We start from the raw sequence: 251,492 nt of genomic DNA on the forward strand, positions 1-251,492 counted from the left end.
AAGATTCGGACACGACTATACGACTAAACGATGACGATGATAGGCTAGGGGATACGCACAGGGTTTAACAAAACGGTTTGGTAAGCAATATAGATGTATTACGTCATCATGTGTCGACTCTGGTGGGCAGGGGTTAATCATCAGTGAAAGATTAGCTTCAGGAAAGAAAGACAATACAAGGAAAGATTCCTAACCATCTGTCTCTTTTTCTGTTGCCCCACTGAAATACACAGGGTGTATCTGTACTACACAGTTGCAGCATTTTTATTCCACTGAAGCTGCTATGGTTCTGTCCCATGATGTTTGTACTATGGTGTGGTGTGTAGATGTCTCTACCAAGGAATGCTTATGCTTGCCCCTGAACAACATCAGAGGATTCTAAGCAAACTACAAACCCCAGCATTCAATAGAATGGCATTTCAAATGGAAAGAAAACACTGCACCAGTGTAGTGTACACACACTTTTTTGCAAACCAGACTGCACGTTTCTTCACTTCCAACAGGTTTAGGGTCACCCAGCATGCAATGAAAGTGTAATGGGAATTTCATGATCAAAATACAGCTCCATAGCAGTGATAAAAGTACAGCCAGTCTCCAACCTGTAATATTCCAATACAGTAAAGGCCTGTTGAAAATCCCATTGCTTTGCAAATCTGCCGAAGGAGAAGATTTTAGAATCTGTATTCTTTAACAGAGAGGAAAAACAGGCCAGCCAGGGAAACTGAATGCTCACAAGGTTCTTCCATTCTGTGTTCCACAGACATACAATCTCAGGGCAGTGGCATTATTATCTTCTCCTGACAGACTGGATTCAGTCAGGGCTTCAGCTTGAGGTGACTTGTGGGTAAAGCGGGGATCCACAAACTGCCTCATGCCAAAATTTAGGAAGTGTTCCTGCCTTAGTCACAAACCACAAACCACCTCAGACAGTTTGCCACCTGAGACAGAAAAAATAAACAGTAAAGCAGCCTTTGTGCCGACTTATCTACAGTACCCAAGAACATGTGAGCTTTTATTTTATTTTTTACACCTGAAGCATAAAATATTGTAAGCAAAAATCTCGGTATCTCTAGCAGTTAGAATACATGAATAATGCATTAAACAGCTAATTATAGCATACCCTCTTTTGACACTCGAAATCATTGTGAGGAAAAAGAGCCCCACCTAAAAACTGAGGTGTGATGCCTCCTGTACTGGTCCACGAGGCACCCCCTGAAGCCAAAGCTTGTTAATGATTTTTTTAAAAAGGTAGTCATGTATTTCCAGAAATGCAAATCCTAGTACTCTAGTTGAACAAGAACTATCCATGTATGGTGATTCTTCTGAATATAATTTGCTCCAGGGTGGAGATGATATTTTGTTTCAGAGAGATAGTGAGAAGTATAGAGGTGGAAACGTTTAGGTCAGAAATGGGGTTCTTTTGCCCCCTGAATGTTGTTGCACTATGACTGCCAGTAGTCATAGCTGATACAACTAATGGATCATGGCAGATACAGTCACAAAACATTGAGATGGCCATCAGGTGTTCATCCCTGACTTAGTAGTTGGCAGCTAAGGCACGGAAAGGGTTTCTTTAATGTCTTGACCTTCATGGGAAAACTTTGACCCCCCACTCTACAAACCTCTGGAAGAAACTAAGCACTGGGGAGTGTAGCCCAGCAGTGGTGGGCTCCCCTTCCAGGACCTTTCCCTTCCCAAGCAAGATTACTTTTACAAGAGGACTGATCGAGTGGTCTCAGCCATGAGAGTTCTTTGTCATGGAGGGAAAGGAAATGTCAAAAGACACTGTGTTGCATCCAAAGACACAATGAGTGGAAGCTGACCACACAGTCTTTCTCCTTCTTACTGTGTGCAGCCTCCTGCACTTCCAAAAAGCTCCTCCAGAGGGCCAGAGGTCTTCCAAACAACATGGCTTGTGTTGTTGGGGAAACTGAAATAGAGTGGAAGGGATTGTTCTAAATCAGAAACTATGTAAAACCTAGTCTAGGTAAAGGTAAAGGTTCCCCTTGACATTTAATCCAGTTGTGTCTGACTCTAGGGCGCGGTGCTCATCCCCATCTCCAAGCCTTAGAGCCAGCGTTTGTCTGTAGACAGTTTCTGTGGTCACGTGGCCAGCGTGACTAGACACGGAATGCCGTCACCTTCCCATCGTGATGGTACCTATTTACTCGCATTTACATACTTTCGAACTTCTAGGCTGGCAGGAGAAAACCTAGTCTACCTGATCACAATTATAAAAATGGAAATCACATGAAGTACCTTCTGTGTGATGATACAGAAACATGGCATGTGAATTTCATCTGCACATTGTGCCTCAGCATGGGGGAGTGCTCCGAATCAGTAGCAGCTGCAGCATGGAAAAAGTGGCACTCATGTAGAGCACCTTCACACAACACATTTAAACACAATGCGGCGAACTCTCCGCATTACAATAGCAATGAGGTAAGGCAATGTGCAGGAGTGATTTCAAGTGGTCACCAGCTGGTGAGCATCACAGCAGGCTAGATCCAGGTGTCATTGATTTTATAGGTATGTACTGTCTCATAATTTGAACCATAGCTGCAGGGCATTTTTATAGTGGATCCATCAATTGTAAGCATGCTGATCATTAACTTCCTTGCACTTCTTGTTAATTTTTGATTTAATATCCAAAATGGATTTAACCCATTTTGCACTTAAGGAGAAGTACGGCTTCTCCATATATCTTAGCCTTGCACAGTTTTCTGTTACAGGAGAATCAAAGTCTCTATTTTGCACCCTGTGAAGATGAAAAAAGAAAACGCCCACTGTCACCACACCTCCTTCTTTTTTCATTTCAGGATAAGAGTTGATGCAGCTATTAAAAATATCATATTTTCTTTTCTAGAAGTTTACTGTCTGGCTCTGTAGACAAACAAACCATTAGTATTCAGTGCCAAGACATTTGGGTTCTATTGGAAAGCAATTTTCTCTCCACAAGGGTGATCTGCGCTATCCAAATAGAATTTCTCAAATAAGCACACGCATTCCCACAAATCCCCAATGTATTTCTTGTTATCAGCATTCAGAGTGTTCAATTTATGGAGAACAGATGCATGCTATAAATGATTTCTGGTGGTTAAGGTTTCAACAGGGATGTCTTTTATTCACCTTTTTATGGCACAAACGTGTATTGTAAAATGTTATGGCTAATCCCAGCATTTATTCTCGGTTAATCGTCCAGTTCAACACATGTCGGCTCAGAGGTGGGCCCCACTGAGTTCAATATTCTGTACTGGCAGTGTTTCAGTGCAATCTTAGGCAAACCTACTCAAAAGTCAGTTTCATCAAACTCAGTGGGATTGAGTTCTAAATGGAACACCACAAGATTACAATGTAAATGGAAGCTTCGTTTTATTTTATTTCATTTTATTCTGAAAGTATCGCTCATTTTGCATGTAAAGTTACAACGCTTTAGCGTCCTGTTTGGGTGCCATGAACTTCTAACATGGGTCCAGCCCTATCCCCTGCTCCCAGCCTTCCAAGATTAATGGGGAAGACCTGAAAAAAAAACAACTCCAATTGCATTTGGCTGAGTGTGATTATACTCTTCTGAGCTATAAATAAACTTGCCAGTCAGGTTCCATGTTGTGTACAGATCACAGGAGCCCTAAGAAATGTCAGCCTCTGTTCAGCCTTGCCCTGTTACTGTGCAGGGAGTCACAGTAGAGAAGAGGTGGCCAGCACATGTATTAACCTACCTTTGGAAATTCCTAACATCTCAATAGATCTATAGATCGGGGAGGGCAACGTACAGCCCGAGGGTCACATGTGGCCTTCAATCTGGTCTCACATGGCCTTTGGGCTCATTCCAAATGCCTTTTGGAAGTGGGCAGTTCAGATCTCTGCAAGAGTGATCTCTTCCAGCACCAGCAGCCCATGAGGCGAGGAAGAAAGGCGAAAGAAGGAGGCAGCAGACAGAGAGCACAAGGGGGAGAATGTGTTTAGAATGTGATGGAGGTGACCAAGAGTTGAGAAAAAGAAGTGTCTTTTGAAATATAGAAAGGGAAGTGTGACCGTCTTGAATTAGTGAGAAGAGTTTTGAGAAAGTATACTTTGTGGCATTGGTAGGAATATTTAGGGTTCGGATGCAGAAGAACGCATCCAAAGTAAAAGACACTGGCTGTTTGGCACAGATACAGATTATGAGGCAACCCCAGACAGTTTAAATAGGTTTGGGGATGATTGCTCATGTAGTTAACACCTAACCTAGCAGTGATAAGAAGAGGTGTATCTGTTTTAAGGTGAAAGTGCCAGAAAGATGCCTGTGTAATCCCTATAAAATATTTGTTTCATTCTAAAGGGGTGGGACCAAGAAAGAGCAGGACTGTGAGTAAGAGATTCAAATCAAAAAAGAGCAGGAGAGCTAAAGAGGCCAGAGCTGGTGTTCCCATTTGAACTGCTGTGGCCCTTCCTGACTCAGTTTAGGGTTTTGAAGATTCCACATGTGGAGCTGGTTCCTCTGTGTATTGGATATACAATTTGATAGAGGAAGATGTCTTGGATTTTTATCTGAATTTGAATTCAAAGAGGCACTTGAACTTTGCAATTCTACAAGCAATGTCTGTATTGATGCTCTCTGTTGTCTAAGGCTTGGATACAAGAAAGGACTCATTTTAAGAAATATCTCTATAAGCAAATAGTCCCATAGAACTTTAAAGTGTTACATCTGCAAGTACCTGTGGAGTATGTAACAGGGTAACATCAGTGAGACGGGACACGGCCCCAAGGATACCACAATGAAACCTGAGGAAAAGTGCCCCTGACTGAGAGAAGGTTGTCCATGCCTGTTGGTGATTATCAAGATCCTTAAGAAATGTGGTGATGAATTGTTACCCATCGGATTCTAGATACTGCATGAATGATGTATGGGGGGAATCATATCTCTAAAGTTGCGTAAATGGTCCTCCTTTCAATCTGTAAATTGTGGGAGTTAAAGGACTTGTTTCAGGTCTTTTCAAAGAAATAAATCATTATGGTTTAGGCACTTATGAGGCAAGGGATCCTTTTGAATTGTGGCCGAAGCCATGATAGTGTAGTGATATTAAATGTTCCCAAGCCTTTCCTCCAGCCTTTTGCCAGCATCTGTGATATTCCACCCTCCCTGTTTATTTCAGAGACTCTAAGCAGCGTAAGCACAGCTACTTGCATGAGGGACTGTTTTGAGCCCATTCTTCTCAACTGTCCATGGAAATGAGGCCTTCCCCCCACCACCACCTATTCCAAGCTGCTTGGAACATAGTTGAAAATCAACCTTGGCAAGCTTGTTGGCTGCTTACAGATGGCTAATCTTGGAATCATCTGCCCATGGGATTCTACAGGACCTGTACAGACCACCCAGAATCCCCAAAACTGAAAAGAACCAAATGCTTCGGACTACTTGCCCCATTATCCCCCATGGCTGGCCATACTGGCAGACGGTAAGGTGACTTTGTGATCCAAAACGTCTGAGACTCTTGATGATGATTGAAGGATCCTGATGAACAGATATCATAACTGCTAACAAGCACCCTGAAGCTTTAGAGTAATTGGGCTTGCTTCCCTAAGCTACATTTTTCACTTGCAAAAATGTACAATGGCTTTTAAGCTCTGAGCAGAAGGCATCCGTTTCTAAAGACTTTCCTTGGTGGAAGGAACCTGCCCTCTACAAAACTTAAGAGCATGATTTGTAGATCGGTTTTTCACCAAGAAATGCATTTGGGTGTTTTCAGCTCCTTTTGTGGTACCAGAGCAAAGATTTCTAGGTAACACTATCTGAAATTCAAAGAATACATTCTAGATTGTCATCAGGTTATTACCATTTTAAAATATGTATTTTTTTCAGCTTCTTCAATATATTGCCAAAAAAAAAAAAAAAGAATGATTCAAAAGGAAGGAAGAGTTTGCTGAATTGAGCAGAAGCAGGCTTACCATCCCTGTGGATTAGAACACAAAACTGACTCACAGAATAAACCATACTATAAAATTAGAGTCTCTCTCCTCATCACTTTTAGCTTGTTTCTTCTCAGATTTTAATAGGTTTTAAGGCCAAAGGAGACTACTACAAGCTTCCCGTTTGACCTCCAGAATAACATGGGTCATAGAATTTCCACTGTATCCTGTCTGAAGGGAATCATTTTTCTTTGCTCCTCAAATGAACCAGTTCCAAGTCAACAATCTGAGACTAAGCTACAACACCTTTTGATGCTACCTGTTTTTAATGAACCATAGCACCACACTGTTGAAGCAATATGTTGCCTGTGCACATTTTGAGAACATTAAAAGGTAATTGATCCACTCTTACAAGCACATTCTGCCTATAAAGACAAGTTTCTCACCTACTGTGCTAGTTGCCACCCAAAAACTACTTCTAACTATACCGCTATCAGGTTTGTTACAGTTTCATCAGTATCGTACCTTCTTCTCTGCATTATGTATGCAAAGCAGATCTGTATTCTTAAGCCTTTGGGAATATGTGTCAGGAAGCCCCAAGCTGTTCGTGACTCCCCAGAGCATGCCTATGGCGTGGTTCAGGACTTGCACCTGCCCTTCACATTCATGGCTGTTTACTGACAGCACATATCGCACCCAGCCATGGCAAGTGTGATTGCTGCACAGCATGTGATACACTATTCAAAAGTCTGTTCACAAAAGAAGAATCAGCCATCAATGTAGGGATGCAGATGTCATATCTTACATATCCCCCTATGGCACTCTGTCTGGATGCTTGTTATTTAAAAAGGAATAGAAGAGATTTCCATGAAGCCCGGACACTCGTGCTGCAATATCATGCCCAATTACCCAGGAATAATTCCCACTGAGGTCAATAGAGATGACTTCTGAATAGACGTGAATAGAATCGCACTATAACAGTAATTTTTATTTTAAAAAATAATGGACCCCAGAGATTTAAAGCACGCTACCAAAGTAGTAAGAAAAAAAGCAGCTAAAGAAGTATTTAATATGGAATTTCAATGTCTCAGAACAGAAGAGTCTATAAATGTATGTGGAGATTCTTTATTGTACTGATACCATCTTACATATGTTTATGCATTAGAAGGGGTCCCTGCGTGAGCCTGACCCTCAGAAGCATTAGGAAAAAAAGCCCAGACAGAGGCCTCTCCAGCATCAGGCAGAGTGAGGCAATTGCTTCAGAAACTAGGAGTGAGATGACACAAGGATCTTTCTAGAGGGAAAAGTCTGCCAGTTACCCAGTCCAATCCTGACTTTGAGATAAAAGTCAAACCCCTGTGGAAATTTATAGTGCAAGGGTAGTTATGCAAGTGGGTGTTTCCAGACATGGGCTACTTGCATTCATATTCCTGGGGATACAAATATGAGTAGCCGCACCACAGGTGCCATGGAGGCCCATTCTCTCCCCACAGAACTGGCTGGTCCACTTACCGGTCGCTGTGCAGAGGGAGACAAATACGTTAAAATTGCCCTTTACAGCAAGAGTGGCCAACGTATGGGCTGCACGCTACATACAGCCACCCAGGATTTCAAAGGCTGTTCCCTGGTTCCCCCAATTAACTTTTTTTTTAATGGCTGAAAAGTCCTCACATGTGTGAGAACACAAGGGAAGAATGGTTGTTGTGGGTTTTTCGGGGAGGAAATTGTTCAATTTGAGGAAAAACATCCAGCCACTGCCTAAAATTGTTTTTGTATTTTTTTTTTAGTTAAGAGGTCCCTTTTAAAGGTTTTTTTTAAAAAGCATTTTTTTAAACAGAGGTCCTCTGTCATTGTCATTGCGCCAAGTGTGGAAGGAGACCAACTGGCTTTTCCCTACTTCCCCGTGCAGCCATTCACTCATCAGCTGAACGGGGAGACTCCCTGTCCCATCTCCTCACCAGAGTGGTCAGCTGTGCAGGGACGCAGGGAAGAGCCAATCTCCTTCTGTGACTAGCACAACGACAATGATGAAGGATCCTAACTCTGTCCAGCAACCAGTAAGTGGGCCAGCCAGTTCTGGGTAGCACCTGTGGTGTCACTATTTGTATTTGTATCCCCAGGGATATGAATATGAATAGCCCGTATCTAGTTATCTCATATTCAACAAGTCATCGATGTGATCAGTTATGCGATCTGGGCAGTGCACTGCCCACAAAATGCTACTTGTGAGTTTGCACATCCATGGTCCAAGATCCCACCAGGATCTACAGAGGGAGACAAAGATGTTAAAATTGCCCTGTACAGCAAGAGTGGCCAATGTCTGGGTCACACACTACATACAGCCAACCAGGAGCCTAAAGGCTGTTCCCTGGTTCCCCCAATTAGTAACTTTTTTTAATGGCTGAAAAGTCATCATGTGTGTGAGAACACAAGGGAGGAAATTGTTCCATTTGAGGAAAAATGTCCAGCCACAGCCTAAAATTGTTTTTGTAATTTTTAAAACTTAGTTATGAGGTCCTTTTTAAAGCTTTTTTAAAAAGCATTTTTAAACAGAAAATATTTTGGGGACATGTAGTGTGTTTGAGCAGGTGAAGATCTCCAGGAACCAGGAGTGGCTGAGTGAGATCCTTAACCCTTTGGGGTTTGCCCACTTCCGCTATAAAGCAACCACAAAAGTAGTGTTTTGCTCAAAATGCTCAAAAAATGCTCAAAACTACAGAATTTATAGTTACTCCTATTTCTGCGCATGATGCAAGCCCTACTGTATTTTAAAAATAGCACTAAATCCTCACTTCTTTAACCAAAGTATGACTTGTGTCTAGTTTTTACAAATCCGAGAATGCTCCTCCAGATGGAAGACTTTAGGGGACCCATCAGCTGAGGGAGAAACAGAGAGAGATGCAAACACATGGCCTCAGGTTGCTGAAACACTCTGGAGCCACCTCTGCCTTTGGACATCTCCAGCCCAAATCCTCACATCCCCGGTCCTTACATTCTTTCATCTCTCCATGTCCATCACCAATACTATTGTGCTTTGGACCGCCACCTTCTGAGGCTTCATCCGCATGTCAGCAGCTTAGCACAGTCAAATTAGTGAGCGTTAAAACAAGGTGTGTGTTGCAAGTCGGTCCATGCCTGTTTGCAGCTACCCTGCAGAAAATGCCTTTGCTGCAGATTGTTGCAAATATCTAATTCCAACCTAGATTTCATGACTGGGATATGATGAATTTTAGTTCCAACATGTCTTCCAAACAAAGGTCCCATTTTCTAAAGTCTGGTAATAAATCCCTGCTGTAGTCGCTGACCCCTTTGAGTGAGGTTGTTTTAAACAATTAACAGAGCTCTTATGACTCAGAGTTTATGAAACTCATTACTGCTTCAGAGCACCTCTAGGTTTGAGAGCTTGGTCCATTTAGTCAGACAAGACATTTCTCAGCTTCTCTGAGCCTCATAAATCTTCAAATGTTATGGTATTTGATTTGGCATGTATTCTTCTTGGCGCTAAATGTAATGGTCCTGATTTTGTTTGTTTCAGGTTCTCCCTCTCCTTGTTTGTACTAATATTGTTTCCTGCATTAAGAAGAATTTGAAAAGCAGATTATAAATCCTCAGCTACACAAATCAATATAGATAACCATCTTCAGAAAATCCCATTCCATATTTCATAATTGTTGTCAATGAAAGAACAAATCATAGGAAAGTTAAGAAAAGCAATTCACCAAGACTGAAAAAATAAAGATTACTGATATAACTTAGCAAAAAAATTCAGTAAGATGAAAACAACACCACTGTGCTAGCTTTACAAAGATTAATGAAATGTGTATGTTTGCCTCATTCCCTCTTCCTTGAGAGGCAAGAAATTAAAGTTAACTTTCTTTGAAAGACACTTCTGATATCTTTGTAATTAAAACAAGAAAACCTTTGTTCACTGGCAAAGATACAGAAATAATAAGCAATGCAGCAGAAATCCCAGTTCTAATACAGCAAAACTACTCAATTTACAGTACAGCAGTCCAATAAGAAAATTGTTTTAAAAGTATTGGTCAGAATCCTATAGTATTCACATAAGATATGAGTAAATTGCCATACTTAATTCCAGATAAGTGATGAGGTACCAGGGTGTGCCATGATTGTATGCCTGGTCTCATGCCTGACTACACAGCCAAGCAGATTGTGGTAACTAGAAGCCAACATGGATGAACAAATCCTACTGGACTAATCTTATCTCATTTTTTGATCAGGTAACTTGGCTGGTAGACAGTGGGAATGCTATAGATGTAGTATGTCTTGACTTTGACAAAGCTTTTGACAACGTGCCCCATGATATTCTGATTAGTTAGTTAACTAGGTGTGGGCTGAATAGAACAACTAACAGGTGGATATACAGTTGGTTACAGAATTATATTCAGACAGTGATTATTAATGGTTCCTTTTCAAACTGGGAGAAAGTAAGAAGTGAAGTACCACAAGGCTCAGTGCTGGGCCTGGCATTCTTCAACGTTTTTAAAAATGACTTTGATGAACAGATACAGGATATGTTTATCACATTTGCAGGGGACACAAAATTTGTTGGAATAGCTAATACTCTCCAGGACAGAAACAAAATTCAAAATGATCTTGATGGTCTGGATCTTTGGCATAGCTGTAAATCACAAGCATTAGAGCCAGCACAGAGAAGAAGATGGAAAGGAGCTATGATAGCACTTTTCAAATACTTGAAATATTGTTATATAGAGGAGGGGCAGGATCTGTCCTTGATCATTATAGAGTGCAAGACATGTAATAATAAGCTCTTGTTACAGGAAGCTAGATTTCAGTTGAATATCAGGAAAAACTTCCTAACTGTTAGAACAGTACAACAGTAGAACCAATTACCTCAGGAGTTGCAGGCATTCTAGAAAAGAATTGTTGGAGTGTTTAAGTCTTGCATGCTGACTAGAGAAGGTATAGCTGCAAGAGTGACTGTCTGGGCTGGAGTGGATGTCAACCAATTGTTCCCTGTTGCCTCTGAATTCAAAGAGAGCCTCACCTCTCTGCTCAATGCTTTTTGCCCTCCCTAGAATCTGACATCTGTTACTCAAGGCAATCGTGTTTGTCATTTTACTATTTAATCTCTTCAGTTGTAAGTTATGAAATATTTTAATTCTTTCTCCTATTAATGCCTCAGAGTCTATTGAGACTCTAAATGTCAGTTAATAAGAAAAGGAGTGGACTAATATGGGGAATTTTAAGCTATTCTGCTCTATGAGTGCCTGCACTTCTGCTACGCAGCTAGAGGAATTTCATAAACATTCAAAACTGCAACAAAATTAGGCAACCATTTGTCAGAAATATTTTAATTTGGATTCCTGCATTGAGCATGGGGTTGTACTTGATGGATTTATAGGCCCCTTCCAGCTCCATTATTGTATGAGTCTATGCTACCTCATCAATTAGTCACAAATGAGACAAACCTTATGTAAATACCAGCAGGATTGCAATCATTATTTTTATTAGTGTTTTAAACTATTTTGGGCTAAATGGTTCATCCCAACTAAAGGAGACTGGTTAGATCAATGGGACCTACATTTGATTTGACAAAGTCAAATTAATTCTATGTGTCTACTCTACTTCAGACCAACAATTGGATTTAAGACACTTTGGATAAATATGCTAACATGTTCATACTAACTAGCAAACATAACTTTCCCGGCATAAATGCATCAGGTATTACAAGAAGACCAGCAGTAAAAAGAGAAGCAATAACAGCAGCTGATAGCATTGGAATCCAGGATCTGCTGTCCTCCTGAAGCAGAGTGTCCACCTTTACAGCTATTACTGGGACATTAGAAAACATTCTATAGAGTTTATGCCAATAAAGGTTGCTTTGCTCTCATACATTCTATAGAGGAGACATCTGAGAACATCTAACATCATGTGAGTGAACCTTAACTTGCACCACAGGACATTCTGCCCCTCTCCATCCCCCTTAAGGTGCACTAAAATCTGGTCCAGGGAATTTCCTGACTCTGCAAGACTAAGAAGAAATCATTCTTTCTCCTATGTTATTTACATCAGTAGAGTTCCCATTGTGTCAGGAGTTAATTGGATGATGCCTTCATTGGAGGATATTGTTTATCTTGAGAAATTATGATGATCTGATGTAAAATGTAAGCATTGTCAAAGTGATCAAGGGAGGCTAACCTGTAATTAATTAATACATTTATTGATTAATCACACTGTTTAATTAGCTGAAGTTTGATCCGAACACATGCCTCAAGATTCAACATGCTCGGAAGTATAGCAGTCCGCACCTTGGCTTAGACATTGACAACTATGAAAGAGAATGACAATAGATGAAGTTATTGTTTTACTCCTTCTCCAACCCTACTCCAGCACATTGTCATTACACATTTTACTTTTCTTCACAAAACACTTTGGAGGCAGCTTCAGACATACAGTATTGCTTTGTGACTGCATGTTATCTTAAGCATGCTCCTAGCCAGAAGTGTATCTGCGTTTTTAGTACAGTACAACAAATACAACTGTCTTAGATTTTCCTTTATTATCAAGTAACCAAAATAAAAACAGGGGTGATTTAAACCCATAAGAAATTATAGCAAACATGGATATACAGTACTTCATAATTAGAAACAAGCTATTGAATCATTATATAGCTTGAGGGCACTTTTGCCCTTCAATAAATGGACTCTATTACTCATGTCATCAGTTCCGTGCACCCTGAATGCTACAACAGATTGTATGCTCCGCCAGGTATGGAGCTGCTACGGCGGGGACGCTTTGCCCGCCCACCTGGAGAATGGAACCGCTCTCAGGGAGGGGAGGATGGACAGAGCCTTTTAAAAAAATACATAAAATAAAATTAGTTGCCACCCAGCATATGATCTCAAAAAGAAAACAAAACAAAACAAAAATCTAAGAAGAGGTGGGTGTGAGTTAGCTACAATACTAATACTGCTTCATATTAAAATTGGGTAAACAAATAAACAAATAAACAAATAAACAAATAAACAAATAAACAAACAAACAAATAAATAAATAAATAAATAAATAAATAAATAAATAAATAAATAAATAAATAAATAAATAAATAAATAAATAAATAAATAAATAAATAAATAAATAAATAAGAAAGAAGGCAACATGGGGCCAAAAAAGGGACAAGGTTCCGGAAAAGGAAAGCAGCCTGCGAAACGTAAAACCTCATCTGGACCACTTATAGTGATCTCTTCATCTGAGGATGAGGAGTGGCCAAATTGTAGTGCCATTACGGCAAAGTTGAGTGAATTGGAAAGAAAAGGGGCAAGGGCTAGGAATGCGGCTCGTACCGCTACCCCAAGAAGGTCGCGTAGAGAATCTGAGGTGCTCAGGATGGCAGAATTGTGACAGCTGGGTGATGTAACGTCGTGTATTGCTCTTTTAGAGAAAGAGAGTACTGGTTCTGCAGGAGGGCTTTGGCAGAAGCAGCGAGTGGTGGCCATCAGACTATTCATCCTGACACGGAAGGGAGTGTGACGCCATGGCAAGTAGTCAGATGGAGGAGCCGGGTGAAGAGGAGCAGACACACCAAGGCACATGGTTACCGGCAGGCAGACAGGCTGGCAGAGGTTGGCTGTACCACACCGGGCACCAGCCAACAAGTGTCAGGGGGACCTTCCACCAATGCTTCAGTACCAGCAATGCCAGTTGCAAGTGAGTCAGCAACCACATCACACATGACACATATAGAAGGCATGCAGCCTTGGGGGGACGTTAGCCTCATATGATTGCCGGTTTACTACTTGCCTCTGGGGAAGCCGCACAGTCCCAAGACATAAGCTGCCTTGGGTATTTTTAACTGTGCTCCAGCCGGCCAGGTGGTTCAGACCCGCCTGGTTTGCTGGCAATTTAATGATAAGGGGGCCTGCAGCCCAAAATTGTACAGGTTCCATCATCAATGCTAGATATGCAGAGTGCCTCGTGGTTCAGCCACATGTCTCAGGGGCCACCCTGGACCAGGTGTCAACAGGGACGGTGGTGGTCCCAAGCAGCAGCCATCTGGCCCATTTGCCACTTCAAAAGGGCTCCAGTCCAATTAACCTGCCAACACCAGCTGACTGGTTGCTTTCATATCCACATACAGAAGCAGCCTGATATCTATTAAGTTTGGTTTTAGGATCCCTGTGCACGGAGTCAGGGTGGCTACTACCGCAAATAATTTGAAATCAGTGAAGGGTATGGAAGACGTTGTTAGAGAAAAGATTAGGAAAAAGTTGCTGAGGTGCTGGTAGCTGGACCTTTCACTAAGCCACCTGTACCAAATTTGTGAGTCTCCCCACTGGGGGTGGCCCCTAAAAAATGTCCTGGGTGAGTTTCACCTCATTCATCATTTATCTTATCCAGCTGGGGAATCAGTCAAGATTCCCTAAGAGCTATGCACGGTCCATTATACTTCATCTGAAGCGGCCATTGGATGGTTAGATCCTGTGGCAACGGGGCAGAACTCGCGAAATCCAACATTAGGTCAGCATTTCGATTATTGCTCATTCACCCAGCAGATTTTCAGTTGTTAGGTTTTCAATTCAAAGGGCTATATTATATGGATACCGCAATGCCAATGGGATGTTCCATCTCTTGCGCTGCAGGTCTAATCTGATGCTGTTGGGTCAACAGAATTCAGGATTTTAAGGGTCAATGGAGTGCCAGCTTATGTCTGATGGAATGGTGTGACTCTAAAGTTACCCATGATCTTACATTCTTAGATTTTTTTCCAATATTGGGAGCCCTATGGCTATGGGCTGAGATTATAGCCAATTCTACTGTCATGTTTTGGTGTGACAACATGGCGGTGGTCCATGTGGGAAATACTCTTACATCATGTAGTCATGGCAATATCAAGCATCTAAAAAAGCTTTATGTTAAATTACACTGTTTCACTATATTACATCTACAATGTGATCCTGTGCATATCAAATCAGACATCAGTGCTACTAATCTCAGTAAGATATAGTTCTAGGTAAATCTGTACAGGATCGCAGCTTTAGACTTGTGGAATTTCTGTTTAATATGCTAGAACTCCATTTCACTTCATTTGTGATGGTATAAAATGTTGACAACAGCCTTTTTCAAGGCTGATGACCTTTCAGTGTGTTTAAGTAAAACTCCCATCATTGGTCAGGCTGGCTGGGATGATAGCAATCATAATCCAAGCCAGGATGGAAAAGACTGTTTTACTGCAAAATCTCACTGCTTGCAGTGGATTACTGTTCACAGAAAGAGAACTGGAGACCACAAGACATAAATGTTACCTACATATTCTAGATTCCCTTTGGAAGAATTAATATTGTTAAAAATTAGGTGCTGATGTTATTTTTTTCTATATGCACCATCTCTGGCTTGTAAATATACGCTCTTAAACTTATTTTATTTATTTATTTATTTATTTATTTATTTATTTATTTATTTATTTATTTATTTATTTATTTATTTATTTATTTATTTAATTTATATGCCACCCACACTACCCAAAGGTCTCTGGGCGGCTTACAGCATTTACGGATTGTTGCCTTGTCGTGGCAAAGGGGCTTGAGTAATTCAGGGAAGCTATGGGCTATGCCATGCAGGGACACCCAAGATGGACAGGTCATAGTGGAGAGTTCTGACTAAACGCGATCCACCTGGATCGGGTAGGTGGGGCTCGTCAGCCTTGGAAGGCAGCCCATCTAGGAGAAGGAAAACTCTGATTTCAAACCTCCACTGCCTTGTGGCTATATCCACTGATGGAAAAGGCTTCAGGAGTAAACCTCGAGGCAAAATCCAGAGCTGGAGTCCCAGAGGCAGTTCGTGTCTTTCTGCCAACTCCTGCGACGTTGCTGGAACCAGTTGTATTGGCTCTTGCCTTTCCAATGGACTATTTCAGCAATGTGGAGAGGGGGGATTTTCTGCTTGGGTAACAGCCTATCCTCCATACTACTTTACCCAGGCTTCATGCTCTGGAAAGGACACTCATTACAGAGCACGTTACCATAGTCTCTCAAGACTGAAGGATGCCTAAGAAAGAAACTTGTTTGGTACTGGTCAGCTCCCTTTGTTCTTTGCTCCAACTAAGGATTCTGCACACTTCGAAATTATTTGCTCAATTATTTGCTTGCTTAATTTCTACCTATTAGAATCTCTGCCAACTTTTAGATTAATTGAATTCAGTATTCTAAGGCTCGACCAACAACTGAATATCACAGTGTTGTCTAAATGCTAATTCACTGTTTGCTCAGACACTTCTTTCAAATTTCATCTCCCCCAGATTGAATGTTCTATTAAGTCCTTAAAAACAAAATAAAACGTAAGGTCTCTGTGTTGATGTGTTTGCCACCTTTTGCCATTTACTGTGAAGAAAAACTAACTCCTTTCCTGCCACCATTCTGGGGGTTTTGTCCTTTGATTTTATATGAGTATAGTAAACAGCATTTTTTTTCCCTTTGGAATAAATTTTAAAAAGAAATAAGGTCAAAACAAAACAAAATCCCATGAAAATCTTGGAGCAGACTCACTAGCCTCTGTCTGAAATATTCTTACAGCAGATATTTCTCTCAGCAAGCAAATGAACAAGAGCTTAAAGAAGCAAATAAAAAATGTGCCCTTGTCTGCATGAATTGTTTTACACTTGAACAATTGCTGTACATTGCCTGGGATCGAAAGGGCCAAAGAATCATGGGGTTTCTTCTCCATACAGACTCTATACTCAGAGAAGCATGCAGATTTTCCAGGATTCCTCCTCACTTGTCATTCCTCCATATAGGTAGGACTCTCTTCCTTTCAGACACGTTATTGTTTGTGTGCAGAAACCAGTGGTGGAGAGGGCAGGCCTAATTGCTCCCCTCCAAGTACAATGTTGACAGCACCGGATTAGGTAATAACAAAATACAACTTGGATGTCTTCAGTGTTTAAAGTTGTACTTGGAAACAGAAAGAATTAGAAACAGCTGTTCTGGGTGTACAACTCTAAAAATAAATGTGAATTAAACTAGTCCAATTGCTGGCTGGATAGCTCAGACGTTTAGGTACCTGGCTATGGAACCAGCGGTTGGGAGTTGAATTCCCTGCTGTGCCTCCTGAGAATACAACCAGCTTGTGTGGTCTTGGACAAGTTCCACAGCTCAGAATGCCAGAAGAAGGGAATGGTAAACTACTTCAGCGTATTCTTTACCAGGAAAATCCTGAGGTCAGAAATGACTTAGCGGCACATGATTATTGCTAAACTACTCCTGGGTAAATTGTCACAATGGCTGAAATCTTGTTGCTTAACATAGCATTGTAGAATAGGCCCATTGAGTCTGTGATGGTGAGTCAACTCCTATTCAGGTTTCATTGATTCAAGTGGGCCTGTGTGTTTAGTCGTTTAGTCGTGTCCGACTCTTCGTGACCCCATGGACCAGAGCACGCCAGGCCCTCCTGTCTTCTACTGCCTCCCGGAGTTGTGTCAGGTTCATGTTGGTTGCTTCGCAGACACTGTCCAGCCATCTCATCCTCGGTCGTCCCCTTCTCCTCTTGCCGTCACACCTTCCTAACATCAGGGTTTTTTCCAAGGACTCTTTTCTTCTCATGAGATGGCCAAAGTACTGGAGCCTCAGCTTCAGGATCTGTCCTTCCAGTGAGCACTCAGGGTTGATTTCCTTTAGAACTGATAGGTTTGTTCTCCTTGCAGTCCAGGGGATTCTCAAGAGCCTCCTCCAGCACCACAATTCAAAGGCATCAATTCTTCGGCAGTCTGCTTTCTTTATGGTCCAGCTCTCACTTCCATACATCACGACAGGAAAAACCATAGCTTTGACTATTCGGACTTTTGTTGGCAAGGTGATGTCTCTGCTTTTCAAGATGCTGTCAAGATTTGTCATCGCTTTCCTCCCAAGAAGAAGGCGTCTTTTAATTTCGGGGCTGCTGTCTCCATCTGCAGTGATCATGGAGCCCAGGAAAATAAAATTTGACACTGCCTCCATATCTTCCCCTTCTATTTCCCAGGAGGTGATGGGACCAGTGGCCATGATCTTAGTTTTTTTGATGTTGAGTTTCAGACCGTTTTTTGCACTCTCCTCTTTCACTCTTATTACAAGGTTCTTCAATTCCTCCTCACTTTCTGCCATCAGAGTGGTATCATCTGCATATCGGAGGTTGTTGATATTTCTTCCGGCAATCTTAATTCCGGCTTGGGCTTCTTCCAGTCCAGCCTTCCGCATGATGTATTCTGCATACAAGTTAAATAAGCTGGGGGACAGTATACAGCCTTGCCGTACTCCTTTCCCAGTTTTGAACCACTCAGTTGTTCCATGACCAGTTCTGACTGTTGCTTCCTGTCCCACATATAGGTTTCTCAGGAGACAGATAAAGTGGTCAGGCACTCCCATTTCTTTAAGAACTTGCCATAGTTTGCTGTGGTCCACACAATCAAAGGCTTTCGCATAGTCAATGAAGCAGAAGTAGATATTTTTCTGGAACTCTCTGGCTTTCTCCATAATCCAGCGCAAGTTAGCAATTTGGTCTCGAGTTCCTCTGCCTCTTCGGAATCCAGCTTGTACTTCTGGGAGTTCTCGGTCCACATACTGCTGAAGCCTACCTTGGAGGATTTTGAGCATAACCTTGCTAGCGTGTGAAATGAGTGCAATTGTGCGGTAGTTGGAGCATTCTTTGGCACTGCCTTTCTTTGGGATTGGGATGTAGACTGATCTTTTCCAATCCTCTGGCCACTGTTGAGTTTTCCAAATTTGCTGGCATATTGAATGTAGCACCTTAACAGCATCATCTTTCAAGATTTTAAATAGTTCAATTGGAATGCCATCACCTCCACTGGCCTTGTTGTTAGCCAGGCTTTCTAAGGCCCACTTGACTTCGCTCTCCAGGATGTCTGGCTCAAGGTCAGCAACTACATTGTCTGGGTTGTCCGGGATATCCAAATCTTTCTGATATAATTCCTCTGTGTATTCTTGCCACCTCTTCTTGACGTCTTCTGCTTCTGTTAGGTCCCTCCCATTTTTGTCTTTTATCATGTTCATCTTTGCGCAAAATGTTCCTCTAATATCTCCAATTTTCCTGAACAGATCTCTGGTCTTTCCTTTTCTGTTATCTTCCTCTATTTCTTTGCATTGTTCATTTAAGAAGGCCCTCTTGTCTCTCCTTGCTATTCTTTGGAAGTCTGCATTCAAGTTTCTGTAACTTTCCCTATCTCCCTTGCATTTTGCTTCCCTTCTCCTCTCTGCTATTTCTAAGGCCTTGTTGGACAGCCACTTTGCTTTCTTGCATTTCCTTTTCTTTGGGATGGTTTTCGTTGCTGCCTACTCTAGTTGTAATTTAAGGTTGCTAAAATAAGTTGCCACTGAAGTAGGCACATTTGAATCAATAGAACTTAAGGAGAGGTTGATTCACTGACTCTAGTGTGAATTACTATACCAAATGACAGGACTTCAGTCATTGATTTCAGCCAGTCTGTTCTAAGGGTAACTAAGGGTGTGATCAGACAGGGAAGCTAGATCATGTTGGATCATCCTGGAAAGGGTCATTTCACTCTGTGTGAAATTATTTAAAGAACTCTTTCCATGCATCCATAAACCCATCCCCATTGCTCTAGCTCAAAAAAAAGAGAGAGTAATTCTGACTGGGCACAGAGCAGGGTTGGGCTCATTCACAATTTCTTGTATGGCAGGTACTAGCTGGAAAATATCTCAAACTGGCCTGTGCTGTGACCAGTCCAAAACACAAGCTGTAACACTGTCTGATGATGCTCTGCATTTGGCTCCAATTCATAATTTGTTGTAAGCTGCCCAGAGACCTTTGGGTAGTGTGGGTAGCATATAGACAGACAGACAGACAGACAGACAGACAGACAGACAGACAGACAGACAGACAGACAGACAGACAGACAGACAGACAGATAGATAGATAGATAGATAGATAGATAGATAGATAGATAGATAGATAGATAGATAGATAGATAGATAGATAGATAGATAGATAGATAGATAGATAGATAGATAGATAGATAGATAGATAGATAGATAGATAGATAGATAGATTATGTAGCTCTCGCTTTTGCTGATACAACTCAAGTTTACTTTATTCTCTGCAAATAGTCACAAGATTTTATTAAGTAAAAAAAATTCTGAAAAAAATACTCTCATTCTGAACTAACATAACTATAATCACATTTTTGTGGCAGCCAAAGGACTGTGATGCTACAAGTACCTGACACGAAGGGTTAACATTTATAAAGGTGTATGGAATTAATAACTGAGATAAGTGGGATACATAAAAGACTGCATTTTCTGAAATAGCAATCAATTTAAAAAAAGAAAAAGAAAAAAAGAAACCCAGGACTGCCAATGCATTAAATGGGTTAGTATTCTTAGCCAGCATTTTGTAGTGTAAAAGAGAAGAGAGAAAATAAAATTTTATATGATCAGTGTGCTTAAACAAACTATTAGATGTCATTGTATAAGCTTTATGTACTGGACAAAATCCAATAACTTTACACGTAAAAGCTCAAATTCAGGAATTAATCCGGAGTTGTGGAATCAGGTGATATCACTATTAATATTTAATTTAAATGTGTGAAAGTTTCCTATTCCTCCATTTCAGATTCTGAGGTTCTCTACTGCTCCCTTTTGCCCTCGAGAAGCTTTCAGGTGCCTCAGGACATCAGGAGGGGAACCTTTAATAGTTAAAAATAGACCCAGATCACTGTGGCTGGTCCTTAGCCCTTCAGCATTGGATTACATAATGGGTTTTTTACTAGTTATAGGTTTACAATCCAGTAGTGCAGACCACCCTGCACTAATCTACAATTCAAAGTAGAGTACTTTACATCATACTGACCAAGAAAATCATTATTCTTGTAGTCAAGGGTAGACAGAAGCGTCTTTTTTAGAAGATAACTCCCAGAATAACCCAGCTAGCTCAGCCAATACAAAATAATGAGAAGTCATTCATGAACAGAAGAGGAAAGGAGATGCTCAGATAATATGCTGAGTGAACTCCAAAAATGGAGAGTTGGTTTTTTCCCCCATTTGGCCCAGCTCTAGTGGTTCTGACTAGAGATGGGCATGAATTAAAAAACGGATCACCAAATTTGATCAAAAATTGCTGTTCATCTATTTGTATTCATACGAATCAATGGCCCCAACAAATCATGAATCAATGATTTTTTAACAAATTTTGATTCTTTGATTTGTTTGGTTATAAGATGTAGGTACCCGTTCTTAGATGTTATGGTCCTACGCAAAACTGACCTCCGACTGGGACACAAGGTCTACAGAAAACCCACCCACACAGACCGGTACCTATACAAAAACTCCAACCACCACCCACAACAAAAAAAGAGGCATAATCAAAACACTGGTAGACCGTGCAAATCGGAACTGTGAAGCTCAGTTTCTCAGCACTGAACTCAACCATCTGAATTGGGCCCTACAGGCAAATGGCTACTCCAAAAATGAAATCACAAGAGCCATCAAACCAAGAAAACAACACCAAACTGAAGAAGAAAAACAGCCACCCACAAATAAATATTTCTGCTATACATCAAAGGGGTCATGGACCGCATGGGGAAACTTTTGAAAAAACACAACCTACAAACAGTATTCAAGCCCACCACAAAAATACAACAAATGTTATGGTCAGCAAAGGACAGAAGGGACCCCCTCACCACTGCAGGAGTATACCGGATACCTTGCAGTTGTGGCCAGGTATATATTGGAACCACAAAACGAAGCATCCACACCAGAATCAAAGAACGAGAGACACTGCAGACAAAAACAACTAGAAAAAAATCTGCAGTAGCTGAACATGCCCTAAAACAAACTGGACATGAAATTCTGTTCCAAAATACTGAAATACTGGACAACTTCAGCAATCATTACGTCAGACTGCACAGGGAAGCCATTGAAATCCACAAGCACCAGCAGAACTTCAACAAAAGAGAGGAAAGTGTGAAGCTCAACAAAACTTGACTCCCAGCTCTCAAAAATACAGCATGCAAAAGGTCAACGAACTCCACCCAGCCACAAGGACAGGGGATCACTACACAAAGACCAGCTAATGACACCCATCAACCACAATGACAGATAATCTCTTCTCCTTAGCACAACAGTACACCCACAACAAGACACACTAATCACCCATCTACAGAAAAAGACAAAAGCCTATTTCACAGCCATAAATACTGCACTCCCAAGCCAAACTACACCAGAGCACAGAGTGTTGTCCTCTGAAGATGCCGACCACAGAGACTGGTGAAATATTAGGAAGAACAACCTTCAGAACACGGCCAAAGAGCCCGAAAAACCCACAACAACCATTAGATCCCGGCCGTGAAAGCCTTCACAAATACATGGGTAGCTCTTTCTTTCCACATTCTAGTCCTGACATTCCCTGCTGTTCCTTCAAACGTCTCGGATATTCTAGAGGGATAAAAATCCCTTTATTTTAATCTGGGGATAGTGGGATGGTAGCTAAAGAATGGATATGAATTTGATACACTAAGGTCCAAGGAATGTGCAAGTTAAATAAACGATGCAGCTGAATTATTGTATCATATAACTGATGGCCTGCTACTAGTGTGCTAGAAAACAATGAACATATTATGGGAAAATCAACCAATCCAGGAGGATATCAAAATAAATGAAAACTGTAAGCCCAAGAGTGCACCTCCAAGGCTATGCTCTGGTAATCATTTGTGGATTTAGATTGCAGAGTGCATACACAAAAGCAATATCTTTAGAAGTCAATATACAATAGATAAACAAGAGGTAGAGAACTGGGAGCAAAGGCATAGCTGAGTTTCTAACTGAAAACAAATTTTTGTCCAGTCCAAACAGTTACTCAACCACTGAGCATTTCTTTCATCTCCTAAGTCCCTCTGCAGAAGTTTGTTCTTTCATAAATCCTTCCTTATATTGTTCTCTTCTGGATTTCAATCCCTAACACCATGATTTAGCTGGCGTATATGTAACTGCATAACCATAATGATTTTCTCTTCTCTGACCTCAGAATCTGTTTGGAATAAATACTTACCCAGCCAAGTGAAAACAGATGTTTTAATATTTTTTTTCAGACTATGAAGATAATTCATCTTTTTGTTTTCCTGCACTGAGATGGTTAGAAGTTCCATTTTTATCGGAGTGTAGCAGCAGCCTTCCCTTTAGACTGTTGGGGTGGATTGACTTAACAGTATTTTTAACTGGCAAATGTACCCCACCTTGGCTGGGTTAGAAACTATAGCTATGAGGCAAATCCCTTTTAAAAAATTTCCAGCCTGCTTGCAAGCAGACAGACTGAGATAACTGCTTCATACAACTTTTCCAGGTGAAAGAGACATTACAAAACAGTTTCTTAGAGGTGGCGCTCTTCATTAGCAATAGCTGCAACACAGTTTTGTTCTTTTCCTTAAGGTAGTTAGTCATTCATTCATTCATTTTGCATGAGAACTGACATTGTTCAAGGTTCTGCATCTTCTCCAGGGCTTCCCAAATCTTACATTTACTAAAGACCTTTGTAGCTAGATTTTAACTGTAGTGCTGGTGCATACCTCCTTCTCACTAAGCCTTGTAGTAAATGGGACAGAAGACAAAATTCTTTCTGACCAGCTCAAGGAAATGGCAGAAGATAGTGCTATGGTATAATTTGTCCTCCAGTTTTCCCGAAGTTTTATTTCCCATTGAACTAAAGCTCTTTAGAACTTATTTTGGTGATACTGTAACACTTCAAGACATCTAGAGTTTTTGGATGCACACCTTAAGGTGGTGAGAGAGTTTGAGTGTCCCAGAGATGCAATGTTGTCAGGACACTGTTGTTGTTTAGTCGTTAAGTCGTGTCCAACTCTTTGTAACCCCATGGACCAGAGCACACCAGGCCCTCCTGTCTTCCACTGCCTCCCGAAGTTTGGTCAAATTCATGTTGGTAGCTTCAGTGACACTGTCCAACCATCACACCCTCTGTCATCCCCTTCTCCTCTTCCCCTCACACTTTCTCAACATCAGAGTCTTTTCCAGGGAGTCTTCTCTTCTCATCAGATGGGCAAAGTATTGGAGCCTCAGCTTCAGGATGTGTCCTTCCAGCAAGCACTCAGGGTTGATTTCCCTCAAAATGGATAGGTTTCTTCTCCTTGCAGTCCAGGGAACTCTCAAGAGTCTCCTCCAGCACCACAATTCTAAAGCATCACTTCTTCGATGGTCAACCTTCTTTATGGTCCAGCTCTCATACATCACTACTGGAAAAACCATAGCTTTGACTATGTGGACCTTTGTCAGCAAGGTGAGGTCTCTGCTTTTTAAGATGCTGTTTAGGTTTCTCATCGCATTCCTCCCAAGAAGCAGGCGTCTTTTAATTTCGGGGCTGCTGTCACCATCTGCAGTGATCATGGAGTCCAAGAAGGTAAAATCTGTCACTGCCTCCATATATTCCCCTTCTATTTGCCATGAGATGATAAGATCAGTGGCCATGATCTTAGTTTTTTTTGATGTTGACCTTCAGACCATTTTTTGCGCTCTCCTCTTTCATCCTCATAAAGAGGTTCTTTAATTCCTCCTCACTTTCTGCCATCAGAGTGGTATCATCTGCATATCTGAGGTTGTTGATATTTCTTCCAGCAATCTTAATTCAGGCTTGGGATTCATCCAGCCCAGCCTTTCACATGATGTGTTCTGAATATAAGTTAAATAAGCAGGGAGACAATATACATCCTTGTTGTACAACTTTCCCAATTTTGAACCAATCAGTTGTTCCATATCCAGTTCTAACTGTTGCTTCCTGTCCCACATATAGGTTTTTCAGGAGATAGATAATGTGGTCAGGCACTCCCATTTCTTTAAGGACTTGCCATAGTTTGCTGTGGTCCGTACAGTCAAAGGCCTTTGCATAGTCAATGAAGCAGAAGTAGATGTTTTTCTGGAACTGTCTGCCTTTCTCCATAATGCAGCGCATGTTAGCAATTTGGTCTCAAGTTCATCTGCCCCTTCGATATCCAGCTTGTACTTCTGGGAGTTCTCAGTCCACATACTGCTGAAGCCTACCTTGGAGGATTTTGAGCATAACCTTGCTAGCGTGTAAAATGAGTGCAACTGTATGGTAATTGGAGCATTCTTTGGCACTGCCCTTCTTTGGGATTGGGATGTAGACTGATCTTTTCCAATCCCCTGGCCACTGTTGAGTTTTCCATATTTGCTGGCATATTGAGTGTAGCACCTTAACAGCATCATCTTTTAAAATTTTAAATAGTTCATCTGGAATGCCATCACCTCCACTGGCCTTTTTGTTAGCCATGCTTTCTAAGGCCCACTTGACTTTGCTTCGTCAGGACGCTAGGCTCCATGAAAAATCTGGACTCCCAAGCAGGGTCACCCAGGGCAGAATGGTCAGAGCTGAGACACCAGACTAAGATGTACCTACCATCTTCATGGAGTAATGGGCACATCAGCAGAAAACTGATAGATCCTATAGGGGCAGAGAAATTCCTGAAGCACGGAGCAACAGTGGAAGAAAATTCTGACAGAGAATTTTTCATAGACCAGTAGCATTAACATTTAAGGCCACTATTCTTAGTACTGTGCAAAAGAAAAAGGAAAGACAACAGAAAACCACCTCTGAATATATACATTTATTTACCAACTTTCCATAATATGTACTTGTTCTTTTTTTAGTGGGGAGCTGATTTTAACCCATTTAATAACATGTTGTTTAGCATAACTCCACAGATCATGTGTGCTAGCAGTGCAAACATCAGATGGTTGCTAAGTTTAAATAGAAAAAGAAATGTAGTTGTGTCATCCAATAGTAGAAACAAAGTTCTGGGTTGTGTAACGCCTTCACTGAAATTCTAAATAAGGTTAGCTTTTTAGTTCTCTGGAACTCTTATTTGGCTTCTGGTGAGGATGATGTACTTTTCACCACACTAGCACAATCTCTTGAAAATAAGTTTGCTGTGGGGTGACATAAAGCAGTATTCCCCAACCTTGGGCCTCCAGATGTTCTTGGACTACAACTCCCAGAAGCCTTCACCACCACCTCTGCTGACCAGGATTTCTGGGAGTTGAAGTCCAAGAACATCTGGAGGCTCAAGGCTGGGGAACACTGACATAAAGTACATAATCTGTATGGCCCAGCTGTCCATAAATTGTTTACTATATTAGTAACCATCAGGTACCAAAATTTAACACAGTCTCAAGAAATCTATAATGAGCAAACTATCCTCATACCTAACCATCTGTCGAAGAAGATCTTTTCCATACCTTGGCAAACAGAAATACTGTTTATTATTATTATTATTAAATAGACCACATAACAGGAAGCACAAGATGGAGAAGTTCTATACTTTTTGCATTAAAGAAAAGCTAAAGCAAAAGAAGAGTACCAGATCAATCATAATTCCAAAATATAACTAGGTGGCTAGAATGCTACTGGTGTTCATATAAGCTTTGCATGAATTTTCCATGGTTAATTATGTCTGAATGGTCACGTACCATAGCACATCTCTGTCAAATGCCTGTGATGCACCCAATTGTACAACTGAGATACTCTCCAGCACTTCATCCGTTAGCTACAATTAGCTGCAGCCTTCTTAGGCATCCTCCAGTCTCGAGAGACTATGGTAACATGCTCTGTATCAAGGACTTGGAACAGCGTCTAGTGTGTCTGAAAAGGCCAATTCGAGAGTGACAATCCCTTCCACACTGAAGAAAAATACAATCTGTCCCCGGTCCAGCTCCCTGATTTTGCTGCTTCCGGGACTGCCTCTTTGCCTCGGCCTGCTGGATAAGGGTCTCTTCAAATTGGGAGAGGCCATGATGCACCGCCTGCCTCCAGGCTGAATGCTCAGATGTCAAGGTTTCCTATCTGTTGAGGTCTATTCCTAAGGCCTTCAGATCCTGCTTGCAAATGTCCTTGTATCGCAGCTGTGGTCTCCCTCTGGGGTGATTTCCCTGCACTAATTCTCCATAAAAGAGATCTTTTGGAATCCGACCATCAGCCATTCTCACAACATGCCCAAGCCAACGTAGACAGCGCTGTTTCAATAATGTGTACATGCTGAAAATTCCAGCTCGTTCTACGACTACTCAGTTTGGAACTTTGTCCTGCCAGGTGATACCAAAAATGCGTCGGAGACAACGCATATGGAAGGTGTTCAGCTTCCTCTCCTGCCGTGCAGAAAGGGTCCAGGACTCGCTGCAGTACAGGAGTGTTCTCAGGACACAGGCTCTATAGACCTGGATTTTGGTATGTGCCGTCAACTTCTTATTCAGCCATACTCTCTTTGTGAGTCTAGAGAACATGGTAGCTGCTTTCCCAATGCGTTTATTCAGCTCGTCATCTAGGGAGAGAGTGTCAGAGATTGTTGAGCCAAGGTACACAAAGTCATGAACAACCTCCAATTCTTGCATGGAGATGGTAATAGAGGGAGGTGAGTCCATGCCCTGGTCCATGACTTGTGTTTTCTTCAGGCTGATTGTTAGTCCAAAGTCTTGGCAGGCCTTGCTAAAACAATTCATGAGCTGTTGGAGGTCTTCAGCAGAGTGGGCAACAATGGTTGCATCATCAGCAAAGAGGAAGTCCTGCATGCATTTCAGTTGGACTCTGATCTTTGCTTTCAGTCTAGAGAGATTAAAGAGCTTTCCATCTGATGTAGTCCAGAGATAGACACCTTCTGTTGCAGTTCTAAAGGCGTGCTTTAGCATGACAGCAAAAAAGGTCCCAAACAAGGGCGGCATGAGGACACAGCCCTGTTTCACTCCGCTTCGGATGTCAAAGGGATCTGATGTGGAGCCATCAAAACTACAGTGCCCTTCATTCCCTCATGAAAGGACCTGATGATGTTGAGGAGTCAAGGTGGACATCCAATCTTGGGAAGTATTTTAAAAAGGCCATCCCTGCTAACCAGATCAACGGCCTTTGTGAGATCTATAAAGGCTACAAAGAGTGGCTGTTGTTGTTCCCTACATCTATTAGCTCGGAATCCACACTGTGATTCTGGATAGACTCTGTCTGCAAGCAAATTAGACCAAATTTCTGTTGTTGCTGCTGCTGCTGTTTCATTAGATCACCAATGTGTGTAGGAAGTGATTTGAACGAGTGATGAAGAGCACAATAAACAGATAGGTAGCCAAAGGGGTTTATTGTATTGTCCATTTCTCAACATGTAGATTGGAATTTTTAGGCTTACTTATTTATATCTTCCTATTTCATGCTTCTAGTTAGAGAGTGAGTGGCATATTCGTAGGGCTTCTTCATGATGGCTGCACAGCAAACCTGCACATATGGAAGGTAATTCTAGGCGCTTCTGTGAAAAAAAAATATAGAAACCCCTTTTCCTTCTGTACTATGAATAAATAGATTCCAAATGATGAATAGTAAGCTTTGTTTTTGCCACACTACCAGACTCAAAAGCACTTATTCCTATTCAACAGCTACAAGCTGTGCACTAGGTTGCTGCACAGTGCTACACAAATGCAAAATAATCCTAGTATTTTTCCATATCTAAGCATATTCATGGTACATTATTTTTGTGATTCTTCTGCAAACTCTAAAAAAAGATTAAATAATTTATACAGGCACTGAGGAGTTGCCACATGAAATAAAGATGAGTTCTTCTTTCTGTCACAAAAAGAAAAAACAGTTAGCATTCAGATCCTTTCACAGTTGTCTATTGACTTTTTGAAGATTGCGGTGGCTTTACCTCTTCTATGTACAAAATACTCCAAACCTGACAATGACAAGCTGGCCTGATCAGCAGTAATCTTCAACCGGAATGTTTGAAGAGGTAGAAGAAACACACTGTAATTGCATCCTAAGTAATAGGAGTCCCCGAAAGGAACTCCATGTGGATCTGAGGCTTATATACACATACAACAAAAAGACTATCCATGAACACAAGGCCCTAATTGTAAAAGGTGCACTGTTTTCTTGTTTAAGCAATATATGCTTATCAAGTCACTACTGCACAGACTGAATGCAGTGCATTTTAGCACTTTTGCTTTTAGAGTGCATTGTTTATTCACAATAGTGGCAGAGTTAGAGTCAGTGGCCCCTGAGAAAGCCATATTTGAGTCCTATCTGAGTTCTGAAGCTCAATGGCTGGCCTTGAGTCATTAACACACCCTCAGTCTGACCTTTCCTCACAGGTTGGTGTGAAGACCAAGTAGGAGGTAGGACAGCCATGAACACCATCTTGAGTTCATTGGAACAAAGATGGATGGAGTTGCAAATTTTCAAGATAGCAGCTGAAGTCTCAGAGCCTCTACTTCACAGGGTCTTCAGATCAGAGACAAATCTCAAAGACAAGCAGCACTAAAAGAAGGGAAAGAAATTTAATTTTTGTCTGTTGAGAATCTTTAAATCCTTGGTATCTTTCTTCACCTATTCTCCCCTGGCATTGAGGGACACTGTCTCAACCCAAAGGTGTCTGCATGTGTGTTGTGGTTACTACCCATCAGACCTTTGACTGCTCCAATTTTTTGACATTACAAGGACCCACCCCATGAACACAAGAGCTCCCTCGCCTGGTCACACATTTTGATCCTGAAATTGTATGGAATGATATTATCCTCATTTGGTAATCCCAAAGCGGGTGTATAACTATAAGTAATAAAGAAAATAAAATGGTGGCATTAAAGGAAATTGACTTCTGAGATATTCCTGGCTTTGTCTCTGTTATCTTCTTTATTCTTTTTATGACAATTAGTTTTCGCATTTTATTTGGCAAAACAGGAAAGCAGGAATGATAGATAGATGGGCAAGCTCAGACATTTGTTTATATTCAAGGACCTGTGACCAAATCACTTGAAGGTCACAACAACCCTATGAAGTACATCAGGGAGATTGGGGAGCAGTGTCCCCATTAACTCCTGGATATCTCTAGTGGTTTAAGTCTCTAGCTGCGGAGCCAGGGATTGGAAGTTTGATTCCCCACTATGCCTCCTTGACAAGGGGCTAGACTCAATCACCCATAAGGTTCCTTTCCGGTTCTTAAGGTTCTTTCTAAGATTATGATTATATTCTAAGACTTTCATGGTTCAATGGGAATCCTCCAAGTCTCTGAACACTACACCACACCACACCGGTTCCCAACATCTGTGTTCACCAACATCATACCTAGGGACAATAAGGATATCTGGAAAAAGACATGGCCCAGGTTTTAAAGAAATGGATATAATATTTGTGTATGTGTTTCATGGAAGGAGGGAGTTATACTATTGTATGCTATAATGTGATGAATATTAGGACAGCGTTGTTCATAAAACGTTATGCAGATTGTACCTTAAGCTTTGAATTGATTGGCTGTGGGCTGTTATATCATTATCCAAGTCCCTTCATGGAAAAGAACATCAACTTACAGTTTATCTCGCATTATAACTTTTCTTCATGCACTGATACACAATTTTATGGTTATTTCCTAGGCAGTTGTAAGCTTGCCAAGAAGAAAGTCTTTTCATTGTAACAGTTAAAAGCAGAACTTGGAAAGGTACTTCTAAAAAGAGTGACTATAATGACATCCAAAATCCACCTAAAATTGCCATGCAGTAAATGATGGTTGGAGTCCAGAACATAGCCCTACCTCTTATTATGGGCTTCAACAAATGATGATAGACATTCTTCTTAGAAGTACATTTTTAACCTTTGGAAAGGGTTGAATATAGAAATTAATTACTCTCTTGCATCATCAGGATGTAGATACACTTGCTGAATAGAATCCAATCATACCTGGAAAATTAAGAACATGCCAACATCTCTCTGTTACAATTACTGTGACTTAAAATTGCTTAACTATGGTGAATCATGGGCCTTCTTTGCAATATCTTCATTTAGAGGTCAGTTAATGGATTGTTCAGATGTGCTAATGAGTTCTCTGACATATACAAAAATAAACAAAATGTTCTTCTAATCCATTTCATCTTTTAATGTTATAGTAATTATTTTGCACAGCAGTGTTGAAGACGTTCCATGATTTTAATTGATTTTTAAAAAATACACCCACCCATGCATCAATAGTGTTTTCCTGTCCAAAAGACCATTTCTGCAGAGGGCTTTTTTTCCCTCGTTGAAAAGGAAAAAAGAAAAGAAAAGATAGATAATGTTGTCAAAAATGATTCAAAGAAAAGTCAATAATGTATTGTTCTGAAAATGTTAACTGTCCCAGTTCTGCTCTTTCCTTGTTTGTTGCAACCTTTCCCTTGACACAATCATAAGTAAACACACTAAGAAATGAGGAATCAATTCATGCCTCATTGTCAAAACTACCTATAAAAAGTCCCACCCACAGAATCAAGCGTTCAGACAACAGAATGCAAGAAAGCAGAGCAGTTTCAGATCTCGCATATCCAGGTTATGCTGTGTGAAAGATCATCTTTCTTTATTTATATTAGAGCATTGCACAACTGAAAATTATGGACATATATGAAATATGTACAGGTACAATTATAGACAAATTAAAGTGTTAAAAGATAATTAAATTTTAGATGAAAAGATGCCACGTGTATCAATAGTAATTACTGTCACTGTGGTTCTTGAAAAGGACCGTTGGGTCATTTTGCTCCTCAGCAAATTTACAGTGCAACTCTTCGAAAAGTGAAGGCCTGGCCCAATGCATGCCTTTGCTCAGGGGGTGCCCAAGTGTCCTTGCAATGCTTTTCCACTCTTCGGGGAGTCTCCTTCTATGTGCCCCTGTGAAAGATGAGAAAGAAGAGTTAACATAGCAGGACCAAAGTCTTCTGCCAAACTGTTTTTACATCTCATACACAAACATACAACAGTGTTGTAATGAAAGTGTTTTAAGCGGTGAGGCTGCAGACACACATGCCTGCTTGTGTGATTTTTTTTTTTTTTGACATTTCATGAAATGTAATGTTCACTATCAGAGATTGGGCACAAAATGAACCATGAACGAAATAACCACACACACCCCGACAAACTGGTTCCGGTTCATGGTTCATTTTGTGGGGAACCACGCTTTCACAAAGCAAAATGAAGCACCAAAACTTCTCATTGTCGGCATTTCATTTTACTTCATTTCTCTCTCCCCCCCCCAAAAAAGGCCCCCTTCATAGGCCCCGGCACCTACCTTATTCACTCAGGCCTCCTTCCTTTCCTCTGCTGTTGCTGCTGCCACTGGTCAGTAGCCTTGCTTAGATATAATAACACTTTTCAAATATTTGAAATGTGGTCATACAGAGGAGGGGCAGGATCTGTTCTCGATCATCCCAGTGTGCAGGGCATGCAACAAAGGGCTTAAGTTAAAGGAAGCCAAATTTCAATTGAATAGCATGAAAAACTTCCTAATTGTTAGAGCGCTGTGACAGTGGAAACAGTTACCTCGAGAGTTGGTGAGTGCTCCAGTGCATGAGGCATTCAATAAAAACGTAATCACCTGACAAATATGCTTTGATTGTGTTCCTGCATTGAGCAGAGGGTTGGACTTGATGGCCTTGTAGGCCCCTTCCAACTTCATGATTCTAGGATTCTATGAAATGTAGTTTTGCTACCCATCGGGGTGTATATAGGGAATCCTTGAAAAAGTACACTTTCCACCATACCCCTAAACCTTCTAGGAAGCCCTGGGGCAGGATGTAGGCCCCAGACAGCCTACAGTCCTACTCAGGACAGCCTACAGTCCTGTCAGGACACCCAGACAGCCTACAGTCCTACTCAGGAGAAGGTCTGGAACGAGTAAGGCAGGTGCTGGGCAACATACTCTTTAATTTTGAGCTCCACTGGATGGGGCTCTGCCTGTCTTGTGAGCTGCTTCGTCTCTGCATGCGCATATGACTCTGCTCCCCCCCCCCGGCATGGGGTTCATGACCAGAAACAAAGAGGCTGAAAACTATCGCTGCACAGAGGAGGAGGAAAGCTGTGCAGAGGGAGGCGGGGTCGCGCACACCAAGTTTTCCTCTATGCCTCAGAGGAAAACTTGGTGCTGGGGCCCATGAAGAGAGCTACAGCAAAAGCCCTTCTTCCTTTAGAGATGGGGCTGAACCAAACAAACCATGAACCAGTTCATTTTTTAAAAAAAAAAATCAGCATATTTCATGGACATTGACAAACCGCGAACCATAACAAACTGCCATTGTGCCGATTTGTGCCCATCTCTATTCACTATCAGTGAACCCAGGATATGATGCTGCATAGGATGAATATATCAGCTGGAGAAAAGACTGGTCCTCTGTTACTGCTGACAGCATGCACACATTTGAAAATGTGCAGAAAATATTACAAAATGATTTTTGGAAACGTTTGTACACACTTTAGTTAATGAGTCTGTTAATGCAACTGTTTTATCCATTCAAAAATATACATAGTTTTATTCTGTTGAAAATAATAATCACCCACATAGAATCAGCACAGAACAGACATGGTGAAATGAACTTGACAGATCTGCTCTTTCCTACATGTCACAAGTGTAAAAGTTCTCTACTACTACAAGATGTGATGCCCCATTATATTTAATTGTACTTTTTATATGGTTATATGGTTTGGTAATCATGTGGTGGGAGGGGGTGAGCAAGCAGCATGGCTGAATGTTCTAAATGGCTGGGAATGAAACTGGTTAACGAAGGGGAGAATGTGTATCAGAGCATGCAGTCTGAGCAGAATAAAGTCTTGGGACTGATTTAAAGCAGTCTGGTACACAGAGATCAGGGAAACGGTCGTTTTAAAGTTGGGTTTGCGAGAAAGATTGAAGCAGAGGGAGGAGTGATAAAGGATTAGGTAAAGGTCAAGGTTCTCCTTGACATTTAGTCCAGTCGTGTCCGACTCTAGGGTGCGGTGTTCATCCCCGTTTCCAAGCCATAGAACCAGCGTTTTGGCCGTAGACCATTTCTGTGGTCACGTGGCCAGTGCAATTAGATATGGAACACCATTACCTTCTCACCATGGTGGTACCTATAGTGGTGCCCCGCATAGCGAGGTTAATCCGTTCCAGATTAACCCTCGTTTTGGGAAACATCGCTCAACGAAACGAAAAAACCCATTGAAACGCATTAAACTTGGTTTAATCTGTTCCAATGGGCCCCGAAACTCACCATTGAGAGATGCTTCCCTATGGCTGGCAGCCATTTTCGCGCCCTCCCCTCGCTTAGCGAGGGCGCCAAAACGCTGCACGCGGCCATTTCGGGGCTTCCGGCGGCCATTTTTGAGCCGCCGAACAGCTGAAATGCTTACCGACCTTCGCTATGCGATTTTCGGCCATAGAGGCCATAGAGGCCATCGCTTTGCGATCGCATTAGCGATCGCAAAAATGTCCTCGCTATGCGGATTCATCGTTCTACAGTGCGCTCGCTAAGCGAGGCACCACTGTATTTATCTACTTGCATTTGCATGCTTTCAAACTGCTGGGCTGGCAGGAGCTGGGACAAGCGACGGGAGCTCACTCCGTCACGTGGATTCGATCTTGCGACTGCTGGTCTTCTGACTTGCAGCACAGAGACTTCTGCGGTTTAACCCACAGCACCACCACATCCCTTAAAGGATTACACTCGATAAATGTAAAGCCTAGGAATAGACAACATTCTTTTTAACACTGTCATTTTAATAAATCTTTATTTGTTCTATTCAAAGTGAGTGATGCTGAGCTCAGTACCTGAAGGCTGGTTATGTGGAGGATGTTCTAAAGGCCTAATTGAGGAGTTAAATATTACACAGACACAAAGGATCAGTGAAAATGGAAAGGGGGGAATAGGTGAAGACTATTAAAGAACACACATTTATTTCTGTGATGTTTTAAAGAGACCATTACCTCACTATTCAAGCGACAGGACAAAAGGAATTAGCAATCTGCTACAAGACTTCTTTAGTAGAGAGAGAGAGAGAGAGAGAAGTTCATTATTAGATATGATAAATAAAGTCAAATACACCATCATGCTCAAAGTAGATCTGTGGAAACCAATTGATTCAGCTCAATGAATTCATTTCAGGCCATCAAGTTGATCCTGATTTCTAGTGATCTTGTCTAGGGATTTCTAAGTATGGAACACTGAGAAGCAATGTGCCATTCCTTTCCTCCATGATGCTTGCTGGGACAGCGCAGCTTGCCCAAGGTCACACAGGCTGGTTTTGTGGGGTATCAAGCTCCCCTCCCCTAATTTCACAACCAAGCACCCAACTCCCAGAGCCATCCTGTCAGCTTTAGTCATTATTAATTTGCCCTTTAGTTTCAGCAACAGTTGTTAGTATGCTTTCTCTAATTTTGTACATTGTGGCACTACAAGCTCTCCTGCTGGAAGAGGTGGGTATGCACCACCAACGGTACTGCTGCCAACCCCATGTCACCTTCCTCTCTTGGCTACTATCACCAGCAACCCTCTGCCTTACTCTGAAAACACGACCAAGGGTAGGCTCTTTGAACATTCCTGCCGGTGAGCAGCTAGGCACAAACACCGGGCTCTGAAAGGTCCTTCCTCAGCTCAGAATGAGGCATTGGGGGCAGGTTACTCTGAGATACTGCCTGTGCTGGCTACTCAAGTTATGTCCCAGGGCAACCATAGTGCCTAGTTCTCAGGAAGGATCTACTGTCAGAGTTGGGAATTTGGTGTCTGGCTGGTAACAGAGAGTGAGCAGCTTAGGAGCAACAGTGGGGATCTTCAAGGAGGAGCAAAGCACTTCCCCTGTCTGCATACTCCACAGCCTAAGGCAACTGCTTCACTCTGCCTAACAGATAAGTCCAACTTTGCAGGTGTTATTGTCAATGTGTTTGGAAGCAAAGCCACATATACATCAGTCTACCATATTTTAGTTTTTTGGCATCTGTTACAACTTGAATAAAAAATGTTCTAGCATATGTGCTACGACATAATCAGCAGAGTGCTCATACTTGTATTTTATAATGCTTTAAAACTATTACGTTTTATAGAGTGGGTCGATGCATTTTACAATAACGTTTTGAAAAGCAACAAAGTATTAATCTATCAAAAACAGAGAGTACATGAAAATGTATAACCAACCATGGTGTATTATTTATCTAGAAAAACGATTCTATCAAAATGTGTGAACCTATTTATGAGCATGGATTTACAAGTTTCCATAAGAATGAAAATTTATGGATGAAAAAGGACAAGAAAGGAAAGAAACATACTATTGGAATTAGCAATCTGCTACAATATGGCAGTAACAAAATCTGTTGGTTTAAGGAAAGCAACGGTTGCAAATTCTCATCCTACATTTGTTTTCCCACCATCCATTTAATGTTCCTCAAACCCCAGCTTGCTCAAACCACTTACTTTTTATTTTCTGTTATATTCATTGGAATGACTTGAGTCTACTCAAAAGAGTTATAAAAATCAGTAATGAAACATATATATCTTCATCCACTGCACCAATGTCCAAGAAATGAGATTGTGTACCCTAGCATCACAAGCAACTTTAAAACAAACTAAAGAGAATGGTGTTCAAAATCACAGGCAAGAGTCATATGTATTTAATAGAATAGTATCTATTGAACTGAATTTTTTTAAAAAAACATTCTGTGATAAAGAAAATAAAGTCTTTGTCCTGCAAATAATCAAGAAACATGCTTTACTTTAATCACATACAATATTCCCTTCTGAAAATTTTCCAGTTTATGAATCTGGAATATTGTGCTAATGTATATACAATTCAAAATGCCAGGAAATGGTCTAATACTGCTGCACAATATTGTGCCTGCATTGTCAGCAGGATGGCAAACTTTACATGGCAAAGGGCAGCCTGAATGTTGACAACACCAATGGCAGAAGTCAAGATAGTCAACAGGATGCCCTTGTGTGCTCACTACCATTCACAAAATTTCAAACACTGCACCAGCCAAGCAAGAGAAAATCCCAGAAGCTGATACCTTTTTCCCCTCAGTTAACCACTTCTCGCCCAAAAACAAAGCAATTGCCAAGGCTCTTTTTCAAAAAGTATGAATGGTTGTGAGCACATTGTAAGTGCAACACGTACAGTGGAGAAATATACAAATCCTTTAACTTCTGAGGTAAAGTTATGTTACCATGCCTGCTTTGCAGAATGCAGACTAGAAACCTATGTTCCACTTTTCAAACCCTCTCCTTGTGGCAGGCTACCTAAGGAAGAAAAGCTATATTGGACCAAAAGTTCTTGGAACATGTTGTGTGCATGTTTTCCAAAAGATGTCTCCTCATCTTTTGAAATTAAAAGAGGGGGCTTGGCATTAGGAAAAACTGTTACTGGAAACCACATTGTCCATATTATGTGAAAGAAAGAGGATGAAGAACCATGACTAATAGTCATGTACTGTCAAGTCAGTTCTAGCGTATGGCAATCTTTTTCAGGATTTTCCAAGTAGAGAATACTCAGAAGTGACTTACATTTTCCTTCTTCTGGAGGCACCCTAGGATTGTGCAGCATGTCCAAGACTACACAGAGTGGCTTTACGTGTGAGAGGCACAGTGGGGAATCAAACTCCCAACCTTTGGCTCCACAGCCAGATCCCTAAACCACTGAGCTATGATTACGATGATCCACTTCCATGCTATGTAGCATATCAGGCAGCAAGGATTCTCCAGCTCATTCAATCTTGTGCAAGTGTTTTGTCATCTCCCCATGTAATATGTAGTGCCTCCAGGTCTTGAACCAGGATTCTTTGGTTGCTGTTGTTTGGCGCCGGTGGGGGTGTCCAACTCATTGCTACCTTGGGGATCCAATTGTTCTCCAAACCACTATGGAAGATCCATCAGCAAGCAAATCTTTACCTTAAGAAACATTATAAAACAGTGGATTGAGTATCGGCACCTGTTAGCCATCAACTTCGTCAATTTTTTAAAAGCTTTTGATAATGTCTACCGAGAATCCCTTTGGCAGATTCTGCATCTGTGCGGCATGCCGGTAGTCTTTGTTACCATCTTTAAGAACTTGTATCAACGACCAAGCCACTGCATTAAGATCAAGGATGGCCATATGGACCTCTTCGAGATTACCACCGGGGTCAGACAAGGCTGTATCTTGTCCCCATTCCTTTTCCTTGTGGCCCTTGACTATGTCATGTGGCAAACTGTACTACTCACTGGGACAGGCCTCCACTGGACTGACCAAAGTTATCTTGGCAATCTGGATTTCACCAACGATATCACCTTGCCTGAGGAAGATGAGCTGAAACTGCAGCGTGCCACAACTGTCCTAGATGAAGAGGCAAATAAAGTTTGCCTCAGGATAAGTGCCAAGAAATCAAAAATTATGTACATGAGCTCCACAGTCCCAACACAGGGAATTATACTTAGAGAGCAGCAGCTAGAGGAAGTAGAGAGATTCACTTATCTGGATAGTATGATTGCCCAGAATAGAGGTGCAGAAGTGAACATTATTGGGAAACGGATAGCCATCTTCCAGAAGATGAAAAAGTTGTGGTTCTTATCATCCATTTCATTGAATATTAAGCTCTGTCTCTTTGCTTCTGTTATGATCCCGATAACTATTTATGCCAGTGAGACTCGGAAGTATCAACAAGAAGCTCAGTGTCTTCCAGCAGAGGTGTCTCTGCAAAATCTTAAAGATCCAATATTTCAATCACATTACCAACGAGGAAGTGCTCATTGTTTACACAAGGAGCAGCTTGTGTAAACTTCTTACATTGTCACACATAGAGGACACCAACTGGCTGGCCATATTTTTCATGTGGAGAATTGAGCTATGACAAGGACAACAATCAATTCCTTTGAAATGTGGTGTTCGAGGAGACCCTTACAGATACCACAGACAGGTAGAAAGGCAGAAAAGGGGATGCTCAATCAAGTCAAGCCTGATTAGAGCGAAAATTAGTAAACTAAAAATATTGAACTGACCAGAAAAGACAATATTGCTGGGAAAAGTAGGGAGGGAGGCAGTAGGAAGACAGGAAGACCTAACATGAGACAGATTGTGTCAGTAAAGGAATCCAGAGATGTTAGTTTGTCAGACCTGAGCAGAACTTACTGGGAAATACCATTTTGCTAGAAAGTGGGATGGAGGCTGAAGGAAGAGAGAACAACCTAACACAAAATGCTGTTGGTTTTTAAGATCTGGGCACAACTGTTAATGATATGACATTTTGGAGGTCATCAACTTATGTAATAACCACACATCAGATGTGATTTGATAATACATAACATCTTTGAAATTCTTTTTATTAATTACCAGATAATTGTATAGTGACAAGATGGATGAAGTAGTTAAGAAACTATAACTGGAGATAGACACCAAACCTTTTAATATGGACACACACACACACACACAAACACACACACACACACACACACACACACACACACACACACACACATCTTGTTACACATTCTTGACGACTGGATGGAAGATTGAAATGGGATAAGAAAAATATTTTTCTAAAGGATAGGAACTGATTTTCAGGTACAAAAGTAGGGATACGTATGTATTAGGTTATTAAAAAACATGGTGTGTAGACTTATGCACATACGTGCACACACATTCTGAAGACATAAGCAACACAGTCCCTTTTGTATTCAAGAGTGTGTGCACTTCTGTTGTTCATTGGCATGTGGGGAGAAATCTTGTTGCAATGGATCTTTCGGAGGGTTTGAAGGGGAATAACTACTCTTGGGGTTTCAAACACTGCACCAGCCAGTCCTAGATTGGTTCTTCCACTTTCCAGTCATTCTTGCTGGCCAATGGCTTTAGTTAGGAGATGTGTTAAGAGGTGATTACAATTTTGCAGTCCTATCCTAAGGCTTCAGTACAGTATAACTTGTTTTTGGTATCCCATCCCCACCAGGGTAAAAAAAAAAGAGTCAAAAGTATTAATGAAAGTTGCCATTCACCACCCTCTGAAACCTTTTGGGGACAAAACAAATGTAATCATAGAACAATGGTATTGGAAGGGGCCTGTCAAGTCCAACTCCCTCCCGAATGCAGGAATCCAAATCAAAGTATATCTGACAGATGGCTGTCTAACTTCCTCTTGAATGCCTTCAGCATTCACCACCTCCTGAAGTAACTGGCTCTATACTCATACTTCTCTGACAGGACGTTTTCCCTGATAGTCAACCTAAATCTAGCTTCCTCTAACTTCAGCACATTATTATGTGTCCTCCACACTGGGATGGCAGGAAAAGTCTGCCCCTTCTCTGTGTGACAATCTTTCAAGTACATGAAATCTTCTCCAGATTTGGCATAGAGCAAGCTCTTACTGTCTACAGTCGCCTTGCCAAATATAGTCCTGATTCAAGAATGCATTCAGAAGTTGCAACTTTTTGTTTAATCTGTCCCTAATGCATAAATAAATGCACACAACAAAACAATTGTGAGAAATGCTGGTACATTTTCATGTGGGAAGGGGACATTCTCACAATCTGATACACAAGGTAAAAGGTAAAGGTAAAGGTTCCCCTTGACAATTTTTGTCCAGTTGTGTTCGACTCTAGGGGGCGGTGCTCATCCCCGTTTCCAAGCCATAGAGCCAGCGTTTGTCCGAAGACAATCTTCCGTGGTCACATGGCCAGTGCGACTTAGACACGGAACGCTGTTACCTTCCCACCGAAGTGGTCCCTATTTATCTACTTGCATTCGAACCTCTAGGTTGGCGGGAGCTGGGACAAGCGACGGGCACTCACTCCGTCGCGTGGATTCGATCTTTCGACTGCTTGGTCTTCTGACCCTGCAGCACAGGCTTCTGCGGTTTAGCCCGCAGCGCCACCACGTCCCTTCTGATACACAAGAGTGGCAAGAAAATACAGTTTTAGAAGAGGAAGCTGTGTCAGTCTGTACAAAAACATTGTGACACTTTAAAGTCTGACTGCTATATTTTAATGTGAGCTTTTGTGGACAAGTTGAAGTTTCATGGTCTGAGGAAGTGGACTTGTCCACAAAAGCTGACATTTGAGATTCACATGATGCATGTGATGGGAAACTTGGTATAGAAGTTTTGACATTTGCCAAGCTCCTATCACACTATGGTATTCCTGAATATTATTTACAGATACAAAAACTGGACAGTAAATAAAGCGGGGGGGGGGAGGAATTCATTAGTTTAAAATATGGTGTTGAAATAAAGCTTTATCAATACCATGAAAAGTTAAATGGGTTCTACATCTAATGAGGCCTGAACTCTGATTAGAAGGTAAAATTACTAAACTGAAACTGTTATACTTCAGATATACCCTAAAAAGACCAAAACTTGCTTAAAAAGACAATAATGCTGGCAAATGTGGAAGGCAGCAGGAAAGGCTAAAAAGCTGAAAGGAGAGGAGTTGACTCAACAAAGGAGGTAATGGCCTTCCGTACACTAAACCTGAACAGGACTGTTATGGCAAGGCCTTTGGGAGTCATTTATTCATATGGTTGTCATAGGTTAGAAACAGTTTGATGATGGGTGCATAACAACAAAAATGGGGAGGGGAGGAATCCCCAGTAAAGTAGGATAAATAAATAATGGGCGGAGCATATTTCCAAGAACCATACATTATTGTAGAGGGAGATCTTTGGGTGGAAGATGAGTTCTACATAAGCAATCTCCTCTGTTGCTTGGTGGATTGCTCTGTAACAAATGTTTCTCTGCTGCTAAAGTCCAAAATAAGGAAACAAAAGTGGGGAGTTGTGGGGTAAATTAGCCTCACATCTTCTTAGGGTTGCCAGATACATGGGTACTAAAAGGAGGACATAGAGAGACAAAAAGGAGGACAAAGGAGGACATATTGAATGTTTCATTTGAATCGTTCCAGATTAAACCCACAATCAATACAATTTTACTACAATAGCTGCCAATAAATGTATCTTAGTGAACCGACCAAAAAACGGTCATGTTAAAAAATAAAAATAAATTCAATGGAGGCTTTTTTTTTCAAAATATGAGGAGTGGGTGGGCAGATGGGGGTGGGGAAAGCCAGGGGGAAGGGGGTCCTTCCACCTCTCCCCCTCCCATCCAAAATTATAACATAAAATATACAAAAGCCTGATATTTTTAAGATTTTTATCTTTGCCTGCCTGACAGAGGACATTAGGCTAAAAAGGAGGACATGTCCTCCTTTTGCCTGACATCTGGCAACCCTACATCTTTTGGATCCCAAGCCCCCTTGCTCTCATGGCAGGAATATTGCTGACTCTCGTGGTGGCGTAGCTATTTTTCTTTCCCTCAGGCAAAAGGAAAAATAAAAGTTGTCTATAATCATGTAGAATACATTTTTTTAAAAAATATTCAGTACTGGTGAGTAAGTGGAAACCTATCATTTATTATATTAGAAATAGTTCAGATATTGATTATACAAAGGTTTTATTCTGCTGTTTTTAGTCTGTGTCGTTTAAATCATTGTGATCAGTCAACAGGGACTGGTAGAAATATACAGTGGTGCCTCACTTAACGAGTGCACCGTATAGCGATGTTTCCGTATAGCGATCCCTTTTTCGGGATCGCTATACGAAAACATACCCGATCGTCGCAATGGGGAAAACCCGCATTGCGAAGATCGGGTATTGTGGCGGCCATTTTGGAGCCACCGAACAGCTGTTCGGTGGCTCCAAAATGGCCGCCGGAAGCCCAGAAATGGCTGCCAGCAGCCGTTTTCACGCCGTGCCCTCGCTTAGTGAAGGCGCGAAAATGGCTGCCGGCAATTGGAATCCTCACTGAACGGGTAAGTAAGAAAGGTATTGGAACGCATTAAACTAAGTTTAATGCGTTTCAATACATTTTCCCTACCCGTTTAGCGACGATTTCGCATAGCGAGGGTTAATCCGGAACGGATTACCCTCGCTATGCGGGGCACCACTGTATTGTGTAATGGGTGAATTGGACACTTCGGATGTTTGAAAGTCTGTATTTTGTGTGCTTTGTCATTTTCTTAATAGATTTCAGTAACAACCACAATGAAATGATTTTTTTAAAAAAGATGCACAAAGCGAAAACTCCAGGTCAAGATAGCCTGTTGACTGTGATAAGTGCTAAGTCTCTTCACAGCTGTCGCATGGCCTCAACAGCCAGATTTATACTTACAAAACGTATGATAAACAAGGTGACAGAAAAGTGCTTTCTGAAGAGCTTTGAACCCTCTTAACATATCACAGGTGTCAAATTGTGCCTGAACTTTCTTAGGTTCAAGCTGAGCACACTTCCTGTTTGGCTCAACAGTCAGGAAATCAGATGGTGACAAGTATTTCTCACCATATGTGTGGAATGCTTAAAAAAGATCTTGGAGGTTTATAAGCAAAACTAATGAATACAGAAACATTACAGATTTTTTTTCTGCACTGATTGTCAGATGTTGGGGTTTGGAAAGAAGCCTGCTTGACACAGAAGCAAATGTGAATATCAAAACTTTATTTTATGTTTTCGGCCTTCAGGTAAGCCTTCAGCTTTCACACTTTCTAGAAAATGCACAAAATGTAAGAGTAAAGCACAGATTTTTCTAAAAAGTTATATCAAGAGAGAGAGAGAGAGAGAGAGAGAGAGAGATACACTCAAAAACCTGTCCTCTGCTTGTTGATTTGTATCAGGGATGAGGTTCAGATTATTTTCATTTTATTTTACTGACCTCCGAAGGGTGGAAGGCTGACCTCCGAAGGATGGAAGGCCGAATCAACCTTGAGCCAGCTACCTGAGCCCATCAGAACCAAACCAAGGTTGTGAACAGAGTCTTGGCTACAGTATTGCACTTTAACCACTGCACCACAAGGTTTCTTACGGTTGGTGGCATTGAGTTTCATTCCTCCCATCCCTAATCAGAGCCATTTATTTTCCCTATTTTATTTATTTATTTATTTATTTATTTGTTTGTTTGTTTGTTTGTTTGTTTGTTTTTATTTTAATTTATTTTATTTTATTTTATTTATATCCCGCCTATCTGGTCAACTAAGGACCACTCTAGGTCCCCCCACACATGCTATTTTATTAAATACAAACACATGCAAATACTTTAATGCATTTGGACACAAATTGAATTGAATGGAATGGGTGCAGAATGGCTCAAAAATGAATCAATCGTGATTAGTAGGATAAATATCTTGGGCCAAATTGAAGCGGATGGTATTCTCACACCTTCCGTTTATATGCAGCCAGATGGCATCATCCCACTCAAAATCAGTATACCTTATATAAAATGACCTACAGCAAGGATGAATTAAGAGAGAGCCATTAGAAACATATGGTGTTTTTTTTTTTTTGCACTCTCCCAGTGTCTCTTAGTGCTCCCTCCTTTAAAAAAATGATTTAGAAGTTCATTATTTGTCACTGAAATTTGCTAAAACTATACAAGAATCTTAATAAGGCAGTGTAAATTTAAGCTAGAAACCTTCAATTAGTACCCTCTTCCCAGCCAGTTATCCATGTTTCAGTCACTTCCAAGCTTGTTTACCGTTATGTAAAGAACCTGAAATTTTCAGAACCTGAAAATTCTCAGAAACATTACCTGGCATAGAATATGACAACTTGCCTATTGACAAGGATTCAGGATTATATGAATATCTTACAGCAATTCTGAAAATTCACTGGTTACTTTAAGAGTAAAAAGTAATTTTTGGACTACAATTCCCAGAATCCCTGAACTAGCATGGCCAATGAGAGAAAGTGCATGAGTTTGTGACAGAGATGAGGTTCAGATCATATATGGGCCCAAGAGCAGTATCCTCAGTGTACTCCTGTCTTTGAGTAATATTTGCTTTCATGTCAGTAGGACCATGACCATCTAATGCAGAGGTGTCCAACCTTTCACCTTCCCTGGGCCACATTAGAAGATGAAAATTTGGTTTGGGCTGCACATAAATTTGGTTTGGGCCGCATGGGGGGGGCAGCCCTAGCCGTCCTCCGCAGCCCCGCTCCAAGCGCGCTTACCGGCAGCTGCGATCTCAGACACCAGAGGCTGTCAGCTTCAACTCCGGTGGCTTTATGGGGCCGGGAGGGGTCCACCTATTGACGGGAATGGCGCAATGCAGTCACGTAGCCCCCCTCTCCCCTCTCCTCCTGCTCCTTCCTTCCCTCTCTCCCCCCCCTACCGTTGTGATGTGTCCCGGCTGCATTCTGGCCCTAAGCGCTGGCAGTGTAATTTGAAACTTTGGAATTTCTTTTAAAATAAAAAATTGCACTGGGCCGCATTATGAGCTGACCTGGGCCGCATACGGCCCGTGGGCTGGACAAGCCTGGTCTAATGAAAGAGACTGACGACATGGATTGTTTAGCCTGCTGTTTGGACTGCTGCAGGGATGGGCTGGTGTGCTCTTAAAGGCAGCAATTAGACAACATATTTGCTAGAGCACACCAGCCTGCCCTCCCCCCAGGCTGTTCCTACCCACACCTTTCTGGCCCCTGTAAAAGGACTTCTGCTTTTCTGGTGTGTGCAAGCTCACTCTGACTTGGATCAGTTGCATCATATGTGATCACTGGAGCTGATCCAGAGCAAGACTTTGTCTTCCAATCTATCAGTATTGTGGAGTGGAGTAATAAGCAGTTTCAGGATACTGCCAAATTAATCACTTCCCCTGCTAGGCAGACGGCAGGGAAAGTGGGGGTGGGGGTGGAATTTGGACTGTGTCAGTTTTTTTAAAAAATTAAGAGATCTTTTCTTTGACTTGTCTTAAAGAGCTGGTCAAGAAACCACCCCCAGGCAAATCCATGGCAGTGGCTTCTTAAGCCACAATATTGGCAGGAGTCACTTCCATCTTCTAAACAATGAAGCTAGATCAGACCATTCTAATCCAACTCGACAATTCCCAAGTAGCCCGCACTAGCTCACTCCCTGCTGTTAGTGTCTCTTAATATTGAGTCTTGGACCTGTACCAGAAATCATTTAAAAACATGCACGCCGCATATATTAAATGTATTTTCTACAAAATTCTTATTTGCGTCCACGTTTCTGAGCCATCAAAACGTTCTGTAGCCTGCCAAGAAAAAAATATATATGAAATTAACTTGAGCCTCCCATTATAAAATGTGTTAGGAATAATGCTAATTAAAATTATTTATTTATTTATTTATTTATTTATTTATTTATTTATTTATTTATTTATTTATTTATTTATTTATTTATTTAATATCCCGCCTATCTGGTCAGTTAAGACCACTCTTGGTCATTCAAATCCTGAATGCTTGCAAGATCTTGGGAGATATACCTCACTGACCTATATACATAACATACCCAGACTGTGTTGTAAAACACTGATTAAACTCTTAACATATTTTTGAGACATGTTCTCAGACAGAAATATATTCCTCCTTCACTATATTTAACCAAATAGTTAAAAGCCATTTAAAGCCAATGCCATAATTTGATTGGATTTTTGTTTGTCTCCAAGTTTCTTCTTAGAATTGCCAAGCACTGGGGAAGAGAAAGGAAAAAAGAGCAATAAACTAATCAGTAAGAGGCAGTAAAAGCTAAAGGACATTAATCTTAGTTTGTCTGTCTATAAAACCACTAAAGAATTATCTGGGGAGAAACAGTTTCCTTCAATTGCATCTATTTGTCTCAGACTTTAATTCTAAGTCACAGATTAACCTAGGACTTACTTTTTTTACTGTTTCATCATAGCAGTATTTTGCTGTTATTGTCATTGCAGCTGATCAATAACTAGTTTTTAATATTAATCACCTGAACAAATTTTATGTGCTCATTCACCAGAGTTAAGACAATTGGTAGGTTTTCTTTGCCTTGCCTTAAAGGGTTGGTCAAGAAACCGCCCAGAGTTAAATCCATGACGTTGGTTTTAGGCCTTCTTCTTTTTATGTCACATCAAAATCAAACATCAACTCTTGTATGGTCAAACTACATGTTCTATTTTTCACTTTCAGAGTATCTTTTAGATGAATCGTTGAATCAGGGCCATGACTAATTGAATTTCTTGACTAGAGATGGGGGTATTGGTATACGAATGTGAATACCCCTGCAGAGGTGGCGATAATGAGGACCGGGCCCATGGGCCAGACGGTCCAGTCACTGATGCACTAAGGCCGTGGGTTCCGCACTCCCGTCCTATCGCTCTGGAGATCACGATTGCCGAGCCACTCTTCAACCTGGCAGCAAGGCTTCTTGTCCCACCTCCTGCCAGGAGTCGTTTGCCAACTGCAATCTCTGGAGCAATAGGACGGCAGTGAAGACTCTGCAGCATTAGCGCATCGGTGAGGACCATCCGGCCCCATGGGGCTGGACCCTCATCATCTCCACCTGTGCAGGGGTATTCTTACACGAATACTCCCATCTCTATTTTTGACTAAACAATCTCCTGTGGAGACGATGTTAAAGTTCCCCTTCCCTGCCTCCAGTTTGTATGGCTGAGGAATTTCAGATCCATGTTGAGGCTATTTTGCCAGTAGTTGTTTAGGCCTTTCTCTGTCACAATTATATTTTTGTCCCAAGTAGTATCTGGACCATTCATGCTGCATGGTGTGCTTTGGACCTGGTTTTCTGCACTGGGTTACAATGTGGTGATCTGGACAGATTATTATCTGGCAAGGCTGAGATTCACTAGAACTCAGAGTCTCTGCAGGGATGGGAAGCCAAATTAAGGTGGTCCTTTTCAGAAGGTGGATGGTTCGAAACTAGAAATGGGCACAAAGCAAACCACAAATCTAAAAATTCCACAAACCTGGCTGGTTTGTGGTTCATTTCATGGGCAGTTTGGGGAACTGTGTTTTCATGATGTGAAACACCAGATTTTTTTCTTTGTTGGTGTTCCCACACACACACAAAAGCCCCCCTTCACAGGCCCCAATTTACTCAGTGCAGGTTTCTTCCTGCCTCCCCCTACACAGATACACAGAGAAGAGAAATCCATTGCTATGCTACCAATCTATGTTGGGGCAGAACTCAAAACCCTATGTGTCCTGATTCCAGACAACCTGAAGGACTGCATCTCACCATATTAGTGTCCTTGGGCTTGAAGAATTTTTGGTGAAGGTCTTCTCTTTGTTCTGTCACCTTCACAGGTATATTTGGTGAGAACACAAGACAGGAGGGCTCTCAGACTGGGGAATTGCTTCCCATGAGAAGCTAGGTGGTTGTTCTGCCAACAAGCAAACATTTCACTGTTCACTGTTCACCTTTAGAAACTGATTGGCTGGTGAGAGATTAAGTTTTAATGTGGGATACTGCGCTTTTTGCTTTTACCTTTTTAACGTGTTCATAAATTCCTTTTCAACTAGTTTAATTCAATAATTATTTTACTATGACAGTAAATTTGAGTTTTAGTACTACATCATTTTGTTGATTTTAGCTTTATCTGCTTTTTAGCCTTTTTAAAAGCCATCCTGGTGGGATGTTACATACATACATTCTTCTTGTTATTATGTACAGTCAAGTCAGTTTTGAGTAATGGTGACCCTGTGAATTACTGTCTTCCAAATGGTCCAGCTATTAACAGCTTCATTCAGAACTTGCAGATTCAAGGCAATGGCTTTCCTGGAATAATTATGTTTTCCAGGTATGTAATTGTACAACTGGCCCTGTTTTGAAACCCGAGTTCCCTGAAGCTCTCTGCATCTTGATGGCTAATTATTTGCCTGCTTTTGATTGTCTCTGAGCACCCTGTATATGGTGCTTGAAGAACCCATCTGATCAGATTGCTCAGTCGGAAAGGGGGACTTAACTACAAGACAACTACAACACTGACGTCCATATACCATAAAAATGGAAGGGTTATTAAGCAACAAAAGATAGTGTCTTTTATCAATTAAAAAAAAAACAGACTTACAAACTATGTAAAAATAGAGCAATCCATATGCTCTTACTTTCTTCTAAAAGAACCAGATTTATTGTGAATATTATTGTTTTAGAACGCAATCATACCCAACTGTAGAAGCTTGGAAAAAAAGCCATGGGAGATGTCAGCCCATATGAAAATGTAATACCTTTCCACCTGCAGCAGCTGTGCAACTGAAGAGCTTCAGCCTCCTGTAAATATAACAGTCCAGTCAGTGTTCATTTGCAAAATGACTTCTGTCATATCCTGTAATACTGTAAGGCTCCATAGTGGAACCACATGAAGAGCTTATGTGGAAAAACTGCCATTTCCAAATAATCTCAAAGATGCATCTTCGAATGTCACAGATAATTAGAAATGCAAAAGCAATGTCAGAGACTTTCTCGTCTCCTATCTGTTATTCCACCTCCACCCAGAAGTCTATTGCAATCAAGTATTAACATAACACATCCTATTCTGCTGGCTAAACACAATTGAAAAAGGTACGGTTCATTTAGTTATTTCCCTGACTCAAAACAACCAAACCATTGAGATTCCTTGTTGTACTTTGATTATCTTTTAAAAACTCCTGTTTCAATTCTGTTATGATGTATTATGTGCTAATACCCTGACATGGTATGTGCATAAAAAAATGAAAAATGAAAAAAATGAAAAATGAAATAAGAGAGGAAATAATTTAGCCAAGGAAGTATTTCAAAGATACAAGTGGGATACTTTAGGGGGATGTCACAGATAGTCAAATATCTCAGAAATAACTGGGCATTATAGACAGAGCTGAAATTACACCAGCATTCCAAATGTGTGATTCTGGCAAAACTTTGTGTCTGAACAATCATACCTGCAAACAAAAGTCATAACCAATAACCAATCACAGTGCAAACCAAGCTAATTTGCAGACAATGGGGAGGGGTGAAGACGTGCTGGGGAAGACATCTTTCAGTCCTAAAGTAATTCCTTCCTATAAATAACATGCTATCTGCAATATATAACATGAATCTTTGATCCATGGAAATAGAGTCAGCCACAGTGCTGCTCACTGCAGCTGGATAGGCCCCACATGCCCCACATTCTATGAAACACCCTCCAGGCACAGGCATTGTAAGGGAAACACAGTGCTGGATGGCCTGTGCCACTTGATCCTTCAAAGCCAGGAATTATGGCATGGCTGAGACTGTAGGGAGCAGTGCTAGTTTCTTGGGGAACTGGCACTGTTCTTCACAAAGGTAGACAGAGCCTCAGTCACTATGAAAGCTCAATGTGTAGCTGTCAGAGACAAACTAAACATGACATCAGCATTCTACGAATGAAACTCCCAGTGTCTTTTTCTGTTACAAAAGCTTCCCGGCATCTCCATAGTTGCAATTTCCAAAGGAGTGACCATTGTTGCTATGGCCAAGTTGAGCTACACATAGGAAGATGAGAAACAACTGTCCAACTCTAAATTTTACAGCTCGTAATCACATACCCAGCTGCCAAATAACAAAGGGAACTAGAAAGCCTTATGCAATAGTTCCTTATGTCTTGATACTTGGATTCCATCCTCAAACCATATCCCACCAGAGCATCTAGCAACATAAGGAACACTACAGACTTTCTAAGAACACTGAAACATCCTGGAAACACAGTACAGAAGAGGGAAGTTAACACTTCTTGCACATTGAAAATTGTCTCTCTCTCATGCACTATCCTTGAAGGAGCGGGTTCATTGTTCGGGTCCTTTGGAACCTATTGGAGTCTTAATAGTGCTTTTTCCCAGTTTAAGATGGGACCCCCAATTATATCTCTATCTGGCCATGGATAACCTAACTTCAGAAGTCTATGCTCTGAAGTCCCATTCCAAATTAAGACCATCTAAAGCTGCTTTTTGCAGAAGAAAAAGTGGTTGGGATTCAGGGATCTCTAACATCACATGTAGTTTGATGCTGCCTACAGTCAAGGTGCATCCCATAATATTGTTCACACCACAATCTCAGCCCCATGGAGATATTCACCAGAGTGTACAAATGGAGCTACAATTATGTAAGGGACATGGATACACACACAAATCCCACCCTCTGCACACTGGAAAATTAGTCAGACTTTCATCCATTGAGCACAAAGGCCTGAAGAAAAAACTGCCGACACATGGCTGAACATGTTTACAGAGTTCCCTTGACAGAGAATGCATTGCCCTGCCCTTCCCATCTGGACACCTCTTTTCAGGTGTTGAGGGAGGCCACCCAGGGTCTCTCGTCTCTTACAGCCAAACCATCTGCTACAGATTGCTCATGTTTACATGAAGAAAATTCCATAAGCACTGAGAACATCACATACTAACTGCAGGAGCTTTTTGCTCCTGTAGCAGCTTGCAAATTTGCTTGCGTTGTTCTGTGATTGCTCATTGGGATTTTACCATAGGCTTTGTTTGCAAGTATGATTGGTCAGTCACACACATCTGCGTGAAACATGTGTCTAGATTTTTAATCACCGGCTGCCTGTAATGTTTGGTTTGGCTCTGTGTCCCAAGATTCCTTGTGCATAAGTGAAGTTAGCACTCGAGGGATTCCATTCCCCTCCTGCAGGTCCTGAAGCTGATTACATTTTAAAACTATGCCTTCGTGGAAGCTCAATGAGAGTAGCAAAACACAACTATCATCCTATCAATCTATAATGAGTATAGCCATCTGCACAATGGTCTAAGAGTATAATGTGTCTCCTTTGTTTGTGTTGTTTTCAGGGGTGGATGCAATGGATGGATTTAAATTTAAAATTTGCACACTAGAAGTAAAAGCACAACTTTTTCCTGATTAGTGTGGTTGCTGCTTCTGCACAGAACATCCTCACTTCCACATCTATTGTGGCTTGCTTTAGTTTCTCCAGAACCACATGTGTACCTTCTCTATGGAACAGCTCACTCCTACTTGCTCTTTCTAGTGACATTTCAAGATGGCATAATTTTGACCTGTATTGGAAGAAAACATAGGGAGCATTGTTCCAAGGCAGGGAATTAGATTTTAAAGCTACCTGGACATTTTTGTTCTGTGTTTGTAAAGCTCAAATGTTAATTTGAATGAGTAATATTGATTGGGAAATCGATTGTCTAGTATTATTGCTGCATGAGAGTGCAACATTGATCTTCTGCTGGCAGAGCAAATCTACATTAATTTAAAAAAAACTCAATGATGTTATGTGCCATCAGATCACTTCTGCTCTATGGTGATTTTATGAAAGAATGGCCTCCCAAATGTCCTATCACTAACAGGTCTGCTCAGATCTTGCAAACCAACAACATCTCATGTGTTGGTTTGCAGTAACCTAACCTTCAGGTTTGCACTAAGATTCTCAGTCATCCAGGTGAGGTTATCTGGAAGTTGAGTCATTGCAACTGGACTACTTTCTTATTAGGCTGAAGCATTTCACTACTCATCCAAGCAGCTTCTTCATGTTAGGTTGTTCTGTCTTCCTACTACCTCCCTCCAGCAATGTTGTTTTTTCCAGTAAGTTCTGCTCAGGTCTTGCAAAATATCAGCTGTGAAAAACAGCCCCATAAATTGCTTTGTGTTTGACTGAGAAATGATTAACTGGTTAAAAAAGGAGTGCGCTTCTGGGATTTTCCTGTGGTGGTTGTCATTTGTGAATAGTAGTGAGAAGAAGAGGATATCCTACACACCACCTTGACTGTTGACATGGGTGTTGCCAACATTCAGACTGCCCTTGCTATCCTTTTTCCTGATGGCCATTACCTGGTGTTTTGAATTGTAGATAGTGAAGCACAATATTCCACATTCCTAGCCTGGAGGTTGTTTGAAAAATTAAATCTTATTCTAAATCGATAGATGAAAGAATGTGAGGTCTGTGTGATTCTCATTCAAAGCAGTCATTCACAACTCTTGAGATATGATGGCATTCCTGCTAAGAGAAGGATTGGTCAAGAGTACAGATCAAGTTTAGGGAGTTTTACAGCAAAAATGCCTTGGATTTTGAAATAAACTATATTGAAAAAAATATAGAAAGGTAACATCTACAAGATCATTCACCTGAATAAATGCCATGGGAAATCGGCTTTCATTATTATGTATCCTTCATCAGGCAGGGCCAGCAAAGTTCAAGGCTTATCTCATTTTCATTGCTTCCAGAGGCAGAAATTCCCTGTGGCATTTAATAACAGTGTAAGATGTGTATCACACTTCACTACTAGTAATTTTCTTCCGTTATTACCCTCCCAATTCATCTGTCAAGCCTGAGGAATAGGACTCTAACCAGAGAAGAAAGGAAAATGTGCAGCTAGACTGAGACAGTTAGCTAAATCATAGAGACACACATGTATATATTGCTTAAATGTGTTTACCTTTTACCTTTACCTTTTACCTTTATATCCCACTTTTCCTCTAATGAGGTGTTCTGCTGCCCATGTTATCCCTGCAGAAGGTGAGGTGATGCTGAGAGATTGGGACTGCCTTTAATGTCACCAAGTCAGTTTCATGGCGAAAGTGGGATTTGAACCCAGGTCTCCTGAGTCCTAGGACAGCATTCTAATCAAGGATTCTAAGAATGGACTCCTAGGACCTTCATTTTGCTTATGTTCTCTTTTCAGCTGAGAACATAAAGCCTCTCACTAAATAGTTGAGTGCCTGCATGAGGCTTTCAGAAAAATCTGCAAGGCTATGAATGGCTAGTAGCCTTTTTATGTGCCCAGCTGTTGTTTTTCCAACATGGTCAGATATGCACCAGTCTTCTTCTCAATTTGGTTCTGGTTTAGTCCATCTGTCCTTCCAACTGCCATCAGCTGGCTTGTGGAAATGGCCTAGAGAAGACCTCTGGTCTTCTCTAATACAAAGCATATTTAGAAATCCTCCTGACACTAGACGTTATTTGCCAGGTAGCATAACAGGGTCAGGGTGGGGTGGGGGAGCTCTTCCTGGAAGAAAAAAAAATCCCAGGTGTACCCTCCCATGAAGAACACCATCAGGCAGCAGAATGGGAAGAGTCACAAACTACACCCTGTCCAGACTGGCAGCATTGTGGGTGCTCTGATGAACTCCAGTCACACTGACTGTTTCTTAAAGATCCAACTTCACATACATCCAACTCTTTCCTCTGGCAGAAGGTGTGTGTTGTATAGCTGCTGATGCTGCTGTTGCCATCTCCTCTTCTTTTCCTCTGTTCTTGTCTCTTCTCCTCTTGGGGCTAGCACTCGGCCATCTCAGGCAACCCCCTAATGGCAGAACTAACCTGACTGTTTGGCAAGGCCTCCAGACGCATGGTAAAGTGGGTCAAATGGTAAAATAAGAAGTCATCACATTTTAGCCCAGACATAATCCTTGTCTGCCAAGAATTGCTAGCAGCAAAACGCTCATGGAAGGAAAATGGAGAGTGCATTAATTTGTTCAGGTGTTTAGCAAATCTTTGTAAGAAATTACAACAATTAAGCTATAAACAAAGCCATTGTAATCTCCTGGTTATTGGATGCAGATTTTAAAAGATAATTGCATAATGTACATTATGTCAAATACTGAATTATTAATGTGACATTGTTTCTGCTAATTGCTATAGCGATATGATCAAATCACTGGTTCTGATTCTAGCAGATAATGGAATTAGCATCCGGATTAGTGAAACTACCAAAACAGACATAATTGTTATAATTGCTTAATGCATAACAGTCACGTTACAGGCGCGTTATCACCTAATATTATCTTTAAAGGATATCTCCAGAGGGCATCTCTAAGCAAGTCATTATAATACTGTGAATAAGATCCTCGGAAGAGAGATCTCTCATTTCTATGCCTCCCTGGTTCTCCCACTCCCACCTCATAAATGGTGAAAATAATTGCTTCCCAGAACTGAAGACGTCTATTTAAGACATGCACATTTCTTAGTTATTATGTTCGACCAGGAGAGGAAAATTTGGGGGAAATTATGAAATCAACAGAAAGCAAGTGCAGTAGAACAAACTTCAGCTGAGTAAAGATTAAGCACATGGCAACTCAGGAACCAGTGTGGTAAAGGCAACAGAATCCTGATTTCAATTCAGAAGGCAGGAATTCAAATGCCTGAAATCTCTCGGATGGTATAGGGCAGGATGAGGAAGCACTGACTCTTCAAATGTTTAGAACTACATATACCATAACCCCCTTCCACTTGTCATGCTCTTCAGCCTTCTGGGGGATGAAGTCCAAATGTCCTCCATCCCAGGCCTAGGCCAAGTCATTGTGTTCAACCAACTCTACCCTAACTTCTGAGAGTCTAATAATGGCACAACACCATCCAAAGCTTTTAGCTGAGAGGCATGCTTAAAAACAAGACAGACTGAATTCATATCGCAAAACTATTTTTCCATCATTTTGAGCTAGCGTGGGAAGACAGGAAATGTATCATTCAAAAAGAGGACAACAATTTGCATGAAAATGGCATGCACTAATTTATGTGTACAAATGAACAATGAGAAATAATTAACTCTAATTTAAATTTTAAAAATACAATGCATCTCACTGTATTGAGGAATATTTGATCTATTCCTAGCCACCTGGGATCCTTTTAAGGAGAAAAGCGGGGCAAAATTATTTTAAATAAATAAATCATAAATGCTCAGTCTGTTAACCACATTTTATAGACTGACAGCTTTAGTGTTGTTTATCTTTCAATAAGAGGTGGTTTGGACAACCCTTCAAAACCCTGCCACTGTGACATCCAGCCTGAAACCACCATCATCCCCCAATACTGTGTGAGACAAAAATGTTTCTAAATTTGTAGATATTTTCAGAAGAAAAGAATTTTGTAAGGCAACCATTCCTAATGGTGACCATATGGTCGTCTGCTCCTCCCCCCAGCACATTTGAAGGGGACCACAGACTGGAAACAATTCTTCACGCACCACCTTATAAGGTTCATTATGTGATTTCTACAATCCTGATTCAGCCTATATATCTTTCATATTGTTTTTATGGGCCTGGCCAAAAAAGGGTTGACAATGGCTGCTATAAGGCATGTTTGATCTTCTCCTCCCCAGCTCTCCAACAATGAGGAGTCTTTAAAAAACTAATCATCCCATTGGCAAATAAATGGCAAACGTACACACAATATAAAAATACAAAAAGGAAGAAGAAAAGGATCCCCATTGTCTCCAGTACTATTTATTGAAACTTTTTCATGACAAGTTAGACAGAACACAAATATAAAAGGACTCAAAGTAAGAGGAGAAGAATATAAAATACAGGTGTTTGCGGATGACATGGTCTTTATTCTAGAGGATCAGATAATTCAATGAGGACATTAACAGAAACAATAAAAATTTTGGAGAAGTATCTGGACTAAAAGAAAATAAAACACAAATTTTGACCAAAATATGAAGCAATAAAAGATCTTTGTAACAGAAACATTAAGAATGATATTCCAAAAGAGTTTTGAGCCACCTCATATAGTGGTTCTCATGCTGTATTTGATATCAAGAATCTTAATGAAGCTCAAAGAGTCTAGCAATTCATAACGAGGACAATGGGCTTCTTTGGCTCTTGCTGGTGAAGCTTGGAAAAGGAGGCTTATTTTACTTTGCTTTACTCACTGCAACTTTCTGATTTAGGATGGCCAGGTCTCAAGTTATGGTTGTCAGACTCAGGTTTTGGGATCCATTGTCTAAGTCTCCAGTCTTGAACTTGAATTGGATCTGGCCAGTGTGACACATGATGTAGTTACATCCTGGCTGGATTACTGTAACGTGCTCTACATGGGGCTGCCTTTAGAAAGTGTTTGGAAAGGTCAGTGGGTCCAAATGCTGTGACTAGATTGTTGACTGGGGCTGTTTACAGGGGTCATGTAACACCCCTGTTGCAACAGCTCCACTAAATGTTGGTCTGTTTCCAGGCACAATTCAAAGTGCTGGTTTTAACTTACGAAGTCCTAAAGCCTTGGGTTCAAGCTATCCCAGAGACTGTATGAGCCTGCCCAGGTGTTGAGATCATAAGGGGAGGGACTTTCTCTCGGTCTGTGTTTGGTGGGATCATGGGAAAGGGCCTTTTCTGTTGCTGCTCCCAAACTCTGGAACTCCCTCCGATGGGAGACCAGGCTGGCCCCATTTTTGCTGTCCTTCCATAAACAGACACAGACTTTTCTCTTCAGCCAAGCATTCACTTAGTGACCGGCTGTCTAAGAAGGGTTTTAAAATGGAATGGTTTGTATTTTTGTTGCTTTTTAATTTGTTTTAGTAATGATTTTATTTAATATTTTTAATATGATGTTTATTTTATTTTTTTAAAATACTGAGATAACTCATTGCTTTTAAACTTTCGATATCATATTCTTTTAAATTATGTAAGCCACATAGGAGAAAGGCAGAGCAAAAGTATTTTAAATAAATAAATACATTTCAAAATAGGATACTGTCAACCTGGCAATCTTGCATTGTAGGATTCATTGCCATAGCTTCAGGACATGGCATTTAGAAATGCTCAGAAAGATGGCTGTGTTTCTCATTATCCTGGATAGTTTAGGGCTGCTGCTGCTGAGATTCTTATCCTGGCCTTTAAATGTATGTTTGTGTGTCTGTGGAACACACAGGCGAGCCCTATTTTGCAGTTGTTTGTGAAGGGTTCCTTCTCTGTGACAATGGCCTACCATTGGTCTCAAACTTTGGCCTCTGAAATTTCAAGGAATAAGAAGCTGCTGACCTAGCAACCCTACTCAGAATTTTTCAGCAATAAAGATTGTGGGAACTGTTATCCAGACAAGCAACATGCCTTTTTTTATTTCCATAGCTAACATAGAGATGAGTCCTACACCTCCAAAGGCATGACTTAGCCTCCTCAATTGTGGGCCAAAAGTAAGGCCATGCCAGCAAAGCTTGGCCCAAATCCATGCCAAGCCTTGCCTCGCTTATCCAGAGCCGAACCAGGAAATCTGAAGGGGTCTTCTGTTCACATTAATTGCAGCATACCTGTACATTTAAAGTTAGAGCTACAGGGGTGTGTGGGTGTGTATTGACCCTTGTAGCCAGACTGTTGTTTTCAGAGATAATAAAGGACACTGTCCTTTCCTTGGTGCTAATGTAAAGGTCAAACAAGACAATACAAATAGCATGTTGTGAGGAGCTGAAAGCACAATAGTGCTCCAGTGGCATGATTTTCTCTGACCTTTATACCTGTATCAGGCTTGCAAATGAAGCTCATGTTTACCTCCTTGTGACCAATCACAAAATCAAGCAGGCTAATTTACAAGCTGTGGAAGGTGAGGGAAAAAATGTTATAATAATCCAGTATCTTTCAACTCTTAAGGAATTCTTACTTTTTCTATATCACCTAGTTTAGAGGTGGCTGAAGTCTGCCCCTCTTAACGTTGCCAGACAGCAACTGCCAGCATTCCTCAAGCATAGCTGTTCTGACTAGGGTTGATGGAAGTAGCTGTTCAGAAACATCTGGAGCCCATCACTCTGCCGATCTCCAGTCCAGTTTGCCCCACGGATTCGACTCCCAGTCCAGTTGGTTTCATGTACAGCCGAGGTAGGTAAGAAGGAAAGGAACCATCTTGTTCTCTACCCCCAGCAGCAGACCTATGTGGAACAACCATGTGAGGGTCCTGGAGAGCAGCTGCCAGTCATAAGAGGCAATTTGATATTAGATGGACAAATGGTTTTACCTTGCATCAGTCAGCTTCCTATAGATCAGTGAGAAGATGGTGGTTCCAACTCATACAAAACATCTGGGAGTCAAGGGAACTTTGAAGGGTAGCAAAATGTTCAGGGTACTTGTGGGAATATCCTAAGTACATTTGGAGAACCCATTTCCTAGAAACAGAGACCTGCTGAGAACCTGAACCATGCTAAAAAAATGTACGTCTCAAAGAAGAACGGGAACCAGTCACCTTTGCTGGTAGCTTTAGGGTACTTTATCTTCACCCATTTTGGGTGAAATGGATGGAAATTCAGGTTAATCAGCCCTTTTTGGTGAGTGTCATTCTCCTTCACCCCTGCCCTACTACAAATTCCAGAATGGACCTGCCTTTCCAAAGTATGCACAAAGTTAATTCACTCTTTAATTAATTCCTCTGATTTCACATAACAATGCCTGTTCAACTAATTGGAATTTCAGCCTGGCGGCTTATTTGCATTTTTAAAAAAATCTTTGATCAAAAAGGAACCAAATAATAAATTGTCTTAAGGTGCAGCACCTCTCTGATTCAATTAAAAAGCAAAGATACGATATTTCTGATGAACATAATGACTATTATTTATGGCACAGAATATATTAATTACTGATAACATTCATGTTCCATCATCGCCTTCTCAGAAGAATGCAACTAAAACTAATTACCCTGTAGAATAATCTCTAATAATCTTCACACGTTTTTCTGTGTAATCCACCATTGTTGCTGTCACAGACAATGAGGGTGGCCTGTGCCATCAGACACATGAGTGAAAGCTGCTCCTTTTACAGATTCACAATACTGTGGAAAAAGTTTCAATTCATGTCTTGTGCTTGTTGTTAGCAATGACTGCACCTTCACTGCATTTCCCTATGGCTTCCACAGCCAGTGCTGGCTCAGCGTCATTGGGAAGAGGATGTGAAAAAGAAGTCCTTGGTGGACAAGCTTCTCTGAATTGTTAAACCTCCCCCACATTGCTGCCAAAGCCAAAGCTTGGGAATTTACCAGTTAGTGAGCTTGTAGCATTGAATCCACAGCTCTTTTATTTATTTATTTATTTATTTATTTATTTATTCATTCATTCATTCATTCATTCACTTATTTATTTATTTATTTATTTAGCCGCTCAGAGTGGTATAGATTTATCAGATGGGCGGGATATAAATCAAATAAAATAAATAAATAAATAAATAAATAAATAAATAAATAAATAAATAAATAAATAAATTTATTTATTTATTTATTTATTTATTTAAAATATTTATTTAAAATATTTCTATCACACCTTTCTCCTAGAGCAGTCCTATTGAAATAAACTGGATTTGTTAGCTGCAACTGATTTAAGCCTTGTTATTTCAACAGGTCTATTTTTGCAGAATTAACTGTGGATTCCTATCTTGATAAGATGGCTCTTGGGGTCAGTCACGTTCCCGCCCTTGGTTGTTTCACCAATCAAAGGGCACAAGCTACGTGTCGTGTTGCTGCCATAAGTTGATTACATCAATGTTGTTTATTATTAATCACAGAGGTCCAGGCAATGTGTCCCTTTAAAAAGAACCAAATAGAAATGGTTTATTATTACAGGTGATGAAGGCATAATCAGTGTCGTTGACTCTTAACAAAACATCCTTCTTCATACACTCTCAGCCGCTAACCCTCTTTCTGTGCTCCAAACTTCCCAATTCACCCAATCCTCCAGTCTCCAAAACACAAATCCACTGTTCTCCAATCTCACTCTTTCCTCCCCTCAAACTCTATAGTTCTATGATACTCCAGGCAGGACTGACATTGGATTTAGCCCAAAAGTGGGCAACCTGTGCCCCTCCAGAATTTGTTGGATTGCAGCTCCCATCAGCCTTAGCCAGCATAGCCAATGCTGAGTGATGAATGGTGAGAATGCAGCTCAACAGCATCTGGAGGTCAATAGGTTGCCCATTGCTAATTTAGCTCATGGTTCCATTGAAAAAAAAGGTTGATATTATAGCTACAGTGGGGTCTTGACTTAAGAACGGCTCGAGTTAAGAACATTTTGACTTAAGAACCACTCTCATAGGAAAATATTGACTTGACTTACATACTTAGATTTGAGTTAAGAACTGAAAAAAACCACGTGGGAGGCAGGGAAAGTGCAAAATGTGAACTTTCAGTTAATTGTTGGCCAGTGAAAAGGGTGCCTGTCCGCTTCCTCGCTCCTCCCAGCGTTTAGAGAGTGGATTGGGAGACAGTCTTCGGACTGCCTGGTACTGTACTGCCTGGACTGTATTTTCCCTGCCTTCCCTGAACCTTTCTTGACCTAAGAAAAAAAGAAACAAAATATCCCCCTCTAGTGGTCGAAGGCGTAATAGCAGCTTCCCATTAGTTTCTATGGACGGAAAAGAGCAGATACGGATCAAATGGTTTTCAATGCATTCCTATGGGAAATGCAGATTTGACCTGAGAACTTTTTGACTTGAGAACCGCCTTCCAATATGGATTAAGTTCTCAAGTCAAGACCCCACTGTACACTGTTTTTTAAAATGTAACTTGTTATTGCTTCTTAAAAGTAACTAGCACAGTTATTTTTTCAGTTACTTGTAAAAAATTCTGAAAGTTACAAGTCACTGGCTTATGGTACAATATTTGCTGTCTTCCTATCTGCCTTCTTTCTACCTTTCTACCCACACCAAATCACAAGGTTCACCTCTTGAACCATGTGATGCTCCCTATGTAGAAACTGGAATGTTTTGATCTTAAAGAAAAGAACGTCATGGCTAGGGCAAGGCAAGGATGGAGCTCAACTCCCAGACAGGCAGATATTAAACTGTGAGGTATTACTCTGCTTTTTCAAAATTTAATTATCTCAGGAATAGTAACTGACATGCACTGCAATCAAATTCCCTGTGCTAAACTGAAATTGGTTCTGTGTGTACCACTACAGGCAAGTCCTCTTTAAAAGCATTCAGAAAATGCTAACAAGATTGGGGAACCAAGTGTAAAATTAAAACACTGGTGTCTTTTCTAAGGCTGAATGAACCTGACAGAAAGAAAAACTTTTAAAATCCCAACAAGCAGCAAGCAAGACAGCAAGACACACAACAGTCATATGTGGAAGCAAAACCTATGGATGTTTGTTCTCCTGTGTGGTATCAAGGCTTATTCAATTTGAGGTGGGGTTACAGATGAGGGCAGATTGTCCCCAGACTTCCGTTCATTGGAGGGATAGAATATAGATGCCAGGCTTATTAGTTGCATTGCAATCACACAGCACGTACTTCTTTACGTCAGTGTAATGGGTGCTCGCTTGTTCACTTCACTGAAGGAAGGAAAGAAGGACAGATATTCAAGGCTACTTCTGCACAAATGACTGTCTCAATATAGGCCAGCTTTCCCAAACAATTTCCTGACATTCATATTCTGTAAACAGTTGGAAAGATGGCAATCAGTATAGGAGAAGAAAACTGAAACAGCTGTGTTGACATTTTGCTTCTCTACATGTTTACATGATGTACAATACGAAACCTGTGTAGGCCGCTTGACATCAAGTCATTCTGGAGCAATTCATAGGTATGAGGAATCGCCTCCTGATCAATTGTGAACAGAAATAGTAGGGGGTGAAAAGGAATGGCTGGGATGAGAACAATAAGACAGACATGTGAACCTGATAGGAAAACAGAAGTTAGATAGGATACAAACAGTTTGCCATGGTATCCAGATCACATATGACTCCTTGTTCTGAGACATCAAACAGCTTTCAGTTCTAATAATAATTTTGTGCTGTGACATTAATTCTGATTTATAGTGAACTTTCCCAGCATTTTCTAGGTATAGAGTATTCAGTGGTGATTAACCATTCCTTTCTTCTGGGGGTAAAATAAGATTCTGCAGCTTACTCAAGGCTCCATAGGCTGGCTCAGGCACAGTGGGGAATTGAACCCCCAATCTTTGGCTCCAGAGCCAGGTGTCCAACTCACAAAGATTCTACTTGTCTGTAAATCAGTTTTCATTTACATTGAAATCTTACGAGAGTCTATTCAAAAATAAATTCCTTAATAGGTCTTATTCCCCTCAATTTTTGAAAAAAAAATTACATATTTAATGTTATGTTTATTTCCTGCTTTTTCTCCTTAAGAGCCTTGTGATGCAGCGGTTAAACTGCAGTACTGCAATGAAGTCACTGCTCATGGCTTGAATTCAATCTCGGGCTCAGATAGCCAGCCCAAGGTTGACTCAACCTTCCATCCTTCCAAGGTTGGTAAACTGAGTACCCAACTCATCTGGGGGTGGGGGTGGGGAGGCAATGTATCATCATTAGACCACAATTAAATTGTAAACCACCCATAAAGTGCTTTAAGCACTATGGGGCAATATAAAAGCAGACCCCCAGATCTGCTGACATGAATGTAAGAAAACCCATAATGGATCAAAAGGCTAGATAGTCCATCATTTTGCTCATGCTGTGACCAGCCAGCTGCTTATAGAAAACATAACTGTGGCACATAAGTGCACGTGCAACACAATTAATACAAAAATATCAAAATGACAGGAAGAGAACCTCCACGTGTGTATCAATGTAAGCTATTTGTTAAAACAAAAGTACAGCTGCAGAAAAACAGTGGCATTCGAGTTTCATTTATAACCCGATAAAGCCAAGGAAAAACTTAAAATTAGAGATGGGGATGAATATAAAAACAGATCAGTTTTTCTGACGAATATAGCCAATTCGTCATATATTCATAAATCCATATTTGTTAATTTTTAAATAAGGACGAATATGACTTGATGAATATTTCCTCGGTTTTATTCATCGATCTGTTCCTATTTGTCTATATTAGTTACCCCTTTGGAGGGCCTCTCTGAGCTTGCTGGCACCAATTTGAAGCTCTGGCGAATCAGGACAGAGATCCTGGATTGGCATGTCCGGCAGCCAATAGCGCTGCTGAAAGGTGTATCTACTCTTACAGACGCTTCATATAAGCTTTTCCCATCTGGCTGTTCCTCACTTCTGTTCATGCTCTACGGAGTGAGAACAGTTGCTGCTTGCCGGCTTGCTGGTGCTCTTGCAGTTTTGCTTTTGTGGCAGCAAAGCAAAGACTTATATTTTTCTTTTTCATCATCATCATCATCATTCATCAATCATCATCAACTTTACTGGAAATTTGGGGAAGGATTTCAGGTAGCTTAGGCTACTTTTTCGGAAGGGCTTGATTTTATTTCAAAATCAAATCAATCAAACCTTTTTTTCCTCTGGAGGCTTGTGGGGGGCGGTGGGGGGGACTGTCACCTTCTGACTGTGGAATCTCTTTTCCTCTATATGCATTTTTCAAAAGTTTGTTATAGAAAGGCTTCCGTCTCTCAGAGAGTTTGGTGGGTGGCTGGATCCATCATTCCTTTTCCTTCCAAAAGTACTTATTTGGGTGGTTGGATGTGTCTCTGACTGAGACTTAACTGGCAGGGCTTTTCTTTTTGGACTTTTTTGACTTCTCTGCCACAGTGGGTGGGGGGAGAAATTTTCCTAATTACATTATACTGAGGGGAGGCTTTGTTTAGGCAGGCAGGTCACATTTTAGTAAAAGAATTACACCACCATGATTCTAAAAAATAAAATGTATACACACTATCTATTAGTTTCCTTCCTCAATCTCCATTGTTTTGTTTGTTTTGTTAGGCAGGCACTAGAAAATGAAGGGATTTCTTCAGGGGCAATTGAAGGGGAAGAAGGTTGTGAAGCTACACAGGCTATGTAACAGCACTGCCATCACAACCACCACATGTGCAAACCCCATCTACGATAACCACCACTCTTCCTCTTCCAGTGGCCTTGCAGGCAGGCAGGGAAGCAAAGCTTCCAGAGGTGTCAAAAGAACTGCCCCTCCTCTTCCTAGAGGAATCTGAGGAGTTACTGGTTTCCGAAGATCCCCAGTCCAATTTGGAACCACTAACGGCAGGGCAGGCTTCACATACCCCACCCCCACCTCTGTCTCCAGAGTCATCTGTTCCTTCCTCCCAGACTAGCAGCAACCCTGGGACAGAGAGTTCTTCCCAGGCCAGCATCAGGGGCAGGCAGTGGGTCATTGTCTGGGCAAATATGGCAGAGGGGGCATGTGGGATCATTTCACGGTGCTCAGCGATGACCCATGGCTGGCATGCTGCAATACGTGCCTTGGGGTGGTCCGGAGGGGCTCAGACCCCAGGCATCTGTTCTCCACCGCCCTCCACCAACATCTGGAGAGGCACCACCCAAGGCTCCCGTCCAGGGAAGGCACTTCATCCGCGCCATCTGGGAGAGGGAAAAGAGCAGCTCCAGGGGAGGCAGAAGGGAGGCAGGAGGAGGTGCCTCCTTTCAAAAGGGCAGCCTCAGCGGTTTCTAGGGCCGGGAGCATGAGGCAGTCCACACTCCATGAAGTGGCACCCTTTGGGTTCGCCATGACCCTCAGCCGGCGGTCGAAGGGCAAGGCCCAGCAGGCGGCCATTTTTCTTGAGGAGTGGACAATGGAGTTCTCCACTGATGTCCTCAGGGTGTTGGGGGCACAATGCTTGTGTGGGGGCCAGGAACATCAGGCCACAATGGGCAGATTGGTTTGCCCAAAAAACAGGGGAGGACTTCACCCAGTGAAGGCTCCATTCACCACCAACATTACTGGAGCTCTGTGGTGACCTTGGCACGCCTCAGAGGAAAGACAGCCAGCTGAGGAGGATTCGGCAGAGATAATAGTGTGGGAATATCTGACTGAGGCCCCTCAGCCCCACCAGTCAGATCCCCTCCATTGCTGGAGTAGGAAACTAGTCATATGGCCAGAGTTGTCCAATGTGGCCATGGACCTCCTTTCCATTTCCCCCACCAGCGTTCAGAGCGAGTGTGTGTTTTCCCATCTCGAAGACATACTCCGACCACGCCGCTCATGTTTGGATCCCTTTACTGTGGAGAGACTGTTGTTCATCAAGGTGAACCTTCCCTTGTTGGGCTTCCCCTCACTGAACCCAAAGAGGTAGGGTTCCAATGACAGTCTCTCCCTTAACACACCACCTGCCTGCCTGCCTGCTTGTGCCCGCCTGCCTGCCCACCTGCCCACCCTCCAGTTTTCCTGGGGGGAAAAAAGACCTGCCTACTTGCCTGCAGGCCTGTAAACCTGCCCCAACTCCAGTGCTGATTCCAGTCGCCTCCTCGGGCCAAGTTCCAACCAAGTCGTGCCTGCCTGCCTGCTGGGTTACATTGTCCCCATGGGCTGTTTGTTCCACCTTCTGCCTCCCTGACTGTCTGCTGGGTTACATAGTCCTGGTAAGCTGTTTGTTCCACCTTCTGCCTGCCTGATGGGTTATGTAGTCCCAGCAGGCTAAGTTTGTTCCACCTTCTGCCTCTCTGACTGCCTGTTGGGTTATGTATTCCTGGCGGACTCTTCGTTCCACCTTCTGCTTCCCAGCCAACTCTCTTGGCAAATCCAGAGTCTGTCCCGGCACCCCCAGATGTGCCAAGGGGGCCAGCCTGTCTCAGCCCCCAAAAACCTCAGAGGGCTATCTTTATCATATCTGGGTGGTCTCAGCAGCCAAGTTACAATCTCCCCCAGCTTTCTAGTTCTAAACGAGCATCTTTGTTTGTTTGAAGGTTGTCAGCAAGTCTAGTTATATATTGGTCTGTCTCAGACCCACCCAAAACCTGTCAGAGTGTCACCCCATCACCCCATTGCCTGGCTTAAGCCTGTGAGGACATCCCCTGTACCAAGATGGACAAGAAGAAGAAGAAGAAGAAGAAGAAGAAGAAGAAGAAGAAGAAGAAGAAGAAGAAGAAGAAGAAGAAGAAGAAGAAGAAGAAGAAGAAGAAGAAGAGCACCTATAACAAGCCCAGTGGCTCAGTAGCACTGCAGTTTAACCCACAGCGCCACTGTCTATCTTGCTGCCAACTTCCTCAGTGCCCGATGGGTCCACTCCAAAAGTCCACATTGCTGGCTACATGACAACTTTCCGAGTCCTGCAGCTCCTTCCACTTCCAAAAGGTCTGCGTGCTCATTCCAACTTCCTCAGGCTTGATTCTCAAATGCTGCCTGCTGACTTCAGCGTCCTACCCTCCTCGGCTGTCCCTGTGCCAAGAGGGCCAGGTTCAGCCTCACCAAACCTGACCAATGTGCTCCCTCCTTCTGAGATGTGCTGTGTGTGACATGTCCCTCCCTATCTCCAGGATCAGTATCCGCTGATTTATTCATTCTGAAAAATCTCAGAAATACATATTTAAATTCTACCATGATTCCAGCCTCCTTGGCCTTCATTCCAATTATTCATGCATGTTCATTCCGGCCTCCTAACTTTCTCTACTGCCCCAGGCTGCCAGAAGCTGGGTGAAAAGCAAAGGGACATTGCTCACCCTGTTGCACAGATTTAAACTGCAGAGCTGATCTTCTGATGGACAAGCCCAGTGGCTCAAGCTGTTTAACCTGCAGTGCCACAGTCTATGTTGCTGCTACGTGCAACCTGTGCAGGAGTTCTCCTCCCCACCTCAATTCCAGCCTCCTTGGGCCATGATGGCCCCAAATCCTGCATCTCTCTCCAGCTGCCTTGGGCTTGCCTGCTGCTGATTCTGTGCCAAGAATCGGGCCAAGGACCTTCCAAATCTTGACTGCTGGGTGAAGTTGGCTTGTTGGGCCACGTTCTTTCCAGCCGGCCAGCCTGCTTATTCAAAGGGGCTACATTGGTGTTCCAAAGTCCACTCAGGCTTAATTCCTAATTCCTGGCTGTTCATTACTGCTTCCTACTGCCTCAGGTAGGCAGAACCTGGAACGACCCCGTGGATTAACAGCCATTAGGTGAGAAGCACCTAGGACCCTAGTCATCTGCTGATGTTGCTGTAGTTGTGCAATTTCAGTTGCCTCCTGGGGCAAACTAAACTACAGTGATGCCTCGCAAGATGATTTTAATTCATTCCATGGAAATCGCCATCTTGCGAAAACATCCCTCTTGCAAAATCCAGTTCCCCATTGGAATGCACTGAAATTTATTTAATGCGTTCCAATTGGGGGGGAAAATCACTGTCTTTCAAAAATTGTCCATAGAAGACATAGTCTTGCAAAACACAGTTCCCCATACCATATTGGGGGAAAACAATCCCCTCACCTGCACTGCCTTTGGAAATTCAATGGGTCTCAGATGACCTTCCCCCTCTTTCTCTCTCCAGCAACAAAGAGGATGAAAGGAGTCAAAGCAGCCCCCTGGCTCCTGATAATGGTGACTCCTTTTGCCCTGATCCTTTACCACAGGGGAGAAAAAGAGGAAGAAAGCAATACAGGACATCACCAAGACTTGCTACCTTTGCAATAGGTCCTGATGAGAAAAAAGAGATGAAAAGGAATCTAGAAAAACCAAGGAAATCACAAGTGCAATGTCCCATTAACACAAATTATGCAGTTGAGTTCTCCACACTTGGGGAAATCACAAGGATCACCAACACACCCAAAGTGCAATGGATGAGCCTCCCCCTGGGAAAACCACTTTTATGACATGGTATTTCCCCTGCAATATGCTAATACCTGTGCACTAGAGGATTGTGGGAGGAACACCTAGCTAATGCTAGGTGCTCCTCCCTAATACTAGGTGTTCCTCCCACAATTAGCATAAGGTATTATCATATGCTAATACCTGTGCACTAGAGGATCGTGGGAGAAACACCTAGCCCCTGATGGGGGTCCCGCAGGGCACCCCAAAACACTGAGGAGTTCTCTTGGCCTCTGGCAGGACTGGGGCTGTGCAGCCCTGTACTGAGTGGGAGGTGCAGCCAGGGGGTCACCATGACTTCGAGGGTCAGGGGACAGAAGAGGATATGAGGTGCAAGGGCCATTCTAATTCATGCCTTGCAGGGGAAATACCATGTCATAAAAGTGGTTTTCCCAGGGGAAGGCTCATTGCACTTTGGGTGTGTTGCTGATCCTTGTGATTTTCCCAAATGTGGGGGACTCAACTGCATAATTTGTGTTAATAGGGGATTACATTTGTGATTTCCCTGGTTTTTTTACAATCTCTTTACCTTTTGGTTTCTAGTTGTTTTCACCATTCTCTACCATTTAAATTTGCCACCATAGCCCCATTGGTGATGCTTTGCAAGATGGTTTTTTCCATTAAAATATATTAATTACAAAAGACCTACTTTTTTATCCCTAAAAAGTGAGGGAGAAAGTGTATGCTACTGTTTTTCCAAGAGGCAGACCCTGGAAAGCCAGTAGCATACATTTTCTCCCCCACTATTTTGGGATAAAAAAAGTAGGTCTTATGTAATTAATGTGTTTCAATGGGGGGGGGGAACCATCTTGTGAAGCAGGGTTAAAAAAAAAGGCAAGGACCCAAACATTGTCCAGCAAAAATTGCCCATAAGAACAATTGTTTTGCAAGGCGAAGCACCACTGTACCTTTGCCCTGAAGAAGACAAAAGTCTTCTTTCCTTTTGATTCCTTCCTTTTGCCTCTTCCTTTTCCTCTGCCCCCCCAAGCCTGTGTGGGCATCCCCGTGCCAAGAAGGCCAGGCTCTGCCCCACCCAATGCCTGTCTGGCCATCCCATGCCAACACGGTGCTCCAAAGTAGGTTTCCAAAGTAGGTTAGCAGACCTTCTGGATCGGATCAACAAGCCTAATGGCTCAGCAGCAGCAGTTTAACTCAGTAGGTAGGCAGAATCAGAAACAAGGGACAAGAGCTCAGGTCACCCCATTGCATGGATTCGAACTGCTGATCTTCCGCTGCCACCCTGATTAACCGCCGTTAGTAGCACCTTGCAGTTGGACCCTATTCTCTTGCTGTTGCTGCTGCTTTGACAACCTCTGCTGCCTCCTGGGGACAAACTTTGCAGGCAAATGTGATGTTGCAGAAGAAGAAGACCAGAGTCTCCTGCGGTTGCCTTTTCTCTCAGTGCCTGATGGGGCCAAAAGAGCCTGCTTTCCGGCTGCCTTGTGCCTGAGTGCCCGATGGGGCAACACACTCAACTTTGCTGCTGCCAACTTACCTCAGTGCCCTGATGAGCCCCAAAAACCCTGCCCAGGCATCGCCCCATCGCACGGCTTGAGACTGCAGAGTTTATCTTGTGTCAACAACAACCACCATCCCTTTTCTTCACCAATAACAAAACAAACAACACCATCACATGGCTTCAAACTGCAGAACTGATCATCTGGTTTTCCAAAGCTGTCCTCCTGGCTTCCCCGTGCCGAGAGGGCTGGGCCAACCCAAGCCCTTCCTGGTAGTCAAAAACAGCATACTTGACTAAATAATTAATTCTTTCTGGAGGCTTGTGTTTCATATGCCACCTTGATGGCAAACACCACCCTCTTGCTCAGCGATGCTCACAATTTCTGCCACCACACACCCAATGGGCAAAGCCTACTTTGCTGCCAATTGCCTCAGTGCCCGATGCCTATTAAGACATGCTTTGCGGCCTACTTTGGAGCCAACTACCTCAGTGCCTGATGCGGCAACACACTCTACGTTGCTGTTGCCAGTTTCCTCAGTGCCTGATGGGGCAAGACACTCTGCTTTCAGTCCCATGCCAACTCAGTAAGTAGGCAGAAGTTGGAACAAACTACCCAAACAAATTGGCTCACCAGCGGCCCCGCAGATTAACCACTATAGTAGCAGTGTGGCCAGGCTATGCCCCACCCTCCCAAAGCCTGTCTGCACATCACCCAAACACGCCAAGAGGGCCATCTAACCCTTTTAGCTGGGCACACCCAGAGCCGGTCCCGGCACCTCTGAACATGACAAGAGGGCCGTCCAGCTCTCTTGGCAGACGCAGACTGAGCAGTAAGAAGAATGAATAAATAGTTGCTCTTGTACAACTAAAATGTACAAGAGCAAAGTGTTGGATGACGCCCATAATGTGCCAAGACAGAGGGTTGTTCAGCCATCTTGGCATACCCAAAGCCGGGCTCTGCCCCATCCAAGCCTGTCCAGGCATCACCCCATCGCCCCATTGCCTGGCTTCAGATGGCAGAGCTTGTCAGGTTTTCAAACTGTGCCAAGGGGGCCAGCCTGTCTAAGCCCCCCCCCAACCTCTGAGGGCTATCTTTATCATATCCAGGTGGTATGAGCAGCCAAGTTGCAAGCAATCCCTAGCTTTCCAGTTGTAAATGAGCATCTTCGTCTCCCCATCACCCCATCACCTGGCTTCAGATTGCAGAGCTGATCTGTTTCTGACAGTCCGACGGCCCCGCGGATTGATCAATGTTAAGTAGCAGCGACCCTGTTCATATGATGATGGTGCTGCTGGTGCTGTTGGAAGTTGCAAGCAACCTCAGTTACCTCCTGGGGGCTAAAACCTTTCCTTTGTAGGCAAATCTGATATTGCTGAGGAAGATCAGAGTCTGCTCTGCTGCCTTTTGCCTCAGCACCCCAATGGGCCCAAAAAAGCCTGTTTTCCTGTTGCCAACGTCTTCAGTGCCCAACGGAGCCAAAAAGCCTGCTGTGCTGCCAAATGCCTCCTTGCCTCCAGTTCTCCTGGGGGCAAACTCTACTTCACATTACGAATGTAATGTTGCTGAAGACAAACTGAATGCCTCATGTGCCAAAGAAGACCTCTCATTCTGCTGGGGCCAAAAATATCGCTCCCTCAATGCCATGGGCTTCTGTGAGATGTGGTAAATGCTCCTGGGGGGACCCGATTTGTGGGTAAATAACTTGGAGTTCCGATATTCAATCTTCACCAAAGTTGGTAGGCATATTGTGGAAAGACATAGGAAGCTCTGTTGTGATTCTGGAGTCTCTAAGTACCTGGGGGGAGCTTTCCTGGGGAGGTCCTCTTTCTGACTATATAACTCGGGGGTCCATGCTCCAACATTCACCAAGCTTCCAGGAGTTGTCGGAACACTTCTGAAGACGCTTCCCTGCAAATTTGGTGTCTCGGGGTCAGTGTTATAGCCACTTAAAGTGTAGATGAATTGAAAAATTGATTTGTTGATTCATTGAAGAATATTCATATATTCATATTTGTTGATACGTTAACTTTGACGAATAACAGATCAAATGAATTGCCATTTTTTTATTCATCCCCATCTCCGTTTAAAATCCATCTCCACTAGGATCCTGCATTTCTACTCTCTTCCATGTGAGAAAAAAAATCTCATAATTATGTTACCCTAGGCTTGAAACACAATTTCAAGGGTGTTATTTTCTGCAGCTTTTGAGTGGTGCTTTCATTTGTTAAAGCACTAGAACTCCTCTACTCTGTACGCCACACATTTGTCTATAACCACTCTTTCTTAAGCCTTGGTAGTACTTGTGACATTTTTTTGTGTGTTGTTCTGCACTAAAGGGAGAAAGTAATGAGGATAGTCCTGAACCACTGTGCTACTGGCTAAGGTTAACCCAGCCTGAAATTGCCGTGACCCATTTTATTTTGTTTTCAACAAGGGAAATCTGCGTGATCAGGTATACCACAGAAAGTAGCATGTCTTCTTGCCTCTTCTCTTTCCACCAGAAGCAATACTTCCCACGATTTATGAAGTTGCCTATGTAGGTCAAGCAGACAACCTACAGAGGTCTGAAAGCTATCCACACCCAACCCTATAACTTGAAGAACTGAACCTCGTAAGTTCTCGTAATATTTTTCTTTAAAATCCCTTTTGAAAAATATCCCTTTCATGACCTCCTGTGACCTTTTAAAAAATCACAAATAGGTGTGTGTGTGCTTCTGTGTTCTTGTTCTTCTTATGTACTGGCAATTCATTTCCAACTTAGGGCAACCTTATGAAGTCATGATCTCCAAAAGATCCTATTATTAACAGCCTTCCTCAGGTCTTGCAGACTGAAAAATGACAATTTCCTTTATTGTCAGTCCATCTCATAAGAACATAAGAAGAGCCCTGATGGATCATGCCAAGGGCCCATCTAGTCCAGCTTCCTGTGTCTCACAATGGCCCCACCAGATGCCTCTGAGAGCACAGGAGACAACTAGATACCTGTCTCCTGATCCCCCTCCCCTGCATCTGGCATTTTGGAGTTACCTTCCTTTTAAGCCTGGAGATTATACATCCCCCTTATGGCTTATAACTCCTCCAAGAATGTGTTCAATCCTGTGGCAAGGAGTTCCACATATCATGTTAGGTCTTTCTCTTTTCTTGATGCCTTGTTCTCTCCCTAACTTTCTTTTCTTTTCTACTGAGTCTAGTCTTCACATGACTTGTGCAAAGTACTATAGCATAGTCATTGTAACTCCCCAAGAGAATTCAGGCTTGATTTCCAGCTAGAATCTGTTTGTCTTTCTGGCACTCTGTGGTGTTTGTAAATCTCTCCTACAACAACATGTTTCTTAATAAGCCAATTTTTTCTGCCATTTTTTTCACTGACCAACTTTCACATCCCATGCAAATTATTTTCAATAACGTAATATGGGTGACCTTGGCCGTGGTTTCTAACAATATATCTTGACACTCAAGGTTCTTTTCTAGTTCCTTTGTACCTCTCTGTGCGTTGCCACCTTGCATGTTACAAACTGCTTTTGAAACTCTCCCCCATTTCACTGTAAGGCATGGACTGATCAGTTCAAGATTATTATTATTATTATTTTTCATTTCAGAGTACTTCTATCCTAAAGCTTTTCACAAAAGTGTACAGTAATAAAAACATAATGCAATGAAAGCCAAATAACATAAAATGGGAAATCAGCAAAGCCATTTAAAAAAACTGCAGGGAAAGAACAAAACAAATCCCATTTTCAATTCTTGCACACACAAGCTTGTTATGAACTAATACTGAAACTACTGTAACATCAGCCTCCAACTAATTTCGTCAGTATTCCAAAGGTTGGTATCCCATCACATAAAAACTCACCTTCTTCCATACAAAACATGAGCACTACGTTTGGGAGAAGAAACTCATGTGAGCCAGTTGCTCAGTTCTTGGGATTCTGGCTTCAGTGGTTTGTGTTGTAAACATTAGCCTCCCAATACCTGTATCAAAGAGGGACGTGGTGGTGCGGCGGGCTAAACCGCAGAAGCCTGTGCTGCAGGGTCGGAAGACCAAGCAGTCGTAAGATCGAATCCAAGCGACGGAGTGAGCGCCCGTCGCTTGTCCCAGCTCCCGCCAACCTAGCGGTTCGAAAGCATGCAAATGCGAGTAGATAAATAGGGACCAACTCGGTGGGAAGGTAACAGCGTTCCGTGTCTAAGTCGCACTGGCCATGTGACCACGGAAGATTGTCTTCGGACAAACGCTGGCTCTATGGCTTGGAAACGGGGATGAGCACCGCCCCCTAGAGTCGAATACGACTGGACAAAAATTGTCAAGGGGAACCTTTATCTTTAACTTTACCTGTATATATAAAAAAAATCCCTTGATGTATAATTAGGGTCTATGAAAATTAAAATAACATGACTTTTTGCCAAAGCCCCATATGTGCTGGAAAAACCTGCAAGGAAGGTTCAGGAGAAAGTTTGCACCATCTTCTTGCAAGAAGTCCATTTTATTTATGTAGTTTGTTTAAAATATTCATACGCCCTCCGTCTTCCAGAAAGGATCCAAGGTGGTTTACAGTATTAAGAGCTAAACACAATAAATTATTACAGTGTTATGATGAAATGGAAGGAGTACATGTAAAAAATGTAACAAATAAGCAAGTATATATCATTGTTACCCTACATTTGTCACAGATCCCCTCTGTGACAAGGCTTAGCATGGGCCTGTGTTGGAAATAGCACCAACCTAGAGTCGTTTTGCATAGCCCATGGAGACATTTTGATTGAAACCACCAAATACCCCTGGAATTCCTTTTATTATCACATTCTAATATGATCAGATAGGCGGGATAGAAATAAAATAAATAAATAAATAAATAAATAAATAAATAAATAAATAAATAAATAAATAATAAATATTCATTTTAAAAGTGATTCTTTTATAAGGATGCCCCTTATTAACAAAGCACAGATATCAGCAATTCCAGAGGACAATACAGTGAAATTCTCTGGAATAACTTCATTCAGAGCAATCCCAGCGGCTTGAAGGCATAACAAGGAAGCAGCAGAGACAGAGCCAAGCTGAAGCAAGGATGGGCTTTGCCCGTTTCACTTCTCTTCATTATTTAAAGGCCATTAGATTCTGAGCAGTAATACACCAATGCATTTGCATAAAATGGAAATGAATTGCAAAGGCCTCCACAAAGTGGCAATGCAGACAACATGAAAAATGTACAAAGCCCTTGCTGAAGATAAAAGGTGGAACTTAAATGAAACTAGTGTTCCATTGTCCCAGTTTATTCGAGCAAGAGCTTTCCACAGCCCTAAAATCAAGCCACGGCTGTCTTCCTTTAAGAGGCGGAACGTGCAACTTTGCAAATCCCCATGTGTCAAATTCATTGTTGTTTTTGCACACACTGCATCTTTCTGCTTTTATAAAGCTCTGCTGGCTTGAAACCTTGCCCCCCTCCCTAAAGAAACATCAGTGAGACAAGGGGCCTCACACTTGCTTAAGGAAGCATATCTTCCTTAATGGCCCTTGTGTGCGGTTCATCTGCCAGTGTCTGCCACCTGCCTCACATGACAATTAAGAGGCTGGGAAATGGCTGGCCGTGTTGCTAGTCATCGGGAAATGGAGGTGTTGCCGACCTAGAAGGGCAATGGAGTTGAGTTGCAGGGCAGCGTCACCCAACCTGGCAAAGAGGAGTCGGCAGACGCAATGCTGCTGAAGGACACTGGTTATAACAAGCCTTCTGGAAGTATAAAACTTGAGGGTCTAAACTAGAACATAGGCTGTATCTCATAAAAAACAACAACAGCCAGATCAAATGTAAAAAATTGGGTGTTTTTTTTTTACTAGTCCTATTTTGAATTTGTGTACCCCTCTCTGCCAGCCGCCTATTATTTTTGAAATGTTATTGTCCTTTTTAATGTTATTGTATTGTTAGGGGTCTTGCCTATTACAATGTCTTTTTTAAAATTTTTATTGTTGTGTCTATTCTTCTTATTATATGGTGTTATTTTGACCTTGCTTTGTTAGCCACCCAGAGTAGTGGCTTTGCCACTACTGTAGTTGGGTGGGATAAAAATGTAAAGGAATGAATTAATGAATGATCAAAACAGGAAATTAAGTCAGTACCAGCCACTAAACAATGGCGTTGGAAAGAAAACAAAACACAAGTGTTGGGTTCTGTCAACAAGAAGTCAGAAGACCGACACAAATCCTACATGGAATGTTTAAGAAACACAATGTATAAGAAACACAATGTAGCATCGTAAGCAAATCAGGACACTTAGTCTCCTGTAGCATGCAGTTGGCATTTTCATCCAGATGTTTGGATCTCTCATGATGCAAAACCAATATACTATGCTTTTGCAGCTGGAGGAGTGACATCTGGAAGTGTTCAGAAAATGTATTACAAAGGCAAACTGGTTATATTTCAACTGCTGTGCTGTAAAAGAGATGGGGCCAGCCTAAAAGATGTTGCTGCCTGAGGCACAGTTGCCAATTGCATGCCTCTTCCACATAATTCCACACCTGACCTGTTTTTCTGCGGCGGGAATGCAAACTTTTTCTGCAAGGTAGATTTACAGGCTCCTTGCAAAAAATAAAAATAAATAAAAACACAACAAAAATAAGATGTGTGATTCATACAGTTCCCGTTCTGATGAAGTACAAAGTGTCCTTTAAAAGTACGATGGTTTAACAGACAAAAGGGCAGAACCTTGGCTTAAGTGGCTGTAAACTAGGAGTGAGCAGTTTCCAGTAATTGCAAGGGCACTGACTCCCTGGAGCTTCCCACAGATGTCACAAAATTTTGGCTATGCGATAGCAATAACCCTCCCTCTCCTGTACTTTGTTATAAACATCCAGTTTTCATTCTGCTACACTGCCAAATGTTTGTGGTATAGAACAATGTCAAGGAAATCATACTTTTTTCCAGTGGTACAGTGACAAACCGGAAACAGGGTGGGGGAATCAGGTTGTAAAAAGACGGGTGCACATGAAGTTTAGTTTAAACTCCACAGTGGTAATAATCACCTTTCAGGGGCTTCATTTGGAAATCCTATTTCATGAAATCTCATGCAAAGGTCTTGAATATTGGCACCAAGTATGGGATACTACCTCGAAAATGACTAAAATAAATTCCTCAGCATTCTGAAGTTGAAGCAACTACAGTGGTGCCTCGCTTAATGGCGATAATCCGTTCCAGGAAAATCGCTGTTAAGTGAAAACATCGTAAAGCAAAAATAAAAACCCCATTGAAACGCATTGAAACCTGTTCAGTGCATTCCAGTGGGCTAAAAACTCACAGCTCAGTGAAGATCCTCCATACGGTGGCCATTTTCACTGCCTGTATAGCGAGGAATCCGTCCCTAAACAGCAGGGAGCCATTGTAATTACCCGGCGGCCATTTTGAAACCGTCAATCAACTGTTAGAAAAACGTCATTTTGCAAAGAATCGGTTCCTGAAGCAGGGAACTGATCATTGCAAAGCGAAATTCCCCCATTTAGACCATTGTTTTGCAATCGCAATCGCAAAAAGATCGTCATAAAGCGGATTCATCATAACGTGGGGCAATCGTAAAGCGAGGCACCACTGTAATATTTCTGAACACTCTTCAAAGACAGATTCACATGGAGTGTGTTGAAGTCTCTCAGGCAGGATGTAACTAAGGCATAATACCATGCATCCATATCAGACATGTCGAAGGCCAAATCAGACCTCTCAAGAAATGGGCACAGCTGGCACGCTAATTTTAACTGTGCAATACCACTCCTGGCCACCACTGAAACCTGGGCATCCAGGCTGAAAGATTAATCCAGGAGCACTCCCAAGCTGCACACCTGTGTTTTCAGAGTGTAACCTATTTCAGCACAAATTGCAACCCTATTCCTTGATCTGGTTTTCGACTGACCAGGAGCACCTCTGTCTTGTCTGAATTAAGTTTCAGTTTATTCAACCTCATCCAGTCCATTACGGACACCAGACACTGATTTAGAACCAAGAGAGTTACCTTGGATTTAGATGGAAAGGAGAGATCGTGTTGGATATCACCAGCGTACTGGTGACACCGAACCCCAACACGCCGGACGACCTCTCCCAGTGGTTTCATGTAGATATTAAATAGCGTAGGTGATAAACCAGATCCCTGAAGACCAGCACAGAGCAAAGGCCAAAGTGTCGAACAGGAGTCTCCAGCACCACCCGCTGAGTTCTCCCCTCCAGGAAGGATTGGAACCACTGTAAAACAGTGCCTCCAAGTCCCACCCCAAAGAGACAGCCCAGAAAGATACCATGGTTGATGATATTGAACACCGTTGGAAGGTCCAGCAGAACCAACAAGGACACACTCCCCCTGTCCAGTTCCCAGCATAGGTCATCCACCAAGGTGACCAAAGCAGTCTCTGTCCCATAACCAGGCCTGAAGCCAGATTGATATGCATCTAGATAATCCTTCTCATCCAGGAATCCCTGGAGTTGAGAAGCCACAACCTGCTCCAGCACCTTGTCCAAGAATGGGATGGTGGGGTCCAAGGAGGATTTTTTTCAATAATTGTCTTACTATTGCCTCCATCAAGCAAGCTGGGATCCTACCCTGCTGCAAGGAGGCATTCACTATCCCTTGGACTCACTCGGCCAGTCCCTCTCTGGAAACTTTTATAAGCCAGGATGGGCAAGGGTCTAGACAAATGGCAGCCTTCACTGGTCCAAGGATCTTGTCCGCATTGATGGTCAATGGTACTGAAAGCCACCAAGAGGTCTAGCAGAACCAAAAAAGCCACACTCTCCCTGTTCAGTTCCCAGCATATGTCATCCATGAAGGGACCAAAGTCCTATACATCTCATAGCCAGGCCTGAAGACAGATTAAAACAGACCCAGATAAATCTATTTATATTCTCGGCCCTCTCTTCAACCCAATTATATATCTTTGATGCAACTGTCATAATATGTACCACCTCCAATTTCTCTGAAGCATTGGCAAGTTGCTTCATCAATTTGCTCTCCATCCCCAGTATTCTGGACAGAATTAAATACTCGTAGCTGTCAATGCTATTGGAGGGATTCCCATTCATTTGCTTTTTGCATTATTCTATTAAATTGCATATTCATTTCCTCTAAACTCTGGCTAGCTGTCTTGCAGCCTTTTCTGATCTGGATGCCACAATTACTGCTACAATATGCTACGCTTTTTAAAGACCTTAACATGTGTCTGTTCAAATGCTTGCACATGATCAGACATTTGCTGATCAGGACAGGACAGAATAGACTTCAATTAGATTGGAACTCAATATTGCTTTGGTTTTGAGACATTAAAGACCAACTTTGTCTTTCAATACCAGCTTGATACCCACGCTTCTGCCACATAATGGAAAGCAGGACAGAGTGTTTAATGCTACAAAGCAGGGGAGGAAGAACTGAACAGTATGCAGGGCAAGGAAGTGGAAGGGGAGAATGATTTGCCAAGAGATCCAACAGATTTAACACTGAGCTGGAGTAATAATTGCCAGAAACCAAGCTCAGAAGCTATTCCTTAACTCTGTTGCTTATCCTGGCGTGTCCAGGCTGTTCTACAGAAAAAGGAACTACTGTATGTTTCTCATTGGTGGCTCCCAATTTCCTTTTTATCAGTATCTGAGAACTCAGATTCAGCAGTTAGGAAAAGAGGCTTAGGTGGTCAATTATGACACACGAAGAGACAAGGATGAAGAGGCACAAGATCTCTTCATTTCTCCAATAAGCGTCATTATTTCTGACTGGTGATGGGAACCTTTAGTCCTTCAGATATTTTCACCTAGAACTAGCCTCAGCCAGCTTGGCAAATGATAAGGGATCAGAGGAACTGAAATTCACAACATTGTGGAGACCCAAGGTTCCTTGCCTACAGGCAAAACAATTTTGCATCTATTACTTTTGTATGGCATTTAAGCAGCGGCCACAAAATGGGTTGCTGTACCCTGGAATTCTGCGACCTCACGCAGACTGCAGCTATTCCAAAATGCTATTCCAAAGATTTCATATTCAGCCATCACTTGAAACATAGTGTAAGCCACTGAAACAAGAGAATGTTATCAAAGTATGTTTTATTTAATTACACTTCAATTTCATATAGAAAGACATGAACTGTATAGTTTTAATTGGAAGTCTGAAAAATTAAATGTATGAAGTTTTGAAGCAGAGAAAAGGAGACAGAGAGAGAAAAAGAGGACAAGATCATATTAACCCATTGCACCTATACCAGCTATGTGAATTGGCAAGAATCAACGGAACTTGCATATGAGCAACAAAGTCTATCAGAAGTTATCTAACAAAGGATTTGCATAAGGTTTCAGGTTATTCTGAAAAAGAAATGGCTTCTTTCTTCTTCCTAGGACAGCTCTATCCAGCAGAGAATTCACAGCTTTGCATACTGTTGGAGCAATATCCCCAGCTTCTGGCTCAGCATGATATTTCCTTTAATTTTTAGCTTACCAGACATGAATGCCTACAGGAAGCAGAGAGGAGAAAAACAATTAAATAGTCTGAGAGTCCTCCCAGAGTTGCACTTTTAAAAACATTTACAAGAGAATAATATAGCTTAACCAGAAACTAACTAGGAAAGCAGCAGTAACAACATTTCTTGACAACAAAGCAATTGGGGTCAAAGTTCCTTTGGTAACATGGATTACTTCCACTAAGTCACATTTGAGAAACAGGCTGCAGAGCAACTGGGCAAAGACATGAAGGAAGTGGGAAGAGAAGGAGTGAAGAAGTGGATTTCCCCACCTTTTACCTTGCTCCCAGCATAGATCCCCAGCTGCTTTGCAGCAAGAGTGACATTAATAAATCTTTAATAAACATTTAAATTGATGTGCAGTTTGGGAACTATTTAATCCAAGGATGTGCAACCTCCTCTGCTCTGTGCGATACATTTGATGCTGGCTCAGGGGCCACACGTGTAATATATATGCCACCATAAATACATAGTAAGGTAAAGGTTCCCCTTGACATTTTAGTCAGTCGTGTCCGACTTTAGGGGGCGGTGCTCATCCCTGTTTCCAAGCCGTGGAGCCAGCGTTTGTCCGAAGACAGTTTCCGTTGTCACGTGGCCAGCACGGCTATACACGGAACGCTGTTTACCTTCCCACCGAGGTGGTACCTATTTATCTACTTGCATTTACATGCTTTCGAACTGCTAGGTTGGCAAGGAGCTGGGACAAAGCGATGGGAGCTCACTCCGTCGCATGGATTCGATCTTACGACTGCTGGTCTTCTGACCCTGCAGCACACAAAGGCTTCTGCGGTTTAGCCTGCAGCGCCACCATCTCCCACACCGCCACCTACACGTATACATCTCACTAATTCCCTTTCTCCCTACCTGGAAGGAGTAGAGCAATTTATTTCTACTCCCTCCCAATGTGATCCTGATCACATTGCTTCTTTCTTGTAATGTGAAACACAGGGAAACAGTGGTCTGTGTGAAACTGACAGGAAATCACCAGAAGGGGTGGAAAAGGCAGCAAAATCAAAGGGCCAGGGAGCCTCTAGGAGGCTATACATCTGGTGTTGCAGGGAGCACACGGCCCCATGGCTCAGGCTGAGTGTCCCCTATGTATTGTGCACTGATAAAAATAAAATCAATCCTGGAAAAGATGTGATATACAACACCCAAAGGAAGCTCCTGCATGCTTGGGGTTTCCCTGGTAATGTTATACATGTATAGCTGTTTATATGGTCCTCTCCATCAAAGGTATCGCTTTGCATTCGAATCTATGTGGTGGAACTTTTGTATGCTGTTATTTACTTATTTATTTGACTTATATGCCGCCCACTCTACCCAAAGGCCTCTGGGTGGCTTACAACAATTAAAATACAGTAAAAAGATAAAACTATTAAAATGCAATTAAAATATATACTCTAAAAATTGCCATCAGGACCCACAGTTGATATTATTTCAATTAAAAGCCTTCTGGAACAGGAAGCTTTAGACCTGGTGCCAAAACGTCATCAGCGTCGGCGCCAGACAAATCTCAATTGGGATGGCGTTCCATAGTCTGGGGGCAGCTGCCGAGAAGGCCCTTTGTCTACAAGCCATCCCTCGTACCTCCTTGAAGGACGGCTCTTTCAAAAGAGGCTAGATCTTAACTGCCGGGTAGGTTCATATGGAAGGAGGCGGTCCTTCGGGTATCCAGAGCCCAAGCCGTTATGAGCTGCCTTTGTTCCCTCTGACCCCTGGAGTCCTCTTTCTATTTAAATAAAATTGCATTTGCCCCAAATTATGCATAGTTGGGAAAATTATGATCTTTCAACAAATATTTAACAGGATTGGAATTATACAGTCCAAGATGACGAACAGTTCTCTACGTGCCCGATATGGGGAGATGTTGGTTCTCAATATCTCTGAATTAAAACTTGCTACTTAACACTCAGCATCCTACTTCATAGCTGAGATCTTGCTGTGGAGACATGAACTTCACATTTGTACCTTTTGTGGATTGATCTTGCCTAGCACCAAACCCAAAAAGTCTTCATCCGAAATGGTGAAAATGGTGTCCGCTTTTCCACGGGCAGGACCTCGATACAACTCTCCAGAGCCATTCTTCAAGTCTATGGCTGAAGAGAGGCAAGATATTTTGAAAAAATTAAACAAAGGATAAGCTACCTGTTCCCATATTTTTTTTAAAATGCCAATCCACAAGTTGCTTGGGGAAAGGTAAACAACTTAGTGAAGAACATATGCAAAATTGAAAATTGCACCTTTTTTGAAAGTGTTTTTATATTCAAGAATTCTGTCCCAAGACATGTGCTATATGAGAATCGATTAAGCCACTAAAAGGACATTAAAAATGAAAGATGGAGAGAAAATGATGGCTATATGATAACAATAGGTTTAATTTCTTTACTCATTTAGCTGAACACTTAAAAGGAAACAAACAATAATAGAGATCAGCAAGCTTCAAGGGGAGAAAACATTGGGGGAGAATGCTTCTTTTCCCACTTGGGCCAGATTCTTAACCACAGACCTTCTTAAATTTAATTCCTCAACCCATAAGTAATATAAGGTTACTTAATTACTTGCATCCTATCTAATCATTCTAGTCACCTGCTGTGGCGAAACTCTATCAGAGAGTGGCTGGATTTATGACAAGAACACCTTCTTGTCTAAGCTGTCAACACTTGTTTTCCCCAGGCACCTGGATCCTTTGATCTGATTCACAGTATGACAGGCTGTTTAGATTTCCATAGTATTCTGCAAGCTAGTCTCAATTAAACATCTGAGTGAAGAGGCTGTACATACGTGTTAGCCCCTAATTACTTGAGAAAACTGTTTCTGCTGAAAAGCACCAGCTTCATTCTGAGATGCGTGCAGCAATCTCTCTGCATGCAATTCTTAAGCATTTATTTCCTGAACAGCTTGAGATGTGGTGCTGAGAGGGACTCAGGATTATCCTCTTTAGGGAAGAAAGTAAATCGTCCCTGTACATGAATTTATTTACTTAATTCTTTCATCCTTCCGGGATTGAAGGCAGCCCAAGTCAGAAACCGTAAATCACTTTTTAAAAAGATTTTTAAGTAACAAGAACATAACTATATCCTACAGACTCTCTGGATGAATTCTTTTATTTCCAAAATCCATACTCTAACACCACTGAAAATGCAATCTAATGGCTACTTTTCGTAAAGTATGCATTTAACCGAGTTATATACATTGTGCATGGTATGAAGGACACGAATAGAATGTTACTCTATATTCTGCATAATGGTATCAATAAGAGAAATGAACAAGGACATGGATCAAAGTCAAAGAAAAGAACATTATTTCGTCTCACAAGAGCTCTCAGGAAAAATCGGACTTTATGTTTACCCTACTCTAGGACTGGGAAATGTTTGGCCTTCTGTGCACTGCTGATCTGCAAACCCCCAATCCATCATCATGGGCTATGCTGACTAGGCAAGAGACACTGTCCAACAATGTCTGGTGGTGGACACATTTCACACCTTGCTCCACCCACCAATGCCACTATTATTTACCACCTCACGACCTCCAGTTACTGATAGGAGGCCTCAATGCCCGTAGGTTCCTTCATGTGATCAAGAATCCTGAACAACTCAGGGCCCTTGACTTTGTGGAAGCCTCTATACGTAACTGTGTTCCTCTAAATCAAGTTAACAACTTTTACTGGGTTTGTGGGCCAGTTCCGCCATTATAGCCCTAAAGCAAAAGCATTGTTTTGCTTGTTTTAAAAGTGTCATCGTGCTCTGTTCCTGAAATTCAAGAGCAACAATCTGGTTCCTTTAAATGGTATTTTCACTGTTGGTCACCAAATACCAAAAAAAGAAGGTATTTTAAAGAGGTCAACTGTTCATTTTAAATGGTAGTTCCCACCCCCAATCCACATGTAGTCCCCCTTTCAGATCTTCTGCCCAAAGATGAAGAGCTGGCGAGGCAGTCGGCAGGAACAATGCTAATGAAGCTAATGAAGGCCACCTGCCCTCCCATGCTGAAAGTATGTGAAGCCTAATTTCTAGAGGCAAATAACACAGAATGAACCTTGTGGATGCCACAACAGGCCACAAGCCTTGACAGCTTTAAGAGTGAACTAGAGAAATTCACGGAAGAGAGGTTTATCGTAACCTATAACTAAAACCCATTACAGAATAAATGCAAGACTCCAGTTCCAAAGACAACACATACCAACTGCAGTGCTGCTCCTATATTCTTCTGTCATTCAAGGAAAACTAAATGCCTACATGAGAACAAGTTTTACTCGTCCTTAATGTGTCTCTCCCATTTTCAAGGCTACACTGTTAAAAACTAACAGGAAAGGTATCCTTTGTGATTGGTTGTCTCAAGACAGAAAAGGAAGAAGAGATACGCGCAACACCACATTTGCTAGGATAGAAGACATAAATTGCTTAATACTGAACTCTTGTGTTTGAAAAAAGGAAGCACTGCACTAAATAAAAGACTAAGTGCTTCCATATCAAGGCCCACAGAAATGTCCTAGATTCTTTCTCATATATCCAGTTAAATGCTACCAACAGAAACATGTATCACCTATAAATATACAAAAAGTGGCATGTCCCATAGGATTAAAAAAACAATAGTTGTTGCAGAAACTGAGAGCCGCCTTCATTTAATCTTTTCATGATTCACTTCAGGGCCAACTATTACTGAAATAGATGTCCTAATTTCATTCAGCACACAAGCAAGAATATGGATGCAGAATTTTTTTTTTGGTTTCACAGTGTAGCTTGTTTTTTATGTTCTACTTCAAGAGCATCTTAATCCTCAGCCAAGTATGTTCTTTCCTTAGGAACATCAACAATTCCTCAAAATCTCCCAAAGTCCCCTTGGCCTGCACAAAACGCACTGCCAAAATGATCAACTTTAAGGCAGATAAGCTGTCGTGTACTGTGTGGCCTGTGGTGGAGAATGGTACGACAAGGCTTTGCTCTGCCAGTTCATTTTCACATTGTGCAAATTTTCAGAGCCATTCATCCTCTTCTGCCTCTGCCAGAAAGTGTAAAAACAAAGCCATTGCCAAGTTAATGTTCCAGCAAGGACCTGACATCTTTAATTACAGCACTGGAGCATTTTTACCATCCAGGAGACAACAACTTGGAGGCTGCTTTTGTTCTTTGTAGGCTGTTCTACAGATAAAGGCTTTACAAAGAACCGTTCTGTTCAGTCCGTCTCTCTTGTCTCTTCCAGAACAAACCTGTTGTCTCTGCAGGGTCTGTGAATGAGCACCACACTCTCCGCTGAATCCAGATTTTGGTGTCTGTCTCTGGGCTGGAAGAAAGAGGGGAGTTCCCTGTCTTGTCCTACCCAATGCAGCATCTCGAGCCAGAAAAAATGTCACACTGAAAGTTACAAAGTTTTGTTAGATGTGGTAGGTCATGATAGGGGGCGCTCCTGGAAAACAGGCGGAGGCACTGGTCCCGAGGAATCCAAGCCCGTATCTCTAAAAGCACAGCAGTAAAGAAGAGCTTAGCGTTTTCCTCAATGAACCTGACAGCTTCCAATTAATTTGGCTCATAAATAAATCCTTTTTTATTTTAGCGTAACAACGGCACAAAACAACTTTTGAAATAACTTATTCATGCAGCTAGTTTGAAGACTGAAACTTGGCCACACCACAAAGTCACAACAATCTTTTTTTTTTTCTTTCAAAAAAAAGCAGCTATTCCTTGATATAATGATTTTGCAAAAAGACTTCCCTTGCTGCAAATAGTAGGTATCTTAGCCATGCAAGGGTGGTGAACCTTTGGCATTTCAGGTCTTTTGGACCCCAACCCCCAGAATTCTCAGCCTGTACAGCCAGCGATAAAGGATTGTGGGAGCTGTAGTCCAAAACATTTGGAGTGCTGAAGGTTTACCACCCTGGTGCCTTAGTGAGATAGCGGGCTATGGCAAGTACCCGTTTTATGGTGCACACGTGGTTTGATGTAGGACGCAAGAGGACTCCACCTACAAACAAGCTGAGTTGGGTGCCTAGATTTACCTTGCTCTCTACTTGCGACTGGCCAAGCACACAGGGCTGCCAGGTGGCAGAGGCTAGAATCCTAGACACACTTTCTCAGGAACAATCTTGTATAAAACCTCTGAGCAGACATGCAGAGGATTGCAGTATTAATGTTTATGCATGCAAAGAACTTTGAACATCTGAAATGTGTGAAATATAAAGCCCAAACCAGACATGTTTTTATTAATGCATATGAGCTCTTTTCACATTATTTCCTGAGTGAAATATTTGTGTGGTGTAAAGCCCATATGTGGGGAGCAAGAAGGAAGTGTCCTAATATGATCTGCAGTGCAATCCATGACAGTCTTTAAAGGAAATCTTGGTGCTGTAACAATAATCTCCCAAACATATGCCGAAGGATTCTCACTTCAACTGCAAACATTAATTCTAGTTCACATATCCAAGTCACTGAGGGATAGTAAAGAACCAGAGAGGTTGGCACCATATGGAACAATACAAGAGAGGAGGTTATAGTCAATTGCACAAAGCAATAAAAGCTTTTTTGGCACTTGTGAATCAGGGAAGAATAAAATTATTGGCTGTGTCAACCAGAACTGCAAATCATTTCCTTAAGGGCTGCTTCTCATCATTCCCCCACCCCTCTCCCACTCCTTCTGACATTCAGCCCAAGGACATTAGATGAAAATGCTAGCTGCTTCAGCTATCATCCCACAATGGTGAAGTACATGGGGCCCCAGTATGCTGAGCGTAAAGAGGCACAGGCAAAAAGGACAAACTATACTGTCAAGCAGACGCCTGAGAGGTGGAAACTTGGCTACACACTTTAGCAAGAGAGGACCACAGGGGGAAATGGACCACAGGGGAGGGTGAGAGTCAGAACAACGGTCAATGCCAACCAAAGGTCTGAAATTAAAAAAAAAGTTTATTAATCTCCCAGGTGAAATGTGTCCAGGCCCCACAAAATCTACTCAGATCAGAAAATCATTTAGAGGAGTAAAATTAAAATAAAGTTGGTCCAGCTGTGCTTCTATCCCTCAAATCCCTGCTAACCTTTTGAAGAAGGTATTTAAAGTTATGGGAGGGAAAGGCATGGGGGGGCAGATCAGAGTGTAAGGTCTGTGGAAGAATCCTGCTGTGAGATTTTATGAGGGAAGAAGGCTCAGCTTTGACATATGACATGCTATAGGCAGCACACTTTATATCAAGTCTCAATGTGGCTAGCAGTCTTTGAAGCATCAAGTAACCACAGTCTGTGCAGTGATGTTCTACCTCCGCTTTCCCATGAGGGCTGCTGACCTAGATGGCTTCAGCCTGTGAGCCTTTGGGTTTTAAAATGGAAGGAAAGAGATCAGACATCATGTGTCTTTCTGGGGACACTTCTGCTTAGATCTTAATATTAATGGAAGAAAAGTCCCAACACGCTTTAGGTTTGATGGTTTGCTGACACAAAAGAACAATTCCAAAAGTATTTTTATTATCCTTATTCTTAAAGATTACTTTTGACATTTTTGAAAACTCTTAGTGGAATTTATACTGCCTGGTTTCAAGTGCTTTTTTTGTTTTTGTTTTTTTTAAAAGACTTTCCAGTGAAGCTTCTCGCCATGGAAAAATGAGATTCTGCTAGCTGGGCATGATTCCATCTGCTTTTGGGTCAACCAAGAAAACTAAAATAAGTTCTTATGATTCTGCATTTCAAATATTCACTTACTGTTGATAATTAGAATTTTTGAGTTGATTTTGTTTTTTTGTTTTTTTCATATTGTTTGATTGGCTGATTCTTTCTGTGAAGGAAATATGTGTCTCACCCAAACCTTAAGGAGTCAAGATTTACATTCAAACCCTTTACAGTATGATATGATCTAGAATTTTATTTTTGGAGTCTGGAATCTATATCACAGGTTCTTAACTTGTGAGGCCACGATGTCCTCACAGGGGGTCCGTGAAGGCTTGAAGAAATGTTATGATCTTTTGCAGTTGAAATAGAAAGAAAGAAAGAAAGAAAGAAAGAAAGAGAAAAGGAAATGTAGAACAAAATCTTATTTTCTCTTGCTTCTTTGTGTAAAAGTTGGCTTTTCTAACCTACTACCTCCATTAAAAACACAAAAGTAAAAAATGGTTATGAAAATAACTGTTTGATAGCAAATAATAGTTTGATATTTCTGCACACAGTGAGAACCTACAAGTGAATGATGCAGATTGGCTGAGAGAAAGCACGTGACATTTCTTGCTACTGTGCACAGTCGGAAGTCGTAGGAACAAAGAGTCAGAGTCAGTCAGTGTCAGTGTGAGTGAGCGGCCAGACTTCATTATTGTGTTTCTTCTTTGGTTTCTACTAATAAAACCGTTCAGTTATTGTCGAGTAAAGTGACTTTTCAATATTATTGCAGTGAAGTTTGTAATAATACATTTTGACTGAGCCTCAGAATGGATCTCTGGCTGAATTAGAAATGTAAAAGAACTGATGCTGCTGATGAGGGCACAACCTGTTCAAAGCAAAATTAAGCTTCTTCCAGTCATCTTTAAAAGTCTTGCCATTATAGCAAGGAATATCTATCGATGAGACCCTTCATGAGAAACTTTAAACAGATATTTGATGCACTTTAGGGGTTTAATTTTTGAGTTAGGTCTTGCTGGTCAGCAGCAACAAAAGATATTTGAAGAGCATCTGCACTAAAGAAAAAGCTAAGAACCGCTGATCTATGTTATTCAAATTGCAAAAGCAAAGATATACATAAGATCAAAAATGGTCCAATACATTTTGCTTCTGAGGTGGCCCCTGCCAAACTGTATATAGAAGGCAGCACGGGGCTCCTGGTGGGGCAGTTAAGGCAGCCCATGTGGCAAACAGAGCTTTGGCCTCTGACATTATGCAATGGATTCCCTGCGCCCAGTCCACTTTTCTGGTCCCACTAAGGTGCTCTCATTAAATGGCTGTACAGAAAACATACTCTGGAGAAAGCGGCAGTATGGTCAGTGTTCTGTCGTGACAAACATGCATGAATACAGTTAATGTGTGGTTTCATTCAAACGCAGTCATCCTTTTGAACGTTCAAAGCGTTTCATGCGAATATTACCATTGCCACTGTAACCTTTCCATTACGACTCTTTATATTATCCCTGCATCACAGTGCAAAGGAAGGGACAGTGTCCTGCCTCGGGGGGGGGGGGCAGTGATTTGATACAAGTTGAACTAGATGTTCCCAACACACCACAGCCGCTCCAAAAGAGCAAAATCACTGCCTCTGCTTTAAAGCAAAGTCCTATTTTTCAACAGCCCAGGCCCTGCTGTATTGGAATATACCTTCACTATAAAAAAAAATAAATACAGAATTGGTGCCCTATGCCTTTCAACTCGTTCAGCTTAGAATTACTCTAACATCTTTCAGTTCATTAGAGGATGCAGTAAGGCATACCATAAATTAATTAATCCTGCAACTTACTCCTCTGCACTGCAGTCTTTCCGTCCTTAGTGATGTTCCATTGAAAGACAGCATTTACTTTCTTCACCATCTGATTTCCATCCTCTTTGATGCGACGACCAATTTCTTCAAATACAAGGTCACTCTGCAATCCTGCAGCCTAGCATATAAATTAATGATTCTCGAGGGGAACATCACACCAAAACCCACATACTGTGCTCCATGGCCACCACTGCTATCCAGACCTACCCAGCCCCCTTCTTAAAATAATAGTTTGTGGCCATCCACTATGGGAGTGGAGGTGGTCACAAATATGGTGTAAGAAAACGAGACCAACATCAATATGCTGGTACTCTTTCTGATACAGTGATGAAAGTGACTGAAGTAAGTGACAGATTTCCAGGAGAAAAATTGTGGGTCCATCAGGATGAACAACTTCTGAGAGCCCAGAAGCTATCCCCTCCTGCAATTTCCTGTACTTTCAATCACCTGTCCACATACCCCACCGATATTACTATTAATAGTAGTATCACTACTACTACTACTACTACGACGACGACGACTACTACTACTACTACTACTAGGTATTCTGATGGAGACAGTTTGCCATTACGTAATTTCAAGCTCTCCTGGGTCTGTTTTAGGGGAGAAAAAAACCTGTTTTTTTAGAAAAAGAAGTGATTAATCACTTACAGTTTCCAAAAACCAAATTCTCCTGGGGGAATTACATCTAGCTGTAAGAACACCCCCCACCCCCAGTTTCTGGTAGTGTGATTTGCCTTTTTGGAGACCAAATTATTCTTTGGGGTGCACAGCAAGCTCAGATGACCAAATAGCCAATAGGTTGCACTCTGCCCAGATAAACTTACACTTCATAACTATCACACAGTTCCAAAACCATGCACAGCATGTGCTATCATCTATGTGCTCTTTTACTAACAACCTACTCGGCACAGTTTAACTGGTACAGAAAAACAATGAATGAAATTAAATCCTCTGTTTAGTTAAACCATGCAGGTTGTTTCCACTGCTTTATCCTATGTAATCAATCCATCTCACTTAAATAATATTTTGAAAAAAAAAATCAAAGTCCAAGACTTTTTATTGCCTGAGGCAATGAAAAATATGCCCGTTATTCCACCTAAGGTATCTTGGAGACAAGAATTTGTGTCACAATATTAAAGGTGACACTGCTGTTGTCATCATCCTTGTCACCATCAGGCCATACACATCTATGGAGCGCATCATACACAGGGGCAACCTATGTTTTCCTTACCTCAGCCGAGGGCTCCTGAGTTGAAGGCTGGACAGAGGATATGTTCAAATCCACATACGCTCCTGAAATTGCAATGTCCCCTGTCTCTTTGACCTGAAATAAATAAGTACTTCAGCATGCTATCAAGGGCTTTTGGCTAATACAGACACCAGAATTACAACCAGCACAATAGATGCCTTTTATGTTGACTGAAGAATTTTCTTTGCATCTTACATCAAACCATCCTCAAACTGGCAAAATAAAAGAATGAAAATAAAAGGACTGAAATAATTACAAAATCTTAAACACAGAAGAAGTGTGCTTTTTCATGAAGAAAACACAATGCTATTAATATCATTATCACCAATGACTAATTACTGACAATGTTCCAGCGGGTAAAAACCACAAGAACAGAAAGCAGTTCCAATTACTTCAAACATTTAATGCCAATGTGTCAGCAAAGTCACTGCACGTTAAAAACAAGCAAACATACTGCAGATTCAACTGAGGGCCTCTTGTTTTCAGCTCCAGGGTCACAGGATGTAGCAGATGCCATTTTGGGAAGGATGTAGCAGATGCCTTTTCCTTGAGTTGGTGTGGGAATTTTCCTGCCCCAAGTTTTAACTGATCAGGGGTTGGGGGAGGAGCAGATCCCAGGCAGATCTGAGGGACAGAGTTTCCAATCCAGCCTGCCTGGGAAGTATTTAGGAGCTTGTCAATGCTAGCGTTCATTCTCCTTCAACGCTTTTACTTAAAAAAGTATTTTAAAAGGAACAATTTGATGGCAACAGTGTCTGAGTGCATCTTTTTAAAAAGTGGGTGGGTTGGTGGAATGAAGAGATTAAACACATTAAATATAAGCATTTGACCAACTATTCTAATTTCTAGAGTCCCAACCACAGCATTTAAGAAGCACTTAGAAGAGAGGATAAACCTTCTGGAGAAAAAAAAAGTGATTTAAGTATTTCAAATACTCTGATGACAGATGAATAGGGGAGAATCATGTAGCACAGCATATTGTTCTGCATGCCAGATGTCTCAGGCTCAGCCCCTGGTCTCTTCAGTTTTAAAAGGTACCAGGATAGCTCAGTGGTTTAGGTATCTGGCTGCAGAGCCAAAGCTGGTTGGGAGTTCGATTCCCCGGTGTGCCTCCAGGGAGAAGAGCCAGCCTGTGTGGCCTTGGTAAAGCTGCACAATCCCAGGGCAGCCCCAGAAGAAGGGAATGGTTAAGTTACTTCTGAGTATTCTCTTTCTGGAAACCCCTGGAAAGGGTCGCCATCAAGTCAGAATTGACATGACGGCACACATTATTGTTAGGTGATAGGATAGACATTTCCCTTGGACCCTGAAGACATAGTAGACAGTACAGGAACAGCTAAACCAAATGGCTTGATTTGGTATTAGGCAGGTTACTGTCACTCATCCATGTTCCCAAATGTCTCTGGACAGTACTATTTTGCAGAGTTTGGAAAATTACTTTTTTCTGATGCAATTTCCTGAGGCTGGTAGCCAGTGGTCATGAGTTCATGCATTTTAAATATCACACTTTTTTGGATGAGCTGAATGGGGGTGAGATTCTGGGAATTGTAGTCCAAAAAGTAATATCTTCATCTGCAACTTTGGTCAACATTCAGTTTAAAAAGCCTCCTAAACCCATCACCGAAGCAATTCAATCAACAGCTATACAGTGGGGTCTTGACTTGAGAACTTAATCCGTATTGGAAGGCGGTTCTCAAGTCAAAAACTTCTCAAGTCAAATCTGCATTTCCCATAGGAATGCATTGAAAACCATTTGATCCGTATCTGCTCTTTTCCGTCCATAGAAACTAATGGGAAGCTGCTATTCCGCCTTCGACCACTAGAGGGGGATATTTTGTTTCTTTTTTTCTTAGGTCAAGAAAGGTTCAGGGAAGGCACGGAAAATACAGTCCAGGCAGTACAGTACCAGGCAGTCTGAAGACTGTCTCCCAATCCACTCTCTAAACGCTGGGAGGAGTGAGGAAGCAGACAGGCACCCTTTTCACTGGCCAACAGTTAACTGAAAGTTCAAATTTTGCACTTTCCCTGCCTCCCACGTGGTTTTTTTTCAGTTCTTAACTCAAATCTAAGTACTTAAGTCAAGTCAATATTTTCCTATGAGAGCGGTTCTTAAGTCAAAATGTTCTTAACTCGAGCCGTTCTTAAGTCAAGACCCCACTGTATGTGCACTGGAATAGCACTGAGGAACATGCTGCCTACTTTGGCTTCTGGGACATTTCAAGAACTCTGCAGCCCAAAAGAACAGCTACAACTTTCAAAAAGTGCTAATAGGTGCTTCCATAAAATGCCAAGGTTTTCAGGAGATGTTAGTAAGACTTGAAAATAATGCTTTGCACTGATTAGCCACAACACTAAAACCACTTGCCTAATATTATGTAGGTCCCCGTCATGCTGCCAAAATAGCTCTGATGCATCGCAGCACGGACTCCACAAAACCTCTGAATGTGGTATCTGCCACCAAGGTGCAAGGTGGGGCCTTTATGCATCAGGTTTGGTGTTTCAACACATCCCATAGATGCTCAATTGGATTGAGATCTGGGAAAAAAATTTTGGGGGGGGGGGTCAAGGCAACACCTTGAACTCTTTGTCATGTTAATCAAACTATTCCTGAATAATTCTTGTAGAGTGGCAGGGCGTATTGTCCTGCTGAAAGAGGCCACTGTCATCAGGGAACACCATTGCAATGAAAGAGTGTATGTGGCCTGCAACCATCTCTAGAAAGGTGTTACATGTCAAAGTAACCAGGACCTAAGGGTTCCTAGCCATACACTGCCCAGAGCATAATACTGCCTCTGCCAGCCTTGTTTTATTATTTTACTACTATTATTGTGTTGCTTTATGCTTTTTATGCTTATTTACATTATATTTTAAATACTATTTTTAAGGTTGGTTTAGTTTCTCTCGCATACTGTACACCCTGATTAGCTATAAAGCAATAAAGTAAGTATACATGTACAAATGTAACACCCCTAGTAAATGGCTCACTGGCTTGTGATGTTCATGGCTCAGTAGACACTAAAACCTATATGCAGGTCGTGATCCACTCTTACTACCTATTATTTTCATGCAATCAAATGCTTTCACTTCATGATTCTTACCTTGGTCTGAATATGAATCCGATTTCCTTCCTTCCACATCTCTGTTTGCAGGGTTTGTCCAGGGAAGACTGGTTTTGCAAAACGAATCTATCACAGGGAAAGATTAGTGGTCTCTTTTTCTCCCCCCCAGTTAACAAACAACATTTACCAACCGGTTATAAGTGATATCTCTAGTGACTCCACATCTGCTACAAGCATTCACAGAAGGGGGGGGGGGGGGACACGTATTTTGGATGGAAGAACTCTAACCACTGATATCAGTGAAGGTGGAGGTGAACACCAGCAAGCCCAGTCCTTTGGGGATTCTCGCTGCTCTTAAGCAGCATCTGTGAGTGGCTGATAATCCTAAAGTGGCTATCATCACCTGCACTGTTCCTAGGTATGGTCCAGTGGAGGGGTGCACCCCCCTAGAGGCCCAAACAGTCAGAACCTGAGTAGATGTCCAGAGCAGAGCGAGGCATCTACTCCTTTCTTCTAGGATGGAAGATCAAGATGTACAATCTTGGTACCTCTGGTCGTGAAAAAACTTAAAACCCTGAAACCTCATAGGCTTGTAAGCTGTCTTGCGCTATGGCTCTGAGACCCTTTTTTGTTGAAAAATGGTAAAATAATTGCTCTAAATAAATAAACAAACCAGGTAAAAGGAAAATAATGCATATTGTGGCTCTGCCGGGAGGAGGCCTTCCTTTCTTTTCGCCATCATTGTGCAGGTCTCTCTAGTGCTGAAACCCTGCTCTGGAGGGAGCAGGGGAGAGGGCAGAACACTCGTCACCTACTTCCAATGGGCAGTGGAAGTATCCCACTGGAGGTATTTTTAATGACATACAACCAGCAAACATATGAAGGGGGGGAGATAACATACAAGGCTGGAAGTAACATCAAGATCCAGTGTGACATAATGATTTATCTTTTCTGTGTAGAATTGTCTGTCATGCCTCATTAATGAACACATAAAGACAGAAACATACTGACCTTAATTGCCTTGAATTTAGTCACATCATTGTTTGCAAAGTGTTTCAAAACATGTCTGGCAGCAAATCCAAAGGAACAAAGTCCGTGCAATATGGGCTTTTTAAATCCTATCAAAAAAATTACAAATCTAAACATTGTATTTTCTCCTTAATCAGTCTACATCTCACCATATATAGTAGGAAGCAGATATGTTTGCTCATTCATAAACAAACACAGATATATTTATCCAGCAAGCCACATGTTACCAAAAACATTAGGATACACAGAAATTGTTGTATAAGATCGCATAATATAATACGGTCATATTCTGTTGATTTTTCAGACGACACTAGCACAGTATCACAGAATCCCTTCTGAAAGTTACGCAGAACCACTTTGGTGCTTTAGAAAATGGTTCCCAATCTCTGGTAACCCAGGTGTTCTTGCACTACAATTCCCAGAAATCCTAGCCAGCACAACTAGTGGTAAAGGGTTCCTTCTGGAAGTTGCAGTCCAAAAACACCTGGGTTACCCAAGGTTGGGAACCACTGCTTCACAACATGGCAGGAGCACTCACAGGCTGTAATGTACTTTCTGGGCTTATTGCTACATGTTCATTGGCTTGCAGTTTGATTCTGAATTCAATTTTTCCATCTGAATGCACCTGTTCCTTACAATAAATATCAAAGGTCCTTTTTCTGTTGTCCTCATTTCCTTTAAAAAAAGATTAGTGGTAATCTTTAAGGTACAATTAGATAGATGATAACCACAGAGATTCAGAGTGACCTCTAGTCTGTAGAACAGCTTTCTCAAACTGTTTGTATGGCACCAATTTTCACCGATTCTTTGTCACAGGGTGAAAGTCTTATTTCCCATTCTATCGGTGCTGGATTTATGACTTGATTTAGATGGTTGCTAATATATTCACAGTTTTTAGAATTTTGAGAATTTCTTGGTTGAGTTTGGTACTGAGCTGCTTTCAGAGTCTGTTTTACTGATCACAGCCCTGCATGTTTTTACAGAAGAAAGGTATTTCCTCATTTTAAAATGAAGAAATATAATTATTCCAGAGGATTGCAGCAGGAGGAAGTCACATGGGAAAGCATAACAAATATGGATAAAATTAAATTGCAGTAAACGAAATACGTATAATAATAATACTGAACAGCCATAATTACAGTTCAAAAATAGCTGGCACCTGTGTGTTGTGTATGTTTCCAAAAGGGGTCAGAAAATAGAACAGGTGTGTTCAGTTTAACTTGTTCTTTTAAACATTTTGGGTTGGCACCCAGAAATTTGAAATGCAATTAGAATAGCTTGTTGCTGGTTTCATGGTTACATTCCCTAATATTAACTAACAACAACTTTCCATGTGGTAGACAAAGAGGACAAGATGAAGTTCATTTTGCTGTATAATATCAACAAATATGATGGATGAGATCAAAAGACTTGCACAATATTATAGCAGGCCGGAGGGAGGGGGGCTTTTGGTTGCCCTGCTGTGCCATAGAGAGAACTACTTTTGAAACGGCCTCTGATTCGGCGTCTAGATGTCTGCTGCTTTTTGAAGAAAGAAGAAGAAAAAGAATGAAAACCCCACTAGAGATGCTCAGTACCTAAGAGTGACTGTTTGGATGATGATGTTTAACATTTGAAAGCCAGGCTCCAAGATCATACCTGTGCCCATGCATTACGAGAGGGAGAGAAAATGCACTCACCAAAAACAAAAGACAGACCTTTTCAGTGGCAACATCCTGACCCTGGCATGCCCTCTTACAGGACATTCATCTCATGGCAGCAGCGCACTCTTTGCAGCCCCAGTTTAAAACCTTTTTATTTGCACAGGCATATGCAAGTTTTTAAAACAGTACAAAATTTATTTGGGTATTTTAAATATTCCTGGGCAACCAGGATCTTCAAATTCCTTAAGAAATGGATGCCGTGCGGGTAGTTTGCATTATTGTTCGCCCGTCATTTTCTTAGCTTGCATTACCTTGTGCAAGTGGAAACCCCACTTGTTTGAACAGGTAATCTCTGTTTATGTAACAGCAGTCCTGGGGACTGTATAACATGGAAGAGAGCGCGCAGGACTATTCCACAGGATTCTTGCCAGAGAAATAAAGAGATTTCCTGCCATTTACCTCCAAGGGCAGCAAAACCAGGTTCAATGTGTAAAGGATTCCAATCCCCGCTAAGTCGATACAAGGCAGCCTAAAGAACAAAAAATAAACAGATAATAAAAATTAAAAATGAAGTAATCATTAAAAAAGACGGTTGCAACATGTCTTGGGTGACTGTGAGCAGAATTTATTAATAAACATACTTATAAGCAAAAAGATTTGCATTTCACCTTCCCATGCTAACTAGAAACATTCAAAGTAACTGTCACGGGCACAGAAACTAGGGATCTGCACTAGTAACAAAATCCAGATGCAAAATTTAATTCAGAATTCAGAATTCCAGCCCTTTGGATTTGAAATTTTAAAAATTCAGAACTTCTGGATATCCAGAACTCTGTTTCAGGCAATAGGAACACTATATGGTCAGCCGTTTCCCTTTTAAAAAAAAAAAACACAAACAGGCAAAATATTTTAAAAGGATTTCTTTGTGTCCTCCCATGACACCTTCCCAGGGATTGTGCCAAAAGAAAAAGAAAAAAACAGAATGCACACCAGCAGTGCCCAGGGATTAGGAAGTGACTGTCATGGGCATCCTGACAGAACCCTGAAGAGGAGGGATGCCAGCAGAAGGGGGCGGCAGCACTGGAAAGCAGAGGGCAGGTTGCGCTCGAGGGTGGGCAAAGACCTGGGCACCGCTGACAGGCAGATGGGAGCAGCCATTTTGCAAACCGCCGATCAGCTGTTCTAAATCGTCGTGCTGCTAAAAAACGGTCCGTGAAGCACGGACCAAATCGTCGGCCATAGGAATCACTATTTTGCGAAGCAAAATGGCTGCTGCAAAGCGCTGTCATCATGAGGATTCGTCGTTTTGAGGGGTAACCGTCTTGCAAGGTACCACTGTACTGACAACCTCCTCTAATGTGAGAGAACACACTCTCAGTGGGCACCCTAGTTTGTGGGCAAGACAGCCGTCCCACTGCGACCTTGGCCAGACCTTCCCAAACAAATGCATTCTCAGTCCAGTCTGTTTTGGCTTGCAGGGCTCCTGCATATATCCCTCCGTTTCTGCTATATCCTTCCTCTGAGGTGATGTCTCTGGAGGCCAGGCCCTTGCCAGGCTTGCCATGACTATGTCCCAGAAATCTTGCCCTGTTGTTGCAAGCATGAGAGACTTGGACTCTAGAATACAACTGTGATTTAGCTATAAACATTGCTAGTTTCCTTCTGCTCTGTGTGACCCCTCAGTGCTAGCAGGAACTTCTTCACTAGCTGCTGTGATGGAAAGTTGGCTGGCATTGACCCCACCCCTTGCTGATGCTTAATATCCATTGCCCGCTGTTTAATTTTGGAGTCCAAAAGGGTTGCTAGAATGTACTCCTTCCATAAGCCTGTAGTAGAGCAGGTCCTTTAGCTTGCTGGCCAGGCCCAAACCCTTCAGGCCAGAGAGAAAAAAAACCCTCCACCTAGACTGTCCCCTCCTTATGCCGTCCATCACACCAACCAAGCCCTAGAACACTGGGATCACCTGGCTGAGGACAGCTGTCTTCCCACTAAGGACCTGTGTTGCACTCTCAAAGATCCAGAGGACAGAGGCCACTTGACCCATAATGCCCCACTCTTCTCTGCCCACACGAGCAGTCACAGCAATGGAAGTCTCCAGTGTCAGGTCATGGAGTGCCTTTGGCTGCTCCAGCATTCTTTCAAGCAGGCAGAAAGTCAAGTTTCATTGAGTTACCACATCCTGGATTAGGTGGTACAATGGCAATCCCATTTTTTTCTTGTCTCTGCTGTAACAGCTCACTACCCCAGACACTGTGGCGAAAATGCTCTGCCTCTGCCACCTTTCTGGCCCCACTCAGCTGTATTAGGTATGCCTGTGCCTTCCATATTCTGCAAAGCCTTCCACCACACCCTCTTTATCTTCCAAGCCTGCAAATGCTGCTACTACTGTCCTTTTACCTGTGACAAACAGACCTTGCCTTTTTGTAACTAGACTCCACGGCTGCAGCCTGGCTCTCAGAGCCTCTTGAATGTTGTGAGCCACATTCAACAGGGTCCACCTGTACCCTGCCCTTGTGCATACGGCCTATGCCTGATGCCTCCACCTCTCACCAGTGTCCTGTCAGAGAGAAATAAGGATACTGTACGTATTTTGCACCCTGGGTGCTTCAGATGTCACTTCTGCCGCCTCTGCCCTGACCAACTGCTGCAGCCCCAGTTTTCTGACACCTCAACAGAAATCTGGCACTACCTTGTGGTTAACAGTAGTTCAGAATGGCAATGGTAAGGGGGAGGCAGTTCTGCCACAAACCTATGGAAACCAGTGTTCTCCACCAGAGCAAATGACTGGTCATGCAGGGCAATCATCTCCCCTAGGCAATGAGTAATCCTGCCATTTTTACAATTGCAGAAGGCCTTTTCTGGCACCCAAACAGCAGTTTTCCATCCAAATAAACAAGCTTAGTCAACATCACACTACAGTACTTTGAACTTTTGAAACCACCTTTATTTTCCTCCCCAAACCCCGGTGTTCCCCCAGCCTAATAACTCTTATGCGCAAATGTTGCTGTTGGGATACAAGGATCAATATCTGAAGAATGATTTTAAATGACCCTTTGAGTGCACTGAAATCATATTTATAGACACTTCAAAATCATAAGGATTCCATATACTGTACTCAGGCACAATACAGCGCTTCAGCATTTGCTATTTCCACAAAAACTTCCAGTGGCTAGAGATTAATTTGTGTCATTCCTGACTGCTTTCCATGCCCTGTGCATAAGCAATATTCTCTAAGAACAAATGCTTTTCCATAGATTACTATATTCGCCCTTTGAGAAGGAACCAGGCTGGGTATCAAGGAATATTATAGCTGTCTCATCTGCAGAATGAGCCCGCCATGCATCCAGGCCAACATGGCATTCAGCAAATCTGCAAGAGTTTAACAAGACACATTCCAGTAGGTTAGTTAATGTTCATATTGCCAGCATCACTCAGCCAATAATGCTATAAGGTAAATTAGTCTTGATTTATGCCTCTATTCTTTAAAAAAAAAAGGGTTTCTAAAGCAAAGACACATGTCATACAAAACAAAAGTGCAAAAAGGTTTGTCTTCTGCATGACATCAGCAATGGCAATGCTTTCCCCCATTTTTTGCTGGATAAAAACACTGATTCGTCTTCAGAATATAAAAAAACCAATTGATCAGGAGCATTAGACTAAAGTCATTCACAGTATAATTGGATTGTTCCCCTATTATTAACTCAAACTGACAAGTTTTATTTCCTAACAGTTCAGGAATTCTGCCACATCAAAACAGAAAAAGCAATATCCAGTTTGTCTGCACCAATTTTTTAGTACTGCTTGCTGTCAACAAGGGTCACTTGCAAAACTACATTCTACACTGAAGCAAGGCATAAAAACACACATTGTTTTATGAATTTGCAGGGGGAGGGGAGAACTGATCTTTGCCAATAGTTTAAGAAGTGTTCCAATAACATATATTTCTTTGCCGAAAATAAAAAAAATTCTCTAAAATTTAAAGTAATCTGTTGGCAACAAAACAGAGATACGTAATTGCCTAGAGCTACAATGGAGACAATGGGATAAATCCATAAACTGATCATCTCTATCCTTAAATTTTGACAAATTTTCACAATGGGATTGTGGAAATGGGGCAAGGGGACCTAACCCTTCCCAAGAATTTTTCCCCAAGGGAACCCTCCTCTACTCATATGGAATAAATAAAGTATCATTAACATATACATAGCATTTCACAGATGAACATGCAACGATCCTCAGCTCCTGCTCCAAGAAGCATATCGTTTATTATCTTTGCCACTGCCAAAACTAAAATTGAGAGTAAGTAATTGAGAGGCGATTGTAATCAACAACTGACAGGCAAGAGATGTCAGAAAAACTAAAAGATGGAAAGAAGGAATAGGATGGGCTCCATTGTCCTTTTTTAAAAAACATCTTTTTTATTTTTGTGTTTGTTTTTTGAGAAGTCCAGGATTTCCCATTTGATGCAGGAAAATACTATGGATATCCATATTTCAAGATTTTTCACATGATCTAGGAAAATGTGCACCTTGGGTCACATGTTGCAACAGTCTACTGGGATGTGGTAATATTAAATGAATGCATGCCTGCATTTGTTTTTTAAAAATGTGTGCACTGGGCTAGGACATAAAGGATTTGGGCTTAAATCCCTCTTTTGGCTGTGGAAACTCACTGGAGGATGGCCATGGTATGCCATACTCATAAACCCTACTAAGGTGGCCACAAACCAGAAGTGATTTGACAGCAGGTAACTAATCCGTATTTTATTGTTTTAATTTTTTTAGTCTTGAAGACACTTTGATTTGAAAGGAAGCATAAAAATATTTTAATTGAACAAACACTGACTGAGTAAAATCTCCATATCAGTGATCTCTAAATTCCAGTCTGAAGAGCAATCCCTATTCACTCCATATTTTGTATTCTGCCAAAGCAAGTATTTGAATCCAAGCCATCAAAAGAACTCATTTAACTTTTTGGCTGCAACCCTGTATAAAATATTATATATAGTGGTGCCTCACACAGCGAGGTTAATCCGTCCCAGATTAACCCTCGCTGTGTGAAACATCGCTGTGCGGTAAGAAAAAAGCCATTGGAATGCATTAAGCTTAGTTTAATGCGTTCCAATTGGCTGATTTACTCACCATTCAGCGAAGTTTTTCAATGGCCGGCAGCCATTTTCGCGCCCTCCCCTCGCTGAACAAGGGTGCGGAAACGCTGTGATCAACTGTCCGGCGGGTCCAAAATGGCCGCCGGAACAGCCGAAAGGGCCGGGCGCAGCGTTTTCGCGCCCTTGGTAAGCGAGGGGAGGGCGCGAAAACGCTGCGTGCAGCCATTTCGGCTGTTCCGGCAGCGTTTTCGCGCCCTCCCCTTGCTTACCAAGGGCGCGAAAACGCTGCGCCCGGCCCTTTCGGCTGTTCCGGCGGCCATTTTGAAGCCGCAGAACAGCTGATCGGCGGGTCGCAAAGCGAAGGTCGGTAAGCGAACCGCTTACCGACCTTCGCTCTGTGATTTTCGCCCATTGGGGGCATCGCTCTGCGATCGCATTAGCAATTGAAAAAGCGTCACCGTAGAGCGAATTCACCGCTCTACGGTGTGCTAGTTCTGCAAGGCACCACTGCATTAAATTATTTGCACAGTTCCATACAAAGCCAAGTACTACAGGGGGCATATTTTCTCTTCTCCCACATGTTTTTTTTTTGCTACTACTAACTCTAATGCTCATGTTGAAGTTTAAACCAATATGATGAATGCAACTCCTTTTTAACCAGCTTGACAATCACAAGCAGAGTTTAATCACAGCTGTTGTTTTTTTGGAAACAACTCTGAGTGCTCACTGGAAGGATAGATCCTGAAGCTGAGGCTCCAATACTTTGGCCATCACATGAGAAGAGAGGACTCCCTGGAAAAGACCCTGATGTTCGGAAAGTGTGAAGGCAAAAGGAGAAGGGGACAACAGATGGTTGGACAGTGTCATTGAAGCTACCAACATGGATTTGACCAAACTCTGGGAGGCAGTGGAAGACAAGAGGGCCTGGCGTGCTCTGGCCCATGGGGTCACAAAGGGTCGGACACGACTTAATGACTAAACAACAAATTGTTTTAAGAACTATAGCAATAAGTGGTGCTGCCTATGTTTATAGGTACTGTATAATATTCACTGATCTTTTTAGTATTGTATACTCACTGTTACTAATCATAGTTACTAATCTTGGGTCCTTTTTAAGGAGAAAGGTGGGGTTAAAATATTATAAATACATAAATAAATAAGGAGTCTTGGAGAGGATGATGTGATGGAGGATAGGTGAAGAGAGGTAAAATGAAGCTTCAATTACATTATGGGCTATGCAGCTCATGCCTCATACCTGTAATAAAATCTAAACACAGTTATCAGGGAGTAAATTTCACTGGACTCAAACAGAAGTCGCTCAGGGAGCTTTTTTCTTTCTTTCCCATTACTGTAGAGTATATGATAGATAGGAAAGTACTTAATACAAAGGAGGAAAGCTTTTTAAAAAGATTATTTTCCCATGAGTTTTGAACAGGACATGAGCATGGAAGTTTACTTAACTTCAAAGACATTGTCCCTAAAGTTTTAGATTTCTCTGCTGTATGTAGCCATGTGCCTTTAAGTAAGAGACCAAGCAGTCTCTTACTGATTTCACAGAAAATGACATTTTGCTAGGAATATTCGCATTCACACTAGTTCAAAAATAAGTGACTTCAGGGAGAGGAAAAACAAAAACATAAATACAAACTATAAAGATAAATTCAGTCATCAGATGACTAGTTCTTCATGTAAAAGTATATGGATCACCGAGTTCCCTCCGGGCTTGGTGTTCAATAATCTGGCAATCAACAGGCAACCAAGGGACACAACCAGGAGGGGCCAGGATTGAATTAGTTCTGCCTTCTTTGGGATTAATTCCATACAAGATTATCTGACAGATTAACGGACAGCAGTGGCGTGAATTAAGGCCATCCTCTTGTGTAACACCAAAATCTCATGAAAAGGCATTTGAGGGAAGAAGAGAAGGAAAAAGGAAACAAAAGCACGCCTCAGACATCCAAGTCAGAGAAGGATATGACGTATTTCCCCATGGAGAACAATTCTTACCTCTAACCACACAATATGCATGTACCTGTATGCAACACAGGGCATGGTAAAAGGGAATATTAACAGATAACCTGAAGAATGTAGAGCTTCTTTCATTTAGAAATGAACATAGAAAGAACTGAAAAAGAGTTGTGCCAGATCAAATCAAAGGTCTCTCTATTACGAGAGGGCTTGAGATAAGAGTTTATTTTGAATCCTGAACTGATTCAGGGGTTGTCAAAAATGAAGCGGGATTTTTCCCAAGTGGACTGAACCTGGATAGACTTATTAGCAATTTGGATTTGGAGGGACACAAACACTGAACTACACACCTCCAACAACTCATCCATCACCCCCCCCCAGGTCTTCCTATAGAAAAAAGCACTGTAAGGATGTGTAGAGAAATGCATCTGGTGGGGTGGGGGGGGGAGAATGGCTCTGCCGTAAAGTTGTACGAAATTGTTCTCAGATACCAGGATCACTGCAGAGCTCACCATTTGCCCCCAGCTTGCTAGATGGCCCTTCTCTAAAGCACAAATTCCCCAAACCAGCTTCACATCTTCAGGGCAACTTCCCCCCGGCCCCCCAGGCACCATGCCTTAGCACACTTTCAAAGGTCCCTTTGTACTTTGTATGTTACTGGATTCCCATAGAATACACATCTTCCGAGGTTAAGAAAGGAACAAGTCTTTAAGACAGGGGGAGGGAGAAGAAGGAAGCAAGGAAGAGAGAGAAGAGAGGAGCTTTGGAAGCAGATGTTGCCCACACCTCTCCAGGGAGAGACGTGGAAGCGACTCTGACATGGAATGGATCACATCCTTATACTCGCATAAGAGTAGAACCGTCACGAGAGATTCATGACTGTTAGATTTTAGATAAAAACAACAGCGTTCTTAACTGTTGGTATTGTGTCTGTAACTTGATCTATACCTTACCTTTTGTACTTTGCATGCAACTTGAAAGCTTAAGCATCTTGCCTTTTTTACCTTTTAATAAAGTTAATTTTAGAATAGACTCCTTGCCTGAGGATTTATTCATGGCAGAGTGTCCTGGTTAATCTAATCCAAAAACCAAGTTACCCATCCAAACTACTCTGATTACTCCATGGTACGCACAGAGTGGAAAAAGAGTGCAATTTCCAGAGGCATGGGGGCAGTGGAATCGTGGACACAATGGTATGCTGAGGCTGTGAGGGAGCCAGCCAGGGTTTTCTGTCACACGGCAGTAAATTGGGCTAGCAAACCCCCAGCCATTCTCTCACACAGGATGGAGTAGGGTTTAGCTTTGGTGACTGAAAATTCTAGTTTCTAGTAATGGTGTCAATGGTGTTACTACAGCTCTCTAATTCTGTTGCTTTGGAACATGGATGCTGAAATAACATTATTAAACTGCTCCAATGTCTCGTGATTTTTACTAGGCCTCTCTTCCAAATTAATGCTAATTCAGTGGAATCTTCGGGATATGTAAATGTGTGTACTTGCTTGGAAAACACTGGATGTTTAAGTCCTTCTGCCTGCCAAATGTCAACTACAGTACTCTGTCACGTTTTTGGTGTTAAATTCCAGCAGGGTGGTTCCATGCTTTCTAGATAATTTCAGTCTATCCCAAACTGTTCCAGTAAAAAAAAAAATCTAAACACTTTCTCTCTTTAGCACCACATACATGGAACAGACATCATTTCAGAGAAAGTTGCCTTAGAGTTCCCAGCTTTCAACCTCCTATCTTAGCAACCTGAATTTGCCTTCCTTCAGCTACTGAATACACCCCAGCACTGTCACCCTGTCTATAAGAAGTCTGATCAAAGAGTTCTTTCTATTTCTTCTTCTTCAGCCCCACCTGTGAATTTCAGAGATATTTCAGAAACAACACAGGGAATTTGGAAAATAGAGCTAACCATACACAGGCCAACATACTGATTGGACAGGTTTGATGTTCACAAGCATACAAGTGAATAGATACAATTTTTTCCTGTTTTCAAAGTCACAGGTGCTGTTTTCCTTTAAAATATTTAGTATGCACCTACTCTAGTCATACATTTCTGCACAAACATTATGCTTCTGTTCCACTTTTATACTTGCATCATTGCACTGCATGCCCTTGTTCACTAGTACTGTATTGGGTCCAAAGAGTTATACTTGTCCTGAGAGGTTATTGCTTTTTGCTGAACCAGAAAGAGTTAATGCCACTTGAAGACCTCCCTTGGTTTAACCAGCACCACTGCTATCATAGGCCACTGGTGCTACTGAGGAATTCAGCTTGGCACATAGTGGACGGGGGGGGCAGTCAAATTTGTCCCACATGTTGGCAGCAACAGTAGTGTGCCTCCCAACATGTACTGTTGATATAAATCCTTTATAGAACATTGGATGTGATTTATACCGTATTTTTCGCACCATAAGACGCACCTTTTCCCCACAAAACAGGGGGGTGGAAAGTCTGTGCGTCTTATGGGGTTTTAACTAAAACAATGCATGGCTTCAGTAACACTATGCATTTTCCTATATATTCACAGGACTGTTGCATATTTATAGTGATGTAGGAAGTACGATTAACTTAGTCGTGTAACAAAGCACGCACATGTTATCTATCAAATCTTTCTAGGGCAGACTACAGTATTAACAGAACAAACTACTTTAAAAGCAGAGACTGAGTTAAAGAAAAGCAAATACAGTACCACTGACATGATATTCATGAAACCAGTTTCATAAACCAATATTCACAGAGATCAGACAATTCAGTAGAACCTTTCACAGTCAGCAATAACATTGCACGTTCTGGAGAAAACCACCTACTGCAGTTAACTAACTAAACAGCCACTGAACTTCGAACATACTCAGAACCACAGAACATACAAACCAGCTATTTACAATCTCTCCTTACACAGAGTGTGCCGCCAGTAATTTTTTCACTTCCACTGCAAATGACAAGGGTTCTCCCTGTTGATTTCAAGTATAAGATGTTTCTAATATTTTGCGGGAAGGGTTAATAGGAAAAAAAATCAATCAGAGATGGCTCCCGGAATACATAAATAAATAATATGATTAATCCCTTGGCAGCAGAATTCTTTGCTAATTCATAAAAACATTGATCCAACAATTGGCAGGAAAGAATAATGAGGTGATACTTTTAAACTCTACAGCCACACAGAGTGTCCCCTTGCGGAGCAGAAATTGATTGATTTGTCTCTCCCACATACTGTTAAAAATTGAAATGCCTTTGGACTTGGTTTTGATCTTCTGTCAACACTTTCATTTTACTCAAAGATTTATGGGACCAAATACAGAAAAATGACAGTTTACAGCGGGAAGCAGTAAGAGGGAAAGAAAAGAATGTCCTTGCAATTGAAGAATATGTAATAGGATAGGGGGATAAATTGTTGATTTGTCCTCTTTGAAATATTCAGGATCAAAGTTTTTTAGACCAACCTACTGCCCAAAGCAACTAATTATATCTCACAGAATGAGCCACACAATATGGTCTTTGTCTGCTGTGCTGCTATTGCAGTTGCTTCTATGATCATTTATTTTTTTACATGCACCAAAGCCACAGAGTGCTACACAAAGTGAGGAAAGCACACAGATTTTTTTTTTTTTGCAAGAATGTGCTCTGAACATTTCTGAACAAGATCAGCACTGATACTCTCTCATGGGATTCTTCAGCTCTGCTGGCTTATACTAATAAGAGAAAGGATTTGGTAGTAGCACTGCTGTGGTTTTAGTCAGCTAGCACAGACGCTACTAGCCATAAGCTTTTGTATACAAGATGAGTGGCAAAGCCTGCACATGCGCAGCAAGCAAAGAAAAGGGAAATTCGCTTTAGGATGCAAATCTTGGGAGAAAGATAAGGAGAAGGATCTAAGAGCCTTTGATGTGAGCAGCACCTTACATGGGGTATGGGAATTTTCAGTTTGGAATAAAGTACAGAAAACAATTTGAGGAAAGAGAAAGTAATACAGTATATTAATTCACGGTGCATATACAGTGGTACCTCGCTAGACAATGACCCCGCTGTACAATGAATCCGCAGGACGGTGACTTTTTGCGATTGCTATAGCGACTTGCAAAACAGCCATTCCTATGGGGGAATTCTGCTGGATGTCGATTAGGTCCGTGCTTCGCAGACCGTTTATTTGCAAGACGACGATCTTTACAGCTGATCGTTGGGTTCCTAAAATGGCTGCCCTGTGTTTTCTGGACCCATGCTTCACAGGGCAGCTATTTTAACAGCTTATCAGCGCTTGGAAAATGGCTTCCCCTATGGGCGATCTTCGCTGGACAAGGTAATTTCCCCATTGGAACGCATTAAATGGGTTTCAATGCATTTCAATGGGGAATTGTTTTTTGCATGACGACAATTTTGCTTAACAGCGATTTTCCCGGAATGGACTATCGTCGTCATGCAGGGCACCACTCTACTGTATGTGTTTGGAAGGAGTAGGGGAGGACACTCACATATTGCCTCAAATCTTGGTGCTTAGTGTAATAAGTCATACTAGAGCAGTCCCACTGAATCAGTAGGGATGTGTTGAGTCAATTCCTACATAGGTCATGTTGATTTCAATGGCCCTTCTCTAGTCACAACTCACTTTAGCATAGTACTAGAGTCGGCCCATTTGAATCAGTTGAATTTATGGTGGAGTTCACTCATCAAATCCTCACTGATTCAATGGGCCTGCTCTAGCATGACTTACTAAGCCAAGCAACAGGATCTTGGCCAGTGTCAGATTTTGAGACAAGACCAAGAAGAGAAATTCTTTAGAGAAATGCACAAAAAATGTGGTTGTTACGGCCTTTGCCAAAGACATGTTCCCTCACTCTTAAGCATGAGCATGTTCCTGAAGTGAATGTGAGTCAGCAGCAGTTATTCAGTGTCTTTTGAGAAAAGCATTCTGCACATAATCAAGAGCCACTGTCATTCTCCCTCCACCCAATAGGGTGAAGTCTGGTACAGAGCAACACACCTTTCCTAACAAGAAAATGCTGCCTTCCTTCAAGTGCTATCTTCCTCGGGCCTGTTGTTAGGAGCCCTCAGGAGTGATCGTTCTCATGTTTCTGCTAGGGCTAAGCCCTGCCATACCTCAGGTAAGGTTCATATTATCCACCCCTCCCCAACATTACAATGACATCTAGCAAGTCATCGTAGTTTCATAGTCTAGTTTCTGCTAACAAGCATTCAAATGAACAACAGCTTCCTCTGTACATAGGAAATTACAATTAATTTGCAGGTTGGGGCAGAAGCTTCTAATCTCATACCCAAAAGAGGTAGATGGTATTTCTCATTAATCTGAAATGGGTCACTATTCATCCCCCACTCAAATCAACAGAACAATGCACAGACAACTGAACGCTAACAGACAGCATGTGTTTGATCATGGCAGACCCCAGGAGTCCAGAGGAAGGTAGAAAATCTACCTCTTGTACCCGTAGACTGTAGCAAAGTTTATTTAATTATTAATCATAAATATCAACTAGTTTAACTTACAAAGGTTACAGTGCAACAGCCTTTAATACACAAATGCTCCTTATTGTTTCTCGTAACTTCAGTACAAAACCCGCATTTCTAGGATTAGCATGGGATAAAATTTCTCACAGGAGTATTTAAATATAAAATGGTTAATTTTCTAGTAAGAAAATACATTTACCTGATCGATTGTAGTGGCATCAGTGATCACAGCATCTGGTGGTCTTTTGGGTGGATTTGCAGGAGCCTAGTTAAATAAAGTATACAAAAATAGTGTGACTTTTTATTTACTGAACAGCAACAATACATTTTTTTTTAAAAAAAGGAAAGGATGCTGCTTATATACTGCCCCCTAGTGCTTACAGCTCCCTCTTTGCAATTTAATTATGCAGGCTACACTTTGTACCTCACACCACCCATGAGCTAGGTACTCAGTTTACTGACCTTGGAAGGATGGAAGGCTGAGTCAACCTCAAGCTACCTACCTGAGCCCAGAACTGAATTCAAATCATGAGCAGAGTCTTGACTGCAGTGCTGCAGTTTGAACACTATGCTATGGATACTTTATGCCTGGACACTTTGAATTTTACTCAGTTTTAGACAAATGGATGGAAAAAACCCAATTACTACTCATATATCATTACTAGAGGAGCTGTGGAACTAGACTGAACTAAAGGCCAGTACAGGGACCAGCGGGTGGAAGCACAAAATTAGTACAGTCCAGACCATCTTGCTAGGTATGCTACCCACACTGAGTTTGGATACAGGTGATAGATGAATGGAATACATCGCACGTAAAGTTAACAAAATCATGCAGCCCTTTGGAAGGTCAATTATCAGGTTCTGGTCCAAAATATATTATTATTAATTTCTTTTTGATGTCATTGCACCTTCCAATTCTAGCTATATTTTGTCGTTATGAAAGCCACATATGTATAATTCCTTTCCAAAAGCATAAGCAAAAGTCTTCTATGTATTCACGAAGGCTTTCACGGCCGGGATCTAATGGTTGTTGTGGGTTTTTTGGGCTCCTTGGCCATGTTCTGAAGGTTGTTCTTCCTAACTTTTCGCCAGTCTCTGTGGCCGGCATCTTCAGAGTGCTGTCCTCTGAAGATGCCGGCCACAAAGACTGGCGAAACGCTAGGAAGAACAACCTTCAGAACACGGCCAAAGAGCCCGAAAAACCCACAACAACCAAAAGTCTTCTAGTTTTCTTGTTGCTATATGGGAATATTTTGGAGAAGTTGTGGACAAGATGTGTATCTCCCTTCCCCAACCCATCATAAGACATTCAAAGTATCTGTGCTTTGTACAGTTGAGGCTTGAAGTTTGAAATCTGGAGGGCTTTAGAAATGAACATCCATACTCTGGGCATGGAAACTGCTCAGATGTTCAGGGCCGGTCCTAACAGGCTTGCTGTCAGGCACCAATATCAATGCTTCCCATACCTAAGCCCAAGAGAAGGGGAAGAAGATGCTTTTCCGGTTCAAACCCAAAAAGCCAGGGACAATATGGCCAAAAGGAATGGCTACTCCCAACCTTTTTTTCCATTTTGTACCCCTTGGCAGTCTACCTACATAAGTTGTAGCTTCTGCATTAGCACAATGTTTGTAATTAATGTGGTTGCTAGACTCACAAGACTAGGGAAAGGCATGAACCTGAAAAATGGTGGTTTGTAATGGTTTGTGGTTAGTTCACAATTTGGTTTTCGGTTCATGCCTGGTGCCTGTGGGGGCACCTGCACCTGTTGTGTTGCTGCTGCCTCTTCCTCAGATGCCACGTTTTGAGCCGGCGACCAGGCTCCTTGCAGGAAAGCCAGGGAGCTGCCTCTGAGCATGCGCTCATGGCCGAGCCAATCGCCCTGACCAGCTGGGAGGTGGGTGCAAGCTCAGAGGCAGCGACCAGCTTCCCTGAAAGGAGGCCGGTTGCTGTTTTGGAACAGGGCACCTGGCCACCTGGAGAGGGAGCAGCAGCTTGGTGGCAGAAGCAGGTAGACTGAGGTGACGGGATGGGCAGTGGGGATGGGGGACAGGCAGGTGATCCCGGTTTGCCAAAGCAAATGAAATGCCAAGGGGGGGGGGGAGTTCAGTGTTGTGTGTTGCTTCAGGAAAAACAGAAGCCCTGCATGGGTCATGTACCAAATCATGAATCAGCCTGTTTTTTTTCTGGTTCATGTCCATCTCTACACAGAACTAACTTAGGGTTAGGGTTAGATATACACTGATAGTGGCACAATGCAACTCTAATGTTTGCAAAGCAGAGAAGAATAAAAGCTGAGCCTGTCAGGGGCGCGTCACCAAACATGTCCATTGTAGTGGGGTGTTCACAACACACTGTTTAGGTCAGGACGCTCTATTTTTCAGCAAAATAACAAAGTGACGGGGACAGGGCTTTTCTCAAAATTAAATAACGAAGAAAACCTGCTTCGCCACTTCTCATAATGTTCAACTAATTTCTCAACTTTTGACTTGTATCTTGTCTTACACTGTTGAACTATATGCCTTTTCCTATCATTATTTATTTTCTTCCATGTACCCTTAATGTCTTGGTTTGTACTCCTGGGACTTCCCAGGTTGGGAATCGCTGCTCTAAAGCAACTGGAGAGCCAAAGTGTCCATGCTCCTTTTAAAGGCAGAGGGGATAATCACTGAAAGCATGGACAACAGCAACATATGCATCATCATCTCTGAGGCCTGGTCAGAGCACTGGTTAATGTCAAGGAGTACATGAACTAATGTCCGGTGTTCCTTGATGTCAACATGCACGCGAACTTCCACTGGCCTAACAATGGGGTTTCTGCCCCCTGCTCTCCTGTCCTCCATAGTTCATTCCCACTTTACGGAAAAAAATGGGAATATGGGGAGAGACCGATGGAGAACATAGCTACGAAGCTTATTACGAGGCAGAAGACATCTCATGGAAAAATTGTAATTCAATGACAAAGTAGAAGAGGGTGCATGTTAGCACTGTTTTAAATAACTGGGAAGCAATGAACAACATCTTTAAGTTCAGTTGGAAACACAGCTGTCTGGACATACACAAATACACTCATTTGTCATATAAAACTAAACTCAGCTTACCTTAGCTTTCTCAGATGACCGTTTCCCGCCAAAACCTCCAGCCCCAACAACGAAGACAGTGAACTGATTATAGCACAGAAGTTCCTTTCCAGAGTATGTGTGGACTAAGTAGGAAAACAAGGCCAAGAAAGAAGCAGTCTAAATAATTGTGCCAAAAATGTCTTCCTTTCAGAAATGAAATCTCAGAATGATCTGACTGCATAGCATTTACTAGGAGTGTAATTCTAGTCCTTTTTTCAGCCAACTCCCCCTCCATTTGATGGTTTTTCCAGTTATGACAGGACTGGACCGGAGACACCGGAGACAAGCTCTGCCAGTTGGAAGGACAAGTCGAGTCCTGACAACCTCTCACACATCCATGGAGAAGTTTGTGAGTGCAGATTGACCACTGACAGTGCTCCTGTGCCTCTTAGGTCCAAGATGTGCTGACCTGAGATACGGACCCAGTCTTGGAACAACTGGATAAGTCGACCTGGAACTGGCATACTTAATTTTCCCCTCAAGTTGATACAAATGAGAGTGAATAAAATCAACACCATCACTATCATCACCAACAACAGCACGAGGTTGAAATAAGTCACACAGAGACACTACCTATTCCTAGTTCTCACCTTGGTCAGTATGAGCCAGCTCAGGTATCTACAGGTGATATTTTGTTCCTCTGACATACTTCAAGCAGGTAATTTCTCTTAAGGCCACATATTCTAAATAAATAGCCGATGTCACACTGAGACAAACATTTTCAATTGAGAACATTTTTAGTTGTGGCATCCTCTCAGTGGAAGCTCGAGCGGTGCCAACTTTGGTTATAAATTTTGGCAAAAGGCAGTCATTTAATTTGCCCAGACTATTTGGCATCTAGCGTGTAAGCTCTCGTAGCCTTTGCTGATCCGTCCAAGTGAATTTGTCTGCCTATTCCTGCTGAATTTTATGGTTTCTCATTAACTGCTATTTTGATATCTCATCTCTTTGCTGATGTTGTAAACATTTATTTTTTATATATTGTTACAAGCTGCCCCTAGGATTTTGTACTGAAGACAGACATACAAACACCCTAGCTAAATAAATACCTATGACTTGTGTGCTCTCCCAGCACACATCATTATGTAAATGCAGTACATATACCCTCCAGGCAGGTTCCACATTTTCTCTCCAAAATATTTGAGCTCCTGAATTCTAAACCTGCAGGCATTCCAGATGACAAAGATATATGCAGACAAACACTAACTGCTCTACAGGCTTATTACCTTTGTTTGGCAAAATACCAAGGCCACTTCATATATTACATTTCTAGAGATATGATAATGTAATTCAGAAATTGTCCTTAAGACAAGAGAAGACTGTAATAAATATTGTAATAAATATTACAGGTTCCCTTAGAGATGGCTTCAAGGCAGTTAGGAAAGAACATCCCACTTTAGAGACTGCATTCTAACTAATTTATACCCTTTGAACTTTAAGGCAATAAGAGTTACCATCTAGAAGTATAACACATCCCGAGCCTTTATCAAGAATGTCAGCAATAGTGGCTTCTGAAGTTAATCTTCCTAAAATCCAAAAGAAAAGGAAACATCACATAGGGAAGCATCAAGAATAATTTTTAATTTTAAAAAATTCACAGAAAAATAATAATAGCTAGTATTGACAATAGTATTAGAAGGCATGGCATTGTCTGAAACTTGGATCAAGGAAACAGGTACACACAATAGTAAGTACTGAAAAAAGAATGGTGTGGTGCTTAGCCTGCCCCTAGATATGTGGCACAAGGCTGGTTTGGCTGGCTGAGCATTCAGAATTATGCTGTGGATGTTCTTTAATATGATTAGAAGCTAAGACCATTATTTTCTGTTTTTTGGAAAACTCTGACTTCAAACCCCCACTGAGGCACTGCCATCGTCACCCATGCCATGAGCGAGCAGACCGGGTAGGTGGGGCTTCTTAGCCTGGGAAGGCTAGGAGAAGGAAAACACATATTCCAAATCTCCACTGCCTTGTGGCTATATACACTGATGGAAAAGGCTTCAGGAGTCACCTCGAGGCAAAATCCAGAGCCGGAGTCCCGGAGGCAGTTTGTGTCATTCTGGCAACTCCTGCAACATTGCTGGAACCAGTTGTATTGGCTCTTGTCTTTCCACTGGACTGTTTCAGTGACGTGGAGAGGGGGGATTTGCTGCTTGGGTAACAGCCTATTCTCCATATTATTTTAACCAGGCTTCGTGACCTGGACAGAACACTCCAGCTTTGCATACAGCATCGAAACACTAGACGCTGTTCCAAGTCCTCCATACAGAGCACGTTACCATAGTCTCTCGAGACTGAAGGAAGCCTATGTATGTAGATACGTGTGCATTACAATAACCCTTCAAAAGAGAGGATGTGTGAGCTGGTTCTTTGGTTCTGCCCATCTTATGCTGATGCACAATCAGCGATTGGAATCCTGTTGCATAGTTACATATATGCCTTATTTTTCTGTTTATAAAACAATGTATAAGATGAACCTCCCCTTTTCTAACCCCAAATTAGAAAAAGCAAGGATCAAAGGGCTCCCTTTTTACTAAGCCCCGTGTCTTGGCAAAAGGCAAGGAAATCAGCTGTGAATGTGACTGCCACTTTTCCTTGCCTTTTGAGAAGGCACAGAGCATAGCAAAAAGGAAGGGAGCAACACCTCCCCTTTCTTTTTGCTAAGCCCCATCCCTTTGCAAAAGGCAGCACTTTTATACATGGAAAAATACAGAACAATGCGAAGCAGTACAGCAATTGCTGGGGGAAGGGCAGCCAGGCAGAAGAGATATTCACAAAACACTTTTACGTGCACAAAGAAACCCACATAATAAGGACCTGTAGGAGTCGAAGGTGGCAGGGCTGACGGCTATAGCCCAGAAAGGGAGATTTCTGACCACCAGTGTGACACAGGGCATGTTCTGCTTAAAGATGCCAAAGACAGCCCTTTCCATAAGTCTGAGGAAAGGGCAGGTAGCTGAAGAGGAGCTAAAGTATCATTACAGCCAGTGTGGCAGAAAGTAAGCTCTGTCACGATATGCAAACATTTACATTACATGAAGCTGAACTAGATTTCAGCCCTTATATGGACGTATGCAGAAATAATTAAGAACACAACCACTGCTGGGAAAATAAATCACTACATGTATGGGAATGTAGCACTTAAAAAGAAAAACAATGATGATAATGATATATAATACCTGATGTTGGTATTGGCTTATACAGCTCCAGATATTGCTCGCCATGTAACACCTACAGTAAAATAGTAGTAGCATTGGTGACACAATTGCTATTAGTTTTCTTTTGCAATCTCTATTGCTCCTATTTAGAAATTATTTAAGAGGAAATCCATTTCTACTATGTCAACACATGGTGACTTTATTCATTCACTAGTTCATTTGTTCATTCATTTATAAATGCTCATCTACCAATAGAAGAAAATTCTGATATGTCTCCCTACTAGACTTTGCTATATGCAGAAATAAAGTGGTCTAGTAAAGAAAGTATAATTTTATATGCATACGTGAAGCAAAACACAGATGCCTACAGTTACATTTAACAGTCAGTTCTTGCCTCCTTGCCCCCAAGAGATGTTCTTTTAGCTGTTAAAACACAATGAAAGTAACAAGGCATCATTACTGTCTACATTTTACAGCCCCATAAACATTCAGTGTTTGAAATTGATATATCATCAGATACAGAAGACACAGAGATGTTCTCTCTGACTTGTATTTATAGGGCAGTTCTTGTTTAATGCACCCCCCATTCCCTCTCGCCAAACCTGCAATATCTTGAGTAATCTTCAAAGAAAATGGCATGCTGTAGTTGCTCTTTGTCTCCTCCTTCATGTCTATAATTAAGTGTTAAAGAAGGATGCTTTGGCACCTGTGAATGCTTGCCCAAGTCTTCCCCCAGGTTAAAGGAGAAACACATACACGATAGTCAAAGCAGTGTTTTCAATATCTCTTTTTTTCCTTCACAATAAATTCTCACTCACATTACAACTTTGTGACACTGAGGAGATAATATATTGTATTGCTTTATGGCTGGCATTTGGAGTCCTCCAAGCAACAGCCAGTGATGAAGCGTCAACTGGGCCCAATCAATCTCTAGTTTCATCACTGTCTAAACTGGAAAACGTTACTGAGGAAAAAGAGCAACTGAGGACAGTATGTGCTGCTTTATTTCAAAGCCAAGCTATAGACTTTATTTGTAGAATTAATGAATACACAGTAGATTTTAAAACTCTCCCTTGTTTCTAAGCATGAAATGATATCACTGTACCTACTGCTTACGGGAAGACTCTTCTGTGAACTCTGTTCAATTAACTAGAACATACCTACCTTAGTAAAATCAATATTGAAGCCAGGAATGCTGCCGAGTCCACCACTGCCAAGCATGGAGGACTGAGCTGGGATCACTCCAAAGGTAGGAAGACAGCAAAATTCTTCATTTCCTTCAAAAAGGAATTTCAGATGATCTGGATCTTTTGTTGACATGCCCACACCAAGTGCATACAAGATGGGCTGCAAATGGCTATATTCATATGCAACTGAAGCGAGTTTGTAGCCAACAAACTTTGCCTGTTGATATTGAAAACAGGAGCTTGCATTTATGTTATTATTACCTTAGATGTACCAGTTATACCACAGCTGGTTACAAATGTCACTGACAACTCAAAAGAAAAACTCATACATGGCGAATAAGAGTCATGCTTACATGTTCAGAATAGGAAAGTCAACAGAGTAAGTTCTCAGTCTCTCTCAGGCCTTCAATAGGTTGCAAACATGGAATACAACTATGTATAAACTATCATGCTACAGTGGTGCCTCGCAAGACAAAATTCATTCCGTGAGTAGCGCTGTCTTGAGAATTTTCATCTTGCGAAAAGCAGTTTCCCATAGGAATGCATTGCAATGCATTCCTCTGGGAACCTCGCAAGATGAATGAATTATTTTCATCTTGCGAGGTATCGGTCTTGCAAAAAAAAAGTCTTGTGAAGCACGGCCATAGAAGAAGCTGTCTTGCAAGGCACCACAGCAATTGCAAAAACCATTCGTCCTGCGGGATTTTCATCCTACGAGGTGTTCATCTTGCAAGGCACCACTGTACTAGATTTTTTTGAGTGTTATAGTAACTTTTGTGGGCCTTTAAGAAAGGCTGGATTAGAAGCACATTAAAAAACAACACAGGATTAAACCCAGCTTTAACTCTTAATTAAACATACCAAGGGATTTTCTAGATTCCAAAATGGCTGAGTTACGCCATGTAGGGCTGATGACATCATCAGATGTTCTGGATATCCACCACTTCTGATCTCTCCCCTGAAGGTCCCAAAGCTCCCGTGTAAACATTTTTGCCCTTGAGAAGCCACTGGGAGTTGTAGAGATGAGAAGGGAAGACTTCAATGAATGAAAATCAACCCCTTTACTGGCAATGGTGATTTTTAGTTATTAAATACTTCTCCCTCCTGTCCTGTGGCCTGGGGGGGGGGGGGGAGAGAATCTGCAATGTTTCATTTCAGAAAAATTGTTGTTGCTGCTGCTGATGTCATTATAAGGCTTACATAGCATAACTTATGGCAGCAGGATTTTAGACAGTAAATAAAAGACCAGGGAGGCCTTAAAACAATGGCTCAAGTTTCTCTCCATTGTGATGCATCCGAAACTACTGGGTGGGCATCCAAGTAACCCTTCCTGACAATGGAATGATAGCAGAACACTGAGACAGCACTAGATGGTTGGAAAACATAGAGGGGAAGCCCTCTTACATGATGTAGGATTTTACCCCTATTGAGTTCTATTAATGTTATATAGATCACATGCAGACATATACCAAGTAAGAAGAGCAGTCAAGAACCATTCAGTCTTAGGACTGACGGTCAAGGCTGTAATGGAGCATAAGAACAGAGAATTTATTTATTTATTTATTTATTTATTTATTTATTTATTTATTTATTTATTTATTTATTTATTTATTTATATCCCGCCTATCTAGCCAACTCAGGGCCACTCTAGGCGGCTAACAATCAACAAATCATTAAAATATACATATATAAAACAGCCAATAATAAAAACTTTACAAAGATAGAAACCAAATAGAGAAGAAAAGAAAAGGAGCACCAGGGATTGTCTGGAGGGAAGGCCTGCCAGAACAGCCATGTCTTTAATTGCTTCTTAAAGATACCCAGCGAGGGAGACCCGCGAATCTCAGGAGGGAGATTGTTCCAGAGGCGAGGAGCCACCGCCGAGAAGGCCCGATTTCTTGTCTTCTCCTTCCGGGCCTCCCTCGGCGTTAGGCTCCTCAGCCTCACCACCTGGCTCACACGAGTGACATGGGTAGAACTTGGTGGGAGTAGGCGTTCCGCCAGATATCGAATCTCATGACCATGAAGTGCCAATTTTCAAATATTTTTAAGGTAATGGTCATGTATGTAAACCAAAACTGCTGCACCTTCCTATAAGCTTTCAAAGAAGTGCAAGTATATAAGTCAAAAGAAAACAAAAATACAAAAGGAATCAAACAAAACAAAACAAGAGACAAAAATGTTGTGGTACCTTGAAGGCTAAGTGGTATATTTTAATGTGAGCTTTCATGGAGCAAGTCCACTTTCTCAGACATGAGAGTGAGACCAAATGATTGTCATATTAATACATAGCCCCATGACCAGGTGGGGATCTTATGAGCTTGGTTATTACTGTTGCAAAGCAGTTTTCCTCATCTTGCAAGAAAAAAAACAGAATTAAGTCTGCCTACTAAGTAAAAGAAACCGCAGAGTTGCCAACACCTCACATTATACAAAGTTTCTCAAAACACTTGCCTGCAGTACTTGCATGCACATTGAAGGCAAATATTGTAAAACACAGGGGAATCATTTGGAAGGTTCGGACTTGGGGGCAGGGGAGAGAAGTCTTTGTCTTACAGGCCAAAGTTTAGAGAAATTAAAGGTATCTAACAAAATATAAGGACTGGAATACCTGAACTCTCCAGAGAAGAAGCAGCAGATTCTCTATTTTCTCCTAAACATTATTTTACAGAACAGAAAAAAAGAGCGGGAGGAATGCATGTTCCTCCCACTCCCTACCTCTAATTCACATTTTTAAAACTGACCTTCTGAGACAGTACTCTGCATCGTCTGATTCATATGTTAGAACACGCAACTGGATGTCTTCAAGAGGAGGGCCTTGCAGAAGCATTTTTTACTTACCGGGTTGAAGCCTGTGGAGGATGTTGATGTGCTGTAGCTTGTAGGATTCGGGGAGACATCCTGAGATTCTATGCGACTTAGCACGTCATTCAGCAGGCTGACTGATTCTGGAAATGGAATGCAAAAAGTTGTGAAACTATTAAAAAAAGAGAGAGGAAGATATCCTTTCTCTACGTACATTCTAAGCAAAACTACAGTCACTGCTGTGATAAGATGCACACTTGACATTTTGAAGGCAGTTCTACTCTTGTTTTAGCATATACAGTGGTGCCTCACTTAGCGAGGTTAATCCATTCCGGATTAACCCTCGCTCAGCAAATCCATCGTTAAGTGAAACAAAAAAGTCCATAGGAACGTATTAAAACTGATTTAATACGTTCCTATGGACTTAAAACTCACCGTTCTGCGAGTTTTCTCCATTGCAGCGGCCATTTTGGATGCCTCGTTAGCGAGGCAAAACAGCGGTCGCCATTTTGTTTTAGCGGCGGCCATTTTGGAACCGCCGATCAGCTGTTCGCTATGCTTTGATCGCGTCCGCGCGATCATCACATAGCGAAAAAAGCCCATAGGAGCCATCGCTGAGCGAACGCTCCAGCGATGGCCCGGGACCCATCGTTGTGCGGTTTCATCGCATAGCGAAGCGTTCGCTATGCGAGGCACCACTGTAGTTCTAATCATGTTTTTGATAATGCACTTGCAAATGTGGATGCTTCTCTGCTGTGACATTGTGACGATAGATGCAGATTAAGGTGCTGTCCACAGTGAGCAAACATAATATAGATGAAGTTCACTGAAAATTACAAACTGCACATTTTTATATTCTATATTGATTTGACATTTGTCATATAAAAAGCAACTACAGTCGTGCCCTGCTTTACGATTGCCCTGCATTACGACGAAACCACATTACGATGATGTTTGTGCGATTGCAAAATGATGGTCTGAATAGGGTTTTTTCGCTTTGTGATGATCAGTTCCCTGCTTCAGGAACTTGATTCTTTGCAAAACGACGATTTTCGGACAGCTGATTGGCGGTTTCAAAATGGCCGCCGGGTAATTAAAATGGCTTCCCGCTGTTTTCTGGGACAGATTCCTCGCTTCACAGGCACCAAAATGGCCGCCATATGGAGGATCTTCGTTGGACGGTGAGTTTCCAGCCCACTGGAATCCATTGAAGGCGTTTCAATGCGCTTTTTATTTTCGCATTACGACATTTTCGTTCTACAGCGATTTTGCTGGAATGAATTAATGAAGTAATGCGAGGCACCACTGTATAAACAGAAGCATCCTTGGTATAATAGTATCAAAAATGTAATTAATACAATCAAATTGAACAGCAGATTAAAGTCCAGCACTTTAGGACTGGGTACACCACCTATCATTCATGCTCTGAGATGAGGTGCTACCACAGAATTTCTGAGAAACTTCTAAGTTCTGAATAAAAAGTGTTAGTAATGGAATGCCGGAAAAAAACAGAGCACCTGAAAAGGTGAAGCAAACAGAAGAGAGCTTGTACAGGGCCTTAGAATGATGAGCCAGGAAGAGTGACGGCTGAAGTAAAATGACAAAACAACTGGGAAGGCCAAGGAGATAGACAGCAAAAACTTTCCCCATTTTGGCCACATTATAAGCTGATTTCTGGACATACAAAAAGAGCTGTGCAACACCTTGGATAGTGCTTTTTTGAACAATACAGTGGTGCCTTGCTTAACCAGCGCACTGTTTAACGATGAATCCATATAGCGACATGTTTCTGCGATCACTAATGCGATCGCATTGCGATGTTTTAATAGGGAAAACATCGCATTGCGATGTTTTTTAAACAGCTGATCGGCAGTTCCAAAATGGCCACCACATCTGCAAAATGACCGCCCGCAGTGTTTTCGCACCCTGCCCTCGCTTACCGGGCGGCCGGATCGAGGATTCCCCGCATAGCGGTGAGTTTTCGCCCCAACAGGAACGCATTAAACCCGTTTTAATGCGTTCCTATGGGGTCCCACCCCGCATAGCAACGAATCCGGATAGCGAGGTTGATCCTGGAACGGATTAACGTCACTATGCGGGGCACCACTGTATAGTACAAGGAACTGTGATATTATTTTAGGCATGAATACATTGTTTCACAAAGCCAAATTACACGTAACTTCAAACGTACAATTCTATCCCTGAGTGCTTACTTGCTTCCCAAAAAACTGCCAGTACAAGGAGGTTGAGCTGAATTGGGACCCTACTGGAAGGAGGATTTAACTGCTTGCTCCAATCCAGTCTGCACACACCTCCAATATTTGTAAGCTCATTGATAGAAAAAGGTCCTGTTTGTATCAAGGATACTTTCCCCCTCTGCCCTCCCTCATCTGTTCTCTCTGACTGGACAGTACACAATTTTGTTCTCTCCTTCGAGCCGTTGTTTTCTACTATGTGTGCATTTTCACAAAGAATACAAATAAGAAAAAGTATTAATACAATGACGGCTACAGCACTGTGTATTGACCTTCCACTGCCTGGCACAGAAAACTACATTCCCACCAATAGCATTAGATTTATAGTGATATTTCAGCAACTGAGGAGGCTGAGTCATTCATGTTTTGCAAGGTCACACTTTCAGGGCCTCAGCCAAGAAGCTACGAAAATTGGATTACATGAATTGTCTAAAATTTAAGTGCCTTGTGGCAGTTATCAGCTTGGTCATTAATAGCATAAAAAGTAAGAATGACCAAATCTCACATACGGTGATTGAAATGTTGCAGGGTACGAATTTAAACAAATTACTGCTGCATTAAGTTAAGCTATTACCTAATCTCAAGCGAGGCAGAGGGAGCAACCTATGTGTATGCTAACTGAAAAACGGAGCTTGCCATGGGAAATCCAAGTTCTTGTTACCACTCTAGCTACAACACACATTGTAGATGCAACACTAGACACATTTGCTTAGGATTAAGTGAGTCCCACTGAATTTTCTGATGCTTATTTCTGGGTATGTTTTTTTTGGGGGGGGGGGGAGATACTATCTCTCAGCCATCCTAAAACAAATTGGTTGTGAAGCCGAAACAAAACACTGAACCTTTGGGAAGAAGGGCAAAGCTTCTTGCACGTAGGGAAGAGACTGACGTCTTCTGCTTGGCAATTTATTCCTTGTCCTCTTGCCTCAAAAATTCCTCCAGTTGGAATGAGAACTATATGCTGTTGCACCCTAATTATTTCTCACACTCAAATTAGAGTCTATCTCAACACCTAAGGGCTCACCAGGACCTTCTAATGGGGGGTGGGTGGGCTGTAGCCTCCAGATGTACAACTCCCAAAATACACAGCCACTACAGACAACACAGAGAGACTGTGGAAGTTGAAGTCCAAAAACATCTTGAGGACAACAAATTCCTTGTTCTTGTATTGGGGTGGACCTTCTTCAGGCATTGCAGCAATGTGCAGGGCCAAGACAGTGCAGGGAGAGTGGGGATAAACTTCACCTACCTCATGTCAGAGTGGTATTTGTTTGTTCCTTTTTAATACTTATTGTTTCAGGTTTAATATTGTATTTTCATTATGTAAGCTACCTCTTGGCACTCATTGTTCTTATCTTTAAATACTGTCTTTTAATGATTTAAACCACCATTGTATACTCATTGTTTTCATCTTTAAATACTGCTTTTCAATGATGTAAGCCACTCTGGGTCCTTCTTAAGGAGAAAGGGGGGGTAAAAATATTTTAAATTAATAGTTAAATAAATACAGTGGTGCCTTGACTTATAAACTTAATCCATCCCAGAAGATGTTCGTAAGTGGAAATGCTCGAAAGTCGAAGCACCATTTCCCATTGAAGTGCATGGGAATGGGATTAATCCGTTCCAGCATTAAAAACAAATACAAACAAACAAACAAACAGAGCAAGCCCCACGCTTGGACTGCAAAAAGAGGAGCGCCAAGGACCGACGTGGCTGCCCCGGTGAGTAGCCACTGGTGCCGGTTCCGGAGCTGGAGGCACCAGCGGCGGCATCGGTCTGTGGAGGGCAGCGAGGAGCGCTGACCCCGGCCTCATTGGAGCCCGTCAGGAGGCGAGCAGCACCTTACCAGTCCGAAGCTTCTGAAGCCTCCCGTGCTTCCGCTGCCACTGCGACCACTCGCCTCGCGACGGGCTCCAACTAGGCCGCGGTTGGCGCTCCTCACTGCCCTCTGCAGGCTGATGGTGGGAAATTCAAATGGCAGAGGGCAGCAAGGAGTGCCCGGCCAGGCTCAACCTCCCAACTCTGGGCCACCCCTGCCACTGCTGGGAGACGAGCAGCTGGGGCACCCAGCCAGGCTCAACCTCATGGCTCTGGGCCAGCCCCACTGCCACCACTGCATCCATTTCCCTAACTGTTGGGGCAAACGAGCTACAAAGAAGCAGCTTCTTCGCCACCAACGGTTAGTACATTTGAATTTCCCACCCCCTTTCCCTGCCTTTTTCTGTTCGTACGTCAAAGCTCCGTTCGCAAGTAGAAGCAAAATTTTGCAGCCAGAGCTGTTCGTAAGTCAAAATGTTCATAGGCAGGGGCGTTCGTAAGCCGAGGCACCGCTGTAATAAGAAGAGACTTCCACATGAATTCCCCACAACAAAGTCAACATTGAACAGTAAATTTGTTAAAGATACTACTTGACTATATGGGAATTCGAACGAGTTTCAATACAAATGGCAAGGGGAATGAGCACATATTAATTTCGCATTAACTAGCTTTTACATTAATATATTGGGACGAAGATGCTATACCAAGGTAACACTGAAATCACCCAATTTTGTCTTTTCATGATTACTGCTTATGTTCCATTAAAGTAAGATCATTGTAGAGGAAGACTTTTTCCCCAAAATGGTACAGCCCAAATTTCACTGTTATTTGATTCAGGATAAATTAAAATCACTCCACAAACTCAGTGTCCAAATAACCATACACTATTATTAACCACACTTTACAATTCTAATTCTAAGTTATCTTTGCAAATGACAGTCAAATGCTTACACTAATTGCCATTTTTGTATAATTATATATGATGGTTTAGTACATAATGGCTTTTCACAGCATTAAATTACTTACATTAATGCTAGTAATAATTTGTAATTAAATCTTCTGGGACAGCTTGAACTTGCAGATAGAAAGTAACATAGCTTTCATTTTTAATGTGAATACACTAATTAGTTTTCCTTACTTAACAGTTCAGTGCCTTGAGGCATTAAGGAGAGGTGCTCTCTTACCAAGAAAAACTTTCTCATGTTATTACACTGAAAAATTAAATGAATTAGCCTGTCAGATATGTGAGCCGTTTTCCCTGCCTCTGTTGCTAATTCTCACAGATGAGAGATTTATCAAAGGTGCTCCCATCCAAATTACAGACACATTGCAGGAAGAATATTATTGCATTTTTACCTAGAAGAAAATGTAATACTGGATCCACTAAACTAGCATGTTAGAATAAGGTTTTCACTTTTCACACACAACAATCCATAGAAAGATCTGGTGATTTATATAATCAGAGCTTATGGCTGGAGTTCACACTATCAGTATTTTAAACACATACAGTGGTGCCCCGCTTAAAGATTACCCCACATTACGACAAATCCGCTTCACGACGTTTTTGCGATCGTAAAACAATGGTCTAAATAGGGTTTTTTTGCTTTGTGATGATCGGTTCCCTGCTTCGGGAACTGATTCTTCGCAAAACGATTTTTTTTAACAGCTGATCGGCAGTTTCAAAATGGCCGCCAGGTAATTAAAATGGCTCCCCGCTGTGTTTAGGGACGGATTCCTCGCTATACAGATACCGAAAATGGCGGCCGTATGGAGGATCTTCGCTGGATGGTGAGTTTTTAGCCCATTGGAACGCATTGAACAGTTTTCAATGCATTTCAATGGGGCTTTTTATTTTCGCTTTACGATGTTTTTGCTTAACAGCGATTTTCCTGGAACCGATTATCGCCGTTAAGCGAGGCACCACTGTACTTAATTTGCATTTTATGTCTCAATGAATAGAAGAACTGGTTAGGTAGCAAGGATTCTTGGTACATTCTTATACCTAAAGCCCAGCTTGCTTTGATAGGATATGGGGAGAAAGGAGGCTAAAGGGAATGGCCCCCTAGTTTAAGAAATCAACAGGGGTGAGGGTTAAAAAGAGAGAAAGACAAAGGCCCACAGGAACATCTTCCTATCCACTTATATCAGACTCCTCTCCCCTCTACCTGCCAACAACTAGTGTATGCATGTTAATTTGAGCTTGGAGAAGGTAGGGAGGATGTGGGAATTTTTCGGGGGGGGGGAGAGAATCATTTCAAGAATCCATCAGCCAGCACTGCCACTTCTTTAAAAGCTAAGTATGAATCTCTCTGTGCCATGAACAGTGCCAATCTTGGCTGGTTCCTGCTATCCAGCAGTCAGTCCAAAAGAAGGTACAGTGGGGTCTTGACTTAAGAACATTTTGACTTAAGAACCACTCTCATAGGAAAATATTGACTTGACTTACATACTTAGATTTGAGTTAAGAACTGAAAAAAACCACGTGGGAGGCAGGGAAAGTGCAAAATTTAAACTTTCAGTTAACTGTTGGCCAATGAAAAGGGTGCCTGTCTGCTTCCTCACTCCTCCCAGCGTTTAGAGTGGATTGGGAGACAGTCTTCAGACTGCCTGCTACTGCCTGGACTGTCTTTTCCCTGCCTTCCCTGAACCTTTCTTGACCTAAGAAAAAAAGAAACAAAATATCCCCCTCTAGTGGTCGAAGGCAGAATAGCAGCTTCCCATTAGTTTCTATGGACGGAAAAGAGCAGATACGGATCAAATGGTTTTCAATGCATTCCTATGGGAAATGCAGATTTGACCTGAGAACTTTTTGACTTGAGAACCACCTTCCAATACGGATTAAGTTCTCAAGTCAAGACCCCACTGTATAAGATTAATCCTAAACTTTGAACATTTCTGGATCTGATAAATTAGAAGACAACTAAGGGTTCTTCCTACCACCTAGTCGACAGTTGCCATACCAACATTTTTGTCTCCTTTAACAAGCTTAGGGTTCTTGATTTTTAGTAACACACCAGGTCTTTTCTGACTATGATTTTGCACTTTGTGGAATTTTAAAATTTTTACAAAAAAGGGAGAAAGCCAAACCTGAAGAGAACTGCAGCTGCTGTAAACCTTTTGAGTCAAAAGTATATGGTCTGAATTGCAAAATGGCTTTACCTGCAATTTTAAAACAAAGGCTAAAATCCTGTTGCATAGCTCTGCATGTGCAACAGGGATGACATCATCATCCATGCCAAACTGTTGCTGAAAAAGGGTGATTTCATGCCTCATACACAATGCTGCAAGGTCGGGTACCTCTCAAAATCCACAAAGGAAGCCTTTAATCAGTAGCGACCTTCCACTGCTGATGACATCATCATTACTACCCTGTTTCCCCGAAAATAAGCCCTAATATGATTTTTCAGGATGCCTGTAATCTAAGCCCTACCCCCAAAATAAGTCCCAGTTAAGTGCAACCTCATACTCCAACATTGTGCAGCAACCAGAAGATGATATGACTCTGTTTGAATAAATGTAGATTGTTGTACATGAAAAAAAAACCACCCCCTGAAAAATAAGCCCTAATGCTTTTGTTTTTGAAGCAAAAATTAATATAAGATCCTGTCTTATTTTCGGGGAAACACGGTATATACACAGAACTACTTGACAGGATTTCAGCCACTGAGTCTTTGGGCTGGGATATCTGATTATTTTAGTCTTGGTAACACTTTATTACCAAGTAATTCAGCAGAGATAAAAACAAACTCCTACAAGATTCACCGAAGTCCATCAGAAAACAAACACAGGTGTCAAGTTACTACACTGCTGTTCAGCCAAGCTAGTGGACTTCTGGAAAATAATGTTGCATAATCTTTCTTGTAACATTTTCCTTGTGTGCTGTATTATAAGATCTGACACTACTTAAAATATGATCTATGTACCATGAAGTTCTTGATTATTTTGCAAAGATAAAACAAAAACAGGTTTACTCTTTCTACAGATTCTTCCATGGTAAGAAGATCAAAGTGATTACTAAAAGTGCTGTAAATGTAAAGCCAGTTAGATACCTTGGATAGTTCGAGGATGTGCAGCATTATCAAAGTTACTTATCTTTTCCCAATTATTTCGCACATCTTCTGGTGTCATAGGAAGGTTCTTCTGTCTGACAATGGCCCCCAAAGTTCGTTCCCAGCGTACTAAAAGAATAGCAAGAAGAGAAGTTGAACCATTTAAAATGGCTGCCACCACAAAACAGAATAATTTCACTGTGTTTTTTGCGACTGTTGTTAAAGAGTAGATTTTTTTTCCTATTAAAACAGGAGTCTACATATATCACTGGTTCCCAACCTTGGGTCCCCAACGTTCTTAGACTAAAAAAAAAAATCCTACTCAGCACTGCTAGTAGTGAAGGCTTCTGGGAGTTTAGTCCAAGTAAATGATTACTGAGTGAATGGGATTTTTAAAAGGGATTGTTTTACCTTTCTGCATTGAATGTATTTTGGTGTTGCTTATGTTTTTGGTATTGTATTCATCGATCCTTTTAGTATTGTATGCTCATTGTTACTAACTGAAATACTGCCTTTTGACAGTATTTAAGTTTAGTAACAATGAGCGTACAATACTACAGCTATCTCGAGTCATTTTTAAGGAGAATTTAAAATATTTTCAATAAATAAAATAAACAAACATCTGGGCATCCTAGGTTGGTAACCCTTGATCTAGATTATGCTTCACTATTGGTGGCATAATCAGTGGATTTGTCCACGAAAGTTCGTATTAGATTTTAGCAGTTAGTGTTTAAGGTGCCACAATGTTTTCTTAATTTTTTCCTTTTTGTTTTGCTTCTACCTGATATATTGGTGGGAGGAAACACATCCAACCAATATATCAGGTAGAAGCAAAACAAAATTTTGTTAAACATACTTAGATCACAAGTAACAGAAAATAAAATGTGAGAATCTACTGCAACTTTGCAGGTGTTACAGGATTATAAGGGCGTCCCAGCTTTTATCTGTAGCCCACACCATTCTGAAATTGAAGAGCAGACAACATCTAAAGAGAACAAAACCTCCCTTTCAATCTCATATAAAGTTCTGTTAAAGTTTATGAGCCTCTGTTCAATAAATGTTATATGTCCTTTGAGCTTCTTCTTTTTTTTTGATAGCTGAGAGTACATTAATGCAGCATCAGGATTTGCCTATTACCAAAAAAAAAAGAAAACCAAACATAAGCAGAAGAGAGAAAGTGCATTTACAGCACTTGTGAAATATACTCAGATGCTCAGACTTCAACAGGGAGTGTTACAGATGCAGCACTTGCTGAAAAGCGCAATACTTCTACCACTGGAGTCAAACGAAAACAGTCCATATTTACAGACAGTAATGTGGTGCTATGCTAAGGAGATTTAGCTAAAGAGACAAACCCGTTTCTTTTATAACACTGGACAATTACCATGGAGATCCAGTCAGTTCTATTCCTTAATTTAAAATGGCCCAAATATGCCACACCTCACATTCAATTGCATTTTTTTCAAATTCAAAATCCTACTGGACAGGACATGCGAAAAGACTTACATTTTCCAATCCATCCAGCACCGACCTGCAATATAAAAATTGAAAAGTCAATACTATATATCAAGCATAGTTGAAAGGACAGGCGCACTAACCATACTGGTGAAAACAACCTCTCTTCCTTCAGATGGAATGATACAATGCCCTACATTTCTGATAACTACTTTGGAATGTTAAGGCAAAATAGATATAAAGTCCTTTGGATGAAGAATCACTTTTCCCTTTTCCTTCATAGTGGGATCAAACCAGGAAGACTGGAATTAATAAAAAGCCAGGATGTTAAACTACAGTTTGACATTTGATAACGAGAGGTTACCCACCTGTAATTGTAGTTCTCTGAGTGGACCTTTACGATTGGGTGATCCGTGCCTGCGTGGAGCCTCATCGGAAAGTTCTAGAGCTTCTGTGGTAGCAAAAACACATTAGAATAAGGCCCCTCTCACCTCATATAAGTACCTTGGCGCCAAGGTTCCCCTTTTAGTTGTGTCAACTGCCCTGAGGCAGATATGATGTGCTAGGCACCACTACCAAAGGTTGACCGCTAAATAGAGGAGACTTGGAGAGTGGGTGCCACCTTGTTTCAGAATATAGTACATCGCCGTGGGGTTGTCGGTGGCAATTTGTACCATCTTGCCAGCGAGATTTCTGAAAGCTTTGCAAGCTTTTATAACCACCAACAGTTCTAATTCATTGATGTGAAGCAACTTCTGTCTCCACTTGGCGTGGATTTTGAGAGATTTGCAGTGAGCTCCCCAGCCTGTGAGGTGGAGTTGGTGGTGACCTGTATTTGTGGTCGTGGTTGTCGGAACGGTCACCCAACGGATAGGTTGGGAGGAAAATGCCACCACTGAAGTTGGGAGGTGGATTCTGGGGTGACCCTTAAAAGAGTGTGAGGAGGGTCTATGAGCAGGTCAAAGAGGGCAAAAAAAAAACATGACTGAAGAGATCTTATCTTGAGATGTACGTGTTGCACTACTGAAGTCATAGAGGCCATGGTTCCTAGTACACATTGTACAGTCAAGGTGGGTGCCATAGCATGAGGGGTGAAAATGTGAAGTAATGCGATGAGATTTTCTCTCTTGTCTGGAGGAAGAAAGGCACGAGCTTGTGTGGAATCTATGCGTGCACCTATATAATGAATAATCTTTGTAGGTTTCAAATTTGATTTTTGTTCATTGCCAGCGAGACCGATACTGAGATCGCAAACGTGGGTAAAGGTGAAGTGAGTGACTCGTTGGGCCTTGCGACGGGACTGAGCTACGAGCAGCCATATTTCTCATATGAAATATGAGAATTTTTTGCAACCTGAGTTTTTTATTTCCTCTTGTATGGTTGGAGATGGTGGAGTGATGACACATGTTGCAGGAAGAAGTTGGAAGAAATGGATGTGGTAGCCACCGCAGATGATGGACAGTACCCAGGCATCTGTAGTGATGGATTCCCAGGCAGGTAGGGCAGGATGGGTGGAGTGGTGTGTGATCTCAGTCATGGGAGCGTCAAATGTGATGTTTGGGCTTGTGGTCGTTGTGCCTAGTAATGGGTTGTTGGCATTTATTTCTTCGATTTCGGAAATAGGATGCATAAGATGTTTGTTTTGGAGGTTCACGTTGGAATTTTTGATATAGGTTGTACAGTTGTCTCCACTGATGTTGTTGAGGGCATTGTTAGTAAGATGGATAAACTCCCCAACGTCTAGCTGCTGATATTTTCTTTTGCACTTTTTCCAAAATATCATCAGTTTCAGCATTAAAGAGGCCTGCCCCATCGAATGGAAGGTCTTCGATACGTGCACGGGCATCCTCAGCCAGGCCAGCTGTCCCTAGCCAAGAGAAACATCGTAAGGCTACTGAAGTGGCCTTTGACTTTGCTGTGTCATCTCCCGTGTGCCCAGCAGAAAGCATCTGTTGTTTGGCAACAGAAAGACCTTGTTGAAAGGTATGGGCTAGTACTTTTTTATATTCTGGTAAGACAAAGATTGACACATTGTCCGAAAGGAAATGCTGATATGCACCCAAGGCTCCCTAGTAGTTACCGACATGCATGGTGAATGCTGCTGATGAATAAAGCCATCTTGCCATTGAGTCAATCCTTCTACAGTCTTTATTTGGTGGTATGAGGGCTTGTCGATGTTGAGATCTAGATTGTGAGGCTTCGACAAAAATAGAGTTTGGAGCTGGTTGTTTTTGAAGAAATAGAGCTCCAGGATCATGGACTCTGCAGAACTTATCGATTCGTTTAGACATGGTATGGGAAGATGCTGGTTTTGTTCAGGATCATTGAGCGGTGCTGAGTAGAGACGGAAGCATCAAGATGTGTACTGGAGTAGTTGTATTTTTAGAAATTGGGTGTATAGATCACTGGTCCTCAACCTTGGGCCTCCAGATGTTTTTGGACTTCAACTCCCAGAAATCCTGGCCAGCAGAGGTGGTGGTGAAGGCTTCTTGGAGTTGTAGTCCAAGAATATCTGGAGGCCCAAGGTTGAGTACCACTGGTATAGATGATCAGCTGGTTCTGTCGAAGGACAGTGGATTTGGAGATTGAGAGACTTAGCCATACAGATCATAAGTTGGGCATAAGTTTGGAAGTCTTCCACTGGTGATGGTGGGTCGGCATCAACAAGGTTGGATTCCAGTGAGGTAAATAATACTGACAGCGTCTGAGATCTGGATCTGTGATCAGAATAATCGGGATCGCGTCGGGAGTTGGCGGATTTTTGATTGACTTCTGTGTCGATAAGTTGAGTGTCATAGTATTGATGTTTGTGGCTCGATGTCGATGGAGTCACCATATCCATGGACATTTGTCAGTGTCGAGGATTTTTGATACCGAGAGATGTCACCGAGTGTCCATGGACGTTGTTTGATATGGTTGCACGTCAGTATCAAACGTGGGGTCATAGTGATGTCGAGTTCGATGGCTTAGTTCTATCGGGCGACCGAAATCATGCATTGATAGAGGGACAGAACGAGTGTCCATGGACCAGGATGGATACTGAGGTTCATCGATTTCAGAGCCTGTGTCTCAGTGATGTCGAAACGGAGGTTGTAGACGAACTGGTAAAGCAGTGGAGTATATAGACACTGGAGATGCCGAGCGAGAGGAATAATTTCCCTCGTCTGGATTAGAGGGAAAATATTGGGAGGCTGGAGCTGTAAAAGCTTCACGTGTAGAAGAAAACTGCTCATCCGTTCTGAGTCTTTTAGGTGCCAGGTAGGGAGCAGGTTGGAGTCCATGGGGGTCATGGTGATATGGACATTTCGACACCAATGGCTGTCAAGATTGAGGCCTGCCATGAGAAGGTATGGCCGAGCTGGATAGAGCAAATGGCTGATTGGTGGTTGCAGTCTGTCCAGTCGAGCACTGGTTGGGGCAAATGGCAATTCAATGAAAGTGCTGAACGTGGGTCTGAGCCACGCATGATGAAATAAACGGCTCGAGGGACTGCTGGGGCTGATGTCTCTGAGATCGCCGTAGGGGACAATCAGATGTTACCATATAAGGTATGGTCTCTAGTTGTTGTTCGGAGTTGACCCTGTCAGATGAAGCAACTATGGAAGGGTTGCTCAAAAGAACAGAGTGTTGGGGACTGGGAGGAGAAGATGTTAATCGATCGATTCTATCATCCCATTCCGCTGATTGGGAGCAGGGTTGATGACAGGGGATTCCGTTATCGTCAGAAGGCAAACCAATAGGGATTGATTTGGCAGTCTTTTGAAGCTGCTGAGAGATGACTGCAGGTTTAGATTTATTTTGTTTAGGTTTTTTAGGCGGAGAAGGGTCCAGAACCAAAGAGGCTTTGCTGGACATTTGACATTTAGTGGAGGGCTTCGATATCAAGCGCTTTGATTTATAGGGTTTTGAAATTTTAGAGGAAGTGGACGGACTGTCGGCATGGGATGGTGTGGTCGATGGACGTTGTTTTGAGGCTTCAGTAAGAGCTTTCTCCATTGCTTTGGTTTGTGAGGTGGCCGTACAAGGAAGTTAGGCCATTTTGGTTGGTTGAAGGGATTGTTCTCAAAGATGGAGTTTTAATCTGGATAAGCAAGAACGAAGCACTCCACGCTTGAAGTTCTTATAATGCTGGCAGGAGGACATCTGGTGTGCCTCTCCCAAGCAAAAAAGATACTTGGCATGACCGTCAGAGAGTGGTCCTTTGTTATCACAGACTGCTCAGTGTTTAAACCGGCCCAAAGGGGCCATGAAAAGGAAAAAAATAATTTGAGGAGAAAAAATGATGATGGGGGGTGCTGCGGCTGGAGGCCGAGCGAAGTAGAAAAGAAAAAATCTATGATGATAATTAATTTCATAAAAAAGTTTAAAGGAAAATATTGATAAAAGGAAGGAATCAAGAATAAACTCTCTCTTTTACTCACAGAAGCAGAACTATGAGGCTCTCAACACAGCAGTTGAAAGAAACTGAAAGGGGAGGCTTGGCATCAAGGTACTTATAGGAGGGGGGAGTCGCCTTATTCTAATGTGTGTGTTTTTTTGCTACCGCAGAAGCTCTAGAACTTTCCAATGAAGCTCCACGCAGGCACAGATCACCCAGGGTGTGAGTCACAGAGGCCACGAAGAAGAACCTGGCTTGCTCTAAATCTGATAATCACAGGTATTGTTTCCACCTCCCACATGATCTTCCTTCCTTCCATCTGGATTTATGTCATCAAACACAGAGTTTACCAAGAAACACTATGGTACATTTACTGACAGAATGTTTGTCAGGAAAGCAGGAACTCGAAATACATGCCGTACCTTGGCCAGAATGTAAAACCTCTCTCCAGCACTGTTTAATAGTTTAATCCCTTCTGTCACACTGAGATTGAAGAATCCAAGAAAAGCACAGCTGTTTCTACCCATGTGTTTCAGGTGAAAAAGCCCAACAATAAATGGCTTCACATTAGCATTCAGAACTATGGATAAATTTCAACATACTGAGCATGCAGCTATATGCATGCACAGCTTCAGCCACCACACAAGGACAGATTCTTGCATTTATTAATGTTCAGCAAGTACTTGAGTACAAACCTCCAGATGAAGGAAAGCAGAATGAGCTGCAAGGGTATAAGTAAGTGTCAAGAAAAGATAACACCAAAACATTACCTCAAAGAGTCCACTATTCTCTTGACAGTTTTCATGACAAAGCCAAAGGACCAGAGGTGCCACGTATTCTGGCTTAAAAGCATCCAACATATCTAGGTGAGATAAAAGTTTAAAATAACATATATCATAAATTAAAGTACAGTACATTCTGAGGAAGTCAAATGCCAGGCTTAAGTTATGTAACAGCCCTTTCTCAAGGAATCTGACGCCCCAACTTATTCCTCTTCCTGTAGTCTGGAAACTACTTGGTATCATGAACCATATGAGATAACAGCATTACCCCAAAGTAGCTAATCAGTATTTGTAAAAGTTAAGCAACAGAAATACAAAGGTAGACGGTGGAATGCAAAAGAAAAACAACAGCAGCAATGAAGGGCGGTTGCTGTGGGAACAAGGAAGAACAGCGCTTAACATCTCACGCAAACAGCAAGAGGCTTCATGAGGCATTTGATACCATTTCTCTAAAAGGTCAGGAAGCTTTTGTTGAATACGCTACATGCAAAATGGTCCCTTAATTAGTACAGTATTAGCTTTCCAAATATCCACCTTTTTCCTTATCCTTCAATATTTTAAAGCTTTTTTTTTAATTTATGAAAATTTTTGAAATGTTGTATGTGTTGGCTGCTGGGGGAGAAGCAACTTACGTGTTACATTCACACACTTACATAGAAAAAATAAGGAAAAAGTAAATCAGAATTTCCCTTCATGGATTGCTCCCTTGTCATGGCGAAGGGGCTTGAGTAATTCAGAGAAGCTATGGGCTATGCCATGCAGGGACACCCTAGATGGACAGGTCATAGTGGAGAGTTCACAGTAAACGTGATCCACCTGGAGCAGGAACTGGCAAGCCACTCCAGTATCTTTGCCAAGAAAATCCCATGAACAGAAACAAAAGGATAAAAAGATATGACACTGGAAGATGAGACCCTCAGGTCGGAAGGTGTCCAATATGCTACTGACGAAAAGTACAAGTATCTCCAGAGCTAATGAAGTGGTTGGGCCAAAGCCGAAAGGATGCTCAGCTGCAGACACGCCTGGAAGTGAAAGGAAAGTCCAATGCTGCGAAGAAAAATACTGCATAGGAACCTGGAATGTAAGATCTATGAACCTTGGGAAGCTGGAGGTGGTCAAACAGGAGATGGCAAGAATAAACATTGACATCCTGGGCATCAGTGAACTAAAATGGACGGGAATGGGCAAATTCAATTCAGACAATTATCATATCTACTATTGTGGGCAAGAATCCCGTAGAAGAAATGGAGTAGCCCTCATGGTCAACAAAAGAGTGGGAAAAGCTGTACTGGGATACAATCTCTAAAATGATTTCAATACGAATCCAAGGCAGACCTTTCAACATCACAGTCATCCAAGTTTTTGCATGAACCACCGATGCTGAAGAGGCTGAAACTGACCAATTCTATGAAGACTTACAACAACTTCTAGAACTGACACAAAAGAAAGATGTTGTTCTCATTATAGGGGAATGGAATGCTAAAGTAGGGAGTCAAGAGATAAAAGGAACAACAGGTTAAGTTTGGCCTTGGAGTTCAAAACAAAGCAGGGCAAAGACTAATACAGTTTTGTCAAGAGAACAAGTTGGTCATCACAAACACTCTTTACCAACAACAAAAGAGGCGACTCTACACATGGACATCACCAGATGGGCAATATCGAAATCAGATTGATTATATTCTCTGCAGCCAAAGATGGAGAAGCTCTATACAGTGAACAAAAACAAGACCTGGAGCTGATTGTGGCTCTGATCATCAGCTTCTCATAGCAAACTTCAAGCTTAAACTGAAGAAAGTAGGAAAAACCACAGGGATAGTCAGGTATAGTGTAAACCAAATTCCTTATGAATACACAGTGAAAGTGAAGAACAGATTTAAGGAACTCGATTTGGTGGACAGAGTGCCTGAAGAACTATGAATGGAAGCCCATAACATTGTACAGGAGGCAGCAACAAAATCCATCCCAAAGAAAAGGAATGCAAGAAAGCAAAGTGGCTGTCCAATGAGGCCTTACAAATAGCAGAGAAGAGAAGGAAAACAAAATGCAAGGGAGATAGGGAAAGTTACAGAAAATTGTATGCAGACTTCCAAAGAATAGCAAGGCGAGAAAAGATTTACAAGAGGGTGCAGGAGCCTCAGAAAAAGGGGGAAAGTCCCTTGCCATGATCTGACGTCCTCCTGCATGATGTTGGTTCCCATCAACTCTACCTCTCATAATGGGAAAGCAGCATGGGAAAGACTACACAAATGTCCACATCTAAGGGGGGAAATGATGTGTTTGTGCATGTGTGCAGAGTGGAGGAAGACAGATGAGGAAAGAGAAAGGAACTGGAGTTTTTTTAAATGGTGCAGGTCCAACAATAGCTCATATTCCTTCCTAAGATTTAGAACAAAGGGCATAAACAGCAGGAAATCAATATCCAATTAAATGTAAAATGATGGCAGTCCACCAGAACTCAGGAGGGGAACTTCCCACACCATATGCCCTATACAGGTCTTTGCCACCCTTTCCAGAGTATTTAATTCTTCTTGTCTCACATCTGAAAAGATTTTGCTCTCTTCCTCTGAGGCACTGTTTATCTATAAAACTGGCACAGCTGGTTCATGAAAAGCACAGTTTGCTGCATTTATGTGTGCACCTTAAACAAGAGAACCTAAAAACCGGACAGCACATACTTGCAGAAGAGTAGTAAGCCAAGATGATTCACTGCAATGAGTGGGAACCCAAAATATGTGGCTGCTTATTTGAAACAATGTGGGTGAATTGCTCATCTAGATCTGAGCTCAGAATTATTCAGGTTGTTTGTGAAAGAATTTTTTATTTTGTACGTTGCATCTATGCAGAATTTTTCACTTTCCACTGAGTAGTGTTCAAGCGACAACTCACCAAAGACCCAGAACTTCATCAGCAAGCTCTTTGATATGTGTCTATAAACACAACCTCAGGGACATTATGAAGATGCTCACAGAATTAAAGAGGGTTAAATCCAATTGTTAGTCCCAAGTAGAGAAGACTCACTGAATCAATAGGAACATAGTATGTCAACACACTTATGTTAGTTTCATTGACTGAAATGGTCGATCGTAGTAGGCACTAACAAGTGGATTAAGCCAAAGAGTTTTTACATGTAAGCCTATTTCAGCATCATATATCCCATGTAGTGAAGGAAAGGTACATAACCATAGGCAACACAAAGTACCCCAGCAGTGCTTTGAATGCAGCCAAGGATCTTCCTAAGAGAAGTCAAAATTTCAGACCTTTTTCACTGAGCATAAGCTCAAGCAAGACATAATTTTCACTGCTCTGTGAAGTGACATGTTACAGTTATTTCAAAGCTTGGTCCAAAACCCAGTAAGATGAGTTTTTGAAGTGCATAGATCTGTTTCCTTTTTTTATTTAAGGGAATGTAAGAAATACCCAAGTCCAAATCAAAGGTTTACATTGTCTGGAGTGTCATCTTAAACACATTATTTTCATTACATCTAACACTGACCAGCACAATAGCTGGGAAAATTTATCACCGGTGAATGATGAAGACAGCCATGTTGCTAGTTGAAAGTTTCCTGTTGCTAAGAGCTGACAGCCACTGACAAATATATTCTCTAACATTTGCCCTATTTCATTTGTTTTTCTTTTTATTTTATTTATTTATTTATTTATTTATTCAATTTATATGCCGCCCAAACTACCCAGAGGTCTCTGGGCGGCTTACAATAATTAAAATTCAATACAGCAAAAGATAAAATAATTAAAATACAATTAAAATACAATTAAAATTGCCATCAGACCCACAGCTAATATTATTTCAATTAAAAGCCTTCTGGAACAGGAAGGTTTTGACCTGGCGCCGAAATGTCATCAGCGTCGGCGCCAGACGAATCTCAGTCGGGAGGGCATTCCATAGTCTGGGGGCAGCTGCCGAAAAGGCCCTTTGTGTGCAAGCCGTCCCTCTTACCTCCTCAAGGGACGGCTCTTTCAAAAGGGCCCCCTGGCTAGATCTTAACTGCCGGGTAGGTTCATATGGAAGGAGGCGGTCCTTCAGGTATCCAGGGCCCAAGCCGTTTAGGGCTTTATATGTCAAAACAAGCACTTTGAATTGGGCCCGGGCAGCAACTGGTAGCCAATGTAACTTATACAGAATCGGCTTGATATGTTCCGTGGCAGCTGCACCACTCACCAGCCGCACAGCTCGATTCTGGACCAGTTGCAATCGCCGGACCGTCTTCAAAGGCAGCCCCACGTAAAGCGCATTGCAGTAATCTATGCGGGATGTTACCAGTGCATGTGTGACTGTCATGAGACTCCGCTCGTCCAGGTAGGGCCGTAGCTGGTATAATTTCCGCAGCTGAAGGAAGGCCACCGAGTCCACCTGGGCTTCCAGTGTTAGACTGGGGTCCAGGAGCACCCCCAAGCTGCGGACCCTGTCCCTTAGGGGGAGTGTAACCCCATTCAGGGCAGGGAAATGGCCCTCCAGCCTGTCCGGCGAAGCACCCACTAACAGCACTTCCGTCTTGTCTGGATTGAGTTTCAATTTATTAACCCTCATCCAGTCCATTATCAGGTCCAGACACGAGTTCAGCACAGAAACTGCCTCACCTGGATTGGTGGAAAACGAGAGGTAGAGCTGAGTATCGTCAGCATATTGCTGACTTCTCAGCCCAAACCTCCTGATGACCTCTCCCAGCGGTTTCATGTAGATGTTGAACAGCATGGGGGACAGTATTGAGCCCTGAGGAACCCCATGACATAACTGCCATGGGGCAGAGCAACTGTCCCCCAGCACCACCCTCTGGATACGGTCAGCTAGGAAGGAGCGGAACCACCGTAAAACAGTGCCCCCAACTCCCAACCCAGCCAGCCTATCCAGAAGGACACCATGGTCGATGGTGTCGAAAGCCGCTGAGAGGTCCAGGAGTATCAACAGGGTCACACTCCCCCTGTCTCTCTCCCGGCAAAGGTCATCGTACAGGGCGACCAAGGCAGTCTCTGTACCAAAAACCCGGCCTGAAACCCGATTGAAATGGATCCAGAAAATCCGTTTCATCCAGCAGCGCCTGGAGTTGCCCGGCCACAACCCGCTCCAACACCTTGCCCAAATAAGGGAGGTTCGCCACTGGTCGGTAGTTGACCACCAGCCTTGGGTCCAGGTTAGGCTTTTTAAGGAGTGGTCGAATCACCGCCTCTTTCAAGCTATATTCCAGAAAAATCATTTCAAGTAAATAACTTTAACATCACAGGTTTCATTTCCCAAAGGCAGTTAATGTCCTAAAGAGGTGCTGCGTCTTGTTTGAGAAATATAAAAACTGGGAAGCATTTTACTTTGTGACTCTGTACAATACAATGTATTTTCAAGTGACCAAATCCAAATTTCATTCATCAGCAAGATAAAATTCAGAAGCAAAGAAGCCACAGAGCAATCTCACCAAAGCAAAACTGCCCATTTACTTAAGAGCATGTAAACTTACCCTGAGGCATAACAGTCTGTGTCAATCTTGAACCCGCAGTTGGAGCAATGGTGTTACAATGGATGTTGTACTTCCTCCCTTCAATTGCAAGTGTGTTTGCAAGACCCAAAAGGCCAAGTTTGGCAGCACTGTAGTTTGCCTGACCAAAGTTGCCATATATTCCAGCAGCTGAAGAAGTCATGATTATTCTTGGAAACAAAAAAGTTGAATCCCCGCGTTAAAATACCACATTGGCAAAAACACTAAAAAAGCAATATGAGGAAAATGCAGCACTGACGGTCAGTGAATTGGCTGTTACACAAAGGAATGTTCAGCTAAAAGCACTAACCGCTTCATACAACGATAAAGTGATCTGCAAGCTTAAGCTACAAGAGGACCATCAGCTCATTCAGCAAGACATAAACATCCAGTAAGCAACCCACAGCCTCTCTCATTTTACCTTGCAGTCGATTCACAGAGAAGCAACTATGGAGTTAGTGTTGTGACAGAGCTTTAAAGTAGTGTCCATGCTGGCGAAAGGATGGTGAAGCTGCAGTTCAAAAAAGCTCTGTGATTTAACTTGGAATGTTATCATGTGACTTCCCAAACATGATAAACCCATGGTTACTTATAATTAATGTGTATGAAATGGCTACGACAATTTCAAAGGCTGCAATCCAATTGGCACTTGCTATAGCGCAAAATTTGTGACATCTGTACCTTATCTATCTCCTGAGAAATCTATATGTGGGACAGGAAGCAAAGTTAGAACTGGATATGGAACAACTGATTGGTTCAAAATTGGGAAAGGAGTACGACAAGGCTGTATATTGTCTCCCTGCTTATTTAACTTATATGCAGAATACATCATGCGAAAGGCAGGACTGGAGGAATCCCAAACCGGAATTAAGATTGCTGGAAGAAATATCAGCAACCTCCAATATGCAAATGATACCACTCTGATCGCAGAAAGTGAGGAGGAATTAAAGAACCTCTTAATGAGGGTGAAAGAGGAGAGCACCAAAAATGGTCTGAAGCTCAACATTTAAAAAAAACTAAGATCATGGCCACTGGTCCCATCACTTTCGGCAAATCGAAGGGGAAGATATGGAGGCAGTGACAGATTTTACTTTCTTGGGCTCCATGATCACTGCAGATGGTGACAGCAGCCACGAAATTAAAAGACACCTGCTTCTTGGGAGGAAAGTAATAACAAACCTAGAAAACATCTTAAAAATCAGAGACATCCCCTTGCCAACAAAGGTCCGCATAGTCAAAGCTACGGTTTTTCCATTAGCTGTGTATGGAAGTGAGATCTGGACCATAAAGAAGGCTGACCGCTGAAGAATTGATGCTTTTGAATTGTGGTGCTGGAGGAGATGCTTGACAGTCCCCTGGACTGCAAGGAGAACAAACTTATCCATTTTGAAGGAAATCAACCTTGAGTGCTCACTGGAAGGACAGATCCTCAAATTTAGGCTCCAATACTTTGGCCATCTCATGAGAAGAGAAGACTCCCTGGAAAAGACCCTGATGTTGGGAAAGTGTGAAGGCAAGAGGAGAAGGGGACAACAGAGGACGAGATGGTTGGATAGTGTAATCAAAACTACCAACATGAATCTGACCAAACTCCAGGAGGCAGTGGAAGACAGGAGGGCCTGGCGTGCTCTGGTCCATGGGGTCATGAAGAGTCGGACATGACTTAACGACTAAACAACAACAACAACATAGTGCAAACGCTCTTGAATGCAGACAGATTTAATTCCAAATAAACACGGATAGAATTCTGGTACGGGTAGTGAAAAACTCCTGAGAGAAAAATGGTTGTGCTATACCTTACTTCTCTTGTGAACACATAATAACATAGCCAGGAGTAAAGGATAATATACAGCATCTTCGGATGGAATGTAGGGATTGTTTGAGAGGATGGTTAATTGAAAACAACAACAGCAACAACATGGGAATAATTGCAAGTGGGAGTCATCACATAAACAAAACCATCCAACATAGAAAAGTAACCCAAACTCATGGAAATATGGTGGCCATAATACTACTGAGCACCAGTGCAGGACAAAGACCTGTTGGAACAGTAATGCACGATCACCCACTTGTTCAAATACTGCCATTACACAAGTGGGGATCGCTTTTGAATTTACCCTGACCTGCACTGGTGCAATGAGACCACAAATACCTCCTTTCTTAAGTGGCAAAAATATGAAAGCATCACAGATTGAATTGTTGTTGTTTTAAAGAATTCCAATGTAATGTAATTGTGACTGAATATAAACATTACATTACATGGTATAGATGTACATGAAATGCTGTAAACCAGGCTTGTCCAACCTGCGGCCATTTTAAAGAAATTCCAAAGTTCCAAGTTACACTGCCGGCGCTTGTGGCCGGGGCACGTCACAACAGTAGAGGGGAGAGAGGGAAGGAAGGAGTGCGAGGGGAGGGGAGAGGGGGACTGCGTGACTGCATTGTGCCATCCCCGTCAATAGGTGGACCCCCTCTAGGCCCCATAAAGCTGCCAGAGTCGAAGCTGACAGCCTCTGCTGTCTGAGATCGCAGCTGCCGGTAAGCGCACTTGGAGCGGGGCTGCGGAGGACGGCTAGGGCTGCCCCCCCATGCGGCCCAAACCAAATTTATGTGTGGCCCAAACCAAATTTTCATCTTCTAATGTGGCCCGGGGAAGGTGAAAGGTTGGACACCCCTGCTGTAAACAGTCAAGACTGTGTATGCAATATGGAACAGAATAGAAACTGAATGAATGAATGGAAAGCCTCTTTTTCTGAAAGCGAACTGAAAGAGCAATATATTTTATATGATCTTTAACGTTCAACTCCATTAGTCTGTTGGTTAAATGAGCATCCCAAAATAGAGTGGTACCTCGCAAGACGAATGCCTCGGGCAACGAAAAACTCGCAAGATGAAAGTGTCTTGTGAGTTTTTTGGTGCCCCACAAGACAAAGATATTTTCATCTTGCGAGGTACGTTTTCCCATAGGAATGCATTGAAATTTAATTATTGCATTCCTATGGGCCAAAAAACTCTGAAAATGTCATTTACCAGGTAGGGAGCTGGGGAAGCACCATCGGAGGACTGGCGGGGGTCCCCTGCAACCATGATCACCGCTTTCAGAGGTCCCCTGGGCAAGCCTCTAAGAACTTCCCCAGCACCATTTTTGACTTTCCTGCCCTTTTCCCCGTCTTTTTCCATTCAGAGGCTTGCCTCCAATGGTGCTCGGCAAGCCTCCGAATGGAAAAAGGCAGGGGAAAAGGGTGGGAAATTAAAAAATGGTGCTGAGGAAGGCTTGCCCAGCACCATTGGAGGTCTGCCGGGGGACTCCTGCAACTGCGATTGCCGCTTTCAGATGTCCCCCGGCAGAAGGCTTCCCCAGCACCATTTTTGACTTTCCCGCAAAAACAAACAAACAAAAACAGCAGGGGCAAATCTTGACTCTGCCAAACTCAACAGACATGCCTTTCTCCCAAACTTCATTTCCCTCCTGCCACCTATATTATTTAATGAAATGGCTTATTGTTTTTATCAGTTTTTCATTGCATTACATTAAAATTCTGTAAATTGCTTTTGGGTTTTTTTAAATGAAAACAAAACAGAAGTGCTGCAACAAGTAAATAATTGATAAATATGGAAATAATACTAACTAAAGGATTACAACTAAAATGCACATGACACTCTTGAAATAAATGAAAATGTTGCATAGCAGTTAAGTGCCATATTTATTATGACTATCATCATACAGTTAATATCATACGGTATACAAAATAAAATTCACTGATCAGTAATACCTATCACTATCACTCATTAATAACCATCAGAAATGCTGTGAAGCACTGCACACATTTCTGTTTTCAAAAAAACTCAATACTTCTCTTCCAATAGAGTTAAATGTTTATGGAGAAGTAGGAATCAATACAGCACAGCCACATGGTGTGCTTTTTCTCTTGCTATAACCTTGAATCCACCTACAGAACATTCTGCCAGTGATGAAACAAACTTACCTTCCAAAATTTTGTTTCTTCATATGATCCCATGCTGCTCGAGTTACTAGGAAGGACCCCCTCAGATGAACTTTGTGAATGATATCTGAAAAGAATTCAAGAAGCTGAATATATTTCTTGAAGGGATACAAACCTTCAAATGAAATTTGGCTATTTCTATTAAACAATGGACTCATCTACTTCCATCCACTCACCCCAGTCTTCATCACTGATCCTAGCAAATGAGCGGTCCCTCAGTATCCTGAATGGATGGAAAGGAAGGAAAACAGAATAAAATGAATCAAAACTGTCATAATATGATGGCATTATGGAGTAAAACAAATTTACAATCAAGTACACTTACCCAGCGTTATTGACAAGAATATCTGCAAAATAAATGGAGACAAAATATTATGATACAATTTCACTATTCCAGTTTTGACATGCATGACAATGTTGATTTGGTACCTTTTCCAGAGTCTGGAAAATTACTGTTAAGAGGAATAACTATAGACATGCATTTTAGTCATCCATAACTAAGGGTAGGAACATAAGAATATAAGAAGTTGTGTCATACAAAGCGATTCATCCAACTAGCCCAGTACTGTCCACGCTAACTGGCAGTGGCTCACTGGGATTTCCCAGCACTTTCTGGAGGTGCTGTAGACAGAGTGTGGGACCTTCTGTATGTGAAGCACATGCCCTGTGCGAAGAGTACCACTGGACTGTTAGGGCAGTGGTTCCCAATCTAGAGCCCCCAGAAGTTATTCAACTAAAATTCCCAGAAGCCATCCCCAATAGCTGTGCTGGCCAGGATTTCCGGGAGTTGTAGTCCAAGAACACCTCGGTTATCCAAGGTTGGGAAACATTGTTCTAAAGCACCAAAGTGTTCTGCATGACTTTCAGAAGGAATCCTGGCCAGCATAGCGAGCAGTAAAAGCTTCTGAGAATTGCAGTCCGGGGACTCAAGGTTGGGAACCACAGAGCTAGGGATTGCCTCACATGTCAATAACCATCATTTTTCTTTAAGTAACTATTCAAACCATCATTGAGAGAGAGAAGGAGAAAATACTTCAGGAATATGAAATGCTTTTTAGCTGCCCAAGGTTAAAGGAGTCCTGTCTCTGGCCTTATCACATAAGACTGATTTTTTTTGGATCAGCTCCTTCTAAAGCAGAGACATATAGTAGAGGGCATTTTTACTTGGAATTAGTTCAATGATTATTATAGTTTGGAAAACGCTGTAGACGTTCATTACTTGCGTTCTGGAACACAGCATAACTGGCTTAACTTCCTCATTTTAATTCAGGGGCACTTTCAGAATTTTATGAAGTACGTAGTATCTCTGAGATACTGGACAAGAGTATGCTGATGAATACTATCAACAACATTTGCTAGTGCAGCAGGGCCCAAATTTCAGACCATTGTAGACGTTAGCATTAATATATAAAATTATTTTGGTGTGGAAAAGATACACGAGTGAGAGGCTCAGCCAGGGCACCTTTTGTACATGCCTAGTTTAGGGTTTGCATTTTGGCTGGTCTCACACAAGCACCTTGTACAACCCTCTTGCTGTATGGGCAGGAGATGCCAGGAAGACAAAGATTCTGATTTTAGTGTATTAGGATAAATGCCTTTATTATATCTGGAAACTATTTCCCTGTGCATCCTCTCCTGCCATTTAATGAAAGGAATTACCCTTCAGTTCTGTGCAAAACGTGAGAACTCCAGACACCTTCTTGATGACCAAGTCACCCCTCTTGTCAAGCCACTTACACATCATCTTCAAACTGGTCAATCTTGATATGAAATGCAGTCCAGTTTGAAAGTCTTTCCACCACAAAAGTGACTTTCTAACCAGCCACCCGCGACATCGGCATTTTGATGCCATGTATGAATATTTGCCATCTCTTTCTGTTGCGTCTGAGGAAGTGGACTTGTTCACAAAAGATCACATTAAAATATAAGAGTTAGTCTTTAAGGTGCCACCACATTTTTCTCTTTTTAATTTGTTATTTTATTTTTATTTTGGTTTTATCTATAATCACCACAAAAGAAAGCAGGTTAATTGTTCTGATCACAGTTGATTAGGGCAAGTACTGGGAAACAAACATTGCTTCATATTAGTAGATCCTGAACTTTGTTTGGCACGGGAAGCAAGATGTCCCATAATGCAAAGTCATACATTATGCCAAGAAGTACCACAGTAGCTGCAAGAACAACATACTTTTAAAGAACAACACATTTATTACAATACAAGCTTTCCGTCCGTAACGGCATACTGTATGAGTTAGTCCTTAAGATGCCACAAGACTCTTTAGCTGGGATCTGTTGCGAGCGCGCTGAAGCCTCTATTATCTCAGGCCTTCAGGAGGTGCTCACTCTTCTTCACAAGTTGCTGCCACCAATATCAATTCGGTACCAATTATTTACTGAGACATGTGTTGCTTTGAAACTTAAACTTGTTTATTTGATCAGTAAAATATAATAGGTAAATCACAAGTTGCTAATCAATTTCTCTCACTCACTGAACTCACTGACACACAGAACCCTACTCTCACTGACTTTCTGGCTCACTCTCTCACAGACTCACAGATCTCCCTCTCCATACACAATACACTTCCCTTTATATCCCAGCACCTCCCCCTTTTGCACCACCTTCCGTCCCCTCATTGGCTCCTTTTCCACTGCTCAGCTGTGACGGACAAGTGAGGGCAGGGCCGAACGCTACAGGATCATGCTAGTCAACAGTAGAATGCTAGTCACTCCACCAGCACAGAAAACGTGGGATCTTTTGCTTGCACAGATATTGCAATGGCCAGGTGGAGGTCCCACCTTATATTCTGGATGTCTCTTTGCACAAGATCCATGGAAGTCACACTGCTCACCTTATGGCAACGCCACAAACAGTTCCACTGCACCTTTCCAGCCTTTATTACGTTTGTTGCAACAAACATGGCTACCTCTCTGAAAGATATCCTTATTCTGGCAGGACAATCACCAGCCTATGCTGGTGGAGATCAACCCCATGTTATTCAGGATACAGCATTACCAATGTGGCACCAAAATGGTGAGTGTAGCCTTGCCCTCTCTCTGCATCTGAGCTGGAGAATATTGTTGAGATATTGTTGAGACTGCAACTCCCACCATCATCTCCCCCACTTCTAAGCTATCTCCTAAACAAAACTTTAAAAGTCTGGGTGGGAAGGCACTGCAAATCTCTTAACTCGCTCCTAGAAATATCTAATGAGGGCAGATTTTTCACAAAAAAAAAAGATAATTTGTAAAACAGTCTAACAAAGCTAGTATTTCTTTCTAGCAGAGTCACCTCCAAATAACAACTTGCACTTTTAAAATAAAGCAATCATCCTGCCAGTGAAAATATAACTGACAAGGCAAAGGCAGGAGTCATCTTCTAACCCAGTGGTTCTTAACCTTTTTGAAAGAAACGCCCCCTTGAGCCATTGAGGAAGTTATCACCGCCCCCCTCCCCACGGTGATGATATCTTTCTTATTTATTTATTTATTTATTTATTTATTTATTTGTTTGTTTGTTTGTTTGTTTATTTATTTATTACACTTAAATCCAATGACCCCTGAAAACAAAATTCAATTCCAAGAAAATGAAATGCCCCCAAAAACATTTAATGATTTAGTTGCAATCAAATTTTAAGATGCAAAAAGAAATATAAAAAGGGCATAAAAACAAACCACAATGCAGGAACTAAAAATTTCAAGATGAAAACTCTGAAACTAAATAAGATTGGAGGAAAATATATATTCATGCACACTGTAAAAAGGCTGCAGCCATCTTAACAGGTTTGGCTTGCTCCAGCGCCCCCCTACCGCCCCCTTCTGCTCCAGCGCCCCCACACCGCCCCTTTTCGTTCTATCGCCCCCCTGAAAAATGAAATCGCCCCCTGGGGGGCATTATCGCCCACGTTAAGAACCACTGTTCTAACCTACCCACCCCAGAGTAAGTGCACATGAGCTTGAAATCATACCTATTCTCCCAAATGCATCAAGTGCTGTTTTCACCAGCTTCTCACCGGCTTCCACTGAATCTGTGGAAATAAATTATAGGAAACAAACAAACATCTGTCCATCATAAAAATCTACTACTAGACTGTTATGACAAAGTTTACACCAAGGTGGCAGGGAGAGCAGACATAAGATGATAATTCAAATGCAATTTGCTAGAAACTTCTTTACACACACACACATGTATGCTACAATGATAGCATTTCCTCTTGGTGCATTCAAGATTACTGTACCTGAAACGTCCTTCCTATAAAATATATATACTATAGGTAGAAAGAACAGATAGATCAGAAAAAGAAAAGAATTGAGCTGGATCCAGACTGCCCTCAGAGTGAGGAGGACTCATGTGAAATTCATGCGCCAAAACAAGGATATTCTCTCCCTGCCCATAACCTCTATAACACATGCTCTTCCAGGAAGGCCTATTCGATACAGAGGACTTCAGTGGGAAGTGCAAATCAAGGCCTTGCCAGGTGCATAGTACAGTACATCTGCTTGGTTGGCCCCAAGCCCCTGTATTCTTTCATGCCTTCCATTCTTTAGCAGGTAATAAACATCTCAAAGCCACCAAGGGATAAAAGAGAGAATGTGCTATGCTGGGGGTGTTTCTCTTTCGGAACTGACTGATTATTTTCAGCCTTCTAGGCTTAGGACTGCTTCTGACACCACACCATAAAAGTCACCAAAGCAGTAAATTTCATTAGTAACCAAAGATACATTAAAATGCCACTTGCTTAAGGACCAAACTCTGTGATGACCAAAAGACTCATGAAACTAAGATCCTGGGGGCACTCTGTCACTAGAAGAATATAGTCCATAAGGCTGCTCAGTTTACTGCAATACTTTGGCTGGATCTTCCAGAATCATGTCAATTGAACCTGGACTTCTTCATTTAATGATGGTACAGTTCGGCCCTTGCAGGGAACAGAGGGTAAAGTGCTAGTTGTCCTTCCCTCCTTTCAAGTTGTTGCCAACCCAAGAAAGTAATGGTGACCATGCGGGGGGTTCTTCAAGCCTGGTAGCGTTGTTTTTTTAATGCCAGGCTTGTGCCCAGAAAGACATCCGTGGCAAGTGGGGAAAAGGAATGATGGCGGTCTACAGAAATTGTTTCCCATTAAGTTGACATTCCAACCAGCAGCCTGTGACTATGGTGTTCTGCACACTGCACCCCAGGGTTCTCGTCTGTCCCTCACAATATTCTACCTATCTGCCCAATTTTGGAGGATGGGGTAAAAGAGAAAGGGGAGAAACGTTACCATAATTAGCCACTGCCTTTCCACCTTTGGCTCTTATTTCTTCAACAACCTTGTCAGCAGCTGAGGAGCTCTTTCCATGACCCTTGAAGTCACCTCCAAGATCATTCACTGTGTAACAAATAGAAGGCAGAAATTGGGACAAGTGTTTAAAACTGGACTTTGAGCAAGGTTGAAAGAATTTTCCAATCAATATTTCCAGCCTATTCACAATCTTGCTTGTTATATGCCTTTGCAAAGACAAAGGTTAGAATTATTTTAAACTCAAGAAACCTGACACTGGATATATGTGAGTTCAGACAAGAGCTGGTAAATCAAGCTGAATTTGTTTGTTTGTTTTTGCCCCATCTTTCACCTTAAAAAGGACCCAAGGAGGCTTACATCATTGAAAGATAATAATTAAAGCTGAAAATAGTGAGTATAGAACAGTGGTTTACAGTCATGCCCTGCTTTACGATTACCCCATTTAACGACAAATCCGCTTGACAACAATGTTTTTGTGATCGCTTTTGCGATCGCAAAACGATGGTTTGAATGGGGAAAATCCGCTTTGCAATGATCGGTTCCCTGCTTTGGGAACCAATTTTTGCTTTACGACAATCAAAAACAGCTGATCCCCGCTGTGTTTAGGAGACATTTTTCACTTTACAGGCACCCGAAAATGGCCGTCCTTATGGAGGATCTTTGCTGGACGGTGAGTTTTCAGCCCATTGGACGCATTGAACGGTTTTCAATGCATTTCAATGGGCTTTTTTATTTCGCTTTACGACGTTTTCGCTCTACAGTGATTTTGCTGGAACGAATTAATGTCGTTAAGCAAGGCACAACTGTACTTTATTAAAATAAATTATTTAAAACTAAGAACAAGTATAAAGAGGCAGCTTACATAATTAAGACAGTATTAAAGCTAAAACAATAAGTATACAAATATTTAAAAGGAACAAACAAGTACGATTCTGAGAGATGGTAAACACAAGTAGTACTAAAGACCCAGTCACAGCAGTAATGCATAACAATCCATCTAAAAGTCACGCTTGTGTAGCTACTTACTGAGGGAATATTTGCCTGGAGAGAAAGGTCTTTGCCTGCTTGTGGAAGGACAGCAAGGATGGGGCCAATCTGGCCTCCAGTGGCAGGGAGTTCCAAAGTCTGGGAGCAACAACAGAGAAGACTCTCTCCTGTGTCCCCATCAGGTGCACCTATGAAGGTGGTGGGACCAAAAGAAAGGACTCTCTTGGTGGCTCATAAGGGGAGACACAGTCTTTGAGATAGCTTGGACCCAGGCCATTTAAGGCTTTATAGATTAAAACTAACACTTTGAATTGTGCCTGGAAACTGACAAGTAGCCAGTGGAGCTGCTGTAGGGGTAGCCGAAGGCTTATGAGATCACTGTGACCAGCCCCAGCCAGCAATCTGACTGATGCATTTTGGACCCTCTGAAGTTTCCTTACATTTTCCATTGTCAGCCCCAGATACAGCACCTTACAGTAATCCAGCCAGGTTGCAACTAAGGCATATGTCTCAGTAGCCAGATCGTATCTGAAGTACCTTGTTGACATACACAAGTCATCTCTTGCAGCCCCAGTTAAAAAAATGCCTCCAGTAGGAGAAGCCTAAATATTCCAGATGTAGCTCCGCAATGTCCCTGCTGACACTCTTTCTTGCTAGTCTTTTCTCTTTATTTGTATCAGATCACTGTACAATTTAAAATAATGGGCATGCATGAAATATTGATATCCAGTGTGGTGTAGTATATAAAGTGACAGACTAGGACTCAGAAGGCCTGGGTTTGAATCCTCGCTTAGCCATGGACATACAATGGGAAAGTGGAAGTGGTAAAACTGTGCCCAAACTATTTCACTTATCCTGAAAGCCCAATTAGGGTTGCTATACAGTGGTGCCCCGTATAGCGAGGTTAATCCGTTCCGGATTAACCCTCGCTATACGGAATCATCGCTAAGCGGGTAGGGGAAACGTATTGGAACGCATTAAACTTCATTTAATGCGTTCCAATACGTTTGTTACTTACCCGTTCAGCGAGATTCCAGGTGCTGGCAGCCATTTTCGCGCCTTCGCTAAGCGAGGGCACGGCGCGAAAACGGCTGCCGGCAGCCATTTCCGGGCTTCCGGCTGCCATTTTGGAACCGCCGATCAGCTGTTCAGCGGCTCCAAAATGGCCGCCGCAATACCCGATCTTCGCAATGCGGGTTTTCCCCATTGCGAAGATCGGGGGAGTTTCCGTATAGCGATCCCGAAAAAGGGATCGCTATACGGAAACATCGCTATACGGTGCACTCGCTAAGCGAGGCACCACTGTAAATTGGTTCCGACTGGACAGTGCATAACGACGTGAAATATAAAGTTCAAACAAATTTAAAATGCTAAAATAGATTATTTTTGACCAGAAGTGGGCTACTTCGATAGCGTTATCTTCGGCATTTACTGGATCTTCTTTAGAACACGTGATGGGATATAAACTGCATGCATGTTAATGCTGCATGAATTTTCTTCGCAAACATGTTTCCTGTATCCAAGCAGTTCCATTTTTTAATTATTATTAGCATTTACCTGAGAAGCACTGCACTGTAAACATCTTGCTGGTGCACTAGGCACTCTTCATACACAGGCAGAAGTGTCAATTTTATTCTCCTCATAGTAATTCATGTTTCATTTGCATGTTTTCAGCTACAAATCAGGTGCTGCCAACCATCATCAAGCAGGCACAACATCCGGATTAAATAACAATAAAGCAAAACAACTTTAGGAGAAAAACTCAATTTGGAGAGCAAACTGCATTTTTTGTGTTCTTCCTTCATAAAACAGCAACTCCCCCATGCGGTCAAACAGGAGAAGGCAGTTTAAAATACTGTACTGTACTTCGCTCCACAGTTACCTTAAGCCACTCATCTTTGTTGAATGAAGAAATTTTAAAAGATGTCTATAAACAGTACCCTGAAAAATACTTCTAAGTGACCACATAAAATTAATCCTCGTGTGCAGAAGTGTCAGCTCCTAATTTGAAACCCCGTCCCTATGTAAAACCTTATTAAACAAAGTGACAAAATTATATCACTTCTGACTGGTGCAGGGAAACCAGCCGAGCAGATCAACCTGAAGCAAGACCCCCTAACGCAAGTGTAAAGAAAACAGAGTGAGATCATCAGGGTATTATCCTGTAACTGTGCTAGATGTATTCCTATGGTTTTATACCGCAATGAAGTTATTCATCATCAACAGAGTGAGACCCAATAATAGAATGGGCAAATATGGAAAAGAACTGTAAAACAGTAAGACGAACTGTAGTCACATCTTAGTGTAGTTTACACTGTGAAAGGAATAACCGGTTGTCAGAGAGGACACCTGCTAGATTTTCCTAAAGCAAATGACGCATGAAAAACCCATTGTTAGCTAACCCTCTTTCTCATTTAAGATCCCTTTGGTGGTCAGACAACAGGAGAAGGAGAGAGGTCCCCTCCCCACCTCACCCCCACTTTGCAACTAACAAGATCTGGGCACCAGCATCAAAATAGGATTAGATGAACAAGCAGGACAGGACAGTCTAGTGCGAACAAAGAAAGGGTCAGCATGATCCCGAAGATCACACAAATGCAAGAGTGTGTGATATCTTTTATTAGACCATTTTAAAAAAAATTAACAAATAGCAAGCTTTCATGGATGAAATCCACTTCCTCGGGTTCTAGGCACATCTCCTTCATGGATGGTGCAGAAAAATTGTCCAGTAACTGAAGTTACATATCTGGGAAAGATAGCTCAGGACTGTGCACTAGGCCTCCCAATGATGTCTTCCACTGTAAATCTGGGTATACTATGTGTTGACAAACTTCTGTTTTAAAAAGCCAAGAAATTTAATCCTTTTTTAAAAAAACCCTCTGGTTTATGAATGGGGACATCTGTTTCTGTGTCAGTGATTCAAAACACAATATGATGAACTATTATAGAAATCCGTATTGTTTTCTTTTTCAAACAGTGAAGCCTGTTGGAGGGTGTGAGACTCTGAACCATGGATCAGCTGTTTGGCCAGAAAATGAACTGCGCCAAACCTCCAAACCAGTGGTTCATGCCCATCTCTAGGTTACTCCATCTGACATAGGAATAGCATTGGTTTAATAAAGAAATCTAGAACTAATTATCAGTTTTTAAAAAATTAGAATTATTCTGAACAAACTAATATTCTGAGGTACATTTTAAAACCCTGGTTATCATATACAGTGGTGCCTCGCTTAACGGCAATAATCCGTTCTAGGAAAATCGCTGTTAAGCGAAAACGTCGTAAAGCAAAAATAAAAAACCCATTGAAATGCATTGAAAACCCTTCAATGCGTTCTAATGGGCTAAAAACTCACCGTCCAGTGAAGATCCTCCATAAGGCAGCCATTTTCGGTGCCTGTATAGCAAGGAATCCGTCCCTAAGCACAGCAGGGAGCCATTTTAAGCACCCAGCGGCCATTCTGAAAACCTGACAATCAGCTGTTTTTGATCGTCGTAAAGTGAAAATCGGTTCCCGAAGCAGGGAACCGATCATCGCTAAGCGAAATTCCCCAATTTAGACCATCGTTTTGCCAGCACAAAAGCTATCGCGAAAACATCATCATGAAGCGGATTCATCGTAATGCGGGGTAATCGTAAAGCGGGGCTCGACTGTATTTAAATAATATGTTTAATCTATCCTGCTTTTACCCTCCTTTATAAAACGTCTGTGATTTGAATCTGTTTTGAGCAATGATTACATTAAAAATTATGAAGACTTGTATTTCAACTCCCTTTAACCTCTTCCAGAATAGAATTAACTCAAAACAGCTGTTAATTCAGATCAAAAAGAACTGCATGCACTATTCTTTTCAGGGCAGTTTCAGCCATAGCTACTTTGACAATTGCTTAGTTGAAACAACTTGTCTCCCTGGCTGTGGAAAGAGTTGCAATGGAAACTGAAAAGAAAACCAATGGAACAACACTTTTGTATCAATTCCAAGAATAAAATTATAAGCTCCTTTTCACCTTTAACTGGCGTTGCCCCAGTTCCATGTTGACTGCTCTAAAACTCTTGACTCCCAGAATTTGTTCAAATCCAAGTCCTATCACTCCCAGGTACTGTATTCAGTGGTCGGGGTGATAAGGGCTATTTCCCAGCAACACCAGGTGAGTTACAGGTTTTACACTCCGGCTCCAAAACTAGTTTGTTTTTTCGTTTTTCAAAAAGACATCGTTCCAAGCTACATTTTAGTGCCATTTGCAACTCTCTCTCTCATCCTGAGTTATTTAAATGTTTTAAAAGCATATTTTTCAAGCTAAGAATTGTCAGGGTGGATTTGATTGAAATCAAATTGATTTAAATCATGATTATGTTTTTAAAAACAAGGTTTTTGACCATTTAAATCAATACTGATTTTTTTTAATTTCAAGTGATTTTCAATGATTTTTTAAAAAATCATTGATTTTTATCCACCCTGCTTGACATGTACACACTTGAGTTTGGTCAAAACTGCCATCTCTTTATATATATAGTTTCTTTCCACCTATCAGTTTCCAGTCTAACATTAACTTTGGTTTCCTTTAGGCATCCCAATTAGCAAACTGTAGTTAGCATCCACCCTTCAAACCAGAAACAAGAATCACAGTTTAAAGCCAGCCCTAATCAGGATCTGATGTTGGCAATACAGAAAGTTAAATGGAATGGTCCACTCCAAGAATGCAGCATAGCTTTCTCCCTTCTTCCAATCGTTCCCCTGAAATCTACATTAGTAGGTTTCCTTGCTCTGTGGATTGCATGTCAATTACTGCTGGAGGGAGCAGTTTTGTTAGAAGGCACAAATGGATCACATCTTGGTTCCCAAACCAGCATCTGATGCATTAATGGACACAAACAATCATGTGAAATCTGCAGCCGGAGTGCTATAGCCCAAAATACACAAATCAGTACACCTCTATTTCTAATCACGTGATAATAGCATCATTCTTAATGTTCAGGCACAAAATTACATATTAATGATAACAATAATTACATGCCAATTCTGTATTATGGCAACTCTTGCCAGGATACTGTAGGTCTTAAGAAGCAGTTTACCAGTCCCTTGGAACTCTATAAAAATTCAACAGACAGGAAAAAAAATACATATCCACAAAAGTTAGGAATCAGCTGCCCCCAAACACAGATGAAAGTGTTCATGAGGCTAAACCTAAGTATCTTCACACAGAGTAATGACCCATTTATTCTTCTGGGGCGTATTTTTGAGTTACGCATGCTAAGGATTGTCAACATCAGACTGAAAAGTACACTCAGAAGCATGCTGGCACAAAGAAGAAGAAAACTGAAATCCCAATGAATTCCTATCTTTATTGGTATAATTGTTGTTCATTCTTTTGAAAAACCATATATTTTATATTCCTGCCATTTTTAGTTCTTCTCTCAGCTTGGCGTACCCACCAACACATTATAAACCCTTTCAGGCACATAGAACGATTGTTAATTTTTAAACTTGCCATCTTTTCATTATGCTAACAGCTCCGTGCCTGTATCTGCATCGAATAACTGCTCAGTACCCTTTGGGGGGGTTTGAAGAAGCAGCCATTACTGATCAAGACAGAGTACTATCAAAAAGTCATAGCAAACACACAGTGATATGTGCAATCCCTGCAACAATATGCAAGATTTCAAGACACCATCTGGAAATTTCAGAATAATATATTTTGTTATCACAGACTCTCCCCTTTTTTGCCTGGAAACATTAATTTCCCAACAACTGGTTACTGCTTAGCCTTAGGTTTCCCATAAACATTCAGTACTTGTATTACCATTTTTTTTCCATGTATAAGATGGAAGATTTTTGTCTAAAATCTTTAGACTAAAAATTGAGGGTCATCTTATACACGGAAGTAAGCTGAGGAGAGAATAAAAACAAGTGGAGGGGGAAAGGGATCAAAGCGATCTTGTAGTGCTTTGATCCCTTTCTCCCTCCACTTGCTAAACTCCCACTTAGATTTCTTAATTTGGGGTTAGAAAAGGGGGGGCATCTTATACATGGGGATGTCTTGTATACAGAAAAATACAGTATATTCTCAAAATGAGAACCAGCCAAGCATTTGGTTAAAGGTTCCTACGGTAAACATTCTACTTTAAGCCAAAGAGAGCCCAATGGAAAAGAAGCTCAGGAGAGAACTTTGCTCAGCAAGGGGGATAAAGGTTGATCAAACAAGATCTGGAATATTAAGACAAGGTTACAAAGACAAAGGTTACTGGCAGAAGGTTAGAAGTAAGCCACTTACCAACGACAGAAGCTCCTCTTTCTGCAAAGGCCAGTGCATATGCTCTGCCTAGCCCTAGAATGGATTAAAAACAAGAAGAGTTTAAAATAATTCAATTCAAAAGACATCCTGAGGTGCACTTCACATAAAAAGTCCTGTGTAACAGTTCCACTACGTCCTGCACTGGGGAACATTAAATAAAAGTTCAGAAACAATGCTCAAAGCTTAACCTCATCGTATTTTAGGCTTACTCAATGGTCTCAGAAAAGCCATCAGTACTGTAACTGCTTAAACCCAATCATCTATGCACACACAGGTAGCAAACTACACCATTAAACAATGCCATAAAGAAGAAAGGTAGGTATGCAGCCCTGCTTCTTTCATTCATGAAGAAGAGACAGAAAAACTTCAAATTAATCTATTACATTACAAGTTAATATGGTACTGTTTCAAGTTTAAATTTAACATCTATGAACATTTAAGTATATACCTTGGTAGCAAAGGCTAGAGGAAGAAGTAGGTCAAACACACATTCTTTGTCCAGAAAATTATAGACTCACAAAATTCTATAAAGGATTCTATAAGAGACTATAAAATTAAAAGGCAGAAGTGTAAATCACTGGATAAACATAACATAATTGAGCTGGAAGGGGCCTATAAGGCCAGCAACTCCAACCCCCTGCTCAAAGCAGGAATCCAAATCTAAGCAGATCTGACAGAGGGTTGTCCAATTTTCTCTTGAATGACTGCCTCCAGCATTGGAGTACTCACCATATTGCGAGGTAATTGGCTCCATTGTCATACTGTTCTAACAGTTGAGAAGTTTTTTCTGATATTCAGCCAACATCTGGCTTCCAGGAAATTGAATGCATTATTATGTGTCCTGGATTCATGTTCTGCATGTCTGAGGATGCACATAGCTTGTGTTCCATTCAAACTACCAAACTTCAGAAACTATGGCTGAAATCCTACTACACATCACAGTAAGTTGCACTAGAGTAGACCCACTGAATCAATGGGGGTCTAGTGAGTCAACTCCCTCGTATCTTACATTGATTCAAATGGGATTACTGTACTGTAATTGTGACTTTCTTTAATGTAGTGCTAGATTATATACATTTGAATCAATAAAATTTATGGCAGAGTTGACTTGCCAAATCCCCACTGATTCAATGGGTCCACTCCAGTATGACTGGCTACACTAAGCAAGAGGATTTTAGCCTATGTCTGACTCGAACAGAAAGTGTACTAACAGTTTATAGGGTCTTTATTTAAACATCCATATGCCATTCTGAATTAAACAGAAATCCTTCTACAGGAATGACTGAGTGACAGGTTATCTAACACCTCTGTAAATCCATGATATTTTGTTAATACCACACATACAGAAGCATGTTGTACACTTTAACTTTGAACACATGGATAATTTGATACAAAGGTATTTTGGGGGGGCAATTGTTTAATATTTGCTACAGATTTTTAAAATGCAAGGACAGAACTCAATGTCCTTTTTCACACAAATGAAGCAGTTTCAAACATACTGAATGGGGCACTTGGCTTTAGCAAAAGAGCCAATGTATACAGCCGGGGAAATGTTTTTGCAACAACACACAGTCCCTTTGTTGTACTATTTCCTAAGACCAGCCTTGAGAAAACCCTCCCCCTCCCGCAGCTCCCAAAGGAACAACTGCTGTAAAGATTAACTGCCCGTGCAGTGATCCTACACCCAAGTTAGGATGGCATTTAGAAATTAAAGCTATTTGTTCACATTTTGACCATGGTGTCGACCTAATCTTCTCGTTGAGATGTCACTGCAGCACACTTGTGGAATCCCGTGTTTGAAGAGGAACATGACGTGGATAGGATCAATTTTCTACTTCTCAGCTCCCAAGTACAATGCGATCCACCTGCTTTTGAACCGATATGCATCTTTGGATACTGTACAGATATCCAATGATCTGCTAACTCACCTCTCTATGGAATATCTTGATACACAGACACCTGACAAGTGACACCTTTTCAACAACTCATCTAGCTCTAGGCCAACATTAGTGACAAACTACATTTCTAATGCATGTAAACAACTATTATTTAACCTAAATGCGAACGTGTTAATATATTCATTTCTTTCTCAGTTGCATTAATCTAAAGATTAGCTGGTTGGATAGCTCAGCAATTTAGGTATCTGGCTGCGAGTTGGGAGTTTGATTCCCCACTGGGCCTCCTGCGAGGACAGCCAGTCTGTGTGGCCTTGGGCAAGCGACAGAGTCCCAGAGTGCCCTCAGAAGAAGTGAATGACAAATGAATTCTCTACCTGGAAAACACTAAAAAGGATTGCCATAAGAGATGGGCACGAACTGCCAAACTGGTGGTTCGTGCTGGTTCATGCTTTGGACAAACAAGTGTATGGCGCTTCCCAGCCTTGCTTCCTCCAGTGCGCACCAACTCAGAGGCAGCACCCAGAGGATGCGAGGCAAGGTGGCCAGAGCACTGCCTCTGAGTGGATGCCCATCCGAAGAGGCAGGGCTGGGAAAACACTGAACACTTGTTCGTCCAAAGGATGAATTGGCATGAATCCCTGGCTTGGCTTGAATTGACTTGATGGCAGATGATGAGGATTATTATATTAATCTAAAGATTGCAAAGCAACATACAATAATTATAAAACATACAACATAAAATACACTGGTGCCTCTCACAACGATGTTAATTGGTTCCAAAAAAATCAACGTTGTGTGAAACATCGTTCTGTGAAACACCATTTCCCATAGGAATGAATTGAAAACTGGTTAATCCGTTCCAATTGGAACAGATTGCCATCGTTCAGTGAAAATCCCCATAGGAAACATCGTTGAGTGAAACAATGTTTCCTATACAGTATTGGAATGTATTGAAGCCGACTCAATACATTTCAATGCCTTTGCGAAGTCCTTTTTCGCTCCTGTAAAAGTGTCTTACAATGTTTGGACACTGTTTTAAATGATTGCAATGGTTAGTCCACCTCCTGAAACCTATGCAAACTTAATTTGATGTTGTTCAGAGTCGTCCTTAATTTTTAGTGATTTTTTGAATTTTCTCTCATTGGAATGTATTGAACTTTCCGTCCAATGCATTCCATTGAGAGAAAATTCAAAAAATCACCACAAATTAAGGACGACTCAGAACAACACCAAATTAAGTTTGCATAGGGTTCAGGAGGTGGGCTAACGATTGCAAGCATTTAAAACCTGTTTCAAACATTATAAGACCCTTAAAAATGAGCGAAAACGGAAGAGCTTCAAAAGCACTGAAGCCGGCTTCAGTGCTTTTGAAGTCTTTTCCGATGTCCCTTTTCGCTCATTTTTAAGTGTCTTACAATGTTTGGAACAGGTTTTAAATGCTTGCAATCGTTAGCAAGCATTTAAAAAAAACCCATCGCTGTGTGAATTCATCGTTGTATGAAGCAATCGTTGTGCGAGGCACCACTGTAATATATAAAACTGGTGATATCTCCATCATGTGTAAAAATAAAATAGCCAGTAAAATGAACTATATCATGAAGTATTACAAAAACAGGCACATCTTCAGTAAGTGCCTAAAAACAAGAACTGTCAAAGCATGTCTAATATCAGGGAGAAGACTGTCTCACATCATGGATGCCCACAGAGTACAGAGTACCACTAGAAGGGCCTTGCCAAATACCCTCAAGGACCAAGTGGATCTGTAAGGGAGAAGGTAGTTTCTCAAGCACTATATATTATGCAAATAATGGTAGAGAGTTAAAAACAACTTGACACACACAAACATTGTGAGAAGCATTACACATACCACATTTACAAGATGGGTCTACTATTTTTTACTTATTTTCAAAATCAAAGTTTTAATCTGTTAAGATAAAACATGCCCAAGGTATTACAACGATACTGTGCTGACAAACTGGTTTCTCTTGTTAGGGAGGTCTCAGGAAGCCCAAGAAAATTTGCTACAACATGTATGAATCCTCAACGAAGGATACAGGGGTTTCAGTTCCAAAGAAACACTGAGCATGAGATTCTATGCATGTCAATTCAGATATAAGTCCCAAGGAGCTCATTAGAAATGAAGAATGATACCATGCCACAGCTATAATGAATGCCACTACACTAAGTGTTCTACTCTGAACAACTGTAGAGCAGACACCACCATCAGGAGGGCTTCTTTATGTCTAAAAGAGAGAAGGTGATATTTCATGTAACCCATTCCAGAATTCCCCAGGATTTTCAATACTAACAAACAGACCTTAAAACTGGCTTAAGAGCAAACAGGTAGACATTGCAATTATTCCATCTGATATGTTGCCAGTAGGTTCCTCCATTCCTAAGGCTGACTGAAGAGAAGACTAAAAAGGGCCCATTAGCTTTCCTAAAGCAGTTTTGCTTTCATTTGCTCTTTGGCCTGTTTTCCTGTACAAGTGAAGACTGTCCTTCACAGTGGAGTACAAGAAAAGATTTATCTTTGTTTTTGACATTGCGAATATTGGAATACTAACCATACCCCATCCATCTGCTTGTGCATAATTCATCTTAGCTGTCTGATTGCATTTACTTTTATTTGCAACTAGTTTCGCAGTTTGTCAATTTTTGCCCGTGAACAACTGTTTATGGAGTGGTTTGTGCTTTCGAATGTCAGTCTCTTACTGCCGTTCTGCTGAGCAGAAAATCTCAACTGTATGAGCAACCTGGGATTTTGCTACTTGTAGAGGCACTGCCGGTGTGCAAAAGGAATGTGCTATTTTTAAAGAAGTCACCACTTAAACAATGTGCAAGTGTTATGCTGCACTTTGTTGTGTGCAACATAACACTTGCACATAATCCAGCAATGTTATGCTGGGAGGACTTTCAATGAAAGCTCAACAGGATGCTGGTTTTTACATAAGCAATGAACAGTAGTTCACCTGAGGTTTGTATACCTTGCTGCAGTTAACTGCAGCTTATTGTTGAGGGGTAGAGGTCAGTTGGCTGCCTGCTTGGTCACGCATTCAATTGTGCAAATGAGATATGCCATGGCTCCTTGTCCATTAGCTGTGGCAACTTGTGAAGCTTGTGCAAAAACAAACAATAGGATCCTGGCCAGTAAGTCCATCCCTTTCATAGATCTGATTGGAGGGAGACGAATGAGATACAAGGGATGTGCTATCACCCTATCTGGAAGGGTGCAGCTTTCCCTTTTCATGTTTCATTTATTTCATCTTTTTCTCCCCCTTCATTTCCTCTCTTCTTCCCCTGTCTTCTTTTTCATGTTTTCCTCTCCTCATTTTTCCTTTGTGTGTGTGTGTGTATGCAAGTTCTATTGCTCAAATATATATGGGTAGGCTTTTCTTTTTCAGTTGCTATGGATTTTCTTGAAGGTTCTTAAAAAGTTAAAAGAAACCCTAACACTTTCTTCCTTTGTTTATGTCAGAAATACCACACTATAACTAATAAATATATTGGGTAATTTTCTCCCAATAACAGGCAATATCAAGAGCACTTGGGGCAGCTACCATCATCTTTCATAGTAAAAAATACACTGACACATGTGTGAAACTGGCTGTTCTTCTGGATACTCTCAAAGGACTGTGTTGGTGAAAACCCCTTATTTTCTTAGGTTCCCCTTGATTCTCCCAACTCCAGTCCACAGCTTATTAATGGCTTCCAAGTGATTTAATTCTCCATGTGACAGGGGACTAGACTTCTTCCGGGGACTTCTGTACATTTTACAAGATGGGTAGTTCTTTCTTTCCACATCAGAGTCCTAGCATTCTCTGCTGATTGTCCAGTATTCACAGATATTCAGCAAAAAGACTTTCCTTTAATTTTAATCTGGCAACACCTTAATCAAAGAGTAGATGCACATTCGATGTAGATTAATGTGGCATCCTGGTGGGCAATATCAGCACCTGTTGGCTAGTCCTTCCACTCCAGAAGTGAGATGGTACAAATAGTACTGGATGACTTTGGACTTCGGATGGTGCATTTTTGCAGGAGACTGATCTTTTGATCCATGATAAAGTTCAGTTTTATAAAGACTGAATTAGACAGGTTTGTATAAGCAGAAGCTATAGGAAATAAATAGGTGTAACTATTGTTATTGACAAGAATGAGCCGCTCTCTGCAATCCAAGAGATACAAATACACAACAGCTTCTGATTTTACTTGATAAAACTGCAGAATGCACATGGTTCAAACTTAGATGGCTCCAGTACACTTCATGAGGTTTAAGTCATCTGGGGACTATATAAACTATATAATACTTGAGAATCTAATTATATTCTTGACCAGTTTTAGACAGGAAAAATCCCCTTTAAAACTTGAACTCTGTGTTTTTTCTATGATCCAGGGCAGTGGTTTCCAAACTGTTTACAGTGAGGGCCACACCAGAAACTTTCAGTTTTTGACGGCCAACAAAACAGGAATGTGTGCGCATGCGCGCATATGCGTGTACAGGCAGCTGAACACACGCTGCCCATGCCTGCACGGATGCCTGTCTCTCCCCCACACACACACACACACACGCATGCACAGACACCTGCATGCACAGATGCGTGCATGGGCTGAAAGAAACAGACCAGACAAAACGGCAACACAGGCCCAGATGTGGCCCATGGTCGGTAGTTTGGAGACCCCTGATCAAGCAATGGTGGAAATCCAGTACTAAGTTGCAACTAGGCCCATTTAATCAACTGAATTTATGGAGAACTTGGCTCACCAAATCCTCACTGATCCAATAGGCTTGTATATGTGACTTACTACTGGATTTTAGCCAGCATCTCACACTGGTGGCAGAAGGCTAGAATTTAACAGAACAAAGACTTGAAAAACAAAACAAAAAATACCACCAGGTAAAACTTTGTAAGTCAATTTGTGGCTAACCCCTCTCAATATCGTTACTGCAAATGGAAATGTGCTACATATACAGTGGACCCTCGACTTATGGAATTAATCCATATTGGAACAGTGGCTGCAGGTCGAAAAGTCTGTAGGTCGAGGCTCCATTGACCTACAATGCATTGAAAACCGAATAATCCATAACAGGTTGTTTTTGTTCCATTTTGGTTTTTTTTTCCCGTCTGTAGGTTGATTCTCTGCCTGCAAGTCGAACCTAAATTTTGCGGCCAGAGAAGTCTGTAACTGTAAGTGGAGCTGTCTGTAAATCGAGGGTCCACTGTGACCTGAACATAAAGCGGAGTGTGATTAGGTTCTTCTGAAATTGGTGACGGTTCCCTCATTTTGGCAGGAATAAGAGACGGAGTCGGTTTGGAATGTCCAACTGCTTCAACTTTATTTACATCAACTTCTGGATTAACAAGGTTAAATGGATCAAAACACCTTAACTCCAGGATTGTTCTCTAACTCAAGATCTTCACTTCTGGTGTAAATATTTCACTCCTCACATCAGGGCTGGATCAAAGTGCTCGCAGTTGGTTATCAGTCTCATGGGGGTGCTCCTCACTGCACATACCGTCCTACAACAAGGGTGTCTCGCCCAGTCCCCTTCTGGGTGTGGGTTGTTGTAGGAGAGACTGGGACAGATCACTTTCCTCCCTCCACCTTGGTTGTGGGGGTAAACCACGACTGTCTATTCTAGCGGTTTCACCACCTTCCCCTCACTTCTGGGCGAGGCAGGATCGGGGAGCAATCCCCCTCCTGTCTTAAGATTCGGAAATTTTCTTAACAAATCACAGACCTTATTAGCCACTTCATCACCCCCATCTGTCTGTACTGTGCTGTCTTTCATGTTTGCCTCTTGTCAGTTTCCACTTGAAATTCCCACACATCACTCCACTATTTTATAGCCTCCTCCCACACTATCAGCTCTTGCTCCTCCCCTTTGTCTCCTTCCTTATCTTCTGCTAAGCACACCTCTATTGCCTTTTCCTCCTTCACCTCCTCCTCTTCTATCTTTATGAGTTCCCCCTCTACGCATCCGCAGGTCTCTTCTTGTCTATCCTTTGCTGAGGACGGCATACTAGCCTCCTGTCCTTCACACAGAGCTTTCACTCATGTATTTGCATCAGAGGTATTGAAGAGATATAATATACAGATGAAACAAGAATAAAGTATTTGTATATAAATGTATAACTATATTCCTGTGATTTTATATTCAAGTGATTAAAATTGGGTAGAATGATATTTGAACTTCATTGAAGTCAACATTTTATTCAGCAGATTTAAAAGAGGATCCAAATGATCATGATTTAATTACATCTCCTCCCAGGTTTAATTCTATGAAAATGATACTTTCCAGTTTTTTCAACAAAGAGAGATGTGCATGTCAGAGATGTCTCTTCTGATATCCAATTGAACTGTGGATTATTTGATGTGTACAATCTCTCAAAATACAGCAATTCTGAGGCTCAAACATGTGAAATGACTATAAGGTAATTTTATCTGCTAACAACCATTTGTTTCTTTTCTCTATACTGTACTAGAATCTTCCACATTAAAAGATCAGAACATTAATTACAATTACTCAATTAATTATAATTGAATTAATTAATAACTGGGGTCAGCTTTGTCCATCTATGGAAGCAAGAGCCCTTTGTACTTGCTATGGCTCATCTGTTACATGTTCTGTTGTCAATTACTACTTAAATTATATACTGTTGTTATATGTCGTCACCTTGCCTCTGATTTATGGCAACCTTATGAACGAGAGATTTCCAAAATATCCTGTCATCAACAGTCCTGCTCAGCTCTTTTGAACTCAAGGCCTTGGGTTATTTTAGGGAGTCAATCCAACTCATATTTGCTTTTCCTCTTTTCCTGCTGCCTTCAATCTCTCCTAGCATTGTCTTCTCGTGATGTGCCTAAGGTAGGACAGCCTCTATTTCAACATTATAGCCTCTAGAGATAGTTCAGACTTGATGTGATCTGGGACCCATTTATTTGTCTTTCTGGCAGTCCAGGATATCTGCAAAGCTCTCCTCCAGCACTATATTTCAAAAGAATCATTTTTTCCCCCTATTGGCTTTCTTTACTGTCCATAAATAATACAAGGTGACTGAGAATACAAGTGTGCCAACGATCTTGGTCTCTGTTTCCAGTGACATATCCTTAGACTTGATTATACTGTATTCTCTAAGTCCTTAATTGCTGCCCTTCCACGTTTCAATTTTCTTCTGATTTTCATGGTTGCAGACTCCCTTTGGACTGATTACTAAACCAAGGTATCATCACGTTCAGTTTTGTCATTTAATCTTCCTACATACCCTTTCCCCCTTGCTTGTTTTTTTTCCTCTCTGCCTTTCCTGCTTTATATTTAAATAAATATATATACAGTACTGTATTTATATTCCCAAGATTACCCCACCCCAATAACTCTGGAACACATAAACTAAAATCTTACTGGTATTCACAACTAGATCCAATGGATTCCATATGTCTGTTCCAGTTGAGATTAGCATTAAGGGATAAGGACTAAAATGATCTAGTCAATCAAATTTCAGTTAATATATTTTCTCTCCAAGATAAAATTATTTCCCAGTTTACTACTATATGTTGGAAACAGGCCTCAAAGCATTGCACAGTAGGGTGATTTGTGAACACATTTAAATTGTTGTCTGGTTGCTTTCTATTTCTAGCTACACCTTAATATTGTGTAGGGAAAAAACAAGGTGGAGGACAATCCTTCCATTTGTTTTCCAAGGATAAATCTTCACTTATTTCCAGGTTTTTTTTAAAGGATAGGTTTTTTTAGAATGTTAGATTCTAAAATGGAACAAGTGCTTTTAACTATGAAGTTGGATTACTCTATATGCCAGAAATTGCTTAATATGAAGATTTGCATGTAAGACAATCTACAGAATCAAGAACAGTAATTCCTTTCATACTTGAAAGAAAAGTTTAAATTCAAGAAGCAATTCTGCTCCTAATGGCTCTGCCATCGTCATAAAACGAGCCTTTAGCACTTGTGGATTGTTTCTTTCTTTCTTCTCATGACCTTTGTTCTAGTTCTGTGGAGTGAATAATAACAAAAACTGCATCTGTCCAAATAATATTCTTTGCTTATTACAAAATGTATGTGTGAGCGAGAGAGCAGAAGTGTGCCATGCGCCACGAAGAAACAAGCAGAAACAAGCGAGGGATGTGCTGCTGGAGACCTAATGAAACTTGATGATAGAGAGGCAGGGAACACTAAGGCAGCTGAAGTGTTTCTAGCAGAAGGAAGGCAGAGACAAATGAGGGAGCAGCCAGATTTACTGAGGTGGGATGAGATAAAAGAGGAGGAGGGAGAGGAAAACAGACAGACCAAGCGAGAAGACAGGAGCGTACAGACAGAAGAGACAGGGGAGGAGAGAGATAGAGTCACGAAGTTGTTGAAATATTTTCCCAACTTGATGACAGGAGGTGGACTGCTTCCAACCCCACCAGACTCTCTCAAGAAAGATAAGTGTGAGCCGAAGGTGGGATGGAACTGGGGAGCGGCCTCTCCTACACTAGTTTTGGGGATGAAAGAGACCCCCCTCTGGTGTCAGCCCCTATCTCCCCAGATTGGAGGGAACACACGTGAAACATCCGTGTTGCGGGACAGTATGCGCGGTGCTGAGCGTACCTGCGCAGAGACAAGTTGCACCCTACATCCATGGAGTGAGGAGAATTTAAAAGAAAACAAAAATGTTGAATCTGTTAAATTAAAGAGTTATAAGCTGTTGCCGGAGGTGGAAATGTTGGATCCATTCAGTTTGGGAATACCTGATGTTAAATGTAATAAACAACCGTTATCTGTACCTGCCGCTTCTTCCCCGTCTATTCTTCCCGCCCCCACTCTTGAAAGAACCCAATCACTGTGTGGTTTCTTCTCAAATTTTCCTCCATGAAGATGTGTACAGTATGTGCAACATGTACCTCTCTTTAGAATCAGAGAAATGTAGAGCTGGAAGGGACCCCAAGGGCCAGGGCAGGGAATCCACGGCTAAGGAACCTCTAAAAGGTGCCCATCCAATCTCTCCTCAAAAATCTCCAGTGAAGGAGAGTCCATCACCCCCTGGGGCAGTTGAGTCCATTTGTGAAATGGCTCTCAGGTTTTTCCTAATACTGTATTTTAGTCAAAGTTTCTTTTCTTGTAACTTGAATTCATTACTCCTGATTATGTCCTTTTATCCTGCAAAAAACACATCTACTCCATCTTCCACATCAAATATCTTCAAATACTTGGAAATGGCCCTTATATCATCTCTCGACCTTCATTTTTCCAAGCTAAACTTAGAAAGTTCTTTCAACCTTTCCTCATACGGCTTGTCTTCCAAACCACTTATCATTCTGGTTGCCCTTCTCTGAACACATCCAAGCTTCTCAATATACCCGTATTTTTCGCTCCATAAGATGCTCCGGAACTTAAGACGCACCTAATTTTTAGAGGAGGGAAACTGGAAAAAAATTTTCTGAACCAAATATTGTAATAAAATATTTAATAAACTATAACAGAATAACATTTGAACCATGTAAAGTGAACAGCATTCAACAGTGGCATTAAGAACCATTACCACTGTCATTAATAAATGGAGAGACTTAAAGCTTTGTGTACTCTAGTTTTCTGGAAACCCCAAGAACACCATCACTAGAGTCAGAATTTAGGAAGCTCATTTGCTCACAATCACTGACATCACTTTCTTTGCTGTCTTCATATAAGATATCGTCCTCAGTTCCATCTAAGGCATTGCTAATGCCACATTTTTTGAATGACTGTACAACAATCTCCTCCTTCACTGAATCCCATGATGTTTTCACCCATTCACAAACTTGAGTGATGGTGGGCCTCTTCATTCGTCCAGTAGGTGTCAGATCATGATTACCAGCAGTCATCCATTTGTTCCACTCTTCTCTCATTAAGACCTTAAATGGCTTGTTGATGGAAACATCAAGAGGTTGCAACTGGCTGGTAAGACCTCCGGGAATTACAGCTAGATGAGTCTTCACTTCTTTGAAACATTTTTTTATTGGTTCGCTAATATGTGCTCTAAAATGGTCAAGCACTAATAAGGCAGGTTTTTTCAGAAGTCCTCCAGGACGTTTGGACCAGACCTTTTCAACCCATATTCTCATTCCATTTTCATCCATCCATCCTTTCTCATGTACATGTACAACAACTCCTCGCGGAATCACTTCTTTTGGAAATGTTTTCCTTTTGAAAATCAACATGGGTGGCAATTTGGTGCCATCGGCACAGCAGGATAACACAGTTGTGTAATGGGTCTTCTCATGCCCTGAAGTTTTCACACTGATGGTTTTGGCACCCTTCAGATCTACAGTCCTATTAGATGGCACATCAAAGGTTAGCGGGACTTCATCCATATTCCCAATCTGGCCAATTTCAAAGCCATTTTTCTTCCTAGCATCAATAACAAATTTATGAAAGGATAAAATTTTAGATTCATATTCTTCTGGCATTTTTTGTGCAATTCTAGTTTTGGTCCACATAGTAAGACCACATCGCCTCATAAATCTGTAGCACCATGATGATGATCCTGTAAAATCCTGAATACCTTTCTCTATAGAAATGCGTTTTGCTTCAAATATGATCATTTTTGTCGAGACACAGAAGCCATTATTCCAATTTTTTTCTTTTTTCCCTTTTAACCTAAGATGATTTAGGTTTTTAAAAAAGGAAAGAAAAGAGGGAGGGAAGGAAGGAACAGACACCTTTTCAACAGAACACCTTGAAAAGCAAATTTTCAGCCAAGACAAGCACCTTTTCGGGGGGGGAGGGACAGCAAATGAGAGAGGGAACAAGCACCTTTCAGACAACAGAACACCTTGAAAAACACTCCTCAGCACAAAGAGAGACATGGCTCTGAACTCCATTTTTACCCTGCTTGCAAGCAAGCTTTCTTCCCAACAGAATTCCTCAGCACAAAGAAAGACATAGCTCAGAACACACACACACACACACACACACACACACACACACGCACGTGCACGCACAGAGAGAGAAAGAGAGAGAGAGAGAGAGAGAGAGAGAGATGCACACAGCAAGGAAAGTTTCTAGGAAGCTTGCATACATTTTAAAACTGTAAAATCTACCCAGCAAGACCCATGCCTCCATTGCAAAAATGCCCTCTGGGTGCACATTTTATCTGGACAGATTCAGAACACACACACACACACACACACACACACACACACAGAGAGAGAGAGAGAGAGAGAGAGAGAGAGAGAGAGAGAGAGAGAGATACCACACAGCAAGGAAAGTTTCTAGGACACACACACACACACACACACACACACACACAGAGAGAGAGAGAGAGAGAGAGATACCACACAGCAAGGAAAGTTTCTAGGAAGCATGCATACATTTTAAAACTAAAATCTACCCAGCAAGAGCCATCAGAACTCAGAAACCAACCCCCAGCTAGCCCTACCCCCCCACCAACAAGCTGCAAAAAATCCTGTACAGTAAAGTACAGTAAAAACATACTGTAGTGTACTCACCCAGAACAGCAGCTTTTAAACTAAATTTTACATTTTAAAACGACAATACCAGGCAGTCCTAGGTTTTTCTCCCAGCTCTCTAACTGCTAGCAAGGAAGCAGACAAGCAGCCTCTTCACTAACTGAAAGCTTGGATTTCCCCTGCTTTCCCCGCCTTCCCTGCCTATTAGGTATGCTAATATCTGTGCACTGGAGGATTGTGGGAGGAACATCCAGCCCCTGATAGGGGTCCTGTGGGGCACCCCAAAACACTGAGGAGCTCTCCTGGCCTCTTTTGGGACTGGGGCTGTGCAGCCATGTTCTGATCAGGAGGTACAGCCGGGGAGTCACCATACCTTTGGAGGGCAGGGCACACAAAGGGCCAGGAGGTTCAGGAGCCATTCAAACTCATACCTGGCAGGGGAGATACCATTCTTATAAGAGTGCTTTTCCCAGGGTAAGGCTCATCTATTGCACTTCAGATGAGCTGACCCCTGTGATTTCCCCAAAGTGGGAAAATCAACTGCCTAAGTGGGGGGCTGTGTTTCTGGTTTCCCCTGGTTTTTCTAGAGTCACTTTTTCCCCTTTGGTCTTAGGCTGTTTGCATTGCTTGCTGCCATATGCCTGTTTGCCTTGCTGGTTTTTCAGGTACTCTGCAGGAAGCAGATCTTGGAAAGCCAGCAGTGCAGAATGGTGAGGTCTAAACAGCAAGCAGTCTTTGCTGGCAGCTCAGAGGCCTCCCAGCATGGCAGTGGGAGGCTTCTGGATGGTGGTGGCTGAACCCTTTTTTTACTGTATTCACTCCATAAGACGCACCTACTTTTGCCCCCACCTTTTTGGAGGAAAAAAGTGCATCTTATGGAGCAAAAAATACGGTACTTCTTAAACCTTGGTACCCAGTACTATACACAGAACCCTACATGAGGTCTGATTAAAACAGAACAGAGTGGTGCTATTGTTATCCTTGATTCGGGCACTATACTTTTGTTGATACTTTTTAAAATGTTGGATCACACTGTTGACTCCTGTTCAGCTTGCTACCAAGATCCCTAAATTTAGTATGAGATATATTCATAACCTTGCTTGTTTGGCACTAAAACCTTTTTTCTGCTTTTGAATTTCCTAACTATGCATAATAATATAAATTTATCTGCTATCCCAGGAATCAATAAAGTATTTCATTTGTTAAATAAGTAAAATAAGTCTAGGTTTGATGTGAAAATAAAAAAATGTTGCATATATTTTAATTTTTTTCAGAATTTTATCACCCCTCGTACGAAATGGGGGAAAGGGTCTGTTTGCCATGGTTTCAAAATTTCTGTAAGGTTTACATATCTACATAAAACAAAACAAAATTATTTTAAAGTACAGGCAATACTGTGCCATCATTCCCTTCCTCTGAGGGTGCCCTGGGTTTGTGCAGCTTGCCCTGAACTCCTAACCTTTGTCTCTGAGCTATCATGCCAGATACTGAGCTATCCTGTTATCTATCTCACTACAACAAGGGGGTGCTGATAAGTATTGAGCCTTACCCAGAAAAAATTGAGCTAGGAAGCTATAAATTGCAGGGTGTATTGGCCAATTTGTCTATATTCAACAGTGTAAAAATCAACTACAGTACCTATGATTTTAACTTAACTTTCAGGTTCAGGGCCAAAGTGAACATGGCAGCACCTCCAGAAAAGTACAATGTGGAAGAGCACGGGACCATAATCAAGTTCCTGTTTCTTCAAGAGAAAGGTGTAAAGCAGATCCATGATGAAATGTCACAAACTATGAGGGGCAGTGGCCCTTCATATGCAACAGTTAAACATTGGGTTGTCAATTTTAAAACTGGCCATTTCCGTGTGGAAAATGAGAACCCCCCCCCCCCCGCTATGTGAGGAAAAACTCACCGGTAAGCGAAGAATCCCCCATCCGGCCGCTATTTTCGCGAGTAAGGTAAGCGAGGCGCGAAAACGTTGCGGGCAGCCATTTCCCCCCAGCTGGGCAGCGGGGGCTTCTCAGCAAGCGCAGTGGAGGCTTCCCCGGTGGTTGCTTCAAAGCCTGCGCCACCCAGCTGGGCGGCGCAGGCTTCAGAGCAACCTCTGGGGAAGCATCCGCCACACTTGCTCCGAACCTTCTCCCCCCAGCTGGGCGGCGCTGGCTTCGGAGCGAGCATGGTGGAGGCTTCCCCGGAGGTCGCTCCGAAGCCAGCGCCACCCAGCTGGGCGGCGCAGGCTTCGAAGCAACCACCAGGGAAGCCTCCACCGCGCTTGCTCGGAAGCCCCCGCCGGTCAGCTGGGGGAAATGGGGCCTATGGGGAAAAATCGCAAAGCGATTTTTCCCCATAGGAAACATCGCAATGCGATCGCAAAATCCACATTGCTATGCGGATTCATCGTTAAACGGGGCGCTCGTTATACGAGGCACCACTGTACTGTTATGATTCTGAGACTAAGGAAGTCTAAGGAATGGAAGCACAGTTGTTCCTCCAGGCCAAAGAAGTTCTGAGTGCAAAAGTTGGTGCAGAAGCAAATGGCAACAGTTTTTTGGGATAAGGGAGTTCTGCTGGTGGACTACTTCCAACAGAGTTCAACCATCAATGCAAAATATTACTGTGCTTTATTGACGAAGTTGAGGCAAAACATCAAGGAAAAATGTTAAGGAAAGCTCTCCAAAGGTGTTGTCGTTGCATGACAACACCTCGTCACACACTGCAGGTGAAACAATGACAAACTGACTTTCTCAGGCTTTCAAGTGATGCCCCATCCACCCTATTCTCCTGACCTGGATCCTTCTGACTATCATCTGTTCCCCAAACTCAAAAAACACCTAAAGGGATAACGATTTGGGAGTATTCTGGAGGCAACTAATGCTGCAAATGAGTGGTTACACCAGCAGTCGGAAGAATGTTATTTTCAGGGACTTATGAAGCTTCAGGACAGATGTCGCAAGTGCATTGACTTCCTGGGAGAATATGTAGAATAGTGTGGCAGTTACAGCTTCCTAGCTCATTTTTTTCTGGGAAAGGCTCAATACTTATCAGCACCCCCTCGTATACAAAATGTCATCTGAAAACATGATAGTAAACCTGTAAAATAAAAGGACAAGATAAACTTAGAATCAAAATTATTTGTATTCAGAGCACTTATACTTCAGCAAGCTTATGAAGATATCTAACTGGATCAACAGGTACATATTGTGAAAGACAAACTTGGCTTATTATTATCCCTATTATCTTATTGGCAGTTGCTGCTCTCAGAGGGAGTAGGAGAGTCATAAATTAAAGCCCTTTCACCTATAATCTCTGCAAGTCACAGGCAACACTCCAAACTCCGGCCTACCTGAGGAATATTTCCTGCATATTTAAAGAAGGGAGATGAAGATCCTAGCTCTGAGGGCTGGATCTTAATTCTTAGAAACAGTAGAGAAATAGCTCCTGCAGAGGAGGGGCAGTTATCAAAAGGGGGGGAAATACTGGAAATAATTACTTTATACAATCTATAATGAATCTGAAGAATTCACTGCCACTACATCCAGGAATAACTACCACTAATGGCTTTGTTTATTTCAAAACACCAAACAAAGTCTTCTGACACCTTAAAAACTAAACACTTCTGGCATCAGATTCAATGGGCTTAACCTGGACGGATGGACTGTACTCCATGAAACCTGATGCCAAATAACGCATGCCAACGTTATTTTTCTTGCAGGTTATAAAGTTGCTTTACATTTAGTGCTCCTCCAAGGAAAGGGACGGTTAATCGCAATTACTTTCCCCATTTTTCTCCTCGCCCAGCAGCTTTGCGTGGCTGGATGCTAGCAAGTGTCCGAAGCCATCCTACGACCTGGATGCGGATTTGAATCGAGGAATCAATCTTTTCCAAGCCCTCGTCCAGCACTCTTTTTTTTTCACAACAGGAGTAAGAGCTAAAGAGAGTGGGCAGGATCCCACCACAACCCACGAGGTAATAAGGAGGTGCAAACTCCGATTATGCCTCGCCCGGAGCACCCGGACGGGAAAACATCAACACATCCCGAGTTTCGCCTGAGCCAAAAGGGGCGAGCGACACCCCCACCCCACCCCGCGCGGGATCCTGAGCCTAAGGAGGGCTCCCTAAACCCCCCCCCCAGGGCAGGGCAGGGCAGGGCAGGGCTTACCTCCCCCGGCCCCCGTCACCAGCACCACCCGTCCGTCAAACCGCAGCGGCGCCGACATGCTCTTCTCGACCAGCAACGCCGAGGAACTCTTCCCTGCTCCCCGATCCTTCGCTGCGCAATGCCGAAGTCGAGGGAGAAGCCGGGCAAAGGGCGAAGGGACTGCGCGTGCTCGCCTGGAGCGCGCGGCACCCTGGGAAAGGTAGTTTCTTGAGGCCCTTGGGGGTGTGGCCGAGCCGGGCACAGGCTGGGCTGCAAACTCAAAAGCGCAACACGTGCCATAGCAATCCACGGAGAAATGTCGAAAATGCGGGTGTCTGTCTGCACTCAGAGAAAACGTAACGGCAAGAGACATTCCTGTGTTTATATTACCGTGTTTTTCCGTCTTATATTATTTTTTGCTCCAATAATAAAGGCAGTAGGGCTTATTTTCAGGGGGTGTTTTATTTTATTCATGTACAACAATCTACATTTATTAAAATACAGTCATGCCATCTTCTGGTTGCTGCGCAGTGGTGGAGGGCGGAGTTTCACTTAACTGGGGCTTAGTTCTGGGGTACGGCTTATATTAGGAGCATCCTGAAAAATCATACTAGGGCTTATTTTCAGGGAAACAGGGTACCTCAGGATTTATTTTTTTTGTCCTCTAGGTTAAACTATGTGGGTGTGTCAGTTTGCAGACATTTGATATAACTGTTTTTAATGGTTATTTTATAGATGCATTTGGAATTTCGTGCTATCCTAGAGAGCTGAGAGTTTTCGGGATTGCCATGGTGGCCCAAGTAAGCACCGAAGTCAATGAATAAAGAGTAAGAAATCATGCTCTGGGTAAAGCTAGGATATTGCAGGCAAGTCACAAGAAAGGAAGAGCGGAGTTGGTTGCAGCTGATCCTTCGAAGCAGGGAGAGGAAGGGCAGGAAGGAGAAGAACGTGGGCAACTGGCTTGCGCAAAATTCGAGCTGCTGCAGCCAAATTCGAATTAATAGCCCTGGTGACGCCCAGCCTCCAGTGGGAGAGAAACAAGTAAAAAAAAGTGGCCAACTCTGCCTTCCATCTTAGGGGGCATTTAAAAATTGATACAATGCATAACCGTGCTTTCCGTTCATAGAAACATTCTGGTAGGCAATAAATACCTTTCTGGATTGCTAAAAAGTCACAGGAGAGAAGGTGAGTTTTGGCGTTCTACAGAATGGGAATATTTGAACTCGGAAGCTCTGTATTCAGACGCAGAAATGTGTTTCTCTCTTTTACTACAGTGGTGCCTGGCTTGACGAGGATAATCCGTTCCAGTGAAATCGCTGTAGAGCGAAATAGTTGTCAAGCGAGGGGGAAAAACCCATTGAAACGCATTGAAAACCGGTTCAATGCGTTCCAATGGGTGAAATACCTTAGCGTCCAGCGAAGATCCTCCATAGGGCGGCCATTTTCCAAGCCCTGTTAAGCGAAAAATCTGTCCTAAAACACAGCGGGGAGCCATTTTGCACAGCAGCTGGCCATTTTGAAACCCAACAATCAGCTGTTTTTAGATAGTTGTAATGCGAAGAATTTGTTCTCTGTGAAACCAAATCAAGCCCTTGCTTGGGACGATTGGAGACGAAGCGGTAAACCTAACATGATCCACCAGCAGCCCTTGAACCTCGGGCTCTTAAACAGGAGGTGTCGGGTTCGTGTGGAAAGGCTGTGTGGACGCAGTTAAGAAAGGAGCCTGTGTTTGGAGAGAGACTTTTTGGCTGTAGCCGCGTTAATCTGTGCAAGCCTTGTAGGTAAAAGCGAAATAGAAATAAAAACTTTTAAAAGCCCTTAAAGACGAACGTGTATATTTTTTTAACGTGTGCTTTTGTGGGAAGTTAATTACTTGTTGAAGTTAGTAATTAAACTTGTACCTTTAAGCTGTCCCAAAGTAGTTACCATTATAGTTACCATTTGTAAAATAACCTTATTTCCTGTTTTTTTAAAACCATTCAAACTGTGCCTTTATGTTTTAATTGCAAAAACAGCAACAGCACACACGTCCGAATACTACAAGCCACTGGAGTGTGTGTGTGTGGTATGAAGATAATGTTATTATTTCAACACTCAACAATAGATTAAGTGCTGCTACTTGAACCATGTGACATTTTCCCTTGAGGTTTCACCTCTGAAACCATAAAGGTAGTGAGAAAGTTAGTTAAGCCACTCAAGCAGTTTATCCCTCCACTAAACTATGATAATGTAATGCAAGTATATATCGGTTATTGGAGAAAGCATTCTTTTCCTGAAGCAAGGAAATAACGATCATATTTGTACAGCTAGTTATATCCAAGATGTAAAGGGCAGGAGCTAGGTGTAACTTGCTCACTACTTACTTTTCTACCCACATGTCTCTTAAACTGATGCAACAACAAAAATGGAATTTTGCCAGATTTTTTTGGTGGGGGGCAGAGAGATATGTTGCAGTCTTAAAGCTTGACCACTGAGAAGATTCATATGCAGAGATAGGTCGTTCAGGTAGCCTGGATCTAAGTTGTATATACGTAAGGTTTTATAGATAATGATCAGCCCTTTGAATTGGGTGGGGAAACAAACTGGTAGCCAGTGCAGTTGTTGTAGCAGGGGCATTATGTGCTCCCAATAATTGGCCCCAGTCAGTAGATGGCTGTATTTTGAACTAGCTGAAGTTTCTGAACTGTCTTCAAAGGCAGCCCCACACAGAGTGTTTTACAGTAATCCAAGTGGGATATAACTAAGGCATGCATGACTGTAACATCCCATCCTTCCAAGCAATGTACCCTCTAATTTTCAACGCTCTGCCTCTCTGTCGACTCCACCCCCCATGTGCAGAATTCCCTCGCGACCAGAACTTAAGGGGTTGATCCGAATCGCTGTGCAAAGGAGGAAGGAAGCTGCATGGAGGGAGGCAGAGATATGTGTGCATCTGGCTTAGAGGGAATCTTGCTTCCAATATTGGTAGATTGAGTACTCAGCTCAGGCGGGGAAGGAGGGGGGCAATGTGTAACCTGCATAATCAAATTGTAAATCACCCAGAGAGTGTTTAAGTACTATGGGATGGTATATAAGCGGTATACTTCTTTTCTTGGTAGAGCTAAAAACTTCAGAGAGAAGTGGGTAATGATTGTGTGTCAATTGCTACTATTCTTATTTTAGGAAGCATTATCAGCAAGAGAGTATGTCTTCTAAATTCATACAATAGGGGAAAGATACTGCAGCAGTAATACAACAGAGGATGTGCAAGCAATACCAGTTGTAACTGAGATGATCATTGTGAGGGTTCGTGTAGGCGGGCAGTCCCTTCTCCAGTAAACGGACGAGACTCTTGGGGCAAGTCAAACGGCAACGTGTTTATTTCAACCTTAACATCATCATTAACAGCTCCCATAAACGGATTCAGAGACGTCTGGAGACCCGGGTTTGGTTTGGGAGGGGTCCATAAACTGTGTACAAATGGGTTAGAGTTCTCTGGGTTCCAGGGACCTGTTGAAGGCGGCACAGGTCCCGGTCCAGGGTTCGCTTCTTCTTCCAGGGATATCAAGGGTAGGGTCTCCTCGTCTCCGCTCCAACCGTCCCATGAGGACCCATCTTCTATGGTGTAGCCCCAGGGCCCGGGTAGCCCCCCAGCTTCCTCAGTTCGGCGATGTGCCATTGGCGTTTCCTTTCCAGCTCTCGAGCCACCGCCTCCCTCTCTTCTCTGATCTTCCTACGCCACTCTTTCGCCTCCGTCTCACCCCAGTAAGACGGACGAGGCTTCAGCCCCAGTTGTCGGCGCCTCTCTGCCTCTTCATGTGGCACCCGGACTTGTTCCCACTTGTGGGTCCACGGATCCTCCATCCACACCCACTCCCAACCGCCTGGAATATCCCTCGGTCTTCCCCTTATATCCCCCATCCCCGCCTCTATCTCCTCCCCCCTCTTTCCCGCCTGAAACCGTCCCGTTTCGCGGGCAATTCTTAACCCCTTCATGTCCTCCTCTAAGTCTCGGGTATCTACCCCCTTGTTTAGGGTGAGGGATCCGCCGCATTCTGCTCCCCAGTCAGGGGTTTCCACTCCTTTGTCCTCCCGTCGCGGTGGGGATGGTGGGGGGGAAGTCTGTGTCTGGCTGCTATTCTTCAAGAGCAGCGGCACTCCAACCATGGCTTCCACCTTGGGAGCCTCACATACCCCCCCATCCGAGAGTGCCGCACGCTCTTCCTCGCTCCGCGCCCACGGACCCTGCCGGGAAAAATAATCTACGTTAGAGTGTTCCTTACCCTTACGGTATTGGACCTTGAATGAATAGGGTTGTAACGCTAGATACCAGCGGGTAAGCCTTGGGTTCGTTTCCTTCATGCGGTTTAACCACTGTAAGGGGGCGTGGTCTGTTACTAAGGTGAAGGGGGCTCCCTGGAGGTAATACTTCAGAGTGTGGGTGGCCCACCTTATGGCTAGTGCCTCTTTTTCTATAACCGCATATCTTTCTTCCCGGGGTTTCAACTTCCGACTCAAATATAGAATAGGATATTCCTTACCCTCCCTAACCTGGGACAATACCGCCCCTAAACCCCTGTCTGAAGCATCAGTAAATAGGATGAAGGGATAGCTGAAATCCGGGGAGAACCTAATGGGCAGTTCGCATATGATCCCCTTCAAGGTCTCGAAAGCCCTTTCCTGGGCAGGTCCCCATTTCACCTTAACGGAAGCCCCTTTTCTGGTGAGGTCCGTGAGGGGGGCAGCTATGGATGCGAACTGAGGTATGAACTGCCTGTAATAGCCAATCAGGCCCAAGAATTGCTGCACCTCCTTCTTAGTCCGTGGCTTATACCATTGCGAAATCTTGGTCACCTTTTCCTCCTGCGGCTGTACCTCTCCTTGACCTACCTTAAAGCCTAGGTATTCTACCTTGTCTACACCAATTTTGCATTTTTTGGGGTTGACGGTTAGGCCGGCCTTCCTCAACTCTTTGAGGACCCTCCGTAAGTGGGTTAGGTGTTCTTCCCAACTGGTGCTGAAAACAATGATGTCATCTATGTACGCCGCAGCCCAGTCCCTTTGCGAATCCAACAACCGATCCATAAGCCTCTGGAAGGTCGCGGCCGCCCCATGTAGCCCGAAGGGCATTTTAACGAATTGGAAGAGCCCCTTAGGGGTGCAAAAGGCTGTTTTCTCTCTATCTTGGGCCCTCACCGGAATTTGCCAATATCCTTTAGTTAAATCGATCGAACTCAGGTACCGGGCATTCCCTAATTTATCTAGCAAGTCTCCCACCTTGGGCATGGGATACGCATCAAACTTTGAGACCGCATTAACTTTTCTAAAATCGACACAGAACCTCAGGGACCCGTCGGGTTTGGGTACAATGACAGGAAAGCTGCGCCAGGGGCCCTTAGCAGGTTCTATAACCCCAATACTTAACATGTCTTCTACTTCCTTTTCTATTAAGGTCTTCACGTGGTGGGGCCACGTTCTACCATTCTCCCTTACCACCACCCCAGGGTCAGTTTCGATGTGGTGTTCCACCAAATTCGTTTGACCCGGGACCTTCGAAAACACCTGGGGAAATTCATCTTTCAAGGATAGGGCTTGCTCCTTCTGGGCGGGGTTCAGGAGCTTGCCCACAATGATTTCTTCATCCTCCTGCATTTGGCTTACTTCTGGCCCCAATTCCTCATCTGTCTCTCCATCGAAGAAGCATTCACGGTCTACCCACGCTTTTAGTAGATTTACATGAAAAACCTGCCTTTTCTTTTTCCTATCTGGGGTTTCTACTTCGTAATCTACATCACTGAGCCGTCTCACCACCTCGTACGGCCCGTGCCACTTTGCCAGAAATTTAGAAGTCTCGGTCGGCAACAACACTAATACCCTTTGTCCTGCTTCAAATTCTCTAGGTTTCACTTTCCTGTCGTAACGCTCTTTCTGTTTTCCCTGGGTTTGGGCCAGATTCTCTTGTGCCACCTCCCAGGCCAATTTCAAATTATTCCTCATCTCTACTATTTGCTGCAGGGCATTCCGTGAAGCATCTTCGCCCTCCTCCCATTTTTCTCGGATGAGGTCCAGCACCCCCCTAGGTTTCCTCCCGTACAACAATTCAAATGGCGAGAAGCCCGTCGAAGACTGAGGGGCTTCCCGTACTGCAAACATTAGAGGGTTAACAAACATATGCCATTTCTTGGGGTGTTCCATCGCCACTTTTCTCAACATCCCCTTCAGAGTCCGGTTGAACCTTTCCACCAAGCCGTTGGCCTGGGGATGATAAATGGAAGTCCGGAGGGGCTTGACCCCTAATAGTTCCCACATTTGCTTAAACGTTAAGCTCATGAAATTGGTTCCCTGGTCCGTTAGTACCTCCTTCGGGAATCCCACCCTCGAAAATACCCCCAAAAGCTCTTTGGCCAGCACTCTCGCCGTTGTTGACCTCAAAGGGAGGGCCTCTGGGTATCTCGTCGCATAGTCAATTATCACCAACACGTACTGATGCCCCCCTTCCGACTTGGTGAGGGGTCCCACAATGTCCATGGCAATACGGTCAAAGGGCCTATCCACCAACGGCATGGGTACCAGGCCCGCCCCCGGGCCAGTCTTAGGTTGCGTTAGCTGGCATTTGGGACAGGATTTGCAATAATCTTCCACGTGCTTCACCATGTCTGGCCAAAAGAACCTTTGGCGGATGCGGGCCAACGTTTTCTGTCCGGCCAAATGACCGGCCACTGGCAAATCGTGGGCCCAGTGCATTACCCAGCTCCTCAAGTGGTCGGGGACTACCAGGGTTGACTCCTCCCCCTGTTCCCCTCTTCGTATCTGATACAGCAGTCCTCGTCGCACCTCAAACCCTTCCCCATCCACTGGGGTTTCCCCTTCGGGGTAGGCTTTTTGGAAACAAGGCCTTAGGGACGGATCATCTTGTTGCAGGCCCCTTACTTGATCTCTGGACAACTGCATTATCTCTCCTTCCCCTTCTCCCTCGTCTCGTTCGCCAACCAGTCCGTCCTCTGCTCGTCGTGCCAGGTCCTCCAGGCCTGGCCAGTCCCTGCCCAACAACATCTCGCGGGTTAAGCCGGGAACAACTCCCACTTCCAAGATTGCCTCCTGGGTCCCGATAGTCACGTTTGCCCTGGCCGTATCATATTCTTTGGCGTCCCCGTGGATGCACCTTACTACCACCGTTTCCCCTAGTCTCGGTCCCTCTAGTTCTCGTACCAGCGACCGGGTGCACCCAGTGTCTATTAGGGCCCTTTTCCTCTGTCCGTTAACCTCGGCAGTCACCACCCACCCGGGATGGAACTTCTCACCCACCTTAGCGGCGTTCGCATAAATGTTGGCCCACGCATATTCTTCGGCTGGGCAGAATTTCCGGATGTGGCCGAACTGGCCGCAGCCGAAGCAGGCGGTCATTTTCTCTTTCCCCTGGTTCCAGGTGGGGGCTAGCTTGCTCTTTGCCGGGTCGGTCGTGATCGTTGGGCGAGGGATCCGTGACCCGGTTGGGTTCACATACTCGACACGGTCGGGGCCTTGTTTTTTCGGAGTCGCCATCGGGGTTCCTCGTGGAGCTCCTGCGTTTACCGCCTCCGCCATCTTGTCCTTGCTCCGGGGTTTCTCTCCCCCTGTTGCAGGGCGATTTGACCATGGATCTTCTGCTCCTAGATAGTCCTCTAGTAACGTCACAGCGCCCTCTACCGATGTGGGTTTGTGTTTCACTACCCAGTTCCTGGGTCCGGAGCTCAATGTTGATACCAATTGTTCCAGTATCATTAATTCTAACACCTGTTCTGCCGTTTTTCCCTTCGGTTGTACCCATCTCGTAGCGTTTACTCGCATCTTTTGTGCCACCGTCCGCGGGTGTATGCCCGGCTTCAGTCGCAATTCCCTAAATCGTCTGCGGTAGGCCTCCTCATTCAGATTCAGTGTGTTGAGGATCGCCGTTTTGACCTTTTCATAGTCCCCTGCATCTTCTGGGTCTAACGTGTCCACTATTTCCTGAGGCAAGCCCGTCAGGTAAGGTGTGACAATTAGAGCCCACTGGTCCTTCGGCCATTGCGCTGACACCGCCACTCGTTCAAATATATTCAGGAACGCCGCCGGGTCGTCTTGGGGACCCATCTTTTGGAGTTTGATCGGTGGGCGGTGTGCGATTGCCCCTCTTCCTTCCGAAGCTGGTGTCTTGGCCGACGACCCTATTTGCGTTCTGCTTAGTTGATCTATGATGAGCTTCTGCTGATCCGCCAGTTGTTTCATCAATGCTTCTTGCCCTTCCGTTATTTGTCGTATCCATCCTTCCGTTTCTTGTATGGCAGACAGCCCCCCGCGTTGGGCGCCAATATGTGAGGGTTCGTGTAGGCGGGCAGTCCCTTCTCCAGTAAACGGACGAGACTCTTGGGGCAAGTCAAACGGCAACGTGTTTATTTCAACCTTAACATCATCATTAACAGCTCCCATAAACGGATTCAGAGACGTCTGGAGACCCGGGTTTGGTTTGGGAGGGGTCCATAAACTGTGTACAAATGGGTTAGAGTTCTCTGGGTTCCAGGGACCTGTTGAAGACGGCACAGGTCCCGGTCCAGGGTTCGTTTCTTCTTCCAAGGAGATTAAGGGGAGGGTCTCCTCGTCTCCGCTCCAACCGTCCCATGAGGACCCATCTTCTATGGTGTAGCCCCAGGGCCCGGGTAGCCCCCCAGCTTCCTCAGTTCGGCGATGTGCCATTGGCGTTTCCTTTCCAGCTCTCGAGCCACCGCCTCCCTCTCTTCTCTGATCTTCCTACGCCACTCTTTCGCCTCCGTCTCACCCCAGTAAGACGGACGAGGCTTCAGCCCCAGTTGTCGGCGCCTCTCTGCCTCTTCATGTGGCACCCGGACTTGTTCCCACTTGTGGGTCCACGGATCCTCCATCCACACCCACTCCCAACCGCCTGGAATATCCCTCGGTCTTCCCCTTATATCCCCCATCCCCGCCTCTATCTCCTCCCCCCTCTTTCCCGCCTGAAACCGTCCCGTTTCGCGGGCAATTCTTAACCCCTTCATGTCCTCCTCTAAGTCTCGGGTATCTACCCCCTTGTTTAGGGTGAGGGATCCGCCGCATTCTGCTCCCCAGTCAGGGGTTTCCACTCCTTTGTCCTCCCGTCGCGGTGGGGATGGTGGGGGGGAAGTCTGTGTCTGGCTGCTATTCTTCAAGAGCAGCGGCACTCCAACCATGGCTTCCACCTTGGGAGCCTCACAATCATGAACAATGACAATGTTACATGCAACCATTAGAGCAAACTACTTTCCCCCACTAGGTGGAGTAGTATTAACAAAAACCAAAAAAATGCACTCTCTTGTCTGCTTTGCCCCTCTCCCTTTTAATTAAAACTTTGCCTGTATCCTCTATTTTAATAACTGTTAATATGCTTTCATATCCTGAAAGATCAAATTTGCCAAGCTCTTGAGACATTTAAAAGGACGGTTTCGCTATTGTCATGGGAATATATTTCACACTATTAAAGAAGAAAGCAACTACAGAGAAGCTCAGAAATCTTGCTTATGTGGTATAAGAGGAAAAAAATGAAATTAAATAATAGGTCAGCAAAGGAAATCTATACTGTTGGGTTGGAAACATCCATTTCTAAAACATGTTCTTTTCGTTTCCCTGTGACTGGAGGTTGGAGTTGCCACAACTGTTTTGATTTTGCATGTTGCACCTGTAAACAAAATGTGCCACCTCCAAACCGGTCTCCTCAGTCAACAGATTCATTCTTTCTTGCACTTCTTTGGTGCAAAATATCAGCTGTAACAATGTGCTTTTTATATTCGCGAAGGCTTTCACAGCCAGGATCTAATGGTTGTTGTAGGTTTTTTGGGCTCTGCTTCAGAGGTTGCTGTCTTCTGAAGATGCTGGCCACAGAGACTGGCGAAACGTTAGGAAGAACAACCTTCAGAACACAGCCAAAGAGCCTGAAAAACCTACAACAACCAATGTGCTTTTTGTTTCTCATTATGTAACTGAAATAGTCTTGTTTTATATTGTTGGTGTTTATTTATTCACTTTAGTATTTCTTCTAGTGGTCACCCTCTTCATTTCTCATTATGTGACCAAAGTATCCTATCATTCTGCATTTTATACATCGGGGAAGAGAAAAAAAGAGCAAATAAAAGGAGTAATGAGGTTTGAAAGGCATGTTTCCTTGATGATCTGAACTCATCAGATGGCAAGTACCTCTCTTCAAAACAGAAATGGTATTTGCTTACTCTGAAAAGATAAAGTGGCTTTGTCAGAATGTGAAACTTGTATGCATTTTGATCCAGCTGACTAAGCTTAACCAGGGAGAGGGAGGGAGGGAGGGAGGGAGGGAGGGAGAGAGAGTTGTATTTCATATTAGCCATAGTCTGATTTAAGTAGATACTGCAGGACTTGCTTTTTAATAGAAGGTATGTATCAGTACAAAACTCACAATAACCTTCAGCATTTATCCACTTTTCTTATAATCATTGCTAGAATCTACGTCCTTGTTTAGTCGTGTCTGACTCTTCGTGACCCAATGGACCAGAGCACGCCAGGCCCTCCTGTCTTCTACTGCCTCCCGGAGTTGGGTCAAATTCATGTTGGTCGCTTTGATGACACTGTCCAACCATCTCATTCTCTGTTGGCCCCTTCTCCTCTTGCCTTCACACTTTCCCAACATCAAGGTCTTTTCCAAGGAGTCTTTTCTTCTCATGAGATGGCCAAAGTACTGGAGCCTCAGCTTCAGGATCTCTCCTTCCAGTGAGCACTCAGGGTTGATTTCCTTTAGAATTGATAGGTTTGTTTTCCTTGCAGTCCAGGGGATTCTCAAGAGCCTCCTCCAGCACCACAATTCAAAGGTATCAATTCTTCGGCGGTCAGCTTTCTTTATGGTCCAGCTCTCACTTCCATACATCACTACAGGAAAAACCATAGCTTTTGCTATTTGGACTTTTGTTGGCAAGGTGATGTCTCTGCTTTTTTAAGATGCTGTCTAGGTTTGTCATCACTTTCCTCCCAAGAAGCAGGCGTCTTTTTAATTTTGTGGCTGCTGTCTCCATCTGCAGTGACCATGGAGCCCAAGAAAGTAAAATCTGTCACTGCCTCCATATCTTCCCCTTCAATTTCCCAGGAGGTGATGGGACCAGTGGCCATGATCTTAGTTTTTTGATGTTGAGTTTCAGGCCATTTTTGCACTCTCCTCTTTCACCCTCATAACAAGATTTAGTTCCTCCTCACTTTCTGTCATCAGAGTGGTATCATCTGCATATCGGAGGTTGTTGATATTTCTTCTGGCAATCTTAATTCCAGCTTGGGAATCCTCCAGTCCAGCCTTCCGCATGATGTATTCTGCATATAAGTTAAATAAGCCGGGGGACAATATACAGCCTTGTCGTACTACAGTATTCCTAGAATACTGGTGTTCTTTTTGCCATAACCTGTCTTCTGTGGAATGCAACACTAATTTTGCTAGCACTGACAGGCAGGGTAGAAGGGTGTGCCCTGTACTCGGTGTTGCAACACCTTAGTTAGGTAGCAAAATCTAATTTATAATAAGCTCTGGCAATTCTGTTCAGCACATAGGCCTCATTTGAAGAAACAAAGTGAGACAAACTTCTGCATGTAAAATCATGGTTAAAAAACCACTCCACTCCATCAGATATGTTTGGTTACTTAGTAGTAGGGGAGTGTATTGCACATGCTCACAGACATGCCTTTAATGCTCCCAAACTCAGCGTCTAACTTTAGAAAGGATTTTAGAAGTTACATACATGCGACCTTTGACAGTAAACAATAATGTGAGGCTATTTAAAATTTTGTTTCAATTTTTTGTCATTTCAGAGAAACAATCTTGGTTTTTCAGGGCCAAGAACCAATATGAAACATTGTCAGAAATTTTTAAAAAGTTAATTTGTTAGCATTTATTCCCAAATACTAGCCCAGAAATGAACCAACAAAACCTGTGCAAATAGATTTTTACTGAAAGTCATTGATTTTCAATATGCAAATGAAAGAATTGTACCCACTCTGAGCTTTGCTACTTGCATTTTGTAGTTACGGTATAACACCAATATAGAACTTATCTGAATGAAAAGACAAGTACTTATTTTTATTAACCATTTATATTTTCTTCATTGTACTACTCTCTGCAGCATGTTTTGTCACTAATAGTGTCCATACAAATAAAACTAGAACATTCCACTTATTTCTTTTGTTCTGTGTTATTTGCTTGAAAAACAGCAGAAAATCAAAGGTTTGTCAGAGGTAGGCAGCTTATCATCTGTGAGTAGCATTAGTTGAAAAGATCCTAAACTCTGATGGCGAGCAACTGTTATATATAGTGCAATACATAGTGGGCAGTTAAGAACAATTGGCAAACACAAGTATTTTAAGACGTACTTTACTTTCAGGGCAGGGGTGGTGGAGGTTGGAGTCTGCTGTCTTCTGTTTAGTCACAGGAACCAAGCTTTGCATTTGTACAGCATTAACTGGATTTGTTTTATTATTTTCTCCTAAGGTGAATCATAACGTACTAACATACTAGTTTCTCTTGTCTCCTTAATTTGGGTCTAGTGGACACAACAGAGCACATATGAGCAACTTGAGCTATAGGGAACTTAACAGTGTAATTCTGTACATGTTTATTCAGATGTAAGAGTTGAACAGGATTTCAGATAAGCATATACAGGAATGTAGTCTAACACAGGAAGAATTATTCCATACGGTATTTTACTAGTTGACATATACATCATTTGGCCCTTGACTGAATTAATCTGTAGATTTACCAGTACTACAATCGCTAAGAGCATGGACGAGAACTGATTAGGTAGGGTCAAATGAGATCACAGAAGGCATTTGCACATTGAATGCCATGCATATGTGGAAAACCAGGACGGAGACAACAAAAATGCCTACAAATCACCACTTGCTATCTACAACCAGGCCCCTTTGAAATAAGGGTAATTATGAATTATAGTAGTGGTTCCCAATCCTGGGTCCCCAAATGTACTTGGAGTACAACTCCCAGAAATCCAGGACAGTTAGTGACAAATGTTTCTGGGAGTTTTAGTCCAAGAATACAAAGGGATTCAAGGTTGGAAATTATAGCAATTACATCATGTAAAGGTGTATGAGTAGCTACAGAAGGCAGGAGGTAGGAAGAGACATTCCTATAGGCATACACTGTTAACATACATTCTTATAGACATGTTTTACTACAGTAGCTATTTTAAAACTAGCAATAATCTATAGATCAGGAGGCAGGACCTGATGAAGTAACAGGAATCTGGAATCAAATCAAGACCAGACAGCTAATGAGTAAAGGCAAAATTATGTTACAGATTAACAAATCAAACACTTTGATGAGAAGGCTAACGGCAGGTTTATATGTGATCAGAACATCAAAATACTAATGATGGAAAAAAAATTCTAATAGAGTGTGTGCGGGACTACAATGGAAACAGTTTACTATAGAAGAATTGTAAAATAATGGAGTTGGAAGGGGATTCTAAGACCATCAAGTCCAATACCCTGCTCAATGCAGGAATCCAAGTCAAAGTAGATTTGACAGATGGTTGTGCAGTTTTCTCTTGAATGCCTCCATAGTTGGGAGTGCTCACCACCTCCCAAGGTAATTAGTTCCATTGCTGTACATCTCTTAACAGTTAAGAAGTTTTTCCTGGTATTCACCCAAAATTTGGCTTCCTGTAACTTGAACCCATTATTACTGCCCTGCACTCTGGGATGACGGAGAACATGGATGGTCCTCCTCTGTATGACTATTTTTCAAGTACCTTGAGGAGAGGACACTAAAGAAACAAAGGGTGTGATCACTTAAACATATAGTTTGCATTCTGAAATGGTTGTGGCATGGTCCAATGTGAACTATTTCCTGGCAGTCACATGACATACGGGCAATAGCACTCAGCCTGACCCTGATCTGTGCCCAAGCTGGACTTTTTGGCTCAGCAGTAGGGCTATTACTTTTCCAGGTGGGCTGGAGATTCTGTGAAGGATGGAAGGGTTACTTTACTGGAGATTGCTCCCTGCGAAGTGACTCTTTCCGGTGCGATTAGATGTACACCTATCTTACCATCTGATCACACACAAAGTGAGTCTTGTAGCAGAAGGTAAACAATGGCCAGAATCCTATTGCCAATTTACATTTGTGTGAAGGAAATTGCGGGTTGCATTTCTGAGCATAGATCCAATTGGACATATGCTCAGGAAGGCAAGCAACACCATGTTAATGAGTGGCAACTTGCAGCTTCAAAGCTTAGTACACCACCTACATGACAAAACATTCATACTTTCTCTAATGTCTGATAGCATTTAACGTTCTAGAGTATTCTGAATTCTATACATATATCAGCTTTGTACATCTGTGTAAACAGCATCTGAAAAATTCCTGTTTGCATTAACTCCATCTTTGTTGATGAAAGATAACTTAGAAAAATGAATGCAGCAGAAGGTGATAACTTTATTAGACCACACAAAAATAACAATCAGTGCAAGCTTTCATGTTAAAATTAGCTTCTTCAGGCATGCATCAATATCTTGTGGACAGTGCAGAAAAATGATGAGTTTCACAAGAATTTATGGCAGAAATTGGCCAGGTATGCTTCTTAAGATAAGCTCAAAGTTGTTCACAGCTGGCCTCTGGGGAATATAGTTTAATGCTTCATCCCTGTAACATATGGTTGGAATTTTCCAACCAGCTAGTCAGAGGGCAGACAAAAGAATGAGGTATATATAGAAAGTCAGATTTCTTCCGATAGGGCTGAAAACATCTTGCAAGAACATCAGGAAATGGAGGCAGGAGAAAGTGAATGTTGCCAGTCAAGTGGGGACAAAAACCAGTTTGGATTTAATTAAGTTGCTTATACTCCATTTTTAAAATTCACCATACCACTCCCCCCCAAAATGCACACATTTTAGAGTGCAAATATTGCTTTGTTTACTCATAAAATTAAAAAAACCTAGCACTTAAATAAAAAGCAAGATATTGATCAGCATCTTAACCAATTAGTCTCATTTGCTTGACATGTAAAAGCACTATTTCCCAATGTCTTCAATTGTAGAGTAGAGAAATACACAGTCTCTGAAGTCTTTCATTAAGGTCTTTGTGTTATATAGTTTGAATACCATGTCATAGACGTATTATTTTTCATTGTAAAAGAACATATTCCACACTTCATATTTTTTTCTGGAAAAAATGGCTTTGAAAAAACAGACAGAAAAAAACCTGTTTTTAGCCCAATTTTTCCTGTTTCCCCACCCCCCAAGGTCTTCCCATTTCTACTTTGGACCTCAACATTTTTTTCTTTTAAAGTCTTCTTTAAGCTGTGGTAATTACAAGGTGCCTGCCTGTGTACTAGCTGTACATTTACCTCAAATTATGGTACAGATTGATTTCTGTTTTAAGAACAATGTTTCCAATATCAGTAGGAACCTCCTTCCTATGCTTATCATTTCTTGCTCCATACAAGACCATCCTGGTCTTTTGCCAAGTGTTAACATAACCACATTTTCCATGTATGACACTACTTTTTCCTAAAATAATTATACTAAAAATTGAGGGGCGTCTTTTACATGGAGAGAAAACGGCCCATACCTTGCCTCTGTAAACAGGCTTCCTCCAATCAGGAGGCTTAGCTGCCTCTAATCAGGAGAATTAGCTTCTTCCAGTCAAAAGCCTTATGGAACTGATGTCAGCTGATGCTGAACAAACCAATTGGAGCATACCTTGTTGGAGGTGGAGCCTGTAGGCTCAGATTCAAGAGGGACTCCTAATGTCCGAGCTTTCTGAACCCAGAGACTGAATCCTCAAAGCTAAGTTTTCTCAATTTTTGGGTTAGGAAGGGGGGTGTCTTATAAACAGAAAAATACGATACTTTATCATCTCCAACTAGAGATGCACTTATGCTTCCACAGATATATGTATGACATGTATACCCACTTTGTACCATTTTTTTTCTTCATGTCCTTGAATGACTTTACCTAGAAGTACATTCTTTTACTGAGGAGCGTAGAAGGCCGCTGCTGAAGTATTGTGTACAGTTCTGGTTGCTGCACCTCAAAAAAGACATAGTGGAACTGGAAAAGGTGCAGAAGAGAACAACTAAATTGATGACTGGAATGGGGCACCTCCCTTACAAGGAAAGGCTGCAGCGTTTGGCGCTCTTTAATCTAGAGAAAAGGCGCCCAAGGGAGGGGGACATGATTGAGGAGTATAAAATTATGCAGGGGATGGATAAAGTGGATAGAGGAAAGCACTTTTGACTCTCATGCAATACCAGAACCAGGGGAGATCCACTCCAATTGAGTGTTGGGAGAGTGAGAACAGAAAAAAGAAAATATTTCTTCACCCAGTGTGTTGTTAGTCTATGGAACACCTTGCCACAGCGTGTGATGATGGCATCTGGCCTAGATGCCTTTAAAAAGGGATTGGGCAGATTTCTGGAGGAAAAGTCCATCGCAGGTTACAAGCCATGATGGGGATGTATAATCTCCAGGCTTAAAAGGAAGATACCTCCAAATGTGGGAGAGGACGATCAGGAGACAGCTATCTAGTTGTCTTGTGTGCTCTCAGAGGCATCTGGTGGGGCCAATGGGAGATACAGGAAGCTGGACTAGATGGGCCCTTGGTCTGATCCAGCAGGGGTCTTCTTATGTTCTTATGATAAATTAAACCTAGTTTGCACATTAAAGGTCTGGGGTATTTTGGGTGGGGACAACAACCCACCCCCAAATTACAAGCTTCTATTTGAATATAAGCCCTTCATCAATGATAGTAGTTATGAATTAAACTGATGGTTTCATGTTAAAATACACTCCTAGTAGGGGAATAGGAAGACATATGTATATAGCTGTTTCCTTTGAACAATCATTATGAAAAGTCACAGCTTATTACTGCAATTTAAAAAAAGCAACTGTCTAGAATCAAATTTATACCAACCATATGATAAGTAATGTAAAAATTAATGTACTACTGATCAACAAGCCAAACACTTATTTGAGATGGTCAGGGCATGTTCCTATAAAACAGCTTCAGCTTCAGCCTTGGGACCAGATTTACCAGGCTACCAGAATTAGAGCAGGGCTAAAATCAGTTTCCAGGAAAACATCTATAAGGAAACAATGTCCCTAACATCTTATAATGATAGTAATAATCCTAGAACTGCAGAGCTGGAAAGAACATATGGATCACCAAATCTAGGCCCTTTTGAAGAGGCACAGTAGGGAATAAATATTCCAACCTCTGGCTCCATAGCCAGATACTTAAACCACTGAGCTAAGAAGAACTGTTATCATCATTGTGGTATATTATAGCTGTGGAGTTGTTAGTTCATACCAGTTTTAAGATACCTAGTTGGAGCCCTGAACATGTCAACGTTACCTTAGTTTTCCACAGAAGAACCAGCCCAAAGATATATAACTCAGACCATGTGATCTAAACATTTAGTTATAGCATATGTGGCTTTATATGAATGAGAATAGCTTCTGCTTAATCTTAACTCTTCTTAAAGCTTAATTCCAGTTACAATATATGTGGCATAGTAGAGCAGGAGTTATATAAAAATACTGATTTGTTGGTGGATTATAAATATTCTTCTACATGTAGAAATATACATTTTGATTGTTTCACTATATAATTTCCCAGCGTATTTTACAAAGCCCTATTTTACTAGAGCAGTTCTGTTTCATGGCTCCATTATTCTACATTTTAAACTACTGTAAAAATAAGAATAGCAATGGATCAATACAATCAATTATTATTTAAGCTCATGTTTGGTATTTTCCTTTATTAACCACACAGTTATTTCCTAGCTCTTCACTCCTTCATTCAATTCATGAGGCCATCAGTAATTCCCAGTTGATTATATAATCAGTCAACACCAATAAAGTTACTTATATATTCCCTTCGTCTAGCATTTTATTGACACCATCACAGAGTCTCTGCAAATGGGTTTTGTAAGATCCAAATGGATTGTACAAGGCAGCCAAAAATTCACAATCTGAGAAATGATCAAACACTCTGTCGACACGTCCATGAGATTTTGTTGTTAGGTGGCGTTGAATGATTTGATGAAGCAGGTCTCTACAGTCATTCAGCAATTTGGACAAAAAATTTCTGTCAAAGGTATAATCGACTTGATGGAAGCTCACCACAGTTTTAGCCAGCTGGTGAACCTTCTTCTTGAACTTCTCCATAAGCATGATTTCTTCCTCATTAAACTGGTTATTCCTGTAGAGGATTGCTAACTTGATGACTGTCTTAATGAGGTTTTTAATTATCTTCTCTGCCTCTTTCTTGTTTTGTATGTACTCCTTTGTCATTCTGTAGAGTTCATCCAACACATCACTGCTTGTGTCATCTATCAAAGTAGTTGCTATTGATTTGGATGCCATTTTGCCAAGAATTTTCTTCTGGGCCTGAATGGCCAAACTCTTGGAATTGAAGACATCTGTAGCCACTAGAGGAAAAGAAGAAAATAAGTAAATCTTAGGGGTTTCAAAAGCTTTAAAATTAAGGTACTGTAATTGAAAATGCCATGAATGAGAGAGAGAGTATGTGCTGGGTTTTTTAAATCACAGTTTTCAACTATATATTAGAATTATTAATTGTTACTTAGAAAATGGGGCAGAATATATTGCTTAGAGAAAGTTAAAAAGGGTGTTGAGCAGGGTCTTAATTAGAGATGGGTGTATTTGTATTCATACATGAATACTCCCACACAGTATTCGATGGACATAACAGCCCCAGGGAGCTGGACTATACACTCACCTTCTGCTGTTGCCGCAAGTTTCACAATTATTTCATATCACTCCGGAGCTTGCGATCTGTGAGCCACTCTTTGACCTGGCAATGAGGCTCGTTGACTTATCTCCTGCCAGAAGTAGGTCGCAGACAGCGAGCTCCAGGGCAACAGGAAGGGATCATGGAGCTCGTGGCAACAGCAGAAGGGGAGTGGATGGTCTGGCCCCAGGGGGTTGGACCCTCGCTATGTCCACTCTGTGGGGGGGATTTGTATATGAATATGAATACCCCAATCTCTAGTCTTATTTAGGGAAGGAGCGATGACAAACCTAGAAGCGATGACAAACCTAGACAGCATCTTAAAAAAGCAGAGACATCACCTTGTCAGCAAAGGTCCGCATAGTCAAAGCTATGTTTTTTCCAGTAGTGATGTATGGAAGTGAGAGCGGGACCATAAAGAAAGCTGACTGCCAAATAATTGATGCTTTTGAATTGTGGTGCTGGAGGAGACTCTTGAGAGTCCCCTGGACTGCAAAGAGAACAAACCTATCTATTTTGAAGGAAATCAACCCTGAGTGCTCACTGGAAGGACAGATCCTGAAGCTGAGTCTCCAATACTTTGGCCGTCTCATGTGAAGAAGAAAAATTTCCCTGGAAAAGACCCTGATGTTGGGAAAGTGTGAGGGCAAGAGGAGAAAGGGACAACAGAGGGTGAGATGGTTGGACAGTGTCATCAAAGCTACCAACATGAATTTGACCCAACTCCGGGAGGCAGTGAAAGACAGGAGTGCTTGCAATAATTTTATTTCCTTTTAACACCATAATTACGAGAGTCTTGAAAAGTCCCCTTGAAATATTTTGCTTTGTTGAAAAAGAATAGCCTAGGTAAACTATTTTGAGAAAAATTATTTCAAACAGAGCAGAACTAGAGTGAAAAAGGAGGTGGGGGGGAACTCCCTGCTTTGCAATTATATATATTTATCTGTAAAAGCTGTGTCTTCCACTGTTCAATAGAACAAACAACCTGACATATGGTAACTGTACATCTTTTCATACAATTAAAGGTTAAGGAATGATGTATTGAGAATTACTTAGAGCTTTCTTCTATTCTTACTCCATACATTCCAAGACTGCGGTTTTATGAACTCTGTTACTGTATTTTAGCATTTCTAAACTTCTCCATTTTTATATAGCAGTTTCACTTCCTTGAATAAGACACTAAAAGGAAATGCCACTATTAAATAAAGCAATGAATGCTAAGAATCTTAGTGACCAACAAATGCATGAATAGAATATAAAGGGGAAACTTAAGGAGTTTGTGCCATCAAAAAAATTAGAAAAAGGTCCTTAAAGAAGCTTGAATCAGTTCATACATACATACCCTGCTATTGTATTATTTATTGGGATTTTAAAAAAATATCACTCCATTTTGATATATTTTTTATTTTTTTCTAAACAAATTTGATTTTGCAAAGATGGAGGACATAAATATTAAATTAAAATTTAAAAATGGACTGCAGATTGTACCAAAGAAACAAAAGATAAAAACAAGTGTTGCCGTGAAGACTATTATATTTTAATGTAAGCTTTCATGGACATGTCCACTTCATCAGACATAGAGAAACAGAATGAAATGGAATGAACTGTAGATGAAATATCAGTGTCACATTCTAAATGTTCATTCGTTACATGGAGTAATTAGGCCTATGTTTGTTTTAGGGTCCTGTTGTACAAATTCCCCAAGAAGACAGAAAACAGACATCAGGTCTGAGGAGAGATGGCAGGGGAAAGAGACGAGAGAGAAGGTAGCGTGTGTGGGGGTTTGAAGATGTCCACCCATAGAAATGGATTGAATATAAGACTAGGTTTCCTAAGTCATCACCAAATGTAACACTTCTGCTGTTATTCACTGCCACTTATTTTCTTCACAACTACCAAGCCCATCTCTCGTCACAAGGCACAGGTCTCCAAACTACAGCCCACGGGCCACATCCGCCCTGCCTTGCTTTTTTATCTGGCCCGGGCATAGGAAGAGGAGGGAAGGGGGACCCAAGCAATCCCCCACCCCTGCTGTCTTTGCAAGACAGTGGGGGTGGGGGATCGCTTGGTTCCCCCTTTCCTCCTTCAGCTCTCAAAAATGTGTAAAATATATGATGTGGCCTTCACACTGAAAAGTTTGGAGACCACTGCTCTAAGGTAAAAACTGTCTACATTCCCTACATTATAACACATGTGATTCCTCTGCTAACTTCTTTTATTCTTTCTTTCCCCTCTTGAGGTTTAACTACATATCCAACCCTCCACTTCTCTTTCCTTTCTCTTACTTGCCCCTCCCCTGGCCATCTCTCGTCAGACCATAGCAAAGGCTACTATAAGTCCAAATTGCTTCGATGGCAGATAATAATTATCATTAAGGAACCCAAGCAAGTCAAACTAACACTGTGTAACACTATCAAGTGTGTCTAAACATTCATAGTCAGTGATGTAGAGGTTGGTCCATTGTAGCAGTAGTTCCCAACTTTAGATAACCCAGGTCATCTTGAACTGCAATTCCCAAAGCTTTCTCTTCTAGTTGTGCTGGTTGGGCTTTCTGGGAGTTGCAGTGTAAGAACACCTGCGTTGCCCAAGTTTGAGAACCACTGCGTTAGAACATTGGCGTACTTCAGACTGAGGCCTCCAGTGAGCCCACTCCCACCTACAATATATCCTGAAGAGAGGTGGAAGGTCAGGTTCCCTCTTATACTTAGTTCCCTGTATAAATACCATATTTTTCCATGTACAAAACAACACTTTTCCCTAAAATAATTAGAGGAAAATTTGAGGGTCATTTTATACACGGAAGGAGGCAGTCGCGCGCGCGCTCGGGCGCCTCTTGCTGCCGCCGCCACCTCACGGCTTGTTCCCTCCGGTGGCTGAGGCAGCAGCAGCAGGCAGAGATGGAGGCAAATGAGAATTCACATGCGCTCGGGTGCCTCTTTCTGCTGCTGCGGCCGGATCACCTCCTCCAGAGATCATCTCCTTAGGTCAGGGGACAAGGCCGCGACGTGAGCTGGAGGTGAGCCAGAGGAGATGATGGGCAGGCAGCAGAAACAGCATGTTGACAAGAGCCAGTTAACAAATGAGTAGGACTACTGTAGCGTCTGTATTTTTGCTCAATCAGTAGTTAGTGTTGCCAACTTTTGAGGTAACCCCTCTATTTTTAACAGAAATCAGATTTGCAGTTAGTAAACTGAGACTATTTAGCCCAATGCTCTAAAACATTTCTGCATATATACCACCTGCAGAAAAGGACAGGAGTAGCCCAACCTGCTTTTTAGGTCAGGAAGAAGCATGAATTTTGCAAGCGATGGAGTCTGGTCAATCAGTTTGTGCTTCTCAGGATAGCTCTTCTAGATTGAGCTTAGTGTTTTTATATTAGCCTTGCTTTTAAAAAAAAACTAGAGAAGTTATTAACCCACAATAATTTAAACATAGATCTTTATGAGTGGGCAGGTTTGAAGTCACTTACAGCACCCTGGTGGCCTGAAATGGAAACAAATGTACGGAACTGTCCTGCCCAGTAGTTTGAAGGTAATCATTACTCACTACAGGCAAATCACATAAATGGTAGTTGAGAAGCTTTAAAGAAGGTGTTGTGAAATGTTCTGATAACAGGCCCACTGAAATAGAGTTAAACACCTAGTGTTGAAACTACTATTTCTCAAATATTCATGAAAGTATTGCTACAGAATACAAACAAGATGCAAAGAAGAATGCTGTCAAGCAAACTGGGAACATTAGAGAAATAAATATTTATCCCAGAGGGGGAAACATAAAACAGAGAGATCTAGCCACACTGTCAGCTACCTTCATCATCTTTCCGGGCAGCCACGTTTGAGGTCTTTCACTTACTTCTTCATTTGAAAACTGTCAGAAATTGTGAAATAAATTTGCCACAGGAAGTGGGGTGAAGATATAACTGGCCAGGAAAAGAGCAGGACAAACAGATATACAGTCAGGAGTCATTCTAAGTATCATAGCTGGAAAAATCTGCTCAGCTTTCCTGTTTTAATGGACTCCAGTTGCCACCAATCCCAACCAGCCTGGCAAAAGGGGAAGGACTGCAGTGGCAAACGTTCATTAACATATGGAGAGCCAAAGGTTCCTCAATCCTATTACATATTTATGACATACCCTTTTTTTTTCTAGGTATGGAAAATTCTGTAACCATGGACAAGGAGGAGATATCTGCAGACTGGGGAGATCCAAACTTGCAAAGGTGCCCCCAACAATAAAACCACAACAGGAAGGGGCAAATTTAACTGTCTAAAACTATGACAAATCCTGTCGAATTTGTGGGCATTGTTTCAAATATGTGACAGGACGCACACTATTAACAAATTTGATTTCAAAATTATGTGTCTAGCGCACTGACTGAAATAATGAAGCTTTTGTGCTTTGAAGCATATTCTCAAACATCACTACAAGTTATTAGTGAATATAGCATTTCTCACCACCACTTATTAATCTAATAAGTGAAGGAACACAGAGTACTTTTCACATGAATTTCCCCACAAGACTAATAGCTGCTTTTATTAATTTGCAAGCTCTAGTTCCACAATAACTAGTTATTGGTTATCATTAGTTTGCAAACAAATACCACTGCTAACAGTGGGCTGGGAACTTCCATGACTTGTTCTGACTTCCTGTCTGTAAAGTAGAATCGCCTATGTTTTGTAAGCACCCTGGCCTAAGGCTATGAATTTGTATACTGTATTCTAAGGGAAGAAAATGTGGCCCAAGAAAATCTAGTATGGTGACTTATGGTTCATTCCACAACATAAGGGAAAGTAACATCCAGTTCTACACAATGGTGTAACAAGTCCTTCCTGCTTGAGTTTCAGCAATAAGTTTGCTTAAGAATTTGTGTGGCTACTCCTGATTAGCTAGTACACGAGGGCAAAGTCTTTTTCTTTCTTTTTATCTTAAACTTAAAGAATGGTGTATGTTGGAAGAACTGATGTGAAAACAATCACAGGAAAGTCAGGAAATGAGTAGTAACAATTCAAATTCTCTGAAGTAACAACTAAAACAAATGATCCCACCAGTCCCACTGCCACTGAATAACATACATTGTTTTCAAAGGTCTGATATGAAGGCAAACTCTCTTAAAACTAACACTGAAAACACGTGTCGACTGTAAACCTGGAAAGTTTTATCCTCCATGAGGCTATCCTTAATCTTTGGGCATAAATTACTATGTTACATCCTGCCTTTCCTCCTAGAAAGACATGACAGCATACATGATTTTATTCTGCTTATTTTATTTCTATGCTGCCTTTCTCCTAAAGGATCCAAAGTGGCTTACAGTAAAAAAGAAACAAAGTTAAAAGCTAAAATAATAAAGTATTACAATACAGTGGTGCCCTGCTGGATGATGATAATCCATTCCAGCAAAATCGCTGTACAGTGAAATCGTCGTCAAACGAAAGTAAAAAACCCCATTGAAATGCATTACAACCTGGTTAATGCGTTCCAATGGGCGAAATATCTCATCATCCAGCGAAGATCCTCCATAGGGCAGCCATTTTCCAATGCCTGTAAAGCGAAATGAGGTCAGCAAAACAGCAGGGAGCTATTTTGCATAGCGGGGAGCCATTTTGAAAACCCGGCAATCAGCTGTTTTTGATCGTCGTTAAGCGAAAAATTGGTTCCCGAAGCAGGGAAAATGAAAATCACCCATAGAATCATCATTATGCGATCGCAATAGCGATCACAAAAACATCGTCGGCAAGCAATTTTGTCATATAACGAGGCAATCGTCAAGCGGGGGCAGCACTGTATTTCATTATATTTTAAAAAGAATTAAACATACATCACACTGAAACTTATGAGAGCAACATTAAAAACAATCAAGTAAAACAGAGTACAATAATCTTTAAAAAAAATCCCCTTTGTCAACCAGTCATTTAAAAAACTGCCTGAAAATGAAGGTCTTCATCTGTTTGTGGAAGAACAGCAAAGAGGTCTTGAAACAGTGTCTAGTGTGGCTGAGAAGGCCAATACGAGAGTGACAATCCCTTCCACACTGAAGACAAATACAATCTGTCCCCTGTCCAGCTCCCTGATTTTGCTGGTTTCAGGACTGCCTCTTTGCCTTGGCCTGCTGAACAAGGGTCTCTTCAAATTGGGATAGCCCATGCTGCACCACCTGCCTCCAGGCTGAATGCTCAGATGTAGAAGTTTCTCATCTGTTGAGGTCCATTCCTAAGGCCTTCAGATCCCGCTTGCAGGGAAAAAACAAATGTTCAGTTACAAGATGGAAGATACTTGGCTCAGTAATACCGTGTTTCCCCGAAAATAAGCCAGGGTCTTATATTATTCTTTGCTCCAAAAATGCAGTAGGGCTTATTTTCAGGGGATGTTTTATTTATTTTTTCCATATACAACAATCTACATTTATTCAAATACAGTCACATTATCTTCTGGTTGCTGCACAATGCTGTACAATGGTGGAGGGTGGGGTTTCACTTAACTAGAGCTTATTTTTGGGGTAGGGATTATATTACGAGCATCCTGAAAAATCATACTAGGGCTTATTTTCAGGTTAGGTCTTTATTTTCGGGGAAGCAGGGTACTATGAGATAGAAAGATCTTGGTATTGTTATAGATCACAAGCTAAACATGAGCCAACAGTGTGATGTGGCTGAAAAAAAGGCAAATGTGATTTAAGGATTCATTAAAAGAAGTATAGTCTCCAAATCCCGTGAGGTTCTAGTCCCCCTCTATTCAGCCCTGGTTAGGCTTCATCTAGACTGAGTACTATGTCCAATTCTGGAAACCACATTTAAGAAGGATGCCAACAAACTGGAACAAGTTCAGAGGAGGAGGAAGGATGATCAGGGAATTAGAAACAAAGCCCTGTGAGAAAAGACTAAAAGAATTGGGCATGTTTAGCCTTTAGAAAAAAAAATTGAGGAAAGATATGATAGCACTTTTCAAATACAGTGGTGCCTCGCACAGCGAGGTTAATCCGTTCCGGATTAACCCTCGCTGTGTGAAACATCGCTGTACGGAAAGAAAAAAGCCATTGGAATGCATTAAACTTAGTTTAATGCGTTCCAGTCAGCTGATTTACTCACCGTACAGCGATGTTCCTCTATGGCCGGCAGCCATTTTCACGCCCTCCCCTCGCTTAACGAGGGCGCGAAAACGCTGCGCGCGGCCATTTTGGGGCTTCCGGTGGCCATTTTGTAGCCGCGGAACAGCTGATCGGCGGGTCGCAAAGCGAAGGTCGGTAAGCGAACTGCTTACTGACCTTCGCTCTGTGATTTTCGCCCATTGGGGCCGTCGCTCTGCGATCGCATTAGCGATTGAAAAAATGTCCCCATAGAGCGAATTCATGGCTCTACGGGGCACTCGTTGTGCGAGGCACCACTGTACTTGAAAGGTAGTCATACAGAGTAGGGGCAGGATCTGTTCTTGGTCATCCTGAAGTGCAGGGCATGTAATAATGGGCTCAAGCTTCAGGAAGCCAGATTTAGGTTGAATATCAGGACAGACTTCTTAACTGTTAGAACAGTATGACAATGGAACCAATGACCTCGGGAGGTGTTGAGCACTCCAATGCTGGAGGCATTCAAAAGAAAATTGGACAACCATCTATCTGTCAGATCTGCTTTGATCTGGATTCCTGTATTGAGCAGGGGGTTGGACTGGATGGCCTTGTAGGCCCTTTCTAACTCAATTATTCTGTGATTCTATGGAGATTGTTCAGCTTCCACTGCCTTTACACATATATGTTTTAGTTAACTTTGTTTTGCTGTCTGAAATTATTATTCATTTTCTGATATAAGTGGAAGACTAATCTGAAAGTTGTTCAAAATGCATCGCTGTTTTTTAAAGTGTACATCATGAGCCTTCTGAAAACAAAATCTGCATCTCTATGTTTTGAAAAATAAGTAGTAGGGTTCTAGCACCAGGAGTGCATGAGGCATAGGACATGTTGTTTCTGAGTAGTGATTTAAATCCATTTGTTTAAATGAAATCCACCCTGACTTTGATGTAACTTCTATCATCATCAGCCAGCATAGCTGCTAAGGAAAGGCTTCTGTAACCACAACATTGGATCTAAACGTTCTTCCTAATTAAAATTCTCTTAGCCAAGAGTCTTAGTTCATGCACAGAGCTAGTGGACAACTGCTAAGGACACACAGTACGACTGCATCTCTATATCTATAGTAAGTGTTTGTTCTAGTTATTACTGATGCAAAATAGGCAACAGAATGAACTCACCCGAATGGAAGCTAATGGGAAGGAGTCAAGAGAATGGGAAAATAAATAAGAGGGCCTACTTTAGCAAATCAATTCTATCCCCATTGCATCCTAATACTGTAATTATTTTACCATTAGCTATTGACACTACAGAATGTCCTAGCATACAATCATCCAAGTACAAGAAACAAGTGGTACTTCAACTTTAGTCTTAGCATAAAAATAGGATGAATGAAAACATGCTTTATGTTTCTCATCCCTTCTCTTCTCATCTCCAGAATACAAAAGAGAAGTTATAATGACAATAGCTTTCATTTCACCAACAAATGTGCATACCATAACCCAGTACACATCTGACAAATGCCCACTGTAGTGTTTCCTATGAAAGGAAGGCTAATCTAAAGCTTCACGGAACTTGTCCACTGGGGTGCCAGTTCTACCCCAGTTTTGTTGGCGAGAGGAAGTATTGTATATCTTTAATGTTCCACTTCAGTGGCTGTTTCTTAAGATATCCCTTTCATCAGTGGTCCCTAACCTTTTTTGATACTGCGGACTGGTTGGGGGGGGACGCGCAAAGGGGCAGTGCTCACTTGCGCGGCACACGCACACACTCACGCGCATACGCAAAGTGGCGGAGGCGCTCCTGGGGCACCCATGAGCACTTGCGCACATGCGTGAACGGGCTGTGCAAGTGGGAGTGCATGCAGATAGTAGTGCCTTTCTTTCCTGTTATACTCTCTGACTACTTAAGAGGAAATGAGTAGAACGAGCCCTACTCAGTAGGGAAGCTTAACTGGTTTCCTATTCTACTTGTTCTGTATCCCCAAATCTGGTCACTCTCCTGAACCAAGCAACACATTCAGTGAGGAAGTGAAGAAAGCAAACAACACTAAACTATTAAGAAGTAGCCCTCGAAGTGACTGCGGAACTGTCTGCAAAAGTGAAATATATTTTCTTATGCACCAAGACATATCACATTTAATGTTTACATTAGCAGAATAGACATTTTTGCAGTTCTCCAACTTCCAAACGGTACAGTATTGTACTCAAAACCAAGCTTATGCTTCAAGGAGACATCTCTAACTGTCTATTTAATTCACATATAAAGCTTTTCCAGTTAGCAGACCTCATTAGTTTTTAATTGTGTTCAAAAGAAACCAGCTTTAAAGCACAGGATTCATTTCCTTATAGTTATTTCCATTACACGTACACATGCAGAAGCATGTATCGTTAACCAAAATCAGCAACAATATCCTTACTGGTAGGATGTGAAAAATAGTAAGATGAGATAAGTTATTTCGTTTAAGAAGAGTTCATATGATGAGATGCTTATTCTTGGCTTCACAAAACAATAGTTCTCACCCTTAACCTTAACTATCCATTTTGCTGAAACAGAACAGTTTCATATATCAAACTTTGAAGATGAATTCTTTCAGTAAACCACATAACTACATTATGTCCAGGTCAGGTCTGGGGAAAAGAGAATAAATAAATAAATAAATAAATAAATAAATAAATAAATAAATAAATAAATAAATAAACAAATAAATAAATAAATAAATAAATAATCCTGTTCTTATACAAAAACAGAAGTAAAAGTTTCTCTTCCATATGGTTGTGTCAAAACAGAGGAGAAGGTGGTTGCACATCAGCTTCAGGCTCACAAAGGTCTGGTCCCACATTGATAAACGAAACACAGCTGAGGAATGCTTCTTACTCAGGATGTGGAATAAAAAGATCAAATTGTATTTTCAAAAAACCACATTTTATCAAAGTTCTGCTTGCCTGAATGTGCTGTGAGGGCCACTAAAAGTAGTGCATTGTAAGCAGGTGAATTCATATTTTTCTGAAAATATTTTATTTATTTTGTGACTGAGACAAGCTATCTGCTCTATGAAAGAATCTTTTGTACATTTACAACCACTATCTACTGAAGAAATCTTCAGTATAATGGCATGTAGAAATATCTAAATACGTAGATATGAATAATCATGAGCTCTTAAGTCAGTTCTGACTTATGGGGACCCTTTTCAGGATATCCAGGTACAGAACACTCAGAAGTGGTTTATCATTCCGTTCTTCTGAGGGCACCTTGGAGCTACGTAGCTTGCCCAAGACCACACAGGCTGGCTCTATGCACAGGAAGCACAGTGGGGAATGGAACTCCCAACCCTTGGCTCCACAGCCAGATACGTAAACCACTTAGCTACCTAGCCAGTGTAAATATTAACAGACTGTTGTAAAAGATGGAAACTATCACTTATATGAAACTTTGGGGTGAAGCAAATGGTAGATAATTGATGCTGAGTAGCCATATGCACACAAAAATATGTTTATGTTTAACCATCACAGTGGGACACATACCCCCATATCCATGGGGTCAGACTATGATTCATTTATCCATGGTCTGAAAATACTAAAAATATTAAAACAAAAATTCTAGAAATGTACAGTAACTTTCTAAATTTGTAGTTACAAGATCTGGCCACTAGAGGGAGACAGAGACCATGCTATGTGTAACGCTCGCCATTAAAATAATCTTTGTTATACGGAATAATCTCTGTTTTTCAGCAGGAGGAGTTTGGAACCTATCTCCTCTGGATACGGGGGTCCTACTATATTTACTTCATGTCATAAATTAAGAAGCGATTTTTTAACACGTCTGCCTTCAAATTGAAAATATACATATTACCAACAGCAGCACTTTCTGCCTACATTATACGTATTGTGGAAATCCTGCTTAACTCAGTACTGCAAAATATGCTTCTATTCTAATAAAAGGTCTGTTACTATTCAAATCAGAAGAACTGATTTTAAAATTTTCTGTCTTTAGAATCTTTATAAGTTAAAATTCTGGAAAATGTTCTGCTCAGTGTAGAACTAACTAATGCAAAATGAATAACAATCAAGAAGACACAAAATACACAATTCAGAAAGTTATTCCTCACATAAGGAGAAATTAAAACTACCGATTGCTACAAATGATCATTCAATGTAAAATAAACACAGGGAGATGTAAGAAAGAAAAGAACCTATTGGCTGAAAAACCCTAGAGACTGGTTTGGATGCAACTAAACATCACTATTAGAGCAGCTGCCTCCAAAGCCAAGATAGCTGTGACCACATTCAGCTTCAAAAAGTAGTATTATAAGCAGCAGCATACCTTAGATGGTTTTTATAACACCATATTTACATCTCAACATCAAAACAAAAACAAAAAAAACCCTAAGATCATGGCCACTGGTCCCGTCACCTCCTGGCAAATAGAAGGGGAAGATATGGAGGCAGTGAGAGATTTTACTTTCTTGGGCTCCATTATCACTCCAGATGGTGGCAGCAGCCACGAAATTAAAAGACGCCTGCTTCTTGGGAGGAAAGCGATGAAATACCTAGACAGCATTTAAAAAAAGCAGAGACATCACCTTGCCGACAAAGGTACGCATAGTCAAAGCTTTGGTTTTTCCAGTACCGATGTATGGAAGTGAGAGCTGGACCATAAAGAAGGCTGACCGCCAAAGAATTGATGCCTTTGAATTGTGGTGCTGGAGGAGGCTCTTGAGAGTCCCCTGGACTGCAAGGAGAACAAACCTATCCATTCTGAAGGAATTCAACCCTGAGTGCTCACTAGAAGGACAGATCCTGAAGCTGAGGCTCCAGTACTTTGGCCATCTCATGAGAAGAGAAGACTCCCTGGAAAAGACCCTGATGTTGAGAAAGTGTGAGGGCAAGAGGAGAAAGGGATGGATGGACAGCTACCAACATGAATTTGACCTAACTCCGGGAGGCAGTGGAAGACAGGAGGAGGGCCTGGCATGCTGTGGTCCATGGGGTCACGAAGAGTCGGACACGACTTAACAACTAAACAACAACAATTGACATCTAATCTTAAATATAATCAATCATCTATTGATTATATTCAATAGGTTACTAATTATACATGCAGCAGATATTTGGTACTGCAATTTCTATTATCCTAGGAAGCAACCAGGAAATTAAGGTTGGGTTTTATGGTTCTCTCTACATCTGACCCCGTGAGAGGCCTAGAAAACAACTACTAGAAATTGGGCTTTCTTGGCAGTAGCCCTACAAATATGGAACTCTCTCCTGCCCCTTCACTGGACACATTTAGAAAGTTGTTAAAAACCAGGCTATTTAAGCAGGCTTTCCCCGATTTATGCCCCAATTGTATTGATATTGTATTATTCTGTTAGTCTTTTGTTTGTTTATCTGTTGTAAACTGCCCAGAGTGGCTCTGGCTGCCAGATGAGTGGTATATAAGTAGTAGTAGTAAGTAGTAGTAGTAGTAATAAATAAATAAATAAATAAATAAATAAATAAATAAATAAATAAATAAAAATGATGATGATGATGATGATGATGATGATGATGATGATGATGATGATGATAATAATAATAATAATAATAATAATAATAATAATAATAATAATAATAATAATAATAATAATAATAATAATAATAATAGTGCTTCCCAAACTTGGATCCCCAATTTATTGGAGCATCAACTTCCCAATGCCTGAGCTAACATAGTCAGTGGTGAGGGATTCTGAAAACTGTAGGCCAATAACATACTATATGGGGAAACAAATTTGGAGATTACTACCCTGTACAGAAGTAAAGATAGTAAGAAGATGAATTGCTTAAACACCAAGTGCCCACATTTGTCCAGGGGAATCAAACATATTGTTTCTGTACAGAACAGTGCTTTCCAAAATTTATTTATTTGTATCTTGGCATTTCACCACCAAAAGCAGGTAAGTGGCCATGTTTCTGATTTACTATTTAGAATAGTGTAACTTCTGACCTGTTATTCTCTTATTTAGAATATCGGGCCTCAAGCATACCACATTAATATCTGTCATAACTATTTTACATAGAAAACAACATGATAATTTAATGGCTGAAATCCCGTTGGCATAACTGTGCCTGCAGAAGGCTGATGACGGCATCAGCAGGGGGTGATTTTAAGTAACTAAAGGCTTCCTTCTTCCATCCTGCAGCTCCCATATGTTAAAAGTGCCTTGGGAGTCGTAGGAAAGAACTAGGAAATGTTTAATTTTCCAAAATTGCCTCCTGATGAATCATCAGCCTTCCGCAGGCACAGTCATGCCAATAGGATTTCAGCCATTAGGTTATCATGTTATTTTCTATGTAAAATAGTTATGACAGACATTGATGATGGGGTGCGTTTGAGGCCAGGGATTCTAAATAGGAGAACATACAAGATCATGCAAACACAGTTATGCCAACAGGATTTTAGCCAGAATAGTAAATATTGAACTATGAAAATACTGAAACTTCTCCTGTGTTGTTTATCTAAAGGTGAAATATTCCTTTCAAATATGTGCTTTTTCTCCAGACATAACATAACCATAATCTTTAGAATGATCTGTATTACTTTCAGAAATAATCATAAGCCACGTTATTGTACAGGGACAATTAACAGCTACGGTCCAAAGATGTTTTACTGCCAGAGGGAGATGTCTCTGATTTTCAGGGATTTCCTTCTGCTTTGGAAATCCATGATGTATGCCATTCTCATGCAGAGAAACCCCCAACACTCAGACCACGTGGAAGGCATAGAGAAAGGGCAAGGAGGAACACTGTTTACCTTTGGGGTGAAAGCAAAGATCAAAGCCAATGTAATTGTAGAAAGATATGTAGAAGCAACTGCATTTATGAACAATAGAGACATTTAAACTAAAATCTGCCAGACTCAAAAACTTAATGTATTCTAAAAAATTTTGGCTTTTAAAAATAAACATTGAACCTTTAAGAGAATGAGCAAAGACGAATTGAGAAGGTACATATGCAGCCAGTTTAAATGCAACATTCATCAGCTAATGTTTACCCCCTTTCAAAAATTACTTCCTCAAATCGCCAAATCTTATATGTTATCTAACATAGCTGACCCTGCACAAGGTGTACTTGTATTAATTTTAGCTTATCTTGAAAACAAGCAGGTGATGTTTACCAGCCCATAAGATATGCATGCTGTGTTTAAGAGAAATGAAATGCAAGCGCTCAGTGTGTATATGTAACCCCTACGAAATATTGGTTCAGTCCAAATGGGTGGGACTAAGAAAGAGTGAGGTTGTAAGAAATTTGAATCAGTAAGAGCAGGAGAGCAAAAGGGGTTAGAGCTGCTTAGCCACTTAGACTGCTAAGGCCCTTACCAAATTTGTCTAGGTATAATTCCTATATGTTTGTGTTAGAGGGGTAAATCCACATAGTGAATTCATGTATATACAACTGAACTGATATTTTATTCGAGGATTTTGAAGACCCTGTACATAGAGCTGATTCTTTTATGTTATGGATACACAACCCACTTGAGGAAGATGTCTTGGATTTTTGTATGAATTTGAAATTCAAAGGGATACTTGAACTTTGCAATTCCACAGGCAACTTCTGTATTGGTGCTGCTGCCAAGAACTTGGTGCACAAATTGTAGCATTTTGCTGTTATAATTGCTCGTGTTGTCTGTTACATAACTGTGAATAAGAAGAGACTCATTTTTGTGAAATTGTGCTTGCAAGGTTCATCAACTGATTTCTAAGTAAACAAATAGCCCCACATAACTTAAGTGTTCCACACGAACCCTCCCAATCCTACCCTTGCGAAACATGCATTTTCTCCACCAGCCTTAGCCAGTTAATTATTACATAATCACTAAAATAATTTGCATAGTTCCTGCTGTTCTGGGCTCATGTTATACCTGGGCCTGAAGCCAGTTTTAAACCCTTTCACTTGGTATCAGTGGCAAGGAGATGCTGAACTGGTAGAGGGAAATCACACTACACAGGGGAGGGGCTCCATTTATCTTCCATTACTTAAGCAATTTAAAATGGTGCTACAGAACAGCCTTTGGGGTTAAGCAGTATTATTAGAGAGAGCAATGTTATAGTACTCTCTCTCTCTCTCTCTCTCTGTGTGTGTTTGTGTGTGCGCGCTGTTAAGTTGGAACCAACTTATAGTGACCCTAATAGAGCTTTCGTGGTGAGATATTTAGATTGTTTTATCCAGTTCCACTCCCTCAATAAATTTCCATGGCTGAACAGGGATTTGAACCCTGTTTTCGAGAGACCTAGTCCATCATGTTATCCATTACACCAGCGGTCCCCAACCTTGGGCCTCCAGATGGTCTTGGACTTCAGCTCCCAGAAATCCTGGCCAGCACAGGTGGTGGTGAAGGCTTTTTGGAGTTGTAGTCCAAGAACATCAGGAGGCCCAAGGTTGGGGACCACTGCCATATCTAAAAGTACTACCAATCAATTCTTACTAATTACTGGAGCCTAAAACACTGATTATGTTACCAACTGATGCCTTCTATCACTGATTAGATTCTACAGCAAATATTAAAGATTACACACAGCCAATGGGATTTCACACAATTATGGTGATACAATCTGTAATGTGGGGGATGTAGTAGTCATGGGGAGCACAAACTTTATTTTGTGCTGAAATCACTATGCCTGCCGTTATCTCTTCCTTACATGCATGTTGCAGAGAGAGCTTTGTGATAGCGTTGAAAATAAAGGCCTTGCACCTTCAGCATGAAACACTCTCTTCTTTACCAGTGTATTAATTTCATTTAAAATTTCCATCCTAATGAGTCATTTTAGAAATGACAGATCAAGAGCAATACAAAGAGTAATGAAAATCCATTTTCCACCTGCCAGAAACAAGGATATTTAGCAGCTCATGAGTCTACTGTAAGACCAAATAATAACCAATAATTACTTTCACTCAACCAAAGGAATCTAGTATTTCAGTCTAAGCTGCTTGAACATGTGTGTCCTTTTATGTGTTAATTCACTGCTTATCCTGAAGTGCCAAATCAATTGTGACTTCTGGTGACCCTTTTCAGGGATAGAGTACTGAGAAATGGTTTACCACTCCCTTCTTCTGGGGACCAAGGCCACACAGGCTTGTTCCTCCTTTAAGATGCACAGCAGAGAATTCAATTCCCAACTGGTGGTTTCACAGCCAGATACCCAACTTACTGACTTATCTCAATGGTTTAGGAATCTGGTTGAGGAGTCAGAGTTTGGGAGATCAGTTCCCTAGTGTGCATTTCAGAAGAGGCAGCATGCACAGTCCCGGGGTGCCCCCAGAAGAAGGGAAGGATAAACCACTTCTGAGTACTGTACAGTATTCCCTTACCTGGAAAACCCTCAAAAGGATCACCAGAAGTCAGAATTGACTTGAAGGCCTGCTTATCCAGAAGTGCATCACGGCAGAGCAAGAGAGGCTACAAGCCTAAAGTAGATAAGCTCGCATATACTGCATTGCGATAAAGCAATTCATTATTTGGGTTAAGGGATTTACATCACAGTTTCAACTGTCTACTCACAAGGGGAGTCTGAGAAAACATACTTACAGTATACAGAATTGCAACCTCAGCATGCCCCAACCTTTTCAACCCTACCGATTTGGCTAAGGAAGCAACTGCTGTGTCTTAATTATAAATTCTGCCCAACTGTGCTGTAGCCCCAAAATGTTGCACAAGAAGCAGTACAACTATTGAAATGAAGAGAAAGCGGACTCTCACAGTTGTAAGTCCACTAGAAAGAAATTACACTTAAAGCAGGATTCAATTTTCTCTTTATAGCCCACTTTCTGCTTGTTGTAACAAAGATTTGTTGAGAATTTTCTTTGCAACCTTCCATCCTGTCCGAGTTTGTGTGACTGGAAGGGACTTTTATGGGCTGAAGTGATTGTGTATCTATCCAGCACTAATCAATTGTTCCTTCCAGCCTTTGAATTCAGAGAGAGCTCTGCCTCTCTGCTGAGAGTTTATTTACCCTCTTTAATTGGTTTAAATCAGTCAGTTGTTTGGGGGGGGGGTTGTTGTTAATTTGTTCAGTTGGTTGCGTGGAGCAAATATCAAGCAAATGTGTAATAGCAAATATTTTTATTCTTTCTTGTACAAATATCTTACCTTGAGTTACTGACATTTTATGTACCAGTTAATGAGAAAGGGGTGGACTTTGGGAACTTGTAGCTATTCTCTGCTGTAGCTCTCTATAATTCTATTGTGCACAAAATGAGATTTTTACTAGAAATTCAAAACTTTGAAACAGATTTGAGGATATATTTTGTCTTGGGCTGTATATTTGTCCAAGACATGCTTCTATAAATAGTCTGTAAACTACAATTTAATGCAAAATATATTTTTAAAAAATATATATTTATTTATCTAGGATACCATACATTGTGGTCTAGAATTCAATTATAAGGTTGTAGCATATACACTGCAGTGTATATTGACTCAGTTATTAAAAAGCCAATATAGGCACTATTTTCTTCAGGCAATTACAGAAAGCATTAGGACAAGCAATATACAAGTTGCAAAATGGTTGAAGACATCACTGACCACATTTTCTGATTAATACACAAGACAAGAGCCATAGTTTCCTCTTTCTCACTACATTGGAGATAAATGTAGATACTTTAATTTAAAAAAATTATATCCTGCCTACATCAGGTGTTCCCAGGCATCCTGCAAGACATTTAAAATACAACATTATGATGCAGCTAATTTTAACACAACCTGTTTAATACAGCTTACTTTAAATACACAGGAGAGTGGAGTGACAAAACAGAATCAAGAACAACAGCAATGGTTAACTGGAGGCCTTTTTAAATAGAAAGTGTTTACAGACTACAAAAGACAGCAAGCAATGATGGCTGTACAGTGGTGCTTCGCAAGACGATTGTTTCGCATGACGACGAATTCGCATTATGATGAGGTTTTCTGAGCGATCTTGCACTTCGTTAACGATGTTTCCTATGGGCGATTTTTGCTTTACGATGTTAGGGACCTTGCCTCGCAAGACGGTTAAATATTAGGTCCCTGTTTTTTGCTTTACGATGTTTTTGACAGCTTGGTCTTGCTTCGCTATATGAGTCTTTTAATGGTCTCTGTTTCGTTAGACGGCTGTCTTCGCTTGGGAACCACATTTCGCTTAACGATGTTTCCTGTGGCAATTTTCACTTTACGATGACAATCCATTCCCATTGGAACGGATTATCAGGTTTTCAATGCATTTCAATGGGAAAACATGTTTCGCAAGACAATGTTTTCGCTTAACAGCGATTTTCGCGGAACGAATTAACATCGTCTTGCGAGGCGCCACTGTACTTAGAAGTGTCATTATTATGCTATTTACATGAAACCACTGGGAGAGGTTGTCTGGAGTTGTGGGGTTTGGTGACAACCAGTATGCTGATGACCCTCAACTCTTATCTTCTTTCCATCTAAATCCAAGGAAGCTGTCTTGGTTCTAAATCAGTGTCTGGTGTCAGTAATGGACTGGATGAGGGTGATCCTAGTCAGTGAAAAAAGCAGATCAAGTAGTAGGGTTGCAATCTGTGCTGGATGGGGTTCCAATCCCTCTGAAAACACAGGCACGCAGCTTGTGGCTACTCCTGGATTCACCTTTGAACCCGGATGCCCAGGTTTCAGCAATGGCCAGGAATGCCCTTGCACAGTTAAAACTAGTGTACTAGCTGTGCCTGTTTCTTGAGAGGCCACGGTGACACATGCCCTAGTTATATGTTTGTTGGATTACCGTAACACACTCGATGTGGGGCAGCCTTTGGAAAGTGTTCGGAAACTCCAAAGGGTCCAAAATTCCGCAGCAAGTTTATTAACTGGGGCTGATTACAGGGAACATACAACACCCGTTACAACAGCTTCACTGGCTGACGATCTGTTTCCGAGCACAATTCAAAGTGCTAGTTTTAACCAACAAAGTCCTTTTAGATAGCTTGGGTCCAAGCTATCTAAACGTCTTCCTCTCCCTCTATAAGCCTGCCTGGGCATTAATTAAGATATTCAGGGGAGGCCTTTCTCTCAATCCCACCACCCTCACAGACGTGCTTGGTGGGGACACGGGAGAAGGCCTTCTCTGTCGCTGCTCCAAGACTCTGGAACTCCCTCCCACAAAAAGCTAGGCTGGCCCCATCTTTGCTGTCCTTCCCCAGGCAGGCAAAGACCTTTCTCTTCAGGCAGGGTTTTCCTTAATGACTGGTGGTCTGAGAGGGGATTTAAATAGATTGTTTTAAATGTGTTTTAATATTGATCTTAGTTACCATTTTAATAAAATACTTCTTTAATTCTTTTTAATATGTGTATATTTACTGCTTTAGCTCTTAAATATTGTTTTAGTGATGTAAGCTGCCTTGGGTCCTTTTGGGAGAAAGGCGGCATAGAAATATTTTAAATAAATAATTCTTACTAAGATAGCAGTGTAGCTCAAGGGTGAACATTTACATATATTCACCTGGAAGTAAGTCTCACTTAGCAGGGAGGGGGGTCATTTCTAAATAAACATTTCTACAATGGCTTTGCAAGTTCAAAAGAGTGGCTTTAACAAAACCAGATATCATCATCGGGCTCAAAGAAATTACTATCCAATCTGTAAAAGCTCCTTACAATAGATTAATTGACATTGAAATGAATTTCTGGATGAATCTCTTAATACAATAAATATATTGTCTGGTTTCACCATTTCCCTGTTTTTAAATTATATTTTTATTTTCATCTCACCTCTTCATGCTTAATTGAACACCACAATCCAGATCTTATTTTTTTTTAAGAAGAAAAATATACCCAGTTGCAATATAAGCATAGTTTTTTGGTGTGATGCAAAAATATATACTCTTATTTTCCTGCATTTCTAATTTGAAAGAAACTATATTCTGCCCCCTGTGGAATTCTACTGTGCAAAAACAGAAGCACAACATTGGTGTCCCAAGATTTCTTTCAACAAAAGTACGTAGTCTCCCCTTAACAGAGACAATCTAGAATTTCATCTCAGACAACAGAACCTATAGCGTCAAATTAAAGCCATTTTTTAAAAAGGCTCTTCGTTAAGCCCTGTCATGTCATGGCATGCGTGCTGCTTGCTTACTCATCTACAATACAAAAGGGGTGGAATGAACATGCTGCCAAAGGAATGCTGTACACAGGAGTTGCCATAGGAAAGAGGTCTAGTGCAGCCTGCAGTTGTTCTTTGGGATTCACATTTTCTCCTCGTTTGGCGAGGAAAGGATAGCATAAGAAGCTCTCAGTATGACAATTATTTTGTTGTCTATGGATTCACTACATAGTTACACTGCATTCACTGAATTTTTATTTAGTCAAGCTAGGTTTTTCTCAAGAACATACACTCGTGCAGCTCACATAAGGATAAGATCTATACTAAAAAAAAAAATCCACACAGAAGTTGTCTGCAGCATTTTGATTAACTGTCCTAGTTCGTTACCAAACCGGTGATCTGACTGATCTAACTTACGCCAGCCATTTATTCAATTCAAGTTTATCTCACATTTTATCAGGGCAGGAAATGCCATCCATTTTCTATGCCTCCGTAGAAGTAGCCTTTTCAACTAAAATTTCAGAAAGTTGTTTCTTCCTATCCTTAAATGAGACAGTTTCCTCCTCTGCCCTCCAGATTTACCACTGAGTTTTCCATATAGCCTTTCCAGCTCTTTCTTTGTGCTTCACCTAGGTGAGGAAATGAATAGTTTTTCCATTTCAACAAGGCTTGAAATGGAAAACAAGCAGTGGTATGAATACTACTGCTTTAAACACAAATGCATCAAAGCACAATGCACCCCCAGTGGAACAAAAAAGTTAGTGCCAAGAAACGTCTTCCAAAAAATAATAACTGCTCTTTCAGTTCTCTGAATTGCACAACTTCCTTTTAGCAAAGGAACACTGCCTCTAAATTTGTTTAAAACACGCATCTTCCTCTTTCAATCCCTCCTTGCTGCTTATGGATACCCTGGCACCCAGCCCTTCCACGTTACTGATACTGTGAACAGTTTTTACTTATCCTTGCACAAAGAACAAACCATCCTTGGCGTCAAGGTTTTCAGCTGCAGCATTTCTGTGAAATCTGAACAGCAGCCTTCAGATGCCTTTCCTTTCCCCCCCCCTCCCCTGCGAACAGTTTTAACACAGCCAGCGCAAATCTCAATTCATCATCTCACGTTGCTGCCAGAAGCAGCTTCATTTTCCTCTCCTGTAAAGTAGCCCCGCAACTTTTTAAAATCTTTTTTTTTAAAGCCGTACCTTCTTTAGACTCATCTGCTTCGGAGCTCATGGTATCAGGCTGAATCTCTGGAGATTAACAGATGACGTGCGCGTCTGAGAAGCAGCAAAGTCAACTTCTCAGAAGAAGAAGAAGAAGAAGAGGGGGCTGGGATTAAAGGAGGAAAAAGTTTTGTGAAGTCAACGAATCGTAGCTCAGCTCCACTAAAAGATTCCGCCTCTTTTTGAATGGCATCTCAGCAACTGAGACAGAGCACCTTTACAAAGACCCGTTAGATTTGCCCGAAATTCCTGCTTATGCACTTTGTTCTCTTATTTTACTGTTTCTAATGGTTGATTTCTTTTTTAACTTGTTGGGCCTTGATAAGCAGCTTGTTCCTGGATAAAGACAGGCACCCAAAATGAAGTTCAGACAAAGCAGCAAAAAAAATCTATTTAGGTTGTAATGTCCCATTAAGAACAGTATGGACCTCCAAAGCCCAAGTGCAATGCATCTTCAAGCTAAAACAGTGTTTTCTACTAAACAGAAACGAAGTGTATGATATCTGAGACTAGACTGCTTGAGGAGAAACTAAACAAATGCCTTAAGAAGGAAAACTAGCAGATTGCTCAAGACCAGCACTAGCCACAGGAAGGCTAGGGAAGGCTTGCTAACTTGTCATCTTTGCTGCTCTGCAGTATTTGTTTTTCCATCTCTAGAAGAAACAATTTAAGAGCCAGTTGTGAGAAAGCCCTCAGCCCTGGTGAGATGCTGCTTTCTGAAATGTGTTTTAGCCAGGCTGTTGTGACTCCTTGGAGTGCAGTTAGAATAGCACCGAGGTTAGCTTCTTGGTTGCTTGTTGTCCCCCCACCCCCCCAACACACACACCATATCTAATACCTATATATTAAGTCTTGATTATTTCATTACAATTTTGAGTTTATTCTGTGTTTAATTGTTTCACCTTCTTTTGTTATGGTTTATTAAATATTTTTTTTCAAATGTAATGAATTTTGATATTATTTCGTATTAATAACTACGCTTTGCTCCTTGCAAAAAAAAAGTATTGATCTAATAGAGCTCACAAACGATATTTATTTTAAATGTCAGCCTATGAGTTTTTATTAGTCCTCAAAAAGAAGCAATTTCTACTGTGATTTTGATGGAATATTTTAGTTCCCTTTACCATGCTCTGTCTATTTCGTTGCTGTTATCCTACTGCCTATTTACACCAGTATCATTCCACTGAAATAAGTTTCAGCAAGAAACTGACACTAAATAAGGAGGCCATGTAGACAAACCAAGTTACCTCACAGGTAATAGCAAATACATGTGTCAACTTATAAACTGGCAGCAGGTCATGGTTGTAATTTACGCTGAAGGAGTTATCCTGGCCACTTACTTGAGGTGTTAATCAAAGTCTATGCAGAATGTTTTTTGTTTTTTTTTTTTGTAATGAGTTACTTGAACAAAATCACTTGTTTGCTTGTATCTGTCAAGGCTGTAATTCACCATTTTTCAGTGGAACAAGAACAGGGTGATGTGCCTCTTTCTCCTCATGGGGTTTGAGCAACAGGAAAGAGAAGGAGGAAGCATCAAAAGAGGGAGGTTCATTTTGTGTTAACTGGTTTGTTTGCTGTCCTTGTGGACAAAGTTTTGTGGAGGAAGTGAGACAGGCAGTAAGATAAGAAGAGTGAGTGAGAGCAAGTGATTGGGCAATTAACAGCAAAGCCAGTCTAAGAGGATAAAGACAGGGAAGGAATTGATCCAGGCAGAGATTGGATAGTTCACTAGTTTAGGCATCTGGCTGCAGAGTTTGATTCCCCACTGTGCCACCTTGGCAGGGGCTGGACTTGATGATCTACAGGCTCCCTTTCAGCTCTGCAGTTCTATGATGATTTATAGGGACAGTTCAGGATGTCAAACGCAACAGAACTCTTGCCTTCCGGTATCTCTCCAGAACTGTGGGCAGGGTGTTTGAGAGAATTTCTTGGGGCAAATTGTGAGCATGTTTTTGCATTTTTTTCAGTGGTGCCATGGGAACACTAAATGTTCATAGTGAGCAACACAGCAAATTACTTTCTGTGACTTTAGTAATAATAACAACAATAGTCTGATGCTCAAGCCAAGTAATAAGTTATTCAACAAGTTCCTTTTTGAAAGTAAGGTTCAAGCTCCAAGCCTGTGGCTCTATTTCCAATAGAAATTACACTAAAACTGTAGTTTGTGGTAAGCACAGTCAGGCATCCAAACCGCACTTTAAGCAGCCATGTCATGGCAACCATGGCTTGTCTGCTTACATATTCTGTACACTTAGCAGCACATTCCATTGGTTCGGGGTGAAGGAGCTGACGTAGGCATCATGATGGTATTAAGTATGGTTTAGAGAGGGCACTACATCACAACATACCAAATCTGATTATTTCATAGAAGATAAAACTAGCTTGCTTGGCATCCTTAGTCATGCAGCTGCAATCTGCTCTTACTAGTCCTGCTTTTCACTTGGCAGAATATGTAACTGTTACTTAAGCAAGATGAAGTCACATACTGTAGGTATTTACCAGATTTTATTGAGTAAGTCAGCACTGCTCTTTTAATGTGCACATGTAAGTGACCCACATGTTCCCTTTGTAGATGTATGGATATGACATGGATGCAGCACATTTGTAATCAAATGATCTTGGGCTTCCCTCTATATAATGATCAGTTCTGGGGGTACTGATTAACATCCAAACTAACCCAAGTACAGTATAAACCAAGGTTTTCAGACCCACTCCAAATCATGTTTTTTTTAACAGCAAGCCACAGTTAGTCATCTCAGATACCTGTATTACACAAAATCATAATTAAGCTTCCTTAGCAACAATCTGATAAGAAGCCTATACTGAGAAGCCTACAGTTAATACATTTGACACTTTCTTCTCTAATATGAGCAATTAAACTGCTTCTACTGAAGTATGGCGGAAGGAAATTGTTATAGTGTTCCCAGTTAAAGAACAGTATCACAATCCAAATGCGGTGTTTTCTCCAGTTAAAATAACTCCATACACACTAGTGGCCTTTTGTGATGGACATAAAAATTTTCAAGAGAAACAGAAGATTAGTCTGAACCAAAAGATACCATAAAATCCAGGTTGCATTACTCATGTCTGAGAACACATACAGAAGATGTTTTCATTGACAAATAAATGCTGTGCAAGAACTTAAGACTCATTAAGTTCTTTATGCAATTGCAGTTTACTTAGACAGAAGCTCCTCAACTTGGCAGTTGCCACTAAATGTAAATGCAATTAGTCCTGCCGTAGCTCTTCTTCTGTCTGTTTAAACAGCTATGACTTACTTGTCAATCTGTGGGCAAAACATATAAATAGTTGATGGCAGTCAAAGCAAGGCATGCGTAGATGACATGAAATTGGTTCAGTGGTTCAGCTCAGTGGTTTAGGTAGAGTTTGATTCCTCACCCTGCTTCACTTCTGCTGACAGCTGAAGACCCATCTTCTCAGGCAGACTTTTAACAAGCATGACTGTGTCCCTGAATGCCTTTTTAAAGTTAAGATAGTTTTTAATGTTTACTTTTAATTATTCAATTGTACTTTAATTAGCATATAGTTTAATTGTTTTTTAATGTTTAACTTATGTTTTTAATTCTATTTTAATCGTGTGAGCCATCTTGAATCCCCTTATCAGGAGAAAGGTGATCTATAAATAAAAGAGAGAGAAAAATCTGTCTGTCTATCTATCTATACATTAGTGCACAGCAATATTCTGGGTGATTTACTGTACATATAAAACAAGGAATACCTAAATCAAATAAAATATAAAACCAATCAACAGGAAGCTAATATAGGCCCATGTTATGTTCTGATGATGCAGTGTTTCAGAACAGTGTGGGGCATGAAAGCTCAAGAGGGGCTGCCTCAACAGCCTCCTAAAATTAGGGAGGGAGGAGGCGAGACGTAGCTCCACAAGGGAGGTGATACCAGAGCATTGGTACCACTGCCAAGAAGGTTTGACTTCATGTCAAAGATTTTCTGGACTCCTTTGGCATTGCCACCTGGAAAAGCATTGCCTGGGAGGATCTGGTGGCATGGGATGATTACCTTGGAGAGAGATGCTCTGACAGGTAACGTGGCCCCAAACCATGAAGGGCTCTACGAGTAAGCATCAAGGCCTTGAACTTGATCTGAGACACAACCAATAACTAGTGCAAGCAAGTCAGGACGGGGGAGATCCAATCAGATCTGCTCACACCTGCCACAAGCCTGGAGGCTGCATTCTACACTCACTGCAATCTCCAGACCGATCTCAAGAGAAGCCCCATGTAGAGAGCATTACAGTGGTCATTCCTGGATATCATCAATGCATGCACTAACATCCTGAGGCTCCTTCATTTCAGTAGGGAGAGAGCAGGATGAAGAGTCTTAATTGGTCAAAAACTGATCTGGCCATGGTGGTCATCTGGGAATCCCAGGAGAGAGCCAGTTCCAGAAGGACTCCCAGGTTCCAGACTCAGTTCCTAAGCAGACAGAAGGTTTACATCATCCAGCCTAGAGAGAATACCCTCTAACCCGCCTGAGGCACCCCATCTTGTCCATGTTCAACTTGAGCTTATTTGCCCTGGTCCATTCCAACACCAAAGCCAGACACCATTCCAGTGTCAGAGAGCATCCACTGCAGAGGTAGAAAAGGAGAGAGACAGAGTTGTGTATCATCATCAGCATACTGATGATACTGTACCGCAGATCCCTGGATCACCTCCCCCACTGGTTTCACAAAGATGTTAAAAAGCATTAGGGAGATTGATGACCCCTGAGGGACCACACAATCAAGGGTCCAAGGAGCTGACAACTCTTTCCTAAATTGTACTCTGGACATGGTTTCTGCGAAAGAACTGGAGCCAGCTTAACATCAAGCCCCTGATCCCCACCTCCAACAGCCTATTCAGGAGGATACCGTGGTTGACAGTATCAAAAGCAACTGAGAGACCCAGGAGTACCAACATGGTATGAGATCCCATACCAGCCTCCCTTAAGGCCTGAGGGTATCGTGCAGTATGACCAGTGCTATCTCAGTCATATGGCATGGTCTGAATCTGGGCTGGAATGGATCAAAGCAATATTCCTCCTCCAGGTATGACTGGAGCTACCCTGCCACCATTCTGTCACCTTGCTCATAAAAGGAATATTGGTGATTGGCCTGTAATTGTTGAGCTAATTCAGCACCAAACTTGGTTGCTTCAGGAAGGGCTGGATAATGGTTTCTTTAACACATAAGGGAAGATGAACCTCCTTCAGTGTGGCATTAACGATGTTAACAGCCCACTTGAAGAGACATCATTGGAAGCTTTTATTAACCAGGGAGGGTGAGGATGAGGCAGGGAGGTAACCAATGTGCAGTGAGCCAGTGCCCTGGATACTCTCCGATAGGGTCCCCTATTGATTCTAAGATTTATGTTCTGAGTTCTAAGATTAGTATTATTTTCTTAGACCATCTTCAGCTTTAGACCTGCTTTTTGACCTAAGCTGCTCCAGTCAACAACGTATGACAGAAAGCAAGCAAGGTGAGTGGGGCCTGCACACGCTCTGGGCCTCTTATATTAATGATTCTTCAATAGCTTCCTGTGCTGTTGACAACTTTTCTGAATTTTCTTTCCAGGGAACATTGTAAAAGGCACAATTCTTTGATGGCCCTTAGACAAAATTTGTCAGGGGGCCAGGAGTTTTATGATACAATGTCATCAAACTCTTGTGAAGACACCCATTTCAATTTATTTTATCACATACAAATGAGGTAGTAGATGTACTCAACTGGTTTCTGCAATGCACTGAGGAAGGCTATACAGTACATTAAACCTCAATCTACAATAAGATGCTAGTGAAGAATTGTCCTAGTCAGGGAAACAATGTTCAGCCTCTTCTGAAAAACTATCCACCTATCTTGAAAGAACAAGTTCTCAACTCTGGAATTGTAATATCTTGCTTTGATAACATCCAGATTGGATTATGAATAATAAATAGGGCTGTTTTGACATGTACAGAAACTTTGTTTAGTTCAAAATATTGCATGATATTAATAAAGATTTTTCTCTCCATTATTACTATTATTTTTCCTCATTGTTCTTCATCACATTATATATATATATATATATATATATATATATATATATATATATATATATATATATATATATATATATATATATATATATATATATATATATATATATATATATATATATATATATATATATAAATTACTAGGTTTAGTCCAATGTTCTGTATGTAATTCATAAAGACTAGGACCAAATATCTGATATTAGCTCTCCCTACATGACTCTGCTTGATAAATGATCATCATAAAAAATCCTTTAGTGGTTGAGGCTGCTGAAAACAAGTGGATATTTGGGTTTGGAGTCGTTTCTTTGCATTAACCTACCCCATTTTATTTTATTTATATACTGTCTTTCTCACAGGGAAGTCAAGGTGACTCACAGTCAGTTAAAACAACACAATACTCACAATTAAAAACATCATCAAAACATTGGAAAGCAGTTAACGGTATTTTAAAAACACCATTAATTTATTTTATAAAAACATTGAATTCAATAAATGTAGCATCCCCAATACCACCACTTGTCCAAAATACTTAAAAACCTGCCCAGAAATGAAGTCTTTGTCTGCCAGTGGAAGGAAAAGGTAGAGAGGGCCAGCTTGGCTTCTGGGAGGGAATGTGTTCTATAACCCCAAGATATGTGTTTGGTATATCTGTGTTATTTTCTATCAAGAAACATATGAATTTCTTATTTTCCTAGATGTCTAAAAATGAAATTCAGTTTTATTACATTTGGTTTTATGTTTTCTACTAGTTTTTAATACTACTTTTTCTTATAGTGGGGTTTTAGTTGAAATTCTGGTTTTAAATAATTTGTGAATTGGCTTGTATATTTTCATGCAAAGATGGGATAAATATTTTAAATATAAATCACTACGTGGACTTTACTCCATACTGTCTCCACAGGAGTACAGACCTGCTTAGTGACCCTATATATTCCAACAGATGAACTGAACTATATTTTTTATTGGGTGAATTGCTAATGATGAACAGATGTTTTAGCTTATGGGACACAGGCTGTGCATAAAAATAGGATTTACCTTTCAGGGTCTTTTTTGACATTTTCCAAATAAGTATGTATGACAAGCAGGCACTGAGCTTGACTATAAAATCATTATTTCCTGGAAGATCTGTATGTACTGCCTAGATACTGCTTATATTACCAGGTTCATTTCACCCCCCCCCAGGTATTGTCTTATACTGTTTCAGACCAACTGATATTAGGGTGGCCATATATTCTCTTCTAGAGAGGACAGTCGTGCATTTGAAGAGGCACCTTCCTTTGTAACAATGTGCAAGTGGTCACCCTGCCATGCAGTGAGTTTCCCTCACCAAGTAATGGCATTGGTTGGTAAATGTATCTAATCAGCCCTCTCATTTTTTTAAGTAAAATGGTTTGGGGGAGTCATTTTTAAAGAAAATATGCAAACCACACACATTGATATAACTACTGATGAAAAGCAAGAAGGGTGTGGCATACTATGGCAATTCTGCATGAACTTCAGATGGAGGGAAGGCTGAATCAACCACGAGCCAGCTTTTTTTTCTTTTTTCTTTTTTGGTAATGAAGTAGTGGAGATCATAATTGGTACATCTAGCCCAGTATTTTCAACATGGGATAGAAACCCCTCTCCAGGGCTTCAGGCAGGAATCTCTCCTAGCCTTACAGTGGACCCTCTACTTAAGGAATTAATCCGTATTGGAATGGTGGCTGCAAGTCGAAAAGTCTGTAAGTCGAATCTCCATTGACCTACAATGCATTGAAAACCGATTAATCCCATAACCAGTGGTTTTTATTCTATTTTTATTCCATTTTGGTTTTTTTCTGGTCTGTAAGTCGATTCTCTGGCTGCAAGTCGAATCTAAATTTTGCAGCCAGAGAAGTCTTTAACTCGAAAAGTCTGTAAGTCGAGCCGTCTGTAAGTCGAGGGTCCACTGTAATTGGGGCCACTGAGCTCTATTACCCTGTTTCCAGAAAAATAAGACCTAACCTGAAAATAAGACCTAGTATGATTTTTCAGGATGCTCGTAATATAAGCCCTACCCCAAAAATAAGCACTAGTTAAGTTAAACCCCACCCTCCACCATTGTGCAGCAACCAGAAGAGGATGACATGACTGCATTTGAATAAATGTAGATTGTTGAAAATAAAAAAATAAATAAAACATCCCCTGAAAATAAGCCCTAATGCATTTTTGGAGCAAAAATTAACGTAAAAACCTGTCTTATTTTTGGGGAAACATGGTATATTTCTTTTTTGAGTTTTATGGTCCATTTCAAGACATATGCTGGAAAAATGTACATCCTGGGAATCTGCAGGCTTATTCTTATTTTATTTTTTTCATTTATAATTGGTCATTCTCTGGATGAGCAAAAGGTGGTATACAGCTGCTTCAGCCATGGAAGATGCATAGGCCAGAAACCTGTGGAGGGATTTACATGACCATAAGTATTGCAAGAAAGCAAAGTGGCTGTCCAATGAGACCTTACAAATAGCAGAGAAGAGAAGGATAACAAAATGCAAGGGAGATAGGGAAAGTTACAGAAAATTGTATGCAGACTTCCAAAGAATAGCAAGGCGAGAAAAGAGGGCCTTCTTAAATGAACAATGCAAAGAAATAGAGGAAAATAATAGAAAAGGAAAAACCAGAGATCTGTTCAGGAAAATTGGAGATATTAGAGGAACATTTTGTGCAAAGATGGACATGATAAAGGACAAAAATGGGAGGGACCTAACAGAAGCAGAAGACATCAAGAAGAGGTGGCAAGAATACACAGAGGAATTATACCAGAAAGATTTAGATATCCCGGACAACCCAGATAGTGTGGTTGCTGACCTTGAGCCAGATATCCTGGAGAGTGAATTCAAATAGGCCTTAGAAAGTTTGGCTAACAAGGCCAGTGGAGGTGATGGCATTCCAGGTGAACTATTTAAAATCTTAAAAGATGATGCTGTTAAGGTGCTACATTCAATATGTCAGCAAGTTTGGAAAACTCAACAGTGGCCAGAGGATTGGAAAAGATCAGTCTACATCCCAATCCCAAAGAAGGGCAGTGTCAAAGAATGCTCTAACTACCGTACAATTGCACTCATTTCACACGCTAGCAAGGTTATGCTCAAAATCCCACAAGGTAGGCTTCAGCAGTATGTGGACTGAGAACGTCCAGAAGTACAAGCTGGATTTCGAAGGGGCAGAGGAACTAGAAACCAAATTGCTAACATGCGCTGGATTATGGAGAAAGCCAGAGAGTTCCAGAAAAACATCTACTTCTGCTTCATTGACTATGCAAAAGCCTTTGACTGTGTGGACCACAGCAAACTATGGCAAGTCCTTAAAGTAAATGGGAGTGCCTGCCCACCCTACCTATCTCTTGAGAAACCTATACGTGGGACAGAAAGCTACAGTTAGAACTGTATATGGAACAACTGATTGGTTCAAAATTGGGAAAGGAGTGCGACAAAGCTGTATATTGTTCCCCGGCTTATTTAACTTATATGCAGAATACATCATGCAAAAGGCCAGAGTGGAGGAATCACAAACTGGAATTAAGATTGCCGGAAGAAATATCAGCTACCTCTGATATGCAGATGATACCACTCTGATGGCAAAAAGTGAGGAGGAATTAAAGAACCTCATAATGAGGGTGAAAGAGAGTGCAAAAAATGGTCTGAAGCTCAACATCAAAAAACGAAGATCATGGCCACTGGTCCCATCACCTCCTGGCAAATAGAAGGGGAAGATATGGAGGCAGTGACAGATTTTACTTTCTTGGGATCCATAATCACTGCAGATGGTGACAGCAGCAACGAAATTAAAGGACGCCTGCTTCTTGGGAAGAAAGTGATGACAAACCTCAACAGCATCTTAAAAAGCAGATACATCACTTTGCCAACAAAAGTACACAGAGTGAAAGCTATGGTTTTTCCTGTAGTGATGTATGGAAGTGAGAGCTGGACCATAAAAAAAGCTGACCACTGAAGAACTAACGCTTTTAAATTGTGGTGCTGGAGGAGGCTCTTGAGAGTCCCCTGGACTGCAAGGAGAACAAACCTATCCATTCTAAAGAAAATCAAACCAGAGTGCTCACTGGAATGACAGATCCTGAAGCTGAGGCTCCAATACTTTGGCCATCTGATGAGAAGAGAAGACTCCCTGGAAAAGACCCTGATGTTGGGAAGGTGTGAAGGCAAGAGGAGAAGGGGACGACAGAGGACAAGATGGTTGGACAGTGTCACCGAAACTACCAACATGAATTTGACCAACTTCCGGGAGGCAGTGGAAGACAGGAGGGCCTGGCGTGCTCTGGTCCATGGGGTCACGAAGAGTCGGACACGACTAAACAACTAAACAACAACAACAAGTATTGGTATGTTAGCAGTTGCACTTTGTGGACTCAAAACAGAGTTGTGAAAATTATGCTGCACACACCAAAAGTTATAAAAGCTGTTGCATCTGTTAAAGAGACCCTGACTCATTGTGTGTCATGTGTCACAGGCTTAAATTTTTCATTGCATGATTGGTTGTGTGACAGCATGATTCAGCCCAACATCTGGGTAACTCCATGTGCAAATATTTACATTTTGTGATTGTCCAACAGGATACTAGACATAGCTCATCAATCTGTTAACTGCTAAAATGTTAGAGCCTCTTAACGCTGAAGACTTGTTTCCCTTCATTGTTCTCCCTACTTTCTTTTTGACCTGGGACACTTTTTTGTGGATTCAGTACATGCTATTTCCTGAAGACTTCAGAAAACTGGCCAACAGCTTTCTGATGTTTACATTGCTCTTAATAAAAGCGTTAATACTCTGCTGTTTTGAATTCTTCACTCAGTCACTACTAGAATTTGGAAGCTGTCAAATAAGGACTAATTTCGCATCACATTTTCACACTGGGTTTGTTACTGTCTTTTAGGCTGCCAAGAACAGTTCAGTTGTGCCACACAGAGCTTTTACTTTGGGTTTTGCTAGAGGGCTAATCAATTTTCCTCTATAGGTAAGCACTAAACACGGGGACGAATACAAAAATCAATTAGGGTATTTGTTGAATATTCCTGATTCATCAGATATTCATTGCTTTGTATTTATCGGGGTCCAGAGAACCCAACGAAGACGAAGCAACAAATATAACCCTTTTATATTCATCTTTCTTATTGCCCCACAGATCAGTTGTTCCTTGGGAGCATAAGCAGAGAGGGATTTTCCCTTCAGGTGGCTTGCTAAAGCTTGCCCGAAGGGAATCCCACCCCTGGGGTGGGGGATGGCTTGGTTCCCCTTTCCTCCTCTTCCTATGCCTGTGTGGCATAGGAAGAGGAGGGAAGGGATCAAAGCGATCCCCCAGCCCAGTTCCCTTTGCAAAGGCACAGCAGCTGTGGGATGGCTTGGGTCCCGCTTTTCCTCCTCTTCCTATGCCATGGGGGCATAGGAAGAGGACCAAGCTCAAGTTCAAAACACAATTTGCCATTTGGAGTTAACCAATATTCTTGACTAAACTTGTTCATTCTAGCATTAAAGCTAAATTATTAACTATATTAGGAGTGGCTGAGGGAAGGGGGTTCGTTCTTTGACAATAGAGTGAAACAAAAACCCTCCCCCTTTGATATAATCACTTTCTATTACAGCTCAACTCATTAATAAATCTAACGGAACTGGAAAACGATCATCTCAGAAAATGTATTTTGCATATATTGTAATATGATCTCTAGTGCCTCTTCATTTCTTAAATTCAATTTGAACATCTGAATTCACTCCATATCGTTAGAGTTTTATTTGCAGCCTCGCATGCTGTCTGTAGCTTGTGTAACTGGGAGGAACTTTTCTAGGCTGGTGTGATTGACTGTCCAGAACTAACCAATCATTCCTTCCAGCCTTTGAATTCAAAGAGAGCCCCACCTGTCTGCTGAGTGTTTCTCTTCTCCTTCTCCTTTGTCTATTGGAGGCAGTTGTTTGTTTGCTGTTGATCTGTTTTGTTAATATGTATACAGAAAGAAAGCAGTATATGCAAGTCTGTAATTCTGAGCAACTATAAATAAATAACTGTATTTTCTTTTCTCCTACAAATGTCTCAGAGTGAGTTATTGAGATTTTAAGTGCCAGTTAATGAGGAAGTGGGGGAAACTCTGGGGGAACTTGTAGCTATTCATCTCTGTGAGTCTATGTACTTCTACTGCATATCAAAAGGAATTTTTATCAGAAATTCAAAACTCGTCAACATATATATGGTAAAATCTTTGTCGCAAAACCTTGGGTATCACTTTGTGCAGGAAATTAATGCAATGTTCCTATAATTGCTAGTTTTTGTTGTCACAATGTTTGTTTCCAATAAATTGGCCAATTTTTGTTTTCCATATTTATTTGCACAGTCTTGTTACATTTTTGATAGTTTCAGTCTCTGTAGCTTGACATTTTTCTATGGTATTCCATCTACTCTTGGTGACTTACTTCTTCTAATTGCTTTGAGAACAGCTTTCACTTCACTTTTTAAAACTGCAGGTTCATCATAGGATTCTTCTTCAAGGAATTCTGTCATCCTTGCATCTCTTCTTCATAGTTGTTCTTTATGTATATAGCAGCATTTCCTTATTTTATCCAAATCAGATATGTTCCTCTGCTGATTTTTCAGCATGCCTAATCTTTATTTAAATGTTTCTTTGATTTTTCAGATCCTATAGACAATAATCTCTTGGGGTTTTCCCCTTTTTTTGTTGTTCTCTTCTGTTTCTTTGCAATGATTATTGTAATAGCTCTTTTTGCTCCTTTGTGCCAGTCACTGAAAAGTTGCATTCAGGAATCTGATCATATTTCTCTCATCCTACTATTTGGCTTCCCATCTGCTATTATAAATTTTGAGAGCTTCATCAGCCAGATTTTTATTTCCTTTTTGACCATAGAAACAACCTTTTGGTATTCTATTGTAATAGTGTATGTGGTTTCAATCCACAGTGTTTGTGGTATATAGGCAATTGATTTTAGTAACATAAATATGTTCTTGATGTGAGCTTAAAGCCACTAAACCATTCTGCCTTCAGTGACCTTTCTAGGAGTCTAGACTGGTGATGGAGCCTAGCCTCCTGACATTAGTGCTTTCACCCTGCCCAACATGCTCAAACTCCCTCACCTTATTAAGATATGTGTCTAAGAGAGGGACAAATAAAATAGACACATTAAATCAACAGGGCTCTGATGGATCAACACTTACCAAAGTCTGATTGATTTAACAAGTCTTCCCTATTTAGTCAAGACAACAGTAAGATTTCATTTTGAGAAGGCAAAATGAATTTGCATTTGCCTATGATTTGGTGTACACTACAAAACCTCTGACAGGTATGTACAACTTGTAAGTTCTTCAAATAGAAAATTAGCACAGAAAAAGGGAAAAATCTTTGTCCTCACTTTCATGTTTACATTTCCCAAGTGATATTACAGGGAACCATTTAAAAAAGGGATACTCAGCTTCACTCTAGAGCAGAGGTCTCCAAACTTCAGCCCACAGGCCACCTCCATCCCGTCTTGCCTTTTTATCTAGTCTGGTGAAGGTTTCAGGGTCAGGTCCATTCCCTTCAGCCTGTGTGGGCGGGGCGTGTTCACATACACACGTCCGTGCTCCTTCAACTCTCGAAAATGTGGGAAATATATAATGTGACCCTCACGCTGAAAAGTTTGGAGACATTTTTCTAGAGTAATATAGTTCATTCTGTGGCCTCAGCACTCTACTACCTCCTCCTGCTGCCTATGTAGATGAGGACTTGAGAACACAATCTATAAATAAACCGAAGGGGCTGGGACAGGGAGAATCCTTGATGACAAAATATTGTAAGCCCTGCTCAGCCTAGAAGGATGGAGGCAGATTTCCCCCTCTTCCTCCCTTCCGCCAGTACCAGTTCTTCTTTTTATTTTCTTTCCTGTTGGTTTCAGAAGGAGCAAAAATAGCAAAATCAGCTCCAGAACTACTGTATTCTTGCCCCTTCTGCCATCATGCCAGCGATGTGACTGAAGAAGGTGGAGGTTTTTCATTCAAGAGATCCAAAGAAGTGATCCTATAAAGGCCTCTTTTCCTTACCACTACTCGCTAAGGATTTTTTAATCATACTTTTTGCAATTTGTGCAAAATATAATTTGTAAGGAATGCTGATTGTTGTACCAGAAAAATATATTTTCTCATTGTGGACATGGGCAATGCAACAAAAACAACCATTTCAGAGCTGCTTTTACTCATGAATACAGCAAGAAAATAGTTACCACATTTCCTAGTACTGAATTTTTCACTCTTTTTTTCTTTTCCTTTTCTCTTTGGGTGGGGAGGAATAGAACGGGAAATGAAATTTCACTATTGCCCATCAAAATGGGCGGGGGGGGGGAAGACTGAAGTAGATTTAAAGATAGCAGTCAAGATAAAGCATATCATACTGAGAAATATAATCCAAATTGCATAATTATAAAAGTCTATGATTATTCATATGCATGCCTCTAGCATACTCATTTTAGAGTAGAATGCTGAACACTTTGATTACAACCTTGAAACACTAGATGACAAAAGCAAAAGGGGAAAAAGCTACCCCTTTTTACGAGGGAGAGAATTCTGCTAGATGAACAAAGCAGAAGAACCAATGTAAAGGATTGTAATGTGTTTATGTTCGGCATGAAAACTGCTTTTATAGTTTCCTCAGTATACAATAAATACTGTTAATAAAATTCAATGCACACTGAACTTCTGTAGTGACCACAACATACTCAGAAAAGAGGATTATGTTATAAACATTTTGAAGCGTATATCATATATATTTCTTTACTAATGTTGCTTTTCCTATTCTGACCCTATTGACAATTATACATAATGGAAATGTATGTCACTGATGTAAAAAAAAAAATTAAAACTCAATAGCAGCATTGTACAGACATTTTAAAATTCAAAATTATCAACACCTATGTCTGAGTTAGTAACATCAGGTTTTTGAAACATAGATATGTAATGATATCTTTATTATTTTAATAAAGTTATTTTAATCCTTTTTTATCTTTATATTCTGTAAGCTGCCCAGAGTAGATTCCCAAATCTAGATGGGCGGGGTAAAAATGGAATAAATAAATAAATAAATAAATAAATCTTGGATCTTAGAAACTACTTTTAGTTAATCCAAGGGTTTTAACTTTGCTAGTAAAGGCTTTTATAATCTTTAAAATACATATACAAAACAACTGGGAACTATTCATCGCATGAAAGTGCCCCAGGTTTCAAACTATTCTTGTCATGAAAAGCATTTGTGTATGGACAGATTTTGCTAACAGTACAATATTGATCTACTTCTCTTCCTCTACATATATGTGCATAATTCAACTGATTAGTCTACAGTTAGAAAGTTAACCAAAACTATTAATGTTTCCCTTTCAGTTTCCCCTTTAGAAAATGCAGATGTACTAATAAACCACTGGGTGGCACAACAGTACCAACAAACCAGGTTGCCATTAGTACATACTGTAATAATTTTCAGTAAGGATGTTTCCCCAAGAAGGAGACATGATTTTAATACCTTAAAAATTATTGTGTCAAAAAGACATTTTTTTCAATTTTATTACAAAATTTATGTAATTTTGTATTTCTTCATCCTTTCCACAATAGCAACTAAAACATTACTTCTCAAGAGGGTTAAACATGTGCATGGTTGAAATAATAGCAATCTGTGCAAAGAGAAAATGTGTTGCTACTTAAAGTCATATCCACTGAAATTGAAAACATTTTAGTATCCACTTAGGGGGATATTTATATTCTTCTATGTTACCTTAGCCAGAGGCATTCTTATAGTTCAAACTTCTCAAAGCAATTTAAAAAATAATTTATAATTAATTTCATCTTACTATTGCTATTCTCTGTCCCCAAAAAATGTTTGCATTTTTCACATGTATGCTAAAAGCCAAAGTTAAAAGGCTCAGCTTCAGCAGCATTCTCACAAAGATGGTTCACAGGCATTATATCTGATGTCAGATTCCACTTTTCTCTTGATGGAACCAGATTACTCTAATCCCCATGTAACAAAGCTTATTCACAGTGCAAACAAAGATAACTGAAACCTCAGCAGGAAATGAAACATGATTAGATGAGAAAGGAAATATAAACATACCACTTGCTTATCCAGATATTTCATTTCTAACATCTTGGGAATTTACCTCACAGTTTAATTTTAACCTTGACCCACACATTGGACTCACAAAACTTCCTGAATATGTCTACGACGAACAACCTAATATTTATCCGAATGCATAGATTTCAATGGCAAAGCTTGACAATATTCTAGGTAGTGATAGAGTTCTGAAACTATGTACACTATTTGGATGCTAGATTATGGAAAAACTCACTTTGCTCTTATCCATTTTAGGTCAGACTACAGCTCATATAAAATGCAGGTATGATCCAAACTGAAACGGTTTCAATTTTTAGATGCATCTCCAATTTCCCAAGCTGACTGAAGTGTGGACAATGAGGAAAGCTCTCAGATGGTCAGTGGTTCCTGGCAAGTTTGTACTCTGCTAAAAGCAAGAATTGGGCTGCATGGAGGACTTATCATTGCGGTCCACCACCTCAGTAAGATCAACAAAGGCTGACAGCTGTGATGTGCTCTCAGCCAATGATATAATTTAGAAGCTTTTTCAGGCTTGATTCCAGGTATTTGAAAAGTTTAGTTGAATCCCCACAACTATAGGTTATCCAAAATATAATTTGCATTCAGATTTCCTGTTCCTCTCTTAAGGCAAAGTCAATGTACCTTTCGGAAGCTCTATTATTTTAAAAGCACTTTTTTTCAGTCTTGAACGGAGATGATGTTAACAGGTTACCTTTTCTGTTCCATCTTTCCTAGATGGGGTTATACTCTTAACTCGCCATTTATCCAGCTATGGTTTTAGAACCCTAAATGGTTTATGTGGCACAGAGCATCTCATCACAAGCTTACTTTGGTGTTCAAGTGACAATCTCTTCTGGAGAGAGGGTCTTGCCCCAGTTGTTTGTATTCTGTTTGAACACTGAACTGCCTAGCATAGTTTGGCACTAACTCAGTGGGTTGGAGAACCTGACTGCAGAGCAAGGAGTGCAAATCCTCTCTGTTCCTCCTAGCAGAGATCACCAGAAATAGCATGTGTGCCTGATGTGATTATGTGCACTGCCATCTATATAGCCTTGGGCAAGCTACATGGTCCCAGATGACCATTAGAAGGAGGTACTAGTATACTGCTTCTGATGGTACTCTATAGCCAGTAAACCTTGGGAGGACCACTGTAAGTCACAATCAATTTGACAGCACCTAATATGAATAAATGGAGGGAGGTGGTGGCACTGTGGGCTAAACCGCAGAAGCCTGTGCTGCAGGGTCAGAAGACCAAGCAGTCGTAAGATCGAATCCACGCAACAGAGTGAGCTCCCGTCGCTTGTCCCAGCTCCCGCCAACCTAACGGTTCGAAAGCATGTAAATGCGAGTAGATAAATAGGTACCACCTCAGTGGGAAGGTAACAGCGTTCCGTGTCTAACTCGCACTGGCCATGTGACCACAGAAGATTGTCTTTGGACAAAACGCTGGCTCTATGGCTTGGAAACAGGGATGAGCACTGCCCCCTAGAGTCGAACACGACTGGACAAAAATTGTCAAGGGGAACCTTTACCTTTACCTAATATGAATCAAACTGCATCCCTCTGACTGAGAACAAACTGATAGATAAAAGGGACACAAATAAGACATAAGAGATAATTAAGAGCACAACAACCAGGCCCAGAAGATTAGGATTAGAATGTGATGCACCTGAGATAGAATCAGGAAATGTCTTGCTGCAGTATCAGCAGCTAATCTCAGTATAGCACATCAGAAACTAAAAGAGGATACACATACAATGCAAAATGGGCCACTAACTGAATTAATCAATTTGGAATGTTTTCATTATGTTTGACCAGACAATGCATGTCCAATAAGATTATTAAGTGTCCAACACTGGGGGTATTCAAGAGGAAGCTAGACACCTATCTTTCAGATGTATTTTAACTTAGATTTCTGCACTGAGGAGGGGGTTGAACTGAATTGCCTTATAAGCCCCTTCCAACTTAATTATCCTATTATCAAGTCAAAGGAAACCATTATGGAGAAGCCATCACTGGGTGCTCTTCCATATACTATCCAACGTCTCTTAACTTTCTCATGACTAGTTAATAAAGACCCTTGTTGATCTTTCAGCATCCCTAATTTAGCTTTTCATTTCTCTTTGGTTTCTCAAATGTTAATTTTTTCCTCTTTTGCTGTTCTTTTCTATTTCACTGCAGTGACTATTATCACAGTTCTCTAAGTCCCTATGTGCGAGTCACTGTAAAACTATATTCAGGATTTGGAGTCTGTTTCTGTCATCTTTTACTTGTGCTTTTCATCTTAACATAATAGTGCAGGTTGAAAGTGTCAGGGAAACTGAGAGCAACATTGTCAATCAGAAAGCTGAACTTCAGTACCAGTTTGGGCTCTTAAGAAGAAGCACCCATGAAGAAATAGTCAAAGCTGAGACATGAGACTAAGAGGCACTAATCCTATTCAGGAATTGACAGCTGAATCAACAAAAGAAATTATATAGTTTCAGTGGTGATAGAAGCAGAGAAACTCTTGAAGTTGAAGTCCAACTCCTGGACAGCACCACTAGAGGATGGTGTCACTGGCAGAAGATCTTTCATAGACAGCAACAGTGACTGTCGAGGTACCTTTGGATAATACTGCACAGAAGAAGCCAATGGTAAACCATGTCTAGCTATTTTATGTGTTGAAAACTATCTAGTAAGACAATCCATAATTAAATAAGAGATAGTGGTGGATGATGTGGCTCACTGGTTGGAATGCTCTCAATCAGCTACTGAGGAAGAACAAAGGATAAGGTGAATAGTGATGCCATTAACGAAGTCAAAAGGCTGTCCAACTGTTGATGTACACAGGCACGGAAAAAAGAATCTTAAGGTGCACAATGCATGCAATAGGAACAAGGAATATGAGAGGTACAAATAAAGGGAATTCCAAAACCATAAGACAAGTAGTGCAACATTTTAAAAGTGTCAGAATTTATTCGAACAGGGGATGGAATAAGGCAATTTTCAATCATATAAGTATAAAATATTTTACTCTGGAAGCATCAAACTGAGAAGAAACAGCGTGGCTTTAATACTAAGATGGGACATCAGACAAGCAATTGAGAACTACAATGGTTCCCTTAATGCAAGAAAGGCGGCCTATAAATAAAACAAACAAATAAAATGAACAACCAATGCTAAATCTGACCAGATAATACCAGACTTCTTGGAATGCCTATCAACATATTTATTTTATTTTATTTATTTATTTATTTATTTATTTAATTTCTATGCCGCCCAATCTACCCAGAGGTCTCTGGGCGGCTCACAACAATTAAAGTTCAATACAATAAAAGATAAAATGATTAAAATACAATTAAAATACAATTAAAATTGCCATCATCAGGACCCACATTTGATGTTATTTCAATTAAAAGCCTTCTGGAACAGGAAGGTTTTGACCTGGCACCGAAATGTCATCAACGTCGGCGCCAGACAAATTTCAGCTGGGAGGGCATTCCATAGTCTGGGGGCAGCTGCCGAGAAGGCCTTTTGTCTACAAGCCCTCCCTCTTACCTCCTTGACGGATGGCTCTTTCAAAAGGGCCCCCTGGCTAGATCTTAACTGCCAGGTAGGTTCACATGGAAGGAGGCGGTCCTTCAGGTATCCAGGGCCCAAGCCAACATATGTTTAGTAGAAGACTATATTCCAACTATATACACTGAAGGAGAAACAGAAAACTTTTATTTGAGGTTATTATAATTCAGGAGAACCAAGTCATGAGATGGAATCAAAGGTACCTGAGGAACAGCAGCTGGTCTGTAGAAGAATGAAAACTGGCAGGACAGACTGAATAGTGGCAATTTCAACAGGCAGAACATGCAACTGAAGTAGTTGACTCTGTCTGGAGAATGCCTAGGTTCTCCTTTCCAAGGGATTGAGAGTCTACCCAGCTTATCAAAACCCCGTTTAGCTGCCACAGAGAAGTAATTCAGCAACAACAACATAGAGACAGAGCAGTATGGACAGTAGAAACCACATATAGTTACACATTTAGTTGAAAGCACATTCCCATTAGAAAATACGTAGCAGTAATATTGATGCAACAGTGACTACAGTGGCTATCACTGATGCAACCTGATGTAGTAACTCGGCATTCTCACATAGTTAACAGTGCTTTGGTTAAGAGAATGTACCAAGAACTTTCTGAAAGAAAGTATATCACCAAATTTCAAATTTCAGGAAATCACTTGCATGGGGAGAAAATCTGGAAAGGTAAGCAAAAAGCATCAAGGGAAACAGAACATTGTAGGCAGCAATTACAAAGCAGTAAGATAAAAGAGGAAAAGTTTGATTTCCCCTCTGTGACCTCATTTGGAAACTATGCAACTACAGCATTTCTATTGGTATCAATGAACAATGTTCTACCCTTTGGCATATACACAGATACATGGTGCAGTAAGCTCTACATTGTTTGCATTTCCTAATTTGGCACTTTAAAAATCCTCTACTATTGCATCAGCAGATAGAAAAGAAATTTAAAATAAATAAATAAATCTGTGCCCAGATAACAGGCCTCAAAATAAAAATAATAATAATGAAAGACTGGATGTGCATTGAGAGTGCTATACACCTCGATAACTTATACTAGTTACCTTAAACAAACACTGGAAGTTTTAAAGTGAGGTAGGTAACTTCTCTTTATATAGGGGTCTCTTTTTTTTGCTGGCCCCTACATTTTCCCCAGCTTGCTTGATAGCTGAGTTAGGCATCTTGCTGTGATGCCAGGGAGAAGAGCCAGCCTGTGTAGCCTTGAGCAAGCTGCACAGTCCCAAGATGCTCCCAGAGGAAGGGAATAATAAACCACTTTTTAGTACTGTCTACCTAGAAAACCCTAAAAAGGGTCAACATAAGTCAAAATTGACTTAATGGTACATAATTTGCCGAAGGTGAGCTGTGTTTGAGAGGGCATTTTATTTCATTAGGTATTTTTTTTTCCTAGGCTTGTGGATTTTTAGGCTTGCAAGGGAGCATTTGCTCTGACCTTTCTTTTCCCTGACCGCATCTTGGAAGAGATGGACAGTGAACCAACTTTAGCAGAAATAAAAGTGGCCTTGGATTCCCTCGCCTCTGGCAAGGCACTTGGGAAGAATAACATCCCTGCTGAAGTGCTATAAAGAGATCATCACCACCGAGCTGTATGAAGTATTTTGTCTTTGCTGGAGGGAAGGTGGAGTACCACAGGACATGAAGGATGCAAACATCGTCACATTGTATAAGAACAAAGGAGATGGGGCGACTGCAATAACTACCATGTCATCTCTCTTCTCAGTGTTATAGGGAAGCTGCTTGCCCGTGTTGTGCTGAAGAGACTCCAGGTGCTTGCAGTCTATCCAGAATCACAGTGTGGATTTCGAGCTAATAGATCCACCACTGACATGGTATTCTCCCTCAAACAATTGCAGGAGAAATGTAGGAAACAACAACAGCCACTCTCTGTGGCCTTCATAGACCTTACAAAAGCATTTGATCTGGTTAGCAGGGATGGCCTTTTTAAAATACTTCCCAAGAGTGGACGTTCATTTCTACTCCTTAACATCATCAGGTCCTTTCATGAGGAAATGAAGGGCACTGTAGTTTTTGATGGCTCAACATCAGATCCCTTTGACATCCGAAGCGGAGTGAAACAGGGCTGTGTCCTCGTGCCGACCCTGTTTGGGATCTTCTTTGCTGTCATGCTAAAGAATGCCTTTGGAACTGCAACAGAAGGTGTCTATCTCCGGACTAGATGAGATGGAAAGCTCTTTAGTCTCTCTAGATTTAGAGCAAAGACCAAAGTCCAGCTGAAATGCATGTGGGACTTCCTCTTCGCTGATGATGCAGCTATTGTTGCCCATTCTGCTGAAGACCTCTAACAACTCATGAATCATTTTAGCAAGGCTTGCCAAGACTTTCGATGAACAATCAGCTTCTGATGACAAATAGGGAGCAGTATCCTGTTCATGCCAGCTTAATATAAGTTACATTGGCATAAATGTGCAGGGTATTACACCTAGCAACAAGAGATTTTGCCATGCAGTTGCGTAGTTGGTTGCACTTCCCCAGCATGACCAACTGCATAATGAATCAACAGAAGTACTTTGAGGGTTGAACTTCTATCTCAGATATTTTGCAACTACCACAAGTGCACCGTAGAGTTGTACAATAGGATTTTTTTTCCATTACCAAGATTTTAACATTAATTTTTCACAAAGTAATCAAATTTTTAAAATACACTTCTGAGCTGCATAACTTCAAAAAAACTGATTTAACAATGAAACAGGGCAACTTTAATTCACAAATTATTTAACATCATACAGGAGCTAACATTACATTATTTCTCTGCCCCACTAGACACTTGAGCTTTCATCCAATACTATTTATGAACATATTTTTTCTTCTCTGTTTCAGAACTGAAGATGGAAAATCAACATTCTCCTATACAATCCATTCTGACATACCCCTTTGAGGAATACAGTACAATAGCAGAGCAACTCCATATCCCTGATAAATAATTATTTCTCAGTAAGGATGAGGTGTATGAGACAGGACCAGACATATCAGTCTCAGCCACAACATTCCCATGTCGAACAGGGAATTCTAAGGAAGGCATCCGCTCACACTTGTTTAAAGACAAGTAGAACCTATTCTGCAGTTGTGATGGCCCTTTTTTGAATTTCTAATAAAGTGCCTTTTTGTTGCACAGTAAAAGTATAAAGATCCACAGAAGAGAATAGTTAAGAGCCTACCCCTTTTTCATTACAGTGGTGCCTCGACTTACAACCATAATCAGTTCCAGAAGATGGGCATAACTCGAAATGGTCGTAAATTGAAGCACCATTTCCCATAGGAATACATAGGAACCCCATTAATCCATTCCAGCCAATAATAATGATAAGCATAAATAAATAACAACACAACAAAAATAATCACAAAAAACACCCCACACAGAGCCAGCCCCATCAGAACATGATTGGGCTAAAAAGAAATCACAAAAAACACTCCTACACACACAGCCAGACCCATCAGAATACGATGGGGTGGAAAAAAAACACAAGAAAAAACATCACAGCACAGAAACATAACCCCCCCCAAACCCATCCTGCAAAACAAATAAATGTACTTACTCAGGAGCAGAAAGCAGCACCAGGCAGTCCGAAGCCTCCTCCGATGCACCCACTCTAACTGTTGGGGCGAAAGAGCTACAATGAAGCAGCCTCTTTGCTGACCAACGGTTAGTACCTACATTTGAATTCCCCGCCTTTTTCCCCTGCCTCTTTTCTGTTTCCAACTCTAAGCTCCAGCCACAAGTTGAAGCAAAATTTTCAGCCGGAGCTGGTCACAACTCGAAATGGTCATATGTCGGGACGGTTGTAAGTTGAGGCACCACTGTAATTGGCACTTAGTCTCAGTAGCTCACTCTGTGGGCCTAGTCCCACTTCCAGAATAAAACAGGGCAGGATCTTTTTGTTTTTATTTGAGCTAAAGTCACATGGATCTTCGCCCAAATCCAAAACATTTGGGTTGGTACATCCTAATCCTCATTGCCACTGCCACTCTGGCCTCCCCTCTACTTCTGCCTCAACCACCTCAACTTCCCCTCCACCGCTACCTCCCTCAGTCTCCCTTTTACTGCCGACTTCCCCTCCACCACCACGCTTCTGCTTCCCCTCCACTGCTGACGCTGCCACTCCCACCACCTCAGATTCCCTTCCACCACTGCTGTCACCTTGGCCTTCCCTCCACCCCCACCACCTTCACTGATTTTGGAAGCCCCAATCAGCTGCCTGGCAGGGCTGGGTGCATGTGGCAACCAGCTGAAATGTGTACCCACTGCTTGAAGCCACTAGGTGCTGAGAAGAAGCTGGCTTCAAGCAGCAGGCCTCCCACCAGCTGTTTGGCGCAGGTGCCAGTCAGCTGATCGGGGCTTCCAAATCGGACTGCATTGTATCTATCCTTTAATTATTGCTATGTGGCAATAGCACTATTTATATCAGAAAACAACAACAACAACAACAACAACAACAACAACAACAACAACAACAACAACAACAATAATAATAATAATAATAATAATGCAAACTAGAGAAGTGTTCACATGTGGAATAGATTTGAATGACTTGATTTGACATCTGCCTCAAAATACACAGATCTCTTGCAGAGGAGAAGAAAAAATCCCTGCCCCTCAAATGAATTTGATCCCATTATGTGCATAAATACCTCATGTATACACCAAAATTTAACTCTTTCCCCCCCCCCCGGGACACCTGAGTTAAAAGCACTTACTTTCAGTAAGATCGGACTCCGAGATATTTGTAAGAGAAAAAATAACAATAATTTCTTTATTTACAATTGCTTGAAGTTACAGACATGTGCATACTTCTTTCTTTACCGAACACGTACTTGGCAACTAAATTAACAGATCAACAGCAAGTAAACAACTGCCGCCAGCCAAGGAGACGGAAGGAAGAAGACAGCAGAGAGGCACGGTTCTCTTTTAATTCAAAGGCTAGAAGGAATGATTGGTTAGTGCCGGATAGATACACAATCACCTCAGCCCAGAAAAGTCCTTCCCAGTTACACAAACTATGATAACATGAAAGGTTGCAAACAAAACTCCAGCAGAAGCTTCTACTCACAATGAAGCAACCTAGGTAGAAGTCCCTTTCAGATTTTTTCCACTCAATACTGAGAGGCAAACAACTATGTCCCTCCAGATATAACCGTGCAGTTCCCATTATCCTTCATCACTGGCTATGTTGGCTTGGCCAATGTTAAATTGTAGGGCAAAAATATCTGGACAACTGCAGTTGCCCATTTGTAACCAGATTGTGAGCACTGATCATGTTGAGAACATATCTGTAAGGGTGGATAAAAGCATGATGATGACTGGGCATGTGCAGAGGCACAAGAGTGCTTATTTTGGATGTAATTCCCCCCCCCCCAAAAAAAAACCTATAGAACAGAACAGAATAAAAGAGGGTGAACATTCCATACAACAGTGTCTTCTCACTATATACTGTACCAAGATGGTATATAGCTCTGTACATTCCGGGGGAGAGGGATATGGGGACTATTGTCTAAGAATTAATTACTGTAACATTGATAGCTATTGCAACTAAGTGCTTGAGTTCTACATGTCATGAATTGATACTTCCTCTCTTCAACTGTTGCTAGGACCTTAAGCAATAAGTATGCGGCTTACTGTAGTAAGTTCTCTATCCTTTTTTCCCCCTAAAATAAAGATCTTTTAGAATTTTGTTTTACCATCAGACTTTTTGTCCTTTCCTTTAACGACTTCCACCTCTATTTGCATGACTATTCCCTTGCATTACTCAGACATTATTAGGAGCACCACATGAATTTTAACATATTTTGGTGCTCAGGTTTTCCTTCTCTAGAAGCAGGAAATATTTTGTAAGAGTCCCTTCCTTTTGGCAGTTTCATTGCTATCTGCTGATTCCAAGTCAAATATAAGCAAGATAGTAAAATATTTAGGAACACTATTACAAGATATGAACCTGGCTGAAATGCTAAGAAGAAAATGCAAAAAGAGGGAGAAAGGCAATTGTCTGTTTCCCCGAAAATAAGACCTAACCTGAAAATAAGCCCTAGTATGATTTTTCAGGATGCTCGTAATATAAGCCCTACCCCATAAATAAGCCCTATTTAAGAGAAATCATGCCCTCCACCACTGTGCCGCAACCAGAAGATGACATAACTGTATTTGAATGTAGATTGTCGTAGATGGAAAAAATAAAACATCCCCTGAAAATAAGCCCTACTGTGTTTTTGGAGCAAAATTAATATAAGACCCTGGCTTATTTTCAGGGAAACATGGTAGTTTTTTTAAAAAAATGCCTTTCTATGTTTCCCATGGTTTAGCCATGTGGGTTGGATCCGGACTCAAATGCACTCAAGTGCCCTCTTGGAAGCCAAAGAGGACTTCAGCAGAATGTAGAAGTCCCAGTCTGCTGGGTGTGAGTATTTGTATTTCAAAGTGAGGATTCAGGACAGAATAGGGATTCCCCTGGCTGATCCTGCTGCCCCCATGCCTGAGCTAGCTGCCTTGATCTTGAGGATTCATGCTGGAGTCTTCTCCGCTTATGGCGCTAGGAGGCTTCACTATTCATCCTTTTGGCCATACTTTCAGAAGAGGCTCAGGACATCATGTATCATGATGATTGGGAAGGGTCAGGAGCCTTTCATACCAGAAAATCACTACCAGATTACTGGCAGTGGAAGTGGAAGCTGCAGTTTTCAAATATGAAAACCTTCCTCTCCTTCTGAGGCTCCCAAAGGTTTCCACAGGATAAAACAGATCCCTAGAGATCTTCAGAACCTGAAGTAGCAGGCTAGGTGGTTTTAAATTAAAGATTTATATTGCCAGCTGATTAAGTTACGTCATCTTCTAGGCCGTGCTATGGTACAGAAACGGCACTGGTCGTGCTGTTGGATGACCTATTGAGGGAGGCCAATGGGGGCAACATGTCCTTGTTGGTCCTCCTTGACATCTCAGCCACCTTCGATACCGTCGACCATGGTATCCTCCCGGGGAGGCTGAGCTAGGAATCGGTGGCCTGGCACTTGCCTGGCTCCAATCCTTCTTGGAGGACCGTCCCCAGAGAGTACAGCTTGGCAAGAATGTCTCGACCCCATGGACCCTCAATTGTGGGGTGCCGCAGGGGTCGATTATCTCTCCAATACTGTTTAACATCTACATGAGGCCGGTGGGTGGGGTCATCAGGAGATGTGGGGCATCGTGCCATCAGTATGCTGATGACACACAGCTCTACATCTCCTTTTCACCTACTTCAGTAGATGCCGTTCCGTCCCTTCAGCACTGCCTGGAGTCTGTACTGGAATGGATGCAGTCGAATGGGTTGACGAAGGTCTTGAGGGTGGGCGGTCCTCCTGTCAGCGGTTTGGATGACTCCCTTTGTTTTGGGGGGATGACCCTCACCACAAAGAATGATTAGATGTAAATCATTAAAAGCTACTCATTAAAAACTACTTCAAAATCCTACTTTAAAAATTATTTTTAAAACCAGAGTCATTTGGAGTGCTGCAGAAGACTTCTCCATTCACAGAAGCAGCTCAACAAGAAAGGAGCCACTATATATCATGTTCATCAACAGCTTGGCTTCCAGAGGTGAAGTTTGGAAAGACAAAAATACCAACAAGCCCAGCCAGAGGAGCCAGAATCAAGAGCAATGTAGTTCAGAGAGTGGCAAGTAAAATTGTACCAAAAAAATTTCAATTCAGAGGTAATGTCAAAAAGGAAATACTGGGTGAAGGAAGTCCAGGTTGTCAGAGGCTGTCAAGGAATGTCCACAAGACTTAAGTCTGGTAACCTAAGGGTCTTATACAGCATGTAATCAGAAACAGTGTTTAGGTGCCAAACAGGCCATGTCTGAAACAAATAAACTATTGTTTTGAGTAGCCAACAATCTACAAATAAACTAGGCTTCTGTGACCCAATCCAACCCTCAGCTGCAAGCCATTGTCTTGCGTGGAAAGGATTTCTGCAGCATTTGATCTTCCTGAGGAAGAGCTTTGAGACTGCCTACTCTTGAGAAGGCTCCTTTCCCTGTGGTCTGACATTTCACCTGGTACCTTCCTTCCAGATTTCAGCTTGCACTGTACATATGGGCTGAGTGGAGGTCCCATTCCAATCAGCTGCAGGTTTTGCCTTCTGGTCCTTTTAGGGTCCAGGATCTGCAGGGCCTGGTAGTATCCCTCCTAGTATCCAGTTCTAGAATTTCTGGCTCATCCTCACCAGAGGACTCTGACTGGGACATGATGCAACCTAATTTCCACAAGTAAGGTACCGCTACAGAGATGGAAGGATATAAACAGGAACTCCACCGAAGAGTTAAGTAGTTCTCTATTTGAAGCTGGGCAAAGGCACTGCTGAGTTAAATAATTTTACTTTAGCAGAAGCAATTACAGAAGGAAATTTCTTATTTGAGGGCAACAGAATTCTCATATGATCTGTTGTTTGTTTTCCCCCAGTCATGAACATGGTGGCTTAGAACTTACTGTATCTTTCCCCCTTCTGAGAACTCCTACAATGACATTCTCTCTCTGCATTTGTCATACTAAAATCAAATATGGGTGCTTGTCATGTGTACAAAACAAATTTAACATAACACTAAACACTGGATGGAAGAAAATTTATTGCACCTAATTCAAAGGAAAACAATAGAAAGCCTTGAAATGGCATCAGTTTGGTAATTCCAATAAAAGTGTATAATAGGTGAAAAAAAATTGAGAATTAGAAAGGAAAAGAATGTGAAGACTGGTGACTGCACATCCCTACCAGGCCAGTCCCTACTTCTCCTGAGACTTTGAGTTGTATCATTAACTCTGGCCTGTAGAGGCAGTGTGATTCTGGGTCATGAGGCTATGTGTACAGAATTTGCCACCTTTTGGCATTCAGGAAGGTTCATTTTTCAGGGCAATTTTTTTCTCCAAAACAAAATAAGAACTTCTTCATAAGCAAAAGAGTGGAAAATATGATCAGGTGCTACACTAAAAGATCCCAAAACCTCCTGCAAATTCTGAGAATATTTTTTTTCATATGTCTATCCCTAGAAGCAACAACACAATTCAAAAGAAGTCAATCAACTGGTATGCAAATACCCCAATAAAAACAGAAAAAAAGGGTATCTGATTCCATCTTCTCTCACACAGAGAGAGACACATACCCAACAGAGAGAACAATAAACACCAACCATATATTGAAAGACTTTTGATACGCTGTCTGTACAAATGGGAGGAAACTGACTGAAGGGATTCCCCCTCAGCAGACTACTCTTGGCAACAATCAACATCACTTCTAAGGAATCAGGTAGGTACAGTATTTCTCCCCGAAAATCCCAGCTGCTAACAGGAAACACGAAGGCACTTTGCACATGTTCTGATACTCCCTATTACCCCCGAAGCAACCAGAGTATATTTATTTTCTTTCTTTCTTTGGAGAGGGCGGTACCAGCCCTCCCTCCCCCTCGTTTGTCTTTCTTTGACTATCCCGTCGGTGAAGAGCAGTCCTGCCCATTGCGAAAGTCTGCTCGCTCGGCTCATGCTCGCCTAACGCTTTCTTGAGCAAACCAGGAGCAAGAAGCTCCGCGGGTTCAGGGACCAACATGGCTACGCGCAGAAGTTTCGGTTGCTTTGAACACCTTAGATTTCCACCACCACCACCACCACCACCCCGGCCTATCCCCTCACGACTTTGGAGAGCCAGAGGCACACTAAAAAGTAGCAGTCGTCGTCGAAGAAAAAAAGGCTCCAAGGCGGAGGAATCAAATGAAGCACCTCCTGAAGCTGAACGGCAGACAGGCATCTCTGTCAAGAGTAGCGCCTCTCCTTTCACCTCCGCCAGGCACGGAGGGAGCGGGAAAAGTCGGCGAAGGCGTCTCCTCCCAGGGAGCGCGGCGCCCGCCCTCGTGCAAACATCAAGCTTTCTTTCAGACAGCAGCCCGTCCCTCCCATGTCAGTCTCTTGAGCTGTGGGGTGTCTCTCTCGCCACGCAGCCCCCTCCCCGGTTATAAGCAAAAAGCCACTCACTATGTGTCCCGTGGAGAAGCGGAGGAAAGGAGGGCAAGGGGGTCGGCGGCAGCAGCAGCAGCAGCAACACCTGGGCTGGCCCACACCGAGTCTAGCCCTACGGAGCTTAGAGACACGAGCGCTGTAGTAGGAGAGGCGGGAGAGAGAAGAGGCGGGCCCGGTGTTTGTGTGTAGAGAGAGGAGGAGGCGTTTTCAAGATTTGGGGCTAATGGCAACCCTGCGGAGAACAAAAGAGGCGGGGTGCTTAGCTGGAGGTTTAAAAGGTGTGCGCAGGGCGCGGGGTGGGTCCCTTTTGGGGGGGGGCAGGGAGTGCCGTCGGCAAGCGCACCTCGCCACACACGCGCACACGTTATGACAGGGACTTTGTTCTTCGGGGGAGGGGGAAGAAAGGACCCCGTTGCCGTGTCGCAACCGCGGAGACTCGAGAGTGGAGGTAGCACTCCACAGTTGCCTTTATAAGGAAAAAGGAGTGAAGGACGGGGGCGTCCGCCCCACTTCTTGGGCTCTTCTTTGGGCGTGCCCCGTTCGTTATCGGTGGGGAAGAGTGAGTCACCCTTTCTCTCTCTCTCTGTCGCTCCGTTTGGTAACTTTTGTGAGAGGGCTTGTCGGTCGCCCTCTTTCCCTCCCTCCCCATCGTCCGCCATTCCCCGCGCGCTGCTGCCGTCCTCAGACCGCAGGAACGCCTCCCTCTTCTGCCTCCACCTGTGTGTAGACGCATCCTCGCTTCTCTGTTTGCTCGTTTTATATTTGAGTTTGAGTGTGACCTCCTGGAAGGGTTGTGTCTACACGCACACCCTCCGGCTCCAGCTTCACGTGGCTGGGAGTCTGGTCGTAGGAACATAAAAGGAAGCTACCTAACAATAAGGCAGCGGGGGGGGGGGCATGGAAGCACTTTTGTGAGTCAGAGGAAAGCCATGAAAGCAGCACCCAGAACAGAAAGCTGAGAACATTTATGATCATAGGGAGAGAAGAAGAGAAAGGGTCTTTCCCCCCCCACACACACTAGGAACGGGGGAATTGGTGTCTGTAATTAGGAGCCTTGTGTTAAACCTCCGTGGAAAGGTAGGCGGTTAGCGGTATCTTTTCTTCTCTTTTTGCCATCCCTATTTTTTCCCAGCCTGCTTCCTGTCTCCCTGAGCAGTGAGAGCATCTGCAAGAACTGTCAAACCGATTGGATCCCTGTTATGACCATGGCAGGGAGGGGGCAACCCCGTCCAAGGAGGGATCAATTTTGAAATCTGGATCTAACAGGCTCCACACATTCACAGAGGCTTGAAAGTAAGGGCACGGGTGCTATTTGAAAATACACTACTTTTCCCAGGAGCATCTAGGAGCAAGTAGACCTCTCCCAATTAGGGCACAAATACCTCTTGAAGGCATCAGTCCAGCTGAGGTTTCCCTGCTTATGATCAAGAAGGCTGGTTGTCAGGGGCTGCAGCTTCCCCATCCCACATTTTATGAGTAGTCTGTCAGAAATTGCAAATCCAATAGCAATTGTTGGAAAAATTGCAATCTTGCCTGCTGCTTCTTTCACACTAGATATCTGCGGGGAGCATAGGAGTGTTTACCATGCCTCAAAGTCCTTGAAGCCACCTGTGGGTTGCTTTTGCCACTCTGCCAAGCTGCTTTGCAATTTCTGAGCATGGGTAAGATTCAGACAGGTGGACCATGGTGCTGACTGCAAACCCTAAAGGAATTTTCAGCTCCCAAAACACTAGTCCAGTTGACTTGGCTATGTCTTCGAGAAATTCACAAAATATAAAGCTATTTCCCCCCCCCACACACACACACACACCAGCATCTTGGGATAGAAAGGCAGCTACCACACACATTACTCAAAATTCTCAATAGATAGTCATGGGGGGAGTTGAAATTTAGTACCACAAATTCCCAGTAACCCAGACTTTATGTGGAGAAACAGTAATTTTAGTTTTTAATTTGTATCTCAAGTATTGGGAAACATGGAGGTACAATGTTTTCTTAGCATCAGTTTTGTTGTTTATATAAGGTCTGTGTGTATGCTGATATTGGCATTACTGAACAGACTTACTGTCAATTTTTATTATTTAGTGCAATACTCTATGTTTGATTTACAGCATGTTATACCAGAATTAAATAGGATTGCTGCCTTGTCGTGGCGAAGGGGCTTGAGTAACTCAGAGAAGCTATGGGCTATGCTGTGCAGGGCCACCCAAGACGGACAGGTCATAGTGGAGAGTTCCGACTAAATGCAATCCACCTGGAGCAGGCTGTGGCAAGCCACTCTATGGCAAGAAAACCCCATGACCAGAAACAAAAGGCTAAAAGATATGACGCTGGAAGATGGGACTCTCAGGTCGGAAGGCGTCCAACATTCTACTGAGGAACAGCGGAGAACAAGTGGCTCCAGAGCTAATGAAGTGGTTGGGCCAAAGCCGAAAGGACGATCAGCTATGGATGTGCCTGGAAGTGAAAGGAAAGTCCAATGCTGCAACAACAACAACAAAAAAAAAAACACAACTGCATAGGAACCTGGAATGTAAGATCTATGGACCTTGGGAAGCTGGAGGTGGTCAAACAGGAGATGGCAAGAATAAATATCAACATCCTGGCCATCAGTGAACTAAAATGGACAGGAATGGGCAAATTCAACTCAGGTGATTATCATATCTACTATTGTGGGCAAGAATCACATAGAAGGAATGGAGTAGCCCTCATAGTCAACAAAAGAGTGGGAAAAGCTGTAATGGGATATAATCTCAAAAATGATAGAATTATGTCAATATGAATCCAAGGCAGACCTTTCAACATCACAGTAATCGAAGTTTATGCACCAACCACCAATGCTGAGGAGACTGAAATTGAACAATTTTATGAAGATTTACAACACCTTCTAGAACTGACACCAAAGAAAGATGTTCTTCTCATTCTAGGGGACTGGAATGCTAAAGTAGGGAGTCAAGAGATAAAAGGAACAACAGGGAAGTTTGGCCTTGGAGTTCAAAACGAAGCAGGGCAAAGGCTAATAGAGTTTTGTCAAGAGAACAAGCTGGTCATCAGAAACACTCTATTCCAACAACATAAGAGGCGAGACAATACATGGAAATCACCAGATGGGCAATATCGAAATCAGATTGATTATGGTCTCTACAGCTCTATACAGATGGAGAAGCTCTATACAGTCATCAAAAACAAGACCTGGAGCTGATTGTGGCTCTGATCATCAGCTTCATATAGCAAAATTCAAGCTTAAACTGAAGAGAATAGGAAAAACCACTAGGCTATTCACCTATAATCTAAACCAAATCCCTTATGAATACACAGTGGAAGTGAAGAACAGATTTAAGGAACTTGATATGGTGGACAGAGTGCCTGAAGAACTTTGGATAGAGGCTTGTAACATTGTACAGGAGGCAGCAACAAAATCCAAACCAAAGAAAAGGAAATGCAAAAAAGCAAAGTGGCTGTCCAACGAGGCCTTACAAATAGTAGAGAAAAGAAGGGAAACAAAATGCAAGGGAGATAGGGAAAGTTACAGAAAATGGAATGCAGACTTCCACAGAATAGCAAGGAGAGATAAGAGGGCCTTCTTAAATGAACAATGCAAAGAAATAGAGGAAAATAATAGAAAAGGAAAAATCAGAGATCTGTCCAGGAAAATAGGTGCTATGATAAAGAATAAAAATGGGAGGGACCCAACAGAAGCAGGCGACATCAAGGAGAGGTCGCAAGAATACACAGAGGAATTATACCAGAAAGATTTGGATATCCCGGACACACAGATAATGTGGTTTCTGACCTTGAGCCGGACAACCCAGATGGTGTGGTTGCTGATCTTGAGCCAGACATCCTGGAGAGTGAAGTCAAATGGGTCTTAGAAAGCATGGCTAACAACAAGGCCAGTGAAGGTGATGGCATTCCAGTTGAACTATTTAAAATCTTAAAAGATTATGCTGTTAAGGTGCTACATTCAATATGCCAGCAAGTTTGGAAAACTCAACAGTGGCCAGAGGACTGGAAAAGATCAGTCTACATTCCAATCCCAAAGAAGGGCAGTGTCAAAGAATGCTCTAACTACCATACAAATGCACTCATTTCACACGCTAGCAAGGTTATGCTCAAAATCCTACAAGGTAGGCTTCAAAAGTATGTGGACCGTGAACTCCAAAAATTACAAACTGGATTTCGAAGAGGCGGAGGAACTAGAGACCAAATTGCTAACATGCGCTGGATTATGGAGAAAGCCAGAGAGTTCCAGAAAAATATCTACTTCTGCTTCATTGACTATGCAAAAGCCTTTGACTGTGTCGACCACAGCAAACTATGGCAAGTTCTTAAAGAAATGGGAGTGCCTGGCCACCTTATCTATCTCTTGAGAAACCTGTACATGGGACAGGAAGCAACATTTAGAACTGGATATGGAGCAACTGATTGGTTCAAAATTGGGAAAGGACTACTGATTGGTTCAAAATTGGGAAAGGACTACGACAAGGCTGTATACCTTCTCCCAGTTTATTTAACTTATATGCAGAATACATCATGCAAAAGGCTGGACTGGAGGAATCCCAAGCCAGAATTAAGATTGCTGGAAGAAATATCAACAACCTCCGATATGCAGATGATACCACTCTGATGGCAGAAAGTGAGGAGGAATTAAAGAACCTCGTAATGAGGGTGAAAGAAGAGAGTGCAAAAAACGGTCTGAAACTCAACATCAAAAAACTAAGACCATGGCTATTGGTCCCATCACCTCCTGGGAAATAGAAGGGGAAGATATGGAGACAGTGAGATTTTACTTTCTTGGGCTCCATGATCACTGCAGATGGAGACAGCAGCCACAAAATTAAAAGACGCCTGCTTCTTGGGAGGAAAGCGATGACCAACCTTGACAGCATCTTAAAAAGCAGAGACATCACCTTGCCAACAAAAGTCCGAATAGTCAAAGCTATGGTTTTTCCTGTAGTGATGTATGGAAGTGAGAGCTGGACCAGAAAGAAAGCTGACCACCGAAGAATTTATGCCTTTGAATTGTGGTGCTGGAAGAGACTCTTGAGAGTCCACTGGACTGCAAGGAGAACAAACCTATCAATTCTAAAGGAAATCAAACCTGAGTGCTCATTGGAAGGACAGATCCTGAAGCTGAGGCTCCAATACTTTGGCCATCTCATGAGAAGAGAGGACTCCTTGGAAAAGACCCTGATGGTGGGAAAGTATGAAGGCAAGAGGAGAAGGGGACGACAGAGGATGAGATGGTTGGACAGTGTCATCAAAGCAACCAACATGAATTTGACACAACTCCGGGACGCAGTGGAAGATAGGAGGGCCTGACGTGCTCTGGTCCATGGGGTCACGAAGCATCGGACACGACTAAATGACTAAACAACAACAACAATTGGCCTAAGTTCTTCTCTAGATTCAGGAATAAAAGGATTCCATGTTGTAAAATAATCATCCAGTTTTTCTACTCCTTTTAATGCCTTAAGAATATGTGTGAACTTTTCCACCAACACTATCTGTTATATCATTTTGACTTAGTTTTATATTGTCAATCCTTTCACAGTGTCCTCCATCACATTGTTATTTCTAAGCAGTATCTTCTGCACACATGAAAAATCTGGAGTTTCAATTTAAATAGTCTTACTGGGCTTACATGTTCTCTTTAATTTTTGCTGAGATTGTTGTATTAAAAGGTGTTGTCCAAATTTTCTCCCATTGTTGCTGTGTAATGTTAACCAAATTTCCCACACTAAATTGAATCCTTGTGTATGTCAAATTTGTTGTCTGTTTGTATATTGTAGACACTTGTCCTTTGTTGTTGGTTTGGCCATGTGCAGACAGTGGAGTGCTTCAGAATTTTTAGGGATCATGGTACATTTTCTTGTTTTTGTTAATGCCTGTGCTGCTGAATATGTTTGATTTCTCTGCAGCCAGTTAGGTTCTTCTTTTAGCTGATGTTCGTTTGTTGTTTTTCAGTGGAGATCCCCTGCTACACAAATCTTTTAATCAGTAGATACCTTATTCTTTCCAGTGACTTTAGAAGTGCAGCTTTCCAAACGTCTTTGCATTTAGACTGATTTGGTATTGGCCTTATAGGGGTGTGTGGGCAGAAAAAGCAACTCCACTCTTTGCATTCTTCTAGCATCTTAGGACCAGGTTATTTAATCTTCCAATCATTTATTTGTGTATGTCTTGAATAGGTTCACCTTTGGTTTTGATTCCAATTTTTTTTTCTATTCCACCCATAGTGCTGTATTATCAATTTTCATTTGCTTGATTAACTAATGCAGTTGGAAAGCTGCAAAGTAGTATCTCTGGTAAGATATTGAAAGGCCTCCTTTTATTCCTTTCCTGTATCAAATAAATCGAGGAAGCCTAATTTTCTTGCCTTTTATGATAAATTTGTTTAATATTCCTTGCTGTTTTAATTTATTTCTCCCTGGATCAAGTGAATTTATAAGCTTATATAAATAAGCTTATATTTGATAGAATGTGAGTGTATATACGGTACCGATAGGGTTACTGTAGGTGGTGAGTGCAAAACTACGAAGAGCAAAGATGAAAGTCTGTGTTAATGAGTGTACAAACAGATTGTAAAAAATTCATACTAATGGGGCTGCACCTGCACAGACCTACTATTCAGAACAATAGACTGAGAAGCTGGAATCCTCTTGTGCAGCTCTTCACACATAAAGGCTGAAAGTGCCTTTACACATGTGGAGTTGCGCAACAGGTTTTCAGCCATTTAAAATTGCTTTTGTTTTAAAAGGTGGTGTGGCGGAATGCCCTACGTCATGCCTGTCCTTCATAGGGAGCTCAAGGGCAGGAGCCTATGAGAGGACAGGAGGGGCGGAACCAAAAAGAACAGTTAAACAGTTAGTTACACAGTTAGAGGGACAGTTAGAGAAAAGAGGTTTTGAGATAGGGAATTGAAGAGAAAGGGTTAGGAGATTGAAGTGAGAAAGTTAAGACAGAGATTGGAAAGTTGGATTGCTAGAGAGAATAGAAAAGAGTTAAACAGTATAGAGAATGAATAGTCAAAGAATATTGTTGAAGTGAATAAAAACACATACAAACCAACATGGAACCAAATGCTATTTAATAAAGGATCCTAAATTTGTGTGATTTACATCTGTGATTTGCATAACAACTGTAAGATCAATAAATCTGTTGTATTGGCAGCGAGTGTCTAATATATATGTATTTGGTATAGTGTGGATAAGATCCACTGGTTGATTGGTGGCAGCATGAAGAGAGGAAACGCATCCAGAGGGTGGACTTGTGTTTAGGGAAAATAAACCAAGGACACTGGGTGGACGTGACAAGTGGCAATAAGTATTAACGGCTGTACTTGGCACAATGCTTTCCCTTCTTAGCTGTAGAATTTTGCATGACCACTCAGTACTGTGCCTTGTTTGGATCTTCAGTAGATTAGCAGGCAGGGCGAGAGGAAGTCTGTTGCATGTTTTGGAGGTACTACACATTTTTGAATTTTTTAAATTTAAAATCTTTTAATACCCCATACTGGCAATGACAACTCAGCGTCTTACTAAAAATCATATTTTCCAAATGTGCTGGGCATTAGAAACAAAAAATGAACTCCAGAAGGCTTGGCTTTTGTTACCCTGTACATCCAAGCTTTTACTAGATATACTTTACCTGACCAACACAGATATTTAAAATGAAATGTTAAGGTGAGCGTACACTCATTGTCACACTCATTGTTAGCATTTTAATACATTCCTCAATGTACTTCTGATAATCAAGTATGTAGAGTATTCTAAAATAGACTTCTTGGATTTCATGCCATCATTGTATTTTGGAACTAAACATCTATTTATCATTTAAACTATTTCTGTCCTGCCTTTCTCCCTGAAAAGGACCCAACTTTCCAAAGTATGTCTTAATGTCTAATAACGTGCATGCAACATGATTCCATTTAAGTTTTAAAAAGTGAACTTTGCAAAATTCTGAATCCCCTTAATATCAGTATCAAACCAGTGAAGGGGGATAAATGCAAGCAATCATATGTAATACAGCAGTAAACATTCTCAATGTTTTCAGTGCATGTAACATAACTAGTTTGACAAGTTTGTGGGCATACAGGTCTTGCTGCTTAAAAGGTATTTCTGTCTTTGCACTTCAAGGTTGGATGATGTTTCTCTACAATGGTTTGAGGAGTCTTTAGACAATGAAAGCATAACTTCGTCTTGATGATTAACATACATTTTCTTTGATCATACATTTAAAGGTTGCTTTTTATTAGCTGCTACTCTGCTGAGTGGCAGCTAATTCTTAAGGAAAATGAGTAGTTATACTGCACTAACATTCCATATTGTTCTGGTTCTCAGGATCCGTAGGTGTATATAAATCCTCAGCAGCAGCACCAATGTAGAAAAGCAGAGAGAACATGAATCCAGAGGCAGAAACTGTAGAAAAACTGTTTTCAATGTATAAGGAAGTTCTAGGCTGCAAACACATTCTATAATTTTGAGTTTGCAGACATTGGAAATACAGTGGGGCTTGGAAAAATATTACTAGTCCATCTCTGGTGCCTGCCCACCTCAATTTCATGGCAGGGCAGCAGGGGCATGAACTGATACTTGAGTTGTGTTGGATGTGCGTGTATGCATACAGACTACTTTGGTCTGTACTTTGGTAAACAGAATATACTGG

At 41.7% G+C, this 251,492-nt stretch overlaps 2 protein-coding genes, 2 long non-coding RNA genes, 2 other non-coding genes and 1 pseudogene across 8 annotated transcripts; 3 read left to right on the top strand and 4 right to left on the bottom strand.

Annotated features, from left to right (window-relative positions):
* Nucleotides 1–22,878: 22,878 nt before the first annotated feature.
* Nucleotides 22,879–32,183, bottom strand: LOC144586998 (uncharacterized). The gene is made up of 2 exons (XR_013542118.1): nt 31,958–32,183; nt 22,879–31,560 (listed from the first exon to the last, which is right to left on the bottom strand). It is a non-coding gene; the product is annotated as an uncharacterized LOC144586998 (long non-coding RNA).
* A 35,261-nt stretch (nt 32,184–67,444) lies between these two features.
* LOC140705108 (U1 spliceosomal RNA) lies at nt 67,445–67,602 on the bottom strand. Its single transcript, XR_012084640.1, has one exon. It is a non-coding gene; the product is annotated as a U1 spliceosomal RNA (small nuclear RNA).
* A 320-nt stretch (nt 67,603–67,922) lies between these two features.
* LOC140705042 (U1 spliceosomal RNA) lies at nt 67,923–68,084 on the top strand. The gene has a single exon (XR_012084611.2). It is a non-coding gene; the product is annotated as a U1 spliceosomal RNA (small nuclear RNA).
* A 10,998-nt stretch (nt 68,085–79,082) lies between these two features.
* On the bottom strand, nt 79,083–173,179 carry HSD17B4 (hydroxysteroid 17-beta dehydrogenase 4). The gene is made up of 24 exons (XM_072992429.2): nt 173,022–173,179; nt 155,495–155,548; nt 148,217–148,324; nt 146,924–146,983; nt 143,284–143,305; nt 143,135–143,181; nt 142,941–143,025; nt 138,937–139,124; nt 133,460–133,551; nt 128,363–128,387; nt 126,857–126,985; nt 118,771–118,877; nt 115,907–116,146; nt 114,764–114,815; nt 113,039–113,110; nt 111,564–111,667; nt 108,665–108,730; nt 96,390–96,459; nt 94,270–94,376; nt 93,298–93,384; nt 90,182–90,274; nt 88,927–89,065; nt 81,481–81,608; nt 79,083–79,500 (listed from the first exon to the last, which is right to left on the bottom strand). Exons 1-24 carry the CDS (start codon nt 173,077–173,079, stop codon nt 79,411–79,413), a joined length of 2,223 nt encoding a protein of 740 aa, XP_072848530.2. The 5' UTR covers nt 173,080–173,179; the 3' UTR covers nt 79,083–79,410.
* LOC144587648 (U1 spliceosomal RNA) lies at nt 169,285–169,438 on the top strand (annotated as a pseudogene).
* Nucleotides 173,180–187,420: 14,241 nt separating the features above from the next.
* Nucleotides 187,421–243,123, bottom strand: TNFAIP8 (TNF alpha induced protein 8). 3 transcript variants are annotated; one of them, XM_072992430.2, is made up of 3 exons: nt 242,841–243,123; nt 236,396–236,453; nt 187,421–191,437 (listed from the first exon to the last, which is right to left on the bottom strand). In XM_072992430.2, coding segments are annotated over exons 2-3 (567 nt in total). In that variant the 5' UTR covers nt 236,397–236,453; nt 242,841–243,123; the 3' UTR covers nt 187,421–190,871. The 3 variants fall into 3 exon arrangements, with proteins under 3 accessions (XP_072848531.1, XP_020635724.1, XP_020635723.1); XM_020780065.3 differs by lacking the exon at nt 236,396–236,453 and having other exon boundaries at nt 242,841–243,122; XM_020780064.3 differs by lacking the exons at nt 236,396–236,453; nt 242,841–243,123 and adding an exon at nt 213,080–218,533.
* On the top strand, nt 191,383–197,085 carry LOC140704907 (uncharacterized). Its single transcript, XR_012084396.2, has 3 exons — nt 191,383–191,495; nt 193,441–193,526; nt 195,910–197,085. It is a non-coding gene; the product is annotated as an uncharacterized LOC140704907 (long non-coding RNA).
* Nucleotides 243,124–251,492: the final 8,369 nt, after the last annotated feature.

This window comes from Pogona vitticeps, chromosome 2 (assembly GCF_051106095.1).
Source record: "Pogona vitticeps strain Pit_001003342236 chromosome 2, PviZW2.1, whole genome shotgun sequence".
NCBI classification, from domain to species: domain Eukaryota; kingdom Metazoa; phylum Chordata; class Lepidosauria; order Squamata; family Agamidae; genus Pogona; species Pogona vitticeps.

What these genes read in the sequence shown, in the direction of transcription:
- HSD17B4 (XM_072992429.2), bottom strand. Translation starts at nt 173,079, where the DNA reads ATGTCGGCGCCGCTGCGGTTTGACGGACGGGTGGTGCTGGTGACGGGG. An exon ending in CTAAATTCAAGGCAATTAAG is followed by an intron (nt 93,385 to 94,269) that starts GTCAGTATGTTT and finishes TCCCTGTGATAG; the next exon opens with ATTCGTTTTGCAAAACCAGT. An exon ending in GGATTCATATTCAGACCAAG is followed by an intron (nt 90,275 to 93,297) that starts GTAAGAATCATG and finishes TATTTATTTCAG; the next exon opens with GTCAAAGAGACAGGGGACAT.
- TNFAIP8 (XM_020780064.3), bottom strand. Translation starts at nt 213,110, where the DNA reads ATGAGCTCCGAAGCAGATGAGTCTAAAGAAG. An exon ending in AGCAGATGAGTCTAAAGAAG is followed by an intron (nt 191,438 to 213,079) that starts GTACGGCTTTAA and finishes CTTTTCCTCTAG; the next exon opens with TGGCTACAGATGTCTTCAAT.